The sequence below is a fragment of the Leopardus geoffroyi genome, chromosome C2 (genome assembly GCF_018350155.1).
Source record: "Leopardus geoffroyi isolate Oge1 chromosome C2, O.geoffroyi_Oge1_pat1.0, whole genome shotgun sequence".
NCBI lineage: Eukaryota > Metazoa > Chordata > Mammalia > Carnivora > Felidae > Leopardus > Leopardus geoffroyi.
This window is the reverse complement of record NC_059333.1, coordinates 136844953-137133310: the sequence shown is the minus strand read 5'-3', so window position 1 is coordinate 137133310 and position 288358 is coordinate 136844953. Positions and strand designations below refer to the sequence as shown.

General features: G+C 39.9%; 6 protein-coding genes, 1 long non-coding RNA gene and 1 other non-coding gene across 19 annotated transcripts in view; 4 read left to right on the top strand and 4 right to left on the bottom strand.

Moving 5' to 3' along the window:
* Positions 1-13742, top strand: part of SGO1 (shugoshin 1) — a 16019-nt gene extending 2277 nt beyond the window's left edge. For both annotated transcript variants that reach the window (XM_045503769.1, XM_045503770.1), the window contains exons 2-8: positions 1-133; positions 218-414; positions 4525-4598; positions 6239-6297; positions 7258-8070; positions 10096-10285; positions 10510-13742. The exon at positions 1-133 is cut by the window's left edge and continues 16 nt beyond it. In XM_045503769.1, the coding sequence (XP_045359725.1) occupies positions 1-133; positions 218-414; positions 4525-4598; positions 6239-6297; positions 7258-8070; positions 10096-10285; positions 10510-10612 (1569 nt within the window). In that variant the 3' untranslated portion in view covers positions 10613-13742. The remainder of the gene's footprint in view (positions 134-217; positions 415-4524; positions 4599-6238; positions 6298-7257; positions 8071-10095; positions 10286-10509) is intronic.
* Positions 13743-17092: 3350 nt separating this feature from the next.
* KAT2B (lysine acetyltransferase 2B) lies at positions 17093-120529 on the bottom strand. 5 transcript variants are annotated; one of them, XM_045503760.1, is made up of 18 exons: positions 120136-120527; positions 87294-87420; positions 71236-71381; positions 66724-66816; positions 65204-65385; positions 57588-57779; positions 51198-51304; positions 47186-47311; positions 44515-44651; positions 41789-41997; positions 40501-40627; positions 34791-34901; positions 31461-31604; positions 26141-26255; positions 24584-24620; positions 24278-24341; positions 24095-24179; positions 17093-19168 (listed from the first exon to the last, which is right to left on the bottom strand). In XM_045503760.1, exons 1-18 carry the CDS (start codon positions 120442-120444, stop codon positions 18975-18977), a joined length of 2505 nt encoding a protein of 834 aa, XP_045359716.1. In that variant the 5' UTR covers positions 120445-120527; the 3' UTR covers positions 17093-18974. The 5 variants fall into 5 exon arrangements, with proteins under 5 accessions (XP_045359716.1, XP_045359719.1, XP_045359718.1 ...); XM_045503763.1 differs by lacking the exon at positions 120136-120527 and adding an exon at positions 118989-119048; XM_045503762.1 differs by lacking the exon at positions 57588-57779 and having other exon boundaries at positions 120136-120528.
* LOC123576224 lies at positions 40808-40914 on the bottom strand. Its single transcript, XR_006701245.1, has one exon. It is a non-coding gene; the product is annotated as a U6 spliceosomal RNA (small nuclear RNA).
* On the top strand, positions 66438-90817 carry LOC123611623 (40S ribosomal protein S27-like). 4 transcript variants are annotated; one of them, XR_006718763.1, is made up of 3 exons: positions 66438-66448; positions 76968-76975; positions 90703-90817. XR_006718763.1 is itself a non-coding variant. In XM_045503768.1 (3 exons), the coding sequence occupies exon 3, from the start codon at positions 90604-90606 to the stop codon at positions 90760-90762; it is 159 nt and encodes a 52-aa protein (XP_045359724.1). In that variant the 5' UTR covers positions 66444-66448; positions 76968-76975; positions 90556-90603; the 3' UTR covers positions 90763-90817. The 4 variants fall into 4 exon arrangements, 3 of the variants coding, with proteins under 3 accessions (XP_045359724.1, XP_045359723.1, XP_045359721.1); XM_045503768.1 differs by having other exon boundaries at positions 66444-66448; positions 90556-90817; XM_045503767.1 differs by having other exon boundaries at positions 66444-66448; positions 90548-90817.
* A 22310-nt stretch (positions 120530-142839) lies between the features above and the next one.
* On the top strand, positions 142840-162306 carry PP2D1 (protein phosphatase 2C like domain containing 1). Its single transcript, XM_045503755.1, has 3 exons — positions 142840-143023; positions 149635-150698; positions 161504-162306. The coding sequence occupies exons 1-3, from the start codon at positions 143001-143003 to the stop codon at positions 162304-162306; spliced, it is 1890 nt and encodes a 629-aa protein (XP_045359711.1). The 5' UTR covers positions 142840-143000.
* A 202-nt stretch (positions 162307-162508) lies between these two features.
* RAB5A (RAB5A, member RAS oncogene family) lies at positions 162509-194014 on the bottom strand. Of its 3 annotated transcripts, none has more exons than XM_045503756.1 (6): positions 193521-194014; positions 190286-190542; positions 170770-170921; positions 170342-170464; positions 168370-168463; positions 162509-163943 (listed from the first exon to the last, which is right to left on the bottom strand). In XM_045503756.1, the coding sequence occupies exons 2-6, from the start codon at positions 190446-190448 to the stop codon at positions 163828-163830; spliced, it is 648 nt and encodes a 215-aa protein (XP_045359712.1). In that variant the 5' UTR covers positions 190449-190542; positions 193521-194014; the 3' UTR covers positions 162509-163827. The 3 variants fall into 3 exon arrangements, with proteins under 3 accessions (XP_045359712.1, XP_045359715.1, XP_045359714.1); XM_045503759.1 differs by lacking the exon at positions 193521-194014 and adding an exon at positions 193087-193335; XM_045503758.1 differs by lacking the exon at positions 193521-194014 and adding an exon at positions 193007-193311.
* A 3785-nt stretch (positions 194015-197799) lies between these two features.
* On the top strand, positions 197800-248760 carry EFHB (EF-hand domain family member B). Of its 2 annotated transcripts, XM_045503753.1 has the most exons (13): positions 197800-199571; positions 217703-217765; positions 218216-218359; positions 219049-219229; positions 220650-220760; positions 224553-224682; positions 229282-229365; positions 229950-230017; positions 233940-234094; positions 239598-239805; positions 242812-243024; positions 245262-245443; positions 248428-248760. In XM_045503753.1, the coding sequence occupies exons 1-13, from the start codon at positions 198666-198668 to the stop codon at positions 248599-248601; spliced, it is 2619 nt and encodes an 872-aa protein (XP_045359709.1). In that variant the 5' UTR covers positions 197800-198665; the 3' UTR covers positions 248602-248760. The 2 variants fall into 2 exon arrangements, with proteins under 2 accessions (XP_045359709.1, XP_045359710.1); XM_045503754.1 differs by lacking the exon at positions 220650-220760 and having other exon boundaries at positions 198551-199571.
* Positions 245457-271886, bottom strand: LOC123611621. The gene is made up of 5 exons (XR_006718762.1): positions 271656-271886; positions 269285-269395; positions 253529-253710; positions 246917-247072; positions 245457-245964 (listed from the first exon to the last, which is right to left on the bottom strand). It is a non-coding gene; the product is annotated as an uncharacterized LOC123611621 (long non-coding RNA).
* Between the last annotated feature and the right edge of the window lie 16472 nt (positions 271887-288358).

The window sequence follows — 288358 nt, the reverse complement described above, 5'->3', positions numbered from 1 at the left end:
GAAAGGTGCCTTAAAAAGTCCTTTCAAGATAGTCTTGAAGACATAAAGAAACGAATGAAAGAGAAAAGGAGTAAAAATTTGGCAGAGATCGGCAAACGAAAGTCTTTTATAGCTGCTCCATGCCAAATAATCAGTAAGAGATTTTCATGTTGTCCTTTTGTGTCACTTTTTAAGTTTATATTTAATACATAATAAAAAAAAATTTATCCTCTTTCAGCCAACACTTCTACACTGTTAAAAAACTACCAAGACAACAACAGAATGTTAGCTTTAGCTTTGGAAAATGAAAAATCCAAAGTGAGAGAAGCCCAAGATATCATCTTACAACTGAGAAAAGAATGTTACTACCTCACATGTCAGCTACATGCATTGAAAGAAAAACTGACTTCACAACAAACCGGAGAAACTACTCAGGTATTTTCATTACAAACGATGAATTTCTTAGGAAAAAATGTGAAATCAGTGAATTGGTAGTTTAGATCAATTATGTTATATAAATTCATTACTGACCGATAGCTCTGTTATTAGTGAATTGATCAAAACATACATGATTGAGGCTTGTGCTTGTATAACTTGGTTCTGAAAGCAGGTAGCAAGACAAAGTACAGAAGAAATAATTTAGCCTTTTGCACTGCTGGTCCTTTCAACGTTCAGCTAAGTGAGTCAAATATAGGGCAACTCAGCTAAAGGTCTAAAAGTGATAGGTGAAGCGGACTAGTCCAAAAGTTTTAATCAGCACTATAAATCTTAGCTTTTCTATGTAGTTGTGTTATACCTAGTGAGGTCTTATAAGAACTGCCTTAATTTGGGAGAGGGGGCATTGAAGTGTTTTTTGGAGAGTCCTTTTTACCTACTAGTTGGTTAAATAAGGAAAGGTATACGTTAATTCCCAAACAAGAACTATCCTAAACATTTTGCTGTTTATATTTTACTCTTATTCTGTTGTATTCAAGGTTACATGGACGGGTCAGCCAAAATATAACAGATGTGGAGAAAGCTTGATATTCTTTGTGTCCCACTGCACATTGATCCCAAGAAGAGAGAAATGATGAGCCAGGTTCTCCTTTCCTCTTCCCAGGAAAACTACTTGGGGCAGAGAGAGAGAAAGCAGTGGTGCATGTCAGGTGTTGACAGAAACAAGTTTACTTTTTTCCTGGGCGGCCATCTGTTTGCTGTGCCAGTGAAGACAGTTGTGTTGGCACTTAGGCCAGGAAACCAGAGAAGAAAGCCAGACCATAGCGATTAGGGGAAGGGTAAAGACTTGGGAAGGGAATTAAAGTCACCTCTCCACTGACAGCAAGAGTCAGTGATGAAAGTGATTCCATATTTTTTCTGTGTATGATATACAGAATGTACATACACATACATATATGCAATATATACATATATGGTATAGCAGAGAATTGGCTATAAAAGATTTGATATAATTTTCCTTTATGTGAGGGTTAGATTATTTAAAACTTTTTGTTTTTTTGGGATTTTTTTCCCCTTCAGAATATAATCTTTCCTAATTTTTTTTCTTTTCCTTGTTCAGTCAACTAGTAAGAAAAAAAAAAAAATCCCTCCAAAGACATTTGAATGTTCCTTTTCCCTTTCCAAAGTTTTTGGTGAAATCATATATAAAATAGTGAGAAATGAATACCCAATGAGACAATCACAAAAACAATGGGGGAAAAAATCTGTTATTGCAGGCCTTTTGACATTTATCAATGCTTTCTGAGTATTTATTAAAACATATTATTAGCTGGGGCGCCTGAGTGGCTCAGTCAGTCAAGTATCTGACTCTTGGTTTCAGCTCAGGTCATGATCTCACAGTTTGTGGGATCGAGCCCCATGTCAGGCTCTGCGCTGACAGTGGGTAGCCAGCATGGGATTTTCTCTCTCTCTCTCTCTCTCTCTCTCTCTCTCTCTCTCTCTCTCCCTCTCTCCCCCCCCTCCCTCCCTGCCTCCCTTCCTCCCTCCCTCCCTCCCTCTCCCTCTCCTCCTCTGTCTTACTCTGAAAATAAATAAACTTAAAGAAAACAAAAACAAAAACATTAGTTGCTGGGCAAAAGTGTTCTTAGCATTTAAAACATCAGAGTTTGTTTTCTGCCATACATTTGCTATATGTGTCACTCCTCAACCATCATTCTATACTTGTGCTTACATGTTTATCAAGTCAATTAATCAGTAATGGAGAAACTTCAAATGCTTTAATAAGAAGAATGGGGTTTTTTTTTGCCTACCAATAGTTAACTTGGTTTATAAGGATTAATCATAAAGTAATTTCTAATAGCCTTTTGTTTCCTAAATTTTATAATAGATCTTTTTAGTAACTTGTTACTAAATTATAATATTCTGTAGTTAAATATTCTCCTTTATTTACCTTCAGTAATACCACTACTTAAATTTAGAACAGGAGCTATATTGAAAATAAATTTAAAACTTTTAACAGGATTAAATTTCTAGTTGTTTTGTTTCTCTTGAACAGTTTTAATCTATCATAACATCAGCATATTATATGTGCATCAAATTTCAAGAAACAACTGAACTGAATTAGAGTGACTTCGAAGGAATCAGTCCAGAACTCTTACCTTCCTAATACAAATCTACAAATCTGCCCGTATCTGCGGTGTGTTCTCTGTCTTCCCTCCTGTCACAGTGGGAGAAGTGTCTCTGCTCCTATCAAAGGCCAAGACTTTCCCTGTGCATCACATTCCCCTTTCCTCTTGCCCTCAAGCACTTTGGTCCTGAAAGTTTGCACTCTTTCAACACGGATCTGCCTCTTGACTGACTCATTCTAGCTGTCATACAGATGTGCTTTAGCATCTTTTGCCTTAAGAGGAAAAGAAAATAAATGAAACCTCTCCTGATTTCATATCCCTCTACCTCCTCATTTCTCTGCTTCCCTTCACAGCAGAACTTTAGCAGAGACAAACAGTGCACTTACTGTTTTCACTTCCTCAGCTTCTATTTCCATTTGAACTCCCTCTTATCTGGCTTTTATCCCCATCATTCTATGGTCACTGTGCCAAGGTCCCCACAACTCCCATATTACCAAATTTAGTGGCCACCTCTCTTTCTTCTTGACCTTTATGTAGTAACATACTTTATAATCTCCTAGCTTTCCTACTACCATACTCTTGTAGTTGTCCTGCCTTTCTGACTGTTACATGTCTGTCTCGTTTGCTCACTTCTTTAGTTTCAAATGTCAATTGTCCTAGATCCATCTTATCTTACCCCCTTCCCATGCTTTAAATACTCTCTGCTGGGGACTTCCAAATTTATAGCTCAACACACACACACACACACACACACACACACACACACACACACGACTACTACTTGATTTATCCACTGAAATATTTATAAAGGATCTTAAACATTTTTTTTTAACGTTTATTTATTTTTGAGAGACAGAGCATGAGCAGGAAAGGGGCAGAGAGAGTGGGAGACACAGAACCTGAAACAAGCTCTACGCTCCGAGCTGTCAGCACAGAGCCCAACGCAGGGCTCAAACTCATGAACTGCAAGATCATGACCTTAGGTGAAGTCGGATGCATAACCGACTGAGTCACCCAGGCGCCCCAAGGATCTCAAACATTTTGTACAAAGTACAACTCTATTTTCCCTCTCCCAAAGATATTGTGTACTTCTGCCTTTGTCTGTCTGTCTTATTCATCTCATAAAACAACCTACCATTTGCTCAAGTCCAAACCAAAGAGGCTTCCCTCTCCCTCACTGTCCCCACTTCCACGCCGATTCAATCTCAGCATCTTTGTTCTCTCAACACCTTCTGCTGGGCTTCACCTCTGTAGCTAAAGGACTCAAGTCCTAGCTGATACACGTCTTGCTAGATGTACTACAATGACTTCCTAACTCCTTCTTCTCTTGGCCCCTTTCAATCCATGTTCTACATAGTGGTCAGACTGATCTTTTTAAAACTTAAATCATTTCACTTCCCTGCTTAACGATTAAGTATCACACTTGGACTAAAATCCAAACTCCTGACTGCCAAGGCGCCGTGTTACCTGGTCTCTGAGTACACATCCCCTCCTGTTCTCACTATGAGAGAATTCATATATGTCCAGCCACAGCGGCCTTTCTTTTCTAAACACAGCAAAGCTTTTCCTACCTCATGACTTTTGTATTTGTTGTTTCCACCACTTTTTCTTTCCCTCCTCTTTTCAGTGGCTGGCTCCTTTGCATTCTTTAGATTTCAGATGAAGGTCTAAGGGAACCTCCAACCTCAATCACTCTCTGTCACTTCCACTCTGAGTATTTCCTTCATAGCACTTTATCACTATCTGAAATTATTTATGTATCTCTTTCCTTTCATTTAAAATTTTTCTCTCCCTACACTAGAATGTAAGCTTTAAGAGAGTTGGACTTAAATATATTTTTTAGCTGCTAGAGACTTGGTTCCTAGAACAGGGCCTGGCACCATAGTAGACTGTTGGTACATTTTTATTGTTGAATAAATGAATGTTTTGTTATGAATATTTCAGTTATACCAATGTTTTCTTTGTTTTCATATATTAACAGAACCAGGAAGTATGTCCCTCTGGAATGGCCACCAGTAGTGACAACTCCGGGGATTTATTTGTGAAGGATTTACCGTTGGTATCAAATTCATTATTATGATTACTAATGTCAAAAAAGATTTAATTCTCTGACACATTTATGAAAGAAAATTTGCATCGTATTGATTCTTGTGTTTGGAGTCTGATGTTTCTCTACTAAAAATGCATTTTAAAAAATTTGATATGTTGATATTCTGTTACATGTAGCTAAGCCAAAACTTTCTTATATTTATCTTTTTGATGTTAGGATTAAGCTAGCTATTTAAATATAATTGAATTCCTTCAGTTATATTTTTGTGATATCATGTTTTTATTCTAAGAAGGATTGTTTATTCAAATGACGGTATTTTGCCAGTGCTACAAATAGTCTGGTTTAGAAATGAAATATAATAAAACATCACATTTAGCACAGCTATCACCCTGTCTTGCTAATCCAATTCATTCCTAAATACAGTCAGACCCCATATACCCTCTTCCCCTTCTCTTGGATCAAGTACACTTTGTTTATGAATTATTGAGATATAATTACATACAGTGAAGTGTGCAGATCTTAATTATACAGTTCAATGAGTTTGACTAATGTATACACCTGTGGAACCAAAATCTCAATTATGATATAGAGCACTGCTGTCCCTCTAGCTGGGCTTTCTCAGTTTCAGCATTATTGACATTTTAGGCCAGATCATTCTTTGTTGTGGAGGGCTATCCTAAGCATTTTGGGATATTTAGCAGCATCCTTGGCCTCTGCCACTAAATGCCAATGCCACTTCCTTCCCCCAGTTAAGACAACCAAAAATGTCTCCAGACAGTGCCATGTATCTGCTGAGGGGATATGATTATCCCCAATTAAGAACTGCTATAAACCATCTCCTCATATCCCTTTCAAGTCTACGCCCTTCTCTTCACAAAAGTAATCACAAAGACCATTTCTGCCCCCATATTTTTAATCATGAATAGTTTAAAAGCTGTTGAACTGTAACACCTGACAAAATATTTATGTAATGGTCAAAAAGTAAAATGGGGTAATTGAATTTTTATAAGATTCCTGAAATTGTTATTAATTAGTTACCATAACTCTGTGACCTAAACCTGTATTTAAAATTTGATGTCTAGAGGGAAAATTCTCTATAGGAAATAAAGAATAAAATTATAATTAGAATGAAACAGCCAGTAATAGTATTAAAGCATAAAGAAAATTGTTTCATGAGCCACAGGGGGGACAAGATTTTTAAAGAAAATAAATAGTATTAACTTCAGAGGGGTCAGTAGTTAGGCACCATAAAAACCTATGCTACAAAAAAAAAAAAAAAAAAAAATCACAGGTCAGCTAATGATGAAATAGGCTGCTAAAGAGTTGAGTAATCAAATTGCGTTTCTGTAATATATAAGTCAGTTTTGATTGGCTGTTTCTCCAGGTAAATGGAATTATGAGTTACGGCATGTCATCAGGAATAAGTGTCCAAATAGATAAGGTAGTTCCTCCAGTGGAGTTGAATGTCACTTATAACAAACGAGGCTCCATATAATCAGCAGAAAGGTTTTTTGTTTTCTTTGATACTTAGCAGATTTAGAATAGGATTATGAAATGATACTAAAGAAAGAGAAAAACTTAAGAAAATCTTAAATTTCTTTTTGTTACATAATTCTTAAATAAATTTCTGTTTTTCATTGGCTAGACAAGTTCCTCTTCAGGAAGCTCACCTTCCAGGACAAGGAGAATCATTCCAAATAGAAGGTAATTCAAGTGAAAATGTAAAAATATTAAGGGCAAGATGAGATCTTTGAGAACAAGTAACATAATTAAATTTCTCTAATTTTTTTTTTTTTAACTTTTTTAAGTTTGCTCATCTGGCATTCTTCTGCTCAAAGCAAATCTGTTTATTTTACACAGAATATAACAGTTTAAAAATATATCTATTTATCTTGTTACCAGCTATCAGCTCTAACTGGCTGCAGTTTACTGAGCCCTACTATTTGCCAAGCTGTGTTAGCCATTTTACATTATCTCACTTAACCCTCACAACAACCTTAGAATATAGGTACAGTTGGTCCCATTTTATATATACTCAAAGAAGTAAAGTATCGCACAAGAAGTAGCCCAAAAGGTAAGAGCTAGCATTTAACTGAAAGCCGACCTCCAAAGCTATGCCATTCTTTCCATTTCTAAATTGGCGTGTCCCTGTTCTCAATGCTTTGAAGAAGGGATGGCATTTGAATAAGCAGAACCTTTCCCTAAAAATGCTTACTATATTTCTTACCTGAAAGGCTTTGTAATTATCGCAGTTTTACTGGGATTTCAAAGAACATCTTAGCTCCCACTTTCTCAGTGTCCTGGTCTTACTTTACTTTACTTTAGAATATGAGGTTCTCTCCCACTGAATCCTATACACATAGATACATATAGCCAACTACTTTTTCTTTAAACCTTTAAACTAGGGACACAGAAAACCCCCAGTTAGAACATGTTTGGACGTTATGTAAGATTCTTTCACAAGTCAGATAGAACCCATCGATTGATCATTGCCAAATAAATTAGATGATAGTACTAAGTTCCCCAGATTTTTATTTGCTTAGAGCAAATGCGGAACTACAAACTGACCTTTCATTTATTTCATTTTTGAGTTCTAAGATTACTGAATTTAAAATTTCCATAAAGTTAAACTATTTTTTTCTCATTTATCTTTTAAATTCTCAGAGCAAATACCTATTTCTCAAGACAGACTGGGATTTGATTTGAATTCAGATGACGATAAATCTACTGATAATGTCTTACCTAGAACTGTATCTGTCCGTCGCAGTTTAAAGAAACATTTTAATAATCTATGTCAGTTCAATACCTTGGATGATTTTGAAATCAGTCATTTCTCAGAGCAGTCCTTTGAATTGGAAAGAATTAGATGTGTAGACCCAGTAGTAAATATGCACTTACCTGAAAACATGGAACAAAATGTTTGTCAATGGAATAATGATCAAATTAACTTATCACCAAAGCTGATTGACCCAGAAAGATCCACTAAAACAAAAGAAGACATCTTAGAGTATAAACCTGAACAAACTAAAAATAAGCGCAGAGGTGCACAAGGAAGAAAAGGAGAAGAGAAAAGAAAAGGTAACAGAAGGAAAAAATCAAAATCTGTATCAAAGTATAAAGCGAGCAAAAGTGAAAATAAAAAAACTGTCTCCAAAGAAAAATTGGATGAATCTGTCACTTCCAGTGATGCCTACAATTTTAATTTGGAAGAAGGAATTCATCTCACTCCTTTCCGACAAAAAATTAACAATGATTCTAACAGAGGAGAAAACACCAATGAACCTGAAGTGAGCGTCTGTGAATCAAGTGGTTCAGGAGATGACTCTGATGACCTCTATTTGCCCACTTGCAAGTACAGTCAAGGTCTCTCCAGTGAACCAGCTGGGAGCCCAGTCAGCAGGCCGAGACCTAAAAGAGCGCTAAAACACAGGGCTGAAAAAGAGATAGAGGGCACTAAGCTTATAAAAACTCCTATCAGTAAGTGATGTACTTGTTCGCCTGCATTTTTAATGTTTATAATAAATGATCACTCCTGATGCTTATAGGCTATACTTACCATCTGTTTCTCTGGGGGAGGTTAGAGACTTGCCATCTGTCTCTTTGGGGGTAGTTACAGTCTGATTAAACAATGGCGGGTTGGGGGGTGGAAATCACAATTGTATGGCTATGACCTACTTTAAGCTAATTTAAATCTTCTTTAAGAACAATACTACTTGTTATGGAGAAAGCATTTTTAACTTCAGTAAATGAAGACTTCCAAAGTAAGAAAAACTTTTTGGTGGCGTTAGGTTGAATTAAAATATCTTTTATACACTCACCTGACACAGGTCTTTGAAAGTGAAATCAAATTTGAATCCGGTGACCTATCATTTTAATGGCTTTGCTTCATATTCAGTTTGACAGGAACCACGATTTTAAATTGATTCGTTCTAGTTAGTGAAAGGTGGCCAAACACTAAGCCAAACTTTTCCCTCAGTTATTGGGCTTAGTATTTTTTTGTAAGACATTTGTAAGATATCTGAAAACTGTGGCTTAGAAAATCTTGCTTTTATAGATCAAAAGTAGCATGGTTCAAAAGTTGATGATAACAGCCTGCATCTGCCCACAAAGATTCTCATCTGGGAAATTGTTATTATGGTAAAACTAATATATGTGATCAGGTTGTAGCATTCCCAAAACATCTGATCCTCAGGATAACTTTATAAAGTGCAGGTGTAAAACAAAATAATAAATAAAGTGTAGGTATCAACATCCTTATATTGTTTATAAGAAAACTGAAAGCCTAAAAAATTTAAATGACTTCCCAAAATTAGGCAGTGGTAGTATGCAACCATGTTTTGTTTTTTTAAATATGCTGTAATGTTAATGTAAATCAAGATTGGCAAAATGTTGATAATTACTGAAGCTGGGTAACTGGGGTTCATTATATTGTTGTCTCCATATTTGTGTATACTTGAAATTTTACATAAGTTTTTAAAAGAAAAAAATTACACTCTAAGATAGTATTACTCAGAATTTTATCCCCAGATCATCAGCATCACCATTACCTTGAAACTTCTTAAAAATTCAGAATCTCAGGCCATACCCTTGAATCAGAATCTGCATCATTTTCACAAGTTCCCTGGGGGATTTGTAGATACTTTAATTTTGAGAAGCAATATTCCAGAATATAGCAAGTGAGTAGATGTTGCTTAACCATATTTTCCAAACTAAAAGTTGGAATAAATGGTATAGTGCAATATGTGTAAGTGGAGACAAAAAGACAGTATTTGAAACCTAGATAACTCTGGAGAGCATGGTTGCTAAAAATAGTCATTTTACAGTTATAATTTCGTTTGTATTGGAAAAACAACTTGCTTTTTAGAGCTGTTTGAAGAATTGTCTTGCAGTGTTCTTTGTGTGCTGGGTACCTGACACCCAATATAGATCTAGCTCCAAAGTAGAATAACTTGAATGTTTATGATAGGAAAAACATTGGTAACTTTTTAACATACTAGCTTTACCAGAGGGAATCCCCTTCCTGCTGGTTTACACAGAGACTATGATGTAGAATTCTCATTTATTTAATAAAGTGAGTTTACGTAGCTTTTTTAAGACTATAGGAAGCCACTTGATAAATTATGGTTATGAAAAAGATGGAGGCCTTGATGATTCTACAAAGCAAGATGGAACTAAAATGAAATTCTGTGATTTAAGGTAATTCATTATGCCCAAGCTATCCTAGAAGAATTTTAATTTTTTTAAGGAATTTAAGTCTTAGGAAAAAAAAAAAGAATTTTAAGTCTTAGTAACCTGTTGTATTAGCTCTTCACATCTATAGTAATTGATATTTCAGTGTTATCTGGGATGGAAAAATGATGAATGGGTTAAAAAAAATCTATATAATACAATGCTGGATTTGTATATGTTTAAGATCTGTAATTGCATATGATTTTAGTTCCAGCTTTGTTTTTTTTTTTTTTAATTTGGAACCATATTCAGTAAAAGTTGTTGTCTTCGTAGGTGCACTACCTAAAACTCACCGCTCACCTCATTTTAGCCTGAAGGATATCACCAATGCTCCCTTGTATCCTGTATTGAAAGTCAGAAAACTTTCTCTTTCTCCAAAAAAGAATAAAGAAAGCCCAGCAGTGTCTCTGCCAAAGCGTAGGTGCACAGTCAGTATGAACTATAAGGAACCCACACTCATTTCGTAAGTATTTGTGGGAACCCACTTTTAATGATAAATGTCGGGGGTGAGGGGAGTAAGGTTTGGAGCTTTGTTCAAGAGTGAGTCTTATTTGAAATATCAAATTTTGATTAAAAACTGAAGTGGGAATATTAACACTGGCATATGTCACAATAACTTTATATTGAAGGGTAAGATGGTGCTGGGATGCTTATAATTATTCCTAAGAGCTCTTTTTATCCTTCTAGGAAACTGAGAAGAGGAGACCCTTTTACAGATTTGTGTTTCTTGAATTCTCCTATTTTCAAACAGAAAAAGGATCCCAGACGCAGTTCTAAAAAAAAAGTATGAAACAAATACAATGAAGTGTTTTTTGGATGCTGTTTAAATTCATCCTACTACACCTCCTATCTCTCCAAGAGAGAATCTGTAAGATAGTCCACAGAAGGGTTGAACTATTGCCATGGAATATTCTTTGACTGAACCCTAGATCATGAAAATGTCTTCAAAACTATACTTCAAATGTGATGCTTTTTTCTCATACCACTAATAAATTTGGTTTATTTTTTCTTTTAAATAAAAATAACCGGACATAAGCCCAGTTTCTTAAACTGCCTAAAACTTTTAATTTTACTCAAAATGTATCTTCTGCGAAAGTAAAATGTGAGATAATGAACTGATGGTTGCTTAGGTTCTGGGACTAGGCAAGTGACTAGCTCTAAATACCAAGCTATCTAGGTGTATACTGTTCAGTGACACCTCAGCAAATTATTATGTTTGGACTTTCAGGATAGTTCCTTAGTTAGTCGTTACCATAGTAGGGTCAGTGCAGGTATAGAACATTTCCATCACTATAGAAAGTGATTGCACTATTGGGCAATTTGAAGTTTGGTGTTTTTATACTTTTAATATTTCTGTATTCTTACTGTTTATCCCTAGACTGTTAAGAATCGTTTTGTATGTTAACATTTTACGTGAATGTTATATTGTACGTACCTTTTTGCAACTGACTTTTACTTAACTCACCAATGTTTTTGAGATTTATCCATGTTGGCAGATGTAGATTATTTTCATCGTACAGTTATATAAATAAACTAGACTTACTATTTTGAGAGATAATTTGCTTCCACTATTTCCATTATTACAAATTAGTGCTTTGGTGAATATTCTGCATTCTTGCACACATGTGAATAAGTTTCCATGGAGTGGATACCTAGAAGGGGAGCTGCTCTCTAAAGTGGTTGTACCAATTCTCCTGACACAAGGAGTGTTATCACTCTCCTACGAGCAATTTACAAGTTCTAGTTTCCCCACACAGTATCACTTGGCATTATTGGACATAAAATTACCTAAGCCAATGAATGTCAAATGGCTTTTGTTTTAATTACTTATGAGATATTATCTCATTGAGTTAATTACTTGTGAGAATTCAAATATTGGTCACTCATTCCTTCTATGAATTATTGTATATTTTGCCCACTTTTCAACTAGAGTGTCTTTTTCTTAATAGAATAGGGCTCTTTATATATTCTAGATAGTATTCCTTGTCTTTATTTACATGGGCTATAGCTTTCTTTTTCTACTTTATTTTTACCTTATGTTTTTTCATGTTCAAGAATTTTAAATATTACTATCCTCTGTCACCTTTTTCCTTAAAATTTTTCTCTAAAATTTGTTTTGCTTTTTCACTTAGGTCTTTAACTGTGTAGCATTTTGTGGAATGGGGATCTGATTTTATTTTCCATGAGAATAGCCCATTGCCTTAGCACTATTCATTGACTAATCTATCTTTTCCCCACTGATGAATACCACTCTCTTTGTCACACACCGAAATTTCTATTGGTTTATTTGTCTAGGTATGGGCTGGGTATTGTATAATCACTTTTTTTTTTTTTTTTTTTTGGTTTGGCGGTAAAATATAGTATCATTTTGATCATTTTTAAGTGTATAGTTCAGTAGCGTTATGTACATTCACACTGCTGTGCAATCATCAGTTACCCGTCTCCAGAACTTTTTCATCATCCCAAACTGAAACTCTGTACTCATTAAATAACTGCCCATTTACTCCACCCCACCCCATCTCTTAGTAACCACTATTCTACTTTATGGCTCTATGAAACTGACTATTCCAGGTACCTCATATAAATGAGTATATACAGTATTTCCCCTTTTGTATCTGGCTTATTTAACATAATGTTTTATCCATGCCATAGCATGTTTCATACATGTCCACACATACCAGAATTTCATTCCTTTTTAAGCCTCAGTAGTATTCCATTGGATCTATGTACCACATTTTGTTTATCAATGGGCATTAGGGTTGTTTCCACTTTTTGTCTATTAGAAATAATGTTGAGGGGCGCCTGGGTGGCTCAGTCAGCTGAGCGTCCGACTTCAGCTCAGGTCATGATCTCACAGCTCATGAGTTTGAGCCCCATGTTGGGCTCTGTGCTGACAGCTCAGAGCTTGGAGCCTGCTTCTGATTCTGTGTCTCCCTCTCTCTCTCTGCCCCTCCCCCACTCATGCCACATCTCTGTCTCTCAAAAATAAATAGACATTAAAAAAAAGAAAGAATGTTGCAGTGAACATGGATGTACAAAGATCTGCTTGAGATCCTGCTTTTAATTCTTTTGGATATGTATCCAGAAGCAGAATTGTTGATAATATGGTAACTATATTTTGATGAACCAACATGCTGTATTCCAGAGTGGTTGAACCATTTTACATTCCCACCAGCAATGCACAAGGATCCCAATTTTTCCATATCCTTGCTAATACTTGTGGGTTTTTTTCAGAATACCTATCGTAATGGGTGTGAAGTGACATCTCATTGTGGTATTGACTTGCATTACCCCAGTGATTAATGATGTTAAACATCTTTTCATGTGCTTATTGTCCATTTACATACCTTCTTCAGAAAAATGTCTCTTCGAGTCCTATTCCCATTTTTGAATTGGGATGTTTTTGTTGTTGAATCTTAGAGGAGTTCCTAAAACATTCTAGATATTAATCCCTTATCCAATCTGTGATTTGCAAATGTTTTCCACCATTATGTGGGTTGCCCTTTTACTGTTGGGAGTGTCCTCTGATGGACAAGTTTTTAATTCTGATTAAGTCCAATTTATCAATTTTTCCTTTTGTTTTCTTTGCTTTTGATTGTTATACTTAAGAAATCATTGCCTAATCCAATGTCATGAAGTTTTTCCCATATCTTTTCTTGTAAGTCACAAGTTTTTTTAAAAGACATGGATGGAATTGATTTCTTAATATTTCTTAATATTTTAAAATTCATTTTCACCTGTTTGCTGCTAGTTTATAGAAATGTAGTTGCTTCTAGTTTATGGAAATGCAACTGATTTTCATATATAGACCTTGCTAAATTCACTCACGAGTTCTAGTATTTTTTATTCATAGATTGCTTAGAATTGTTTTTATGTACATGACCTTATAGTCTACAAATAAAAACAGTTCACTTCTATCTTGTGTGCCTTTTCTCCTTACTGCATTGACTAGAACCTCTGCTATAATGTTGAATAGATGTGATGAGAGCAGACATCTTTGCCTTTATCTCAACCTTGGAAGCATTTGGTCTTTCAGCATTACTGTGATGTTGGCTATAAGTTTTTATTGATTACGTTTACCCTATTGAGGAAGTTTCCTTTTATTCTTTGCTAGTTTTTTTTTTTTTTTAAAGGAATGGGTGTTGAACTTTGTCAAATGCTTTATCTGCATCTATTGAGATGAACATGTTTTTTTTTTTTTTTTTATGCTATTCATATTACATTAGTGGATTTTCAGTGTTAAATGAACCTTGACTTAATCAGATATGCCCCACTTGGTCATGATCCCTGATATTTTTTATATATTGAATTCCATTTGCTAATATTTTGTTAAAGATCTTTGAATTTGTGTTTATGAGGGTTGTTGATCTATAGTTTTCTTGTAAATTTTATCCTGACTTTGGTGTCAAGGGTAACAATACTGGCCTCATAAAATGATTTCAGAAGTCTTCCCACGTTTTCTGTTACTTTTTTGCTTACGCTGAAGATCTGTGTATTTTATTGTATTATGTGCGTTTTGTATGGTATTGTGTTGTACTGCATGTATATTGCTAATTATACTTTATTTTTTAAAGTTTATTTGAGAGGGAGAGCATGAGTGAGAGAGGGACAGAGATAGGGGGAGAGAATCCCAAGCAGGCTTTGTGCTGACAGGGCAGAGCCGGACGCAGGGTTCAATGTCACTATCTCACAGTTCATGAGTTCTAGCCCCATATCACGCTCTATGCTGACGGCTCAGGGCCTGGAGCCTGCTTCAGATTCTGTGTGTCCCTCTCTCTCTGCCCCTCCCTGACTTGCCTTCTGTCTTTCAAAAATAAATTTAAAATAAATAAATTTAAAACAAGTAAAAGAAAAAAAAAAGAGTTGGATGCTTAACTGACTGAGCCACCCAGATGCCCCACTTTAATTTTTTAATGTTAAATATAGAAGGGAATGTTGAGTTTTCCACAAAACAACATACAACTATATAGGTGTGAATGTGCTGAGTAGAAGCAGTGCTGGCACACTGAATCAATAGCACTGTATGGGGAGAAAAGATTTTAATAAGAGCTTGATCATAAAATTTGTATGAACTATGTATTCTATTCAATTTTTAAAACAACCAACATTAACCAAACTTAAGCACTCTCTTATAACCCTTTTCCTATTCTCTTGTTGGACTGCCCTATTGGACAAAAAGGCAGATTTTTTGTTCTTAGATATTATTAAGCATAAATAGCATACCCATCTCTCTTAACTGCAGAAAATGGGTGGTTAACAGAGAGCAAAGAACAGAGACCAGTGAATTTTAGAAAGGGCCCAATAACCAAATGAAGTGGTATTGCAGAAAGCGCATATGCATGAACGTGTGCAAGGAGGTCCTTACCTTCTAGCAAATTCTCCAAGGGATCGCTTTTTTTTTTTTTTTCCTTCAAAGTTTATTTCTTTTGAGAGAGAGAGAGAGAGCCTAACTGGGAAAGGGGCAAAGAGAATTCCAAGCAGCCTTCACAGGACCAGTACAAAGTCCGATGCAGGGCTTGAACTCAGGAACCACGAGATCATGACAGGAGCCCAAGTCAGACACTTAACTGACTGAGTGACCCAGGTGCCCCCGCAAGGGATTGCTCTTGAAGAACTTCAAACCTAGATAAACTAAAACTGACAACCTTCGGTTCAGCTCAGAAAATTACACACGTACACAAATTAGATGTGTTGTTTCTCATCTTTTTAAACTAATTCTGCCAAGGTTGTGTTGGACTTCCCAATAACAAGAGGGAGCAGGAAGACTGACTTTTGTTTTCCTTGCTTTTCTCTGCGTCGCTTTTTAATAAACCCAGAGAAAATCTGCGGCTTTGTCTCTGTTAGTTTTTTTCCACAAAAAAGTAAAGACACTACCATAAAAAAGCCAAGGCATAAGTATACATAAATTACAGTAGGGAACTTTTCATGGCACTTAAGGGTGTTCTCTCACCCCCTCTTTCAGCATCTTCTCTGTACTTTGTTGATGCTCTCCCTCCAAACTATTGGTTCTACTTTGCTAAGGGGAGAATGCTAGTTACGGAGGGCCCGAGCAGACTCAGAACAATACGGAAAAGGCCATAGGCTGCCACCAATAACCCTTCCTTGTACAGCTCTTAGAATCTCTTCAACATTGGTCTGAAGGACGTCAGCTAAAAGACGTGACACATTATTAACCTGTCCATAGTACCTCAGTCTGATCTTGTTTCTACTTCTTAGGTTTCACAATTTTAAATTTTACTTCTAAGTAATATGAAAACCTCGGTCTTCTTTTCACTATTCTAATGAATACAAGCAGTTATTAAATGTGTTGAATACAACTTCAGAGCAATTTTTGATACGGATACATGGGGTGGAGTGGGAAGGAGACTTATCCTCCAATCCCAATGTTTGCATCCCTGTGGAAGGACAGACATCACCCCCTGGCCTCCCTGTGCCCCTCATTCATTCCTCCCCTGGGAGGGACTTACCTAATTGATGAGTTACAGCAAGGCCCTGGACTGCACGGTTTGGCGGTTCCATCCCCTGTGCCTCTTCAGAGTTGGCCTGCCTTCAGAGAGCACCATTGCTCTTGGCCATGCACTAAACTCAATGGTACAGGCTCTGCCCTTGGAGGGGAAGCTGGCAGTGTCTGCAGAGCCGCTGGCGAGTCAGTCACATTCTGGGGTTCAGTATTAGCCCATTTTCCATAGATATATAAGCCACATTCTTCAATATCCATTTTATTATTAATGAAGATACTTTGGTCATCATGTGCCTTATTCCTTTGACTTCTCAGTTGGTTCAGGATTGAGTAAGAAAAGGTACAGTACTTCTCATACCCCAACAGGATATAGGATTCTTTCCTGCAGTCGGCATTTTGAGTGAAATTAGAAGCTCATTAGGAGATGTCTAAGAACCAGCTATATTTTTACCTGCGTCTTCATTCATCTTTTTGCAGATGGAAAGCAGAAAAACTGGGGAGGGAGGGGGGACTTAACTTCTAAACCAATAACACTCCTCTCTCACTGCTTTTTTCTCCCCTTTGTTTAATGAGTGACAGCGGGCAAAATGCAGTGGACCACTCAAAAGACACAGACCCAGACAAGTGTCTCTCCTCATGGAATTATCTCAATGGTGGTTTGTGAATTTTTATGAAATTTCCAACGAATGCAGCAATTCTAAACATCTTCAACGAAATGCCTAAAAGGCAAGAATTACGGATCTATTCGATGGTCATCAACCATCGCCCCGTTGAATTTAATGGGCTAGAAGAAGAAAACGCAACACCACATTGAGAGCTTTTTAAAATATAATTTAAAACTATGTTGTACCAGTACAATATATTAATTTTACAAATGTAAAATTTTATCCGCTGTTAAAGCATTTGCAAAAACCACACATCCTACTTCAGCTTTATTGCACAATATCTATAAGAAAATATTAATTTTTAAATTAGAAAACATAAAAATGCTTTCAATATAGAAGAGACAATCTGATTTTAAAGACAATACTCTATAAGAATGTCTACCCAGAAAATAACAAACTTTCACAGGATACCAAGCTGGACAGATGCTTCGGCAGATTCAGTACAAAGCACTGTTTAAAACCAGTCCAAGATACTTAATCCAAAGTGTATCATCATTCTTCATTAGAAATCTAGATGCCACTCGAGGCAGTTTCTTAGACTTAAAAAAGTTGAGGCATTTTTCAGTGTGAGCATTCTGAATATCCCTTACCTATTAAAAACAATACTTCCCGCTTAACAGCCATTTGCAGGGTTTTTTTCCATCATGCAGATTATCTCTGGCAACTGTTTTTAACAATGATTAAATGATCACTTTAATTCACTTATGCTGATAAAAAACCCCATCAAGTTAAATACACTTTTAAAACTTAGTCCTTTACAAAAATCAGTTTATAAATTTGTATCATAAAAATTAGTGTCAAAGACCATCAAAATGGCCTTCATTTGTTTTGATATTAGTTGGTTCTCCCAGAGTTGGGATGGCAGACGTCCCACTTCTCTATGTAGTGTTAATCAGAAAATAAACCCAAGCGCTAAGCTGGAGTCCCGAGACAGGTTAATCCGTCTGTACGATGGATTTCAGTGGGATATCACCCTGGGTCTGTATTCCAATGTAGGTGATAAAATACTGACAGCAAATCTTGGTAATTGATTTCACCTCAGACAATGAACAGAATGTAGAGATGCAACAGGAAAAATGTTCATATCGTACATTATCAGTGGGGTTGTGTGTCTCATAGAAAACGAAAACAATCCTTATTAGTTAGAACAAGGATCCACCAAATTTGTTACATACGTAGATTATGCATCTTTTCTTATTAAAGCACATTGATTCGATCTCAAGTGTTCTCAAATGTATGCCTTTGTGCAACAGGAGATTGCCTTTTGGAACTTATGGCCTGCATAAGCAAAGTCAAATATAATATTACACATTTGTGTAGAGAAAATAATTATTAAAATAGTGGTTATGCGCTCACAAGTTTATTGTAGGTAGACAGAATTATCAAAAACCCAGATGCTTATAAAAAACTTTGCAGTATTTAGAATTTCTTCCTTAGGAATCAAAGCAGTTGCTTTTCTGGAACTGCATTTTTTCAGAACTGCTCAAAGCACCTCATCTAGATGAGTGTTTTTAAAAAATATATATAAAAAGTCTACAATGAGACTTCAAACATCACATATTTCACCTTTTACGGGCTTTTTATCATGTATCCCTTCCTTAAAGTCCTTCAGAATAAAATAAAAATAAACTCTCACATTCCATTAGAAAAAATGGAAACATTCATGGTCTGAAAAGTTTCTGCATTCCCCCAAATCTTGGTACTATGTGCAATTTCCTCATACACAGGTTTTGAGGAAACCCCTGATCATCTATCACTGAATATTCAGCTAATGGACATGCCATAGAAAATTTACATTTAATAGTAGTAAATAGATTAAAATCTATTCCATAAAATAAAAATGTTCTATGACTTCAATTTAAATACGTATCTGAAAAGCTAAGAGGAGGTTTTTTTGTTTTTCAAAAGTGCTAATTAATACAGTTACAAGTATCTTCAATACATTATGTCCAATTCTTTATAAAACTAAACCACCTTGCTTTAGGCACACTGTTTGATGAGTTTCTAAGAAGCAGAGGGGGGAAAAATCACTTGTCAATTAATCCAGCTTCCTTAATTTTACTGAAGAAGAATTTCTCCAGGATATTGGCACATTTGTAGTATTCGCTTTCAGGGGGGTTGTATTCTTTGCAATTGGTAAAGACTCGCTGTAAATCTGCCATGAATAATTTCTTAGACACGTAGTACCTATTCTTGAGGCGTTCGCTCATGGTTTTCAGATCTGCACAGGAAAAAAAAATATTAGCAATCTTTGACTCCTATTTTAAACAGTCGCTGACAAAAGGGAGACAGGGAGAGAAATTTATGTCATTGGTTTGGCTACATTTTTACCACCCCAATGCCCCTGCTTATAAGAAATTCATATGATCAAGGAAAACAGTTCCTAAATCTTAGGTTGTTTCTGTTGTGAGGGTTCCTTGTGTAAAATCACAGCATTTTAACATTGAAGGGACCATTATTAGTCATCTGGCCCAATCCCCTATTCAGCACAAGGAAGCTAAGTAGATTAGCAGTGATAAGTATGATAAACTAAGTACTGTTAGCTATTCATTCGGAATTACACAGAAGAGGCTCTATCTACACAGAGTAGAGCAGGTGGGACATCTGTACTGAATCACTGCATTACTTAAGTCGAACAATCAGACTGAGTTTGTTTCAATAAATTCACAGTTGTTTTGGTGCTGTAGAGACAGAACTAAAGTACAGAAACTGATCATAAATAAATCTGCAGATACACCAGTGTCCTTGCATATAAAGATTCAAATTAATTTAGTTTCATGCTCCATCCATGAAATAAGAATCACAAGCAATAAAAAAAAAAAAAAAAAATCACAAAAATTTTTTTCTAAAGCCAGTAAGCCTTGAGAGACTACTGTAAAATAGTATTTTCCCAATATATCTACTTCCTTTAAATTATATTATTTTACAAATGAAAACAGTACTTATCTAAACTTATAAGAATACCATGGGGCTTGTTTACTCCCCACTCTTAGGACTGATTTAAAGAATTCCATGCAGGGGCGCCTTGGTGGCTTAGTCGGTAAAGCATCCGGCCTCAGCTCAGGTAATGAACTCACGGTTCGTGAGTTCAAGCCCCACGTCAGGTTGTCTGCTGACAGCTCAGAGCCTGGAGCCCACTTCAAATTCTTTGTCTCCCTCTTTCTCTGCCCCTTCCCCACTTGCCCATATATTCTCTCTCTCTCTCTCTCTCTCTCTCTCTCAAAAATAAATAAATATTAAAAAAAAAATTCCATGCAGATTAGAAGATGTTAACATTTGTCTACTGATAGGTTCCTAGTTGACTCTAAGTCTGGTTCTATCATTAAAACTTATATTACCTGTGGGGCACCTGGGTGGCTCAGTTGGTTAAGCCTCTGACTTTGGCTCAGGTCATAATCTCATGGTTTGTGAGTTCGAGCCCCATGTAGGGCTCTCTGCTGTGAGTGCAGAGCCCGCTTCAGATCATCTGTCTCCCCGCCCCCCCTCTGCCCCTTCCCTGCTTGTTCTTTCTCAAAAATAAACATTAAAAAAAATTATATTAACTGTGCATGGAAAAATAAGTCAAAATTGTTAAAGAAATACCTCTGACTACCCATAACCCAAATTCCCACTATATGATCAAATTTTCCAGAGGCAAGGAAACTTACAACCAACTACAGTGGGATTATCAGTTAGTCAGATATATAAAATTATGTACAACAACCAAAAATGGAAATTCATTTAGATCAAAATCTTAAATCTACCAAAACACCAAAGAAAAAAATGGGAAATATGTACTCTCGCCTATTTCCTCTGAACAAAGCTTATCTTTGGTAGTGCTATGTCATCAATCTGTGAGTTCAACGTTCAAGTTTCTTCTCTCACTAAAACAGTTTGGAAGAAGAGAAAAACTGGCAAGTGTTAAGATACCTAAAGGTTCAGCAAATACCCCACTAGCTGTCTCACCCGAGTGTGACTGAACAGATGAAGATGTCCTCTCATTAAATGAAGAAAGACTAATGAAATTAATTGTGTCTCTCCAAGTAAGTTAGATGTTTACCTTCCTTCCACCACATGCCTACCACTTAAGATATGCTACCTGATATAATTTTATGTTTTATTTTTTATTTTTATTTTTTTTTTAATTTTTTTTTTCAACGTTTATTTATTTTTGGGACAGAGAGAGACAGAGCATGAACGGGGGAGGGGCAGAGAGAGAGGGAGACACAGAATCGGAAACAGGCTCCAGGCTCTGAGCCATCAGCCCAGAGCCTGACGCGGGGCTCGAACTCACGGACCGCGAGATCGTGACCTGGCTGAAGTCGGACGCTTAACCGACTGCGCCACCCAGGCGCCCCTAATTTTATGTTTTAGAAGGAAAAGACATGTAACCAAAAAGGGAAAAAAAGAATGAAACATGGCACAAAGAAGTTTATCCAAAAGCTTTCAAACTATTATTTGGAAGAGAGTGGATAAGAAGAGATGGGGAGAGCCTAAAATACAGTAGGAACAAAACAAGAGTCATAGAAGTATTTGAACCTTTCAGAATAATTACAGCCAATTCCGTACATTTCCTTTCCATCTTTCTATTCTATTCAGTTATAAATAACATCTTTCTTCCTCCAGCCTTCTAAGAGGCTTGGCTGGCCAAACGGCATGTGTTAAAAAAGAAGGTGATTACACATCAGTGATACCACATAGGAAGAAATCATAAGATTATTCTGTTTTCATCCCCCACCCCCACCAACTTGGGAGTTCTGGGTAAATAGGAAAACTCTAACTAGTAATCCACACATGGCAAGAAGACATGCTTGAACCAGACTACTCAGACAATGTTCTGAATGAGATGCCCCAAATGACACAGGTTAGGTCTCATTCATATGGGAGAAAAGAGTTTTTGAAGGCAAAGGGGAAAGAGAAGAAATGCTTTTAGAAAAAGCCAAGAAGGCAAAAATGGGAGAAAGTAAAATTATTGATCTGTCAGTCTTGTCCTCAGAAAAAAGACCATCTTTTTGGGCATGACCATCTTAGGGGCAAGACTACACATTTTACTCAGCACCTAAAGACATCTCAAAAAAAATATCATTACTCCCCTAAAGAGCACCATTTACTGTTTTAATTCTCTTTGTCTAGACCACACCTCAGTTCACCACTGGTCTTGCTCAACGGGGCCAATATTGCCCTCGGAAGCATTCAGCTATGCACACAGGTGGTATCCAACTGGAAAGGCTCATCCCTTTGCTTGGCTGGACCAGGAAAAACACTTCCAGAAAGCAGGCTGAGAGTAGGCTATGACAAACAGGACCTTCTAGAACTACTATTGCAGGTCTTCAGAGCATACATGAGCAGGGCTAAAAGATAAGTATTCTCCCCAAACTCACACGACCTCCCACGAGGGTTTCATAAAAGGAGTGGAGATGGTCCAGGGTCAGTTGGAGTTAACTCCAGAGGTCAGTTAACTTAAGTTTGGAAATGGGCACAAATGGTCTTTACATATACTTTTTAAATGTTTATTTATTTTTGAGAGAGAGAGTACAAGTAGGGGAAGGGCAGAGAGAGGTGGGGGACAGAGAATCCGAAGCGGGCCCCGTGCTGACAGCAGTGAGCATCTGATGCAGGGCTTGAACTCCCAAACCAGATCACGATCTGAGCTGAAGTCAGATGTTCAACCAACTGAGCCACCCAGGTACCCTGGTCTTAACATATTTTTTACATGATGGAAAATACCGAGGGACACATCACTGGCTCAGTCAGTAGAGCATGCAATTCTTGATCTCAGGGTTGTGAGTTTGAGCCACATGTTGGGTGTAGACATTACTTAAAAATAAAACCTCTTAAAATTTTTTTTTAAAAAAGAAAAGAGGGGCGCCTGGGTGGCGCAGTCGGTTAAGCGTCCGACTTCAGCCAGGTCACGATCTCGCGGTTCGTGAGTTCGAGCCCCGCGTCGGGCTCTGGGCTGATGGCTCAGAGCCTGGAGCCTGTTTCCGCTTCTGTGTCTCCCTCTCTCTCTGCCCCTCCCCCGTTCATGCTCTGTCTCTCTCTGTCCCAAAAATAAATAAACGTTGAAAAAAAAAAAAAAAAAAAAAAAAAAAAAAAAAAGAAAAGAATATACAGACTCCGCAAACACCGTTCCATACAGAATTCTAGACTCAGTCAATCCTCACACTTTGGTTTTCATAACTGAAATACACAGAAGCAAGGCAGAAAGCAAAGGGAAAGAAAAGCATATAGATGTATGTCCACTTTAAGGAGTACAGACTACCCAAATCATTACTATGACTATATAAAACACATTCATGTGAAAATTAAGGCTATAGAAAACACCCACAAATAATTCTGTTGCCAGGGAGCTAATGGGTCCCTTTCATTCTTCCTTTCATATTTTAATACTTGCTTGGTACCAGGAATAGATTACAGGTGGAAAAGGGACAGAAGACACAGGCTGTCTCCCAAACAATGGCCACACAAGTGACTGAAAAGAAAACACTTCAGCTAGTTTTCTGTCATCTACACAATGCCAAATTAGTTTAACTGGATTCTCAATTGGTTCAACTAATCATTTAGCATGTTGCAGGCACAGCAGCAAATCCCACACTTGTACATTTCTAAAGGCATTTCTTGTTTGTTTGGTATTGGATGTGTAATAAAGCTTTAAAAAGGAGTGTAAACAGGGACACTACCAGTATCCATCAAGAACATGGAAAATCAAGAATTTCTCCCTCTGCTAGGATAGCAGACAAGCAGCTTAATCCAACTTCTTTTTATTGCTTTCAAAAATTCTCAAAAGGCTCACAATATATCAAGAGGACAACCTGAAGTTTCTCCATTTGCAACCAAATGGGGGAGTATAAACAAGGCTGTGTCCACACAGCCAGCTTTCACATCTAGTGCTGAGTGCAGTTCCCCGCGTGGGCTTTCTGCATCGAGTGCTGTCGGGTGCAGCTCTGAAAGGTGCAAGCATGTCTCCTGAACACAGCCACCCACGTCTCCTTTATCACGCTGCTCTACGTCACTGGCCCTCCGCGGGGACGGGGAATCCCACTGCCCGTCATCACACAAACCCTACCCTACCACAGAAGATTACAAATCAACCTCAGCAACCGTTTGTCCCCCACACCGCCATCCAGAGAGTGTTACATCTATACTTAGAAAATGTTAATGGCATTACCCATGGGGAACCTTATAACTTCATAATATCCCGGAGCTTCTGTTCTCTTCACAGGTTCCATGAAGGGCCAAGCGCTTTGATGGCTCTTGAGTAAAGAAAAAAGTAAGGTATCTAATATGGAAATTCCATGTGGGAAATCATTTCAAAATATCTGCATGAGGTGAATGAAAAGAAAACACCCACCTTCACCTGCTGGAGGATGCTCTTGAGCGTGCTGTAAAGCTGGTCAGGGTCTTTGGGCTCTTTACTTGAAAGGAAAAGAGCAAACAACAAGGAACAATGATTAGTTTTTTGCCCTCCTGCCAGGGGATTCCTATTCAGCTCGTTTTCACAAAACCCTAAGATTGGAACCATCCCAGCACTTTTTATGAAAACTGAAACGCAGCAAGTGCCGCCTGAGTGATTACAGTCAGTTTGCCCGTTTCCGCTAAGTTGCGGGGAGGAAAGAAAAATCACTTCCATTAACATCCTCTCGCCCATCTGACTTACCTTTTCTCTCTTCCACTCGGCTTCCAGCCTGTCTCTCCTACATGTCAACGAAATTAAACACTGAATGAGAACTGCTTTCGGTCAAGAGAATAACAACATTAATACTTATCAAAATGCAATAAATTATACGCATGCCTAAATAAAAGTCTATTTCTGGGAAGAGACAGAAATCAACTGCAATTAGTTTTCTTCCGTATATGGCTACAAACCTGAAACATTTCCAACATTTCCAAGATAACCAACACTACTTTAGGTTAGTGTTTTTTAAAGGAGGAACTCCAACTTTTCAGAGGAGAGTATAAAAAATAAATATGTCAGTACCGGGGACATGTGTATATTTTAAACTCTAAGTCACATTTTTTTTGCTAATCACATGTGAAAGAGTTAAGCTGTTATTTTAGGTTAGAACAAACCTTATCCCTCCTGGTCTGTATTTTATTTGGCAAAGAACCTGCTTGCAATGCAAGATGGTTTAGCGCAGCAGAAAGAAAACACAGCCTCAAATCCAATAGACCTGGATTTGATTTCTTGATCACTCCTTAAAAGCTAACTTATCCTAGATAGATTACTTAACTTTTTGCCTCTACAGTTTATCAATCTATAAAACAGAACTCTACAAATTAGGTGACGTTATCGCTTTTGAGATTAGTTGATGCATGTAAAAAAAAAAAAAAAAAAAAAACAGAAAAATGCCTGGCAATATGGTAGCTATTGTGCCATTAACAGGGATGATATAGGGAAGTGAAATCTCTAGGGCTAGAAGTAAAAGTAAGATGTGCTATAGGGTAGCCATTGTAATGAAGGAATATATCTTGCCCAAATAATGTCTTATTTTTTTTCTGGAGAACTGTAGTTTGTTGCATTTTGTTTTCTGTATTAAATCTTCAATATACTAGAAGATGCTGGATTTGAACTGAATCAAAGCATAGCTATTCAATACTTTCAATCTACAAAAACAAGCTATTTTGTGTGTTTTATCCCAGGATGATTCACCTCTCACATACTCACAGATAAGAACCCTTGGGAAAACTACTCTAAAATAGGGAACTTGAAACAAACTATATGTTTCCAATCATCTTTTTTAGAAATGCTGAGAGACTGATTTGGCCGAGCACACATGTGGGCAGGTTGCAATCATGACGGCAACGAGCAACAGGTACGAACAGCAAAATGTCGGGAGATCCGAATCAGGCGGCTTCTAATTCTGACAGTTACTAGCCATGTACTATGTGAGCTGAAAGGACTTCATCATTCTGAGACTCAAATTCCCCATTTGTAGAAGTAGAATTCCCCTGTGCTCTAACAGCAACCTCTCGATAAATGGCAGATATTATCAGCTACAAGGGGTCATCTGAATTCTCCTTGATTTGTCCACACTGAGAAGTAGAGAAAAGACATAAAGGGAAAGTATGCGCTCCCTTCCCAAGACTACAAACACCATGAATGGAGACAGGCTGGGCAAAAAGCTTTCCAAATCACGGCACTCTGGCAATTGTTTCAAACCTATCTCATGGCATGACCAAAAGGTTTTGCTTTTAAAGGAAGATCTGTACATACTAATTCCAGGAATGCTTTCTATTGGAATCTGTCGAACTCCATCTTTAAAGCACGAAAGTCCAGGGTATACTTTTCGAATCTGGGCTTGTTTTCTTTCTATCAGCTTTTTAATGATCTGTAAAGCACAGGAAGAAAATGTGTTTAGTGACAGAAGTTTGTGGCTACAGATTAAGCTACTCAACCTAGGAAGTTGTGCCCCTAAATATAGCCTTCAGGACACAAAAAAGGAGAAAGGGTGAATGCCATTTTACGGGTAAGACATAAAAACATTCTATTACACACCATGCCCCTTCGGTGGCATTCACACAACTGTCTGTGAAACCTTGTCCCCTGCCATTCAAAACAGCCAAGACTGAGAGAGCACACTGCCCTCAGGGGCGGCGGTCCTCTCTAGCACAGGAGCCAGTGATTTTGTCTTGCTTCTCTGAGGGGCCTCTGCCCAAGCTGCAGCCAAGCAGCCCTGTGCATCAGCTAACCCAGCTGAGCCCCGTGTCAGGACCCCTTCAGGTCCCCAGAGCAGGAACTATTCCCTTCGGACTGGAGGGCACATGAACAGGCCTCAGAAAGTTGCCAATGACAGGATGACCTTACTAGCACTCAAAATTGTCAAGGCTTGGGGTGCCTGGGTTGCTCAGTTGGTTAGGTGTCCGACTCTTCATTTTGGCTCAGGTCGTGACCTCACGGTTCATGAGTTCAAGCCTCACGTCAGGCTCATACTGACAGTGCGGAGCCTGCTTGGGATTCTCTTTCTCCCTCTCTCTCTGCCCTTCCCCGGCTCATGCTCACTCTCTCTCAAAACAAATAGCCCTAACCCATGCTGTTTGCATCAAAAAAGCAATTCCAAATTGTTGAGGCAACACAACTCCTGTTGTGAGCATTCAGGACCTATAAGGGAATTTTGTAAAATAATTCCTAATGTACTGAGGTTAACTATTTCCAAAACAGTACAGTTTTCCATTTAAAAAAAAAAAAAAAAAAAACCGGAAAAAGATAAATTAAAAATAGCCATCCAGAAACTGTCATAACTGAATTTTGGAAAAGAAAAAACAAAACAGTAGCAGTCATTAATTGAATTTACAAAGGAAAACAAAAAATTCCAGTTCCTAACAGCTGGATCTCAAACACATCGTTGGTAAATGTTCTAGCATGAATACATTTTAATCCTAACAAGTAAAAAAAGAACTCCATAACGTGAATAGGACTAATCAAACTATATTCCTAATAAATCTAGTTCAATGCTGTCCAAAAGAAATACAATGTGGGGCACCTGGCAGGTTCAGTCAGTTAAGCATCAGACTCTTGATTTAGGCTCGGGTCATGATCTCACCATCATGGGATCAAGCCCCACGTTGGGGCTGGAACCTGCTGGAACGTGACCATGGAACCTGCTTGGGATTTTCTCTCCCTCTCACTCTGCCACTCCCCAACTTGTGCTTTCTCTCTCTCTAAATAAATATTTAAAAAAAAATAAATATAATGCAAACCACTAATGTAATTTTTTTTTTTAATGTTTATTTATTTTTGAGAGAGACAGAGCATGGATGGGAGAGGAGCAGACAGAGAGGGAGACACAGAATCCGAAGCAGGCTCCAGGCTCTGAGCTGACAGCACAGAGCCTGATGCGGGGCTCAAACTTCACGAGCTGTGAGATCATGACCTGAGCCAAAGTCGGATGCCCAACCGACTGAGCCACCCAGGTGCCCCATCACTCATGTAATTTTAAATGTTCCAGTAGCCACACTCTTTAAAGCAAAATGTAACAGGTAAAATTGGATTTTAACAGTATGTTTTTATTTATCCCAATATATCCAAAATATTATCACAGCTGTATATAATCATTAAAAAAAAATAAAGATATGTATGAGATACTTTACATTCTTTTATTCATAACAAGTCCTCAAAACTGTAGTGCATCTCAATTTCAGCAGTCTATATATCAAGTGCTCAATAGCCAATATGTAGCTAGTGGCTCCCATTCTGGACAGACAGATCTAGATGGATGCTCTCCCTTGTTTATTTATGAATCTAAGTCTTTTTTTTTTTTTTTTTTTTTTTTAAGTAATCTCTACACCCAGCATGGGGCTCAAATTTACAACTCCAAGATCAAGAGTCACATGGCCTACCAACTGAGCCAGCCAGGCACCCCAAGTCTAAGTTTTTGGTTTTTTTTTTTTTAAGTTTTTGTATTTATTTAGGTAATCTACACCCAATGTGGGGCTTGAACTCACAACCCCGAGATCAAGAGTCATATACTCTTCCAACTGAGCCAGCCAACAAGCACCCCTCCCCCAGTCTAAGCCTTTTTTTAGAATTTCTTTTTAATGTTTATTTTTGTGAGAGAGAGAGAGAGAGAGCGAGCGGGAATGAGCAGGGGAGAGGCAGACAGGGAGGGAGACAGAGGATCTGAAGCAGGTTCTGCGCTGACAGCAGCAAGACCAATGTGGGGCTCCAACTCATGAACCGTGAGATCATGACCTGAGCTGAAGTTGGACACTCAACCAACTTAGGCACCTAGGTGCCTCCCTCCTCCAGTTTAAGTCTTTTTAAAAGAGAATCCTAATGGCAATCTCTTAAATAAACACCTTCAAAAAAATATAACTTCAAAGTTAAATTTTAAAAGCTTTTCTCTTTATCAGGAATGCCCTCAGATGTGATATCCCACCCCAGTGGGTTCCACACCCCTTGTGTAGCACCTTGAAGGTTTGGGGTCCTAGTGAGTGACTGGTAATGGCAGTAGAGGGTTTCTTAACCCCTCTGAGCCTCCAAGGATCGCTTTGGAAAAAGGAGACATTTCACTTCTGTTCCAGTCTTTTATCTTCACTTCCCTCAAAAATGTCTCCACTTCTCCACCTGTCATCATCCTTCTCTCCTCCAATCCTTCTTCCGGTCCATCACTGTCCATTTTAGTCTCCCCAAACCGAAGATTTAGGGGGACTCCCCCATCTGTGATATGCCAAAAAGTCTTAGCACATCTTCTTACAAAGAAATCACGCTAGTTGGCCTCACCCTTACTTTGGATCCTCCAAACCCAGCCCCCCTCATTGTTTCACACTTGGATGAAGATTTGAGAAGTATCCCCACCTCTCAGGCCCTTCACCCCAACACGCACATGCACTCATACACTCACCTCCGTCTGCTCAGGGTCTAGTCACACTTTCTCAAATAGTGCCTTTTATCACTGGCACAGCTATGGTCCTAGCTGAATCTATTTATGCTGGACTCTGAATCTGTGCCCATGCTGATGGGATTTAGCAGGCTCAAAACAGCTCAAAATACATCTCACATGAAGACACCTCCAATGATGCTAGACCCTTACAGATCGCACTTTCCTCCTGGAGCCAACGCTCACAAAGTAGTCCTCCACTCCCACTCTGCTCCCCTGTCCAGCTGCAAACTTCTCTATCTCCACCAGCCACAACCACAGTGTATTCTGCTCTTGCATGCTTCTAGGGGCCAGGAAAGCCCTCTACACACTTGTAACTTTGTTTGCTACCACCACTAGTCCCTGCCTTCCACAAGGAGGTCTTCAAAAGTTAGAATAAAGAGACTTGTGACACTCACTTGAATTCTGTGGAAGAAGATACTACATGAATCCAAGTATTTTATTATGGTGAGTTCACGTCTCTTTGAAAGGAACTAGGTTAACAGCTCCAAGCCAGCATGAACCACTCCAAGGCACGAGGCACGTGTTAGAGAAGGCTGGAGGGAAACAGGGAAGGTGAGGAGAGAGGGAGATGAGATCCAAGAGGAGGGGAGAAAGAGGAAGGGGGAGGGAGCACTGTCGTCTAAATAAGCGCCTGCTTTTGCTAGCTCTTTGTGTGTGCCTTTCCCCTCTACGTAGTAAGAGCCAAAAGATCCAGACTAGGTGAATCTGCAGGGGAATCCTGCTCTCAGCTTCCACCCAGAGACACAGGAGTCCTGCTCGGAGGAGGAATGAGGGAAGGGCAGCTGACTGCCCGGTGATGACTCTAGTTGGCCGGCAGGCCCCCCATGCTGAACACTGAGCCGCTGAATACAGACCTGCTCATTAAACTCCAAAGAGAACAATGAAGAAAGCTAGCTCTTCAGAGAGAGATGGAGGGGGGAGGTGGGGGGGCTGCTGTGCTTTTATTAACTCTCCAAGTACCCTATTTGTAATTCTAAGGCTGACATCTCTTAGCAAGAAACAACAAAGGTGGTTATTTTCTAACTTAAAACAAAGTGGGGGGGAGCTTTTACTCACAGTCATGCTCACATTCATAAGAACAAGTCTGACCCACTTTAAGTGAAAGGAAAATATTTATTGAGCTCCTACTATGCACCAAACTCTATGTAAGGAGTTTTACGTCTGTCATGTTGGTCATGTCTGACAAACAACTAAGAACTAGGGCTAAGGAACATGAGTAGAGACCAGAAAACAAAGATGGGTTGAAGACAGACGTCTTTTTTTGGTTACCTGCTAGGAGAAAAGTGCACTAGAAAGAAGAACAGAGGTATGAAGTGGAATTGATGTGCAAAGACACAGCCGCAAAGCCCGTTCTTGAAGGCCAACGGACTACGGGAGCAAGGAGGTGGCTTCACACAAAACGCATTCATTTCATAAACGGCCTCTGCACACTCCCCAATTCTGCTCTTTTTATGGTATTTTCTTTTCTGTCTTGGATAAATGTAAAATTACTATGCAGTCAAATCTATCAACCTTTCCCCTTACCGTTTCTCTTTTAGTTCCTGTGCATAAAAGACTTCCCCATAATCAGGTAACAAATCACTGAATTCCTACAAGTATAAGCCTTCAGAAGTTGCAACGTTAAAAGAAGAGATGGATACATACGAAGATAAACCCTAAGTAAGATAATTAATAACAAAAATTCAAATGACCGGATCAAACATATGCTAGAGAAGTTCAAAGGAGAAACTGAACAGGCCCAAGTAGTCCGATTTGTATGTGCGTTGGGGAGAGTGAGGTGGGTAATGGAGAAAGACACCAAGAAAGAGGCTTAAAGCATCAGTAATGACTTTTAGAGAAGAGTTTAGGAAACCAAAGAGGTAAGTATGGGAAGGATGCAAGAGGCCGGAAGGTAAAAGGCTTTGAAGGTGAAAGTAAGATACGTCATCATATTTTATAAGTTTTGTATTTTACACCAATTTAACAAGTGTTGACTCTTAGGAATGGTACTTAGAGAGGAGACAGATCACGGATACGATCAAAGAAGAAATCTATACAAACCATTGTAAACTAAGGCTACGATACGTGGGAGAGCCATGCACCTGGCACCCACTGGTACGCAACTCACCCAACGAAGACCAACCTGTATGGAAGGAATTTGAGTCACATGCTTACCTCCTTCTGCTTCTTAATGATGACAGAAAATTCTGTGTATGGGATCCGTGGATTTAGCTCACATCCCATTAAAGTGGCCCCTTCATAATCCTTGATGTAGCCAACATATTTGGTTTTAGGTATTTTAATTTCTTTGGAGAAACCCTGCAATGAGATTAAATTCATTCATACGGGTGTCGTGCATCAGGTACTTACTGAGGGCAAACCACGTGGTAGGCCTCAAGATACGCTTCTTTCAAGTTCTCATCACATTATTCAGGGAAGGATTAGCGAGAAACCCCTCCATGAAGTTCAAAAACATCACAAATCAAACTGTGCAAGCAGGAAGCAAGATGACATAAACCCATAATCCTAGTAAAACACGAATTATACAAAACAGTTTTCACAGAAATTAAAATAAGCTTTAAATGCATAATTTCTCCCAACATGGGGAGGGGACCGCAGGATTCTCAACAAATCAAACACAGATCTAAATTCTGAAAGAAAATCTTATCCAAAAGTATATTAATTAGGGGTACCTGGCTGGCTCAGTCAGTACAGCATGTGACTCTACATCTTGGGGTAGTGAGTTCAAACTGCACGTTGGGTATAGAGACTACTTAAAAATAAAATCTTTAAATATATATACAAATTCGTTTAAGTTTACTTAGAGAGAGAGAGAGAGAGCATGCTCAAGTATGCATGAGTGGAGGAGGGGCAAAGGGAGAGGGAGGGAGGGAGGGAGGGAGGGAGAGAGACAGAGAGAGAGAATCCCAAGCAGGCTCCTTGTTGTCGGTGCAGAGCCCAATGCAGGGCTCAAACTCACAAACCATGACATCATGACCTGAGCCAGACACTTAACTGACTGAGCCACCCAGGCGCCCCTATATATACAAGAATTAGAACTTTGATGTTGAGGAAATGAAACCCCTACTGTATAGGCAAAAACTTCTAGACCATCATAATGTGTAGCTGTTTCAGTGACATTTATTTAAAATTTATTCTTTTACATACTTTAACCTGCAGTAACCTAGTATTTCAGGATATATATTCTAAATATATATTATAAACATAACTCTCCTTACAGTGCCTATTTCACTTCTTTGCAGTAAATTACTTGAAATTCAGAACTATCACCAGCAGTTTCCTGCTTCCCTTTCAGCAAAAACTTATTTTCCAAACAATCATTGCCATAATCCTCAAAGAGGACTACAGACAAGTCATTTAAAAAACATGACTGATATTTCAAGCTTTGCTATGTATTTACAGCCTAAGGATGATGTTTAAGCCCTCAGTAAAACAATCCCACCAAGTTCTCCCAAGTGAGTTGTATTTAAAAAGTCACAAACAGATCCTAAAGAATGAGAAGAAAATAAATAGGAGATGAACTATCTGACATCAGAGGAAAATAAGCTCTCTAGTCACATAAGACTTACATAAAAAAAGAAGTTAATAGATTTTATGTATTCATGAAATACAGTTCTGTACATGAAAAACAAAGCCATAAACAATGTTGAGACAGCTGACGAAAGGTAGAAAAATCACAAAATAAAAGGTTAATATCCTTAGATACAAGACTTTTCATAAGTCACTGTGAAAATAAAGATTTTAGTAGAAAAAGAGGCAAAAAGACAATGAATTGGCAATTCAAAAACAGAAGAAGAAATACAAAGGATCAACGAACAAGAAAAAAACATGTCGAACTTCACAAAGATCAAATAAATGCAAACACACACAATTTATCTAGGAAAGGAGTAAAAATATATTCCTGAACCCCTTACATACTGCTAACAAGAATAGTTGTTACAGTCCCTGTCAATGCATAACAAAAACCTGGAATATGTCTGGAAACAACTCTACTTCTAGACCCTTATTCTAAGCAAACTTAACATAGATGAGGGCAACACACACACACACACACACACACACACACACACACACACACTTATAAATGTACACTTGTGTGCAAGAAATACTTAAATGTCCTAAAAATGTGGTAATGGTTTAATGATTTTCTACTTATACCATAAAATTTCAGAGAACCATCAAAAATTACATAACAAATGATCAGAATATAGTAAGTGAAAAAGGCAAGTAATTAAATCACATATACTACAAGCCAAGTTTTTATTTATATATATACACACACATGAACACACAGACACAGAGAACAATTACTAGAAAGGTATATATCAAAACATTAACAGTCAATGTCTTTGGGACGGTAAAATTACGAGTGGATTTTCTTCATTCTGCTTTACTAGGTCTTCCAAGATTTCTACAATAACTGTGTTATCACTTTTGTAGTTAGGAAAGTGTTTAGGAATTATAAAGCACTATAAAAAAAAAAATATGCAGCCAAAGAGTAATCCTTAAAAAGTTGAGCTGACAGGGTTGAACACCACTATTCTTATTTGTTTGCAGTCATGACTACACAGGTATATACAATTGTCAAAGCTTATCAAAATGTTGGTTTAAGATCTGAGCATCTTATAAGTCAATTATACATCATTTTTCTAAATTTAGATATAATTCTTTAAATTTTTTTTTTTTCAACGTTTATTTATTTTTGGGACAGAGAGAGACAGAGCATGAATGGGGGAGGGGCAGAGAGAGAGGGAGACACAGAATCAGAAACAGGCTCCAGGCTCTGAGCCATCAGCCCAGAGCCCGACGCGGGGCTCGAACTCACGGACCGCGAGATCGTGACCTGGCTGAAGTCGGACGCTTAACCGACTGCGCCACCCAGGCACCCCTAGATATAATTCTTTAAATACTACCTTTAACCCCCCCCAAAATAAATAAAAAATAAAACAATAAACAAACAAATATTATCTTTAACCCGAAAAAAAAAAAAAGTTGAGGTGAAAACTTCTGGTAAGAAAGGACCAAGGTGGCAGTCACATTCCTAGCCTTATGTGCACTGCTGAAGAAGGATTGTCTAAAGCCCTTCATAAACTTCAGAATTTTCTTTCTGCTGTCATAAATGGCAGCTTCCCAGAGGCTGAAACTATTTGTTTGATAGATGGAGAACTCTATTTACCCAGTCCTTAGGCTGGAAATTTCTCCTTAGCCCGGGGATACCATGTATTAGAATTCCAGGATGCAATAGAATACTTCATTTATAGATGACATTCATTCATTCACCCAACAAATATTTATTTAGTACTTACTATGGGCTGGTTATACCCTCTACTACAGTCTGAAGCTTACTACTGACTTAAGGATTAAAAAATGCATGTCCTTCTTGTAAGTAGAAAATGATAGAGGAAAAACTTATTTGGATGAAGCCTACCTGAGAATATACTAAGAAAAGAAACAACAGAACAGAATTACACGTGAACAACCTACCTGTTTCTTGAAATAACCAATTGCATATTCATCTGCATATGTGAGAAAGTTCAGGATGTCATGCTTTATATGATATTCTTTCAAGTGATTCATCAGGTGTGTTCCATAGCCCTATGTGAAAGTTAGTACACAAACATATTAGGTTCTGGAGAAAGGACATTCCTACAAATTCACTGGGAAATGTTGGCAAATTTAGGAGTTGGTACTTTGGTACATGTTACCAACATAGACTAACATCCGTTCTCGCATTTCTCAACTTTGAAGACGACCTACAAAACCAAAAAATTCAAAATCCTTGAACTGAGATATAATCAACATTTAAAAATACAAGCTTCTGGTTCTTTGAAAAAAACACACCAAAGCTACAAGCGGCTAGTTCAAACCTAAAGAGTGATGGCTGAATATTAATAAAGCAGTTTGGGGACTAAATGTTCTGATTTCTGCTTATCTTTAAAGTACTTGAGAACCTGAGATGCAAAGAGCAATGTAAATGAAAACTGCTAGGGGCGCCTGGGTGGTTCAGTTGGTTAAGCATCCAACTTCAGCTCAGGTCACGAGCTCATGGTTTGCGAGATCGAGCCCTGTATCGGGCTCTCTGCTGTCAGCTCGGAAGGCCCCTTCAGATTCCGTCTCCCTCTCTCTGCTCCTCTCCTACTCATGCTCTCTCTCTCTTTCTCAAAAATAAACACTAAAAAAAAAAGTGCTAATCTTTACTAGAATACTAACCCAAGTGTTTCCTGTATGTATACAAATCAGCAACCCTTCCAAAGAAATGTAATCATATCACATAGACAGGGTTTTCATCTTTGTCTTATCAGGCCTTTCCAAGCGAGGTCTAAGACACCCAGGATCTCTGAGAGAGTCAGAAGACATAAGAAGTAAACTAAAGACAGTGAACAATGCTGAATAAATTAATGATTGAAATACGAAAAAAAAAATGCAAGTATCAGGTTTTTCAGTCATATACAAAGCTTAGACAAAATCTATACATTTAAAGTGACTGTTTTAGAACTTCATTAAAAGAGGGGAAAGCAAATCCAAGCATCCAGACACAAATACCCTCACATAAATATTTTAGAATTTGGTGACACACTTTTCTAAAGAACTCAAATGTGCTTACTCATGGAAATGTAGTTGCACAGGGGGAGAAGGATCTTTGAAGTCATTTGATCTAATTCTCTATCCCTAGATAGAGGGTTTATGTCAACAGCAACAAAACACATAGCCGCTCTCATAAACAGGTACATTTCCCTGCACGTAAATCAGTAAAGAAGCATCTGGAAGGTTGCACACGAAGTTGACAATAGTGGGATGGCAGGGGGAAGGGGGAGTGGGATTTTTGCTTTACCTAAAAGTGTATTTATGTATGATCTATGTAATTAAAAATTATGTTTAGGGGCGCCTGGGTGGCACAGTCAGTTAAGCGTCCGACTTCAGCCAGGTCACGATCTCGCGGTCCTTGAGTTCGAGCCCCGCGTCGGGCTCTGGGCTGATGGCTCAGAGCCTGGAGCCTGTTTCCGATTCTGTGTCTCCCTCTCTCTCTGCCCCTCCCCCGTTCATGCTCTGTCTCTCTCTGTCCCAAAAATAAATAAACGTTGAAAAAAAAAATTATGTTTAAAGAAAAATTAAAAGAAAACTAGAAAAAAGAAAAGGTCGGCTAGTTGGAGGGAACTGCATGGGCATAGAAATAGCAATATTTAGGAATTCATAAGAAATGCATCTTCTGACAAAACTCACTTTAACATAGATAAAGTTGATGGAAGAAAGCGAGGCTTTTGTTACAAGGGGTTAATAGGCCATAAACTTTCTAAGCTTTGCCCACAATCCAATAATTTTTCTCAAGAAGAACAGTAATGGTTCTTTTATAAATAGCTTCTCAAAACCCACATAAGATATTGTTCATCTCTGGCCACTTATTTGTCACCTTGCCAAATAAATTTTCCAGATTCCAATCGCTTAAGAGTAAGGGTTGTATCTTTTAACTTAAATCTTGTCTAGTACTGTGACTGGCAGTAGAGGTAAAACATTTCCTTGATTAGCTTAAATGTTTCCTTGGCAGGCAATTAGCAATATTAAACCACTATATACAAATGTTTAGATTTTCACCTAGAACTTTCTCCCTTTATTGGTCCACCTTTATTGTTAACTATCACCAAAGGTTTTATTTACTTATTTTTTTTTAATTTGAGTTTCTGATACCTTATTTTTTCTTTCTTTTTTTATTTTTTTTTATTTTTTAATGTTTATTATTGAGAGACAAGAAGACACAGAGCTCATGAGCAGGGGAGGGGCAGAGAGAGAGAGGGAGAGACAGAATCCGAAGCAGGCTCCAGGCTCTGAGCTGTCAGCACAAGCCTGATGTGGGGCTCGAACTCACAAACGTGAGATCATGACCTGAGCCAAAGTCGGACGCCCAGCCAACTGAGCCACCCAGGTGCACCAAAGGTTTTCTTTTCTAAATCCATCTAGCAACCTCAGTGTTTATTTAAATATTAAGATATATAAATATTAGCTCCATAACTTTAAGTGTGCATGATAACAAATCCAAATAGTTTTGAGATGACAAGATAATTCTAAAACCAGGTGACGAGCTTCAAGTAAAATCTCAAATGTTATCTTGCGTGTGCTCTGAGTGAGATAAAGTCACAAACAAATCTTATTTCCTCATTCTCAGGAATTTATATGCAAGCTGGATTCTCTAAAACGAGAGGAGGCAAATTTGAAAGTATCATTTAGCCAAGATTTTTAACATATTAAATAGAAATCTAAAACCTCCACTTATGAACTTGAGGTTTTTTCCACATAGGTGCCACCAACACTTGCTTTTATCAAACTTCCCCATTTATCAAGACTAATCTTCATTTTCTAGAACTACAGTTTCAAGTCATTTACAAAAAGTGGCTTTTTCTAGTTCCTCCTACTGGGTTTGTAATATTTGGCCACCTGCCTGCAAATCTTTAGAAAATTACACGGTTTGGGAAAAAAATAAACTGCCCTTCTGGGAAGTAATAAGACAGAGTATCCAATTCATATTAAATACCTTTAGTTTTCCTCTGGTGGCCCTAAAAGCGTCCACGTCACCCTCAATCAACCTCTCCAAACAAGGTGCTTGGTGTAAGTTTTCTCTGCAAACAAAAACTTTGCAATCTTTTTCTGAAATCATAAACTAAGGACATGCTTGCCAGTTCCCTCTCCCTATGAAAAGCCAAACAAATTTTGCTTTTAAGTACGTTTCTAAACTCTGCATACTTGAAATTGTTTCCCACTTTGGCGAGCAGAAACTAAAAAATGATACGCACAGCAACAGCACCATCTAAAGACACGCTGTCAGAATTCCTTGGAAAAAGTGCGAGACATCAGTTTTGAGCCAATTTGGGCTCTCACCTTCCCCAGTCAGAATGACAGATGTATGACTGATGAATTTTGTTTATCCTTTGCTGCTCAGTACTATGAGTCAAAGACAAAAAGCCCCACTTGTGCTTCGTGAGAAGAAATCAGCAGCTATCATGGGCTCTGTGACCAGAGTAAAGCTGTTGATGAAAACCAAAGTACCCACAGCACTGGCTGTAGCCCTCAATCAGAGAATGATTCCTACCAGTGAATTACTGCTATTTTTTGTAAACGGCATTGCTTCTTTGCAGCTAGAGCAAGCAACAGTGTTCCTAGACCTGCACTGCCCGATATGGGAGCACTGGCCACATGTGCCCAGGGAGCACCTGAAATGTAGCTAGTCCAAATGGGGACGTGTTCTAAGTGTAAAACACATCCTAGGTTCCAGAGAGTTAGTACAAAACAAAGAATATAAAATGTCTCATTAGTGATTCTCTGTGACATTGAGTACAGTGACACCTCTTTGGGTAGTGGGTAAAATAAAATACATAATTTTACGTTGTTAAAATTAAATTTGCCATTCAGGCTCTGCTCTGTGAGCTTGGAATTCTCTCTCTCCTCTCTCTCTCTCTGCTCCTCCCATGCTTGTATGATCTCTATCTCTATCTCTCTCAGAATAAACATTTAAAAATAATGAAATAGAAAAGAAAAGAAAAGAAAAGAAAAGAAAAGAAAAGAAAAGAAAAGAAAAGAAAAAAGAGAAAAGGAAAGAAAAGAGAAAAGAAAAGGAAAAGGAAAAGAAAAGAAAAGAAAAGAAAAGAAAAGAAAAGAAAAGAAAAGAAAAGAAATTTTGCCAGGGTGCCTGGATGACTCTGTCCATTGAACATCCACCTCTTTTTTTTTTATTTTTTTTTTTTTAACATTTATTTATTTTTGAGACAGAGAGAGACAGAGCATGAACAGGGGAGGGTCAGAGAGAGAGGGAGACACAGAATCCGAAACAGGCTCCAGGTTCTGAGCTGGCAGCACAGAGCCCAACGCGGGGCTCGAACCCCAGACCGTGAGATCATGGCCTGAGCCGAAGTCAGATGCTTAACCAACTGAGCCACCCAGGCGCCCAACATCCATGTCTTGATTTCGGCTCAGGTCATGATCTCACGGTTTGTGAGAGGGAGTCCTGTGTTGGGCTCTCTGCTGACAGCGGGGAGCCTGCTTGCGATTCTCTCTCCCTCTCTCTCTGTTCCTCTCCCACGGGCACTCGCGCTCTCTCTCTCTAAATAAAAACTTAAAAAAACGAAAATTTAATTAAGAAAAGAAAATTAATTTTGCCCGTTTCCTTTTCTTTCAATGTAGCTACTCGAAAACTTAAAATTACATGCATGGCTCACATTTGCACACTGCATCATATTTCACTGGACAACGTTGCCTCAGACATTCCAGTCATTTTTCTCAGCAGCTATCTAATCCTGAGTTAATTGTCTTCCCACTATTTGCCCTAGTCTTGCATGATAGTTTTTAGGGTTCCCAAAATACCAAATGAATAATAAAAACACATTTCCTGGTTCCATATCCCTAAAAGCAGCAGCAGAATAGAACAAGACATACACTAGATCTGAGGTCTTTCTGACAACAGAGAGTCTACAGTTTATTCCAGTCAGACTGCAACACCAAATGCAGTTTCAAGGTAACAGCCTCGCTCCTGGGGAGGAAAGAACCAATGCCAAGGCCAAGTGGGAAGGTAAATGAGCCACACACACAGACAGACACACACAGGTAGGCATGCACACGCACATGCGCGCACACACCCCACATTCCAAACCCAGCATGAATACTTCTAAAACACAGACCTAAATTTCTTCAAATTTTTCATGACTTCCCTTCTAGAATTTCTTTAGCCCTTGACTGGTTTTAGAGACAAAGCCATAAGACATCTTCCTTAAGTGTAAGCCACCTAAATCATGTAGCCCACGCCACATCCTTTCTGGTGGTTCAGCATTACCAACTGTGTGTGTGTGTGTGTGTGTGTGTGTGTGTGTGCCTGTGCGTGTGGAAATTAACAATGAACAGTGAGATTTCTTTTCAAACCTCCCTTCACTTGCCATAGACTGTACTTCAGTTGCATTTGGGGCTGTGTGGGGTCCTTGTTCCTTGCCCCAGGTCCAAACCATTGGGAGAAGCTGACCTATTGGGATATGGAACCATCTACTCTTGTCACACACATACACAGACACCTGCAGCCAGAAAACTCTTCTCGGAAAGTCCTGAACTCCACTTTAGACATTCTGCAGACATGATACAGGGACAGACCTTGCCAAGCTCCACAACTTTAGGGAGAAGCACTGCATTCGGTTTTTCTTCTAACACCTTGGGTTACCCTTACCTTGACTTGCTCATTTGAGGTTACAGCACAGAAAACAATCTCTGTGAATCCTTGGGATGGGAACATACGGAAACAGATACCACCGATGACACGGCCATCTTTAATTAGGGCAAGGGTTTTGTGTTTCCTGAAAGAATAAGATTATGGCAAAGTTTTATCATTTTGGTTATATAAAAATACTTTTTGGGGTGTGCCTTATGAACCAACCAGGATAGGAGGGGAGTGGTTTTCTGGAGTTTCTATGGCTGCTTCCTTTATCTAACCACTATCTTGGCAGAACATTCTTTTATTTTTATTTTCATTTTTACTTAATACAGAATGTTTCAAGAATCTGCATGTCATCCTAGCTCAGGGGCCATGCTAATCTTCTCTGTATCGTTCCAATTTTAGTGTATGAGCTGCTGAAGCCAGCACAGAACATTCTCAATGTGGACTCTAGAGTAAGCTTGCCTGCACAAGACTTCATTCATCCAAAAAAAATGTCAGCCACCTACGAAGGGCCTGAGGTTTACAAATAAAGGACAAAGTATGTGTGGAGGTGCTCACCAGTACTGGAATGGTGCTACACTCAATGCCAAGGGTCCCAAATTGAGGGTTCAGAGGGAAGGCACAGTCGTGGACAAATGTGGCACATGTTTCTGAAGAGTTTACGCTTACTCAAAAATATTACAGAAACATGATGGAAGAGAATACAAATCCACATGTACAGTTCGTCAAAACCTGTACTGTAGCATCTCTTCAGAACTTCCAAAATGTCACACTGAATGGTCACATGCAGGGATCACAGTCCACATAGGCTGTGGGGCTATATGCGTTAAAATACATTCAATTAGAGACCTTTAGGTTTTCTGTTGTTGGGGTTTTACTTAAAGCAATGGACTTTCAAATGTACCTGTCTGATAGCCCAGGAATCTTCCCATAGTTAAGACCCAACAACAGTGGTACCTGTTAAGATACCAAAATCAAGCATGTTTTTGGCTATGAAAAGTTGGGACCCTTCTTGGTGTTAATACTTCACTACTGTAATGAATGAAGCACAGGATAGTCACCAGCCACTCAAAGTAGAAACCTTCGTTATTATTAACAAAAAAATGTATGAATTGTTGAACAATTAATCTTACTGCTTTTAATCATGGCACTTAGCTTGATGGAGCTCTGTATTCCCTGGCATGACAAGAGGCAGCAGGATTCAGTGACCCTGGCTGACTTCTAGTATCTGAGTGGTTCCTCCTTCATTTAAAAAGGAAATAAGAAAGAAAGAAGAGCCAGGCAGTCGAGCACCACTTACGGGTCAAAGACAAGCCGTGTGATATACTCTTTGGGCATCCGGGGCAGCTGGTGGGAGAACACATTCTGGAGACCGACTAGCCACATCAGAATCTTCTTGTTGGGTTTCTGGTTCAGGGAATTGCCGACCACGTGAAATTCGATCACACCCCTGCGCTCCTCCAGCCTCGCTGCCTCATCCCTGGCTGAATGTGCTGACAGTAAATTGGTCTGCAATGTGGGAGACAAGAGAAATTAGGCAGTGCTCTTCTCTTAAGACAATGGAGATGGGATATCTCAATGTTTCTCTTACTTGTTCTAATAAGATGCTCATCTGTGGATTTTCAGGGACCCAAACAACATATACAAGTTACGAAAACAAAACAGAAAAGGGAGACAAAACATTTTGAGAGATTACAGTATTATATGTGTACATGGATATTTATTGTAGATTAGGAGTCATCAAACCTTCCTGCAAAGGGCCAGATCGTAAATAGAAGGTCTCGGTGGCAACTAGTCAACACTGTTGCCACAAAGACATACACACGTGAATGGGCGTAGTAGTGTCCCAATAAAACAGTATTTAAAAGCAGAGGGAGAGCAGACCAGATTTGGCCTGTGTGCTACTCTTCGGTCTAGAGGAATCCCATCTGGCTGAACTTTGTAGAACCCTCAGGATGACAGACCCCCCAAATTCTCACTGCAGTCCCGACAGTGGCAGTCACGTTTACAGTGTCAGCACCTCTTTTTGGAAGATAGTTTTCTTTCCAGAGGGTCATCTGTTGACCCACTCTCCACCACAGCTGGTGGCACAATCCCGTGCTGGCACTTCATGCTCCCCATCCTATTTAATCCACCCAGGGATGTGCAGGTAAATGTTCAACAAATAGCTCCCGGGGAAGAACAGCCCCAAATGGTAGCACTTGCTCATCCCGTTGGTCTACAGCTGGCTGCCCAGGTGACCAGGTTCCACTGTGGTCAACTTCAAGCTAACATTGCATTTAACAACCAGCTCACAAAATTCCTGAAAATTTAACTACTGCCTTGTGCACGCCTATACGAGCCAACTCCAGTTCACTATCAAATCCACCCAACAAATCTGGAAATGTGTGATCACATCCACACGTCACAGCTGAAAAACCGAGCTGAACTAATCTGTGAAGGTACTAACTCCTTGAAAGACAAGTACAGAAAAGGTACTACAGTCTTAGATTCCCAGGACTGGATATATCTAACAAGAAATGAGAAGAATAATCTTACAATGAGATCTTTCTCTTAAAACATTCCTGTTCTCTGAATTATCCTCAATACTATCAAACAAATATCTAAGGAAACATGACAAATTAAAAATTGATGGAGCAGAGCCACGCTAAAAAAATTTTACAAGATATTTTATAAGATAATCTCCAAGACATCTCTTCATTTCCTGGAAGCTGTCACAAATGTCTTAAACTGCCCTGCCCGTGGATGCAATGTAATGGGATAACAGCAAAATTTTTACCAAAAATGCTTTACTTGAATCGAATCGTGAATAAATAGACAAATCCAAAAGGGGTCATTATGGAAAACTAGGGAGCAGGATTCTTCAAAATGGAACTGCCATTTAAAAAAAAAAAAACAAAAAACGGACTGGGGAACTGTTCTACATTAAAGGAGACTAAAGAGATGAAGAGAAAGAACTAAACGCAATTCATGACCCCTGGCTGATCCTTGAACAACAGCAACAAATGTTATAAAGGACATAATATGGTTATATGGGGAATTCAGATATGGGCTCTCTATACATTAGGCCAAGGGTCAGACTTTCTTATAAAGGGGCCAGGTAACAAGTAGTTTAGGCTTTGTAGATCCTACACCAGCTGTCTTAATTATTCAAATCTGCTCTTGTAGTGCAAGGCAGACATAGACAACATGTTTAAATTATACTTTATTTACAAAAACAGCCAGTGGGCTAGATTTGGCCTGTAGGCTGTAGTTTGCCAATCCATATATTAAAAAATGTTGTGACCTGGCTAAATTTTCTGAGTGGTAGTTACACTGTGGTAATGTAAAGGAATAGTCTTTATCTTAAGAAATACAGGTAAAAATAGGGGTGAAATGTTGTGACATCTATATTTAATCCTGAAATGGTTCCAAATGGTTCACAGGAGAGAGAGACAGAGGAAATGCAAATGTGGCATGTCAACAATTGGTGAATCTAAATAAAGAAACTAGGGGGGGCGGGGGGGGGGGCAGGTCACCTGAGTGGCTCACTTGGTTAATTCTTGATTTTGGCTCAAGTCATGATCTCACAGTTCGTGAGTTTGAGCCCTGCATTGGACTCTGCTCTGACAGCACGGAGCCTGCTTGGGATTCTCACTCTGCCTCTCCCCTCTTGTGTTCTCTTTCTCTGTCTCTCAAAAAAATAAATAAACTTAATTAAAAAAAATTAAATTGGAAAAAACTATGAATCTCCATCATGAATTTTTTATAACATTTGTCAGGATTTAAATTTTTCAAGTTAAAGAGCTGAGGGAGGTGGGAACACCTTCAACTGTGTGAGATTATTAGCATATTTCTCTGTGGTGTGATATCCACCCAGGGGAACCACCTCTCCACCAGCTTTTCTTGCCCTCCACACCTTGACCACCTGGTTGAATGTAAACCAGGGTAGCATAACATGCTATCTCTCAGTGATACCACCCCCACTTCCAACAGTTGGAGACAGAAAAGGGCTACCAGCTGGCTGCTCTGGTTTACCCTGCTGACCTCTGGTCCAAGCATTGCTGCAGGGTCCGTGATGGTAGACATGACCTCGTCAATTAATTCCATTGGAATATCCCCCATAACCCGGGGTTTCTTGGCCTCCTCCAAGGCATGAGAGTCATTCATTTTCCTCTTTTCTCCTGTGATGATCAAAACAAAAGGGCAAACAATGGGTGATCATAAATACAAAGCAGATAATACGTGACAACTAATCCAACTAATTTTCTATTAACATTGATGGGCATGGAAGTCAACTCTCCATTTACCCAGGAAGGGGTGGCTGTGGAAGATGGGAGACAGAAGGGAGGAGGTCCCAATAATCACCAACCACAGATACATTCAGAATATTTTCTACTTTCTATGATAATTTTTTAACTTGCTATATGAGTTATGTGTTCATTTGCAAATGCAAGGGGGTGATTTCAGTTATCACTGGTTATTAATCTCTAAATTTAGTCCCTTTGCGGTCAAAGAACATGGTTCATATGATAACAAAACATCAAAAATTTCTGAAACTTACTTTAGAACCTAAAATATGACCAATTAATTGTAAATGTGTATTGTCTTCTTGAAAGTAATGTGTATTGTATGACTTTTAGGAGTAATGATCTCTGTATATCCATTAGAGTAAGCTTACTGATTATGTTTTCAGGGTTTCTGTATCTTTTTGATAGCTTTGTCCATTTGAACTATGAATTACTCAGAGATGTTGCTTCAAGCCTTCAACTATTGGTTGATTGGGTTGTTTCTCTTTCCAGTTCTGGTAATTTTCTTTTATGATGTATGCATGCGTGTATATGTACAGGTACGTGTATATTATGTATGACTATATATATTTGACCTATACTAATGAAATGTTTATTTTGCTAGAGAATTTAATTTTCTCATTATAAAATAACCCTCTTGGGGCACCCAGGTAGTTCAATCAGTTAAGGTTCCAACTCTTGGTTTGGGCTGAGGTCATGATCTCATGGTTTCATGAGTTCAATCCCCACGTCAGGCTCCGTGCTGACAGTGTGGAGCCTGCTGGGGATTCTCTCTCTCCCTCCCTCTCTTTCCGCCCCTCCCCCACTTGTGCTGTCTCTGTCTCTCTCAAAATAAATAAATAAACTTTAAACAAATAAATAAATAAATCCCTCTTTATCTCTCACGATACTTTTTTGCCATAAAATGATACCCTACAAAGTGAGTAGGGCCATTCTTGACAAGTCACATGCTGGGAAAGGCCAGGCAAAGAGAACTTTTTCCCACTTTCTTCCTTAGATTACATGATGGCTTGTTTGTTCTTTCTACTATCATGGTTGGTTTTTCCTCTTTTTTTCCCCCTGTCATAAAATGTCATAAATTTATTTTTACAATAAGTTTAAAATTTGTTTAGATGTTCAAATCTAATTATTCCTCACTTGTGAATCCCACTAGGCACATTTCCACACATCTTTAGTTAAAGGAGCAGAACAATGTAATGTATCTTGTCTGTATGAGATGCTTCCATAAACATTATGCCACTTATTAAATGGCTTTTGTTGAGTTCTTGTTATTATAACTCTTTTTTGGTTGTAAATGAGAATATTTTCAGTCATTTGACCAACATGCGTCCAAATTCTATGATTCCCCAAAAAGTAATGCTTTGAACTATTTATTTTCTAGCCAAGGTTTATAATAACATGCCCCAAACTTGATAAATTGCTGTTAGTGTCATTGTAAGAAAGTATCTGAGGCTACATCTAAGCTCACTGGCAAAGAGTTTCTGGATTGATGAGTGGTATCTCCCTTGGAAGTGAGAAAGTAAATGGTGGCACACATGTTAAATATGTGGTACTGCATTTAAAATTCTCTTCTTTCCTCTGGCCTGACACTTCTTTAATGTCAAGATTTGGTCATATCCAAAATGTGTTTGATGTTAAGCCCATGGACAGAAGGACAACCTTCAAAACATTCTGTAACTATGAAATGCCTTTAGGGTTAAGAGGTGGTTTTGCCCACATGGCAGATTACATTAGCAGCCAAATTCTTTACCCTCCTGGTATCCACACTCTTGCCATGTGACTTTATGGTTCTTCCTACAAAAGAAGTAAGAGTACATTTCTCCACCCCCTGAATCAGAGTTCAACCATGTAATTGGCTTCAGTTGACAAAATAAGGCAGGGATGATGGTATACCAGTTCTGAGTCCAGGCTTCTAGAAACTGTATTTCTACTTGTTCTCTGGTACTTCTACCATTGTCAGAAGGACATATTCTGCTCCAAGAAAAGCAGCCCAGTGATCCCAGGAGGAAGATGAGAAATATTTGGAACAGAGATGCTCCAGTTTAAGTGCTCTAGCCCAGAACAGAGCCCCCAGTCAATAGGTAGGCTCATGAGCAAGCCTAGCAAAGACTGACTGACTGAATGAGGTTGGCTGAGATCAACAACCTACCAGGAAACACAGAATGAGTGAGCTATGATAATAAATGATTATGGCTTTAAGACTCTGCATTTTGGGTTGCTTTGTTGTTTAAGACTCTGCATTTGGGTTGCATTTTGTAACTAACCAATTCAGCTCAAAGTGATTTCCAGCCATAAAAATCCTGGACATACACAATCTGTAGCTGGTCTAAATCTACCTTTTGCACTCCTGAGATAACAGGACTTCTATGGCAATCATTGCCCTCTCTTATGCCCCCTTACAAGCTTACCTGGGTTTGCCTCAAGCCCAGAAGAGCCTTTGCAGGAAGGACTGGTGCTCCCTCCATTAGGTTGCTCAAGGGAAGATGAGTTTGAATTATATGAAATGGTCCCAGCTACAGGAGGTGGACTGATAACTAGCCCCAAAAAGAAAAACAGGAATTAGGTGACTCCTTTCTTAAGCAATAAGGAACCACGTACACATGCAACCATCCCATTCCTTCCCAACACCACAACAAAATCATCTTTAAAATAAGAGCCATGGAGGGACACCTGGCTGGCTTGGTCGATGGAGCATGTGACTCTTGATCTTGGGGTCATAAGTTCGAGCCCCACGTAGGGTGTAGAGATTACTTCAAAATAAAATCTTTTAAAAATGAATGAATTAATTAAAATAAAATAAGAGCCATGGGGCCAAAATGAACATGATAATAATAAATGAATCATTAAATAAATAAATAAGTGGGGAGAAGGTAAAGGTCTTCCTTATAGGAGAATACCAATAAATAAAAAGGAAGGAATCATGGACGTTAGGGGGTAAAAAAAACACTTGACAGCCAGCATGTAATAATTGATTCAAGGAAGAATCGTCTGTGCAGGCTAAACCTTGGGAGTATAATTTCGATGAAGACAGGCTAGTTTCAAAGTATCTCTCTACAAAAATACTTCTTTACTGCAAAAGGAAAGATGGTTAACACTGCAGTGGAGAAACCATGTAAACACTATCATAACCAAGTGATCAAGCTTATACCAACAATTAATGAGGGAGGCCAACATCATGTGCCTCCTGAGGTCAGACAAAAATTGCTATAAACCACAGGATTGTGATTAGAGGCAAAAATGGAAAATAGCCTATAGGTTAGGTAATAATATTGCATCAAGCTTAAATTCCTTACTTTGATAACTGTACTGCTGTTAAGTAAGAGAATGTCCTTGTTCCTGGGAGATATTCACTGCGCTCTGTAAAGGGGTATGAGATTTGCAACTTTCAAATAGCTTAGAAAAAAAAAAAGAAGGGAGGATGATAAACCAAGTATGGCAAAATGTTAACAAGTGGTGAATGTGGGCGAAGGATATAGAATATACCAGATTTCTTTGTCCTATTGTTATAACTTTTCTGTAAGTTTGAGAATATTTACAAATTAAAAAAACATCTTTTCTTTTCTTTGCTTTTCTTTTCTTTTCTTTTATAAAAGCCATTGTCAGAAATAGGATATTGCTTTGCCAGTGTGCTGCTGATTTGTAGCTAGTGTGGTGAGAGCAGATGAAGAATACAGACATTTTCAGTGGCACTGGTCACGTACAGTACAGAGTATAGCAGTAAAGCCAGATGCCCAGAGAGAACGTTCAACTAAGTTTCAATGCAGCCACAGTTCGGTCCCCAGAGGACGTTCTGAACAGCCAAGAAAGTGATGGAGTAAGTTTACAGAGAGACACCATTCCACAGCACGGAGAATATACCAGAGTGCCAGGCCATATATATATATGTGTGTGTATATATACACACATACATATGGCTTTCCTTCCAGGAAACAGGCCTTCTGAATCTCAAAGTGCACTGGAGTGATTGCACACAAAGGGGAAGCTCTGGTTATTCTGAAGACATTTGAGTATCTTGCAAAACTTCAGAGCCATCATTACGAATGTCATTTATCACAGCTGCATAGATGTGCAGACATGCCAATTAAGTAGATGATTACACTCTTCTTTCCCCCCAGAGAACACACTGCAATTACAGTAAAAAAAAAAAAAAAAAAAAAAAAGGGAGAAGGCAGCCTGCTTCTGACAGCTTTGGGTAACACTAAAGAGGACAATGCAGTTCAACCGGGTTACAACCTCAGCCACACAAATAAATGTGGAACTCCCCAAGAGTCAGACACAACCTCTGCCTTCTCCATCCTGTGCTAAGACATAAAATGCGCTAGAAGCTGAACACACAAGGGAGGCATTCCGGGAGGGCAAGGATTAAGGGGAGTTTTCACAAAGAGGAATCCTCTCTGGAAGACCCTCCAGCAAAGAACTCAGCTGATCCTGCTGAACTGCTTTGGTGTCCTCCTGCCTGAAGGAGGAAACTGCTCTTCACTCACTCCTCCCACAGGCGTCTATCTGCCGGCACATTCACAGCACATGCTAGAAACCCTGGCTCGAGGTCTGGCTGGCTCTTCATGGGGTGTAGTAGTTGAGGAATTTCACAGACTGGGCATGAAACCCAATTCCATCACTTAGGAGCTCTGGTTGTGGGCAACTTGGTGCTCCTCTGTGAGCTTCTATTTCTCATCTATATAAAGGGGATAATAATACCAACTTCTCCGGGCTTGAGCTAATTCACTATGAAGCAGACTTCACAGGCAAGGACTTAATGGAAGTCTGTTATTATGATTGTGGCAAACAGCCTCTGACCACCACACTCACTGGAGACAGAAGACTTACAGAAAAAAAGTGGGGTTAGGACAGCACGAGGTAAGTGCTGCGTGACACAGCGGTTCTCAAATACGGCTGCACATCAGAATCACCTGGGGAGCTTTTAAAATTCTCAATGTCCAGGCTAGACCAATTACATCACTCTTTTGGGAGAAGCCTCAGAAATCAATATTATTTTCAATCACAAGTGAGGCCACCACACAGCCAAGCTAGAAAACCAAAGATAAGATATATTCAAGGTTCTGTGAAAGTTTGGAAGAAAACAGATGCAGTCCTTGCTGGAAGGCATGGGAGGAGCAAGGAGAGGGTTTGTGGGAGAGATGTTATTGGAAAACCAGATGAGATAAAGACAAAGTGAACAGCACAGGGACAGAGAGAGCAATACAGAGGACATGCCCAGTCACTACAGAGGATATGTCCATAAATGCTAGAAACTGGGGTCTCTAAAAACAAGAATTCAAACAAAAAGGATTTGATCCAAACCAAAATACCTCATTCCCTAAGTACTCTGCTTTGTAGGGATTTAATTATATTTACATCCAAACTTAGGCGCTAGATAAGAAAAACATTATTAATCACCTTCTCAAATGCATTATGCTGAGTGAAAGAAGTCAGACTCAGAAAATGATGTACCATATGATTCCATTCATATGACATTCTAGAAAAAGCAAACTCCAGGAACAAAAAACAAATCAGTGGTTGCCAAGGCCGGTGGTGGGGCAATGAACGAACTACAGAGGGTTGCAAGGGAATTTTCCGGGGTGAAGCAACTATTCTGTATTTTAATGGTACTGGTGGTTATTTAACTGCATGTGTTTGTCAAAATTCACAGAACCGTACAGTAAAGAAGGTGACTTTTACCGTTTGCAAAAAAGATTTTTTTTTGCTAGAGGCAAAAATACTATACACTGAGCTAAATGTACTAAAAGCTCTAATATGGAAATTCTGCATTCTGCTTTCCCCACGGCCACATAGGAATGACTGCTTTGGCATCTCTTGCCAAACTTCTCCGAGTCTTCCTAGCGTCAAAGGCAGCAGTTCAGAGCCTCTCTCTGAGATCAGTGGGACTCTAGAAGTCACATGCCTTCTTCCGTCACAAAATACTAGCTGCTGCCACCCAAAGCAACGGCAAGGATGCTCTGGCCCCACTAGGAAGAACTTCACGACCTGAGACTCTAGACGGCTCTCCTCCACTCACCACCCTACCTTTATCCATGACAGTAACTTGCTGCACGAAACTGACATCACAGATTCCGAAACCAGACCAAGGCTTGATTCCTGGGCATATCTGGCCACTACTGACCAAGACTTTAAGTGTCTTTTTAAAAAGCCAGCATTTGACTACAGAGCTGAGCTGTAGGGCATTTTACACCTCCTAATGTGCAAGCTAAGCAAACTCAATAGCACAAGGAGGGGTTGTTTTAACTGATTTGCACCTGCTCTCTTCATTAACCGAGATGCACATGTAAGATTTGCCAAGGTGTTACTTTTTGGCCGGCTCTGTTCTTCAATTTTTTGACAAAAAAAACCACAAATAAATGCAGAGTGAGCTGTGACTAACACATTCTGGTTGTTCTCTGATTTATGCAAAAAGAAATTTACCTGTTTGGATTCCTAGCTGGCTGGTTCTAGAAGAGGCTGAGAGAAAATCCTGATCCCAGATAGGAGAGTTTTGACTATAAACTTCTTCTTCTAACATGGATAGAAACCTACACACAAAAGTGAAAGCAATAATAAGATCAAAATATATTACTAATATATTACTAGAAGGATGAAAACCCTAACCATTTATGGCAAGCACCCCAACATCAGCCTCTCACCTTCAACTCAGAAATACGATCGCGAATGATGACTCAAATGATGATCTGTGGGTGGGCCTGGTATATTCAAATAAAGAAATGCATTTCCACAAATTTATTCTCTTTTGATTCTGCACAGATTGACATAACATAGAATGCACAGAGCATACATCAGTAGGAATGCATTCCACTGAGCATTCCTCAGTGAGCCCCAGAGCAAGATTCCCACCATCTATGTAGCTGTCATTGTTCACCGCAAAACTAATATTTATCGAACGCTTGCCATGTGCCTGCACTGTTCTATGAACTTCTTATTGAATCATCATACCAACCCAGTGAGTAACATATTTTATTTTTATTATCACACACATACTCTTACTACATGACAGACATTGTTCTACGTGGTTGATGTATTATTAACTCAGGTGCTCTCCTAACAAACCTATGAAATGGAACCCATTATTATACTCGTTTTACAGAAGAAAAACTTCAAGCAAAGAGATTAAATAACTGGTACAAAGTTCCACAACTAATAAACTGCAGGGCTAGGATTAGAATAAATGATTGAGGGGCACCTTGCTGGCTCAGTCAGAAGAGCATATGACTCTTGATCCAGGGGTTGTGAGTTCAAGCCCCACGTTAGGCACAGAGATTACTTAACAAAGATAAATAGTTAATTTAAAAAAAATTTTTTTTTAAAAAGAACCAGGGTGCCTAGGTGGTTCAGTCAGTTAAGCATCTGACTTCGGCTCAGGTCATGCTCTTGTGGTTCATGAGTTCAAGCCCCACGTTGGGCTCTGACAATGTGCTGACAGCTTGGAGCCTGAAGCCCACTTCGGATTCTGTGTCTCCCTCTCTCTCCGCCCCTCCCCTGCTCGCACTTTGTCTCTCTCTTTCTCAAAAATAAGCAAACATTTTTAAAAAAGAACCAGTGACTACTATGTTATACTTCCAGTCATATTATAAACCAAATGGATGAGACCTTGTTAGAAATACGGATAACCAAGCCCTACCTGGGCTTACTGAATTGAAGTCCATGAGAACAGGCCTGGGCAACCACATTTTGATAAGTACCTTAGACTTCTGTACACCAAAATTGAAGAACTATGATTTAACTACACACACAGATCTATACATCTGGTACTGAAGTACCTTCCTACAAGCCTCTTCTTAAGGCACATTAATTCTAGCGGAAGGATACAGAAAAGAGACTAAGAGCCTGGGCTCTAGAATCCATTTGCCAAGTTCAACACTTAATTTCTGTGACCCTTGGGACACATTCTTAGTTTTCTCTTCCTCAGCTTCCTCCTCCATAAAACAGAAATATCAACAGTAATTCCTGTGCAGGGTAGTCGTGAGGGATACGCTGAGGTGCAGGCGCGAAATGGTGCCTGACCCCTAGTAAATGTTCCACTCATTCGTTCACCAAACACTGACCGAGTGTCTACCCAGCACCAGATACCGTGTCAGGTGCTGTTAGGACAGAGTGAACAGAACCACCACCTTGCCCTCCCGAAGTTCACACAGCAATCGTGTAACAAAGGTTGAATATGAAGAGTCCGCTCTCCTGTCTCTGAAATTCTGAAATCCACAAGCTCTTTAAAAAAAGATCTTCCTGGGGCGCCTGGGTGGCGCAGTCGGTTAAGCGTCCGACTTCAGCCAGGTCACGATCTCGCGGTCCGTGAGTTCGAGCCCCGCGTCGGGCTCTGGGCTGATGGCTCAGAGCCTGGAGCCTGTTTCCAATTCTGTGTCTCCCTCTCTCTCTCTGCCCCTCCCCCGTTCATGCTCTGTCTCTCTCTCTGTCCTAAAAAGAAATAAACGTTGAAAAAAAAAAAAAAAATTAAAAAAAAAAAAAAAAAAAAAAAAGATCTTCCAGGGGTGCTGGGGTGGCCCAGTTGGTTAAGCCTCTGACTTCAGCTCAGGTCATGATTTCACAGTTCGTGAGTTGTCGCCCCCCAATCTGTCTCTGTACTGAGCTTCAGATCCTCTCTCTCCCTCTCTCTCTGCCCTTCCCCTGCTCACTCTCACTCTCACTCTCACTCTCACAAATAAATAAACATTAAAAAAAAAAAAAAAAAAAAAAAAAAAAGATCTTCCATAACCCATCTGGCAACAATCTGACCCAAACATAAAACTATTTGTAATTTTTATAATTATAAATGGATTTGATTTAGGGGGATTGCCTGCATCCCTAGAGCCATGATATATAGTATGCGTTATTTTTAATTTTTTTTTTGTTTATCTATTTTTGAGAGGGAGAGGGGCGGGGAAGGGTTAGAGGGGGTTGGAGACACAGAATCCGAAGCACGCTCCAGGCTCTGAGCTGTCAGCACAGAGCCTGAAGGGGGGGCTCAAACTCACGAACGATGAGATCATGACCTGAGCCGAAGTTGGACACTTAACCGAATGAGTCACTCAGGTGCCCTAATAATATATGTGTTATATATTACCTTTACAAAATATTGTAAATTTGAACTGTGAAACATTAGTATCAAGGTTTTGGATAACTGATCAAGGATCTATATCATCCTCCTCATCACCATCACTAAAAGTACCACTATTCTCATTTATCAATGACTGCAAAATTCTAAATGGTTTCAGGGATTGGAGAAGCTTGTTTTGCATAAGTGAAAACAGATGGGGAAAGGTCCTAAGGGGTCTTTTTACTTGCTGCTCGGGTTAAATCTCAGATTTAAAAACAAACCACTTGAATGAACACTTACCTGCACTCGATAGTTTAATTCATGGTTTCTAGAAACTGCATGAGTCACTTCTACTTCCTAAGCAAGCCACCATTATCTTACGTTTTAAAACATTTTAGTGTGTTTCTTACCAATTATGGAAAGGCTGACAGCAACACATTCTGAGATCATTTTGATCTTGCTGATGAGAAAGAAGGTGCTTGAGGTCTTTTCCTCTTTTCCTACCTTACACAGCCCTCAAGATTTTCCCAACTGCCCTTCATCACAGAAGTAAATTTCCTTTCCTTTTCTAGGCTCTTTCTCTATCAGTAATTACATGGTCAGAACACTCTTCACAAAGCCCTCCAAAGACTCATCAAGGAATAATGCCATTAATAATTTAGGAAAAATAATTTTATATGCACATGTATGTGTGTTTTATGTATATACGTAAATACATTTATTTCATTGTAATAAAGAACAGCCTCATGAAATGTCATGAGAAAGTGCTTGCTTTATGTATATATATATATAAACACACACACACACAATATAAAATTGTATATAGAATAAAAGAACACATTACATGGAGAAATAGAGAAATATCTAAAAACACTAAAAGTAGTTCAGAGTGGTAGGGCTATGAGGGAGTCATTTGCTTCTTTGTTCTCTCTTAATCAAATTTTCGTATTTTCATCAGCAGGTGCATTTATCACTTGTAGATTGAAATACAGACACTAAACATTTTTTAAACAACCGTGTAAGTAGGTGGATGGGAGGAGAGGCACGAGTTAAAGCCAAGTGGAAGAAAGGGCACATAGGAGGAGGACAACAACAAGGACGTTAAGCCCCGTAAGTACATGTGAGAGCCACAGCCACCCCGCACAATGGCATGAAGCCAGTCACAGCTCTCAGTCTGAGACGGTGCCCAGGACCCACACAGCACCTCAAGCTTCAATATATATGATTCAGCTGCCAAGGCTGTGGGGATAAATCCCTATTGGGCCCAATGTTGTTATATTCAATGACAAGGGATTTCAAAGGAGAAGTGGGTGGTAGTTTTACCCTACCATTAGTAATAGAGAAGGAAAAAAAAAAAAAAAAAGCAGCACTGATTTTTTAACTCAGTAGCAGAAGCACGCCAGAACTATGGGATGAAGGAACATAACACATTATAATTAGCAAATATCTCCAAGAAGCAAGATGACTTTGCTATGGGGGAAAAACTGTTACTATGTTAGGTAATTAAAATTTCTCTTTAAGTACCGCAAAAGGTGGGGTAGGGGGAGGGTCCTCTTTGTTCCTTGGCTTGGAGACAGAGAATGACAACTATAATCTGAAAGTGTAAAATGCTGCTTATGTGGCAAATGTAATAGAGAAATAAGAAAATTGCTTTAAATCCCTAAGGAAAGCTAAAAGGCAGCCACCGAATACACGAGTGTGCCCAGAGATCATAAGCCATTTAGGGGTAACACCCAAACTCCAATTTCAGTGGTGTTGAACCTTCTTTCCTGGAGAACGCCAAAGTGTTCGTGTCATGCCTGTCTTAGGTACCAGCTGCTTAATAATACATTGAAAATCAGGAAGCTAGGATTTATGTACAAACATTGGGCATTCAGCTAAAGCTCATCAGAATTACCCATGATGCCCTCTACCCACGGCTCAAGATTTGTGTTACACTGCCAAGGAATTTTCAGTCAATTTCTATCAAAAAACCATTTTTGTGCTTGTTTTAGACCTAACTTATTCTTTAAAATTAAAGCTACGTTGGGGCGCCTGGGTGGCTCAGTCGGTTGAGCATCTGACTTCAGCTCAGGTCATGATCTCATGGTTTGTGGGTTGGAGCCCTGTGTAGGGCTCTGTGCTGACAGCTCGGAGCCTGGAGCCTGCTTCGGATTCTGTGTCTCCCTCTCTCTCCACCCCTCCCCCACTCGTGCTCTGTCTCTCACACTCTCTCTCAAAAATAAACATTAAAAAAAATTTTTTTTAATTAAAGCTATCTTTCCTGAGAAACAAACTGGGTAATACAATAATTGTAACTTAATAAAAATCTACTTTCCCTGCTAAAACAGGGTATTATCAGTCTTTGGTTAAAGAATATCTCCTTTCTCCATCTCTTCTCTACATGAGCAGTTCTTAATGGGCGGGGGAAGACAGACTCTATCATACCTAGAAAGTCCTTTCAAATTATACCTTCGACTTCCCCCACACCAAAGTGCTGCTCTGGGCAGAATGATGCCCCAGAATGAACCATCTCACTCATGTCTTGCTGTCACTGCTCCATGACAAGTTGGCCACTGTATCCTCAGCCCCTCTCATGAGCAGTCAGCCTTTTAGCTTCAACTTTTGGTTCTTAGCACTGAAAATGCACTTCCAATGTCAATGTTACAGCACTGCAACTCCCTATTTCTTTGACACACTTCTTTCATTTGAAAAATACATAAGTGATTATTTATATGTTGGAAGCTCTGGCAGGTACAGAAAGCATGGTGCATAGGAGTCAGGCATATTCTCTAAAAAACTGAGTAGAGGGGCACCCGGGTGGCTCAGTTGGTTAAGCGTCTGACTTCGGCTGAGGTCATGATCTTGCAGTTCGTGGGTTCGAGCCCCACGTCAGGCTCTGTGCTGACAGCTTGCAACCTGCTTCAGATTCTGTGTCTCCCTCTCTCTCTGCCCCTCCCCTGCTCTCTCTCTCTCTCTCTCAAAAATGAACATTAAAGGGGCGCCTGGGTGGCGCAGTCGGTTGGGCGTCCGACTTCAGCCAGGTCACGATCTCGCGGTCTGTGAGTTCGAGCCCCGCGTCGGGCTCTGGGCTGATGGCTCAGAGCCTGGAGCCTGTTTCCGATTCTGTGTCTCCCTCTCTCTCTGCCCCTCCCCCGTTCATGCTCTGTCTCTCTCTGTCCCAAAAATAAATAAACGTTGAAAAAAAAAATTAAAAAAAAAAAAAATGAACATTAAAAAAATTTTTTAATAAAGAAAAAGAAACTGAGTAGAGAGGTACAAAGATCATTTTAAAGGATGCCTCTCTACTCCTTTCCAGCCCACTGTTGGGGTCTAGTTTAGAGTGAGGGGGCAGGCCGACTGTGGCTGAGGCAGGAGTGATTCACCAGGTCTTAGAAAGGGTTAGAGATCTGGGATGGAAAAAAACCAGCAAACTAAAGTTGTCCTGCACCACTTCTGAGTAGATGGAAACTGCTTCTACCACTCTCCCCCATGGTCCCCTAGCTTCCTGGCAGCTTCCCCATCCTGAGACCCAGACACAATGACTCGGGCAGGATGAGCTGGGGCTCAGGGAGCTATGACTGCCAGCAACACAGATTGCAGCTAATAACAGATGCGTTGTGCAATTCCCAAGACGACTCACAAAGGGAGGTGAGAAGGAGAGGGTCCCTTCTGCCTCCTCCCTGGGACGCTTTTGCTATCATTCCTGACCTCGTGGCTGATACAGGCTTTGGAACATGTGCATCGATCTCAACCTCCAGGATCAAAGACCTGCAGGAGTGTTCTCTTACTTTGGGAAGTGGGTGAGGATTAGAGTTCGTTTCTCAAGTGGCAGTTTGTCTTTTTCCTGCCTCGCCTGCTCCAGGAGTTGTCGTCTCATAACTGTGAAGACTGAGCGCAGCAGTGTTCTCCCAAACACCTGGGTGGTTTCATACCGAGGTAGACTGTCACAGAACTGGGGCACGTTGCAGTAACACAGCCACCTGTGGTCAGAGGAGACAAGCACCATCAATATCCCTTCAACATCCCAGATGATCTGAAATATCCAAGCATGGTGACTCTCACACCACTAACCACAGGGGAAGAAACTAGGTCAGTATCACTGCCAGCTAATGGAACTTGAAGTCAGATTCGCTCGCCCCGATATAAGCAGTTGGGTCCAGTTCGAGGACAACCATTCTATTCTGCAACATCGCGTGGTGAGTCCTGTAGTCAGACACACCTGGGGTCAAATCCTTGCTTTGCCACTTAATGGGCTGCTTGACTTGGAGAATTTAATTATGTTTTTAAGTCTCCATTTCCTCATCTGTAGAATGGGGACAGCAATAATACCTACTTTGTTGGGTGATCACGAGCATTATATGAGATACCATATGGAAAGTGCACAGTACAACTTGAGTTTCTGGTACGTAAATGGTAACTTAAATAAAAAGAAGAAATTAAGAAGAGGAAGTTGAAGAAGTCCCATTTGTGAAAGATGAGAATTCCACCATCTAGTTCTCTGAGTAAAATTTAAAATGCCTACACAGCACTCACATACCTCCAAAGCCTTGGTGGGAAGATAAAGATCTTCAAGACTATTCAAAACTCAGTCAAAACACAGGAAGTAATGAGCTCCCACCATCTGTCGCTAAGGTGCATTTTCAATGACTCAGTCTCAAACTTAAAAATGCACTTTGGCATTGCAAAAGTTGGGTGTGTGCCCAGGCCCAGAGGGAAACCAGGGGCTTTCTTGAGATCAGACCACAGTTCTGGGGTACACTGGCTGTGTTAGGGCATACAATGTGGAAAGCTCACTCACCCAAGAGAAGCTAGAGAATGCAAGTTTATTCAACACCAGCCCTCTTTCTTTACAGTCTCCCAGGATGCAAGGTCTCAAATTCCCAGGACCCAGCAACACAAATGTACAGTGGGGGTCAGGGGGTGGCACCAGACCAGGGGTCAGAAGCTTCGTTGCACAGATCTTCATTCCTTGGTAGCAGATCCAAATATCTCTTTCCAGGGCAGGATCTGCTTTCCAAAAATTAACACCCCTCCTCTCTGTGTGCCTTCCTGATCTCCTTTAAAGTGGGAGGGAAGGCTGGCTCTAATGAGCCCAAACTGGTACTGGGAAGCTCCCAATGAACTTTCAAACCCTTAATAAAGAGTGGAATAATAGTGGTTACCTAACTTTTGTTGGTTTTTTTATCTCACTCTGTATGACTTCATACTTCCCCTGTGCGTGGTGGTGATGGCAGTGGTTCATCTTTGGGAAAGAAAACTTTCGTTACTGTTAGTTCATCTGCCTAAATTTAAACCTGACCTTAAAATCCTGCTACCATGTCTTCTCTTCTCTCGGCTTTTCTGTCTTAATTAACACCCAAATGTCACTTTGTTGGTTACAATTCCAAAATGGGCCTCTTACGTGTTGATCTTGTCAAATCACAAACAGTGACCTCGGTAGCAGAAAGGCCAGGAAGCGCATTTATGTTGTGCTTCCTAAGGCACTGCACACAGAACTGTATCACCTTCAAGGCTAGTCTTTGCTGGGTATTAGTCCATGGCCACTTAATGACGTTCTAAGATATTCAGGGCTGAAGGGAGGCCAGCCACCAAGTGGCTAATCACGAAACGACAAATGTTAAGAGTTAAACAGTTTACAGACCTTAATAATCAGAAATTCGGTTTCATGAGACTTAGGCCATCACAAGACTATCAGTAAGACTTAATATTAAAAATATGTCCAATTTTCTGCAATGGAAGACAGAAGACTCTCAGAATTTAGACCAGTACTGTCCAAAACAGCGGTTTATACTGATACTGTGCAGTTACAGTAGCCATTGGCCACATGTAAGTACTGAACACCTGAAATGTGGCTAGGACAACTGAGAAGCTTAATTTGTAATGTCATTTAATCAATTTAAAATTTACTTTTAGTGTGAAATATTTTTCCATGAAATATAACTTTATTGCTTTGGTAGGACTCCACTGAGCTTTAACCATTTTAAATTGAGTGCATGAATTGAGATGTGCCGTAGGTATAGAATACACGTTGGATTTCAAAGACAGCACAAGAGAAGGTAAAAATATATCATTAATAATTTTTCACGTCGATTACACAGTGCAGTAATATTTATACATCAGGTAAAATAAAGCATTATTGAAATTAATGTCCTGTGCCTATTTACTCTTTAAAACGTTAACTACTGGAACATTTTAAATTACATTTGCAGCTCACATTATGTATCTATGGGAGGTGCTGATTTTGAGTCTACAGAGCATTTCCATCTGTGAAGGGGTCACAGATGTCTGAGACTCTACTTAAAAATGATGTTATTTCTGCTACAGCAATGGTAGGTTTTAAATATCACCATAAAATCATGAAGTGTTATAAAGAAGGGCGTAACAGGCCATGCAATCTTCCCAGGGTAGGGGAAGGCAGCACAGACCATTATCGTCTAGTAAAATGTTTCAAGCAATGGACTTCCATCCATTTCTTCTAAGAAGCATTTTATAGACCATAGTTTATGCTTTTTAGCTTTGTTTTGTTTTTGCTTCCAAGATTAATATTATTTTATAAATCTGTCAAGTGCACAGCATGATAAGACAGAGTCTGAGTCAACGTGTGGTGTTTTAGTGCTGTTTTAACAAATGACATCGTCATCACGCATAGTGGGATGAAAAGAAGAAATGGGAATTTGTGTGCATCTCTGCACACACACTCCTCCAAACACTTAACTGTAAGAAAAGATTTTACCTAAATGACTGGTGTCAGATCATCTAAGAAGTAATGACAGGGATATGGCCCATTCATCTTTGCATGCCTAATAAGAATGGCATGTGTGTGCAATTTACTGGTAGTTCAAATAACTCTCTCAGATTTTTGACACCATTATGATGCTTTGCAACCACCTTGCTTTCTTCAAAATGCGAACAGAACTATGGAACTTGAACACAGAAGACCATGCCGCCCTACTTACTGGCGTGAAAATCCTAAGGTTTGTAGGAATCCTGTGATCTCTCCTAGTGCACCTGAACTAAAGGCTAGGGTCTCCTCTCACCTCATCCACTTTCTCTCCATGCCTCGTGATACTGTCCTAGATGTACATGCCTGATGATGAACGCTCAGTAACACACAACAATGGTTACGTAAAAAAATCAACTTAGTTATATCAAACTTGCTCTGTATTCCTACAAAACATCTCCCCATATGTGAAATTTGAGAAACACAACAAATGAACATAAGGAAAGGGAAGGAAAAATAAGATAAAAACTGAGAGGGAGGCAAACCATAAGAGACTCTAAATGATAGAGAACAAACTGGAGGGAGGTGGGTGGGAAGGATGGGCTAAATGAGTGATGGGCATTAAGGACAGCACTTGTTGGGATGAGCACTGGGTGTTATATGTAAGTGTTGAACCACTGGGGTCTATTCCTGAAGCCAAGACTACACTATATGTTAACTAACTTAAATTTAAATTAAAAAAAAAAAAAATCTCCCCAATATGGGATGACCGTTATCAACTTTCAGACAGTCTGCACAACTTAGCATCTAAGACTAAATATTTGCCACTTCCAACAGCAGATTCTGTTTGTCAGATGTATTTTAAGAAGTCACATTTCTCTGACACTTTATTTTCAGGTCATTTCTTCATGAAACCATATTAGTGCACCATCATGAAATTCAGGGAACTTCAAAATACTTGTTCAGAGTTTTTTTGTTTTTTTTTTTTCCCTAAGACCACAGTGATTTCTGGGGGATACATATTGCTATTATTAAGTATATGTTAACATTACTGTGTCATATTTTCAATATATAAAAGTTTTCTTTCAGGAAGTTTTCTTTCATTTTCTTTCATTTTCAGGATCCAGTCTCTTCCACAGAGAATCCTGTATCACCCCACCTCCGTGCTGACGTACAAGCTCCAAGAAGTGTTCAACCGCTTTGCTCTGATTGCTACAAATGCTGTAAATTATATGTGGAACCAGCATGACAGGTCCTGAGGCTCACTTACACATCAAGATAAAGCCTGGTGGTGCCTGCAGCCTGTAATATTACCCATTTTCGAGAAGATTATATCAAGGAGACACCATGCTGTAGTGGCGTGTGGTTTATTAAAATCCTAAGTGGTCATGACAGTGAGGTTTTACTCTGAAACAATTACTGATTCTCATAATTTTCACAGGTTGTTTCTCTCTACTTCCCTTTCTTCGTCAACATGGCGTGACAGTGGGCAAGCGGGGGAGGTGAGTGTTGTCTACCTTCGTTTCCTTATTTATTATTAACAGAGGCTCTTGGTCTACATTCCACCTAGAAATCAGCAGGTTTCAGAACTCATCAGGGTGTATTCATTCCAGACTCTCAGCAGGTTTCTTTTCACCATTGTCAGACTCCACTCTTCTGCCTTCAGCCCTTGGCTCAGGATACTGGGCTGGAAAGGAATCTGCGGCTATCTTTCTATTCCCTATGATGCTGGCTTCTTAAGTCATATTCAAATAACGACACTCTCATTAAGTTGTACGTGCTCTAGCTTAAGAGTCCCACGCGGGCACAGTGGCTGAGTTTTAGAGAACAACGTGTGTGGGAGGAAAATGATGACTAGGCATCTCCCCAGTGCCTGTTCTGTGTGCCAGACGCTACACACAACACTCAGTATTCATGAGGCTCGGACAGAGGAAGAAACTGAAGGTCAAGGAGGTGAAGTGACTGGTTTAAAGCACACAGAATTGGGGCGCCTGGGTGGCGCAGTCGGTTAAGCGTCCGACTTCAGCCAGGTCACAATCTCGCGGTCCGTGAGTTCGAGCCCCGCGTCGGGCTCTGGGCTGATGGCTCAGAGCCTGGAGCCTGTTTCCGATTCTGTGTCTCCCTCTCTCTCTGCCCCTCCCCCGTTCATGCTCTGTCTCTCTCTGTCCCAAAAATAAATAAATGTTGAAAAAAAAAAAATTTAAAAAAAAAAAAAAAAAAAAAAAAAGCACACAGAATTAGCGAGAAATGGAGCTAGGATTCATACCCACTGTTCATTTCAAAGCTCCATCTCTAACTTTACTACTCCTTAAGTATTATTTGTAAGTGCCACCCATTTCCGGGTAATTTCCAAGTGCTACATAGTATCTTTACAGTTTTCTAAAATACACTAATATCTCCATGCTGCTTCACATTTAATTCTTCTTGATGAAACACTTTTTCCTCTGTTAGTAGTGGTAAATACTTTCAGGGGTCTGCCTTTGGCAAATATTCAGCTTTCCAATCATTAACAGGCAGGTTTAAGACAAAGATAGATAAGACAGATGATTGATAGATAGATAGATAGATAGATAGATAGATAGATAGATAGATTTTTTAAAGTAATCTTTATACCCAACATGGGACTCAAACTCATAAACCCAAGATCAAGAGTCACATGCTCTACTGACTGAGCCAGTCAGGTGTCCCTATATTTTTGATAGATGTGTTTTCTCAACTCTTATTATAAATGACAGTTAAGACACTATAGGACCTATTGTTCATGCAAAATTCTGAAATGAAGGTATAGAAATAAAGACATAATTTAAAAAAAATTGATGCTAGGCACCTAGGTGGCTCAGTTGGTTAGGCATCTGACTTTGGCTCAGGTCATGATCTCACGGTTCATGAGCTCAGACCCCGTGTTGGGTGAGCTTGAGACCCACTTCAGGTGAACCCCGCTTCTCTCTGACCCTCATGGGATTCTCTCTCTCTCCTTCTCTCTCTGCCCCTCCTTGCTCACTTGTGCCCTCTCTCAAAAAAAAAAAAAAAAAAATTGGTGTTGAAGATATCTGTAATTCTCATAAAAGTCAATTAGTAAGAGGAAATATTTATAACTCAAATTATATCTATTGTAAAAGAAGGGAGGACAGAGAAAAGGGGTATTACTCATGAATATCAGGTCAATGATCTGAGAGGAAAGCTTATCTCATTCCTACGTGTCATCTGCTATTATAGAAAATAATCTAGGTAGAAGTGCTCTTTGCACTATCAAAAAACATTGCCTACTCTAAGTCAGGAATACCTCTTGAACCAGGCTTGATGTGTCTATAAAATATAAGAGGGAGTCAGGAGCCTCAGTAGGTAGAGCATACGACTCACCATCTCTAGGTCATGAGTTCGAGCCCCATGTTGGGTACAGAGATTACTTAAATAAATAAACTATAAAAGGGGGAAAGTACAAAAAGGTAAATAAAATGGATAATTCAAGTCACTCTCTTACTTAAATGAAAATAAATGTAGTCATCCTGTTTTGTGTGGCCCATGTTTAAGATTTTTTTTAAGTTAATTCTATTATTCTGCAATTCATAAACAATAAAAACAAATTCCCACATTAAGGAGAAAATGTGCAATCCAGGAACATTTGCACAGTCTGATGTCAACCAACAGGGAAACGGATGGGTTAATTATAGTACATCAACCCAACAAACTATAGTGTAACCAGTAAAATATTTGATATGATGTTAAGTAGGGAACATAAAGGATGCAAATTCTATATATTTTTTCATTCTAACTAATATAAAATATTATTTAAAGGGCAAAGACTGGAAGACAACTTGTATAATGATATTAGTTCCATCATGGTTCTGGGACTAGGGTGATCATTCCTTCTTTATAAAAATTCTTTACCACTATTATACTCACGGTCATTGTTCTTTTGTTTTGTTTTTTTAAATGATTGAGGTTTCTATATAATAATTACGGAGTCACAGTATGGTTATCTAGATCACTGATGTTCAATAGAAATATAATGCAAGCCACATAACTGATTTAAAATTTTCCAGCAATCTGATTGAAAAGGTAAAAATAAACAGATGAAATTAACTTTAAAATATCTTCTTTAATCGAATATATCCAAAATATTATCATTTCAACATGTAATCAGTACTCATGAGGGGCGCTTGGGTGGCTCAGTCAGTTAAGCTTCGGACTCCTGATGTCAGCGCAGGTCGTGAGCTCACTGTGGATTAGAGCCCCGCACTGGGCTGTGCACTGTGGGCACAAGTCTGTTTGGAATTGTCTCTCTCCCTCTCTGCCCCTCCCCTGTGTACTCTCTCCTTCTGTCTCTCTCTCTCAAAATAAATGTAGTTTAAAAAAAAGTTCTCATGAAATATTTTACATTTTTTAAATTTCCTATTTTTTGTATAATCTTAGAAATCTCAATGCTAGCCATATTTCAAGTGTTCAGTAGCTCCATGTAGCCATCAACTATCATACTGGATAGTATAGGACTAGGTGGTTTGGATCTTTCACCCCCCAAAATATCGTGATATTAATAAAAAGCTACATTCTAGAAACATTCTCTCTGAATTGATGGATTACCACAATAACTGGGCACCCCTCGGCTCACAGACACAGGCAGCAATTTTATGTCTGCAACAGGCTCTACAAGGGCCAAGGGAAAGGAACTGATCGTCTGATTACCTTGTGTAGTTCTCTTTGTATCCAGAAATATCATCATTGGGAGATCTCAGTCTTCGTTGAGACGGTGCCTCCAGATGCCAATAGTTGATGCGGTTTAGGAACATTTTTGCCAACTCAACTATCGTTTGCCTTTCTTTGGCTGGCAGGTGACTAAACTTGTACTGCACAAAGTTATTCACACCCTTAAAAGGAGGGAAGGCCATTTATTCATATAGTTATGCGAGCATACTAATTCTGAACACCCACACAGCACCATTGACGGTTATTAGCAAGAGAACAGACACTTCTCTACTCACAAAGCCTCTTCCTTTTCCCTATTAGAAAACAGGAATGCCCGGAGGGAACTGCACCACAGATCACAGTGGATGAAAAGCGACAAGACAGAGAAGCTGTGAGTTGCTATTCTGTGCCTGCTGCAATCCTCAAGCGTCACAGAAAATCAAACTCACAGACTGAAAAGGTCAAAACCTTTCAAACGATAAAATAGGACTATTTTGTAAACTAATTCTTCCTGCACTATCTACATAGATTATATATGATGAGGTTCTTGGATAAACATTATGTTTTTGCATTACCAAAATTTGAATCCAAAGGCCACCAGGGCGTCTTCCATTGAACTAAACCAACAGAATTTAAACTCTTTACTATCACTTTTTTTTGGCAAGCTTACCAAGGGAAAAAAAATTCTTATTCAGAATTATGAGCTTTTAAAAGAATCTGTGGATTCATTTAATCTTTCTGCAGAACACTCCCATCTAATCTAATTTCAAATAAAAGAACAATGAATTCTTGTTTAACAGAGTTTGGAGACAAAATAAAATTTCTTCTACTGAAAACTGACTTATAAAAATACATTTATTTGTACTAGGGACTCTGATGTCCTATCTTCTGTAATCATTCTCATTAAGAAATTCAGTCAAGAGAATCTAAGATTTATTTAGCCAAACAATGATAGGCTAAAAAGTGACTCTGACGAGGAGAACACCTCACAGAGAAAGTCTATCCATGTCAACAGATTCCCCAAGTAAACCAGTTTCTTTCCAGGAATCATAATGTAACAGAAAGTCAATTTCTGGATGCAAAATCTCATTTCCTATTTGTGCTTTTTGCTTGACTTACAATGTTTTTGACAATGATCCTGAATTCCCTCACCTCAACAGGCTTTTTCAGATAGTGCCAAATAAGAGGACGAAGACTTAATTTTAAAACATCAACACCAAAATAGAGCACATTCCGTGTGTTCTTGTGAACTACATGTTCTTAATTTTTTTCTTCCCCAAACACACAGTGAATTCTGAGTATACAGCAACCGTAAAAGACAAAAGCTAGATCATTTATCAAAATAAATATTCACTTGTGATGCAAAGGGTCCAAAACAATTTCTCCATACTCATCTCTAAGCATCTCTAAGCTGGGTATAGAGGATGGAAGGAAGACGCATGTAAAAATGCAAAGAAGATTAGGTTTGTTCAGCCTTAGAGCAATAAAAAAGGGCTTCTCTCTCTTTTTTTTCTTTTTACCTGTTCAATACTAGGTTTTTCAAATGGGGGTTTCTTCTCCAAAGAGCCTTCAACCACAGGTTTTCCTCTTTGTAAAATAGACTTTCTCAAGAGCTGCAAAAAAAAAATCATTAAGAAAAAGAAAATCAGTGTCTCTCTCTCTCTCACACACACACAGACACATACATAGCCTCTGAAGGGAAGTAACCATATTCTAATTATCTTAACTACATGTAAATAAATCCTTAAATCAGTAAAAATGGGTGACTACCAGGTAACCCAAATTTGCCTTCACACCCATGACCAGAGCTATGAGAAACTAATACCCCTTTCATGTTCTGTGCAGACTAGCACAGCAGCAGTAGCCACCGGGACTCTCTCTCCGACTCATTTCCCTTCTCCCCACCATTTCCAGATTCCACTGACCCAGAGGCCTGGCATGCAACACGCACATTTTGCACATGCCCACCTAGGCCAATGCAGGCACGCTCAAGAGGGTTTTATTTAAACCCCTGAAAGGCAGAGATCCATTCTGCACAAGTATGGCCAGGGGAGAGGGATGTCTGTAGCTTCCATACGTCGTATGCATCATCTAGAGCCCAGGCCCTTCGGGAAGGAATTCTCTATGGCTCTCAATTGGCAACTTTCACTGCTGCGGTCTTTTCTCATTTCCTTTCCATCCATAGAATGCAGGCCAAGTGTTCTGGCATCTCAATGCCCACAAAACAAAACACTGCTCTTAATCCTTGCCACTGGAATTTAAAGCCCTCAAAGAGCAAATATCAGAGAGAAAAGGGAACACAGAGTCACTAATCAAGACCTAATTTGAAAATAGATTTGGTATTGAAATCCTTTACTTTCAACCTTTGCTTGAATCTTTCATAACATTTACATGGGGGCCAGTCATCACATGACCACACATTGAAGTTCAATCTTTCCCTCCTTTCTCCACTTACTGCCTCTTCAGTGGAAACAAAACACAGCAACCATTCTCCCAGGAGTTAATGGAAATGGACAAATGGCCAAGGTTGAGGATCACCATGTGCTCCCCCTGGGCCATGTTTTGCAAGGGCCTCAATTCCTTTTTCGGGTGCCAATACATTATTAGCATGGGACATTCACTGATCTTTTCAAGGAATTATGCCCATTTTTACAAAAATAAGTATGCAAAAATAAGTCACTATATCTGTTTCTAAGGACACGGAAAGCTTGATCATAAAATCTAAATACAAATAAATTCCCACTGCCTACTTTTTTTATCCAGTTAAAATAAGACCTCTTGGGAACTTGGTCCACTAGGGGTTTCAAAACGGAGATAAACTAACAGGTTGGGGAGTTGCTGAATCTCAGTTTCTTCATCTACAAAAGGACAGAGCTGGGATAAGTGGGCACATGAAAGACATTTAATGCTAGCATCAAGCATTTACATCCTTACTTTTGCCAGGCACTCTTCACAGTTCTTTACAGGTCTTATCTCCTGGAATGCGCATAACAACCTTTTGAGGCAGGTGCTGTTACTGTCTGTACTTTACAGATAAGGACACAGGGAGAATGACCCGCCCAAAGTCACATTTCCAATGTGATGGACCCAGGGTTCAAACCCAGACAGTGGACTTCCAGAGCCACATTAACAGGGTCGAGATACACCCAGGTTTACGAGGCAGCTTTTCACTGGGTTTATCTTCAACATCTAAGCCTGAGGTTTTTAAGATGTTACACAAATGTGTAATACATTTCATTTTAATTTAATTATTGAGACATAAGACACAGGAACTGCCTTTCAAAAGCTAAGGGATGGGTGATTTATTACTTATTTGCCCAAAAAAGGACTCTGGGGGAAGTGGGGGAGAACGCTGAATAGTTGAGGTTTCGTTCCCATGGGCCAACATATTTGCACTGTTGAAGACGAGGGAGGTGAGAGAGAGAAAACGTACTTCAAAGCAGAGCAATGCTTTCTGGCCTATTTGGTTAGTTATAAAGGGAATCGAGAGGAGGCTGGCAGGATGGAAACCTTGACACCACCTTCACTTCCAGCCGGCGGTGGGGGCTGCCAGGGCACGTCGTTCCAAGACAAATAATAGCGGCAGTCATGCAGATGTTGTTTTTTTTCGACGAAGATCTTTTTCCAAAGAAGCTCTAAACAGCATGACCCTGCCAAGCTTCAATCTGGATGACTCAGGCCTCATAGCCATGTCAACAAGTTGTCACCTGGAGTAGCCTAGTGACTGCTAATGGTAGTGGGGGATTCAGCTGTTTGTCCTCTTTCTGCCCACCCCGCTCCTCTCTCTCTCTGTCTCTCTCTGTCTCTCTCTGTCTCTCTCTCTCTCTCCTCTCCCTCACCTCCCATTAACCTTTTTAGGACTAATATCCCCTAGGGGTGCCTGGGTGGCTCAGTTGGTTGAGTACCCAACTTTGGCTCAGGTCATGATCTCATGGTCCGTGAGTTAGAGGCTCGCGTCGGGCTCTGTGCTGACCGCTCAGAGCCTGGAGCCTGCTTCGGATTCTGTGTCTCCCTCACTCTCTGCCCCTCCCCCACTTGTGCTCTGTCTCTCTCTCTCTCTCTCTCTATCAAATATAAATAAATATTTTTAAAAATTAAAAAAAAAAAAGGATATCCCCAAAACCTAAAAATACAATTCTCCTATCTACCTGTTTGTCTCCTATCTACCCCAAACCCCCATTAGTACTCCCCCCAAAAAAACACAAAAATAAATAAATGAGAAGGGAAAATTATGTATCAAGTAAATTCACATTAAAAAAGGGAGTGTGGTGCCTGGGTGCCTCGGTTGGTTGGACATCCAACTTCAGCTCGGGTCATGATCTCGAGGTCAGTGGGTTCAGGCCCCACGTCGGGCTCTGTGCTGATGGTTCGGAGCCTGGAGCCTGCTTCTGATTCTGTGTCTCCCTCTCTCTCTGCTCCTCCCCTGCTCCCACTCTGCCTCTCTGTCTCTCAAAAATAAATAAACGTTAAAAAAAAATTTTTTTTTTAAAAGCTATGGAAATGGGCACAAAATTTGCAATGAGATTCCTAGCAGCCAAAGCAAAAGAGGGAAGTCAGTGGAAAATTTTCCTATCCTTATCATATGAAATGAAGCACGGTGCTCATTAAAAGAGGCAAACCTTGGGGCGCCTGAGTGGCTCAGTCAGTTAAGTGTCTGACTCTTGATTTCGGCTTAGGTCGTGATCTCACAGTTCGTGAGACAGAACTCCACATCTGGCTCCATGCAGAGTGCAAAGCCCGCCTGGGATTCTCTCTGATCTCTCTCTCTGCCTCTCTCTCTCAAAATAAATAAACAAACATTAAAAAAAAAGGGGCGGGGGGCAAACCTTTCCTGGCTATAAGCTCTAAGTATACTGTTTTGTTTGCTGTCTTTGTTTTTAAAAGAATCTAGTAAGTATTAAATAATACGACATAATCAACAGTGCCTCAACAGCAAGGTGTTTTTGTTTTTAATTATTTCCTGTCAGCCCCCTTTAAAAAATGTCATTTTTGGCAGCCTGAACTTTTTCTGTCTGTTCCCACCACTAGTTCCTCTCCCACACTGTCCATCCTGACAGCAATCAGAAACTGGGGAGACAACGGTCTGCAGAGAGGGGACGGACGTGACCCAAATGCAGCTGAGGCAGAGCCACGAGGAAGCAGCTACAGGGAGTGGCAGCAGGAATTGGTGAGCGGGGTCAAGGAGACACAGAGGACAGTGGCGAGGTGCCCAAATTTGGAAATTCTTGATTCCTCCCCTTGAAGTGCGAGAGTCAAGGCCCTGGTGCCACCCTCCAACCAGATCTCCTCCCACCTTCCCCTGGCTCACTGGGCTCCACCACACTGGCCTCCTTACTGTTCCCACATCACATCAGACTCACTCAGTGCACGGCCTAGACGGCGGTCCTTCTGCTGCCTGGAAAGCTCTTGCCCCCAGCCCTTTTCGGCAATGGCTCCTGTCCCCCAATTCAGGTTCCTGCTCAACTGTGGTCTCCTCAGAAAGGCTTTCTTAACTACCCTTCCTCATTATCATGTCCCCCCACCGACCACCATCCCTGCCATTCTGATTCCACTTACCCTACTTTGTTTCTCTTCACAGCACTTATCACCACCTGCAAATATATTATTTACTGGTTGATTGTCTGCCTCTTCTACTGAAATGTCAACTCCGTGAGGGCAAGGACTTTGTTTTGCCCACTGATCTATCCCTCATGCCTACATGAGTGCCATGCACAGACCAGGTGTGCAATACATATCTGGATGGATGAATGGATGGGTGGATGGAAAGAAATCCATAAGCATAAGCAAATAAAGATATTCAAATCTGCATACAAATATGAAGGCTCTCAAGGAGAGTGATGTGTTCAGCACATGGCAGGTCACTTTAGAGACTCCCTCATGAAGAAATGCATGCTTCCACAAACTCTGCGGGCGAAACATACCATGAGCTGAGAAACCTTCCCACCCCCGACCTGGGATACAGAAACGGAGCACCTCTGAACAATGAGAGAGAGAGAGAGAAGAAAAGCCTTCTTAAAAGGGTGAAACCTCACCTTAAATAGATAGAAATAAACTTGTTTGGTGTCTGCATCTTCTTCCCTGTGGACGCAGGTAAAGAGATATTCCACATCCAACACTATTCCCAGGAGTCTGTTCATCTCTTCCTCTGACACGTTTTCCAGGTGGGAAACGTGGGCAGCTGAAGACAAAAATCAAGGGAACATATGTGACACGGGAGCTGGAGACAGCAAACGTTCTTGACGTTAAAACAGAAGGGTCTCTCTCAAAATCTCCGGGGACACCAATGCATTAGGTTGCACTGTAAACAGAGGAATTTCTGTACTCCTGACAGACCTCAGTCTTCTCTCAAAGTCAACTTAAAATTAAAAGACTGTCGACTTGGGGCGCCTGGGTGGCGCAGTCGGTTAAGCCTCCGACTTCAGCCAGGTCACGATCTCGCGTTCCGTGAGTTCGAGCCCCGCGTCGGGCTCTGGGCTGACGGCTCGGAGCCTGGAGCCTGTTTCCGATTCTGTGTCTCCCTCTCTCTCTGACCCTCCCCCATTCATGCTCTGTCTCTCTCTGTCCCAAAAATAAATAAACGTTGAAAAAAAAAATTTTTTAAATAAAAAATAAAAAAAATAAAATAAAAGACTGTCGACTTGCTGAGCCCTGGCCTCCCCCTCCAAGACCCAAAGTGGGCCAGCAGCTAATGTGTTCTAATAAACATATGCTTTAAGATCCAGAACTTGTCGGCACCAAAGTCTGGTCCTCATAGTGTTGAATTCTTTTTTTTTTTTTTTTTTTAATTGAAGTAGAGCTGAGGTGCAACATTACATTAATTTCAGGTGTCCAACGTGGTGATTCAACGAGTCTATATGTTACAGTATGTTCACCAGCCGTGTAGCTATCACAAAATCACCGGCTATATTCCCTATGGTATACCTTTCGTTCCCATGACATGTTCGTTCCATAAGTAGAAGCCTGAGCTTCCCCCTCCCCGCTTCACCCAATTTGCCCATCCACCCAACCCCTGTCCTTTGGCAACCACTGGTTTGTTCTCTGTATTTATGGGTTTGTTTCTGCTTTTTGACAGCGTTAAATTCCTATGTTTCCACATAAGAATTCCTATGTTTCCCCATGCCTGTGAATAGTTCAGTGAGCCAAGAATATCATATTAGTGTAAAAACTGAATAACGGCCCTTTCCCTCAGCCTTTCTGAGCAATGCAATGAAATCTCACTATCGTTGCAGCCAAGTCCCAAGACCTATTTGAGCTTCAGATTCAATGCCTTCCACGGTCAAGCCCCCAAACGCATTTTTCTCACCTTTGTTCTGTAAGATCTCTAGTTAGTGACCTAGCCACTGACCTTCTCTCCCATGCCCCTGCCCTCTCTTCTACCCAAATCCAGTCCATCTATCAAGGTTATTGCATTTAATCCTCAAACCATCCCATGAATAGGTATTAGTCATCCCATCTGACAACTGGAGAAACTGAGGCTCAGAGAGAATGGATGCTGTTTCATCCAATGTCACTTAGCCAACAAGGCAGAGCCAGGGTCTAAAAGTGAAAAATGCTTGACCCAAATTCCAAATTCCCAAAAAGCACACTTTTTGTTGATTAGCTGATTCACTTCAAGTCCTTCCTCACTTGCAAAGGTTCCTCTAGGTAAACCACTCAACCCCTATCCCAGGAGCTCTCCTGGGTCAGGATCCCCTCTCTCATCTCTGCATCCCCAGCATTTATCACTATGCTTGCCACAGAATAGGCAATGGCACTTTGAGGGAAACCTCTTAGGAACAGCTCTTGGCATGCTGGCTTAAAAATGCTTAGACACAGAAGTGTTTGAGATCATTTTTAAAGAGAGACTAAACCACGTAGAAGATTTCCCTTGCCTTCTTAAAAGGAGATGGAACTGGGGCGTCTGGGTGGCTCCGTCGGTTGTGCATCCGACTTCGGCTCAGGTCATGATCTCACAGCTCGTGAGTTGGAACCCCGCGTGGGCTCTGTGCTGACAGCTCAGAGTCTGGAGCCTGCTTCAGATTGTGTCTCCCTCTCTCTCTGCCCCTAACCTACTCGCATTCTGTCTCTGTCTCTCTCAAAAATAAATAAACATTAAAAAAAAAAATTAAAAAAAAAAAAAAAAAGAGATGGACCTAAAGATTATTGAGGAATACTTGTCAGGTGTCAGGCATGGGTCAGTCTACCCCAGAGACCATGGTGCTCTTGTCATTAATCCACGAAACCCAATCATCAGACTGGGACAGAGAACGCTGCTGGTACCCTGGGCTATCTCCTCCCCTTACCACTTCAGGTATACCTTCTGGCGTCCAATTACGGGCAGCTCCATTTCTCTACCTAAGGGCTTTTCCAGTCATTGTAATCTGCTCTGCCATCCACCTGCCCCTCAACAGCAGCCCTTAACCCAAAGCCAAGACATCCGCCTATAAATAAATACCCCAGATCCCTCATCCCTCAGGCTGAATAACTGGCTCCCAGATTTCCCACTCCCCATGCAAAATTAAGTAGCAGTTGCCCAAGGTGGGAGCTGGCTCAGTAATTCACCCTCTCTTGGCCGCTTTTTCCTCACTTCACCCTTCTACTCCCCTAGCTTCATGCCAAATAAACTACAGGCATTCAAATCCCTGCTTCTGAGGGAGCTCAAACTAAAATATGCAGTCAAATGCATTTTCAGAGACTCAAGAGGATTAAATACCAAGAGGCTGAGACTTGTAAATTGTCCACAAGGAAGCCAGATTAAAGAACTCAGAATTAGAGAGGCAGAGGACACCCAACTTTCCTTCCTTTCTCACGTGGAAAAATGATGGAAAGGCAGAGTGATGGGCCCAAGGTCATGGACCATTGGTAAATCAGCGTGATGTGCACATACGTGTGCGTGGTGTGCGTGTGCCTGCATATATGCACCCCATAGAACACTTTTAAAGGTAAGAGAAGAAGGAAATTTGTTTATCTGTCTGCCTTAGGCACTGTGGAATAAATCTAATGGATACATCTAAACTAGAAAATGCCAACACTGTATCATCACATTACCAAATAGAAAAAGAGTAACCAACTAAACTATTTCTCAGAACTTAAGTAACTTGTATCGTAAAAAAAATTACAAATATATATGAGTATACATAAAACATTAATATTCAAATCTATTACTTCCTACTTGGCTATCCAACATGTGACTTCATCATTTCCTAAAAGCTACCCAAAATTAGACTTCCTTTTAGGTGTAATGTTTGCCAGGTCACTTTTTTTTTTTTTTTTTTTTTTAAGTCTGTGCAAAATTTTCCTTGAGGTCAGTCTGGAGCCTTTGGGACACAGGCCTCATTCTGAAGACAACTAGGTCAAAATTTTTATGTCAGTTATTTACAGAAATAATTTTACTGAAAACTGCTTTTGCCTTGTAATGTTTAATTGCTTTCCAGTGATAAGCTATGAAAGCAATCGGTTTATAACATAACATCAATTCCTTCAGATTCTCCACCATACGAAACAGTCTAATTAAGGTGCTAAGATAAGTGGGTTTAACTCATAGAAGTACAAGCCATGATTTATTTTTAAAACCAGTGGTTCACTTTCTTTAAGCCACAAAACACTTAACCCAAATGAATTCTTCGTCTTCTTTTTTTTTTTTTTTTTTTTAAGTAGGCTCCGTGCCCAATCCAATGCCACTCTTGAACCAATGACCCTGACATCAAAACCTGAGCTGAGACCAAGAGTCAGATGCTTAACAGACTCAGCCACCCAGGAGCCCCAGCCCAAAGGAATGCTTAATCAGAATTAGAAAAAGTTGCTCTGATTGAAACAGAAGTTGGAGGCATCTATTATCAGAAGGCGAGCTTGGGGGGGCATCCCCTCCCCTTGTTGGGGCTCTATAGTTTGAAAACCACTGTTTAGAACCATCATCCAGCATATTCTGAAAAAGAGACATTAAAATGCTTAAAAAGTAAGACCCAAGGAAATTTCTTTCCTGCTGATTCTGCCCATAATGAAATCCATGATCTCTCCTCAAAGCTCTGTGTGTAAGCCAAAGCACAAAGGACTAAGGAGCTGAAGACCGGGAGGCCTGTGGGTTAAATGGAACAGCAAGTTTCCCAGAAGGAGGGAGGGAAAGGGGAAAGGCTGTGCCGGGCAAATGGGGCTAACATTTGCAGCACAAGAGGGTAGGTATCTCTTCCTCTGAGAATAAGGGTGGGTGTGGGGTGAAACCAGCCCCCAGATTCAGGCGAACTTCCTCACTGTCTCTCAGAGTAACCACTTTTCCCTGTCCCTACCTTGCTGGTCATTAGGATCTCAAGCCTAGAGTACCAAAATAGCCCCAGACTGTTTTCTCTACTCCCAGGATACCCTTCCTAAAACACCACTTTCTTCAAACAACCCCTTCCCTACCAAATCCAAAGACTGACTCCTTGTGGCTGCTGACCAGAAGTGGACAGGACTTACTCAGGAGCCCACAATCAACCCCAACCCATGCAAACACCCAGGTGCACTTCACTCTAACTACAAAGCTAAACTATTTACTATACTGATAATCAACTCATATTTAACTAAAAAGTCACTCATAATTGAAAAAAACCCTTCTTTCAATTTGGAAAGCAATCTGTGCTTCAGTTTGGAAGCACATTACTAAAAAATAAAAATAAAAGTAAAAATCTGTAAACTACGTTGTACAAATCTATAGCAGTTAATCTGCCACAGAACTCGTAAGGCTGAATCATTGCTATTTAAAGCTTTTGTAGGGGCCCCTGGCTGCCTCAGATGGTAAAACATGCAACTCTTGGTCTCAGGGTTGCAAGTCTGAGCCCCATGTTGACTGTAGAGATTACCTAAAAATAAAATCTTCAGGGGCCCCTGGGTGGCTCAGTTGGTTAGATGTCTGACTTCAGCTCAGGTCATGATCTTGAAGCTCTGTGTATTCAAGCCCTGCATTGGGATCTGTGCTGACAGCTCAGAGTCTGGAGACTGCTTCAGATTCTGTGTCTCTGTCTCTGTCTCTGTCTCTGTCTCTCTCTCTCTCTGCCCCTCCTCCACTCACACACTCTCTTTCAAAAATAAATACACATTAAACAATTTTTAATAAAAAACTAAAATCTTTAAAATAAATAAAGCTGTTGTATATGCTCCCTAGTTTAGCTTCCTCCACCAGGGAAGTTTGCATCAATGTAGACTCTCAACTGTGAGAGCATAATGTGCCTTCCCCCACTCCTGCCTCCAGTGAAGAATCATTCTCGGTAATTAAATTAGCCTTTTGAAAATTAATGAGTCCCCCACTGCTTTGATTTGCATTCACTGAAATGCCCTTGGAGGTGTTTGTTTTTCCGTGTTACTGGCCATTTGTATTTGTTCTTTTGAGCACTATTCATGTCCTCTGCCTGGTTTTCTTAGGATGTTGGTCTTTTTCTCATTGCCTTGAAAGAGCTTTAAGTCCTTCATGTTCATTGTAAATGCTCCTGGATTTTGTTGCGGTTTGGGGTAGGTTGTAAAGGAATCTCAAATTTTTTATAAAGTCAAATCTATGTTAGGCCTTTCTTTAAGGCCTTGCTTGCAAAGGTCTTCCCTACATAACCAGAAGATGACAAAAATGTATTTTCTCCTAGCTCTTTAACAGGTTCTTAATTTATTTTATTTTTTATTTTAGAAAGAGAGAGCAAGCGAGAGGAGGGAAGGAGAGAGAAAGAGAGAGAATTTCAAGCAGGCTCCATGCCTGATCCCACCACTCTGGGATCACGACCAGAAACCAAGAGTAGGACACTAACCAACTGAACCACCAAGGCAGCCGAACAGGTTTGTTTTTATTTTTTTTTTTTAATTTTTTTTTCCCAACGTTTATTTATTTTTGGGACAGAGAGAGACAGAGCATGAATGGGGGGGAGGGGCAGAGAGAGAGGGAGACACAGAATCGGAAACAGGCTCCAGGCTCTGAGCCATCAGCCCAGAGCCTGACGCGGGGCTCGAACTCACGGACCGCGAGATCGTGACCTGGCTGAAGTCGGACGCTTAACCTACTGCGCCACCCAGGCGCCCCAGAACAGGTTTGTTTTTAAAATATAAAACATTCCTCCACCAAAATGTCAAAGTCATAAAAGACAAAAAACAAAATAATACAGAAAAAAAGCTGAGGAACTGTTCCTGATTAAAGGAAACTAAAGGGACCTGCTGTGAAATTGTAACTTGTAATAAAATATATATATTTAGTCTTTGTCCCCTGTCCTGGCACAGTGCTTTTTCCTCCCCACCCCCCACTGTGCTTCTAAAACCCTTGGAATTTCCTAAGTAATAAGAGCAACAATGCGAAAGGAGTATCTTTTGTTATTCATAACAAGTCCTCTGCAACCACACCTGAATTTAAGTCACTGACCTTTTAGAAAGTCCCTATGGATGGGGGGGCTGATTGCCAGCGGAACCAAATAAGTGACTAAGCGTTGGAATTTTCAGTCCCACCTTCTCTACCTATGATGGGGGTGGGGAGTGGTCTGGAGGCTGAATTAATCACTAGTAACCAAAGCTTTAATCAATCGTGCCCATATAATGCAGTCTCCATAAAAACCCCAGCTGAAGGGGTTTGGAGAGCTTCAAGGCTGGTGCACACAGGAAGGTGCTGGGAGAGTAGTGTGCTTGGAGCTTCGTGCTCCTTTCCTCCAACCTCTCTTCCAACTGGCTGTCCCTGAACTATAATCCAGTGTTTTGTTTTTTTTTTTTTAATGTTTATTTGTTTATTTATTTTTGGGACAGAGAGAGACAGAGCGTGAACGGGGGAGGGGCAGAGAGAGAGGGAGACACAGAATCGGAAGCAGGCTCCAGGCTCTGAGCCATCAGCCCAGAGCCTGACGCGGGGCTCGAACTCACGGACCGCGAGATCGTGACCTGGCTGAAGTCGGACGCTTAACCGACTGTGCCACCCAGGCGCCCCTGTTTATTTGTTTATTGAGAGAGAGAGAGAGAGAGAGAGCCTGCACATGCAGAAGAAGAGGAGACAGAGAGGGACACAGAATCCCAAGCAAGCTCCACACTCAGTGCAGAGCCTGACACAAGGGCTCGAACTCATGAAATGTAAGATCACGACCTGAGCCGAAATCATGAGTTGGATGCTCAACTGGGCCACCTGGGCACCCCTGAACAGCGTCCTTTTATGATAAACCAGTAATCAAAGAAACTGTTTTCCTGAGATCTGTGAGTCACTCTAGAAAATTATCCAACCCCAGGAGGGGGGCATGGGAATCTCCAGCTTACAACCAGTTGGTCAGAAACACAAGTGAAACTGGGACTTGCCATTGGCATCTCAAGTGGGAGGAAGGAGGGGGACCGAGCCCTTAACCTGTGGGGTCTGTACTGACTATAAGGCCATTAGCGTCAGAACTGAGTTAAGAATTGCAAGACAGCCTGTAGTTGTCCACTGGAGGGCCAGAGTATTGCTGATGAGAAAAAGCCCACACATTTGGTGCCAGAAGCGTTCGGGAAGTATTGATTGTGAGCAAACTGTTTTCCTTTCACATGACAACTAAGCACACTCGTGATTCTAGACTGGGTGCTTAATGTGAAGGACAATATCAGTTGGGGTCAACTGATAAAAGTAGAATACAAATGGTAGATTAAAATATTACATTAATGCTAAAATATACTGAAGTTGGTAACTGAACTGGGATTATGTAAAAGAACGTCCTTATTTTTAGTAAATACACATTGTAGTATTTAGGGGGAAAGGGCCATGATGTATATATATGCAACTATTTTCATATGGTCCGGGGGGGGGGGGGAATGTATATACAAATACACACAGGAGCCCCTGGGTGGCTCAATCAGTGAGGCCTCTGACTCTTGATTTCAGCTCAGGTCATGATCTCATGATTCATGAGCTCGAGCTCCAGTCGAGCTCCGCTGACAGTGCAGAGCCTGCTTGGGATTCTCTCTCCACCTTTTCTCTCTGTCCCTTCCCTCACGCATGCATGCGTGCTCTCTCTCTCTCTCTCAAAAATAAATAAACCTAAAAAAATACACACAAACTCAAACATGTGAGTCTCTATGTATATTTATACATATATGAGAGCAAATAACAAAGGAAATTGGGCATAAACCTGAAGTAAATCTGAGCAAAATCTATATGGGATGTCCTTTGTTACTAGTCTAATGACTTCTCTATAGGTTTGAAATTATTTCCCAATAAAAGGCTTTTTAAAAATCTTTCATCCCCACCCCCACCCCTGCCAAAAAAAAAAAATCTTTCATTCACCTGGAATTTAATAATCAACTATAAAGGACCCTGTTTTCATTCCAAATAGTCTTCCAAGGACATGGCACAGAGCATCGATATAATTTTCCAAAATTGGCCAACCCTTTACTTGTGGGAAAAGCTTGCTCTTTCTGGTGGGCCATGGCTTCCCCCAGGGCCCATCATGTGCAGAGGACAGGGGGAAGCGGAGGGAAGGTGTGAGCCAGAAGACTGGGGGGGAGGGTCTGCTCTCTTCGTGTCTCTCCAGGAGGATGTACCTTGGCACCTCTCAGTGCAACACCCAGGGTGCCCCAGAGAGACCTGCCAAAGGCCTGCTGCCAAGGATCACGGTGCAGCTGTTGCCTTGCTGGGAACAGGAAGCACACTGTCACCATGTGCTGTGACCCTCTCTAAGCTCTGGCTCCGTGCATCACTGGCCTGCACTTCTCTTGAGGACAGCATGCCCGTCCTCACATGCCCTGCAGTGTGAACAGGCAGCAGCTGGGCGGGCGGCTAACATGTCTCCGCTCCCTTGGACTGGAAAGAAAGCAAACAGCACAGCACCCGTAGCGTTTGTAAGCTGTTCAAATATATTTTTTTTGCTCATGGGAATTTGAGGTCAAAGCTAGAAGAGGTAAAACAGATTCCTTCAATGAAACCTTCTGAATTGACTAACGTCTAAAAGTTTATAATTTACAAGTGGTTTCCTCTTTTGTAATCTCAGATCTGGATGGAGAAAAAGAGAAGTTTAAGATTAAGAGCCCTTTAGATGAGTTCAGTCCAATATATATAGAATATAAGACACATATGTATATATAAGTATACTAGCAGCCACTTTTAAAAAGGTGAAATTAGGGGCGCCTGGGTGGCGCAGTCGGTTAAGCGTCCGACTTCAGCCAGGTCACGATCTCGCGGTCCGTGAGTTCGAGCCCCGCGTCAGGCTCTGGGCTGATGGCTCAGAGCCTGGAGCCTGTTTCCGATTCTGTGTCTCCCTCTCTCTCTGCCCCTCCCCCGTTCATGCTCTGTCTCTCTCTGTCCCAAAAATAAATAAACGTTGAAAAAATAAATAAATAAATAAATAAAAATAAAAAGGTGAAATTAGGGGTGACTGGGTGGCTCGGTTGGTTAAGCATCCGACTTCTGCTCAGGTCATGATCTCACGGTTCGTGAGTTCGAGCCCCGCGTCAGGCTCTGGGCTGATGGCTCGGAGCCTGGAGCCTGCTTCCGATTCTGTGTCTCCCTCTCTCTCTGCCCCTCCCCTGTTCAAGTTCTGTCTCTGTCTCTCAAAAATAAATGTTAAAAAAAATTAAAAACAATACATAAACAAAAGGGTGAAATTAATTTATTAATACATTTTATTTAACCCAATATGTACATTATTCAACATGCACTCAGTGTAAAAAATTATTAATATTTTGCATTCTTTTATAATACTAAGTCTTCAAAACCAGTGTGCGTTTTACACTTTCAGTGTTTTTCAATTCAAGTTAGCCACGCGTGACTAGTGGCTACTGTTTTGGACAGTGGGGTACAGATTTTAAACTGTGAAAGCTCCCCTAATTGCTACCAGCCATTTTTTAATATTAAGGAATTCAGTGAGTGCTTATCAATGAAGGAATAAGCCCAATTATGCCCAAGGAACTGAATATATTAGGAACTAGAGAAAAAGTACTTAACCTTAGTCTACTACAGAAAGCCTACAATACACTATTATATAGCTATATATTATATAATCATTTATTATATATCTTAGATGTATAATTAAGAATAATTATAGTTATGCAAGGAACATTGCAGTACAGCTCCAAGAGGCCTTTATTCTCTCCACCAAGTTCTAGACAAGTCAAACCTTGGGGGTGAGCAGGGTTCCCCTGGAGGAGAACGAAGGAAAGGCACTGCGGGTGTTGTGAGCCTCTGCATCCACAGTAGAGGTGGGAGAAAATAGAACCTTCAGAGGGGCGCCTGGGTGGCTCAGTCAATTAAGAATCCAACTTCGGCTCAGGTCATGATCTCACAATGTGTGGGCTTGAGCCCCGCATCGGGCTCTCTGTTATCAGCATAGACTCTGCTTCAGATCCTCTGTCCCCCACCCCGCCCCCGGCCCCTCTCTGTCCCTACCCAGCTCATGCATATGCGTGTGCTCACAGGCTCTCTCTCAAAAATAAATAAGCATTAAAAAAAAAAAAAAAAGACCTTCAGAGAACATGGACCAGCCTGGTAGCCAAAATGCAGCAGAGATGGGGCGGGCAGTGAGGGCTAGACGCCAGAGGCCCAACAATCCTCAGGGAGAGCTGAACTTCACTCTGAGAATAATGGGAGGCTCAGAGGGGCTAAACACGAGAACGCTTAGCTCACATTAGATCACTACTTTCTTGGGACGCTGAGTGCACGAGGACGGAGCTGGGGACTCCAGGTGCTCCTGCTACAGAGAAGAAACCTGAATTCAGGGAAAGCTGGAAGGAGGCACAGGCGAGAAAAGCAACAGGAAGGACTTCATGATCCAAGGAAGGTAGGGAGAAGTAACTCACATGAAGCGAGCAGAAAAAAATTACCAGATGTATCTATCCCCTTAACTCCTACTGTATACCAGACTCCCAGCTCCTGACAACTCTGAAACCTATGTGTAAAAGACAGCATTAGAAACACAAAGGGGCCTGGCTGGCTCAGTCGGTGGGGCACGCGACTCTTGATCTAGGGGTTGTTGGTTTGAGCCCCACATTGGCTGTAGACATTACTTACAGAGAAAATCTTTACAAACAAAACAAAAGGGAGAACACCCAGCCAGAGAAACATGCTGACTTGACCCAGATGGCTGGGTCAAGTGTGCTGGGCCCCCTATTTCTATCATTTGGCATCTACACAGTACATTCGTAAATGGGAACTAGAAGTGATTAAGTGGTGGAGGTCTGTGCAGTGCGGTAAGGCTGAAGAAAATGTGTTGGGTCAATGATTTACCTGTGATTTAAATGTCTGAATTAGTCCATGAGGAAAACACTGGTAGTCCCTTCATACCTCGTGCTATTCAAGAAAATAAGCTCTAGTGTAATTGGTTAGTGCCAGTCTTTACTTTCCTTAGAAAGTTTCCACTGTAAATAAGCAAGTAAGCAGAGGTAACCATAGTAAAAAAGAACTGTCAGTTTCTACCATTGTAATGTTTAAACACGAGTGTATCTGTGTGATATTATGTGTCTTTATCAGGAAAAAGTGATGGCACGGGAACAGTAACCAAAAACCTCCTACTTACAACTGCAGAAAACTATCATTAGTCAAATTTAATAATCAGGGTATCCTGGCAGAGGTCAGAACAATGAACTTCAAAATGACAACAAAAATTCCAATTGTGTTTGATCACAATGGAGCATTTCCTCCTTCCCGATCATAGAAGCAGACTGCTATTCAATCAAATAAGCAATCCCCAAATAAGGAACTTTTATTAATACTAAAATAAGGAGAAATGTTTGGGCCAATGAAGTGCTTTGTTAAATTTCTGTAATCTGAACTTGACTGTCCCCGTCTCAAATGACAAATAATTTCAGACAATGGACTCGAATGTTGCCAGGCCAGCGCTATCCAAAGGAAATACAATGTGAACCACAGGTGTAATTTTAAGTCTTCCATTTGGAAGACCATTTTCCATTGGAAAAAGAAACAGGTGAAATTAATTTTAATAATATATTTTATTAACCCAATATACTTAAAATACCATTTCAACATATAATCACTATTAATGAGAGAGCTCATCTTACCTTTTTTCATACTAAGCTTTCAAAATCTGGCACGTATTTTATACGTACAGCTCATCTTAACTCGGAGTAGCTATATTTCAAGCGCTCACTAACTCAAGTAGCAAGTAGCTATAACGTTGGACAGCATGGGTCTAGATTAACCATTTTATTCTGTGGATGAAAACTCTGAATCACAAAGGGATTGGGAAAGTGCGGTGCCAGGCCTAGAATTCTGGTTTCCTAATTCACAACTGAACGTTCTTTCCACTTGGCCAGACTGTCAGTCCTATGTTTTGTACCCAGGAGACAGGGAAGAGTGTCCAATGACAGGCCAAGGACACCTGGGAGGGAAGTAACTGTCAGGAGACCGCATGAAACCAGAGCTCACTGTCAAAAGAAAATGTATGGCTGAACCAAACAGTATCGGACAGCAAAGCAACAGAACAGACATCATCTCAATCGATAAGCCTGAAGGTTATGTGTTGATAAGCATGGGAATGTTACATGTTGAAACATGTGCATGATCACTGGGGACTAAATCCACCAGGCTCAGCATAGTGACTGTGGAATCAGAATGCTGTACACAAATTTAAATATATTTGAGAATTCAGGCCATCATTTCTAACAGAATTCCTTATACCCTAATCTCTACTGTTGGCATAATTTAATCTGCATAAATAGGAAAATACGTGTGGAACTTGATTTAAATACTCTGGCAAAAGAAAAGTAAGGGGAGAGAAAATTGGCAAATTTTAATAATTATTAAAGCGGGTGATGAGTACAAGGCACTTATTAAACTATTCTTCCTACCTTTTTTTTTTTTAATTTTTTTTTTTTCTCAACGTTTATTTATTTTTGGGACAGAGAGAGACAGAGCATGAACGGGGGAGGGGCAGAGAGAGAGGGAGACACAGAATCGGAAACAGGCTCCGGGCTCTGAGCCATCAGCCCAGAGCCTGACGCGGGGCTCGAACTCACGGACCGCGAGATCGTGACCTGGCTGAAGTCGGACGCTTAACCGACTGCGCCACCCAGGCGCCCCTCTTCCTACCTTTACATACTGTGAACTTTTCCAGAATAAAAAGTGTTTTAAAAGGAGTATAAGAGAGAGGAAACATAACCTCAGAAAAAGGTTTTCTAGAGCTCTGATACTAAGACCAAAAAATAAACTGTGAGATTCTGCCAATAATTCTAAGAGCACTTGAAAATGTACAGACATTTCAATTTTAGAAAAACACACTGAAGAGAGACAGAGGTAAAAGGGGTGGGGAGGGAAAGGACAGAGACGAGGAAAAATATTTTTAAAACACCAACAACCTCAATACCCTGAGAAAATCACTGTCAGCAACTCAACATAATCCTTCCAGATCCTTTCCTGTTAGCATATATTGAAAAAAAATATGTCATATCTTCTAAACTGATAAAATGAGATTATACTCATGATGCCATTCTTAAGTCAGCACGCCTTCGTGGGAATGACCACCTTCCATGCAGTTCTCCAAGGGTGCAGCGGAGGGCTGGGCATGTGACAGATGCTACACCAATCAGATCCTATCCTCCAGGGATGTAAATCCTCCTAAGCTGATACTCCTGGGGGCTGGGCAGATGGAGCTGAATCATCCAGTGGGGGTGTCCTGGACAGAAGGCCCACAGATTTCTGCAGCTGAGATCCCTGAACAAGACTAAAACTGGGTTTCCCTGTGTTTTCAGCCTCTGGAAGCTACCTTCTTATAAACATTGTTTTCTTATTTAAGCTAAGCAGAACTCCTATCTGTTGGCCGAAGTTCAAGAACTCTGGGAGTATGGTAATACTACCACTAACAGCAAGAAGAGCTAAGAGTAATGCATTAATTTGCCAGGTACTGATCTAAAATTTTTATGTTTTATCTCATTTAATCCTCACAACAATCCTATGTTATCAATACTGTTACTAACTCGGTTTCAGAGCTGAGAAAATGGAGCTGCGGGTAAACTGAATAACATGCCCCACTCACAGCTACTGGTTGTAGAACCAAGATTTTATCTTGGGCTGGTGGATCCTTAAGTCCTAAATTATAAAAGCTCCAATTAAGCTACTTTATGACTTGCTTTTTTCATTAATGATATGTTAAGAATGTCTTTCCATATTGGAAAATACATCATTTTTAATAGCCATATTGAATTTTATAATATAGATTGTCATAATTCAAGCAATTATCTCCTACTCTGGGATACTGAGGTTGTTTCTAGTCTTTTAATATCATGAATAAAGCTGTAATAACGTTCTTTTAGTTTTGAGGACACATCTTGATTTACAAATAGGTTAAATTTCTGGCATGGATCTGCCAGGTCAAAGGATATGTACTTTTTTCCCTATTCTTGATTGTGTATCAAATAAGGGTATTTGTTTTCAAAGCTAGTTGAGAAATATAAAAGGGAACAAAGTTAGCTTTTCTTTGTAAAAGGCCATTTCTGCCTTTGGGCATTCATGTGTGTTTACATGCTCAGAATGGAGACAATCTGCTCAGCTAAGAAAGAAGGCTCTGTTTTTAAATGTTAATTGATGTAAGATAATTGGATTTCCCAATCAATACCAAATACAGTTCAAGCACAGTGCTTAAGAAGTTCCTGAGCCAGCTTTTTATTGCATCATATTTCCTGAGGCAAATTCTAAAGGGCACTCGCTCTGGGATCAATTGTGGAAAAGGTAAGTTATAAGCAAAGGTGTTTCTGTAACTCTTGGAATCCATCCTTTGCACTGGTTTTTTCAAAAATCAGAACTTAGTGGCGCCTGGGTGGCTCAGTCGGTTAAGTGGCTGACTTCGGCTCAGGTCATGATCTCGCGGTCCGTGAGTTCGAGCCCCGCGTCAGGCTCTGGGCTGACAGCTCAGAACCTGGAGCCTGTTTCAGATTCTGTGTCTCCCTCTCTCTGACCCTCCCCTGTTCATGCTCTGTCTCTCCCTGTCTCAAAAATAAATAAAAACATTAAAAAAAATTAAAAAAAAAATCAGAACTTACATTATTTCAGACACCAGTTATACAATGATGTAATTATTTGTTTATGGTATGTTTATTTCTTTTGTGAGATCAATGTTCTCTATTTCCTTCCTCAGAAGGTTACTTCAGTGCAGTAACTTCCTGGGAGGATCACATTATCTACTTTTCTGCTCTGTAAGGATTGAAATACTCTCCAGCTGAGTACAAAATAAAACTTCAGACTCGGCCTGACATCACGCTACCTTGAAGGCTGATGCTGCACCGTTTCATATCACCAGGAAGCTCGAAAGAAAGATGATGTCAAAAAGAAGCCACCTACTTACAAATGGTCAGGGGGAAAAAACCGCTTCAGTGACCAGGCTCTGCCCAGAACAACCCTGGACAGTAAACTGAACATGCAAGACGTTCTCTGGGAGACTGGATAACCAAAGGGGGAAAAGTAAGTATAATATTCCAAGATGGTCCTTTATGAACTAGAATTTTAATATCTAGGGAAAACTACCCATTAACTTTTATCTAGCCAAACCAAATACAATTTTTAAAATTTTATCTTAAAACGAGTATCAAGACAAGAACATATTAGCACAGTCCAGTTGAGTAACTCTGGCAGAGCCTATCTTTCCAAACTGACAATCATTATCTTGCCAGGGATAGATAAGAAAGTTGAAAGGGAGAACACAAGTAAACATTCACCAAACACAACCCCAGTGAAGAAAGAGCTACCAGATGCAAGAAAATAAACAATATAAAGATAAAATGAAGCACTTCCAGCAAGTTCAAGGAATCAGAAAATAAAATAATAAAAATAATAATAACAATAACGATTAGACAAAGACCCAGTTGGTTGAGGGTTAGATCCTGGAGATCAAAGACCTTCAGGCTCCCATCAGAATGAATGAGGACACATTACACTCTATTCTAAGCCGCTCAATGGCCGTGGTCCATCTTATCCAGCAATCCCCCAGTGGAATCCAGCTCTTAGGGAAGGGGGGAGAGATGGATAAGGACTCAGGGCAAACAGTGCAGAGCTTGTCTCACATTAAGCAAATTCATGAGACTAAATAGACTCTTTTGTTACTGCCTCAAAAAGAGGTTAAATAGCATGCGAGTTTGGTTAACCCACGGAATTCAGTAAGTTAGAACTTTCAGGCAACGAGGACATCGTTCACGTTCCCTTGAAGATTTAGGAACTCACCTAGGGCATGGCTACAACTCCGGCAGGATTCTGTTAGACTGACAATTATTTGCTGCAGATCAGCTCTGGGGGGAGTAGGAGAAGGGTTGGGGTTTTTCCAGCCATTACATTTACAAGACTCCTCGGCCTAAAAAAGGAATAGAGAAAATCATGTAACAAGCAGCAATGGACTCAACATTTTACGTGAGATCAATACACACTAGTTACAGGACAGCTATCCTCCCCGCTCCTGACGTTGTAACTTTCGACATATGCACAAGAAACAAAAACAGAGAAAAAGGCAAAGGGAGTGTTTGATCCAGGCATTTTGTGTTTTTGTAGTTTTTTTGTTTCTTTCTTTTCTGCTGGCTGGAATGTGAGTGCTGCAGCTCAGACAGCAGACCCATACACTTTGGTACCATTGCCCCAAGCAAATGTCCATGGAGTGGTCAGTTCCTAGGGAATCCATGCAGAAAGCTTCCCAAGGCAACAAGCCAGATTCCTGAGGTACCTGGAACACAGCCGGGGCCTTGGCCATGATTGAGCCTTGCAGGTTCGAAGGCCCCCCACCCCCCACCCCGCTGCAACTCTGTCCCACGGACCAGAAAGGAAACCCTCGAAACTGAGGAAGTTAGCAATCTTAAGGACTTGAGGAGGGACACGCCCAGGGGAAGCCACATTTGCTGGCTTCCAAGTCCTTCCAAGTAGGCTCCAGCTTTAGAAAGAGAGAGGGTCTCACCGTGTAGTCTGGGATTTCTACCTGTGATATTTCTGAGGTTTCCTGAACTGCAACACTATTATTTATTATTTTGGCAACACTTACTAGATATCTTCCATACTCTCCACATTCCCCTACCTTCTTTGAGAACAGTGAATACAATCTAGCCTTTTTATAGTGACTTGGGTTATAAAATGTAGGACGAGGGATAGAAAGATAAACTATTTTCAAATGTAAAAATAGCATGAAACATAGCTGGCTGATTGCGGGTGAGAGCCTTCTATGTACACTGTCCAATATGTAACCACTAGCCACATGTGACTGTTGAGCACTTGAAATGTAGCTAGTCCAAACTGAAATGTGCTGCAGATTTACATACCAGATTTAAAACACTAATGCAAAAATAAAATATCGCATTATTAATGTTCACACTGGTTACATGTTGAAACATTAATATTTTAGGTGCATGGAGTTAAATAAAAGATATTAAAATTCATTTGACCTGTTTCTTTTTACTTTTTTAATGTGGCTACTGGAACATTTAAAATTACGTATGTGGTTCACATTCTACTTCTTTGGGTAGCACTGGTCTACAAAACATCGCATAAATTTTTGTGCTCAGGCTTTGTGTTCGATCTTTGATCAGAGATTTTTTTCTTCCCGCTTCCCACCACCTCCCACCGGCCAGCCCACAAACCCCATAGCAGATGGCTGAAGTTAGTAGAAGTCTAATTTGTAGAAAATTGGAGAAAGGCTGCTACCTTAACCTCACACAGAAAATTCTCCAAGACAGGGACAGTTTCTGAAGTGTGTGCACATATAGGAGAATAAGAAATGAAAGAATACATAACTGGCAAGGCAAGAAGGGCCAAGGTGAAAGAAGGAAAACATGTTTCTACAGATAAGACCCTATGCTTTTGAAGATAAGTCCTTTGCAGTGGGCCCTGCGAATGTTGGCAAGCCCAGCCTGACTGCTTCTCACATTTTATCACATTTTATCATCCATGAAGATGGAGAAGGCAAGACCAAAAACAGCAACTTAACAGCACAACCCCCAATGAGTAGTAGCTCAAGCAACCCTCTTATGTTTGGCCAGGCATCAGGAAGGATCTGACTATCAAACCCTACTCCTCACTTACTAAGCTCAACTGGGCCGTGAAATTCCCTATAATGAGCCATCCACTTCTTCAGAGACTGGAAAGGTCTCAAAGGGCCATGTTTTTGAGAAGGACTCTCATGACAACTTCCACCCAAGAAAGCATCCCTATAATCTTTGTAGGGATGGAGGAAAACACCCCCACTGTGGACCATTCCTCTCCTAGCAGTGGAATAGCTACCCAAGGGACTCCCATGGCCTCTGGCTTCTCTGAGCAGCTGCCCTTTCCAAAAAAAAAAAAAAAAAACTCTTGGTAGAAAAAGAAAAATGATGACAATAGTAGTCCCAACAAATGGATTAAATACAGCAGGACAAATCTAAAAGGAAAAATAGCAATGGCCCAAAGCCTTTCAGTTTGTAGAACTAAATTCCAAGCCAAAGAACTACTATGCATATTGAGTCATTCATTGAACAGTATGTATTGAGGGCCTACTCTGTGCCAAGTACTTCTGCTAAGTATGGAAGGAAAGAACTAAAGATCCTGCCCTCATGGTGATGAAGGATGGGGCAAACAGGCAACACAAATTAACGAAGTATATAGTATATTAGAAAGTGACAGTGCTATGGAAGGAAAGATGAAGAGATGGGAGAGGGGGTGGGGGAAAGGATAGGATAGAATCTGCAATTTTAAGTAGCCTTTTTGAGAAAGGAGCAATAAAGCAAAGACTGGAAGGAGCAGAGGGAGGCGACCATTAGATGTCTGGTGGAAGAATATCCCAGACAGAGGAAATAAAGCAAAGTCAAGAGTGGCTGGCTTGATCAACAAAAAGCAAAGACCAGCACGGCTAGAGCACAGTGAGCAAAGGAAAGAGCTGAGCTGGAAGTAGGAGGAATCCTGCAAAGCCTCAGAGGCAGTAAGAAGGACTTCAGCTTGGTTACTTGACCTGTCGCGTCTCCCTCTCCAACAGGATCCTCTGGGCTTGAAACAGGGATAGGGACAGAACACAAGGACATGAGGCAAGACGTCTCCAAACTCCTTTGTTTCTTTCATTTTTTCCTTTCCTCATTTGTGTAAAGCCTTCCCACTTTCTCTTTTCCTTTAGCATCACTCACAGAGGCATCCATTTTTCTGTCACTAGCTTATGTGAGCAAATAATCCAATTTCCTTTCACTTTTAACTTCCAATCCAGGATCAACTATGCATTATTCTATTACACAGGGAAGCACAATAACTACTCATACATTCCAGAATTTATAAATCTCTTTGCTATCTAGATAGAAAGGAACTCTACTCTAATACCTTAACCAAGGCCCAGCAACAGAACAAAGGATTCTTCTGAAACTACCAAAAGATGCCAAGTTGTCTAGTTAAGAGTTTCATCACTTAGCCTTTCTGGCAGTGACAACCTGCCCACAAGAACATGCCCCTCGCGAAGGACCTCCTGCAGCCATCCCTGGAAGAGGAGGAGAGGAAACACAAGAAGAAGCGCCTGGTACAGAGCCCCAACTCCTACTTCATGGACGTGAAGTGCCCGGGGTGCTACAAAATCACCACCGTGTTCAGCCATGTACAGACAGTGGTGCTGTGTGTGGGCTGCTCCACCATCCTGTGCCAGCTGACAGGAGGAAAAGCAAGGCTCACGGAAGGATGCTCCTTCAGACGGAAGCAGCACTAAGCACACCCTGAGTCAACGTGAGTGGGGAACTATCCCAATAAACAGATTTTGCATACGTTCAAAAAAAAAAAGAGTTTCATCACTTACTAAGGCCCAAGATTAACTTTAGGCTAGAGATCAGGTGGGTAATAACAAGTTCAAAACCCCAAGGAATTAATGTAATCTGGGATTCTGTCCTCATTCACTTTAGCTTTTTTTTCAACGTTTATTTATTTTTGGGACAGAGAGAGACAGAGCATGAACGGGGGAGGGGCAGAGAGAGAGGGAGACACAGAATCGGAAACAGGCTCCAGGCTCTGAGCCATCAGCCCAGAGCCTGACGCGGGGCTCGAACTCACAGACCGCGAGATCGTGACCTGGCTGAAGTCGGACGCTTAACCGACTGCGCCACCCAGGCGCCCCTCACTTTAGCTTTTGACAAACGATGGATTTTGCATCTGGGCACATTAGCAACGACAGCCTACGTCTCCTTCTTTGGCAGGTTGTCTATGGGCAGGCAGGAAAACTAGTAGGAACTCTGCATGGACCAGAGTAAGACTAACCACTGCCAGCATTTATAACTCCAGATTTTCAGAGAGACAGTGACCCAGTGAGACATGAATTTCCTTCATTATGAGGAAGCCTGAGAAGCCAACTTGCTCTGAACTGATCCAAAAGTCTTTCTAGCCTATGTACTTCACCTCTACAAGAGGCATCAGCCTTGACAAAATACTACTCCGCAGTTCAAAGGTATGAGTCTACAGGTAAATCTCTCCATACTGTGCTTGGGGCTGAAATCCATGGGATCACGCCATAGCTAAGGCAGTGTTGGGAATGGATTATCTCAGAAGACAATGCTAACGGGGAATGTTTTCTCTGTATTTGGACAGTGGGTGGGAAGAATGCAGAAGGAAAAGAATAGACAGAATGTGAACCTTTCCTACTGACTCATGCACTGGCTACGTATTCATTCTTCAAACACTGAGCACTACTACATATCAATCATAGGACCAGATACAGAAGACACACAAGTAATTTCTCCAGAAATAAAAACCTACCCCAGTGGTTCTCAATGTTAGAGGCACACTGGAATTACTGGAGAGCTCTGCTAAGCCTAATACCACATCTGGCCCTAGATCAATTAAATCTGGATATCTGGGTATAGATCCCAGACATCAGTATTTTTTTAAGCTAGTGATTCCAATGTGTAGACAAACTTGAGCATCTCTGATCTAAAAGGAAGAGTTACTAGTAATGGATCCATTAAAAACACACACACTGGGGTGCCTGGATGGTTCAGTTGGTTAAGCGTCCAACTTTGGCTCAGTTCATGATCTCATGGTTCGTGAGTTCGAGCCCCACACTGGGCTCTGTGCTGACAGCTCAGAGCCTGGAGCCTGCTTTGGATTCTGTGTTTCCCTTTCGCTCTGACCCTCCTCTGCTCACACTCAGTCACTCTCTCTCTCTCTCTCTCTCTCTCTCTCTCTCTCTCAAAAATAAATAAACATTAAAAAAAAAAAATAAAACACACATGCATACTAATAGGCCATGTCAGGAAGATCTATACAGACAAGGGGCTTTTCAAGTGGGAGGAGAGGAGGGGAACAAGAGTTCATTTTAGAAGGGAAACAGCAGATGTGTGCTTTGGAACATACTTCTTACCCATCACTTCATGTACAGCTAAACATGTAGGTGCCTGCTTTCTCCATAACATTTCTATGTAATTAGAGACCAGTTGTACTCTCCTGAGGCTGGGTGACAGAGGAGAAAAGCGGGTGGTTAACATCTTTGTGTCAGAATTTTCTAGGATTTTTATGAAGGGATAAATGAATATGTATAGTTTTAAAATTCTAAAATTATCACTATAAACAAATACATTATAAAATTACTCCTTTTGGGGGGGGGCTATCATTTATAGATCTCTGCCTGAACCTTGCCTTTTTTAGTCATGATATTTATCTTAAAAATTCAGCCTAGGGGCACCTGGGTGGCTCAGTCAGTTAAGCATCCAACTTCGGCTCAGGTCATGATCTCGTGGTTTGTGAGTTCGAGCCCCACACTGGGCTCTGTGCTGACAGCTCAGAGCCTGGAGCCTGCTTCAGGTTCTGTGTCTCCCTCTCTCTCTGCTCCTCCCCCACTCATGCTCTCTCTCTTTCAAAAATAAATAAACATTAAAAAAAAAACTTTTTTAATAAAAATAATAAATATTCAGTCTAAATTAAAAAACAAAGGTTGAGAATCATCAGCCTAGAATAGATAAGACTCTGGGACTGAATCAAATAGGTGATGCATACCTATTCCTCCTGAAGCTCTGCTCAGGAAATACATTCTCAGATATTTTCCCAGATAGCTGTATGGAAAGAGACGAGATCTTCTTGCAGCAAAATCTAAGAACTAGAACATTCTTTCAGGCCTTCCTGAACAGCCTTCCTCAGACTCTGAAGAAGCAAAGAGGCCAGGGATAGAAAAAAGGGGCCAGGTTACAGGAAAGACATGAGTTTGAGGCTATCCACCGTCGTAAAAAAAGACTGGCAGGAAACTCAGAAAGAGTTCTTTCTGAGCACTCCTGCAAGGGCTCTTTCCCTCTCTCCACTACCCCTCAACACCCTGCCCTCAACCCAATCATAGCAGCAACAGAAGGAATGGAGGCAAACTGAAGGTCAGCAAAATGTTTCAGCTTAGGTTGCAGTTGGTAGAAAGACCACAAGTGACAGTATACAGCATCAATGCCATGGTCAAGAGGAAAGGACTTGCAATTAAAGAAACACAATTTCAAATCTTAACTCCAACACTTACTATGTGAACCTAGGGTGAATCACTTAACCTCTCCAAGCTTCCTAATCTATAAAGTGGGTTTTAAAGTACCTATCTCACAAGACTGTTGGAGGTATTAAGCAATTAATGAGGGTAGATGCTGAATAAATGGAAATTGTAACAAAGATTACAGTGGCACTGATAATGCTAATATGCTAGGAGTATTCTGTTAGGTGAAAGGTGAACAAGGAACAAGGGCTCTATAAATCATGAGGAACTATGACAGTTAACACCTTTTTTAAAATTTTTTAAATGTTTTATTTATTATTGAGAGAGAGAGAGAATGAGCAGGGGAGGGGCAGAGAGAGAGGGAGACAGATCTGAAGCAGGCTCCAGGCTCTGAGCTGTCAGCACAGCCCACCGCGGGGCTCAAATTCGTGAACTGAGAGATCATGACCTGAGGCCAAGTTGGGCGCTTACCCGACTGAGTAATACTTTAAAGCAAGGACTTGAAGAGGATGCAACCAATGGAAGTAGTTTGAGGACACTGGCCTCAATCACTATGAAAGAGGTTGCAGATCTTACTGAATAAAAGACTGAGCAGCTTATAAGTTATGTAAAAAATTATTTTCCTCAAAGAATAAATCAACTCCATGTCCACTATAGGCGAGAACAGTGGGAAGTCACTCAACGGCTCACTGGTGATCTCGGTGGACATTTTTACAAAAAGCAGAGGTGAAGAGAAAATGATGGCCGGGATACATATACACAATCACCCAGTAAGTACATAATATATCAAAATCCATGGGATATGGTCAAGGCAACATTTAAAGGAAAACATATACCCTTAAATGCATATACAGGAAAAACATGAAGACTGAAAATAAGTAAACTATTCATTCAACTCAATGATCTAGAAAAAGAGTAACAAAATAAACTCAAGAAAAATTGACAAAAGGAACTTACATAAAAATTTTTTCAGGAAATCAATAACAAAGAAAATCATATACCTAACCAATATAATAAATGGTTGATTTTTTAAAAGACATTAAAAGAAACAAACTCTTGACAATTCTAATGAAGGCAAGAAAAAAAGAACAATGAGAAAGGAAATACAACTACAGATTTATTTTACAACTATAGATAAGTACTCTGTAGAACTTTATACCACTAAATGTGAAAAACTAGATGAATCAAGTGACTTTCTAGGAAAATATAAATTATCAAACCTGATTTAATAAGTAGTAAAGTTTTCTAACAACCCTAGAAGAAAACGAAAAGGTAGTCAAAGAGCTAAAAAAAAGGCTCCAGGATCAGATGGTTTTATAGGTAAGTTCCAGTTAATTCTCAAGAACTATCCAAAATAAATATAATGTGAACCACACATAAAACTTTTAATTTTCTAGTAGCCACATTTTAAAAAGTAAAAAAAAAAAAAAAGTAAAATTAATTTAAATAAACTTATTTAATATAGTATGTCCAAAATATTACCGTTTCAACATGTAATCAGTATAAAAACACTATTAATATGACATTAATATATGATAGCACATTTCCATTCAGACCAGCCACATTTCAGGTGCTCAACTGTCATTTGTGGCTGGTGGCTACCATACTGGACTCAGGAGAGATTAGTCCTTTGTATTGTAAACTGTTTCAGAGCGTTAGAAAAAGACGCACACTCACATGTCACTCTACGAATCCAGTATAACCCTGCCACAAAAACAGAATACAGACAGCAAAACACACTGAAAAAATCACTAGCCCAATCTCACAAAAAAAATTTTAAAGAAAATGGAAATAAAATATTTGTAAATTAAATCCAACAGTACAATTAAAATCATGCATTTTGACCGACACCTAAGAACTAAGCAAAGTTTATCACAAGAATGCAAAGATAATCAATCACTGCAAACAAATTACATTAACAAATTAAGAAAAAATAATTACAATTGATGCCAAGGAAGCTTTTCATAAAATTCTATATCAATTTCTGATTTTAAAAAATTGCCAACTTGCCATAGAAGAAAATTCTTTTAACTCAAAAACATTATATTAAATAAAGAGATACATTATTCCTATTAAATTTACCATAACAAGGAAGCCCTCAACATATCCACTGTTCAACACTGTCCTGGAAGTAGATAAAGACTGTAAAAATTGGTAGGCAATTCTTAGAGATTATCAAAACTTATACAGAAATCAGTAAATTGACTAAAGAATAAGATCAACATATAAAAGTCAGAATCTTTTCTCTATGTCAGCAAGAACCACTTAGAAAATGTAATAGGGGAAAAAAAAGATCCTAATAGCAAAAACCATCAAATACTTAGGAATAAATCTTCAAGGAGATGAGTAAGATCTGTATACAGAAAACTGTAACTTTCTACTAAAGACTGGATAAATTTCTGTATTGAAATGAAGAAATATGCATTGTTCATGACAGGATGTAAACGTATTAATTTTACAATTTACAATATGGTAAATCTGTATTGTAAAGATAGCAATTCTCCTCAAACGTATAAGTTCCATAAACCAGATCAGTTGAAAGAATATACGCTTATGACATATATAACAAAGTATTAATATTCAGAATTTATAAAGATCATCTATAAAACAAGAAGTAAAAAGCACAGTCTGACAGGGAAAAATTTGCAAATCCAGATGATTCCAAGAAAAACGGATGCTAATGTTAAATAAACCTATACAAAATGGTCAAAATAACTAGTAATGTAGAAATGAAAAAGTGAAAGCCCTGTGAGGTATTTCCTCATACTAATTAAGTTGGCAAAAATACAGAAAAAGTTGACATTGATATCTAAGGTTGACCAAGATGTGAGGAAACACACACCGTCATATAACATGTGTGGCAGGAAACATTGGTACAGACTTTGAGAAACCAAACTGGACTGTTTGTGCCCTTTGGCCCAAGGGCACTACTTGGAAGCTTTCCTACAGAAATACTCACATGTGCTCAATGATATCTGTACACCATTTATTAGAGCAAAAGAAAAAATATATGTCAGGTCAAATCTGATCATTAATATAAGAATTTATAAAATTATGTAGATTGGTGCCACAGACTATTATGCCACATTTATCAATACAACTAACCGCGTAGACTTGGGACCCCTCCAAGTCCCAGTAAAAGGCAGAAAAAGCAAACTACAGAACAATACTAAGCATAATCCAATATATCTTTTAATAAAATAAGAGAATATGCAATTTAAGCATGTAATATGTATTTGGATATACAGAGAAACTAGACAGATACATACTTATGGAGGGGGGCAGAAGTGGGAAAGGGAGAGGGACACTCATATTGTACTTTATCGTTCTTTTTCTATTTTAAAGTTTATTTCTTTGTTTTGAGAGAGAGAGAGAGAGAGAGAGAGAGAGAGAGACAGAAAGCAAATGGGGCAGACAGACAGACAGCAAACAGGGGATGAGAGAGAGAATCCCACGCTGGCTTTGAGCTGTCAGTGCAGGGCCCAACATTGGGCACTATCTCATAAACCCTGAGATCATGACCTGAGCTGAAATCAAGAGTCAGATGCTTAACCAACTGAGCCACCCAGATGTCCCCACACTGTACTTTATATTTTTCTCTACGGTATTCATATTCATGGGTTGCTTGCTAATTTTCTTTAACATGAATTCATCTGAGGGAAAAATATAATTCCAGAAAAATATCCAAGGACTGTAACAGAGGCTCAGCATAAATCAGTCGTGGGGGAGGAAGTGCAGAAACCACATCCTTATCACAAACCACATTTAAGAATTCAAGGATCCAAAACTTTTCCCCCATGGGGTTGCTTATAAAATCTCCCTCCCTTTCCTGAGGTTCAAGCCAAAAAATAACAAGCCTGCAATTCTTGAAAAAGACAATATAGATTTTTAGAGATAGAAATTCTGACTTCATTATTACAACAGACTTAGAAGAATCAGCCCATAAAGAAAAGTTTATTCCACTCCTTGTCTTAACATGACAGAGAAGAATGGCCGTGTTCATGGGGGTCTGATAATGGGTAAAGATCTCAGGGCAGAGAGATTTGGAATAATAAAGTACCTCTGCTAAAAAAAAAAAAAAAAAAAAAAAGTTACATCCCAAGTATTAACTTCACTTCCTTAAGCTACCTGTGATAGAAGTACTTAATGAATTCCACCAACAATAAACACTTAAACATGTAACCGAATAAAGGACTTTTCTTTCAAAATGGACTCACTCTGCTTCCCCCACTGAGTCTTGGGATCTCAGTAGCTTTCACAAAGTAGACTTTTATTTCTTTTGTTCAGAACAACTGAGACTGTTTCCAAATAAATAGAAAATTCCCTGAAAACTAATCGGAAGATAAAAGGACAGAGAGAACAAAGGAGGGAGAAAACATAAGCAAAACACTGAGAAGTATAAAAGTTTTGTGAGCCCCACAGCACTGGAGCTGAGCTGGCCAGTGTGCAGCAGGCAGCCACAAGTGGGTATCCAGTCTCCAAAAGGGAGTAGGTCCAAGTTGAGATGCATTCTAAGAGTAAAATAAACACTAGATTTCAAAGACGTACTGTCAAAAACAAAAAATGTTAAAATATCTCACGAAGAATTATTTTACATTGATTACATGTTATAATGAGATGCATTCTAAGAGTAAAATAAACACTAGATTTCAAAGACTTAGTGTCAAAAACAAAAGAAGAATGTTAAAATATCTCATGAAGAATTATTTTATATTAGGGGCGCCTGGGTGGCTCAGTTGGTTGGGCTTCTAACTTTGGCTCAGGTCATGATCCCACTGCTCATGGATTTGAGCCCTGCGTCAGGCTCTGTGCTAACAGCTCAGAGCCTGGAGCCTGCTTCAGATTCTGTGTCTCCCTCTCTCTCTGCCCCTCCCCCACTCACACTCTGTCTCTGTCTCTCAAAAATGAATAAATGTTAAAAAAAATTATTATATATTATTACATGTTACAATGATATTGTAGAATATTAAATAATATACTAAAATTAATAAAATTTAATATTTGGTTTTTCTCTCTTTTTTTTTTAATTTGGCATAGTGGGTGCCAAGTCCGGGACTTGAAACACCAGACGGGATCTTATTTGAAAACAGATATGATTTTTTGTAGATATGAACAGTTAAGGATGCTGAGATGAAATTATCCCGAACATCAACTGGGCCCTAAAACCAATAACTGGTGCTTTTATGAAAGAAAGGAGAGATTTGGACATTGAGCCATAGACACGGAGACACACAGGCCATGTGAAGACAGAGGCAGAGACTGGAGTGATACATCTATACACCAAGGAATGCTGAAGATGGCCAGGAGGCAAGAAAGGATTCTTTCCAGAGCCTCTGGAGGGAGCATGGCTCTGCTGACTCCTTGACTTCAGACCTCTGGCCTCCAAAACTGTAAATAAGGAAAGTTTCTGTTACTTAACCCCCCTTATTGGTGATAATTTGTTATGGCAGTCCTAGGAAACCAATACGTATGGCCACTGGAAAATACATATGTTAAGTCACATGCGTGGCTCATGCTACATTTCTACTGGCTATTGCCGCACTAGAGTTTAAAAGGGATCTACCCCCCAAAACCCGTCTTTGCTATAGACCCTAAGAGCTTATGCCTAGGAAAGTCCTAACATTTCCTAAGTGGTTCTAGTGGTTTGAGTTATACCTCTCTGAGATACCTGGAAATCCCTTCAGCTTGGCCCACTTGTTTCAGGATTTATTCTTTTTTCTTTTTTTAGTAGGATATACAAAGCACTTCTTACATGTGTACATGCACTTGGGCACTTGGAAACCTAAGTGCAAAAAAATTGTAGTATGTGTGGGACTTCTTGCCCAATTTACTGAAGAGGACATACTAAAGAAAACATTCATTGCCTTTATCCTTGACTGCCAGCAAAGCACTTTCTGCCACATGTTCCAAGTTGTTGCTACCATGCCCTCTGCCTTGGCCTTTAATTCTCCCTTCCAGATGTGCAGGCCCAGCCACTGTTCTTCCAGATAAGAGGTTTTCCTTCAAAATACCTTTCCCACATCTCTCCTTAATTAGGCAAGACAGCTGCTATCTACGGGAACTCCCAAGGGGACTGGCCTTGCAGCTTTAACAAAGTACCATCTGAAGGACAACCTTTTAGGGAGTATGCTGCAAAGCCAATTACTGCTGCAGCTAGCAACCCAGGCACAAGGAGGAGAGAGCTCCCCAGATGACTTCATCTCCCCCAAGAGCACATCTCTGCAGACTTGGCAGAACCAAGCAAGAAGGAAAAAGCCACCGGATTGCTTCAACAGGCCCAGGATGTAAATGGTCTTGCCCCAGTAGAATCCAAGGTCAGATGGCAAGAGAAGGCAACAGCCTTCATTGTGGTATGCAAAGCCAGGATGGAGGACGAGAAGGAAGCTACACTGGAGAAACACAGGATCATGACTCAGATGACAGCTAGACAAGGGAGCAGGGTGCTCACAGTTCATTCAGTGTCGATGAGTGAGACAGGCATGAAGATATTTGGGTGACATCCAGAGGAACAAGAGAAAGACAGCCAAGATGACTAGGATTCAGTCATGCTTACAATACTGGGAAGTCCTATTTGCTGGAAAACTTAAATCAGTGACAGGGATGTCTCATAGCAAGAACACACTGAAGGGAAACTGATGGAGTAAACCTGTGCCTCCAACATGTATTAAGCACCTAAAATGAGAAAAAGCACTTGTATACTTGTTCTTATCTCATCCTGTAGGAGGAAGGTATTAATTGCCCCGCTATTCAGAAGAAAAAGCTGAGGCTCTAAGATGTTAAGAGATTTGCCAGAACTTTCTCAGTCTACCCTGCAGAAGCACTCATTGGGTACATTGAGGCAAATAACTGGTCCTGTGGTTGTGTGCGGAGGTCCTCACTCTATTTTACTACCTCTCTACTCCAGGTGAGACAAAAGTAGAATGTTTAAAAGTCAACACCAAAACCATTATTAGATACCACTTCACACCTTGCTCTTACAACCAAAAGAGCAGATAATAATAATGGGGCACCTGGGTGGCTCAGTTGTCTTTTGATTTTGACTCAGGTCATATCCCAGAGTCATGGGATCAAGCCCCAGATCAGGCTCCACACTAGGCATGGAATCTGCCTAAGATTCGACCTCTCTTTCTCTCCCCCTGCCCCTCTCCCCCGCTCACACTCTCTAAAAATTAAAAAACAAAAACAAAATTAAAAAACAAAAGAGCAGGTAATGATAAATGTTGACAAGGATGTAGAGAAATGGGAATCTTCATTGTTGGAGGAGATGTAAAATGGTAGCCACTGTAGAAAAGAGTTTGGCAGTTTCTTACAAAGTTAAACATAGATCATGACCTGAGCCAAAATCAAGATTCAGATGCTTAACTGACTAGCCACCAAGATACCCCTTGTCTATTTTTTCTTTTGTTGCATGTGTTTTTGGTGTCATATCAGAAATTATTGCCATATTTGATGTCATGAAGCTTTTCCTGTTTTTTTTTTTTTTTAAATATTTATTCACTTATTTTCAGAGAGAAAGTGTGCACATGGGTACATGAGCAAGGGAGGGGCAGAGAGAGAGAGAAGGAAATCCCAAGCAGGCCCTGTGCTCAGTGCAGAGCCTACTTGGGGCTTGATCTCATGACCATGAGATCATGACCTGAGCCGAAATCAAGAGTCAAATGCTTAACTGACTGAGCCACCCAGGTTTAAGGTAAGGGTCCAATACCTTCATTCTTTTCCAAGTTAATATCCAGTTTTTCTAGCTCACTTGTTGAAAAAACTGCCCTTTCTCCATTGACTGGTCTTGGCAGAAATCATTTGATCATTTACATGAGGGTTTATTTTTGGGCTCTCTATTCTATTCCATCCTGTAGGAGGAAAGTATTCATCTATCTATTCATGAGATCAAGCCCCAAGCCAGGCTCTGTGCTGACAGTGGGGAGCCTGCTTGGGATTCTCTCTCCCTCTCTCTTCCCGTACCCCGCTTGCTCTCCAGTTCTCTCACCCAAAATGAACATTTTAAAAAATAGCTTCATTTAACTTAATCAAAATTAAAAATTTCTGTGCATCAAAGAACACAATCAATCGAGTGAAAAGGCAACCTATAGAATGAAAAAAAAATATTTGCCCATCAAATACCCGATAAAGGGTAATATCTAGAAGCTATAAAGAACTCCTACAACTCAACAACTAAAGAAGAAACAACCCAAAAGGGGATAAGACTTGAACAGACATTTCTCCAAAGACGAATGGTCAATAAGCCTATGAAAAGACACCCAACATCACTAATCACTAGGGAAATACAAATCAAAACCATAATGAGATACCTACCCCCTCATACTCATTAGGATGGCTACTGACCAGAACCAGTGTTGGTGAGGATGCAGAGAAACAGGAACCCTTGTGCATTAGTGGTGGAAAGGAAAATCAGTGCAGCCACTATGAAAAACAGTATGACAGTTCCCCAAAATATTAAAAATAGAATTACCATATGATCTAGCAATTTTAAAGAATTGAAAGCAGGAACTTAAAGAAATATTTGTACACCCAAGTTCACAAAAACATTCTTTATAGATGGCAAATTTTATGCAAGATGTATTTTACCACAACTTAATTAAGTTCAACATAAATTTACCACATGGCCCAACAAACCTATTCCAAAGTATCTGCCCAAGAGAAATGAAAACATGTATCCACACAAAGATTTGCACACAGATGTCCACAGCAACATTATTCATATTAATTAGCCAAAAGGCAGAATGAATCCAAATATCCATCACTGGTGAATACATAAACAAAATATGGCATATCCACACAGTGGAATATTATTTGGCATTAAAAAAAGACTGAGATGCTGATATATATATATATATATATGCTACATGAATGAACCTCAAAAACATTATGCTAAGAAGACAGACACGTACTATATAATCCTATTTATATGAATGTCCAGAAAAGGCAAATTTATAGATCTAGAAAGTTGATTAGTCTGGGGGCACCAGTGTGGCTCTGTAGGTTGAGTCCAACTCTAGATTTCAGCTCAGGTCATGATCTCAGGGTCGTGAGATCGAGCCCCATGTTGGGCTCTGCACTGAGCAGGAAGCCTGTTTAAGATTCTCTCCCTCCCTCTGCCCCTCTCTTGCTCCTGCACCCTCTCTTGGAAGGAAGGAAGGAAGGAAGGAAGGAAATAGATATAGTCTGAGGCCGGAGTGCAAACGGGGTTGTCTGCAAATAGGATCTTTCTGGGGAGATGGAAATCTAAAACTCAATTTCCTAAAAATCACTGAATTGTACACTTAAAACCAGAGACTTTAGGGCTCCAATTATATCCCACTGAAGTTGTTTTTCAAAAAGGCAAGAACTGCTAATACCTAATTATCACTTCAAATACAGGTCTTCTGGAAAGTTTCACCAAACTGTGTCCCAAAACTGAAGCACATTTTCTCCTCACAAATTAAAGAAGCTTAAATAGGGGCGCCTGGGTGGCGCAGTCGGTTAAGCGTCCGACTTCAGCCAGGTCACGATCTCGCGGTCCGTGAGTTCGAGCCCCGCGTCGGGCTCTGGGCTGATGGCTCAGAGCCTGGAGCCTGTTTCCGATTCTGTGTCTCCCTCTCTCTCTCTGCCCCTCCCCCGTTCATGCTCTGTCTCTCTCTGTCCCAAAAATAAATAAACGTTTGAAAAAAAAAAAAGAAAAAAATTTAAAGAAGCTTAAATAAGCTACATTTGGGAAAAAAACAACAGACAAACCAGAAAATGAGGGTCTCCATCTCTGTCCTTCTCCGATCTAAAAAAGCAAAAGAAGTTAGTTGTCTAGGTGGCCACACCTCTACTGTCAGCAAAAGAGAAACAGCAAAGGATGGGAATACGTCTTTAAGTAGGTTGTCCTGTTTTTAAAATGAATGGAGACTTTGAAACAATTAAAACTTGGTAATAATAAGGCCGCATTGCTGGTGCTTCTTTTGGGCTACCCTCATCCAACACTCTTGACTTGCTGACATCCAACTTTCTGGCATGTTCACAGCTTCATTCGAGCCTAACAGGAATCCAAATGGATTTCTGTACAGTGAATCGAGTTCCCCTCCTTGAACTGTGGTATAAACAACACGGTGCAGTCTGGGGGGGGGGGGGGGGGGGGGGACTGACACGTTCTGGATCTGGAGACAAGGAAAGGTAGTGAAAGCCAGGATGGAGGAGGACAGGTGAGAGGGCTAATATTTTCATGTGCCTCCATCGTCAGCTGCCTGGATTCTCCTCTCAACGGTGTGCATGTGTGACTGTGAAAAAAAAATCTCTTAATCCTGTTTTAAAAAACAACACCTGGAGTCTCTGTAAGCGGTAGTGATCCCAACAAATTTGGAGGTGAACTGCTTTGGGGGCAATGTGGATAATACTCTCGTGATTTCAAGCAGTGCTTCCCAAACTGTAATCTGCTCAGGAATCACCTAGGAAATCTCATTAAAATGCAGATTCATTCAGTAAACCTAGGGTGGGGACCTAAGATGCTGCATTCCTAAAAAGTTCCCAAGTGAGGACCACCCTTAGAGTATCAAAGACTTGAAAGGACAAAGTGGTCTGATGCATGTATTAATACCTTCCTCTTTTCCCGGGATTAACTGCAGCTTCTCATACACAATTAAACTGCAAATAGCTAGGTAATCCTTTCGGGGACACAGACTCTTTCTCTCTCCACTGTGAAAGTCTTTCCAGCTCACACAGATGTACATGGAAGGCCAGCAGGCACCATAAAGCTATGACTTAAAACTGGGATTTAAAAAATCTGGGTGCTTTAAGATTTTAAGTAATCTCTACACCCAATGTGGGGCTCAAACTCACAACCCCAACGTCAAGAGTCACATGCTCCACCAACTGAGTCAGCCAGGTGCCCCCCAAATCTGGGTACTTTGGGCACAAGTGAAAAGAAGGTGGTAGTGGGGTGGGAGACTTCCCTCAGAAGACAAATTTGCCCGAAATTCAAAGTAAAAACAGACGTAAAAGGGGAGAAAAGATAACCAGTGTGGTAATCCAGGGAGAAATATCTCTGAAGACCTTAATGAAGAGTGCCATTTGGGTCTGGAAAGTCACAAGGACACAAAGCAAATACTGAAGAGTAGTCAAGGATACACAAGGAGAATGGAAAATATGTCATGAGGAAATGACCTAGGTATAAACACCCTAGTCAGACGCTCCTCTTTCAAGCTCTCAAGATTACTCCAACATCAACAGAAAACCTTCGTGACCTTGCCATCTGGAAGAAGTCCTATGCCTGGGCTGAAGCTCAATCAGGAACTGCCTGCCCTCTTTATGCTAAATAATCAGGTCTGCCGGAATCAAAGGCTCACACCCTCAGGCATTATCTCGAAAGGTACTAAATGACTCCAGTGCTACCAAATTGCCTAGGGATGGGCCAGACTCTTCATCACATCTGGGGCATGTCTCCAGGACCAACCCAAACACACATCACCCATGGAAGGGCCTCAAGAGGTCCTGAATGACACCAAGGCCAAGAAACTGGTGCCCCAGAACCCTAAATCCCAAACAATCACTGAGACTTTTTTTTTTAATGTTTGTTTGTTTATTAAGAGAGAGAGAGAGAGTGTGTAAGCAGGAGAGGGGCAGAGGGGAGGCGGGGTGGGTCGGGAAGAATCCCAAGCAGGCTCCACGCTGTTGGTGCAGAACCAGACGTGGAACTTGATCTCACAACCATGAGATCATGACCCAAGCCATGATTAAGAGTCAGACACTGGGGCGCCTGGGTGGCTCAGTCGGTTGGGGGGCCAACTTTGGCTCAGGTCATGATCTTATGGCTGGTGAGTTCGAGCCTCATGTCAGGCTCTGAGCTATCAGCTCAGAGCCTGGAGCCTGTTTCAGATTCTGTGTCTCCCTCTCTCTCTACCCCTGCCCTGCTCGCACTCTGTTTCTCTGTCTCAAAGGCAAATAAACGTTAAAAAAAATTTTTTTTTAAAGTCAGACACTTAACCGACTGAGCCACCCAGGCACCTCTGGAACCTCTTTTAATATACACAGGACCAATCTCAGACTTTATTGGTGACCTTGCCAAAGCGACAACTCAGTCTTCCACACAGTGGAAAGACTTGTCAAACTGTTTGGCTGACACTGAGCAGGCCAGACAACCAGCTGACAGATAGAATTTGTCATTCTTCAGCCTGTTGTTCTGGCACCAAGTCAGCCGGGATGAGCAAAACCAACAGTGCCATACATAAACACTGCTCCTTGGACAGCTCACGTTCTCATGGCATCTGTCGTTATCTGGGCCGATGACTCACACATCCACATAACCAGCCGAACCTGCAAAGCAGAACTTCCAGCCTGCATTCCCAACTGCCCACACCTGGCATCTCTGCCCGGTAAGCTTTACATTAGGCTTGCCCTCAACCCCAACACCCCTCTTCAACTAGCCTATTCCCTCCAGTGGCATTGCTTTCCTTAGGACATCTGCATTCAGTGCCTTCACCCAAGGCCGTCTGATTCTTCTTTCCAAGTCTCTCCCAGATTTGCACCTTCTCCATTCTCATGGGTAGGGCCCCGGCTCAATGTGTTAATAGCCAGTTAGAAGGAATAGCTTTCTTCTCACTTTCAGTATATCCCCACTCCTCCTCCATCTAACAAGCACCGGACACATCAGCCTACTCTCAAATGCCATCCGGGGCGCCTGGGGGGCTCAGTCAGTTAAGCATCTGACTCTTGATTTTGGCTCAGGTCATGATCTCATGGTTCCTGAGATGGAGCCCTGAGTCGGTCTCTCTGCTGACGGTGCGAAGCCTGCCTGGGATTCTCTCTCACTCCCTCTCTCCCTCCCCCTCCCCCACTTGAACACGTGTCTCTCTCTCAAAATAAACAAACTTAAAAAAAATAAATAAATAAAATGCCATCTAATTGGGGCACCTGAGTAGCTCAGTCGGTTGAGTGTCCAACACTTGATTTCGACTCAGGTCATGATCCCAGAATCGTGGGATTGAGCCTGATACCAGGCTCCATGCTGAGTGTGTAGCCTGCTTAAGATTCTCTCTCCCTCTCCCTCTGCCCCTCCCCTGCTCATGCTCTCTCAAAAGAACATAACATAAAATGCCATCTAACAACATCGAGCACTTCTGCCTTATACTTTCCAAGGCAATTTTCGCCTACATCATCTAATTTTCCTCTCCCTATAACCCCACAGGACAAGTAATTCAATGCTTACAGAAGGGGTGTGGCTTGCCTGAGCTACCCCAGCTGGCAAAGGAGCAGGGAGCCAAAACCAAAACCTAGAGCTTTTCGCTGGCACTCTAAAATATCTCGGGTCTCCTCCTTCTTAAAGTGCAAAGACTTACTTTTATTTAATGAGTTCAGTCCAAAATTTTCTACCTGAAACTCAAGACTTTCTATCAACTGATTTCTTCTTCACCCAAAGAAAGGATCCTATTTCCCACTATTTCTGTGTACTTGTTTTTCCTTTTCCTCCAATTTGGCCGACCTCTTTAAGATCAGTAGTTATTATTTAGCTCTGCTTTTAACTGTAACAGTAACTACCATTTTTTTGAGCAATTAGAATATTCCAGATACTAAAGCATACTGCTAAGTGGATTAGCTCATTTTACTATCAAGACAACACGTGACTACTAAAAGACTCACCTGACTAAACACATCCAGAAAAAGGACTCTTCTCCTCTACTCCAAACCTGCCTCTCTCATAGTCTTGCCCAAGCTGGTAAATGGAACTACCATCCTTTCCATTGCTCAGGCTAAAAGCCTAGACATCAAGTTCATTTCTGTCTCTTCCTCACCACCATCCCCTAACAAATCAAGTCCCGCTGCCTCTGAATTCATAGTATTGCCCAAAATGTCTACTCCTACCCCCTCCAGTGCCATCCCCCATCATAAGCCACCATCCCACTTATACCTAACCCTGCAGCAACTTCAACTGGCCCTCTTTTCTTCCTCTTGCACACTTTATTTTTTCCAAAACAGCCCAAGGAGATGCTTTAAAATGAAAATCTTATCAATCCATCTGAAACAACCCATCAACACGTAAATGAATAAACAAACTGGTTCATCCATGCAGTCGAGTACCTCTCAGCAATAAAAAGAAATTAATCACTGATACATGCAACATAGATGAATCTCAAAAAAACTACACTGAACGAAGAACAGGATGTACTGTGTGGCTTCATTTATATGAAATTCTGGAACATCAAAACTAATATATCATGATACAAAGTAGATCAGTGGTTGCTTCTGATAGTGAGGAATTTGAATGGCAAGGAGAAGGGAACTTCCTAGGGTGATTAAAATGTTTTGGGGGGCGCCTGGGTAGTTCAGGCGGTTGAGCATCCAACTTCGGCTCAGGTCATGATCTCACTGTTCATGAGTTTGAGCCCCGTGTCGGGCTCTGTGCTGACAGCTCAGAGCCTGGAGCCTGCTTCTGATTCTGTGTCTCCCCTCTCTCTGCCCCTCCCCTGCTCATGCTGTGTCTCTGTCTCAAAAATAAATAGAAACATTAAAAAAAAAACTAAAAAAAAAAAATGTTCTGGGTCTTGATATGCATTTGTTGAAAGTATCAGAAATGGAAATGGGGAGCACCTGGGTGGCTCAGTCAGCTAAGCATCTGACTTGGGCTCAGGTCATGATCTCATGGTTCATGAGTTGGAGTCCTGCCTCAGGTGAGCTCGAGCCCTGCTTCAGGTGAACACGCTTTTCTCCCTCTCTGCTCCTCTCTCACCTGTGCTCTCTTGAAAGCGAAAGAAAGAAAAGAAAAGAAAAGAAAAGAAAAGAAAAGAAAAGAAAAGAAAAGAAAAGAAAAGAAAAGAAAAGAAAAGAAAAAAAAAAGAAAGAAAGAAAGAGAAGGAAGGAAAGAAAGAAAGGAAGAGCAAGCGAGCTATGTCATTTTTTTAAAAAAGAAGCGGAAATCAGATCATTTCACTGTGTGAAAATTATATGCACTTGGCCATCTGGCCCCATCTACTTCTCCCACTTCATCTCCTACACTTGCCCCCTTGCTCCCCATCTACCCACAAGGGTCACCTGGCCACCCTTGAGCATACCAAGCCATTTCTCCCCCCAGAGTCTGTGCACTCCCCACCTGGCATCCTCTACACACACACACACACACACACACACACACTGTCCCCACCCCCAAGCTTCTTGTTATCATTCAGGCCCCAGACATTGTCCCATCCACTGAGAGACCTTTATGGGCACATGTCGGAAGGACTCCCCAGGCACTCTCATTTACTTCTCTGTTTTCATTCTCTGTGTGGCACTTACCACTTTCTGTTGTTTTCTTGTTTACTGTCTGCTTCTGCTACCAGAAAGCAAGCTCTGCAAGAATAAAAACCCATCTGTCACTGTATCCCCAGCATCTAAATCAATGCCTGGCACACGATGTAACAGTTTGTTGAATGAATGGATAAAGTTGACAAAATCACACTCTCCATATTCAGCTATGCAATCTGAGGCTTGGAAAGGATAAGTAATCTCCCCCTGCTCACACAGCGAGAAAGCAGCATTTCAGCATTCAAACCCAGGCAGTCTGCTGCCTAGGTGCACATTCCAAACCACTCTGATGTCCTGCTCCCTTCACTTTTGTTTCTCTGCTGTTTTAAATCGTTCACTCCACCTAGGCTGAGCCTCTCTCCTACACTTCCAGCTGCCCCCAGCTTATCATGGTTTTTCTCTGAACTGACTTCATGCTTGATTATTCACTTGAATTTTTCTTTCCCTCCATATCTGTCTCCCCAGCAAGATGTGAGGCTCCTTGTGGCTTTCACTTCCTTTGTCACTCACCGCCCACCAGGACAGAGCCTGGGCACAGGTACCTAACAATACTCATGGACGTGTCCCCCTGGAGGTGGGATGAGTCAGGTAGTCCTATGGGTATGTGCAAATCCCGGGTTACATGACTCACTTTGCTATTTCAAAGTATGCTGACCTTGACTTCGTTGGCATTCTGCCATCCAGTTTCAACACCAGCTTGTTAGAGCTGATGCAAATTAGAGCTGCCACCATCAGTCACTATGATACTACTCAGGTCTCATCCCTGTACTTCTGGAATCTCCTGCATACCACAGAAGCCTCACAGAGGGCTGCACAGACCAAGAGCATGCAACGGATGGGGACTTTTTAGGAGGGCATAGAACTAATGGAAGGATCCTCGTATGTCCCGCCTGAGGTGACTGAAGGAGTTACTCAAAGCCTCTTCCTAAGGTTAGGTGATGTATCACTCCAAATAGATCATTAAAGATATTATTCACACTTGATGCAAAATAAATGTATTCACCTCCTGATTTACTATTTTTTTTTTTTAATTTTTTTTTTTCAACGTTTATTTATTTTTGGGACAGAGAGAGCCAGAGCATGAACGGGGCAGGGGCAGAGAGAGAGGGAGACACAGAATCCGAAACAGGCTCCAGGCTCTGAGCCATCAGCCCAGAGCCTGACGCGGGGCTCGAACTCACGGACCGCGAGATCATGACCTGGCTGAAGTCGGACGCTTAACCGACTGCGCCACCCAGGCGCCCCATTCACCTCCTGATTTAAAAAGTAATAAACCCTGTGTCTGTGCTTCTGGTACAAACAGAAGAACAAATTAAAGAAAGCCGACTGTAACCTTTAGTTTAAGTAGGCAGCAAAGCAACAAAAATATAAACAGTAGTTAGAACACATGCCTTTGGGGGTGCCTGGGTGGCTCAGTCAGTTAACCATCTAACATCGGTTCAGGTCACGATCTCACAGTTCCTGGGTTCAAGCCCCACGTGGGGCTCTGTGCTGAGCACTCGGAGCCTGGAGCCTGCTTTAGATTCTGTGTCTCCCTCTCTCTCTGCCCCTCTCCCCCACAAAAAATAAACAATAAAAAAAAAAAAAAGAAAGAAAGAAAACATGCCTTTGTAGGTGATTTTTTTTTCGTTCACTAACACAGTATAGACTTTTAGAATATGTGGTAGGGCCTTTTTCCCACTTCATAGGTTTTAACTCGCTGGTCTCACGATACTCACAACACACTTTTGAGAACTGACTTCTAACTTGCAGAAGAGGAGATGGTGGTCAAAGAAGTTCACATCATCCTCTCAGAAAAGGATTCACGGTGGGTGTGACTCTCCCTGCTCGTCTTACAGCAGAAGCCCAGGCCATCTGACAAGTACTGCCTATGTCATCAGGTCTAACTGTAAGCTCACCAGGGACCACACTTAGCAACAGAGTCAGAAGATGCTGTTCCAGCCCCAGCCCGGCGACCACACAGCTTCGCGCGAGTTGCTAAACCTCTCTGAGCTTCAGCTGCCTTGTCTCTACACACAATCTCCCCTCTTCCAGTCTCATGAAGCCTGTGAATATGAAATTCGCTGTGAACACGAAATTACCCATTTAGTTAACAAATATGTATTAAGCACCTACTATGTGCAAGGCATAGTCAGTGGAACTGGAATACAAAGTGAACCAAAGTCCCTGCTTCATGGAACTTCTATTGTCACAAAGTAAACAATATGTATTTCCAAGTGTTGAAAAATGAGGAAAAGGAAAGCAAAACAGGTAACCTTATGGAGTGATGGGGTGCTGCTGTATTTGGCAGGGGGTGGGGGGGTGGGGGTGGTCAGGAAGGCTTCTCTGAAAAGTTGGCATTTGAATAACAGACCAGAATGAGGTTTGACAACAAGCCACACCAATACCTGGAGAAGAAAAGTGTGCAATGCAAGGGGTATCAGCATGCATAACTAAATGCCAGAGATGAAAGCAATTCAATATTATAAAGATTCAATTCTATTTCAATTGTGATGAAAAGTGATGAATTGTCATAAGGAATTTAGATGGGAGCTACCTAAGCAGAAATCTAAAGCAGCCCATGGAAATAAATGTAGAATAAACAAACAGCATTAGTTATAACACCCCCATGTACATGTGCACACAAGTAAAAACGTAAAAAATTCTGTTGTGTTAAATACATCAATCACAGGGGCGCCTGGGTGGCTCAGTTGGTTGAGTGTCCGACTTCGGCTCAGCTCATGATCTCACAGTTGGTGAGTTCGAGCCCGACGTCGGGCTCTTGCTGACAGCTTAGGGCCTGGAGCCTGCTTTGGATTCTGTGTCTCCCTCTTTCTCTGGTCCTCCCCTGCTCACATTCTGTCTTTCTCTCAAAAATAAATAAAGATTAAAAAACAATTAAATACATCAATTACAGAAAACATTACTTTATAAGTGGATAGTCCATATGATTCCATGAAATAATAAGCTTGCATATTTCATATGAGTCTTCAAGGATGAGCTGCTATGCCAAAACTGTGTGGGGCTACAGAGGAATCAGCGTTCCTCACTACACTCCTAGAGAGAAGGGGGCCTTTAGTGGTCTTAGCACACACTTCCAGTATGAAGGAAAATGATCTCTTTCCTGCATTTCCATCCCCTTGGCCAATAACACAACAGAGGTGTCAATGCCTACTGGAGCTTTATGTGCTGGGTTCTGGCCAGCCTTCTAGAAACCCTGCCACAGCTCCCACCATGGTTCTGCATGGCTTGCAGGATACAACGTAGAACTCTAGATATCTTTCAGAACCAAGGATGGGTGACAGCAAGACTTCCCATGGGTATTTACCAGTAAGGACTCACCACTACAGATTCCAGAGGAGAAGGAAGTATGCAGGCTGGCTGTTCCAGCAGCTGTGACATCACAGGCCCCCAGCACCCACCTCCCCAGCATTCTGTTCCTCCTTCATCCCAATGCTTATCTACAGCCCTCCTTGGTTTTGTTTTTTGTTTGTTTGTTTGTTTGTTTATTTATTTTGAGAGAGAGAGAGAGAGCGCATGTGTGTGAGGATGGAGGAGGGGGCAAAGAAAGAGGGGAGAGAGACAGGGAGAGAGGGGGAGGGAGAGAGAATCCCAAGGAGGCTCTGGCAGCCCAGTCAGTACAGAGCCTAACGCAGGGCTCGATCCCCCAAACCCTGGGATGGTGATCCGAGCTGAAATCAAGAGTCGAACGCTTAACTGACTGAGCCACCCAGGCGCCCTCCTCCTTGGTTACTTGTCCCCATTTCTGCCCTCATGCGTTCTTCCCTATATGCCAAGAACTTTCACATATGCTAAATTCTGGAATATCAAATTCCCATCTTTTGAAGATTTAATTAAAATTCATTTTATGAAGTTGTCCACATCCAATGACTTCCATCCTGAAAATAGCTGACAATTTTTAAACTTATTTTTAGGTTAAAAACATGTGTCTTGGGGCACCTGGGTGGCTCATTCAGTTAAGTGTCCAACTCTTGATTTTGGCTCAGTTCATGATCTCGTGGTTCATGGGTTTGAGCCTCACATCAGGCTCTGCACTGATCAGGATTCTCCCTCTCTGCCTCTCCTCCTCTCTCTCTCTCAAAATAAATAAATAAACTTAAATAATAATAATAAATAAAAATGTCTTTACAAACTACTCCTATATGCAACAACATGGATACAGCTCCCAGACATCCTGTGAGTGACAAAAGCCAGATGCAAAAGAATTCATACCATGTGATTCCATTTATGTCAAGTTTAAGAAAAGCAAAAGTAATCTCTAGTAATAAAAGTCAGAATAAGGGTGAGCAGAGGTGGGGAGGAGGCACCAGGGGGCCCTCAGAAGTGCTGGCAATGCTCTCCAGCTTTATCTGGATGGCAGCTGCATGGCTGTGTGCCTACACACAAATTCATCAAGCTGTATGCTTACGATATGAGCACTTTACTGTCTGCATAATAAAAGTAAAAGGTAAAAAAAAATGACTTCCTTCTGAATTGTACTGAAACACTGCTGTGTGTGCAGTCCTCTGTAGAGCTATTTGGGGACGTCTAAATGTCCCGGACAGTCCGTTCCTTACCTCTAGGACACATCTGGAACCTTCTACAGCCTGAGTAGGTATCACTTTCATCTTCCTTCAACAAGGAATTGTAATGGGCCAGCACAGTGACCATTCTTGACTGTCAGCTTTAAAACAATCAAGGGCATGCATCGGTCTGCCCTAGGCCAGTAATAAAGAACACTTTATTTTGTTTGCTTTATGGCCTGCACGGTTTCAATGAACTAGAAAAGCCTTTGAACATACTCTCAATAGAAGTAACAATAAATGTCAAACGAGAGCAATCGAACGCCTAAAACGAAATCCTCTCTGTAAACCACTGAGATTCAGAACACCATCCCCTCCACCCCACAAGAAAGTCTGGAAAGAGGACGCAAAATCTCTTTTGCGCTGGAAAGAAAATCTACGTGGCCGGCTCTTCCCTGAGCAACCGCCGCTGCTCCCAAGAAGCTGCTTAACCTCTTTGGGTCTCAGTTCTCCGCGAGTAAAATGACCTTCCTTACCTTCCTCTTGCCCCAAGCAGAAGAATCAAATGACACGAGGCATAACACTTTGGCAAAACACTATCAACACAACTGCTGATACCAAGGGAAAGTTTCCAAAAGTAAAATAAAATAGACGTAGGCGGAACGCCTGTATCCCAAGAACTTTCACATACGCTAAAACTATGTCATCCTCACGTCGATGAGGTGCCACCTTGACTCCCGCTTCACCACTAGGGAAACTGAAACCCAAGACCCTGAAGTGGCTGCCCCATCGTGCCCGGCACGGAGGGTGAGGGAAGAGCATTCTCCACCTTTCCTCCAGGCAGCGCGCAGAATAGGAAGCCCGCCCACGACTCTGCCACAGGTGCCTTTGTGTTGGAATCAGATTAGCAGCAGGAAACCATTAAGAGTAAGACACCACTGACAACTGTTCCTAAATAACTACCTTCCTCTCTCGGAGACAAACCAACTAAATCAGAGGCCCCCGAGCCTTGGAAATCCAAGTTTTATTGGCACTGCACGGAGTATCCAGATCTTTCATGTGAGAAGCACATGTTCTGATTGTTCCGAGGGACCTCATGTGAAACTGTACGTTTCCACCTGGACGTTCCCCACGACGGGTTAGACCTGTGGATGTAGCTGATAGAAACAGAATTAAATCCCGCCTATGTGGCCAGGTTTAAATCTGCTCAGTAGTTTAAAAAAAAGCAAACAAACAAACAAACAAAAAACAATACACCAGCACTGCATCACAAAATGCTATGTGTAAGCACATGCTTCCTGAAACAAAACGTTCTCTTTTGCCCTATAAACTACTTTCTCAGTTACATAAAACTGCAAATTGCAATCTGAAGGCTTTGCGGGCTTGAATTTCCATCTTCCCTGAAAGTTTATGAGGAAACAATTAAATTTGGTCATCTTTCTCTAGGGCTTTTTATATTGTGCCTGCCAATTGAAATATTTTTCCTATGTGTGCCTGGCTCCATGACACCGCCTCTTAGAGAAGTTACCACATGTGAAATAATCATGTGCTATAGATGTAGACGTTATAGCTACACCCTTCCATGTTTTCTGCTTTGCTATCATAATTCTACTTACCCGTTGAGTCTCCAAAAGGATATTTCTAATTTGGTTTCTGTTTACGAACTATGAATTAACACAAAATATCACCTTAAAAAGGTGCCCGGGGGAAGAAACTTTTCAGGGAGATGGAAGGCTTTTAACACTGAACTGTAGTGATGGGGGGGGAAAAAATGAACTGTAGTGATGGATACACAACTATATAACTTTACCCCAAAGCATCTGACTGCACACTTACAGCCCGTGAGTTTTGTGATCTATAAATTATAGTTCAATAAAGCTGTTTAGAAATATGCCCCATGATTCGCAGAGTGAGGTTTTTCAGGTTTCAAGTGCTATTCAAATTAACCTTAAAAGCATTAATGTTTCCTAGGCTGCAAATGTATTTACAGTATTATGGGTCAATATAATTTTCCTTTAGAACAGAGTTCCTCAGCTTTGGCCCTGTCATTTGGGGCCCGATAATTGTTGTGCAGGACTGTCCTGTGCGGAGTGAGATGCTCAGTAACATCTCTGGCCTCTACTTACTAGCTGCCAGTAGCACTTCCTCCCTCACAGTAACAATGACCAAAAATGTCTTCAGACACCGCCAAGTATCCCCTGGGGGGCAAAATAGCTCCTAGGTAAGGGCCGCTGCTCTAGATGTTGCAGCTGAAAAAGAAATTTGCTCTTTGGGGGAGCGACTGACAGATACAAAAGCGTTGGGGGCTCTCCCCAATTTTAGGGCTTGTTCTAGGGCCCCAAGCACCAGTTCCTGGCCAACACAGGACAATTTTTCTCTGCCTCTGCCCTCTGCATATTCTACAAGCAGTGTTACTTTTAGATTACAAACCATTATTTTTTAAGTGAAGCCTAATTTTACAGCCCGTGTCACTCTCCAAGTATGGCAGTCAGCCCAGAAATCAAAGCAACTGGGTTCTCCATAAATGCTTTGTGGCCACCGGGGCCGACAGACAACGCGGCCATTCCCATTAGCCAGCATTAATCCAACACTTTTAGGTTCTAGGAACTTTGGAAGTAATCAAGGCTCAGAGAAAAACCAAATGACTTATGGCCAGGATCACACAGAGGCAGAGCTGAGATTGGAGATACCTCTAAGCCCCACGTTCTTTCCTGACGTCCACGTTAACAGCATATGCCCAAACTGAGCTGCAGGAGGGGCTTACCAGGACCAGACACCCATCTGGATGCCTCAGACTTATTAGCCCACTTTAAATCTTCCCTGTTATGCAAAGAGGTGGTATTATTATTCCTACTTTACAGACAAGGAAGTGGAGGCTTGTCCAAGGTCACACAGCTGGATATCCTGAAATCTGAACTCCAATTAGTCTGAACTCACAAGCACAGGCTCTTGGCCACTATACTGACTCCTCTCCTGAAAAAGTGCCCTATTTCATTAGGAAGAGTCTAGTGGGATATTTTTTTCTTTCCTTTTTTTTTTTTTTTTTTTTTAGTAGATAAATAATACTTAAATTCAAGGAGATTTAGATTTGGGCTACTCATACATTTACTTCAGTTTATTTTATAACACTAAAAACCCAGTCCTGCGAACACCTGTGAGATACCTAGAACTGTCCTACGTGAAAGAATCCCCTCTACCCCACCGTCAAGAAGCAAGCAGTCAGGCTAAAATTTCACTACTTCCATCCGTAAGAGCTAATCATTTCCTCTGTTTTCTCTTCTCTAATTCATTCATCCAGTCAGTAACCACATCAGTTAGAATCTATTCAGAGACAAACACATATCAAATAATCACACAATTAAATATTGTGATAAAAGCACTAGGAAGGAAAGGTATGCACAAGGGGGTTCCAAACAATTTATAATGGGAAGGCTGGCCCAAGGTGGGGGAGGTAAAAGAAATACAAGGAATGTGAGATCTGCAAGAAGAGTTGGGAATTAATTTGAAAGTGAAGCTTTCAGGGGCGCCTGGGTGGCGCAGTCGGTTAAGCGTCCGACTTCAGCCAGGTCACGATCTCGCGGTCCGGGAGTTCGAGCCCCGCGTCGGGCTCTGGGCTGATGGCTCAGAGCCTGGAGCCTGTTTCCGATTCTGTGTCTCCCTCTCTCTCTGCCCCTCCCCCGTTCATGCTCTGTCTCTCTCTGTCCCAAAAAATAAATAAACGTTGAAAGTGAAGCTTTCAGTACCAGTAAACAGTGTGTACAAAGGCCCTGGGGTAGAAGGAAACCACGGGTGCAAGGCCCCGAAAAGGAGCCAGACTTAGCAGCGGTCAGGTCGTGCTGGGCTTCGTGGACCCCAGCAAAGAGAAATTAAAGGTCCCAAGCAGAGATATAATGTGGTCAGATCTACATTTTTAATGATCACACTCCCATGTCACACAGGAGCAAAGAGATTCTCTGAAGCAACCTTTGCCAGAACATAGTTCAAAGAACTCTACCCTGGATCCTGCAAAACAAGTTTGTTTGTTTCTTCTTTTTTCTTCTCTCCAGGGTGTGGCATACCACCAGGGCTGTGAACTAGCTCCCTCCTCCTTCTGTTTCGTTTGTGAAAGTTTAAAGGCCAGATCTTTTATCAGGTCTGGGACCTGGTTTTCTTTTAACAGCCCCCAGTAAGCTATTCATCCCTTTCCAGGTCCCTCCTCCTTCTCTCACCTCTCTACTCCCTCCAACTTGCCAAGGGGCCGTCAGTGACAAAAGGTAGAGGGGAATCCTTTTGGGGCTTTCTTATATGAGGATAGAGACAGGCTGAGAAAGAACCACAGAACTGCTCTCTCACACTCCCCTCACACCCAACCAAGCACAGTTAAAAAAGAAAAAGAAAAAGGCAAATCTGAAAGACTGTTACTCCTCTGGTGAAGATTCCTGGATTCCTGGGGCCACACACAATGCCCCCCAACCTGGTGGCCTCAGCCAATGCAGCGCCAGCTCCCGTTGGCCCAGCTCCAAGCTTTCACAAGTGCTTTCAGTTTCTCCTCTTCACGAAGCTTCACATCACCCCACCCTGCACTGCCAAGAGTCCTTAGCACCCACTGACACTTCCTCCAGGAAGCCATTCCTACCCCACCCATGCCAGCCCATGAACTGCCCTCCTCTGAGTTCCAACAAAAAACTAAGAAAGCAATTTTTTTTTACTTCGCTGTGAATGGTTCACTGCACACCTCCCCCAGCCTCCAACATATGCATGCACGTGCATGTGCCCGTGCACACACACTCCCTCAGCAGCTCCAGAAGGACACATTCTGGGTACCACAGCCCCAGCATCGAGCACAAAGCCTGGCACCGAGCTGGGACCCCTCTAAGTATTTATCGAATGAATGAGCAAATAAAAATAGACACTTTCAGAGTCTCCCGGGAGCAGAAAAAAAGAGGCCTTTAATGAGAAGCTTTCCCTTCCCCAAAGTTTGGTCGTGAATGAGAACATGAAACACTCAAATCACAAACTTTAGAAAAGCTGCTACATCTCACTCTTCAGAAGTTTGAAAGGATCAAAAATATCAATGCAGGGCACATAACCTATGCTCATGGTTTGGGGACCAAAACTTCTGGGAAGCTTTCGGGCGTTAAGGCAAGAGCAGGCAGCAGGGAGAGAAGGGATTCATGAAGCGAACACGGTAAAACGCCGGGACAGAAACGCTGAACTGACACTTACTACGTGAACCCACACTGGCTGCAGAACCTCAAGTCCACCAGGTAACTGACCTTGTTTTCGATTCTGGGCACACATCTCGCTTTGCCTAATGCCCTTTGTAACCACCTCCTGGCCCTTCACCTTTCTTAGAAGCATACTCCCCTCTATCTTCTTTATAGTCCTTTCTAAATACCAACCATGTATTGACCTCAGAGGAAGACAGTTTGCCTTCTTGACTGAATCCAAAAGCGATTAATAATAAATCACCCAGGTCTGAACCGGGGCCTTGCTACTTGGCGTGTGGCCACTGGACTAGCATCACATCATCTGAGAGTTTGTTAGAATCGCAGACATCTCCACCCTGATTCAGAATCAGCATTTTAACAGCTCCCCAGGTGATTCCTATGCACCTCAAAGTTTGAGAAGCACTAGGCTACATCCCACATTCACTCAACAAATACTTATTAAACCAATACAGGGTACACAGTAGGCATTCAACACATACATGAGGATGGGAACGGTGTGGGAAAAGGGGTAGGCAGAGACCTTCCACTGCGGTTGAGAAGCTCCAGTAAATACTAAAAACAGCATCGCTGTGGAGAGAGGTTCCAGCAGGATTAATAATCTTTACATCAAAATTCAGAAAGTGGCCCTTGCAGCTTGGCTGTGGGAATCTGGAATCTGGGAACTTGACCCTGTTTGCAGCAGGCGGGAGAGATACATGGGAGGTGTGAGTGTGTCTCTTCCCCGCCTCAGCCACAGGCCGCAGGAGCTGACAAGGCCAAGTCCCCGCCCCCCTCAGCTGTCACCCTGTCAAAACAAAGCCGCTGCTGACAGCGCAGGGCCAGCCTGCCCCGCGGCCTCGGGCAAGCCTCCCACCCCGGGAGCGCGGCGCCCACATCTGGATCTGCAGCTAAGGGGCAATAGGGTGCCGAGAGCTGGGATGGAGAGGGGATGGCAAGAAAGGCGTGTCCTCAACCTGAGCAGTGGTGCCCGCTGCGCCGGGCTGTCACCTTGCCAAATCCTGTTTACACCTCGAGCAGCTGGGACAGCGTTTGAACGAAACAAGTAATAATACAATAATGACGGGGCTGTCACCGCGCGCAGCAACGCCTCCGCCCTCAGCCTAGGATGTTGGGAGCTCCCGGACCCTCGCCTCGGGCTGTGCCCACATCGCCATCCGGCGCGTTCCGCCCCTTCGATCTTCCAAAGCGCCGGAGTCCTGGAGCCTAATTCACTCTCACCCCTTCCACCCAGTTCCTCCCAACGGGGCACGGAGAGAAGACGGGAGAAGAGGGGGCTCTCAGAGGCCCCCGGTAGGTGTCTCCTCGGCCCCGGGGCGCCCGCCACTTAGTAAGCGCTGCTCCCCTCTCTGGAAGGTGCCTCAGGCGAGCTCCTACAGAGCAACAAAGCCCCAGGGCAGCCCAGGAGCGCAGACGCAGAGGCAACTCCTTCCAAGGGGGAAGAATGAAAGGCTCCGGGTCTCGGCGATCCCCTCCGTCCAACCCAACAGGACTCTCGTCCGAGAAGAAGCTAATTGGGCGCGGGCGACAGCAGCACTTCCGCGGTGCAGCGGCCCCAGGCGGGAGGCGGGAGGCGGGAGACGGGGGCGAGAGGGGGAGGGGGCGAGGGTCCCGCGGGCTGGACCCCGGCCCCCCCCCCCTTCGGCGGCCCGGGAGCGGCGAGGGAGTACCTTGCAGGCGGAGTACACTCCGAGTTTCTCCAGTTTCTTGGCCCGCGGGGCCGAGCGCAGTTGCGCCTTCTTCACGGCGATACGGGCCGAGCCGCCGCCTCCCGGTCCTTCGGCCGTGCCCGCCGCCGCCACTGCCGTCGCCGGTCCGCAGGCGCCCGAGCCCCCGGCGGCGGCGGCGGCGGCGCACGGGGAGCCCTGCGGCGGCGCGGGCGGCGGCGCGGGGGGCTGCGGGGGCAGCGCCCCGAGCCCGGCCCCTGCCCCGGCCCCTGCCCCGCCGCCGCCCGGCCCGGCCCCGCCAGCCTCGGACATGCCGCCCCGGAGCACGGCAGGAGGCGCCGAGTGTCAGGCGCCGCCGCCGCCAGGGTCTCCCTCTCGGGCTCTGGTCGCCGGGAGAGCGAGACCCTCCCCCCACGCCCTCCCGCCCCCTCCGCCCACCCCCCTCCCCGCCCCCGCCCTCCCCCGCGCGCGCCGCTCGCCGGGCTCGCTCCGGCCGCGGCCCGCGCGCTGATGGTGGCGGCGGCGGCGGCGGCAGCTGCTCCCCCAGGAGGGAGGGGACTAGCGGCTCCGCTGCTGCCGCCGCCGCCGCCGCCGCCGCTGCACACGCCCTCCCCCGGTCCTCCTCCCCGGGGCTCCGCTCCGGCCGCCGGCCGCGGACATGTTCCTGGGGCTGCGGGCTGAGGGTGCGTGCCGACGGGTGCCGACCTCTCAGTGCCTGTCGGGCCCCGGCGGCCCCCCTCGGCCTCTTTCCCGCTGCCCGCGGGGTTTGCGCCCCCCACCCCCGCTGCTCGGCACCGAGCGCTCGCCCGCCAGGGGGCGAGGCCAAGCTCGGGGTGAAGATGAGGGAGGGGGTGAGGGTGGGGGTAGGGGGTTGGAGCGCAGGCACCTGCTGGCCTCCTCCGTCTCGGCAGCCTCCCCCCCACCCCGCCCCCGCCCCCGGCCGACCCCCGCTCTCCCCAACGAGGCAGAGCCTCCCAGTCATTTGTTCTTCCACTCTATTCCACACTCTCCGAACGGAGACAACTTCCTCCACCCTAGCGGGAGCCAGAGGAAAAAAAAATATTTTTGAAAAGAACCCGTCCAAGCTAATCCTTTTCTTTGTTACTAAGTCACCAAAATAAAGGCGTAATGTTTTCTATTTCTCTTTTTAAATACTTTTCTGTGCAACTTTTTTTTTTTTTTTTTTAAATTAAGAACGCTTTCTTCCTATAGCAATTCCTGGATCCCGTCTGCCAGAGGGGGGAAAAAAGTGTTAATCAGCATTTTCTGTAATTTTTTTTTTAAGAAGCGCTGGTGGTTAAAAAGAACGGTTGTCTAAAAGCACTAGCAAAATGAAAACTGTTCGCAGTGGGAAAAGTTTGAATTCAGAAAGTTTGTTAACAGGGCTCATCTCTGCATCGATGGGATTATAACCTTGTTATTTTCTTTGTATAATGTTCCATAGTTTTCAAAATTGGTATCACTAGCATTCCTACTAACCAGGAAAAACTTTAAGCCGCATCCCAAAGAATGACTGTTGATTTGGGCCTCACGCTTAAAAAACAATTAAAAAAACAAAACAAAACAAAACCTAGACTCAGCGTTTTCAACTATGGTTGAGAACTGTCCTTTTCATTGTTGATGACAATGAGGGTGGTGCGCACATTCCGGTTTTTCATTTGAAAGTTGTGCGCCTTGGTCGGCCTTTGTAAAACAGTTTTAAAAGCCCAACGCTATTTCTCAGGTCCCTTCACAAGTGCGGTGCTTTCATAATATGAGTCATAATTTTTATGTAATATGGGTCATAATGTGCGCATTATTAAATTCTTTGCATGCCATGTAGCTCTCAGCCAGAGATGCCTTAAGGAATGCGCTTTTCTCTGGAAACATTCCCCTTGCCAGTCCCGTTTTTTTCCAGTTAATTTTCCCTATTCTTTTCCCAGCGTCTCTGTGTTCTTTTGACTTTTAATGCAGTGACACATTAAAATGAAAAATAAAAAGTTTGTATATCTAAACCGCGACAGTAGACCACACAAAAGGAAAGAGCCTCTCCCAACTTGAGTCCAACCTAAAGGGGGAAATGGCAGACTCCAGTCACTTTCCATCAGGACAGTCCCTGGCATGCTTGATGTGCTTCTCCTTACCTCTCCTCTCCTGGCTTAACTGAGGTTTCGCAGATTAATCGCCATTCTCCCCACAGCAGAACAAGAATCTTAAAGGCTGTGAACCTCTGAACAAAGTCTAACATCATGATGTTGGCAGATATCAATGGAGGTTTGGGTTCCGCAGGTAGGCGTTTGTCAAACTTGTGGGATGCTCCCCTGGAGATTTATGCATTTACTGGATATAAATTTCCCTCAAATATTCTTTAAAAGTTATAAATATTAAACTCTAGTTAATGATGATCATGCTGAAAGTTTACGGGTGCAGCATCATGATATCTGCAGCTTGCCTTGAGATGCATCAAAAAATAAGGTGAGGGGCACCTGGGTGGTTTAATCAGTTAAGCGTCTGACTCTTGATTTTGGCTCAAGTCATGATCTCACAGTTCCAAAGTTGGAGCCCCGAGTTGCACTGTCAGTGCAGAGCCTGCTTGGGATTCTCTCTCTCTCTCTCTCTCTCTCTCTCTCTCTCTCTTTCTTTCTCTCTCTCTCTCTCTCGGATTCTCTCTCTCTCTCTGCCCCTCCCCCATCTCAAATAAACATTTAAAAAATAATAAATTTAAAAAGTGAAAACATTTTTAAAAAAAAGATTCTCTCTCCCTCTGACCTTCTCCCCTGCTCGTGCCATCTCTCTCTCTCTCTCTCTCAAACAAAACAAAATAAAATAAAAATTAAGATGAATTGATATATTTGTGAAGGGGCAAATAGGCAGATGAACAGATTAGGTAACGAAACAAGTCAGTGAAATGTTAATAAGTGAATCTAGGTAGTGGGGATAGGAGTCATCACTGTGCCATTCTTTCAACTCTTCTGTACGTTTGAAATTTTTCATAATAAAATGTTGGAGGAGTATGCTAGCTTTAAGATTAACTCACCCATCACCTGCCCCCTCCCCAGCCAGCCCCAGAACTCAGGAGGCAGGCTATTTCCAGGATGTTTTGAAGCAGAAGAAAACAAATTCATTTCAATCCAGCCTGAAAACCATCACTGTCTGAATGGTGAATGGCTTGTGACATCAGCTGAACATTATTTTTCATTATTTCCCCGCTCAGGGCACCCAGATGACATACTGCCTTAGGCTGAAGGCCCACAGTTTCAAGGCCTATTCAAAGTGTGTTAGGAACACCAGGCAGGGACATTTCAAGGGCAAAGGATTCAGAAGTCTTGCTGCCTCCTCATAATCAGGCTGTTGTGAGCACTCAGTAAGTTCCTACATGCGGGGCCCTTTTACAAAGTGAGTACCAAGAAAACAAAAGGCAATGTTTTCGTTTGTGAAGTATTTGCAACCGTGGAAGGATTTTAATTTAAAATGGAACCGGAGCAGGCACCTGGCTGGCTCAGTTGGTAGAGCATGTGAGTCTCGATATTCGGGATTGTGAGTTTGAACCCCCCATTGGGGATAGAGTGTATTTAATAAACAAATTAAATAAAACGGAACCAGAAGATACAAAATGGAGAATCTCACGCATGCATCCTCAGAAGAACAGAACTTAAGAACTGAGAATGATTTCCTGGAAATACCTGATTTATAGAAGACCGAGACTTATCTCCTGACCAATGATTATGCAATAAGAATCCTTTCCCAGGGGCACCTGGGTGCCTCAGTGGGTCAAGTGTCTGACCCTTAATTTCAGCTCAGGTCATGATCTCACAGTTCGTAAGTTCGAGCCTCACATCAAGCCCCACATGGGGCTCTGTGCTAACAGCTCAGAGCCTGCTTCGGATTCTCCCTCTCTCCCTGCCCCCCCCCCCGCTAATGCTTTCTCTCTCTCTCTCTCTCTCTCTCTCTCTCTCTCAAAATAGAAAAATAAACTTAAAAAAGAAAGAAGGAAAGAATCTCTTGTCACCCATCCTCAAAGCCAACAAACTTAACTGCTTGGACTCTGGCCGGACTTCCTCCCTGCCCATAAACACAGCCCACCCCAAGCCCTCAATGGACACACCTGCAGCTTGCTGCAACATATGTTTCCTGATTGGCAATTCCTCCGCTATTCCCAAAACAGTTCCATTTCTAGTCATTCAAACTTGCCTCGATTTACCTCTTTATTTAGGTTAACACCATTTACTGAGGTAAGGAAGCCACAATTAGAAAATGAAGGGCTTTGGGGCGCCTGGGTGGCGCAGTCGGTTAAGCGTCCGACTTCAGCCAGGTCACGATCTCGCGGTCCGTGAGTTCGAGCCCCGCGTCGGGCTCTGGGCTGATGGCTCAGAGCCTGGAGCCTGTTTCCGATTCTGTGTCTCCCTCTCTCTCTGCCCCTCCCCCGTTCATGCTCTGTCTCTCTCTGTCCCAAAAATAAATAAACGTTGAAAAAAAAAAATTTAGAAAATGAAGGGCTTAGGGAATAGGAATTGTAGGGGGCAGTTTGACCACTGGGGTTTACTTCTGGCATATTAATACTATAGTACATGATGTGGCTGTTACAAATGACGACCTTTATACAAATGTAATAGCAGAGATAGATCTCCAAGAAGTACTATTGAATGAATCCTGTACAGTATAATACCATTTGTATTAAAAACAGGCACACTGACATATAAGCACAATTCTGCATATGTCCAGTGGGTGCATGTAAAAATGCAAAAACAGGGGCGCCTGGGTGGCTCAGTCGGTTAAGCTTCCGACTTCAGCTCAGGTCACAATCTCGCGGTCCATGAGTTCGAGCCCCGCGTCGGGCTCTGGGCTGATGGCTCAGAGCCTGGAGCCTGCTTCTGATTCTGTGTCTCCCTCTCTCTCTGCCCCCCCCCCCCCATTCATGCTCTGTCTCTCTCTGTCTCAAAAATAAATAAATGTTAAAAAAAATTTTTTTTAAATGCAAAAACAGCAGAAAGATACATAGCAAACTCATATATACTTGTCTTTCACTGGGCATCCTTAAGAATAAAACTAATTTTTCTCATTTTCTCATTTATATCCCCAGGTCCTCACTCAAATTTCTTAGTAAGTACTAGTAGTCATTTCTACCTTATTTTTTTTTTTAACATTTACTTATTTTTGAGAGAGAGAGAGAGAGACAGAGAGAGCGTGCACACAAGTGGGGGAGGGGCAGAGCGAGAGAGGAAGACACAGAATCTGAAGCAGAGAATCTGAGGCAGGCTCCAGGCTCTGAGCTGTCAGCACAGGGCCTACACAGGGCTCAAACCCATGAACCCATGAACCGCAAGATCATGACCTGAGCCCAAGTTGGGCTCTTAAACCGACTGAGCCCCCCACGTGCCCCATCATCTCTACCTTTAAACTCTGTATTCCATCAGTTCATATTTATCTCCACAGCTCTCCCCTCTCACCCAGACTACTAATAACAACTTCCTAACTAGTCTCTGCTTTTGCCCTTCCTCTACCAATTCCCTCTACCACTGAAAACTGTAAGTGCAAACCTGATCCCATAATTCCCTGCGTGAAACCTTTTAATGGCTTCTCATAACGTTTAAAACACAATCTCAACTCCATAATCCATTCAGCAAGTGCCATCTCTCCTAGCCCTTCTCCCCGATGTATCGTACACTCCAGCCAAACTCAGGAAGCTCTTTCCTTCCATGGAGCCTTCACTTTTGCCATATTCCTTCCTATCAAGCCCATACAGCATCTGTAAAGCACCGGCAAGCCTGAAACCACAGATAGACTGAAACTGTCCCCACTGAGGGCCCAGACTCCAAGGGCAGAGTCTGGGTCAGGTATTATGAGAAGGAGGTTTAGCCCTGTGTGTAGTCAATGGCTGGCATCCTTTCTGACACGGCCACCTGTTTTTAGAGATAGCAGCTTGACGTGACCATAAAATAAAAGCATGTGAGGTAGATGCCTTTCCATGGAGCTCTTTGGGCCAAATTCCCACCGGAGAAAGTGACTGTGATTACTGCACATTTATTTTAATAACCTCCAAAATAAAAGTTTTCCTTCTAAGGAAACATTACTGAAAAATAATTATAAAATGAATCCTAAGGGATGGAGACATAAATTATTTTTCCCTAGTTTTCAAGCATTTATGCAATTGAATCATCTTTTCTACAATGTGTCTTAGCCATGCCCCAAATACAATCTCAACTCCATAATCTGTCATTAGTGCTATTTTATTCATTTGTATTTTTAGTTGTTCCTAATAAGAATTTCCCACATTAAATATGAGTAGTCCCAAATGTATTTGGCTGAGCATTGCCCTTGTCAAAAAAGGTTTTTTTCCCCATTGTTTTGTTTTAAATACTGACACGTTTATTTACCAGCCTACCTACCATTTGCAATAAAGGTACAAAGTAAGCAAAAGAAATGAAGACTTCTTTCTTCTGAATTCAGGCTAAATGGCTACTTGTCTAAGGCAATATGTATCTCTTTGAATAACTTGAATATTATATTTAAAAATCAAATTTTCAGGGTATATGACTGGCTCAGTCATTAGAGCATATAACGCTTGATCTCAGTGTTGTGAGTTCAAGCCCCATGTTGGGTGTAGAGCCTACTTAAAATCAAACTTGGGGAACTTGGGTGGCCCAGTTGGTTGAGCATCTGACTCTTGGTTTCAGCTCAGGTCATAATCTCCAGTGGGTGGGATCAAGCCCCACATCTGGCTCTGCACTGGCAACTCAGAGTCTGCTTGGGATTCTCTCTCTCCACCTCTCTTTGTCTCCCCCAACTCATGTTCTCTCTCTCTATTTATTTTTGAGAGAGACAAAGAGACAGAGTGCGAGCAGGGGAGGGGCAGAGAGAGAGGGAGACACAGAATCTGAAGCAGGCTCTAGGCTCTGAGCTGTCAGCACAGAATTCGACTTGGCTGGAACTCACAAACCGGGAGATCCACAAACCGGGAGATCATGACCTCAGCTGAAGTCAGACTGAGCCAGCCAGGCGCCCGTATTTTGTCTTTGTGTGTGTGTGTGTGTGTGTGTGTGTGTGTGTGTGTGTGTGTGTTTAATGTTTATTTATTTTTGAGATAGAGACAGAGCCTAAGCAGGGAATAAATGTTTTTAAAAATCAAACTTTCAAAGAATCTAGATTTTCTGTAACATTCTGAAGACAGGTTTCCCCCACTTCTGGAAAGTTCATGTTCTTCCACTTAACTTTTATGAAAGACCTACATTAGTATGGTAATGAGCTTCTTTTGTAAAAGCAAAGTCCTCTTCAGACGTCTTTCAGTTGGTGAAAACAGATGCTGAGATATTGTTCTGGGATACTTCTTCTATTTTTTTAGTAGACTTTTTTTTTTAAAGATATATATCTATTAGGTTAAGGGTACTAATTGTAATGGTCGCACTCAATGAATTTTTATATGTGCATATACTTGGCCACTCATGATCCAGATTAAGTTATAGGACATTCCCAATACCCAAGAAGTCTCCCTTTTGCCCCTTTCTAGTTAGTACCCTAAGGCAATCATTATTCTGGCTTTATCATTCTAGATTAGTCTTGCCTATTCTTGAACTTCATAGAACCATAATCATACATCATGAACTCTTGTTGTAAGTCTCCTTTTTGAATACAGTTATATTTATGACATCCATCATTCTGTTCCATGTAGCCATATGTCAGTTCTTTTTACTGTTGTGTGATATTCCATTATATGATTATTCCACAGCTTATCCATTCTCCTATTGATGAACATTTCCAGTTCCTTACTACTATGAATAAAGGTGCTATGAATATTCTCTTTTTATTTATTTTATTTTTATTTATTTATTTTTGAGAGACAGAGAGAGAGAAGGGCAGAAAGAGAGAGAGAGGAAGAGAGAGAATCCCAAGCAGGCTCCATACTCAGTGCAGAGCCCAACACGGGGCTCGATCTCACGATTGTAAGATCATGACCTGAGCTGAAATCAAGACTTGGGCGCTTAACAGACTAAGCCACCTAGGCACCCCAGTACGAATATTCTTATAATACTTTTTTTGTACTCATATACACTCATTTCTCCATAGCTAGGGGTATGGTGGCTGGATCATAGGGCAAGTGTACATTGAGCTTTGACCAGCACCGTCAATTTTCCAAAGTGGCTGTACCTGTTTATACTCCTATCTGAATTATATGAAAACGACAGTGCTGCACGTGCTCATCAAACTGGTATCATCAGTCTCTTGTTTTCACCATGTTGGTGGCTATAGAGTGCTCTTTGTGGTTTTAATTAGCATTTCCAACATGCAGAGTAATGTTGAGCATGTTTTCATTTGTTTATGGGCATTTCAGATTCCTTCTTTTGTGAAATAAATACCCTTTCAAGTCTTTTACCCAGTTTAAAATTAGTTCGTCTTTTTTTTTTTAATTTAAAAATTTTTTTTAACGTTTATTTATTTTTGAGACAGCGAGAGACAAAGCATGAACGGGGGAGGGTCAGAGAGAGGGAGACACAGAATCTGAAACAGGCTCCAGGCTCTGAGCCATCAGCACAGAGCCCGACGCGGGGCTCGAACTCACGGACCGTGAGATCGTGACCTGAGCTGAAGTCAGCCGCTTAACCGACTGAGCCACCCAGGCCCCCCCCCTTTTTTTTTTTTAATTATTATTATTGATTTGGTAGATTTTTAACGTATATTTTGGATTTGACTCCTTCAATGGATCTATATGTTGCAAACATCTTTTAGTCTGAGACTGGTCCTTTCACTCTCTTAACAGTATCCTTTGATGAACAGATACTCTTCCTTCTTGGTCTGGTTTATTAATATTCTCTTCTGTATTTAGTGCTTTTGTCTTCCATTTAAAAACCCTTTGCCTGACCCAGTTCGTGAAGATATTCTCCTGTGTGTTCGTTGAGTTGTATCATTACCTTTCACATGTAAGTCCTGTTGCCTCTCAACCAATTGCCGAGTCAAGTGTGAAGGAGTGGCCAGCAGCTTATTAAAATTTTCTCTTTGTGTGCCATTTTTAAACCACCATTGTGAAATGTCTGGAGCAGGAGTTCCTGACAGCATGACCTTATAGGTCCATCTTTACTGAAAGTTCACTGTAGTGTTTTGAGGAACAGTTTGGTATCCCATTAAAGATAGCACGCTCTCTAATTAGTTTTTAAAGCAGCCAGCGTCACCCTTAGCCTCAGGCAAGAGGAGTCCCTGCTCTGGGACCCATAGTATGTAGAGTCTCTCCTGTCATAAACACGCAAAAGCAGAGTGGGGGAGGGGACTCTCTGTCTCTGGTCACTTGCTCTGAGCCCTTAGACCGGGCCACCGTGTAAACCTAGACATTCATCCTTTCATCTAACCTAACCATCTCAAACCCTAAGGAGACTCACTTCCCTGCCTTTCTTGTCTCAGATCCTCAAGCAGAAGGCGCCTGCGTCACAATACTGAGAAATCTTCTGTGTGAGAGAGACACAGTGTGGAAATGCAAGTAGGATCTGAGTGGCAGAAATGCTTAGGTAAGAGGAAAGACAAATTAACTTGTCAAAGCCGCCTTCTTAGTGTGAATGCAAAAGGCTCTTGCATACAAAGTATTGCTTCCCAGAGTGCCAAGCGGCCCTTGTCTTCCTCCCCTTTGTCCTCCAGTTCATGCTTCTGAAGATCCTCATCACTTAGCACGGTGTTCCCTCACGCTGCGGTGTCTGAGGAACATTTGGTAATACACAAGTTTTTACCCTCATATGGGTACGGGGTAAACATTACGTATGGGAAGCGTGGCAAGTTTCTTCTTTGGCAAATAGGTGAACATTTGATGCGTACACTGTGAACAGTTTTATAACATTATTTAAGACTTCGCTGAACTTTCTAAGAAGCCAATAAAACCTGTAGTTTATTTTCATACCTTTGACTAGAAATTTGATAGCGATTATAACTTCATCTTGCCTTTTAGCTTTGGTAGGTCATTTTGAATATTTTAGAAGATAGCATTTTGTTTAAGTGAAAAATAATTTAAAAACATTTTTTTACGTGTATTGTCATTCACATTTTTGAGAGAAAATACATTCAAAATTTGTACACTTTAATTTTTTTTAATGTTTACTTATTTTTGAGAGGGGGGCTGGGGAGGGGCAGAGAAGAGGAGGATAGAGGATCTGAAGGGGGGGTCTGAGCCAACAGCAGCGAGCCTGATGCAGGGTTCGAACTCACGAACCGTGAGATCATGACCTGAGCCAAAGTTGGCCGCTCAACCAACTGAGCCACCCAGGCACCCCCAAATTTGTGTACTTTAAATACAATTACATTTTGACTTATGTACATGTATTACTTTGAATTAAAAATTAAATGAAAAAAGACAAAGAAAAAAAGAAAGTCCACAAAAAATAAAAATAACTTTTTCTGGCAAATGGTGAGTACTCAGTAAACATTAGGGTTTCCCTCTTGCCACCCCATCTTCCTTCTCTTGCTTTTAACTTGACATCAGATTAAAAATCATTTCACTTTCTCTTTTCCCCCCCTCTATCTTCCAAATACAAGCATACATATCCTGTTAGGAATTCAGTTGCTTCATGGAAATAGGTCTAGAATTTGAGAGACAGCAGAATTGACAGGCGACACATTGGAATCTAGCTGTGGCCCAAACAGAAAAATTAGATAAAATTCAATCATTTACGATGACCAATACTTTTTAGTAGAATTCTGACATATAGCCTGTGTCAGGCACATCTTGGCCTAATGAGAAGTCGGGGACATCTCAGAAATGTGGGTGTGGTTAAAGGGAATGTAACTGGCTCTTTTAAAAAAAATTTTTTTTAATGTTTGTTTATTTTTGACACAGGGACAGAGCGTGAGCAGGGGAGGGGCAGAGAGAGGGGGAAACACAGAATCAGAAGCAGGCTCCAGGCTCTGAGCGGTCAGCCAGAGCCCGACATGGGGCTCGAACTCACGAACCTCAAGATCATGACCTGAGCTGAAGTCGGATGCTCAACTGACTGAGCCACCCAGGCACCCCTCTTGCCAGCAGTTTGACTTACGGGTTAGGCTGCCAGCCCTTGGCAAAACCAAATGGAAGTTTCAGAAAGTTCGAACTACTGGCCACATCAGCATATCTTCAGACACACACCTGGGATGATTTTAACAGCTGGAATCCAATTTCTGAGGCAATGCGTGAGAAACTAAAATTTGTTGTAGCATTGAATAATAAAATAAGAATAGCTAACAGTATGGGGGTACTTACTATATCCTAGGCGCTGTGTGAAGGGCTTTCACTTATCCTTACCTGGATGTTCTCATCCTCACCAGGATGTTCAAGTTATTAATTATCCCCATTGTAGGGATGAGGAACTTGAGCCTCAGAGAAGCTAAATAATTTGTACCCGAGTCTCTCCGGCTCTTAACAGGTAACTTTCAGCCAGTAACAAGTGTGGCTGCCATTTATGGAGAACTAAAGGCCTAAACAAGTGTTATAACTAACTAACTTTATCTTTATAACAACTCTCATGGGGAGCACTTAGGAGTCCTGCTTATAGATGAAGGACCTTCCGCTGCAGCACCTAGAAATTACGTGTAATAGACATAGTAACTGTAATGGCTGCAGGCCTTGCCCCCCACCTCCTGATCTGAAAGCAGAAAGGAAAGTAGGCTTTCTTCTGTCAGCCTGTTGAGAATCCTGTGTTCTGTGCACAAGAGGTATTTTTCATTCTAGAGCAGCACTATTCAGTAGAACTTTCTGTGGTAATGAAAATGTGCTACCCCCGCACAGTCCAATACGGTAGCTATTGACCATGTGTAACTGTCGACATATGAAACATGGCTGGTGAGACTGATGAAGTTTTCACTTGATTAACTGATGAAATTTTAATTTTATTTCATTTTAACTAGTTTATTTCTTTTATCTTAAGTAGGCTCGACACCCAATGTGGGGCTTGAACATTGACCCCAAGATTAGGCATCCCATGTTCTACTGACTGAGCCAGCCAGGTGCCCCTTAACTAGTTTAAATTTAAACAGCACCATGGGTGGGCCTGGGTGGCTCAGTCAGGTAAGTGTCTGACTGTTGATTTTGGCTCAGGTCATGATCTCATGGTTTGTGGGATCGAGCCCCACAAACCTGCTCTAATAGCACAGGGCCTACTTGGGATTCTCTCTCTCCCTCTCTCTCTGCCCCTCCCTCACTTCTGTGCTCTTTCTCAAAATAAATACATAAATTAAAAAAAAAAAAAAAAAGTTAAACAGCACACATGGCTAGTGGCTACCATATTGGCCAGCACAAGATCAGACTATTTGGTGACCAGGTTCCCAGCAGCAGAGTCTAAGAGCTTCTGATATTATATTCTCCTTTCTCTTAGTCCTACTCTTGGCCAGCTTCTGGGGAACATATCTATAGACTAAGGCACAACTAAGAAAGAGAGAAAATATCCAGGATCTTTTTTTACTCCCTTTATCAAAAACTGAATATTTAAGTGCTCAAATACTTATTTCATTTGTTCATTTCTTTAACAAATATTTATGGACCTCTTCTTGCATGGCAGACCTATCTACTAAACGTCTATGCTTTGGCTCTGGGGCTAAAATGGTAAGCAAGACAGAAATGGAGAGACAGACATGAATTAAATGATCACACAGAGACATCGTTAGAAACTTGAAGAAAGGAAAAGCATAAGGAGTTGGGAAGGTGTTTGCAAGGAGGAGGATTCATGCGAGGTCTCTGGAAACACCTTTCTGATCATTCTCAAGTTCAGCTCGTAGAAGTGATGTTTCAGCTGAGAAATGAAGAATGAGCTAAATTAGTGCCAGCAGAGGGAAAAGCATTCCAGCTTGAGGGAATAGCATGTACAGGCCTGAGGTGGGCAGAGCACGGACACGTTTGAGGAACTTTAAAGAAAAGGAAAGTGGAGAGCGAGAGGTGAGGCTGAAAATCAGGCTCTAAAGAGCCTCAACTCCCCGTATCAGGGCTTTTGACCTTTATCCTAGAAGCAGTGACCAGCTACTAAAAGATTTTAAGCAGAGGAGTGACATGATTGGAAAATAAACTTAAAAACCAAAACCAAACAGCAACAAAAAACTTGGCTTTTAACAAGGGCTTCATTGTTCCCCATTCCTTCCTTCCTTCCTTCCTTCCTTCCTTCTGCAGCAGCCAGGCAGGTGACTTCCCCAGATACAGGGCTGCAGCTGGCTCTAGAAGCAAATCCTCAGAACAGACTGGAAGTGCTTGGTCCGGGGCCCAGAGGATGAATGGAGCTAAGCTGTGTTCTTTCCTCTAATGCTCTGTGTGTTCTCTCTGTGTGTTTCTACCATTAAATAAATACTGGGGTATTTATAAAAACTTCAGCAAACCACCCACTCCATTTTCTCTGCCACAGGCCCAGAAGCCCTCAACTGTAACAAGCTGTCCCAGAAATGTCTGTGATATCCAAAGAGACAGCTCCTCAAGGACCACTAAATATAGCTCTCTTCCACACAGGCTGGTGCCTGCTGCCTCAACTTTTACAATCATGGTTGTGGAACATCTAGGAAACAAATTTGACAGGGTTAAGCCGAACAAAGGCAGGCCCCTAGAAAGCTTGGCTTTCAGTATTTTCTAGTCTGGCCATCTTTCTGTTGAGCCACATGGAGTCGTTTGACCTTCAGTTGGGAGAATGACAAACCAAAGAATTCACTCCAGTGGGAAGAAGGCAAGAAAGGAAGAGTGAATATGAGACAAAAGACTTCTGAATGTATTTGAACTTCAGAAGTTTCAAACCGGAATCCAACTCCTTAAGCAACGTGAATCACTGAATGTCTTCTTCTTCCAAAATGAACTGACTTTACCTCTGCCCCTGGCATGATAGAAACGTCACCCATTTTGCTGGTCAACACTCTTGAACTTGATTGTCAACTCTGTCACTTACCTCAAGCAAGTTAACTCACCTTCCAGAGCTTGGGGTTTTTGTTTGTAAAATAGGTTAATAGTGTCTGTTTGCAGCATTGTATGGATGTAAGAAAATGTGGATGAAATACTTAAAAATAGTCCCTGCCCTGGGGTGCCTGGGTGGCTCAGCTAGGTAAACATCTGGGTCTTGATTTCAGCTCAGCTCATGTTCTCACAGTTCATGAGTTTGAACTCCGCGTCAGGCTGCACACCGACAGTGTGGAGCCTGCTTGGGTTTCTCTCTCTCCCTCTTTCTCTGACCCTCTCCTGTTCTCTCTCTCTCCCTGTCTCTCTGTCCCTCCCCCACTCACCCTTCCTCCCCTCTCTCTCAAAAATAAACTTAAAAAAAAAGAACAGAAATAGTTCCCTCACTGACGTTGCTGTTATCCATTACTGCATCTGTGTGTCTACCCTCATTACACTGAACTCCTTAAGCACAGACACCTGCCGTTGGCCTTTATGCAGATCTAGTGCCTATTCCTGTAGGTGTTCAGTAGATAAAATGAATAATCGCTACAGCCGTCTTATAATAAAGGGATTCAACTCCTGTGTGGTCAGACTTCCCAACATAATCTATCTTCTATTTTCCTATAACCTCTACTGTTTGTCTGTTTTAGACATGAGTTCGGAAAATAAAATTATGGGCTACATTTGCAGAAAGACATTTTGCTAGAGTGTTTGTACTTACACCCACATATTATTTTATTAGTAAACTTATTTTTGAGCATTTTGGGGATTACAGAAAACCTGAGCAGAAAGTAGATTTCCTATATGCACCTCACTCCCTTCCCTCCATATTGTTAACATTTTGCATTAGGGTGATACATCTGTTATAATTGGTGAGCCAATATTGATACATTATTATGAACGAAACCCATTGTTCACATTAAAATTCATTCTTTGCATTGTACGCTCTATAAGTTTTGACAAATGTATAATAACTTGTATCCACCATTACAATATCACTCGGAATAGTTTTACTGCTCTAAAACTCTCTTGTGCTCCATCCATTCATCCCTCTCTCCTCCCAGCTCCTTGATCCTTTTATTATCTCCATCGTTTTTGCCTTTTCTAGAATGTCATGTAGCTAGAGTCATAGGATAGGTAGCCTTTTCACATCTGCTTCACTTAGTGATATGCTCTGGGGATTTGTCTAGGTCTTTTCTTCGCCTGACAGATCATTTCTCTCCATCACTGAATACTATTCCACTGCATGGATGTACCACAGTTTATTTATCCATTCACCCACTTAAGGACATCTTGGTGGCTTTCAAGTTTTGGCAATTATGAAGGCTGCTGGAAGCATTCATGTGCAGGTTTTTTGTTTTTTGTTTTTGTGTATGTAAACTTTCTTTTTTTTTTTTTTTAATTTTTTTTTCAACGTTTATTTATTTTTGGGACAGAGAGAGACAGAGCATGAACGGGGAGGGGCAGAGAGAGAGGGAGACACAGAATCGGAAACAGGCTCCAGGCTCTGAGCCATCAGCCCAGAGCCTGACGTGGGGCTCGAACTCACGGACCGCGAGATCGTGACCTGGCTGAAGTCGGACGCTTAACCGACTGCGCCACCCAGGCGCCCCTGTGTATGTAAACTTTCAACTCATTTGAGTAACTACCCAGGAGTGTAACTGCTAGATCGTACAGTAAATATATTTTTAGTTTTATAAGAAACTGCAAAACTGTCTTCCAAAGTGACTGTACTGTTTTAAATTCCCACCAGCAAGAAATGAGAGTTCCTGCTACTCTACACCATCTCCCCTCTCTCGCTTGCTCTCCCTCTCGCTCTCCCTCTCTCTCTCTCTGATAGAAGAGAGGTCTGTCAGTGTTTGGACTTCAGCCACTCTAATAGGTGTGTACTGACAGCTCATTGTTTCCATTTGTAATTCTCTAATGACACACAGGTATTAAACACCATTTCCTATGCTTATTTGCCATTTGTGTATTTTCTTTGGTGAAGGGTCCGTTCAGATCTTATGCCCATTTTTAAATCCAGTTGTTTCATTTTTTATTGTGGAGTTTCGAGAGTTCTTTGCATATTTTGAATACCAGTCATTTGTCAAATATGTGTTTTACAAGTATTTTCTCCCAAATTGTGGTTTGTCTTGCCATTCTGGTAGTGTATTTTGCAGATCACTTGTTAATTTCAGTGACGTTCAACATCAATTTTTCTTGCATGGATTGAGGTTTTCATATCTAAAAAGTCATCGCCAAACCCAATGTTACTAGATTTTCTCCTATGTTATTTTTTGGGATTTTATACATTTCTGCTTTAAATTGAGGTGTCTGAACCACTTTGAGTTAATTTCGTGTAAAGTGTTAGATCTGTGTCTCAATTCTTTTTGTTTAGTTTTGTGTTTGAGGAGGTCCAGATGTTCCAGCACCATTTGTTGAAAAGATTACCCTTTCTCCATTGAATCGCCTTTGCTCCCTCGTTAAAGATCATTTGGCTCTTTTGTGCAGGTTTATTTCTGGGCTCCCCATTCTGTTCCGTTGATCTCTTTGTCTTTTCTTTCACCAATTCCACGCGGCCTTGATTAGTGTAGCTTTAGAGTAAGTCTTTTTTTTTTTTTTTTTTTTTTTTAAATTTTTTTTTCAACGTTTATTTATTTTTGGGACAGAGAGAGACAGAGCATGAACAGGGGAGGGGCAGAGAGAGAGGGAGACACAGAATCGGAAACAGGCTCCAGGCTCTGAGCCATCAGCCCAGAGCCTGACGCGGGGCTCGAACTCACGGACCGCGAGATCGTGACCTGGCTGAAGTCGGACGCTTAACCGACTGCGCCACCCAGGCGCCCCGCTTTAGAGTAAGTCTTGATGTTGGGTAGGGTCAGTCCTCCAGCTTTGTCCTTCTATCCTGTGTTGGGTACGTATGTGTTTAAAAGTAGTTTTGTTGTTTTCAGAAAAATTATGCATGTTTATTAAGAAAAATTTAAACCACATAGAAAAGTAATGCATATATTAAAAGTTTACCATTACAGAAGATTGATTTTTAATCGGTGAAAAAAATATTAATAACGCAAGAGGGGAGAAAGTATCTGAATCATTAGTTTTAGAGAAAAAGAAAGTTTAGGGCCCTACAAATATGTATAAAAACATCAACCTTTCTCTTAATTTAAAATGAAAAGAAATATTAGTAAGCTCCCATTTTGGGGGGCACTTGGGTGGCTCATTGGTTAAGCCACCGACTCTTGATTTCAGCTCAACTCATGATCTTGTTTGTGAGTTCAAGCCCTGCGTCTGGCTCTGTGCTGACAGTGCACGACCTATTTGGGATTCTCAATCTCCCTCTCTCTCTGCCTTTCCCCTGCTTGTGCTGTCTCTATCTTTCTAAAAACAAACAAACAAACAAATAAATACATAAAAAAAACCTCCCATTTTTCTCTTTTGTGCCCATTATTAATCAGAATAGAGGAAATAAAACTCAGAAAAATGGTACAAATTGGTATAAAATGTGTAGATGGCTATTTGGCAATATTTGGAATATATGTTCCTTGTAGGAAGAAATTTGTTTTCCTCATATGGTATCCCCAGGCTAAAAACAGTGCCTGACACATAGTATATCTTCAATAAAGGGTTGTTACATAAATTTGGAAAATTCAAAATGTACTTAGTCGCTAATAGAGGAATGCTACTACCTGGAATTTACCAAATGAATATATGTCCAGGATTTTTTTGGTGCAGCATTGTTTGCAAAGGCAAGTGCTATTACCAGACTCAGTGTTCATTAATACAGAAAACATTAAATAACTTTTTGTACAATCATAGAATAGAATATTATGTAGCTATTAAAAAAGAATAAGGTAGATCTATACGAACTGATATGGAACAGGGTCAACAATATTACTGCTAAGTGAAAAAGCCAAGTATAGAACAGTAGATCTATAATATGAGAAGATATAACATACAACCAACTTGTTTTCTGACCCACACTGAAGGATCCATGCTGACCAGGGAGTCTCTCTTTGGTTGATGGATCCGGGAAGGAAGAAAAGAACACCTTGACTTGAGAATCCACTTACTAGCTTACACTTTACACTGTAATAAGAAGCAAGTTCAAGCCTCATAATTGCTTTTCTTTTAAACAGATTTTTAAAAAGATTTTATTTTTAAGTTATCTCTACACCCAATGTGGGGCTTCAACTCACAACCTTGAGATCAAGAGTCATATATTCTACCAACTAAGTCAGCCAGGAGCCCCAAATTTATTTACTTGTTTGTTTGTTTACCGTTTAAATATGATTTATTTTTTTTAAATAAAAATGTATGAAGTTTTTACGTAAAAATATAAAAAGGGAAGATTTATTTATTTGAAAGTACCATAATTATTTAGGGAAAATGATATATGTTCATTTAAAAATCTATATAAAATCATGGGGTGCCTGGGTGGCTCAGTCGATTAAGTGGCCAACTTTGGCTCAGGTCATGATCTCATGGCTTGTGGGTTCAAGTCCCGCGTCGGGCTCTGTGCTGACAGCTCAGAGCCTGGAGCCTGCTTTGGATTCTGTGTCTCCCTCTCTCTGTGCCCTTCCCCCTCTCTCTCTCTCTCTCTCTCTCTCAAAAAATAAGCACTAAAGAATAAAAATAAATAATAAAAATAAATAAAAATCTATATAAATTGACAAAAATAAAAAAGTAAAAATCTCTTCCAAAGATAAAACTAATATCAGTTTGGTAAACATCTTTCTAGCTATTTCTTTATGCATCTGTACAATTTTACAAAAATGAGCTCACCCTACTTATGCTGCTATGTAGTCTCCTTTTAATCAAACGATATTCACTGGACTTTTTCTAAATAAATCAGTTCATTTGTATAAGCTTTATAGTATGCCACTGTATTGACAAGTCATTTAGCAAACTAGTCACTTATTTTTAACTATAAACAATGCTGCCTCGTTCATTTTTTAAAGAATGAATAAGCACACATATAAAAAATAAAATAAAATAAAATAATAAATAGGCATAAAGTAACATTTTAAGCGTGTATGTAAAATAAAATAGCAATACTATGAAGAATAATCACCTAGTCAGACTTTCTGTCGTTTGAACATTCAACAAGCACCAACACGTGCAGCAAGACTGTAAATGTGTTCATACTCCTTGTAGTTTTGCTCATTATAGCAAAAATAGTTACATTTTTATAGGTAATAGTTAAGTAATGTTACATTTTTACATTTATCATAGAACATAATACAGCAGTTAAAAAGAATAGGGCAAGTTGGTGGGGGCTCCTGACTGGCTCAGTTGGTAGAGCATGTGACTCTTCATATCTGGGTCATGAGTTCAAGTCCCATGCTGGGCACGGAGCCCACTTTAAAAAAAGAAAAAGAAAAAGGAAAAGGAAATCACAAAACAAACAGGGTAAGTTGATAGCTACCAACTTGAAAAGTCCCCATCCCATACTAGGCAGTGAAAGAAAGCATTTACAGAATAATTTTGTGGTTATGTTACCCAGTTATTTCTAAAAATACAGGAAACTTGATTTAATGGAACCTACAAGTGTATTCCCATATAAAAATTCATCATGCTGTACATTTAGAATTTGTGCCATTGATAATATGTAAATTAAAGCTAAACTTAAAAAATAGGTTGTGTAGGGGCACCTGCGTGGCTCATTTTGTTAAGCATCAGACTCTCAGCTTCAGCTCAGATCATGATCTCACAGTCCACGAGTTCAGGCCCCACATCAGGCTCTGCACTGATAGTGTGGAGCCTGCTTGGGATTCTCTCTCTCTTTCTCCCTCTCTCTCTCTCTCTCTCTCTCGTGCTCTCTCTCTCTCTCCCCCCCTCTTTGTCCCTCTTCTGTTCACACTGTCTCTCTCTCTCTCAAAAGTAAATAAATAGAGGGGCGCCTGGGTGGCTCAGTCAGTTGAGCATCTGACTTCAGCTCAGGTCATGATCTCAGTTTGTGAGTTCAAGCCCCATGTCGGGCTCTCTGCTGACCCCTTGGAGCCTGGAACCTGCTTTGGATTCTGTGTCTCCCTCTCTCTCTGCCCCTCCTCTGCTCATGTGCTGTTTCTGTCTCTCAGTAAGAAATAAACATTAAAAAAAAATAATAAAAATAAACAAATAAGGAATCTTAGTTCATGTCCCACTTAGAATTGGTTTAAAAAAAAGTAAATAAATAGACCTAAAATTTTTTTAAAAAATAGGTTGTGTCTACCCCACACTGGGGGTAGAGTTTACTTAAAAAAATAGGTTGTGGGGTGCCTTGGTTGCTCAGTCAGTTAAGCATCAGACCCTTGATCCTGGCTCAGGTCATGATCTCACAGTTTGCGAAGGCTGCTTGGGATTCTCTCTCTCCCTCTCTCTGCCCCTGCCCTGCTCACACACACTCTCTCTCTCTCTTTCTCAAAATAAGTGACTAGACATTAAGAAAATAGGTTGTGTCTATATTTATATGTATATATGTAAACACATAGAAACTGTCTGGAACAACATACACCTGATTTTTGGCAATGGTTACCTTTAGCAAAGTAGACCTCTGCTTTTCCTCTATATACTTCTGTATGGTTTGAATATATTAAAAAGGAGAATGCATTAATTGGGTATCCAATCTATCAATAAATATAAATACAACATGTTTATATTTAAGTTAATAAAATAACATAAATGAAATAATTACTTAATAGATAAAATTAACAGACCACAAATAGATTTTGGAAGAAAACAAGCTGCTGAGAACCTATGTAGAAATACACCCATCTTCTTCCTTGGGAAGTATTTTAGGACAATGTTTTCTCTATCTTAGCCTCTCTGGAAAGAAGTTCACATTAAGTCACCAGCTAACTTCTTTAAGTACCCTAATCCTCGCCTGACCTGATGTGGAGGTGAGATGGGAATACCGCAGCCACCCTGCAAGGTGCCTGACCCTACCCCAGGGAGCAAGAGCCTATAGGAGACTCGCTACTTGCTTAAGGAACACACCTCACTCCTTTCCACACTTGTGGCGGGGGGATGATACAACTGATGGAAATGAACACGTAGGACTGGCATGCATGGTATGAATTAAAAAGTAATTGAATAGGGGCACCTGGGTGGCTCAGTAGGTTAAGCATCTAACTTTGGCTCAGATCATGATCTTGTGGTTCATGAGTTTGAGCCCCGCATCAAGCTCTCTGCTGTCACCACAGAGTCCGCCTGAGATCCTCTGCCCCTCCCCTGCTTCTCTCTCTCTCTCTCCCTCAAAAATAAAAAAAAATTTTTTAATTAAAATATTTTTTTAAAAAGTAGTTGAATAATAAGAAATTCAGATTAAAACAACCAAATGCCCTGTCCTACCAAACTGGCGAGGATTTAATGGCACTACCCCATATTGGCATGGGATGAGGTAATGATGAGAGGGAAGCTAGATAAATTAGCAGAGGTCAAAGGAAGGAAGGAGAGCATTGTCAAACACATTAAGTTTATCCCAGGAATCAGGGCAAGCCAGTAACAAGCCTTAGACAGTTGGATCGCCTGCTCTGAGGAGAATACATTGAGAAGCAACCAGACTGGACATGGGTAGAACACCTAAGAGGCCAGTGAAGTAATCCCGGCAAAATATTTTTGTATCCTAGAACAGTGGGAAAGGAAACAAGTGGATGAGTAGAGGAATATATTGAAGAGAGAGGTCTGACAGATCTTGGTGATTGATTGCATCCATCCATCCATCCAGAAAGAGAGAACAGGGTGCTGGTGGTAGTAATGGCAGAGGTATCTATAGCATCTAGGGTTCACTCAGTAAAAGCTGAACCCTAGGACTCAAGGAATAAGAAATTCATTGCTGAAATTAGACCTTGCACAGTCTGTGGAAGCAACTGAACATCTGGGAAGGGGCGTTAAATCCCTAACCAGGCAAGCTGAGAAGCTAAAAATGTCCAGCCACTGAAGTAGGACCTCAAAGAGGAGACTGATAGAGAAGTCTTGAAGAAGCATTTGCCTTTGGAGATCTAAAGGCAGTCAGATGCTGGTGGATCTGGGGCTGCTGTTGGCCAACAAGGCCTACAGTCCCGAGGAAGAGCTGGAGTAAAGAGCAAGGACAAGCTGGAACCTGCCGGGCACCTCTGCTTGCACAGGTCATCTCATCGAACCATGATGGCGTTCACAAGTGGTGCCTCCAAATTCCTTTCTTGGCCCACTCTAAACTGGAACTGCACAGGGAAAGGGACTCTGCAAAAACAGTTGCCAGCTTCACCAAGTGACTGGTGGGAGATTCTGGAGGAAATGCATTGAGTTCTGTTTTAGACACGTTAACGATGAGTTGATTGTCATACGTCCCCACAGAGATGCCCCGTAAGCACCTGTCTTGTCCAAATTTCATCACTACGCAAACACATTGCTCTAGTTCTAATCCATCCTGGGGTGAGAGAGTGGAATGCAGCTTTGGATTATGAACTTGGAATGAAAGATATTGGTCAGGAGTGAAGACAGTCTCAGGAAACAAAAAGACGGTTCAAACAAGTCTATAACTTTCAGGCAGTGGCTTGGGGCAGCAAGATGGAGTGTGCAGGCCCCACAGGGCAGGTGGGAGGTGGTGTCCTGGAGAGATGGCCTGAGAAACCTTACCTCTGACTGAGGAGAGAATTGGTCTATACATTAGGGATAGCCTCTCAAATCAGAATTTTGAAAGTCTCATGACTTGTAAGACAAAAACTTACTTGACAGTTACTCCTCTTATTTTTTAATCCTCTTATGGAGGCACAAGACAGTATGTTTAATGAATGATTCTCCTTTTCAGAAACTTCAAAGACAAGTTTGTTAATACAGTTTGTGACCCTCCTGCTTCAAAGTTCTTCAGCATCATAAAGAGAGTTCTGACTGAGGTTCCAGGTGATGTAATAAACATTCCACACAGAGAGGTGTAGTATCACATCCGTGGAACCCCCACCACTTCACCCACACCACCACCATTGCTGCCACCGTCTCAACCACCTCCACTATTGCTGTCAACATCATTATCCAAACTGGAGGCACAGAGGCTGGGGAGAGGCAGTAAAGAGAGAGCAAAGGGAGGTAACAATTCCAAATAAGTATGGAAATTAATAGTGCTTTCAGGTAAATCTTTTTCATCTCCAGTGGACAACAAATGTAGTGAACTAACATTTTTTTTTAAATTCCAGTGTAATTAACGTACAGTGTGATATTCATTTTAGGTGTACAAGATAGTGATTCAATAATTCTACATATTACTCAGTGTTTATCATGATAAATGTACTCTTTTTTTTTAAAATATGAAATTTATTGTCAAATTGGTTTCCATACAACACCCAGTGCTCATCCCAACAGGTGCCCTCCTCAATACTCCTCACCCACCCTCTCCACCCTCCCACCCCCCATCAACCCTAGTTTGTTCTCAGTTTTTAAGAGTCTCTTATGTTTTGGCTCCCTCCCTCTCTAACTTTTTTTTTTCCTTCCTTCCTCCCCCCACCATGGTCTTCTGTTAAGTTTCTCAGGATCCACATAAGAGGGAAAACATATGGTATCTGTCTAAGCTTCTGCACTGCAAAGGAAACAATCAACAAAACTAAAAGGCAACCAACAGAATGTGAAAAGATATTTGCAAATGACCTATCAGACAAAGGGCTAGTATCCAAAATCTATAAAGAATTCACCAAACTCCACACCCGAAAAAACAAATAATCCAGTGAAGAAATGGGCAGAAAACATGAATAGACACTTCTCTAAAGAAGACATGCAGATGGCCAACAGGCACACGAAAAGATGCCCAATGTTGCTCCTCATCAGGGAAATACAAATCAAAACCACACTCAGATAAATGTACTCTTAATCTCCTTCACCTGTTTCACCCATCCCTCCACTCACCTCCCCTTTAGTAACCATCAGTTTGTTCTCTATAGTTAAGAGTCTGTTTTTTGGTTTGTCTTTTTTTTCCTTTGTTAGTTTTTTTTTTTTTTTTAAGTAGTCTTTACACCCAGTGCATAGCCCAACGTGGGGCTTGTACTCATGACCCTGCAATCAAGACCTAAGTTGAGATCAAGAGTCGGACGCTCAACTGACTGAAACATCCAGGTGTCTCTCATTTGTTTCATTTCTTAAATTCCATATGAGTGAAATCATACAGTATTTGTCTTTCTCTGACTGACTTGACTTAGCATAATACCCTTTAGATCCATCGATGTTGATGCAAATGGCAAGATTTCATTCTTTTTTTTTTTTTTATGGCTGAATAATATCATCTCTTTTTTATCCACTCATCTATTGATGGGTATTGGGCTGCTTTCATAATTTGGCTATTGGAAATAATGCTGCAAAAACCATAGGGGCACATGTATCCCTTTGAATTAGTGTTTTTGTATTCTTTGGGTAAAATACCCAGTAGTATGATTACTGGACCATAGGGTAGTTCTAATTTTTTGAGGAAGCTCCACACTGTTTTCCACCGAGGCCGCACCAGTTTGCATTCCCACCAACAGTGCACAAGAGTTCCTATTTCTCCACATCCTCACCAACACTTGTTTCTTGTTCTGTTGATTTCAGCCATTCTGACAGCTGTGAGGTGGTATCTCACTGTGGTTTTGATTTGCATTTCCATGATGAGTGATGTTGAGCATCTTTTCATGTGTCTGTTGGCCATCCGTAAGTCAATGAACAGTTTTATCTGCAGTATTCTTTTTCCTCCACTCTTTTAGTTATCAAATGAAGTCTTGGTGTCCTGTTAGACTATGTACAGGGGCAAATGATATATTATTCTGACTACCTTTTACAAAAGAGGGCTTCAATCCCTCTCTATGCTCTTATTCTGCTGTATTTTTCATGTTAGTACTTACCCCTATCTGGGAATATATGTTTACATGCTTCCTTTATTTATTGTCTGCCTTTGTGTCAGTATAAGCTTCATCACAGACCATGCCTGTTTTCTTCACTGCTGTATTCCAGCAAATAAAACAGTACTTAGCATATTTCAGACACTCAAGTATTTGTTGAAAACTGAATGACACATTACATTCTAAGAATGACTCCAAGTGAGAGGTGGAGAGAACTGTATTACGGCTAGTGCCTATATACAGAAAAATAAACTTCTGGTGTAAAGGATTGACTCTATGTCAAATCACAGTCATAGGGTGCCTTATATATTGTCCCAACAGTTCATTAAGCCTCAGAAAAACTATACCCTTTACATGAACATTACCAAATAATAGCAATTAAAAATCTTGGCTCTACATTTTGGCCAGAAGAGGTTAATAGCTTTGCCAGTACAGTATAACCTTGGATTGTGAATGACTTGTTCTGCAAGTGTTCCACAAGAGGAGCAAACATTTCTACCCAATTTTAACTTGATAAACGAACGATGTCTTGCAATATGAGTGGGACGTGACGCCGAATGTCACATGATCACAACTGAGCCAAAGGTTCTTGAAATTTGCTTTGATATACACGTGCTTTGGATTATTTGCATGTTTCTGGAATGAATTATGCTCTCAAACCAATGTTTTCTTGTACTCATTTTCTCCACCTACTTCTTTGCTTTTGCATCCTGTTTCCTTTGGTGGGTCCTCTTCCTCCTTCCTGCTAACTGGTCATTCCCTTGGATTTGCCTTGGACCTTGGACCTTGGACCTTGCTGATATCTCTCACCTGTGAGTTTTTCTAGGTCAGTTTCTCAGATGTCATGATGCCATTCCTAGCCAGATGAGGGGTTAGGTCCCTGGTTGGGTACTGTCCTGGGCTTCATCTGACCTGTTTAATTCTTTGTATGAAGGTATGAGTGGCACTATGAACTCCTCCCCTGGAAGCTTCAAGCCTTTTTTGTCTGTGCATCTTCAGCACCATGCACATTAGTTGGCCTGTTGTAGGTATTGAAGAAGTGATTGGATGCTGACCAAATTTTTTGATGAGATTAAAGTATTTACCAGTGAAATTTATATAATTTTGGGATTTGCTCTAAAATATTCTAATAGATGGGTGCCTGGGTGGCTCATTGGTTCAGCTTCTGACTTTGGCTCAGGTCAAGATGTCATGGTGCATGGGTTTGAGCCCTGCATTGAACTCGGTGCTGACAGCTCAGAGCCTGGAGCCTGCTTCAGATTCTGTGTCTCCCTCTCTCTCTGACCCTCCCCCCACTTGTGCTCTGTCTCTCTCTCTCTCTCTCTTAAAAATAAATAGACACTGGGGCACGTGAGTGGCTCAGTCAGTTAAGCATCTGACCCTTGATTTCAGCTCAGGTCATGATCTCACAGTTCTTGAGTTCAAGCCCCGCATCTGGCTCTGTGCTGTCAGATTCTCTCTCTGTGCTTGGGATTCTCTCTCTGCCCCTCCCCCACTTGCTCTCTATCTTTCAGTCAAAATAAATAAAAATAAACTTAAATATATATATATATAATAAACAAATAAACATTAAAAAGATAAAATATTCCAATAGAAATACATAAAATGAAACTAAAAAATAAAATGGTTGAAGACAAAGATGAAACAAGAATGAAAAAGTGTTGGTAATGGTTGAAGCTGGCGATGGTTATATGGGGGCTCATTATACTCTTCTGTTTTTGTGTATTTTTAAATTTTTTTGTTAATAAAACACAAAAATTTGTTGTTGAGGCAAAGCTAGGAAGGTCTACTAATATGCTAAGAGTTCTAGAAACATTTATGAAGGGCAAATTTGTAAATAAAATTTTACTATACAGTTGTGCCCTTCAGGGAATTAAATACAAATAAGGAAAGCAGCAAAACATTTCAAACTTTTCAGAGCTCTGCTTGTTTCTTTAATTTTTCATATTACCATGTGCAAAGCATATATGAAAGTTACTAAAACCCCTTGCCTATCACATAGTATACCATCTTAGTTATCATTTATCATAGAAAATTTTCCTTCCTAGAAATAAGATTTTTGGGGGCGCCTGGGTGGCGCAGTCGGTTGAGCGTCCGACTTCAGCCAGGTCACGATCTTGCGGTCCGTGGGTTCGTGCCCCGCGTCGGGCTCTGGGCTGATGGCTCGGAGCCTGGAGCCTGTTTCTGATTCTGTGTCTCCCTCTCTCTCTGCCCCTCCCCCGTTCATACTCTCTCTCTGTCCCAAAAATAAATAAACGGTGAAAAAAAAAAAAAAAGAAATAAGATTTTTGCATAGCATATAGAATAAAAATTCTACTGGGAAGAATCTTAAAGATATTTGCCTATTTTCTAGAGCTATCGTATTATTTTACTTATGCATTCATTTCTCATTTACATACATTTCTCAAAATTAGGCTCTATTTTTTTTATGTTTTTATTTATTTAAGTAATCCCTACACCCAACATGGGGCTTGACCTCATGACCCCAAGATCAAGAGTCAAATACTCCCCCAATTTAGCCAGCCAGGTGCCCATAAATTGTGTTCTATCTTGTATGTCCAGTTTATTTTTATTATTATTTGTTAAACTAACATAACTGTAGCCAAGCAATGATATATACGACTTACCACAACATATTAATAAATACACATCAAGGAATTCTGAAACATTCAGATTCAGTTTCTGCTATTGACAACATCCTCTCCCTGGGTGCCTGTTTGGCTCAGTCAGTACAGCATGTGACTGTTCATCTCGAGGTTGTAAGTTCAAGTGTCATATTGGGTATAAAGATTACTTAAAAAAAAATCCTCTCCCATTGAGTTACTAATTTTTTCCCTTAAATTAGTTTTATATAGAATACATTTCCCCCTAAGCGTTGCAATTTCACGTCTTTATGTCATATGTTTTCATTTGGTATGGTTCTCAGTGTCCTTTTTGCTTAGGGTAGAAGGAGCAGGCACTTTCTGAGTGTCCCCTATTGCCAATTGCTTCTCCATTGATCTCATTTGATGCTAAAAATAATCCTGTTCATTTACAGAAAGAAAGCAGATGGTCAGAGAAGCTCAATAACTTGACTAAGGCCATATAGTTTATAAGTGAAGACAGATTTTCTTTTTTTTTTTTTAATTTTTTTTAATGTTTATTTATTTTTGAGACAGAGAGAGACAGAGCATGAACGGGGGAGGGTCAGAGAGAGAGGGAGACACAGAACCTGAAGCAGGCTCCAGGCTCCGAGCTGTCAGCACAGAGCCCAACGCGGGGCTCGAACTCACGGACCGCGAGATCATGACCTGAGCCAAAGTCGGACGCTTAACTGACTGAGCTACCCAGGTGCCCCAAGACAGATTTTCTTTTAATCCAGAGTCTACATTGTTTACAGTAGATTGTTTTGTCTCTCCATATTCAAACTTTCAATATGAGGCCATGACTTAGTATTGAGTGATAATGGCAGATTCTAGGATGGCATGCAAAATGTGACCCTACTTACATTTCAGAAAAGATGACATATTTATATTATATATGTAAATATATTTATGTAATTAATGTTAACACTAATATATCATATCATTATATATTTAATGATATACACACACACATACATACACACATATTTGGAAAGATAGATAACAGGCGGTTAACTGAGCCTGGGATTTGGGAGTTAGGGGTGGGGCTGGGGAGACAAGCAGAACACGCTTTCATTTCTAGTTTGTATCTTTCTGTCATGAACTTAAAAATGATTATGCATTGTTTTTATATAAAACATATCATTATTTTGTCATTAGTACTAAATGGACTCATTTCTTATTTTGACAACTGTCATCATTCTTGAATACCTGTTACTATGCATATTATTGTAGGTGCATCTACTATATTAAACGTACTCACATCACATAGAATTATATGACTTGAGTTGAAGTTAACGGGATGTTGCATGTCATAAACATTTAAAACTACTAACTTGGATTTTTCAGGTTTTAAAATATTCTTTAACTAAAGCAGTTTTTTCAGATCTCCAACATTTCCCTGGGCCTCATGAATTGTGCTTATGTGGATAAAAATTGCCCTATGTGCTGAGTACTGTTCTAGATACTTCTGGGAAGTAGTATAAGAAAGGATGCCTGCTGTCCAGATATTTATCGTTCAACTCCACAGCTTTTCTTTCCTTTCCTCAGCCTACACCCCTTTCCCACGTAGTCCTAAAAAATTCTGTCCTATAGTTCTTTTTATTAGTCTGCTTGGTTTGGCCATCTCCTATGCATTTTGTTGCAAATTCTTTAAGTAGAACAAAACAATATTTTCAGCAAGATAAAATGGAGTACAAAAATATTCATGCTCTTGGCACCTGGGTGGCTCAGCCAGTTAAGGTCTGACTCTTGATTTCAGCTCAGGTCATGATCTCACAGTTCGTGAGATGGAGACCCCAGTCGGGCTCTCTGCTGACAGCATGTAGCCTGCTTGGATTCTCTCTCTCTCTCCCTGTCTCTCTGCCCCTCCCCCATGCTCTGTCTCTCAAAGTAAATAAATCAACTTAAAAAAAATAATCATGCCCAATTTTAAATCAAATACCTAGGTCTCAGCATATACCTTCAAATGGCTGGGATACAATCTTGTGTTGATTTCTCGGAGTATTTGTTCTTAGATTTCTAGTTGACTTTGTAGAGACTTTGCCTAATTTTATTCAGGCACACACAGTTCAGTCACCAATTTTTTGAGTCCCACTTTTGTGGTCTTCTGGGAATGACAGAAAGATGCATCAGAATATTCAGTGGTAGGCCCACACAAAACTGTGAGGAACTAAAGCAAATCACAAAGATAAAGGTCTGCCTGACAAGACTTTCTGTGTCATTCCTAGCGCGTAAATATCTTTTATCCTGTTTGCAGAGTGTTTTGGAAATCAAGGGAATGGAATGTGAGAAAGTCGACATTTAATTCAGACCAGGAAATACCACTTTCATTGAGAAGAAGGTATTTTAAGAGGAAGAAAAGGGGCAGACCATCCAGAGACTCTGAAGAGTATGATAAGCAACAGGTCGGTGATCACATGATAACATTTCCCTGTTCCATATGCAAGCATGAAATTGACGTACGTGAAATTTTCCTCCATAAAAAGCAACATGTGGCTTGGGCCACCCTGGGGTTTCAGTGGATGGGTGAAAAGAAACCAGGGCCCTCAGTGATTGCCATTCAGAGACAGCTCATAATCGCCAAACTATTGTCATTTTCTAGATTCACTGAAAAAATCCTACAGAGCATTAACAATGCATTTGAGCTACTTTGGAAGAAACAAATACCAGCATACTATAAGATTGTTGACAGCATTCATAGGAGTTCCACACATCCTCAAACTATCTGTCATCTATTGATTAAAGGTGTCGCCATTTGTGAAGATAGAAATTCTACATGGAGAGCTGACATGAATGATAAATTCACTGTAGTGAACAATTTTGGCAATAAACACAATGTGTGTTTCTTTGGTTTGTTTGATGGACATCATGGTGTCTCAGCAGCAGAGCTGACATCAGTTGAACTCCCAGTTTTACTTCTCCATCAACTTTCCAGATTCGATCCTTCCTACCAAATGACCCCTGAAGAGCAAAACATAATCGAATCCTTTCACACAGTGTTTAGAGAAGAATACATAGCTATAGAAGAACATTTCTCCTCCATAACGAAAAAGACAAAAACATTGAAATGTGAGTATGAGAACATACACAAAGCCTTTGCAAAAGCATTTTGGAGAATGGACAGGCTTTTACGTCTTGGAAGGAAAGAAGTATCCAGGGTTCGATGGAGTGGCTGTTCTGCAGTTACTTGTATACTGGAAGGCAACATTAAAAATCCCTATGCTGAGAAGAGAATCCATAAGCGTGTTAGTGTGGCCGAGAGTATCCCTTCCCAGATGATGCCACAGATAATTTCTGGAGTATTGCATATTGCAAACACTGGTATGTACATTGAGTTGGGCACACTATACCTTACATTTATTTTTTATTCCTGGCAGCAAAACTTCTCTTGCTTCCAGAAATACTTAGTGACCTATAACGTAGTGACTTATTAATGCCTAGAAATTCCATTGGCTAATTTAAGAAAAGATCAATAACCACAGATTAAATGCAGATTGCAGGCACAAAAACAGTTGTAATTTTGGAGGAACATATACATAATGATGTGACCAAAATGTTAAATTTCCTAAATGGGGTAACAATACAGCCGTTGATAAAGGAAAAGCACATTTGCTTAGATCTGAATGAAACAAAAAACATTTCCCATACTTCCCTTTTCCAGGAGAATGGAAAGTTCTTTGGGGATTGTTACAGTCTGAACTGGTTATTCTGATAACACAATTGCAATAGGTCATGTGTGCTTATCGGTCAACTAGCATCAATTTGATTTTAGAGAAATAATACTTTATGCCTCAATTTTATAGGCATATGTTCTCTTCTCCAAAAGAGAATTTTATTTCAAGAAACAATTCTTTTCACTTTAAGTGTTAAAGTTCTAGCTTAGGAGCTTGCCAAAATGGAAAGCACATAGGTTAAACAGTTTTAGAAAAGTTAAGCTGAGTTCCATGAGATGCTTAATTAGGTTTCCACTACCCCTTTCATGAACAGAGTTATTTGTTGTTGTTATTGTTTTTTTAAGTAAACCCTACCCTCAGTGCAGGGCTCGAACTCATGACTCCGAGATCAAGAATCGCATGGGCTACCAACTGAGCCAGTCAGGTGCCCCTGGATAGAGTTATTATTATTATTTTTAATATGAGATTTATTGTCAAATTGGTTTCCATACAACACCCAGTGCTCATCCCAACAGGTGCCCTCCTCAAGGCCCATCACCCACTTTCCCCTCCCTCCCACCCCCCATCAATCCTCAGTTTGTTCTCAGTTTTTAAGAGTTGGATAGAGTTATTATTAATAATTGCATTCACTTATTGAATATTGAAGATAGCCTAATTTCTCATTTAGTTTTACAAGAACCCTGATATCTAAAGATATATTCTAAGTATTATTTTTTAAATGTATTTGACATATGACCTTGTGCAAGTTTAAATATGTTAATATGATACATTTATATATTATAATACGATTGCTGTTCAGGTGACAATTAGCACCTCTATCATGTTACATAATTACCATTTCTTTTTAGTGGTTGAAACAATGAAGTTCTAGTCTTAGCAACTTTGATGACTATCATACAGTATTGTTCTTGATATTCCCTATATTGTGCATTAGATCTCTGGGACTTATTACTTGCTGCAAGTTTGGACCCTTAAACTATCCATACCCCTGCCCTAGTATCTATTGCTACCTCAATTTTGTATTTTTTTTTAATGTTTATTTTATTTTTGAGAGAGAGAAAGAGCACGAGTGGGAGAGGGGCAGAGAGAGAGGGAGATACAGAATCCGAAGTAGGCTCCAGGCTCTGAGCTGTCAGCACAGAGCCTGATGCAGGGCTCGAACTCATAAACCATGAAATCATGACCTGAGCTGAAGTTGGATGCTTAACCGACTGAGCCACCCAGGTGCCCCTACCCCAGTTTTCTAGATGAGAAAACAGAAACTGGGAGAGGTGAGATAATTTGTTCAAGGTCTCAGAGGTAATAGGAATTGGAGCTGGAAATTAACCCCGCTATGTCATACTGCATCTGAAGGCGATTGCTTCCAAAGCTTGAGGAGGCTGGCCCTCAGAGAGTGGGACATTGTGATCAAGATGGCTCTGAACAAAAACCAGACAATCACGAAGACCACTATAATGTCAAGGTCCCTGGAAGTCAGCCTGTTTCTGCTCTAGCTCTGGTTCTGAGCCCAAGATGGGTAACTCCCATTAAGCAATGCCAAGTGCAATGCCAGTTAGTTCCCTCAGAATTTTCATCATTTCTTAGGCTTTATGCTGAGGTTCCAGATGGCTTCAGAGCAGGTCTACTTCATACACAGACAGTTTTCAGATTTCAGATCAATCTGGGAACTGACCCATATTCTTGGACTTGGGACCTCCATTAGAAAATGTCATTACACATTAAGGTTCTTGTAAAATTAAAGGAAGAATTATGAGATAGTGAATAACTAGACACTATCATTAAATGTCTAATTTACTATGATTCACTACTTCCAGAATCACTGCCATTTGGCTGGTTCTAATCTCCAGGTCAGACTTTTGTTGGATCTAATCTCCAGGCTACATAATTATGTTAAACTGTTTTCATTTAGGCATCCTTCATTTTAATAAAAACAAATAGGTAGGGGAAAAAATCCAGTTTGTGAAAAGGAGGTTGTGATTAATGACAACAGAGTGCTCCTGGAAGAAAGCAATTTAAATGGGTTACAAAAAAATGTTCACAGAAATTCACCAAGAGCATGTTTTGTATTTTATGATACAAGACCTCTAATTATAGCAAGGGTATTTTTTTTTTCTTATTTGAAGTTTGTAAAATACCAGGGCCATCACAACTCTGAAATTAAACAAAACAAAACAAAAAACTCGCTTTATAATGAAACAGGAGTGCAATAACGAAGCCACTGAATAAATGTTGAATGTGTGCATGTGGAAACAGACACTTCCAAACCAACATTCTTGAGTTTTTATTCTTAGCACATCTCATTTAGAGTGCATTTTATAATTTCTCTTGGTGCTCTCGTATTTTACTTCAATTAGTCCTCACAGAATTAAAACACTAACAAATGTATTTACACAGAATACATAATTACACATTTTCCCTAACATCAAATAAACCACAAGTTTTACATTTCTAATTAACCACACTAGTTCCTTATAAACAGAATGGATTCTTATTTGAGCCCTTAATTTTCCCTAGTGCTTTTATTTTTAATAGCTTTATTGAGATGTAATTCACAAAGCATACAATTCACCCGTGTACAGTTCTGTGGTTTTTAGTACATTCCATTTACAGATACGTGCAACCATCACCATATTCAATTTTTGAAAATTTTTGTCTTCTTACAAAGAAGCTCAGTACGCTTTAGCAATCAGCTCCCTAACCTGACATTTCTCCAGGTCCAAAAAGCCACTGATCTACATTCTGTCTCCATACAGTTCCCTCTTATGGGTACTTCATAGAAACGTAATCATATGACTTGTGTTCTTTTGTGACTGCCTACTTTCACTTTGCATGTTTTGAAGGTTCACCCAATGTTGTAACCTGCATAGGGACTTCTTTCCTTTCGGTTGCTGCATAATATTTCCCCGTATAGTTGTGCCACATGTTGTTTATCCATTTATCAGTTGAAAAACATTTGCGTTGTTTCCAATTTTTGGCCGTTACGAATAATGTAGGCATGAACCTTGTGGATAAGTTTGTGTGTGGACATGTTTTCACTTGCTTGGGTACATACCCAGGAGTGGAATTGCTGGGTTGTAAGATAAATCGACAGTTAACCATTAGAGGAACTGCCACACCATTTTCCAGAGTGGCCACACCATTTCACTATCCTGTCATGGATGTCTGAGGGCTCTAATATTTACACATTTGCCCAGTGCTGTCTTTCTGATTCTAGCCATCTTAGTGGGCATGAAGTGGTACTGATTTGCACTTTTCTTTGTTGACTATGTTGACTATTGACTACCTCTTTATGTGATTATTAATCATTTCACTATCTTCCTCTGAGAAATGTCTACTCAAATCTTTTGTCCATTTTTTTTTAATTGGGTTGTCTATTGAGTTGCAAGGTTTTTTAGTATTCTGTACACAGAATCAGATATATGATTAGGAAATATTTTAATTACATGGGTTTCTTCTCTTTCTTGTTGTGTTCTGGAGCAAAAACACCTGAATTTTGATAAAATCCAATTTATCAACTTTGTTGTTTTGATGCTTGTACTTTTGGTGTCAAATCTGAGACCATTGCCTAATTCAAGGCTGCAGGAACTTACACCAGTGTTTTGTTCTAAGAGATTTATAGTTTTATCTCTTACATTCACGTCTATGATCCATTTTGATCATGATGAGGGGTTCAACTTCCCTCCTTTCTGTGTGGATATACAGTTGTATGTATGACATATATGGTATATATATATATGACCTATATATGATATATATATATATATGACATATATATGATATATATATATATATATGACATATATATGAGTTTGTTTATATGTATAAAATATCTAGTTTTTAAACTTGTCTATTTTTATACAAGCATATCTAGGAGGTATTTTGGGTTTGGTTCCAGACCACCACAATAAAGAAAATATCGTGACAAAGCGAGAGAAAAGAATTTTTGTTTGTTTCCCAGTGTCCATATGTGATGATCACACTATACTGTAGTCTACTAAGTGTACAATAGTGTTATGGCTAAAAAGCCACAGTGCATATCTTAATTAAAAATACTTCATTGCTAAAAAATAGTATCATCTGAGGTCTTAATAATGCAATCTTTTTGCTGGTGGTGGGTGTTGCCTCCTTGTTGAAGGCTGATCAGGGTGGTGGTTGCTAAAGGCTGGGGAGACTGTGACAATTTCTTAAAATAAGACAACAATAAAGTTTGCCACATCGATTGACTCTTCCTTTCATGAACTATTTCTCTGTAGTTTGTAATGCTGTTTGATAGTATTTTACTAACAGAAGAACTTCTTGCAAAATTGAAGTCAATCGTCTCAAACCCTTCTGCTGCTTTATCAACTTGAGTGCATGTGATATTCTAAATTCTTTGTTGTCATTTCAATGATCTGCACGGTATCTTCTTCACCAGGAGTAGATTCCATTTCAGGAAACCACTTTCTTTGCTCATCCCTAAGAAACAAGTCCTCATCCGTTGGTTTTATCATGAGATTGCAGCCATTCAGTCACAGCTTCAGGCTCCACTTGTCATTCTAGTTCTCTTGAATTTCTGCCGCATCTACACTGACTTCCTCCACTGGTCTTGAACCCCTCAAAGTCATCCATGAGTGCTGGAATCTGCTTCTAAACTCCTGTTGATGACAATATGTTGACCTCTTCCCATGAATCATGAATGTTCAGAAGATTTCAATTTTCTTTGCCCAGATCTATCAGAGGAATAATTATCTATGCTGGCTATAACTTCATAAAACTCTTTCTGAAGTTACAACTTGAAAGTCAAAATGACTCCTTGATCCATGTGCTATAGAATGGATGTTGTGTTAGCAGGCATGAAAACAACATTACTCTTTTTGCACATCACCAGAGCTCTTGGGTGACTTGATCAGCTGCATTGTCAATGAACAGTAATATTTGGATCTTTTTTTCCTGAGCAGTAGGTCTTAAGAGTAGGCTTAAAACACTCAGTAAATCGTATTATAAATAGTTGCACTGTCATCTAGGCTTTGTTGTTCCATTTATAGAGCACAGGCAGAGTATATTTCTCAAGACCATACTTAAGGACCCTAGGATTTCTGGAATGGTAAATGGGCATTGGTAAAGTAGTGACTTAGTGTATCGATTCCAATATCTTTATGTCTAGATTATAAATATTTGTTCTTAAAATTCCTTTTAATGAGGCCCCAGAAACTACTTTTGTACTAGTGATGCAACCTTAATATAACTGGTGAGGTTCATTCTTCTTACGTATTAATATGTGATTACCCTTACCTCAAGAGGCTGTGAGGATTAAAGGAATCACTTGGTAACCTTGAGAAGGAAAGGACTGGGGCTTGAGGTGTCCAACAATTAAGGAATTGTGAATAATAGGAAAGTATTTGGTAAAGCTATGATTGGTCTCTGGATCTACAATGAGCTCATGGGACAGAAAACTGGGTCACTTAGGAAACAAAAGTAGTTTCTGGTAATTATTTCCAGCCCTATCCTTTTTCTGTAAAACCTAATTCAATTTCAGAATCACCTTATTTTACGCAGGGAAGAAACCATATTCTTAAATAACACTGACCTTTTACGTGCCTCTTCCTCCCTGTCCCTTTCTTGGGGTATGTTGGTGGTGATACAAACCTGATTCTGAAAATAGATTCAACAAATACTTGACAGATAGTTGAGGCTGACGTGTAAAGTGTTGTTAGGCTCCAGATGTACAACGGTGAACATGAGTTTCATGCTCATACATCCTACAAAACGAACAAAGGGATCTTTTGAATAACCAATGAAAACTAGCTCCACATCAGCAAGACTCTCATGCTAATCGTCAGTTGGAAGATGTAAACCTAGTGTCCTCACATACAAACAAATTCAGCCTTTTCTGGGGGCGCCTGGGTGGCGCAGTCGGTTGGGCGTCCGACTTCAGCCAGGTCACGATCTCGCGGTCCGTGAGTTCGAGCCCCGCGTCGGGCTCTGGGCTGATGGCTAAGAGCCTGGAGCCTGTTTCCGATTCTGTGTCTCCCTCTCTCTCTGCCCCTCCCCCGTTCATGCTCTGTCTCTCTCTGTCCCAAAAATAAATAAACGTTGAAAAAAAAAAATTAAAAAAAAAAAAAAATTCAGCCTTTTCTGCAAAATGAAAGTCCTGTAGACAAACTGAATATAGATTGTTTCCCTGACCTCATTTACATGCATTTCTGTTATGATTCCATTTTAGGTATACCTCACTCATGTTTCAATTTCACATTTGTTCATGCTGCTTTTCAATTGCTTTTTCTTTCTCCACTAACTTTCTCAAATAATTCATTTCCCAAGCTCCAAGTTATTGCTCCTTACTTCCTTAAGCCTATAAATCTACTTCATAAGAATTTTCTTAAAACTCCCCCCCCCCCCCCAAAGGGGCACCTGAGTGGCTCATTTGGTTAAGTGCCTGATTCTTGATTTTGGCTCAGGTCATGATCTCACCCTTCGTGGGTTTAAGCCCCCGTTGGGCTCTGTGCTGGCAGTGCACAGCCTGCTTGGGATTCTTTCTTGCTCTGCCTCTCTGCCCCTCCTCCACCCGCTCTACCTCTCTCAAAATAAACTTGAGAGAGAGCAGGGAAGATCATGTGAAATCATGACCCGAGCCGAAACCAAGAGTCGGACACTTAACCGATTGAGCCACCTAGGTGTCCCAAATTTTCTTGAAAGTTTTTTATAAATGGGTCTGAAATGAAACATTTATAGTTTTGTCTCCATCTTTTGTGGATAGCCTCTCTTCTGGTTTCCCCTTCTTGGAACACAAAGGAAAACCACCTTTATCAAGTTTCTACTTATTGAATAACTTTCTTAAATCTCCACAATAAGCTTGACAAAAAATAACATTGCAGGTGGAAAACTGTAACTCAGGGAAATAAAGTGGCTAAATGAAGATCAAACACAAAGTTGGAATTTATTAAAGCCCAAGTGTGTCAGATTCCCAAGTGTTCTTTCTTCCAAACCAAGGCAACATTTTTTTCCTGGGCACTCCTGCATCCTAAGTATGTTTCCTTTCCTTCCACCATATACAATTTCTCTTCCTTTTCCCTCCAGTTCTAAAACTTTCCTGTTATCTTCAATATTAAGTGGCTTTATCTGAAAAAATATCTTGATCTTGCTCATTCACATCTAGAATTCCCTGTTTGGGATTCTAAGGTCAGTCTGATGTTTACAGGGATACTCTTCATTTTCCTAAGTTGGAGATAACCCAGCAATTGCAGGAGGCAGCTACACCATTGCTCCCTGCATAAGGGAACACTTTGCCTGACTATATACATGCCATCTTGAAAAAGCTTGAGTATCATCTCAAAGCACTTTTTCTAATCCCCATATAATTAATGTCCTCTTCCAATAACCTGTTCCACTTTTTTTTTTTCTAAATCAGATTGCATTTTTTGTTGTTGTTGTTGTTCCACTTTTTTTCTGATAACATTTTCTGAACAGCACAATCTCTCCAAACTACTTAAGTTAGTAACTTTGTCTAGGAATTTGAATTATTTATGCCCAGATTCACAGAAACTTTTGTGGGTTTTCAAATCAGTCCACTGTCTAGTTATTCTCATTCCCTCCAAATAGATGTTCCAAGAACCTTTCTTTAAAGCCAATTTGTCCTCCCTTTTAAAGTGTCATAATCTGTTCCTCTTTCAGTTCTCCACACACTTGGACATACAGTATTATTAAAAAAAAATTTTTGTTTAACGTTTATTATTGAGAGACAGAGCGTAGACAGGGAAGGGGCAGAGAGAGAGGGAGACACAGAATCGGAAGCAAGCTCCAGGCTCTGTAATGTCAGCACAGAGCCCAACGCGGGGCTCAAACTCACAAACCGCGAGATAATGACCTGAGCCGAAGTCGTACGCTTAACCGGCTGAGCCACCCAGGCGCCCCAATACAGTATTATTTAAATCTTCTAATTTCCCATTTTCCTGGGGCCTTTTTGTTCACTAGTCTATCCTAGCTTTCAGCTTAATGTAGCCAAACTGCTTATAACAACCTCATTTACAGCTGACAGCACATGCAACCTATGCAAAGGATATAAATGAACTCTGCACATATAATTTTTCTTATTTCCTCCAACGGTACTCTTCTAGGGCCTGAATCTTATGTATCCTCTACTTCCTGGGTAATGTATGAATAGCTGAGATACAGTGGGTACCCCCTCCTTCACTTTTTCCTTCATGAACCGTTCACATAGGTAAGGATACAAGTTATTCAGAAGGCACTATTTCCCTTTTTATCAGGGTGAGCAAACTATCAGCTAACTCAAAGTCAGACAGGAAGTAAATTGTAGAGCAAAAAGTGCAGCCAGAACTTAATATCCCTTCTTCTAGAAAGTTCTATTATGTTGACCCAGAGGGATGTTCACAATAGTAAAATAAACACAGCTACTGGGGGTGGGGGTGGGGGAAGGCAAATAGTTTAAGGCTATGCTTACCAACCTCTGCAAAGGCAACTTAAATAAAAATACCAGTTTACCACCTTTCCGTTGTAGCAACATAATTACTGTATTAAGTTCTTTTCAAATCGTGCAACAGAGAAAAGTATTTTTTCTTGTTGCTAAAAGGGCTTTGGCCTGCCACATGCAAATTATCATTTAGGATAATTGGTCAAATCAGTGGATTTGACCATTCTGAGCCAAATGATGTCCCCTGTGTTTTCAGAGCGATTTACATGTATATGTACACACATAAAGAAATTTCCTAATTTAAAAGAGGTATTGAATCCTGTCTTCTGAATACAACAATTCAGTTTACCCAGGTGACGTGTTCACTATTATTCCATGCTTTGCTGGTACAGAAATAATTTACAGTTTAGCAAAAGTCAAGGATTATTTTACTGATTCACCTTCTGTAGAGTGTTTAGAATGACTAGCAAAAAAGACAAGTCAATGCAAAGTATTAATAACCAAACCACAGAGATGTAAAAGAGGTAATGTAGTTTTTGTCACTTACTATTCTCTGGTTTTAAAAACATTTTCCACATACATCATCTTTAGAATTCCCATTACACAAATGAGCCAATAGGGCTCAGCCTATCACTGACACTAATGCTTCATCACCAACTTAGGCTCTTTCTGTCCAACCATACTAGTTGTATAGACTTGTCTTCTGATATCTCAATTTCTTTGCCTCAAAACCCGAGGTGGGGAGGTTAGAATTGAACCCCTGTAGCAGCAAAATTCAGATTTCAGGTATAGCATTATGCTTGAAACCAGAATATTCTAATGTAAATTTTGCATGATCTCAGGAATTTTGATTCTCAAAGGTACTATAATATTCAAACATCATTGGGCTGCCTGGGTGGCTCAGTCGGTTGAGCGTCTGACTTCGGCTCAGGTCATGATCTCGCAGTTTGAGTTTAAGCCCCGCGTCGAGCTCTGTGCTGACAGCTCAGAGCCTGGAGCGTGCTTCAGATTCTGTGTCTCCCTCTCTCTGCCCCTCTCCCACTCACACTCTGTCTCTCTCTCCTTCAAAAATAAACATAAAAAAAAAAAAATCCAAACATTAACCCCATCTCAGATTAACATAACCTTTTATAAATGATAAATGATTCCATATCAAGAAAAACTATTGCCTATGTTAGAATATATAATCCTATTCCTAAAAATTTGGGAAAATAATTTTTCTAAGAAATTAAAACAAATTTTGTATATCTTTTTAATAAACCAAAGAAAGTTTTGGTAATACAACCGTCCCTTAATCTGTTCAGAGCATTGTTTAGATTTTAAGATTTCAATGAAGCACACATCACAGGTTCATCTGAACCATGAACAAACTATGATCTACTTTTAAGATGTCAGTTTTCAATTGAAGAGTTTAATTTAATGTTGACTATTATCAATGTAATACATTAACAATACATATTATTTTTGCTTTACTAGGGCTAATTGACTTAAATTTCTTTTTAACTACACAACAACTAGTTGTAACTAGTAATATCAACATTAACAGTGGTATTCTGTTTACGTCACCCAAACCTACAATATGTTCAAGATCAAACTCCACTCTTAAAAAAAAAAACAACCCAAAAACAACAACAAAAAATGCCTGTTTTTAATTAAGAAGGCATTTATCTGAACATGTAAAAAATGTCTGCTCTGTGGAATATATGTCGGTTATAAAAAATTTCAACTGTTGGCTCTTTAAAATAAATATTCAGAAGCTGGTTCATAAAAAACTTGATGGTTATTTTTATTGTCTGTAGCTTTAGTTATTTTAGTATTAAGTGCAGTATTTTAAACACTAGGTTGCTTAAAAATGAGGGATAAACTGGCCTTCCAGTTTCAGATATTAATGGCCATAAATCGTTCAGTCATATCATTACTTCACACATGTAAAAAATATTTTTAAATTTCTTGCTTTGTTTATGCACTGAAACACAGAATTAATAAAGTCAACAGCATACTTTGATACAATTAGTTTAGGATCAATTTTTGAAATAATCTTCTAGGTAATGTACAAGCAGTCTTATGCAGAAATGGAAAAGGCTTTTGCATAACCAAAGAACACACCACGCGAAACATAACCGAAAGAAGAAGGTTACTTCAGAATGGAGCGATGATTAGTTCAAATGAACCACATGGGCTCCTAGAAGGGCAAATAAAAACCACACGAGGACTTGGGTTTCATGGAAATCTCAAACTGAAAAAATCCATTATTCCAGCACCTCATACTATCTCTGTCCCTATAGATGACTTATGCCAATTCCTTATTTTGGCTACTCATGGACTCTGGGAAGTTCTGGATACAAAGGAAGTCACTGCACTGGCAATGACAATGTTTGAGGTGTATAAAGAAACCTACTGTTTTGTCAAGCAAAACAAATCTTTACCATCCAAAGGGCCTCTGCTTTTCCCAATCAACGAACCAAGTAATACTAAATCAGAAAGTAGTATCCATATACTATTTCAGTATAAACCTGAATCTACAAAATATGTGTCAACTACAAATTCAAAAGAAAATGCATCTGATTCAAAATGTTCTAATTCTAAAAATGCACAAACATTTCCACCAGAAAAGACTAATCACGATCTTTGCAGTGAGAAAGAAACCAAAGGACCAACGAGTGTAAATGATGTGCCAAAAGATTCAAGTGAAAAAGAAAAAGAATCATGCACTAAAAATTTCTATGAAGGTGCAGCCAAGTATATTAGCCATGAACTTGTGAACGCTGCTTTAGTGGCTGGCTCCAGGGACAACATTACAGTCATGGTAATACTTCTCAATGGAAGTGAGTATCAGTTTTTGACATAACAGTTGAAGTTCCGATTATCCAGAATATAAAAACGTAAAGACAATTCTTCAAAGACCCAGATATTAGGATCATACATCAATACCATGCAAATCATTTTTACAAATGTATTAAAGAAAGTATAAAAGCGTATTTTAGGTTACATCATACCATTTGTATATGTTCACTGTTCCATGTCAAAAAAAGAGAAAAACCAGTACTTGCTTTTATACCACTTTATTCCAACCTGAGCACCTCAATATAAAACTAAACACTGGTGAACTGTTTTCCTTACTAATTCTGAATTACTGTAAATGTACAAGTTCTGCTAGCAGTTCAACACTTAAATAGATTAAATCATCTCTGACACGTGGTAGATTTCATATAATGAAAATACCTAAAACAATTAGTGCAATATACTGAACTGATCAAAATAAAATGAACTTTGGAAAACAAGGCTGCAAGATTGTTACTAACATACGGCAATATTTATGTTACAAATTACTGGTACATTGTTTATTATGGTTCTAGCCATGTAGGAACAACTGGAGCCCCTTCCTTTCAAAGGGAGAGAAAAGGTAAAATTAGCTGTTTTAGTAACTGTACATTTTGTATACTTTTAAGCAACTCTTAAATATTACAGAAGAAGTAATAAACATATATGGAGACTACAGTGCAGTACCCTATTTACAGTACAGCTGAGGATCAAATTTAAAATAATCAAGTTTGAATGTACATAATTGTTAGTGCATTGACTATATTACGTCCAAAGGGAACGAAAGCCCCCTCCCTGCCCCCAAACAACAAAACCTATGTAATGGCCAGCAGTGATTGAACAGAAATCACAGACACCTGGTTTGTTTCATTTCTGTTGAAGAGCTCACATGTTTGAAGGGAACACTATCCATTAAGATCAGTTTTCATATTCCTAAAACAAGAGATTATATTTGACTTTTTTTACCCCACTAAAAATACCAGGACGGCTATAATTTAGATGCCACTAATGTTCATTTTTTTCACCCTTTCACTAAAGATGTGGCACTGTTTTCTTGTGGTTAATTTGTTAAAATGTGGAATGTACATTTTAAATATGCATACTAAGAGAAATTACCAGTTGCCTGAATACCATAGCTAAGCATAAATATCCTTAGAATCTCCTTCTAAAACAAGAATGTTTTCTGAAAAGCCCAAATTAAGAAGTTCCAAATCTTTTTCATAGAAGTGGCTGGTTAACTGTGGGTTTTCATCATCATTTGTCTCTATCCCTGGTGATGAGAAATGATTCCCCCTAACCGTCCAAGGAAACAAGCATACACACACAGCTCTCATCCCCCCTTTCTACTTCTGAAACATTAGTCAGAGGGTCACATGCATGTTATTAAAAATTAAGTTCAAAACACTTAAAATAATTCTGTATTAGAAACTTGACTCTATCATAAGTCTCTTCTTTTTGGAAGTCATACTGGGCTGGTTAAATGCTCCAATTCCACTGTCATTAACATTGAGGAAGCAGAAGAGTATTCCAGCAAGTTCAAACTGGAGGTTTAGTTACTACAACACTGACTCCTGGTTGGCTGCGTGGGTTCAGTAAGGTCTACTCCTCTTCCTCTGGCAGAATTTGCTCCTGGATTCTGTGGTTCATTCTTTGGCAACTTTTTAGCTGAGAGACAAATTGTCAAAATAAACACAATTAGAATATTCATATTAGAATTACTTTCATCTACTTACTTAAAATCTTTTTTTTTTTTTTTTTTTTTTTCCAGCTAGGTTAACCCAAAGAATCACACAGCAGTATGTTCATTCTTTTCAAATGTTTACTGAGTACCTACCAAATACTATGGACTGGTCAGTCCTTAGGTCAGTGGAGTTACACACATATAATTAAAACTTAATTTACTAGAGCTATATTTAATCCTTTATATATTTTCAGTTAATAATACCAGAAAAGTTATACTTTATTTGATAATCATTAATACTTCTTTTGTTTAAGAAAATCTAAGTTAATAATGATGGCCAGCCAGTAAGTTTATAAAGAATCTTAGCTTTTACCAATATTCTCTAGACTGCCACAAATACTTTTCTGAACAATTTGGGATTATAAACAAGTACCATCACCATCATCCCGTAAGAACCCGTCCTCTTACTGTGCTACCTAATTATCATCCCAAATTCTGGCAGGTCACATCTCCTATTTTCTTCCTGGTTACACAGACTTTACCCTTCAAACATCTTCCGCTTTCCTCTTTTATGTCTGATCAAGAACCCTAATCCGATTCACCAGTAGCTCTGCCTAGTTATGAGTTGCCTCGATTCTGAAGGCTCTATCTCAAAAAGCTGTTTCCCAATTTTGAGTCAGGTGATCTTGGCTTGCCACATTTGGATGAAGCCCTCAACCAGCAATCAGGGTTTTAGTTCTACTAAACTCCATACAGCTAATGGCTGTTCTCTGGAGCCTGAATCTCTCTGATTTAAAAATTCACCTGTTACATACACTCTGCTTAGATCCCAAAGATCCTTGATGTGGGTTCACTAAATATTAACTAACTCTAAGAGTATGGATTCTAAAGGTGACTAGATACATTGGTCTCTATCAACCTTGGAGAGGGATGACTATGGCTGAGTTCTAGCTTTACCTTAGCCTTGGCTCAGGTTAAACAAAAGTTAAACATGTTCTACTTCAGTATCTGAATGCCATGAGCATTAATCATCTTTAGAATCCTAAACACTTTAGAATCCCATTCCACCTCAATGGAAGTGAGAACCAGGAAAACTGAAGTTTGGGAAGAAAAGCCTTCACCTTGGGCCACTTCTCTAGAAATGGCTCTATGGATCGTAGGGTAAATGGTAATAAAATGGCAAATTTCCAGTCAAATGTATTTTCAAACAAAGCCTTGTAGGGACAAAGAGTAGGCTAGCATTTATAAACTTTATTATAATACTAAGTTAGGTTTTGGACTGAGTGATCATTTCTTCCCTTTAGTATACTCCATGGGCTTTCTGTAATTAGATCTGAATGAAATTAGGAGGTTGCAGGAAATAAATTGGAATGAGGAACTTTTGGCTTCTATCGGTTTACTGTGCAAAGATTAAACTAAAACACAACTCTGAGAAGCAGTCTCCTGTCTCATATCGTATTAAGCATTACCAAAATGAAGCTGATACTATTTGTTTGGTATATGGATAATTGGAGTTTACCAATTTGTCCCTGAATTAGGATTGTTAACAGGCTAAAATCCTGGATCAAGCTAATGAAGATGTGCAACAAAAGAAGCTATGCAATCATGATCTTATCAAATTGAAAGAGGATGATAAGTTTATTGTAGATTTTCTCCCACTAAGTAACTACTCCCTAAGTCAGTAAGAGTGAAAATATGAGTGCACTGTGTGATCTAAGTTACTAATCTGGTAAGAGAAATAGGCCACAAATCAATTTATGCTTGGTATTTCTTTCAAGGGAAGGAACACTGTAATTTCAGGAAAAAAAAACTGGCAATTCTAATATGTAGGCTACTTTCTGACTGGAAAAAAACATTATTATTAGCACATCTGAATAAAAGGTACAAATTAAATAAAGCCCATTTGGGGGCATCTGGCTGGCTCAGTCCGTACAGCATGTGACTCTTGATCTTAGGGTTGTGAGTTCAAGTCCCACAGCGGGCACAGAGATTTCTTTGATTTGTTACTAGCTTTTTAAATTTTTTTTTTTTTTTTAACGTTTATTTATTTTTGAGACAGAGAGAGACAGAGCATGAACGGGGGAGGGGCAGAGAGAGAGGGAGACACAGAATCGGAAGCAGGCTCTAGGCTCTGAGCCGTCAGCCCAGAGCCCGACGCGGGGCTCGAACTCACGGACCGCGAGATCGTGACCTGAGCCGAAGTCGGACGCTCAACCGACTGAGCCACCCAGGCGCCCCATGTTACTAGCTTTTTAGATATGGTTCTGGGTATAATCTGTTCTATTAATAAAAAGAGCGTATTGTTGCCCAATCCTTCACAAGTATTTCCCTAATAAACTTCAAACCTGAGTTTTGCAGTAAATTATTTTATACAACAGTAAGGTTTTTTCCTAATGAGCCACCATTAAACTCTCTTGCCTAGTGAAAGATATTCTGACAATACTTGCAGCATTTACTCTGTTCTTTAGCCTCTGAATCAGCTGTTAATTGGTTAATTTGTATGACTTCAATAAAAAAAGAATATTTCTTATTTGGGGATAAGTTTATGGGCACCCCAGTTAAAAATCATTGCCATATAATAAAAATGTTTGGGAATGAGAAGGGCTTGGTGCACGAATAGTGCAGAGACAATAAAATGCGAGAGCCACCAAAGTAGACCATTCTCACAGAATCTACACCTTAAAACTACTGGAAGGAGGTTGGGGGGCCTGGGCAGCTCAGTCAGTCAGGAATCCAACTTCTGCTCAGGTCATGATCTCTTGTGCTCTGTGCTGACAGCTCAGAGCCTGCAGCCTGCTTCTGATTCTGTGTCTCCCTCTCTCTGCCCCTCCCCCTGGTTGTGCTCTCTCTCTCTCTAAGAATAAATAAACATTAAAAAAAAAAAAATTACTGGAAGGAGGTTAAGGTCAATAGAAATACTTCTATTTTTGTTACAGAAAATAGAAAGCATCCTTATTAGTACGCTAACTTCATTGCTTTATAATCAACAAATGTGGAATCACAATCATTACCAGTTAAAATTACCTTAAAGGAAAAAGTAAGAGCACTAGGTAGGTCAAATGACCACTGAGCTACTATAAAGCATGTTATTTATATATTTAAAAAAAAAAATTTTTTTAATGTTAATTTTTGGAGAGAGACATAGCGTGAGCAGGGGAGAGGCAGAGTGAGAGGGAGACACAGAATCTGAAGCTGGTTCTAGACTCTGAGCTGCCAGCACAGAGCCCAACGCAGGGCTCGACCCCATGTATTGTGAGATCATGACTTGAGCCAAAGTCGGATGGATGCTTAACCAACTGACCCACCCAGGAGCCCCAAGTGTGTTGTTTATATTGTTCAGAGCACCTCTGTGCCTCAGTGCTTTGAAACTTTCTCCATTAAAATATCTGATTACAATAATTTGCATACTTACATAACATGTGCATACTTGAGTTATATTTGTCAATCAGTGGTTTGAAAAGAACATGAGAAAGAAAAATAGCCCTTGTTCAGGGCAAAGTGCAGATGAAAACAGTCATTCATCAGTGAGAAAGAAATCTCTTTATGCCCATATTTTGCCCTGATAAATATTTTAATTTTTTTTTTTAAGTTTGTTTATTTTTGCAGAGGAGAGAGAGAGAGAGAGAGAGAGAGAGACAGAGAGAGAGAGAGACAGAGAGAGGATGAGTGGGAGAGGGGCAGAGAGAGAGGGAGACACAGATTCCGAAACAGGCTCCAGGCTCTCAGCTGTCAGCACAGAGCCCGACACGAGGCTTGAACTCACGGACAGCGAGATCATGACCTGAGCTGAAGTCGGACACTCAACCGACTGAGCCACCCAGGTGCCCCTGCCCTGATAAATATTGCTCTGAGCTTATTTTCCTTTTCTATAAAAAGTATAATCTAATAGAAAAACATATTTACCCAAACTTCTCATTGAAATCTTTAGACATATATCTGCTTGAACTATTAGCTCAAAGTCCAGGCTGTCAACTCACCTCGAAGAAATTTAACTAAACTGAAAAGTACTATAACCTAATAAATAGATAATAGTCTTTCAAATTTAACAATATTACTAACAAAATAATTCTTGGAACGGATCTAGAAGAGAAGAATCATTTTAAAAAAAAAATCAAGAATTTTTAAAAAGATTGGGCACCTGGGTGGCTCAGTCAGTTAACTGTCTGGCTCTTGATTTAAGCTCAGGTCATGGTCTCACGGTTTATGGGATCAAGCCCCACTTCTGGCTCTGCACTAACAGCGTGGAGCCGGCTTGGGATTCTCTATCTCCCTCTCGGCCCCTTGCCTGCTTGTGCTTGCATGCTCAGTGCTCTCTCTCTCAAAACAAATACATAAATAAAATTTAAAAAGACAAACCAAATATGCCCCAGTGTAATTTGTTTTGCCTACATTTACTGTTTGAAAACTTACCTATTGCCATGAATATTTCATTTACATTCATTGATGTTTTAGCTGATGTCTCCATGAATAATAAACTGTTGTCATCTGCATAGGACTGTGCTTCCTGTTTACAGAACAAAAAAATGAGATAAATACTTTGCACATACTATACCTGCCTTATTTTTGTTATAGAAAAAGAGGCTTATTACTACTCCAACTTGACTACCTATAATCAGCAACTGGGTAATAAGCAATTACTACTAAAGGTAATAGAGAGATAACAGCACTCTTGTAGGATACCTTTTCAAATTTCTTTTTGCCTTAACTTCTTGCACTATTCCATTCTGATTCATCTGATCTGAAATTAAAATTTGATTTCAAATAGTGAGTTCCAGAGGGTGGAAAATTATCCTATTCTAAATATAAAAGTCTCTTCGATCTCTATAGCAATTTTTATTTATGCTCATTACTCACAACGAAGACAAAGGGAATCCTAGTATCTAATACTGGCTTCAAACACTAAATGGCTAACAATATTTTGAGTATGTCATGAACCATTCCTTTAAAAATTACTATTCTATATTTTTGTCATGCTTTACATTTTACATATATTATTGCCTTTAAGCCTCACAGTTGTGAATAGCAACCAATTATCTTTCCAATTTAAAGAAAAAAAATGAGGTTCCTTTGAATTGTGTGAGAGGGCCAGTTTTGACTATAACTTAACTGCTCTATCTCCCACACTCTATGCTGGGGACAAACCATCTCAGGGTAATAGATATTATACCTCATAGGACTGTAACCAGAATTATATAAAATCACAATTGCAATGGTAGCAATATGCTCAGCTTACTACCTAATGGTGCAAGCAATATTAGTTCCCTTTCAGTCCATGTACTCCACCAACAGCCATCATCAAAGACAATTATGCCACCACTGATACTATACTATATATATATATATATATATACACACACACACACACACATATAGTACGTACTATACGTACGTATATACGTATGTATATATATATATATATATATAGTAAGTACTATATATATATAGTATATACACGCTATATATATATAGTATATACACGCTATATATATATAGTATATACACACTACATATATATAGTATATACACACACACACTATATATATATAGTATAGTATGCAGTGTACAGTTTCTACTATATACCATATATAGTAGAGAAACTAAAGAGGGAGAGAAGAGGGAAAGTTTAAAAATGTCTAACTAGGGACATTTGTTTTAAATAATTTTACTTTAGGGGTGCATGGGTGGCTCATTGGTTGGGTGTATGACTTTGGCTCAGGTCATGATCTCATGATCTGTGAGTTTAAGCCCCACATTGGACTCGCTGCTGTCAGAGCAGAATGCACTTGAGATTCTCCGTCCCCTTCTCTCTCTGCCCCTTCCCTACTCATGCTCTTTCTCAAAAATAAACACAGGTAAGTAAGTAAATAAATAATTGTGCTTCATTTTGCAGAAGGGAACATTCTTAATTAGCTAGAATAACCTATAAGTGGATTTTTGAGCCTTTATTTTTGAAGGCCCTTTTAAGAACCACATAAGTATAAGCTGTATGTGTATATGTGGGCATGTGTATGTATGCTAATATAAACATTGGCAGATAAATAAAAAAGGTTAGGAAGGATACTAAAGTATGTGTAGGGGTGGAGGGATTAGGGTAGGAGGCAATCAATAATCTTTTGCTTTATAGATTTCTGCACTATTTGTGAAAACTCATTTCTTTTGTAATTGTTTAGATCAACAAAATCTTTGAGAGTATTTATATATTACAACTATGTGAAGATATTTAAAAATTCAGACTTGTCATGAGAAGCATTTTATTACATACAGTAGATCAACATTTCCTTAAAAAATTGATATTTTCTATTATTTGCATGGCTTTAAAATAACTAATTCAAGTGTAGATACAGAAGGAAAATTTACAATACATATATGCCTTCAAACATACCTGGAAATCGACAGCTCTTTTATTTGCAAGGTCAGCCTTGTTTCCTGATAAAGCTATTACAATGTTAGGACTGGCTTGCCTCTGAAGTTCTTTAACCCAGTTTTTGGCTCTGGCAAAGGACTCCTGGGAAACAAAGAAACAGCTATTTGGCACAGGCTCAAAAAATGGTTAGGGAGAGTCTCTGTAAGTAAGACAAAGCTACAAACTCTTCAATGTAACTCGGAAAGAAGTGCTTAGGATTATTGTATTATTTGAGACAATTTCATCTTTTTTTTTTTTTTTTAATCAGTTCTTCCATCTCATGAAAGCTTTGGCAGAAATGTCATGGTTGGGTATCGAGAAAAAAAAAAACTTTTCTCTAATTGAAATTCTGAATACAAGAAATGTATAGTCAAAGTAGTTTCACTGTAGAATACATTTCTACTTACCTCATTTGTGATATCATATACAACTATGGCTGCTTGTGCTCCTCTGTAGTACATTGGTGCTAGGCTATGGTATCGTTCTTGACCAGCTGTATCCCATATTTCAAACTTTACTGTTGTGTCATCAAGACACACAGTTTGGGTTAGAAAAGCAGCTGAAAGAAGAAAATGTCTGCAATAAGTTTAGCATCATTTCCCCCCTAAGATTTTCACAGTATAGAAACCACCTGGACATAGGATACACTGTACATGCACAGTCAATAGTGGTTTTAGACACCTGAAAGGTCTGTGCTTCAAAGCTTGATATACATACATGCTTGTTAGACCTTCATAGTAAAATCAGATTCAAAGATTCTTCTATATTCTTAAAAAGTTTATTGTAACACTAAATAGGTTTAGTAACATTTCTTAAATCGCTCTACACATTACAAATTTAAGAATTTCTTAATTTTAAAACAGTTCAAGAAATATACACTGATATTCTTGAAAAACTGCAAGGGGCGGGGAGCTGATAGAGAGGACGGGCATACCTATTACTACACCACCTACATTGTCAACCCCACGCCCCCTGCTCCATTCTCCTGGTATTTATTGGCATAGTGTGGTGGTTTAGTTCCAGTCCTTTGTGACTAAGTATTTTTTGTTATATTTTTCCTTCAAAACATGATAAAACTTTAATTTTCATAATCGTTATGAACTCAACCTAAACTTAATTGGTTAAATTCAGATTCAATATTAACTCCTGTTTCAATCCTCGCCATAAGGACTTTTTGCATATGTGCTCTTTCATCAGTTCTTTTCTTAGATTTTAACAAGAAAGTATCCTTTTTTTTTTAAAAGTAATTTCTACACCAAACATCAGGCTCAAACTCATGACCAAGAGTTGCAAGCTCTACTGACTAAGCCAAGTAAAGTATTATTTTATGGAGATATTTTTGCTTTTAAGGTTAAGAAGTTCGCTGTCCAATCTTGCAAATTACATATCATTTATTTTCTGAACTGCTTCTTGAGAATAGGAAGTAAAATTTCCATCATAATCCTCTTAGCTCTAGGAATAAACATCAGGAAAAACACTGTAATGGATACTTAAAAAAAATGAAAAGACGTTGAAAAAAAAAAAAATTAAAAAAAAAAAAATCATGCTTGGGGCGCCTGGGTGGCGCAGTCGGTTAAGCGTCCGACTTCAGCCAGGTCACGATCTCGCGGTCCGTGAGTTCGAGCCCCGCGTCGGGCTCTGGGCTGATGGCTCAGAGCCTGGAGCCTGTTTCTGATTCTGTGTCTCCCTCTCTCTCTGCCCCTCCCCCGTTCATGCTCTGTCTCTCTCTGTCCCAAAAATAAAAATAAACGTTGAAAAAAAAAAAATTAAAAAAAAAAAAAAATGAAAAGAAATCGATTCATAAAAGGTAGTTTATAATCAAGTGAATTGAACTTTAAAATATCAGTTGTTAGGGGGTGCCTGGGTGGCTCAGTTGGCTAAGCATCCAACTCCTGATTTCAGCTCAGGTCATGATCTTATGGTTCCTGAGAGAGAGAGCCCTGCATTGGGCTCTGTGCTGACAGTGCAGAGCCTGCTTGGAATTCTTTCTTCCTCTCTGCCCTTCCCCCACTCATTCTTTCTCTCACTCTCAAAATAAACTAAAAATTGTTAGAGTAAGTTTCTAAGTGTAGCTAGTTGCACTAAAATAAAGATACTTAGAACCAGACCTACACTTAGCCATTTTTTAGCAGCATGCTGACATCTTACAGTTGTTTTCCTTCGTTAACTTTGGTAATTAATCCTCTGCTACTCTATCATTCATTATAAATTAGTATGCCCTTCCCTTTTACTTTCAGCTCAAGGTGTGATTATTCAACTTTCTCCCAAACTGGCACAGAATTAAGTTATAAAATTTTCTAAAACTCTGGGGTGCCTGGGTGGCTCAGTCCGTTGAATGTCAGACTTTGGTTCAGGTCATGATCTCACAGTTCATGAGTTCAAGCCCTGCCATCAGGCTCTGTGATGACAGCTTGGAGCCCGGAGCCTGCTTCACATTCTGTAACTCCCTCTCTCTCTGCTCTTCCCCTGTTCACACACTGTCTCTCTCTCAAATATAAATAAAGGTTAAATTTTTTTTTCCCTAAAACCCTGTCCTATCATGCAAGAGAATTATGATCCATTTCTGTAAACTGTAGTTTATCTAGTGATGTCAATTTTTCATAAGTGATTCACTAGTTAATATCACATGTGCTGAATAAGCCAAGTCTAATTAGATATTTTCTTTTACCTTAAATATAGTATTTATTTTTCACTGTATTTTTTATAAGGTCAACTGGTTGCTGGCTTTATATTAGCAACTATAACCTTCTCAGTTTTATAAATGTCATAATTGGAAATATCTTTATCTTAAGCAGATTCTAATGAATAGTTCTGTGAATTGTCAGAAGTAGCTAATCATAATTAAAATATGTTCTAATTCATTGACCTTAACATACAAAATTAGCAAAAATATTCCATTTACTTAAATCCTGTATATATGGTAAAGGACACCAAAAAAAGCACCACGTCACTTTTTCAGTCATGAAAAGTTCTTCTGCAGAATCAAAAAATATTTTTAAACACTTAAGCCTCAAAAACAATACTCCCTTTTTTTTTTTTCATAAAATGAAAAAAGGAAAAAGATGCATCACAAACTATAGGCTATTTCTCAAACTATACTGTTTGACGCAACTTGGAAAAAAAAAACCTGGATAATTTGCATTCAGACTGTTTTCTCTTTTCTATGTTCACAAATACACTGGGAGTAAAAACATTCATTTACACTTCCATAAATCAACTCTAGGCTCAGAGACATAATTAATAGTTATGCTGTCTTAAAGGAAATATAATCTGATTCTCAAACCAGTTAAAGATATTACAAAAGGCTACCAATCTTTTTTTAATAAATGCATGTACAAAAATGACAAACAAAATACAGGCAAGGAAATTTCAACAAATACAATAAAACAACAATAACCCATAACTGTAGATTCACAATCACAAAGCAGTCACACCAGCAGGCTAAAAAAGAAAAACCATGTATTTAAATAAATGACAAAAGGGCATTTGAGGCAATATCCATTCCTAATATACACGTAGGAATCTTCCTTAAAGTTTATCAAATGTCTATTGTAAGCCTGAAATTAGCATTTTGTTTAATAGGAAAGCACTTAAACAGTCTCTCTAAATCTAGAAACCAAACAAGAATGTCCACCATCACCATTATTTATTAACATTTCAAATATCCTTATAATAAAATAGATTATTGTGGGGTGCCTGGGTGGCTCAGTCGGTTAAGCGTCCGACTTCAGCTCAAGGGCTCAGGTCATGATCTCGCAGTTCTCGTGGGTTCGAGCCCCGCATCGGGCTCTGTGCTGACAGCTCGGAGCCTGGAGCCTGCTTCAGATTCTGTGTCTCCCTCTCTCTCTCTGCCCCTCCCCCACTTGTGCTCTGTCTCTGTCTCTCAAAAATAAATAAATGTAAAAATAAAAAAATTAAAAAAAAATAAGATTGAAAAGAGATTATTTTTAAGAAGCATGACTGACAAGAAAATCCAAAGGCATTAACTAAAAAAGAACAGATAAAATAATGAGTTCTTTAAATGGGCTAGAACAGATCAAAGTCAACAGCCTTACAACACACTGGCAATAACCAGGGTTTTAGTTGTTATGCTTGGAGGAAAATGGATCCCAATTATATTAACAAAGAACAAGAACAATCAATTCACTCAACTCCTCTTAGCATCCTTCATCACACCCTATTTAATAACCCCCAACTCTGTGCCATGAACATTTTCACATTTTTTATAAACACTGATTTATGTAATCTTTTTCTTCTAGACTAGGAGTCTCTCGGGAAATTACTGTTAGCTATTCTTCTCCATACCCAATAATAAAAATCCCAGTTCATATAAATATTCCAAATGTTTGCTAAAAGATAAAAGATATGTCTATTTTGGGGGTATCTTCCATAACATCTGAATAGACAAATAGTTCCCAAATGGGGAAAAAAAATAGACATTTCAAAAGGCCTCTCTCTACCCAAGTTATTATATAACTAACACAATATCAAACAAAATACCATCAAGATCTCTTTAACTTGGTTAACACCATACTGTTACTCATGTGCTATGATAGAGCATAATGATGGGGGTGGAAAAAAAGTAACAGTATTAAGAGGCCAGGGGGATGGGGTTTTAGGGTACATCAAAACCACATTAAAACAATTAAAAGTGCTGTAGTGCCACAAGAACAGAAATATTATGTTATGGGACAATTCAGCGTTATTGAAACATTACATACTGCAAGGCCATCATGATTCCCTAATGTTCGCAAATTTTCAAATACCTCCCCCATAAAACTTAACTTCCCCCATAAAACTCAGTGAAGTACAGCTGACATCTTCAAATCCTTAATGCTTCTAAAATCACATTGCTAATCATTTATAAAGTTATAAAAATAAATTCTGACACTCAAAATATACACTACTACATCGATACTGTAGCAACATTAACCACCACCAACTTACCTTAATCTGCACAACCACTTTAATTTATCCAAAACGTCTATTTTCTGGCTAAGAACCATCACTTTCTTAGACCTCTTCATTTTCTCTTCACTTCATCACCAGCACTAGCAGTTGGTTTTCTTTTCGGGCCCATATTTCACAAAGAAACAGCTTTTATCACTTCGAGAGTTACTGTGTACGCGACGACAAGTAGAGAAAAACAAAGCTGTGTTGAGATGTGGGTGCTGGCCTGTCTAATAGGCTCCCTCTTTGAGCTACAAGATCAGTTCCTATTGGTAAGCCTGGCAGCAAGCAAGTAACATTTCAGTTTCAGCAAAACTACAAATTAGCAAATCACAGACCTTGCAGTCAGCTGAGATAGCTGAAACTGTAAATGTTAAATCTGCAAATACCAAAGGCCTATAATGTGCAAGACCTTCATAAATAATAAGCAAGGAAGAGACACTGCAATACAATGAGCCAGGGGAAAAATATCCAAAGCATTATCCGGATAATAGCATTATCCAAAGGTTAATAAATCAGAGTTTAATCTAACAACTAAAATGATTCTACATGAATTGAACAGAAGGGCATAATAGAGAAAAACCAAGGAACCAATACCACCCCAACCCTCAACTTTGTATCAAATCTGATTGGAAAGGATTATGTTATTAGAAATGACCAAAAATCCTATATGACTATCAGTTTGATTACATAAAAAATTTTGAGATTTTATCTGCCAACATGTATCATACACCCATAACACAGGGATGAACACATTTTTGGAAAATTTCTACAGTGAATATTAAAGGATTAAATTTTAATATGTAGATAGCTCATATAAATCTTAAGCAAAACTCCCAAAGCATCAAGGATAAATGTGTAAAGAAAATTCACAAAAGAAATATAACCTAAGAAAAAAAAAGTCAACATCACTAGTAACAAAATCATCCTTACAGCAAAAAGTCGAAAGAAAAGTTATTTTACTTCCTTATGAAAAAAAAAAAAAAAAACTTGAAAAAGTGTGGCAAAAACTCACATTGCTGGTGATATAACTGTTTTGAAAATAATTTTGCCAACATGTAGCAAAATAATGAAAATGCTGACACTTGTTAATCTAGTACCTCATGGAATCTCCAAAAGATGGTATGGGGAGCAGAATAGGAAGAAGAAACCTTTAGAAAGAATTTTGTACTTAACAATTAGAAACAACCGAAATGTATAAATGCAAAGGTACTGGTGACTTCGTAGGTATTAAATAGCAATTACATTAAAAATGGTTATAAAATAACCTTTAATTGCCAAAAAGTAAAAAAAAAAAAAAAAAAAAAAAAAATATATATATATATATATATATATATAAATTCCTGGTAGGTATATGGTACATCTATGTAGGAACATGACCAGAAATGCACAGAAAAAACTAAAATAACAGTAGTCTCTTCACAGTAGAATCATGACTGAATGTTCTCCCTTATACGTAGTGGATTTGAGGCCTTTCAAAACTGAAAGGTAAGGAATAGGATTGCTAGAGAGAAGGGTCTTGGTTGAGGTTCTCAGAAGCAGATCATAAAATCCAAGTTAGAGACTGTTTGGGAGTGATTTGCAGAAGCAAAGTTTTTTAGAGGCAAGGAATTTAATAAATGAGTTCAATGGATCTGAATCAAACTCCAAGATGAATACCCAATCAGGGAGAAGGATGGCAGGAACTGACCGAGTAGCATCAAGAAGCAGGTACCAAAATTATCAGGGGAGAAACTGGCTTGTTGGGAAATGAGTATCAATAGCAGTAATTGAATATAATGGATTTTCTCAGATAAGCACTGACTTCAGATAATAAAATTGTACACAGAGAAGAATATATGGAAGTCTAAAGCTAACAGCAGGCAAAATAAGAAGCTAAGCCTATTATTATTTCCCATTAAAATCATATGTGCATTGTGAGGAGTACCCAGTGGATTATGACAGCAAAAACCACATATTCAGGAAAGAGTTACATTTCAGTTAATGTAAGAAACAGAAGGGGGATAAAAAAAGACTAGGGCAGACAAGAAAGCATACAGTGACTAAACCCAAAAAGAAAATACTCCAAAAGCCTGGCAACAAGGTAAAAAAAAATTAAAAAAAAAAAAAAAATTTTTTTAATGTTTGTTTATTTTTGAGAGAGAGACACAGCATGCATAGGGGAGGGGTCAGAGAGAGAGGGAAACACAGACTCTAAAGCAGGCTCCGGGCTCTGAGCTGTCAGCACAGAGCCCAACATGGGGCTCAAGCTCACAAACTATGAGATCATGACCTGAGCTGAAGTCAGACGCTTAACTGACTTAAACTTTACCTAGGTGCCCCAAGCTAAAAAAATTTTTACTAGACAGGTACTATGTAAAAAGATGGCAATATTTCTAAAAGTACATCCATCTTATGAGATGATCTATAAATCACTAATCACATAAGATTCATTCTTAATCAATGAGCATCTAATAAGAGATTGATATTCAGAATAAAGAAATCCTACAATTCAACAACACAAAACCCCAAACATCTAATTAAGAATTGGGCAAAGAAATAGACATTTGTCCAAAGAAGATATGCAAATGGCCAAGAAGCTAATGAAAATGCTTAACATCACTAGTAGGAAAATGAAAATCAATACCACAATGAGATACTAGTTCACACCCATTAGGACAGCTATGATCAAAACAACAGAAATCGAAGAGCTGGCAAGGATATGGAAAAATTAGAACTCTTGTGCACTGACGGGAATATAAAATGGGGCACTACTGTGGAAAATGACAGATTCTTCAAAAATATTAAGCAGAATCACCAGATGATCCAGCAATTCCACTTGAGTATATACCCAAAAGATGTGAAAGCAAGGACTTCAACAGATACTTGTATACCAATGTTCATAGCAGTATTTATTCACAATACCCAGAAGGTGGAAGAAAACCCAAAATCCACAATGAAGGATCAACGGAAGGTAAGCAGAATGTGGTCTTTATTATACATATGGTGGAACATTATTCCGTTGTAAAAAGGAAATTCTGACACATGAGAATATGGATGAACCTTAATGACATCTTAAGTGAAATAAGCCAATGACAAAAAGACAAATATTGTATAATTTCCCTTATATGAGATTCCTACACAGTGAAATTCTTAGAGGGAAAATAGAATGGTTATTTGCTATGGATAAAGGTGGGGGAGAATGGGAAGTTATTGCCTAATAAACAGAGTGTCAGTTGGGGAAGATGAAAAAGTTCTGAAGATGTTTAGTCCTGAGGGCTGCACGTTAATGTACTGAATGTTCCAGAACTGTTACTTACTTTTGTTACTTTCATTATTATTAACGCTTATTCATTTTTGAGAGAGAGAGAGAGAGAGAGAGAGAGAGAGTGTGTGTGTGTGTGTGTGTGTGTGTGTGTGTGTGAGCGGGGGAAGGGCAGAGAGAGCCAGGGAGACACAGAATCTGAAGCAGGCTCCAGGTTCTGAGTGGTCAGCATGGAGCCTGATGCGGGGCTCAAACTCACAGATGGAGAGATCATGATCTGAGCCGAAGATGGACGCTTAACCGACTGAGCCACCCAGGCGCTCCTGTTTTTATTTTTTTTTAAATGTTTAAATTATAAACTTTATGTCATGCATATTTTACAACAAAAAACATCCAACAACACCTAAAGGCAACTGCTGCTAAATGAATTGCAATCTTGGAAAATATTTAAGGATACCTAACTCTCTTAAAGGAATCTACTAACCAGGACATAAGCTAGTCACATGTTACCTGCTGAACATTACCACGGTAGTATTTCTGAAAGCAAACTATGAATATTATTTTTAAATTAGTCTTAAGAATTTGAGTTTGGTTAGTATTAAGTTAGGGCCCCTAACCTGAACACTCTATGATGGGACTGATAAAATCAGTAAATGAACCTTCAAGGCTAAGAATCTGTGCTTATCCCACCACAGGCCCAAACCTTATAAAGTCTTTACTCACCAGATTGGATTTATATAACAAGGATGTATCAAATAATGAACTGGGAAGCAGAATGAACACATTACAAAGAGGAAAGGTGAAGAAAGGGGAGAGGTTGTGAGAAGTTACTAACTAGTTTTCAGACAAATGTTCTCCAAGGAACATGAATACAGAAAAAGTTAATGAAATTAACTTAGCTTTAAGGGATGTGTGTCTTTGAAAGACATTTTATCTGTGGACAATAGGTACTTTATTAAATAGTTTAAACAGTACTTTATTAAATTCCCGTAATATGCAAGGAAAAGACACTTCTGGCTTCCAGGTCTGCATGTATGCTGCTTAGAAGTAGCCACGCCATCCTAACAAGTAAAAAGATGAACTGAAAAATTGTCAACTCTTCTTTGATCTGTAAGAAAATTGAGGGGAGGAGGCAATACGCTACTCCCAAAATTGTACAGAAAGGTGGATATGGTAAGGATAACCTCAGAGCAGAGGGATGAGCAAACCAGCTCAGGTAGAAAAACCTAAGCTGTAATTGACAAACTGCTAGAAATTAAGTGTGGCCAAGTCAGAGTTAGAAACTCCAGAGGCAAAAATAAACAATCCAGACTACATCAAACTAAAAAGCTTTTGTACTTTATTTTTTTTAAATATTTTTTTAATGTTTGTTTATTTTTGAGACAGAGGGAGACACAGCGCCAGTGGGGGAGCGGCAGAGAGAGAGGGAGACACAGAATCCGAAACAGGTTCTAGGCTCTGAGCTGTCAGCACAGAGCCCCATTCGGGGCTCAAACCCACGAACCCTGAGATCATTACCTGAGCCGAAGTCGGATGCCTAACCGACTGAGCCACCCAGGTGCCCCAAAGCTTTTGTAGTTTAAAGGAAATCATCAACAAAATGAAAAGGTAACCTGCTGAACAGGACAAAATATTTGCAAATGATGTATCCAATAAGGGGTTAATATGCAAAATACGTAACAAACTCCTACAACTCAAAACACCCAAATCTGATTAAAAAATGGGCAGAGGACCTAAATACTTTTTTCCAAAGACATACAGATGGCCAATAGACACACGAAAAGATGCTCAACGTCACTAATCATCAGGGAAATGTAATTCAAAACCACAGTGAAATATCACCTCCCATCAGTCAGAGTGACCAGTTAAAAAAAAAACAGAAATAACAAGTGCTGACAAGGATGTGGGGAAAAGGCAACCCTAGTGCACTGTTGGTGGGAATGTAAACTGATAAAGACACTATGGAAAACATTAAACATTAAAAAATATTAAAAATAGTAATACACAATCCAGGATTCTCACCTCTAGGTATTTACCTAAAAGAATATGAAAATGCTTATTTGAAAAGGGGGAAGCTTCTTTTTTCCCCCTTCTCTTTAGTGATACACCTTCTGCATTGGGTTTAAGAACCTAGCACTTAATGCTTCCCCAACCTCAAGGGAACCTCTCAGATCATTAAAGTATTACTGTCTTGAAGTGACTCTTTAATGCTTAGCAATAAACCTATCCACTAAGGAAGCTTAAAAGTTCTAATATTTGTGAATTTTACAACACAGGAATGGCAAAGGACAACTTAAAGAAGGGAGAAAAGACAAGGAAGATTTTAACTCCCAGAGTTAACAGTTACAAGAAACTTGTAATCTTAAAACATATTTAAGTCAAGCAATGACAAAAACAAAAAAAAAAAAACAACTGGAAGTATCTCCAAGGGAGGAAAAAATTGATGAAAAGACTGGAATCCTTTTGATCCCATAATCATTAGATAAAATTATTTTTGGTTCAGTAACCACATCTAGAACTCTATCTTACAGAATTAACTCCAGAGAGAAAAAAAATATTCCAAGAAAATGTCCACAATTAGAGGATTACTTAAAACAGCAATCAAAAATACAAATATTAAATGTCCAACAATAAGAATATGGTAAAAAAATGTGAAATTACCAGTCACTAAAATAAGTATGAATAAAACAGAGATACTGAGAAATTAACATTAATAAATGAAATAAAATAGAATAGCATCTATTAAAAATGAATTCACATAAAAATATCATGAAGTTATAGTTAACAGAAACACAATGGGCTCTAAAAATATGAAAAGATTCTTGATCTTCCTCATAATATGGCAAAATGGCAAAATCTACAAGTCTCTTTTGAGTTAATATAGAGTAACAGGCACATTCTGTACATTGTTGTTGAAGGGTTGTCAGAAAATTATATCAGAATTACAAATGTATGTAACCTTTTATATAGGCAATCAACTTCTAGGAATTTATACCATAGAGATACTTGGGATACATCTGAAATTACTATGAATTATTTACTGCAATACATTATATTAAATTATATTAACAGCCAAAAATCTAAAACAATGTGCAAATTCAAAACTAGAGAAGTGACTTAAATATACATTGATATGATCCATGCAATGGAATACTGTTACACCTAAGAAAAATGAAGATGCTCTTCATAAAATGATATGGATAGATCTTTGACAGAATGTGTTCTCCAAGATGGCCTCAACAAGATCTCCCACACCACATTCTTCTTACATGATGCTCACACCCCTCCTTTGAATCTGTGAGTCTGTAACTAGAACATGATTGATGCTATCTATGTAATTTCTGGGGCAAGGTCATGAAAGGCCACCCAGCTTCACCTGGTACTTTTCGGGACACTCATTCTTCAACCAATCCATCAAGCTGTGAGGAAACTCAAGACAGGTGGGAAGGCCCACATGTAGGTGTTCTGGCTGAGGCTCCAACCAATAGCTAGCAGCAGTTGAGATTGAATCTAGCCCCAGCACTGATAGCAACCCATGAGTGATCAGAAAACCATCTACAAAGCCCACTCGATTCCCAGAACCATGAGAGGATGAAATGATTTTGCTCTAAATCATCAAGTTTTGTGGTTGTTTCTAAGAAAAAAAAAAAAAGTCACGTGAATATTAAAGTGAAAAATATAAGCTACATTATAGTAGCCCTGACATGTTTCAAACTGTATTAAATGGGGAAGAGACTATATAGGTTAAAAGTAATAGTAACTTTCCAAGGGCACATAACAAATTTACATTGTCTTGGGTGGGGGACGGAGAGAACCCAGTGGGTTAGGAGAATATAGGAAAGAGAATTTTTAGTGTAACCTCATATAACCGTAGTAAGGTCCTCGTAAAATGCTGAGAAATGCTAAAGGTACCCAATGATTAATATAGTGACTTGAGTCCCATATCATCAGATTATCCTCTTCTTTTTGAGTCCAAAAGCACTTGCTATCCTCAAGGAAAGAAACCATGAATAACTGGTTCCTCATCCTGCTTCTACTTTCCACATCTGTATTACTTTGAAAAGAGGGTGAATGCTGTTTATCAACTTATTTCAAATATTGTTTTATAAAACTTGTAAAGCACTAAGAATATTCATTTCCAAAATCCAATATGTAGCTTCAGTAACACTTTCATCTTGAGAAATTTAATAATTTGCTAGCTAGTTCGTATTTATATCAAGCTAGCCAATGATCAAACTCCCAAAACCTCTTGAAATTATCTCCTATTGCTTTTCTCACTCTTACATTCTTATTCTCTCCACCAAGAGGTCTGTAATAAAAGCTCTCAATGATGACTCCAAATTAGCTTATCCTATGTTAAATTCAGTACGCATCACAAGATTGCATATAAGTAACAGCTGATTATTATAGTGTAAGATGCAAAAGGAGAAAAGAAACATTTTTCAAAAACAATGTTTTCTCTATTTTTATCAAGTCAGAATTCTTATTCTATTAACGAAGTTCTTAAAAAGCTGCCCGTTCTCTCTCTCCCTCCCCTGCTTTCACTCTCTCTCTCAAAATAAATAAACCTTAAGTAAAAATAAATAAATAAAAATAAAGTTTCCCAACCCACCACATCAAATCATTCAAACCAAGCATCTTATGTGCCTCTGGTGTCTACCGAAGGTCAATTATCCACAAACCTTAAATGTTCAGAACAGAGCCAACAACAGAAAGGTAGCAAAAATAGTCCGAATGCAGCCAAAATAGATGTCATGAAGTCCAAGCACCAAAGTTTACGCAAATTTACATATTTCTTCAGTATGTAACTGAGAATATACTCCCTTTATATATACGTATGTATCCTTTTTTGGGATATATATATATATAATAAATAAAAAAGATCAGTTAGAAATTTAGGCCTAATTTAAATAATGGTATGTAATACCACTTTTCATACCTTATGTGTACTCAATCTGTCTCCCATCCTAAACTGTAAGATTTGATTTCTAGTACTTAGCACAATGTTAGGAGCTTGGTAAATCTGTTGAATAAATGAATTTTAAAGAAGTTTGACAATCTTACTTCCCAGTCTGTAAGAGAATAAAAGCAGCAAATTAATCAACAGAGGCTGTTTGCTATAGTTAGAGCTAACTGGCAAAAACCATTCTACCAAATAGCTTTGAACACTTAAGCAGCACCAGAGGGCAATAAATGAATCAAGTAAGACAGGACAAAAACTGATGTTCAAAAACTCAAATTATGAAATAAATTTTAAGAGGAGGAAAAGATTAAAATGTATTGATTATACTGTTTAATGTGGAAAGTACACACTAAAAAAAAAGCCTGCTCTAGAAGAATTCTTACTTACAATCCTCTCATTTTACAAATGTTCGAACAAGGGCTCACAAAGTGTCCATAAAAGGTTGCCAAGACTAAAAACAAGATTACAGACTCCTAAGTGGCAGCAATGTTTAAATACTCCTGTATAACATTCTGAAGTAGGATACTAGAAAAAATTACTGTTAATTCTATTAAAAAATCATTTTTTAGGACAAAACTCATATAAACTGATATAAAGTAGCCAATCTCTACCAACTTCTCTCAGTAATACAACCTATCTCAGATACTGAATACATACTTTCTAGAAGGAAATAGTACCATGCATAAAGATAATATTCTTTCACGTGAAACCAATGATTAACTTCCACAAATTTTAATTCTCACTGTATTAGAAAGAACAATGAACATTTCAAACACCATTTTTCTAATGAGTCAAAAACCATATGCTTATGGTCTGTCTCTATCTAGGTCTTCCATCCTTTCTCAAAAGTACTTTTAATTGAGAGCAATGTGATGAAAAAAGATAAAGGTAATAAATGTAAGGGTTACAATTACAGACCTTTCTCAAGTCACAATGGGGTTAATACTGACAAACCCATCACGTTGAGAATTTGGTAAAAATGAAAAATTAATTTAATACACCTAACCTACCTTTGCTCAAATGTACTCAGAACACTTATGCTAACCTTCAATTGGGCAAAATCATCTAACACAAAACCCATTCTATAATGAACGGTTGAATATCTCATGTAATTTTTTGAATACTGTACTAAACATGAAAAATGGAATGGCTGTTACCGGTACAGAATGGTTGTGACTGTATTGGTTATTTGCCCTTGTGATCACGTGGCTGACTGGGAGCTAGAACTCACTGCCATTTCCAAGCATCACAAGAGTATTGTACCAAATACTGTCAGCTTAGAAGAAAATCAAAATTCAAAGTATGGTTTCTACTGTCTGTATTGCTTTTACACCATCATGAAGTTGAACTAAGTAGAACCACTGTAAACTGGGGATCATTTGTATACAAATCAGTCTTTCTGAAGGCTAACAAGTGAAGGGCAACAGTAGAAAGTTTACTACTACAGGAAGAACGTTAAGTTATTCAGATTTAAATTTTCTGGCTGGCTTTTCTTTCTCAGTTTAGGAGACAAGTTTAATATCTGAATACATTTAGTATTCTATTTAACAGTGTAATTTCCCCCTCTGAGAAAACTTCCACAAATAGCTTAGTTCATGTGGGTGGCATGCATTTAATGTAATATACACGACTAACTAGTTTTGTGAAAACCAATAAATGGAGAGGGAAAAGTTAGTAAGAATTTACCAAGCAGAATTTTAAGAAACTTAGTTGTACATGCTTATACTATCCACTTGAATGAATCTGCAAAAACTTCATTTTTAGGATGGCTCAAATTTAGTTAAGTACTTGCTTTTATAAAGTTTTTAAAGCCTTATTTGTTCCTATAAATTTTATCTTCCAGGGGTGCCTAGGTGGCTCAGTCAGTTAAGCATCCAACTTTAGCTCAGGTCATGATCTCACAGCTCATGAGTTAGAACCCAGCATCAGGCTTTGTGCTGACAGCTCAAGAGCCTGGAGCCTGTTTAAGATTCTGTCTCCCTCTTTCTCTGCCCCTCCCCACTTGCGCTGTCTCCTTCTCTCCCTCTCAAAAATAAACATTAAAAATTTAAAAAGTTTCATCTTCTAACAAAGGAAATCTAAACATAAAAAACTTATTACTGTCAAATCCTAAATCAAATGCCATGCACTATATGGAATAGTCATAATTCCAAAACAATGTCATGCTGTAGCAATATAACAATGATTAAAAATGACTCAGCAAAAAGTAATGGTGATGGTAGTGGTAACAGCTAACATTTAATAAGCATTTTACTCTGTATTACGCACTGTGCCAAGAAATTTATATGTACTTTCATTTAACCCTTACTAAAAACTTTTCTAGATACATTATTTCCATTTCATGTGAGAGCTGAGTCTGACTTACCTATGATCAAGCAGCTAATATGTGCCATGTGCTGGAACTACAATTTAAAAAGGCACTTATTTCTTTAACTAACTTAGTGTATAATCAGTCCTTGATTACTTTTGGCAATAAAGGAGAACAGCACTGGTACAGATAACTGAAAACTATACAAAGTCCCTTAGTAAAGAGGGACAAAGCAGAGCAACCCTGATGGGACAGAGAAGGGGCCATACCCTCTTAAAGGACCTACCAGGTTAACAGAGTTGAGGGAAGGGGTTCCCATACAAAGAGATACAAGTCATGTGTGATGTTACCAGGACACAATACTTGTAATCCTCAAACTGGAGTAGTTGAACAAACAACATGTTTTCAAAAACCCTACTCAAACTGCAGTTTAACAAAAAGCAATTATTCCAAAAACTTTAGTGTAAATGTAATACTGACTACTCAGAACACAAAAAGCAGTGGTTCTCAAACTTCAGTATGCAACAGAATCACCTGGGAGACTTGTTAACATTTAAGATTACTGGTCCCACTTCAGTGTTTTGGTTCAATATAGGACATAGGAATTTGCATTTTTAACAAGTTCCCAGGTAATGCAGATGCTTCTGGATTACGGAACATTCTGAGAACCAGTGTGCTAAACCAAACCTCAAAAATAACAGTTACCTGCAAGAGGAATGTTAATATTCTCCCGTACAGTTCTGTAACCTAAACTTGTCTGACATTCCTTTGATGATCAGTGCATTCAAAATTAAACTCTGGTATCAAACATTTACCTTTCAAAAGAAAAGAAGAAGAGTTGAATGCATCTTATTTCATTGCATATTAAAAAAAAAAAAGGTTTATTTACTTATTTTGGGAGTGGGCAGAGGGCGAGAGAGAATCCCAAGCATTCCCTGCAATGTCAGTGCAGAGCCTGACACAGGACTCAATCTCACAACCCTGGGATCACGATCTGAGCTGAAATCAAGAGGTGGACGCTGAAACCACTGAGCCACACAGATGCCCCTTCACTGCATATTTTTTTTTTTTTTTTAATTTTTTTTCAACGTTTATTCATTTTTGGGACAGAGAGAGACAGAGCATGAATGGGGGAGGGGCAGAGAGAGGGAGACACAGAATCGGAAACAGGCTCCAGGCTCCGAGCCATCAGCCCAGAGCCTGATGCGGGGCTCGAACTCACGGACCGCGAGATCGTGACCTGGCTGAAGTCGGACGCTTAACCGACTGCGCCACCCAGGCGCCCCTTCACTGCATATTTTAACCTTGCTCTGACTTACGTTGAAGATCCACTTGTTTATAAATAGCATTTAAATGTATTTAAACAATATTTTTTTTGACAGGAGTAACTCACTTGAAACCTTTAAAGTCTTAAAGTACTCAAGGTGTTAAGTGAAAGATGAACAGCCCAGCCAACAGATATTTACTGAGGAGATACTGAGGAACACAACCATATGAACCAAATGCTCCTTGCTAACCTTCTGGGCTCTTTTTTTTCTTTTTAGAGAAAGAGAGGGAGAGACAGTGTGTGTGTGAGGGTGGGGGAAAGGGCAGTGGGAGCCTGAGGCGGGGCTCGATTCCACGACTCTGGGATCATGACCTGAGCTGAAATCAAGAGTTGGATGTTCAACCAACAGAGCCACCCAGGCGCCCCTGGGTTCGTCTTAAACAATAAGAACATAAATGTCCTACAGACTTTAAATCCCTACAAATAAGCTAGAACTCCCCGAAGTATTAAACCCAATACTTAACTACTTAACTTTATTATGAGTGCTATAGGGCAAAGGGGCAACTGTATAGGATGCAGTGAGACAACACTGATTCTTAAATCGAGCTATCATGTTTAGAAGTGCATAAACTACCCTGATATTCTTGATGAAGGTAAGGCTCTAGAATACACAAACTCAAGAGAATAGCATATGTTTTCAAACATGAAAATTTTAAGTTAGCTCTTCAGACCATACCTAATGTTAGTAGATATAAACCATTAAAAAATAAAATGCAAACATTTGCTAAGTTCATTTGTTAGGTAAGTCTTACCACACATCAGCCAAAACAAAAATATATATTACTTACAAGTTATGGACTTGGGGTGTTGATAATTAAATAGCTCAAACCATGAAATCCTTAAAACAGAATACTAGTATTGTCCCTAAGGGCGAAGAGCTGTTATCAAAGAGCATAAAACAGCTCTCACTATTAAAACATATCTAATCAATGTCTTAAACCTTAAGCTTACACTCTGTCAACTATGTCTCAAAACAAAAACAAAAACCCAGTGCTCACAGCTATAATCATAATGGCACTGTCAGACTTCCTAAAAATTGGTCGTCTATAACATAAACTGTCCCACAACCATTAACAGAGAAATTTGGATATAAATCCCTTCTAAAGTTGGTTTTAAAAGTCAATTTGCACAAGTAGAAAATATTAAGGAAGCTTTAGATATAGGAACAAAACACTTGAAAAATCCATAAATGTAGATCACCTGATGTGTGTTAAATGGAAATGCAGATTACATATACGCATACAACATTTATCAGATCTGTATATTTACAACTCACTGACAGGGTTCAATTTTTCTTACAAACGTCCTTCTTTAAATATCATTAGGACAAAGTACATTTGGATGACCATAATATCCAAAACAAAAACAAAGATCCTAGTCTTACCCTCCTGAGGCTCTTGCAGTTCCCCAGGAATTAAGTTCTTTACTATATAGGGCTTCAGGGTTGTTAATGGACTATGCACTGTGAAGAGGGGGAGGGTGGCACAGAGCCAGTCCCAAACCTATCTGGCCCAGGTATTTAGCCTAGAATGCATATGAACTTTGGGAAATGCTGCCACTGACAATTACTTGACAAGTGATACTACCTTGAGAGATATTTCATTCCTAAACCAAATGTGTGTGTGTAAACGTTCTAACAAAAAAATCACAAAGAATGTATATTGTTCATTACATTTTTAACTGAAAAGCTCAATGATGTGGACTACTTTTTGAATGTCACCCATTATAAAAAACATAAAACACTGAAACAATAGAACGCTGCGTAACTTGATATATACACAAATGAAAGAAGATGACAAACACATTGCTACATCTATTAAAGTGGAAATACCACCTATGTACTGTATTTTCTGTACGCAGGGAAGTCAGGAGGTAGTACAGTTTTACAAACTATTTCATTAGAAAGGTCTGAACTATGAATAAAATTATCAAGTGTACCTGAGAACATACACTAAATGCACAACATAAAGTTATATTCCTAAAACACAGATCTAAAGTTGCTACATATTAGCTGGGTCACATATTTCAGAAGTTTGACTTTTTAAAATCTATTTACGTATACTTTTTTTTTTTTTTCAACGTTTATTTATTTTGGGGACAGAGAGAGACAGAGTATGAACGGGGGAGGGGCAGAGAGAGAGGGAGACACAGAATCGGAAACAGGCTCCAGGCTCTGAGCCATCAGCCCAGAGCCTGTCGCGGGGCTCGAACTCACGGACCGCGAGATCGTGACCTGGCTGAAGTCGGACGCTTAACCGATTGTGCCATCCAGGCGCCCCACGTATACCTTTAAAAATATAGTACTGCTTAATTACACACACCTTGCAAAATATTGTGAATCTTAAAGCTGTGTGGTTCCTCTGATATTACCTAATTCAAAAGCTTCATTTGACAGATGAAACTGAGGCACCGAAAAAAGTTTTGCTCCAACGCTATATCAGCTGTGAATCTGATTAATTCAATCACCAATTTCCTGTCTTTATCCACAACACTGCACTATTAGTTGTCTCCTCTTTGTCCTGCCTCTTACCTTCCCCTCATCCCCTCTCGACCCTACCAAAACCACTGTATTCATGGCTTACTCTACCTCTTCCTCATCTTTGATCTTTGTCTCCAGGTCCCATTTCCCTTTCATGTCCCTTTCCATTGACCACTGACTTTTTCTCTTCAAGTTTAATAAAATTTAATTAATTTTACTAATCAGTGTTAATATACAAATAGTCTAGTTACTTAGAATTAGGATTTTAAGGTTAACCTTCACTATTTATTATTTCCATTATTCATTCTAAAGCCAATATTATTCAGCACAAACGTATTAATTCGAAGAAGCTTCTAATCATTATCAAGAAACAGTATCGGATCAAATTTAATTACTTGGGACACTGACTCTGTTCATGCTTGTATCTGTAGTCCAGCTTTTACACAATCATCTTGGGGATAACCAGGAAATCAAAATGTAGAAAGATACTACCTAAACAAAAATCAAGGTAAGTTTTAAAGCTTGAGGTCTGCTGAACGGTTTTCTTCACTGTGTGACCTATTTAGGTATTCATCATCACACAACTGGAACTGCAAAATCTTTTTTGCCAAAGTATGATTCAATTAAATGAAGGGAAAAAAGAAAATCTCACCCCCTATGGTACTCTCTTGAAATTCATGAAACTGGCCCTTCACAAAACGAAGCACTAGGCTTGATTTGCCAACAGCAGACTCTCCCAGAAGTACTAGTTTGAACTGGCATATTTTATTTCCAGTATTTGGCCCGTTGGGTCTTGTTGCTCCTCGATTAGCCATGTCCAAATTTGAAAGAAGTCCCTAATTTCAGTCTTTTAAATGAACTTCCAGGATGCAAGGTGTCAAATTTTTTTCTTTCTGGATGTAGAGAAACCTGTAAAGAAACAAATATTGTATTATTAAATACACAAATCGGTAAACAAATCTAATGTTAATCACTTCAGTAATTTTGCCTATCACATATAATATGATAATTGTAACCTCAACAGGACACCGATTCCCATGTATTTAAATTCACCACCTTTGTACTGAAATAATGTAAAAGTATGAGACTTAAGCCTAAAATCCTGCTATAATTTTCAGATCAAAAAAAAAATTTAAAGCTAATCTTTATTTAAGACTCAACTTTCTACCAGGTAGTTAAGTACTTAACATAGTCATTCAACAATCCTATAGACTGTTACAATCCTTAAAAATGAGGAAACAGGCACAGAGAGGTTAAGTAACTTGACTGAGGTCACATAGTTACTGTGACAGAGCCATGACAGAGCCACAACATAGCTGTGTTTCAAACCCAGTCAACCTGAGGGGTGACTTAAGAGTTCAGGTTTTGGAGCCAGACTAGATGGGTTAAAACAGTTTTGGGGAAAATTCAGTTCATAAATGGGAAGTTCTTACAACAGATCCTAGAACATAGTAAGAACTCAATAAATGTTGGCTATTATTATTTGAAGGCCCCTATTAAATTGTACAGTTTTGATTAATGGTAATGTCAAAGCAACAAATATTTTGTGTGTCTAGCAGCTAAAAGACTTAAAACTGTTTCCTCATGTGCTCAAATACATCATACATGGAAGTGTTAACAGTGGTTTTCTATGTGGTTAGCTTATTGGTGTCTTATTTACTTACACTCTTCTGTAGTTTTGGGGCTAATAATTAAGTCGTTATTTTCCATTTAACACATTTAGAAAAAACTGGCCTAAATGGCAACTTCTATCTCTTTTCTTAATACCTACTGCTAATTTTCAATCTGAAAGGAATAAGGGAACATTAAAAAGGACTCTCTTCCAATCTACTCAAAAATCACAGTTTTCTTATCTTTAGTCAAAATCTGATTATGTGCTTACTAGTAATACTAAACCTGATGATTCCTCCCCCTAAAAATCACTGTTATATTTCATTTAGGTACCTCATATAAGAAATTTGCTTTCCCCATGAAATGAGGTTATATAAAACTCCCTCTCGACAATGGATTAATAAATACCAATGAGACCTTATATTTGAGACAATAAAATCACCACTGCCTTATCTCAACAGCAGCTTTGCAGAGTTCTTTTAGTAGCAACACATACTGAACTATTTAAACGTGAAATGGTATGTCTAAGTTGTTTCTAAACAGTAGGGATATAAATAAAACACTACTGGCCATAGATAATTTAAAGCAGGTGATGGGTTCATTCTACTATTCTCCCCCTCTTTTGTGTACTTTAACATTTTTCTGTAATAAAAAAATGCCCCAATCTCCACACTGACTCCCCACCACATTAAAAAATATTGGATTTGGTGATGTAATCTTGCCTGGGTATACTGAAGTCTCCATTTCCAAAATACCTAACTAACTTACATAGCTGCTGCAGAATTAAATGAGAGAATATACGTTAAAAAAAAAAAAAGTCTCTAATACAGTGGCCAACACATAACAGGGACTGAAAAATGGCAATTAGAGTGGCTCTCTGATAAAATAAACAGAACATCATGCAGACTAAACATGTGAACACACCTTTAGGTATTTCAATACCAATTGAAATATTTCCCAGTTGTCTCACTACCCACAAAACAGCAAATTGAAATACTCGTCAGGGACAACATGCTCCAAATTTTCAAGGCCCAAAATTTCAGGGAAAACATGAGATTCCCATTAAAAAAATTAAAAATTTTTTTGCTGTGCCTTTTAAGGGTTAAAGCTGTTGGAACAGAGCTCTCTCCAACACTCTAGAGCAGGAAATAAATGTATAAAGTTAGCACAGTAAGGTTAAAAATCATGGGCATTCATTTTTATTCGCTACCGAAACTTTTGTTTTGCAAAACGAAGATTCTGCATAAAATGCATTTTAAAATCTTTTGAGAACAACCGGTATCCTATGAAGTCCTCTAGGAGCTCGTTAATAAAGATAGCATCAATAACAGCAGCTAACATTTACCAGACCCTTATTTTGTGCCAACCATTATCCCATGAATTTTGCTTACGGCAACCCTATGAGCTCCTGTGATCCCAATTTTGCATTAAAAATAAAGTTTCTGAGCTCTCTTGACTTAAAACAGGGCGGTCCACGTTTCTTTTTTTTTTTTAACCAGTTATCTGAAAGGCATCCGAATCAGCATTGAGACCAAACCCCAACTATGTGAATTGCGACGTTTAGAGCTTACAGTCTGAAAATCTCACGGGGGTAACCAGCTCCCAGGGAGGAGAACAGCAGACAGGTTTAATAAGCTCTCTACCCACTGTGCGGGTGCAGCGGCCCAGCTGTCTTGAGTTCTTTTAAGCTGCGGTTCACCACCTTTCTTAGACCAGACAGTCCCTAGGCATAGCATGTTGACGCACCTCCCCCCTCTATTACCCGTCTTTGGAAGTCGCAGGTAGGCGGAGCTCCCCCCCATTCACACCTGCTGTAGGCCCCGGTTCCTCCTTGGAGAGTACCTGAGTAACTGACACCAAACTCCCAACGGCCTGAACAAGCAGGACCCGCCAGGCCCCTTGGCCCTCTTTCCCATCCTGCTTCCCCCAACCTGGCCTGGCTCGGGCTGGGACGACCCCCTCCGGGACTGCCAGGACAGGGGCCAGACGGAACCGCGGCCTCCGGCACTCTTTCACGGCGCCATCTTGAGAAGGGAAGAGGGTGACACCCGTCGCTCCCTCAGCCAGTCTGCAAATCCTGGTCTCCAGAGCTGTTTGAGGAATGAATCACCAGGGCCGGCAGGACGAGACGCCAGGCTCGATAGCTCTGGGTACTGGCGCCGGGCGGGGAAGAATGGGCGGGGGACTCCGTGCCGGCAGGGCCGCGGAGAGACCGAGGACAGCGTATAACCTGGGGTCCCGGCCGGCGCCGGGCAGGGGAGGGACGGTTTGGTTACCTGAGACCGCAGCACGCGGAGCAGCGGGGCTGAAGCCTCCCAGCAGCAGGTCCCAGGCGTGGCCCGAGGAGAGGGTGAGGCTGTGGCTTAGACGGCGGCGGCGCGTCTCCTCCTCAGGCCGCTCCCCTCAGACTGGACGGTGCCGGGATCGTGCCGTGGTGCCGCCCCCGTCCGGCTCCGTCTCCGCCTCTCTCCGCTCCGCCTTCCTCTTTTCCTTTCTCCTCCTCCGCCACCGCCGGCGCTCGAGTTCCGACTAATTCTTCCTCCTCCTCCCTCCTCTGCCTCCTCCCCTCGGACCAGCCGGCGGCTCCGTCGCGAACCAAAACACAAACACTCAAGTCCCAGCGCGGGAGCCACTTCCGCCGCCAGGCGCCGGCCTCGCCGCCACGTCGCTGCACGTAGCGAACTACGCCTCTTCGTCACTTCCGCCGTCGCCAGTGCGCTCTCTCCGTCTGCTCCCCCGCCCCTTGTCGAAGCCTTGGCGGCCGGGCCTGGTTTTCGGGGCCGGGTGGGCCATGTCACGTGACCTCGGCGAGAGGCCGCGTCGGATTCAGCCACCTCCCACCTCCCTCCCACATCCCAGGCAAGCACGGCCCCGCCCTTGTCGGCGCCATTGTTATCTCGGTGGCGGTCTCGGTCTCCCGGCGGCCGGCGTGGGGGTAGGGGTGGGGGGTGGGGGGGTTACTCTTTTACTCCCTGGCTTTTGGGGAAGCGTGAGAAAACTGGGGTTTGTTGCTCCCCGGCATGGGGGGCGGCGAAGTTCCCGCTGAATATTTGCACACAGTCCCAGTTATTCTACCCTGCAACACCCCAACCCTGGCAACTTGGCTAAGGGGAATGGGTGGGTGGGTGGGGGAAGGGGTGTACTTTTCTAGCACGTGAGAGCCCCCGAACTTGTCCTGGGGGGGGGGGGGATGGATGTGTTGTAAAGGTGTGGTTATTTACCCAGGGAAGAGGATTAGACCCCGTACCAAAAGTTGTCTCTAGGCGAGGAAATCTTAATAACTTGCTTTTGTTCATTCAGTGATTCAGTGTACCTATTTTTGATGGTGGTGGTGGGGAGCAAATCTTAAAATAATAGCTCGCTTTTATTCGGGGCTTTCCTTTGCGAATTACTGTACGAAACGCTTTAGAGGAGTTTTTCCATTTTACTCTTATACTAGAAGGTTTCACTCTGAAACTAGTATCTGAAACTAAATGCCTTCCTACATTAGAATATTAACTCCCCAAAGTGGTCCTCAACGCTGTCTCGCATAGTGCCTGCCAGCTCAGAACCTTCAGTCAAGTGTGGAATTAATGAATGAGGCGTGCCTTTTTTAAAGGTAAAGAATTTGAGGCAGAGAGATTGTGTAACTTGTCCAAAATCCCCACTGCGCTGGTGATGAATTGTATTCTAACCTGAAGGCTGGCTCCACAGCCTGAGTTTAAGCAGGATTCCAGTACAACTTAAGACTTTCATTACCATCCACTGCAGACCTACATACACACCTTGCTTTGTTAAAGTTCATAGAGTAGTTTCTGGCCAGGTATCTGAAACAAAACAAAATTCATTCTGTAATTTGGTGGAATGTTAAATTGACTTTCCCTCAGGATAAGGACTACTTTTCAGTTTGCAGTTTACCATTTATAAGCTTCATTTTGAGAACATCGATATTGATTGTCTAGGATGTGTACTAGGGAAAGTATCCTGAGGGTTCTCAGTCAACTTTATGCAATGAAGATGATTTGAATCCTTGAATAGCCAGTCTTCTAGATCAACTCCCCAGTTACTAACCAGAAGAGCATAATGTGTCATACCTAAATGGTATCTGTGGCACTTTATCCCAAGAGGTTGTTCCAATATAGTGTGTTAGTCACGTTAATACCTCTTGGACAATCCAAGGAAGAATCAGGAAATAGGATATGTCACATCAGTTTTGACATGTCAACAGTATGTAAACCAAACCTATTCCACCCCAAACCTGCTTCTGCTTTGTTGACTGGTATTAACAGCCTCCCAGTCACCTGAACATGAAAGGCCAGAATCATCTTCACTCTTCCTGTTTTCCCTCATAAACCATTGTCCATTCTAATACCAAAAATTCTCTAATCCCCTAATCTGTGATCTAATCCCAACACCCAGGCTGTGGTAGTATTAATATAAACAGGAATTAATGCACACACGTGTCTTCAATCATTGTGTACGCTTCAGCCAGTCATTCTCCTCAGAAATGCTCAAGGATATCTCATTTGCAAAATAGAGTCCAAACTTCTGTAGTCCTGTCCCACATTTCTTTCATTCTGTTTCTATGGTCTCCCTCTCCCCAAACACTTGCTTTGTATCCTAATCACACTGGTCTATTCTGTTCCCAGAATGTTGTTGGTATGTTATCATCTTGGCATTTTTGATCATTTTGTTCTCTCCCTCCCAGAACACTGTTACCACCCATCACTGCAGGTTTCACTTTGGCCAGGACACCAACTCCTCTGGTTGGCATCTGAAGATACAGTGGACCCTTGAACAATGCAGGGGTTAGGGGCACTGACCCCACCCAATTGAAAGTCTGCATGTAATGTTTGGCTCCTCCAAAACTTGAGTACTAATAACCCAGTATTGACCAGAAGTCTTACCAATAACATGTTGTATGTTAAATGTATTACATACTGCACTCTTACAATAATACCTTTCACTTAATTTTTTTGGTATTTCTAGGCTATGCCATTGCAAATTTTTTCAAAATTTTGCAGATCTCCAAAAAAATTTCTGATATATTTATTAAAAAAAATCTGCGTATAAATGAATTCACACAGTTGAAATCTGTGTTGTTCAAGGGTTAACTGTACTTTTAGTGGATTTAGTTATTTTTTTCCTGTAGTTTCACGCTACTTCACTTTACTCTCTGTAGTGGTTCTAATACCTATCTGCCTTATTTTACAGTGCCTACACTTTTCTCCTCAGGTTTTTGTTCCCATTAGGGAAGCTAAAATCTCATTAGGATTTTAAAGTTCTAAAGGACCAAGACCGTTATTTATTCATCATTTCAGTTCCTCACAAAGCATCTTTGAGATAACAAGGGCCTCAAAAATATTTGTGAACCTAATTATATTTAGAGTGGTGAGCATTTGATTGGAGAGAACCTCACAAATAACACAGGGATGCGGAAATTTATAAATTGCTAGGAACTCCCCATTTCATTGTTCTAGGATATTGCTTCCTCATTTATTTTCTTCTACCAATTTGGTCTTTTAATTCACCTCCTTCATGAATACATTCCACAATATTTTGTAGTTTAGTCATAATGTTTGTCTTAAAGAGTACTGTGCCAGTGGCTAAGCACTTTTAAGATCTGCTGCCAGAGACTGAAATGCCACAGTAAAGCTTTTCTCTTGCTGCTGCCACTCACAATATGCCTGTGTTTTTTTCCTAGCCCCAGTTAACTGAGGAGGACTGACAAGTGCATATATTTTAGTGTCAAATGTGGAGTCCTACTAATTGACAGATTTTGTTAAGGAAGCTACAAAGTGGACAGACCCTAAATAAAGTTATAGACTTGAACACAGCCCTTAGTGCTTCCTTTGCTCTCAAATCTATAAACATCCACTCACAAATTCCCAGCACTTTATGTCTCTCTGTCACCCCTGGCACTCTTACCCTATATATTCTACCTTCTCTTCCAGGACGTCTTTCCTCCATTGTGTAGTTGAAGAATTAATCATAGATAGTAATGACTGGTAACATTTTGTTTTAACTGGGACTACCTGGAGGCAAACCTAAAGGTAATTCTAACATAAGGTGGGCATGATGGCAAGGCAATGAGAAAAAAATTATGGGAACTTGAGCTAGTCATGTTTAAAAAGTTTGTGTCTTTGCCAGGCTAAATGCAAGCCTCAGTTCAATTGTCATGTACCTAAGGAACTTCTAAGCCCACCAATTCTAAAGTAGCATCTCTTTATATCAAAGTATTGTTTTCTTTGTAACATTTATCACTATGTGAAATGATCTTAATTATTGGTTTACTTGATGGTTATTTGTCCCCACTAGAATATAAATTCCAAGAGAGAGAGATTGGCTTATATTTCACTATATTCCCATCATAGACACAAAGTAGGTACTCAATAGTTATTTGTAAAAATGAAAGAATTGAATGAACGCTTATACATACAGACATCCCTTCATTTACACGCTTTCAAGTCATTTAAAGTGCTTGGGGGAGAAGAATATTTATATTAACTATATGAAAATTACAATACACAATTTGTTCAAATGTGAAATGTCTTTTAAGCATTTGTTTTTTTTAGTTTTTCATTTACAAGTTTTTCATAGTTTCTAAAAGACTGGAATCCTATAAATTCCATTCAGATTCTAAGCTAGGTGCTCTGTATCCCCTGTATGTGTAAAACATGACAAATATTTACTAAATACACTTTCATTAAAACCTGACAAAGTTGTAGCCCCAATTTAAAGAAAATCTCATGCTTACATATCCAGAGTTTGAGTTGCACAATATTTTAAGAAGTGGATATGCATTATTGTATAACACCCCTCAAACTTTAACATATTTAAATACTATTTAAAGCTTATTTATTAAAATGTAAATGTTCTCAAAGACTTTAAGTACTTTGTGTAACACAGGTACCAAATAACTTCACAGAATTTAAAGTAGTTCTTTAGGCTGAAAGAACTACGTGCACTGTGCTTGTACATGCACAAGGAAGGACCTAAATTAATGGTCACAACCAGAGAAGTGGTTACTTTTATCCTGATTGCCATAAAATTAGTAGGCCAATGGCCAGGAGGAGGAAGCCCACGGTTGAACTCATCCTGAGGGGACTGCTTTGCTAGAGAAACCGAAGAGAAGTTAGTGAACGTTTTCTCCAGTGCCAAAACCACATCCTCCTTGTTTTCTTGCCCTCCAGATTTGGTCAAGAAGGAGGAAAAGAGAGGAGAGAGGGAGGGAAGGAGAAAAAGAAGAAGGGGGAGAGAGAGAGGGAGAGAAACTGACTGGAGAAAGTCGGGGAGAAATGGGCGGGATCCTGCCCCGAGAAACAATTGCGCGTTAAGCCACGCCCCTGTTTCCTAGGTAACCGGGTAAACAGACCTTAGTCTCCTTTCTGCTAGGTGTTATTTCGTAGGCAGGAAGCTGTGGGCAGGGAGTCGGAGTTGAGATGTGTTCTTTCGTGAGAGTGGGGTCCCCCAAAGGTTTGGGGCACCCCAAGGGATTAGGAACTTTCCTTGAGCCAGGTATAGACTTCCCCTTTGAGATGAGTGCTGTTGGAGGAATGGGGGTATCTGAGAGGAAATCTCCCCAGAGCATAGAGGTTGGGCTCACTCACGAAGGGAAGGATGATTTAGGAGAGAGGGGGGTCGTCATGGGAACAAAATCTCCCACAGAGTTAGGGTTGAGAGTGGGATTAAGAAAAGATTCCTCATGTAGGGAGAACCTCTTGGTTAGTAATAAATTTGAGAGGAATGCATCACCAGAAACAAAATCTCTGTTGAGCAAGGAGGTTGAAATGAAATTAAAAAGACAGAATACATCTAGGACCCTCACGGAGAGGAGTAATTTAGGAGTCTATGGGGTCTCAGCCTCACGGGAAACAAAACCTCTGGGTACGGTGCCAGGAGGAGAGGGTTTAGAAAATGAGTGTCTTCTGGCAGGGTGTTCTGGAAGGATAATACAGCCTCCCTTAGGCATGGTAGGCGAAAGTCCACAGGCTCTAGGGAGCAGGAGAGGCTCTGCAGCTTGTTCCCCTAAAGTGTTAGGGGCGTCAGTAGGGAAACAGCCTGCTTTGGATATGGATCCTAGACAGGAACTGGGAAGAGGTACCTGTGTGGTAATGGAGCCCAGTGCAGAGATGAAGCCTCCTGCAGTGGTAGACACTGGTCTAGAAGAGCCAGATGAAACAGGCCCCCAAATGGGCTTGGTGATAGAACCTTCTGAGTGCCAGTTTGCCCAACAACCAGAAGAGAGAAAAGAGACTGAAAACAATGAACCTGGAGTAGAACCTCCAGACTGCATCAGACCTATATACTCTGGGAAATTTTTTGATCGGATGCCTTGCTGGCCAAGTGTAAGTTTTTTTTCTAGTTCTTTTCCTAGGAACTGTGGAATGTCCTGTCTTTACCAGGATGACAAACTGATGAGACTTGTTTGGGTTCGTGGAGTCAAACTGCAAAGATTTCATTGGGATTCTGATATTCCTTGTCCTGTTGGATTCTTTCCAGCTTTCACTTTGATCTCCTCTCATGCTCTGCCTCTCTTCCTAGATGTCAGCTTTGTTTTCTGTGCACACCAGTGATTCCTCTTGATTTCTCCTGCCTTTCTCCTTTGACTTTCATTCTATTTCTCAATCTGCATTTTCTCAGCCCTTTCACTGAGATACATGTTGTATCCTCCTAGTCATGTAATGAAGGGAAAGAAAAACACATTTTCTCCTATTCATTATTTATTCTGTGAGTTATTCATTCTTTCAGCAAAGACTTGCGGTGGCCATTTTGCTGGATGCAGGAAAGTATAAAATAAAAAATACATGATCTCTACAATCTACATTTAGGCACTCATTTCAATGTTGGAGACAGCTAACAAGTATTATATAGATGTCCAAATGAATGCAAAACAAATGTGATTCTTCCTTAATAGAGATATACTCTAAGCACAGAGTTCCGTGGAGAAGTTGGACAGCTCTGAAGGAGATGGGAAATACTTTGCCTAGCAAGTAATATTTGAGCAAATTTAGACATATCAGATGGAAAACAAGGTTGGAGCATTTTTGGCAAAGAAAGGCATAAAGCATGACCAAAGTTTCTTGTGTTTGGGAGATATAAGCAATTCTTTTTATCCAGCATGGTGTTGAGAGATACAGATGAAAAAGAAATATGTGGATGGGGGTGCCTGGGTGGCTTAGTCGGTTAAGCATCCGATGTCGGCTAAGGTCATGATCTCGCGGTTTGTGAGCTTGAGCTCCATGTAGGGCTCAGTGCTGACAGAGCCTGCAGTCTGCTTCTGATTCTGTGTCTCCTTCTCTCTGCTCGCACTCTGTCTCTCTCTCTCTCAAAAATAAATAAACAACAACAACAAAAGAAATATGTGGACAAAATCTAAATGTCCAGAATGCAGGGGTAAAACATATGGAGACAAAGCAATGGTGGATAAAATTTGTCTTTTGGAAAGATAATTCTGACATCAGTAGTAATGATGAACTGGAAGGGGGAGATAATGGATGACAGGAAACAGAAGGCTTTATGAAAGTAATTATGGACAGAAATTAATGTAGAGTTAGAATAGAGAGGAGAGTGCAGTTTTGAAAGCTTTTTAGGAGATGATATTGTTAAGAATTGCTATCCATTTGTTCATCTATGTGGTGAAAGACAGGAAAGTTGATGCATGACTTAAAAGTTTCTAGGTTGATAATGATCTCTTCTGGTTTGGTGGCAAATGAGTGTCTGGTGTTGGCCGTCCTGAGTTTGAAATATCTACAAGTATCAGATGAAGAAGCCAGGGAGCCCATTGGTAATGTGAGACAGTTGGAGCCATGAGTAGCATAGAAGTGTCTAGGTAAGAACCTTGGGAAACACATTAATGTGGTGGTCAGAGAAAGAAATATGAATTGGGTGAGCTTTTGAGAAGGACTTTTACCTTATTTATTGTGCAGCTTCATGGCATATCACAATGCCTGGCTTATGGTGATCATTTGGTAAATCTATGATAAATGGAAGGAAGGCTGGATTAATAAATGGGAGAATGAACAGTTAGAGAAGAAAGAGGTGAGTCTGAGAGGGTGGTATTGAGTTACATAAAAAAAGCATCCTTAAGATATGCTGAGAATAAAAGACTCCACACACTGAGATTTGACAATACAATTCTGCTGAAGTGGTCACGGGGATTCTGCAGATTTTCTTCTGCAACTGCAGACTTTTTTTGTTCCCCTTGGGATTCAGGGTGTTCTTTTGTCTTTGACCCACTTTGCTTTCTGGTTCCATTATTGGATTTCCCCAGCCAAGCGCTTTCACTTGACCACACCTGCTTCTCCTTTCTGGATTGGTTCTACAGTCTATGGCTTCAGACCTGATCTCAGACACAGGCTACCAGCTTTCGGTTTCCAACAGAGGCAGTTTTAAAACCTGTGCTTCCTCCTCCTCTCACATCCTCCTTTCTAAGTGTGATAGGACAGCGAAGAGAATTTCAAGGAGAAAGTGACTAGAAGTGTTAAAACACCTGTGATCGGGTAAATAGGATATACATTAATTAGTTTTGAATGTTAAGGAAATTAACAACATTGTTAGAATGGCGTAACAGAAAGAGAATTCAGATTCCAATATACCGAAGAATGAATGGGAAATTCAAATTGAAGAAAGTTATTGTGAATTTTTTTTTCCTTAGGAAGTGTGACAGTGAAGAGAGTAAAGATTACAGTTAGGAATCTACTTATTTAGTGAATCATTAGAGGAGTTTGAGATAACAGAAAAGAGATAATGGATGGAACCAGGTCCTAGATAAACAGGAGGGAGTGGAATTAGAATATAGGCAAGAGAAGAGATTAGCATGAATTAGAAATAGTATTTTTTAATATTAAAATATGCATTTTTACTGTAAAACAAAAATAATATCATAGAAAGTTTAGAAAATGGGAATGAAAACACTCAGAATCTTATCTCCCTAATACAATGCCTACTAGCACTCTGCTGCATTCACATTAATGTTTATTAGCAGTTTACCATATCAACATCACAGCTCATGGAGCTTTGCAGGTATTAACTCATTTGCTGTCACAACAACTCTATGAGACAGCTGCTATTATTTTTTAAAATTTATTTATTTAAATTCAAGTTAGTTAAATACGGTGTAGTATTGGTTTCAGGAGTAGAACCTAGTGATTCATCACTTACGTATAACACCCAGTGCTCATCCCAACAAGTGCCCTCCTTAATGCACATCACCCATTTAGCACATCCCCCACTGACCTCCCCTCCACCAACGCTCAGTTGCTTCTCTTTATTTAAGTGTCTCTTATGGTTTGCCTCCCCCCGTTTTTATCTTATTTTTCTTTCTCTTCCCCTATGTTCACCTGTTTTGTTTCTTAAATTCCACATATGAGGGAAATCATATGATATTTGTCTTTCTCTGACTGACTCATTTCATAGCATAATACACTCTAGTTCTATCCATGTTGCAAATGGCAAGACTTCATTCTCTTTGATTGCTGAGTACTGTTCCATATATACACCACATCTTATTTATCCATTTATCAGTTGATGGACATTTGAGCTCTTTCCATAATTTGGCTATTATTGAGAGTGCTGCTGTAAACATTGGTGTGCATGTGCCCCGTCGAAGCAGCATTTTATATCCTTTGGATAAATACCCTGTAGTGGAATTGCTGGTTGTAGAGTAGTTCTGTGTTTTTAAATGTTTGTTTATTCTTTTGAGAGAGAATGACAGAGTGAGAGCAAGGGGCAGAGAGAGAGGGAGACACAGAATCTGAAGCAGGCTCCAGGCTCCGAACCGTCAGCAAGAGCCCAACATAGGGCTTGGACTTGAAAACTGCGAGATCATGACCTTAGCTGAAGTCAGCCGCTTAACCAACTGAGCCGCCCAGGTGCCCCTAGAGTAGTTCTATGTCTAATTTTTGGAGGAACCTCCACACTATTTCCCAGAGTGGCTGCACCAGTTTGCATTCCCACCAACAGTGCAACAGTGTTCCCCTTTCTCCACATCCTTGCCAACATCTGTTGTTTCCTGAGTTAATTTTAGCCTTTCTGACAGATGTGAGGGGTATCTCATTGTGGTTTGGGTTTGTATTTCTCTGATAATGAGTGATGTTGAGCATCTTTTCCTGTGTCTCTTAGCCATCTGGATGTCTTCTTTGGAAAAAGGAACAGCTGCTATTATTAAATTCTGTTTTATAGGTGAGAAACTGAGGCAAATCAGGTAATTTGGCCAAAGTTATATTACTAGGAGGTGTTAGCCTCAGGATTTGAAGTCACAACTTCAGAGTCAAGAGTTTATATCGTTGACTATATGACATTTCTTGTGACACTTTTCTCCAAATGCATTTTAATGTAGTTGTTACACTAAACATTGTTTTTCTTGATTTTTCACTAATTATCATTTAATAATATTTCAGTGTTATTACAGAGACCTTCAAAGATCTCTTATTGATAAAAAAAAATCAATATTGGGGCACCTGAGTGGCTCAGTCGTTAAGCATCTGACTCTTGATTTTGGCTCATGATCTCGTAGTCATGAGATCGAGTCCCATATTGGGGTCTGTGCTGAATGTGGAACATGCCTGGGATTCTCTCTCTCCCTCTCTCTCTGCCCCTCCCTGCCCCCCTCCTTCAAAATAAATAAAATTAAAAAAATATATTTCTTTAAGCCAATATATGATTTTTTATCTAATTCATTCTCTCTCTTGTTGGACATTAGATTTTTTTCCCCAGATTTTTCTGTTTTCTATGAAAGTAGTCTGTGAACATCTTTATATATCTTGGAATATTTCCTTAGGATAGCGTTATAGCAGAAGCCAACAAATGGATATTTTTCTAGTTACTCTTGCCAAATCCCTTCCTAAAAGATTGTACCACTGAATTTTAAAAATTAATAATGGTTTGTAGGGCATTGTTTTAATTCACATTTACTGATTATGTGATGAGATTGAAAATTGTTTCATATGTTTCTTTTCATTGTTTTTCTTTTTTTTTTTTTTTTCTTATTAGAGAGCATGGAGGAGAGGGACAGAGGGAGAGAGAAAGAGAATTACAAGCAGTCTCCACACTCAGTGTGGAGCCTGATGTCGGGCTTGATCCCATGACTTTGGGATCGTGACCTGAGACAAAATCAAGAGTCAGAGGCTCAACCAACTAAGCCACCCCAGCACCCCTGTTTCATTGTTTTTCTTATTCTTATATCTGGTTATCTTGGTGAGCTCCTATTAATTGCTTATCATTATATAGGTTTGCCACTTGGGGTGCATCATGTTGAGCACAATCCAAGGAAATGTTGAAAGCAAAGAGCTTTTTATTGTTATTAGTAAGAAGACAGGGAGATAGCTTTCAAAGCACTGTCTCCCAGCGTTTTGGAGGAGGGGGCATGGAGCTTGCATATGCACTTTTGGTTCAACTGCTCATGCCTATCATGTCAACATGCTAGTACATACATTGTATGTTCAAAAAAATGATGGAAAACTCCGTTCATAGGAGGAGAGCTTAGTATTCTAATGAGCTAAAGGTAACGTCAAGACACCTTGGGACCTCCTCTGTAGGTCCTTAATGCCTATTCAGCTTAAACTGGCTCAAGTAAGGGGTCACCAAGTGAGACACACCTGTCAAAGGGCTATTGGGTGAAACACCTAGTTGGGCATCTCCTTGGCTGGAACTGTTGGTTCTGTGAAGCAAAACACATTCCTTCCCTGCTTTTGTCCCTTCCTGTCCTCCATTCTGTGATAGTTTTCAGTCCCCTTATTTAAACAACTTCCCATTGCATCCTAGCTAACAATTATTTCTTTTGGATTTTCTAGGTAGGCATATTGATACTTTGCCTTTCCTTCTTCAGTATGTATACCTGCTATCTTTATTTTCTGTTTCTCTGTATTGCTTATGATCAATAATACAATATTGAAAGTAAGTTCTCTTTTCAAAATTTAACGGGAAGAATTCCTGTGTTTCACTATCAAGTATTATTTTTAGTGGAGATTTCTGATATATGAAATCAAGGATATTTATATTCATTCCCAGTTTGCTCAAAATGTTTAAAAATCAGGAATAGAGTTTGAACATTAAGAGCTTTCCCCCACATTTGTTGAAATATATTATTTTCCAAATTGAAACCATTAATTTTCTAATAGCAAACCATCTTTATATTTTGAGCTAAACCCTACCCGGTTGTCATATATTATAATTATAACATATTCCTGGATTTATGTAGTATTTTACTAGCATATTTGCATCTATGATCCCATGTAAGATCAGACACTAGTGTTTATTTTTGTGCCATTTTTCTCTGAGTTTGGTATGGGAGTAATGCTGGTATAAAAAGAGTTCCTTCTGCATTCCCATTCTTTATGCTTGCATCAGTTTATCCATTATGTGTATTGCCTATTTCTTGGTAGGCTTGGTAGAATTCACATAGCTAAAAGAGGAAAGACAGGTGATCCCTCAACATTGTCACCAAGGAATATAATGGTAACGTATTTGATGCTCCTGAGATCATCCAATTTTACAGGAGGAAGGAAGTGCATTTGGGTGAGTTAAAACCCAGGGTCAAGCACATGGCTGTGAGGTGAGTTCAGATGGAAATCCCTATTGTGAAGAGCCTGCTAAAATCAATCCTTGAGGACAATTGCTTTGCATCAGGGTACATTCAGGGAATTGGGGAGCTCATCTCAATCAGAGCTGTTTCCAGTTGGCGGAAGGGGAGTAAATACTTCTCAAGGTAAAGACACTCATCCTGTTGTCGCATGAAGTTGCTGCCCAAAGTTGGTGTTGATCTTTATGTGAAGGTCTGCTCTGATGGATTTATGAGACTCCATTAGGCCTTCTAGTCCTTCTTGTAAAAGGCATCGGTATAGCAGCAAGGACCTGTATTCAGGAAAAGTTTCCAGGAAATTGTGGCCTACAAAGAGTTTTAGAGTGTCCTTCAAGAATTAAAAGGATTCTGGTAAAAAGAGGTCTTCTATATGTAGCCCATAAAAGGGCTGTTGGCTCTTAGAAAGCACTCTGTTAGAGATCAAAATCTCTGTAATGGTTATTTCTCCAAGACATCCTCAGACTGTCCCTTGATCACCACTAATATACTGACCATGGCAGAAACACTGGGTTATTAGACAAAAAACTGAGTCTTACAAAGTACGTAGTATTGAGCCCTGATGTACAAAGAGGAAGAAGGAAGTACAGGTTCAAATAAAGGTTAAAAAAATTATAGTGTCTGTAATGACTAGGGGCACCTGGGTGGCTCATTTGGTTGAGTGTCTGACTTTTGATTTCCACTCAGGTTATGATCCCAAGGTCATGGGATTGAGCCCTGTGTCAGCTCTGAGCATGGAGCCTGCTTAAGATTCTTTCCCTCCCCCTCTGCCCCCTTCCCCACTTGCACATGTTCTCTCTCTAAAAATATAAATAAATAAATAAATAAATAAATAAATAAATAAATAGGTAAGTAAGTAAGTAAAAATAGTATCTACAATGATTAGACAGTATGTTAGGCATTGGTGCTACAAGGATGCCTACTTTCAAGGAGTTTAGAGTCTATAGACCTGAAACCAATAGACAAATGATTTTATGATACAGTAAATGTCATGTAATGGGGATGCCTTATTATTTTTTTCATTCATAAGAGTAGCTGATAGCTATTTGGGGAAAAGATTCATTTTGTCAGAATTTGCAAAGAACCAATCTCTGCAGAATTCTGAGAACTGAGCGGTTTCATTTGCATAATGGGTTCAGGGCCTTTTGGGCAGAAAGAAATTGATGTTATCACTCCTGTTTCTCTGAGATATTCAGAGTTAAGGATATCTATGGGTAAAACAGAGTGATCTTGACCAAGGCCCCGTGGAAGAGATGAGACTATTGTGGTAGCCCACACTGAGTTTGGAGGGGGGAAAGTGGCATATGATTATGGGTCAATGGGTCTTTAGCAGCTAGAAATGATCTTTTTTTTTTTTTTTTTTTTTTTGAAGCAGGGACCCAAGTTGGAAGGAAGAGTCTCCTTAACTCTTTATTTTTATTTTTTTTAAGTTTATTATTTATTTTGTGTGTGAGAGAGAATCCCAGTGCAGGGCTCGAGCTCACAAATCATGAGCCAAAATCAAGAGTCAGATGTTTAACTAACTAGGCCACCCAGGTGCCCCTAAAAATGGTCTTGTATCAACCTTCCTGAGTGGACTTGAATCTTGGGAACCAATCATAGACATGGTCATTGAAAGCTGTAATAGTGGGAACTGACTGAGGAGGTGGCCAAATGAGGCAGAACAGCTGTGATTAGGAACTGAGAAAGGGGTGGTTGAGTAAGGGTGTGGTCAGTACAGTTGGGAGTTTGATTACATACAGAGGGCCTGAGAAGTTGAGTGGATATATTGAGGAAAACAGCCAAGTTTCTCACTGATAGAGAAAAAAGTTACCAATATGAAAAGGAAAAGGATAGAAGGAATCCTGCTTGGTTGGATTTTAATTGGTGGACACTCATGGTATATCTATATCTATGTCCATGTCTGAATCCATGTCTATGTATCTGCATGCATTTTGTAAAACAGAGTATTATAAAATTGATATAGATGCTAGTATGGGGGTGTGTGTATACATACATAAATACATACATACATACATACCTTACCTCTATTCTCTAAGAGGATCTAGAAGCAATGTTTATCTGGTAACAAATGAACATACCAAAAACCAGACTTTCATTTCTGAATATCATCTGTATTAAAAGGAATAAGGACTCTGGAAGAATGGCTGACTCTAGGGCTGGTGCAGTACAGTATGAACTTGGAACACTTTTGGGAGCCAAAAAGTAAGAAAATTCTCAAAGAATAATACAGATGTGTCAAGGGGCACAGAAACAAGCTTGAAGGAGCTCTTAGTGAACCAAACTGTTGGGTTTGGGGCATTGAGTAAAATAGAAATCCATGAACTCAGACATATGTAAATACATGAAAATTGAACAGCTAGCAAGAAAAGAAAGCTTCCTTGCAGTATAATGCCAATTAATAAGTGTGGATGGAATGATGGAATTAGAAAGTCACCATTTGGCAATCATCATGATAGTAATGATTTAGGCAAAAATCATCAATGGATCTTAAACAGTAAGTGAAAGTTTGGTACGGAACTGGATATTTACGTAGAATAATTATTAATTGCAAAGGAAAAATAACTTTATGGTAGAGAAATGTAGCAGATATCACCTTCATTCAGTGACTGAAGTTAACACTATCAGTAATCGGACAGATTGACAGTGTGTGCTCCCTGACAGAAGAACACAGCATTGTTTCTGTGACACCCCTGACAAAAATGTATAACTTTAATCATAAGAAAACACTAGTCAAACCTAAACTGAAGGACGACATTTTATAAAATAACTAGCCTGTTCTGCAAAAATGTCAAGGTCATGAAAGACAAGGAAATATTAGGAACCTGGGATAATCCCTGAGAAGCCCAGCCCTTGGGAGAAAGTGTAGTAAAGTTTGGATCTGAAAATCAAAAGATCAGTTGTAAGTTGATATTCAGCACAGTTGGGCTTCTGGTTCTACTTCTTTATCCTATGCTAGCCTGACTCCCTACCTCTCTGTACCAGCTCCCACTCCCTTCCACCAAATCTGTGGATTTATTTTCCCAAAGCAGATTTTAGAGTAAAAAATGCCAAGGCCAAGATAAGGTAGGGATGTAGCTCCATGCTGAAAATGGGTCATTAATAAATAAAAATATACTTTCTGTAATGCAGGTTCCCTGGCTTTCTCTCTCAGAGGATGAAATCAAAGATATTTCCCAGACATTAAAACAATGATTAGAAATACTCAGATACATCTTAAAAAATACTTTTTAAGTTTATTTATTTATTTTGAGAGAAACAGAGACAGTGTGAGTGGGGGAGGGGCAGATGGAGAGGGAGAGAGAATCCCAAGCAGGCTCCATGTTGCCAGCATAGAGCCTGATGCAGGGCTCAAAACCAGGAAACTGTGAGATCATGACCTGAGCCAAAACCAAGAATCATAGGCTTAACCAACTGAGCCACCCAGGCACCCCACAAATATTCAGATACATTTTGATGGGTTTTTAGAGTGGTCATGGGGATTCAGAGCTGACAGCCAAGAAAGAATTCTTGAAGAAGTCTTTGGTGCAAAAAGGTGATTTTATTAAAGCAAGGAGACAGGATGCATGGGCAGAAAGAGCTGCACTGGGGTTGTGCAGAGTGACTGGTTACATACTGTGGAGCTGGGGGAGGTAGATTCAAGAAGTTTCTTAAAGGGATTTCCATATGCTAAAGAAGACTCACAGATTACTGGAGGCCTAGCTGTTTTCTGGCTAGAGTTGTTTTTCCCTCTAGCAAAACACTATCATTAAGACAGTAGGAAAACAAAAAACACAGTAGAGAGTTCCTGGAGATTAGGCTATTGATAAGATCCCCCTTTTCTTCTAATTGTACTAAGATATTTGTAAACTGTTGGAGACTTATTTCCTGCCCAACTGTGACCTCTATCAGTTAACTGTTGGTTTTCTTTCCCTTTCCTATGTCTTGGGCAACCAGGAGTGCCTGAGGAATATCACACATATCCCCCCTGGAGGGAAGGGGGTTGTGCTAGCTTGTGCTTGGCCCTCAGCTTGCCTTATGGTCTCTCATCATATTTGATTTAATAGTAGGGCCAGAAAGAGAGAATAGATAAAATGAGGTAGAGAAAATTATCAAAAAATACAGCCACATTTCTTTGATTTTAGGATACAAATCAAGATTGCAAGGAGTTGGGGTGCCTGGGTGGCTCAGTCAGTTAAGTGTCCGACTCTTGATTTCGGCTCAGGTCATGATGTCATGGTTGGTGAGATGGAGACTCCAGTTGGGCTCTGAGCTCGGCTCAGAGTCTGCTTAAGATTCTCTCTCTCCCTCTGCCCCTCCTGTGCAAGCATTCTCTCAAAAATAAATAAATGTTTAAAAAAGTTTGCAAGTAGTTAATTGAGGGTCAAGCCAAATGAAGAAAAGAATACCCATACCATGGATCATTACTATGAAATTTCTGAAAACTAGGGATATAGAGATGATTCTAAATACATCCATAGAGGGAAAAAATCACATATAATGGAAAAATTGAGAACTATATTAGACATCTAATTAGCAAGATCACTTCTTTTTTTTTTTTTTTTAAAGTAATCTCTTTGCCCACCAAGGGGGTTTAATGCACTACGCCAAGATCAAGAGTTGCATGCTCTACTGACTAAGCCCATTAGGTACCCTAGACAGCCTCTTTTTTTTTTTTTTTTTTTTAATATTTTAAAGTTTATTTATTTTGAGAGCACAAGTGGGGGAGGGGCAGAGAGAGGGAGAGAGAATCCCAAGCAGGCTCCATACTGTCAGCACAGAACCCAACTGTCAGCATAGAGCCAAAAGGCCAACTGTGGGGCTCAAACTCAAACTGTGAGATCATGACCTAAACTGAAGTTGGATGCTTAACCTGATTGAGCCATCCAGGTGCCCCACCTTAGATCACCTCTTAAAGGACAAAGCATAATGCTTTCAGAATTGAGAGAGAAATTATTTGCTACCTTGTATTTTATACCTAGCCAAGCCACTAATCAAATGTAAAGAGTAGCATAAAGATATTTTCAGGAACCTGTTAAAAAAAAAAATTCAACTGAGTAAATTTGAAGATCTAATGGACTTTTTTCTAACAGCTCATGAATCAGGCAGCATCCCCTTTAGTAAGTGGAAAAGAGCTATGAGGAGCTGTTCAAAATGTAACTCTTTTATAAGCAGAAGGGGCAGGGATAAGGAAGTCATTAATAAAAAGAAAGGATTACTTCAGGCAAGGTCACCTTTCTTTTGGTAAGGGTGGGGTCTACTAAGCAGATGACCTCACAAGGGTTGATCAGGAAATTCCAGACTGATTGATTTAAAATTCCACTCCTGGGAAAGGCTGAAACTGCAATTAGGTTATATATTAAGTCCTAGTTTGCTAACATGGGGCTTAGCACAAATGGCTCCATTTTAAGCCTGTTTGTTTTTTGTTTTTTGTTTTTGTTTTTTAACATGCAAGGAATCAAAAGTTGATTTTTATTCTTTTTTAGGAAAATACTAAAGAATTTACTTCAGTGAAATGGGGATAGATGGGATTTAGGGAATAGGCAAACCTAACTCTGAAGCACGGCAAAGGAAAAATTCCCAGGACAAGAGCTCTGCACCAGACTTAAGAGCAACCAGCTGAGATTAAAGCAAGAAGACAAAGTGCTATAGGAGAGCTTATTTAAAAAACAAACAAACAGGGGCGCCTGGGTGGCGCAGTCGGTTAAGCGTCCGACTTCAGCCAGGTCACGATCTCGCGGTCCGTGAGTTCGAGCCCCGCGTCGGGCTCTGGGCTGATGGCTCAGAGCCTGGAGCCTGTTTCCGATTCTGTGTCTCCCTCTCTCTCTCTGCCCCTCCCCCGTTCATGCTCTGTCTCTCTCTGTCCCAAAAATAAATAAACGTTGAAAAAAAAAAATTAAAAAACAAACAAACAAATACACCCTAGAAATTTGACAGTTTGGTTGGAGTACTTGGAAAAATTTAGAAATAGGCATATTAAAAAACACAAAAAGCAAAGGCAAAAGCAACGATTAGGAAAAAATAACATAACATAACATAACATGACAATATATAATATACTTACTTATTTCAGCCGTGAACAATAATCTAATTATCATAATGTAAACATCATTGACTTTATCAAAAAGTATGATGTAACCGTACTGAGAGGTATAAGAGCTCCAGCCTTCTCCATCATAAAAGGGTACCAGTAGATGATGTCTAAGACTAATCAGTATGTATCAGTATAAGGGTTAGAAACATGCAGATAAATACCAGAAGTGGCTGAAAGTGTAGAAGACAGTTGGTAGGACTAGATGCAAGTGGGGTGGGGAAATGCTGTTTTTTATTACAACCCTTTGATTTTTGAACAGAGTACATGTATTATTTAGACAAAGTTAATTTTGAAAAAGAGAGAGAAAATAACATTCATTCTTCTAAGTCTTTTGAACCAGACCAGATGGCAATCTTGACACATCTGTATGGTGTACATACATGTTTGACTTGAACTTGGGGGTGCATAGGCTTGTCCTTCTGGATGATAGGTGCTAAAATAAGTGATAAATGATGAGTGATAAATCAGGTAGGGAATCCTTGCTATAGAAACTGCAAAGATGTAGATGAATATACCTTATAAAATAGATTATTTGGTTTCATTTTTATTCCCTGGGTTTGAGACTTTATCTTCCGCTCTCTTCTTTGAAAAATCTACTAGTATTTATTAAAGTGTTTATTCCAGGCTGGCCTTCATCATATTATGGGGAATAAGTTTGAAACCAAGAATTAAAAGGGCAGTACCTCTTCCTCTGAAACCAATCTGTGGTTGAGAGATAGTAGTTGGGAAGAAATCTTTAAGAGAAAGGAGGCAAGATTTATATTATTAAAAACCCACTGTCTTACCTATATGGAGATTTTTTCTTCGATTACCAACCTTGGAAATAGCCTTTTATTTTATAAATGAAGTCAGTGGTAGAAACACTTGAAGAAATGAAACTCCAAGTAGGGGTTCCTATATATGGCTTTTCATACAAGGCTAATTTAGTGACACAAATAAAACCTCCGAGGTCAAATTAATGGTAGAGCACTAAATGATCCTTCCTTTTGAGATTTAAAATGTACTTAGTGTATTAAAGATCCAGCATTTCCCAAGTTTTTGCCAGCATAATTTTATTTTCATTTTTTTTAAAGTTTATTTATTTTCAGAGAGAGAGAGTGCAAGTGGAGGAGGGGCAGAGACAGAGAGAGAGGGAAGAGAGAGAGAATCCCAAGCAGGCTCTGCTCTGTTAGCCCAGAGTCCCATTCAGGCTTCAAACCCATGAAACTGTGAGATCATGACTTGAGCCGAAATCAAGAGTTGTCGGATGCTTAACCGACTAAGCCACCCAGGCGCCCCTGCAAGCATAATTTTAAAAGTACATACATTAACTATAGGTGTTCATGTGACTAAAGTTTGAGAAACAGGGCTAAGGAACTCTACCCATCCCTGGTGGTGCAAGAAGAGGTCCCATCTAGGAGTTCACAGGCCTGGAGAGTGTGTTTTATGGTGTGTTGGGGGATAGGGTTATACTTAATGTTTGCTTATATTTCTTGGCTGGATCCTGACACCAAAGCTCCCTGAGTCAACAGAAAATCTTCAGGAAGATCATTGCTCTCTTCCTCAGGTTAGGAACGTCATTAGGACCCCCCTAGGCTACCTTTTAGAGTTCGGGAAGTAGACTCAAGGTGGCCATTAAAGCTGCTTCTAAATTCTGTCTTGGGCCTGCATATACTTGATTATTCTTAGTTTCTGGTGCTCTTGTTGCTGTTTGCCTTCTATTTGATGTTGTTTGTAGGCTTTTTGATAACGTTTTATTGCTTTCTTTTGCTTTATAAAGCAATATATAGTAGTAAAATATTAAGAATAGTATAAAGAAGAAAGTAAGTCACTTATAATCTCACCACTCAAATAGAATCACAACTAGCAACTTTTTGTCTATGTGTTCTGCGTGTACTGCTGCGTATAGAGATGTGATTCTGTGTATTTTGGTTTTTTGTTTGTTTGTTTTCTTTTTGGTGCAGAAAAGGTGGTTTTATTAAAGCATGGGGACGGGACCTGTGGGAAGAAAGAGCTGCCTGTGTGTATCCGTATGATACAAATTTACATCTTTGTTTTAATTCACATTATGTCATGAACATTTTTATACTATTCAAAATTATTTATATCCATCATTTTAAATGATTATACAATAGTATATTATTTTTTTAAATGTTTTATTTATTTTTGAGAAAGAGAGAGAGAGAAAAAAAAACACTCCAGCAGGGGAGGGGCAGACAGGCTGGAATCAGGCTCTGTGCTGACAGCAGACAGTCCATTGGGGGTCTTGAGCTCTCAAACTGCAAGATCATGACCTGAGCCAAAGTCAGGTGCTTAGCCGACTGAGCCACCCAGGTGCCCCACAATAGTATGTCATTTGAAGATACCATAATTTATTGAACCATTTGCCTGTTTTTACATATTTAGTGTGTTTACGTTTATATAATTTTTTTAAATGTTTATTTTTGAGAGTGAGAGACAGAGTGTGAGCAGGGGAGGGGTAGAGAGAGAAGGAGACACAGAACCTAAAACAGAACCTGAGGGGCGCCTGGGTGGCGCAGTCGGTTAAGCGTCCGACTTCAGCCAGGTCACGATCTCGCGGTCCGTGAGTTCGAGCCCCGCGTCAGGCTCTGGGCTGATGGCTCAGAGCCTGGAGCCTGTTTCCGATTCTGTGTCTCCCTCTCTCTCTGCCCCTACCCCGTTCATGCTCTGTCTCTCTCTGTTCCAAAAAATAAATAAACATTGAAAAAAAAAATTAAAAAAAAAAACAAAACAAAAAAACAGAACCTGAACCAGGCTCCAGGCTCTGAGCTTGTTTATGTCTATGTAAATAAAACACAATTTTATTGTCTCTTAGTGGACCACATGAAAAATGACACAATAAATTTTCACCAAACTTGGGGCCTATGTTTGGGATAGCCAAATTCAGGTGTAGGCTATGAAGGAAAGAATGTATTTTTGTTGTGGGGCTTGATGGAGAAACTTTAGGGGAGGAAAAATAATTTTCTCTCTACTCTTCTGAGTTCTTGGCTGAGACTCCCTGCTATAAAAAACAGATTAGCAAGAGAAAAACAAACAGAAGTTTTTAAAATATGTATACCTCATGCATACATGAGAGATACCCAGAAAAACTGAGTAACTCCCCAAGATAGCTCAAGCCACCTCCTTAAACACCATCTTAAGTTAAAAACAAAAGAAAGGTGTTGGGACAAAGGGAAGTTCAGTTGTGGGAGGTTGCCAAGAAAAGTAGAGTAAACAAGGGTTAGGTTTGTCATGCAGATTTAAGTCACTGTTTCCCTGTTGATAAGAGTGGAGTCTTAGAGCCATCCTTTTCTTCCTGGTACTGGGAGGGAGACACATTTACAAATGATTTCCTTTGTAAAACATAAATATCCCTTATGAAAGGGTCACTTCTATTCTTGTTTGCAGAGCTTCTTTCTCATCTGCTGTTTCTTAGAATGGTCAGCTCAGAATAATCTTTTTTCTGCTACCTTTCGTACCTCAAAGCGATGGGCAGACATCCTTGAGAACAACTGAAGTAAAAAGAGAGATCCATGACTGAAGTGGGGTGGAGGAGGAGACTTGTCAAGAGATATTATATGACACTAGATAGAAATCAGACATAATGGCTTCCATTTTTGTGTCCCCAGTCAAATGGCATGAGGACATCAACCTACTCATAGCTACTGATCTGCAATCAAATTGCTTTTCGTGTAGGCAACTCTATGAGGAATCCCAAGGGCATTTCTGCCCACAAAATGTTTACAGTGATGAAAACCTAGAATATCTACCGTCAAACACTTGGAAGGGAAGCCGGTATGAAGGAGAGGTAGAATTCTGTATGAGGCCATGGGCTGATTGATCCATCAATCAATCCATCCTTGCTTCTATCTCTGTAACTGTCTATCACCCACATAATTAGCTGCGTGAGTATTCCCATATTCTTCAGCCTCATGAGGCTATCTTTCCATTGAATATTTAAAAGAATGGCTGGAGCGCCTATGACAGGTATAGCAGGAGAGACTTTATGTTCCTTGATATCTCTGAGGTTTCTTACAATTTTTTAGCTGAATTAAAAACACTTGTATGTGTCCTCCCTTTTCTGTATGCTGCTTTAGCCCAATTTACAACACAGTCTCTTTCCCTTTTTTCACACAGTGTTCTCACATAATGTAGTTGTATGAATATAATTTACTTGGAATGACTGGGTGGCTCAGTCTGTTGAACGTCCTTTTCTTGATTTCGGCTCAGGTCATGATCTTAGAGTCGTGAGATGGAGCCCTGCTTAAGATTCTCTCTCTCTCTCTGCCCTTCTCCCCCCTCATGCTCTATCTCTCAAATAAATAAATAAATAAATAAATAAATAAATAAGCATGTGTTACAGACTTTTAAAAAATTGAATTTAAGATTTGGCATTAAAGCTTCTCACTGGCCAATTTCTTGTATTGGTCCTCCTGGCCTCTCACTTGTTGAAGGCCTTTCCCACCTTCTCCTCAATATTGTCATTTCCTTTAATCCTTCCTTAGTCTAGCCCATCAATAGTTCATATTTTTTCACATTAATTTTTTTTTATTTTATTTTAGAGAATGAGCAGGGGAAGGACAGAGGGGGGAGAGAGAGAGAGAGAGAGAGAGAGAGAGAGAGAGAGAGAGAGAGAATATCTCAAGCAGGCTCCATGCTTAGCATGGAGCTTGACATGGGGCTCAATCCCACCACTCTGGGATCATGACCTGAGCCCAAATCAAGAGTTGGATATGCAACCGACTGAGACACCCAAGCGCCGCTCTCCTGTTTTTTAGCAAAGCAATTAAATTCTCTGTCTGCCCATGTCTGTGGGCTTCCTCTTTTATACCCAGAGATGTTGTCAAGATACTGTCTTAAATCTTGCTGGTTCTCCTCCTAAGAGGAATTCTGTACTCAACACTTAACATAATAAAAAGCTTTCACATACCCATCTATATCCATGTATCTATTTATATTTTTATCCAGCTATCCATTTATTTAATCTATCTATCCCCTTGCCAATATCTACACATTTATCCATCCACCCAACTCTCAATCTTTCTGCTTTTCTCCATCCTGATTCCTCCATGACCCTCCAAAGACCCAGAGCACTCTTTATGGGAAGTTTCTTTCTCTAATTTTTTTAAAAAGAAACTTATGCTTTGCACAAATAACTATCAGCTGCCTTGAAATGACAAAGGAGAAATAGGTAAAAAGTGTATCTCTGGGAATAAATAATTATAATCTTTGTCTTGGGCAAAGGAAGAACAGGTAAGAACCAAGTTAGAATTAAGTGAACAAAACCAAGTGCATTGGGGCCATTCACTGAAGGAGCTTGGCCAGGAAGGACATAGTTGCATATGCCAAAAGTTGGGTGTTGGTAGAAATACACTCAAATGCAAACATACCACACACATTCAGAAGTACCTAATACTTTTTCTTGAGCTTAGTTTGAATGCAGCTGTACTCTCATTGTACTGATTATATCATGCAACTGATAAACATTATTTCTAAAAGTTGAATCCCTCAGCATATTCACAGAGATCCCATAACTGGAAGGATCACTGACAATACTACCACTATATGTGTGTGTGTGTGTGTGTGTATGTATATATATGTATATATAAAACTATATGTGGGTATAATATATATAGTGGTATATTTAGCAATTAATATTTATTATGTTATATATCAGGATTACTGTAGATTTGCTATATTTCTTACTTTTTTTTCTTAATTGTGTTAAATAGTTGAAAGTAACTTTGTAGCATTAGAAGCATAGCCCAAATTTGAAATAAATGCCATTGTTTAAAATGCTCCACCCCTACACTGACATGGCCAACTATTTATTTTCTTTTTCCCCTTAGGCAGGGAAAGTTATTCCTATTGGAGACAGAGTTGCAACCTGTTTGACTGAAAAACTTCCCAGGGTGAGCATTTTCAATATGGATTTTTGTGAGCATTAGACAACTCCCAACATTTCTTATGAAAGTTGTATAAGCTTAATGTGGTCAATTTTGATTATTTACTGTATTTTGAGTCCTTTTATTGATTTTATCCAAGGAAGTAAAAATTCAGGCTTAAAATTTCCAGCTCTACAAAAACTATTGAAAATACCGTTTATTTCTATAGAAAATAGTCATTTATGTTATGCTTTCTAACCTGAATACTTCCTGGTTGTTTTCTAATATAAATTTTAAAATATGATGTTTATTTCTATAAAACAAACACATGTTAGAAAGTTTCATTATTTGGGTCTATAGTTCCTCATGTACTTACTCTACGCATGCAATGAAGGGGGGGGTGTTCACTGATTGGTATAGATTAATCTTGCTAATATTTTCAAAACTACTTAGTTTCATTTTCTTGTCTCACTGTAGCTAATTACTCCTCCTGAGGCAAAAAAATTTTTCAACTATAGATATCCACCTGCTGGAGCTGAAAGAGTATTTTATGGCAGAGCAAATGATCCCCAAATCGCACCTTATTTGACACATGGAATAAGATCTAAAACTTCAATACCGGTAACGTCTTTTCCTTTTTTCCCTGTATGTTATTAACTTCCCAAAGTGAAATTGCACAAATGAGGTATTAATGAAATCATCAGTTCCAGTTTCCTTCCCTCTCATACTCTTGAGTAGTGAAAAAATCCAAGCAGCAACAGCCAAGACACAAGATATTAATGGTCTGAGCCACAAACTACACATTCTCCCCTCAGATAATTAAGAGCCAAGTTGCTCTCCATTCTCTCTGAGTAGAGAGAAATGCTGTTGGGCTTTGTTAGAACACAGAGAGGATGAAGGCTGGGTGATACCACGTTGAGGCACTACATAGTGCTTGTGTGTACTTTGCAGGGAGCAGGCTGAATGTTGACTGGGCAGTCCAGATTCAGAACACCTCATCTATATATCTGGAGAGAGCTTGTGGCAGCCTCGTGGCTCTTGTACTTGTCATGCCCACACTTCTAGACTCTGAGTCAAGTAACCACGGAGCTCTCTTCATAAACCTTAGAGCCTCCTTGAAGGTTCATGTGTAGGCATGGTTCAGCTTCATAGCTCCAATTCTGACAGTTCATTTGAAGATGAGCAAAGGCAAGGACAATGAAATGTTTTTCCATAATCATATTCTCTTCTTCCCAGTTATTGATTAGTTTCAGTTTTCAGATTTTTGCTTTTGGTTGTTGTTACATCTGTGCTTTATATGATTTCTTTAGGCAAAGGTATTGATAAATCCACAGCCCATTACAACATTTCAACAGAAAATTAAAGATAAAAAGGAATCAGTATATTTAAGCAATCAAAGGGCACCATTAGGAAAATCTCATGATCAAACGCCAGGATTACCTAAAGGTCTGGATGTACTCCATACGACATTTGGGACAGCAGTCGTCAGAGGTAATAAAAAAAAAAATGGTGGGGAGCTGGATGATAAAATGAGTCTTCTAAAAAAAAAGAAAGAAAAAGAATTCTTAGAAAATGGAATTGAATATCTTGTTGACATGGCATTTGGTGGTACAAATGATGATTCAGAATGAAAGATGGGATCATAGCAAGAAAATTAGTCTCAGACCCAGAATCCTTAGAGTTTATGTGTACCAAGCAGTAAAATTTCAGGTTTTGGAGGCAGATTCAGCGAGAGATGATATAAAAACAGGAGAGAGATTCAAGAAAGTTAATATTGGAGCCAGCTATGAAGTCTGCAATCCCATCTCTATGGACATCCATTTGTGTGTTTTATTTCCACCGATGCTTCTGATGTGCTCATAACTCTTAACTTTTTATGAAACAGACCACAGAACAAGTAAGTTTGACCAGTGCTGTGTACCACACTCCATCCGTGCAGATCCACAGTGTCAACCGTGTATCAACCAAATGTAGGCAGTGTGTAGAGCAGAACTTCACTCTTCTTTGGAGAGGAGTGGAGCACATCTTTCAACAAACAATAAGTTAAAATGGAATTGGTCACAGGTCATTGTTTCTTCTGAAGCCGCAACCTCCTGCCATGTTGTTGGGTGCTTTTCCTTACACCCATTTCACATTTATTCCCTCCTCTCCTTTTCAGGTCTCTTCTCCTCTTTCTCCAGGAATCTTACCACAGGAGACCTCAAATGACATTTTTCTTTATCCTGCAAAGAAGTTTGGTTCTCTTTGTTTTTCTGCACCCATTAAGGCTCTATCTCAGGAACCCTACCTTTGTTTTCACCCAAAGGGCCAATAGATTATTTTCCTTAGCATAGTAACACCCACTCTGGAAATAAATTATGCCTCTCTCTTGGGATGAAAAATCTGCAAAATCTACACTTCATCATGTCAGATCTAAAGTTAAAATTAGGCAAAATTTGAGGCTTGAAAAAAATGTATTTTAGGATAGATGATCTTTTTCCTTTATACTAGTATTTAAAAATTGTATTTATGTAGGCATGGCATTACAACATTATAATTACTATATCATAACTGCTATCTAGGATTACACCATTCAATGTGAAAGTACTGTCAAGGTATACCACATTTAAATACATAATAGAATGTTCTAAAATGTGCATATGTCTATTCATAGCTGTAATAATTCATCTAGGAGACAAAAAGTACTGCCTTACAGGATTATTCTGAGTTGACCTGCTTTCTGGTATTCTTCATTATTTGTGTATAGGCTGTGCCCTGTCTTTCTTGCTAAATCTTCATTTGTGTTCTCTCAGAGTGCCCATGTAGCCTATGCCATTGGCATACCTCATTTGTCATTTGTTCTAGTCAATTTAAATATGTTATAAATAGATGGAAATTACCTTAAACCTGATTTCATCAATTCTTCCTTTAGAATTATCTGCTACAGATGTAGTGAATCCACCAAAACCCTATGAAGAAGTATGTAAAGAAGGAAAAGAAGGACATGATCTGTATATTGTTTCTCACAATGATTATTATGTGGGTAAGTGCCCTCCAGTGTAAAATAGGCCTGAGCATATAGGATTCTCAGATTTGTGGAGAGGAATAAAGATTATGTGTATAAGGTTAAATGCCTGGCATATAATAAGTGATCAGTAAATAATAACTTATTAATCATAAGGGTATGACCCCTGATAGCTAGGTACACATATACTTATGCATTTTGTATATTAAATGTAGAAATGTATGTATTATTAAAAGGAAAAAAACATCTTAGAAAGGTTACATGGTAGTTTTAGGTTTAAAAAAATACTGTTCTTATTCAAAGGTCAGGATTATTTTAAGTACTTAGATTGGGTAATGGTCAAGTGCACAGTTTTTTGAATCAGATAGCACAGGTTCAAGTGCTAGCTTATCCATTTATGTCTCTAAATCTTGGATATTTTAATTATCCTACCATCGTCTATTCTAATCTCTTAAATGGAGGTGATAATATTGTGAGGATTAGGGGAGTGCCTGCAAAGTGCTTAGCATAGTGCCTGGAACATAGAAGGGGCTCAATTACTACTCCTACTCCTACTCCGACTTCAACTCCCACTCCTATTCCCACTCCTACTCCTACTATTATGATGTAATCTTGTCTGATGTAGCATATCACTAGAACTATTCTATAGCACAACTAAAAGGCATTAGATATTTAGAGTGCTGTGAAATACAGCTTAATTTGTTGGCATGTTGATGCTAAGTGGAATCTTGATGAAATTAATAGAAGACAGAATCAGACTCCGATATATGTCCCGAGAAAGCTGATGGATTATATGTGATTGATTCATGAACTCAGTCTTCATTAGCTAGAAGCAAGGCTTGCTCTTTACTGCAGCGCAAGGCCCCTCTCTCCCTTGATTTCTCTTATTTCTTTACTTTTTCTCCTCTACCACCCTCTCATACCATAGTCCCTCTCTGTGCTCTTCCTCCTAATTCTGTTGGTAGCTGGGCCTGTTTCCTATTCTCATTGCTCCACTGTCTGGAATCTGTCATTCTCTTCTTTCATGGCCAATCTCTGCTGATTCCCTACACTTTAACACATCCAGTCCTGAGATGATTTCTGCCTTCCCACTCTCACGCCACTGCTTCCCTCACTCGGTCGTGGGTACCCCTTCTACTTCCCTGGCTCTCTCCCTCCGTCCCTTTCTTCCTCTCCTCCCTCCAGTCCTCCCTCCTCTTATTCCTCCTTCCCTTTCCCCCTTTTTGTGAAAATACTTTATTCATTTTTTGAAAAAGCTGAGCATGTATTGCACAATAAAATCCAGCACTTTTAATTGTCGTCGAACATATATACATATATGGATGTACAACATAATACAGACAACTTGTAACTAGATACCTTATATATATTTAGCAATTAGAGGAAAATGAGCATAGATTTTTTTTTTTTGATATTTAGAAGAGCTCTAATGGACTATAAAATGACTGACATTACTTTCATTTGATGATTTAAAATTTTTTTTAATTTAATTTTTTTGAGGGGGGTGAGGTGGAGAAAGTGGGAGAGAGAGAGAGAGAGAGAGAGAGAGAGAGAGAAAGAAAGAGAGAGAGAATCTTAAGCAGGTTCCATACCCAGTGTGGAGCCCGAGGTGGAGCTTGATCTCAGGACCATGAGATTGTGACCTGAGTCGAAATTGAGAGTCAGATGCTTAACCAACCAAGCTACCTGGGTGCCCCCATGTGCTGTTTTTTATGGAAGTTTCATTGGCCTCTTGAAAAGGTGTAAAATCCAGGGTGCCTGGGTAACTCAGGATGGTTCGTGAGATTGAGCCCCATGTCGGGCTCTGTGCTGACAGCACAGAGCCTACTTGGGATTCTCTCTCTTCCTCTCTCTCTACCCCTTCCCTGATGGCAGATACACATACACTCTCTCTCTCAAAATAAATAAACATTAAAAAATAAAAAATATATAATAATTGTAGAGAATTTAAAAATCTCAAAAAATGGGGGGCACCTGGCTGGCTCAGTTGGTAGAACATGTGACACTTGATCTTGGGGTTTTGTTTGAGCCCCACACTGGGTATAGAGATTACTAAAAAAAAAATTAAATCTTTGGGGTGCCTGGCTGGCTTGATTGGAAAAACATGTGAATCTTGATCTCAGGGTCATGAGTTTGCACCCAACACTGGGGGGTACATATCGCATAAATAAATATTAAAACAAATACATACATACATACATACCTAAATATCTCAAAAAAATTGGAAGAGAAAGTAAATGTAACCTTGAAATCCCATTAGCCAGAGATAACTACAGTTTATATCTTGAACATCTTTTTAACCTGCATGCACTAAGCCATCTATCTTTAGTTAAACGGCGTAATATTCTCCATGCTTTTGGGGAACTTTAATGTATATACATTAAATATTTTTTATTTAAAATAATATGTCAAAAAAAAAAATGGAGTGTCTGGGTGGCTCAGTCAGTTAAGCATCTGACTTGATTTCAGCTCAGGTCATAATCTTATGGTTTATGAGTTTGAGCCCTGAGTCACGGAGCCCCTTAGGATTCTCTGTCTCCCTCTCTCTCTCCCCTTCCCTCATTTGCACACATGCACTCTCTCTCTCTTTCTCTCTCAAAAATAAATAAATATTTAAAAAATAATATGTGAAGGGCACCATTCAATAACAATAAATATATAACATCTTTCAAATACACTTAATTTTAGTCATTACTGTAATAATACATATTTCTTTTATAAAATACAAAGAAAATCTCCCACAATTCCCAGTCTTTCACAGATGATACTTTCATAGATGCTTTTTTTTGTGCATTCACATAGGAGTATATATGTGTGTTTTGTTTCCCCACTATATATGCTTTTTTCTACTTGCTTCCCCCCCATTTAATGTAACACTGTAGTTGTTTTTCCATATCAGTATCTATATTGTATTTTTCAGTATCACAAAATATATTGCTTATATATCTTTGTGAATGTGATGTTTTTAGGATATATTCCTAGATTTATGAACATTTGAAATATTAACTCTGAAAGCCAAAACATACACGAAAATAGGTGCCCCAGTTTGCCCGCACACCCATAGTGTATTAGAGTTTCCACTTCCCATCCTCCTTAACAGTGAGCATTGCCAATCTTCTTTATTTTTACCTGAGAGACAAATTATGATTTCACATTATTGTTTCTATTTACATTGTTTGGATTACTGGTGAGGCTGAATCTCCATCCTTTTTTTAACCTTTTAGCTGATCTCTAGTTTTATCTAGAAAGACTAACACCTTATCTAGAAGACTTTTATCTAGAAGACTAACACCACCTTATGACATGAAAAAAGTACAGTATTAGATGTTAATTATAAAAAGCTCCCTGTTGGGTTCTCAGGCTTCAGTTTCTAATATGAGATAAGTGAATACAATGAAATGGGAGGGTTGCGGTGTTCTGATGGTCTCATCAAATCAGCAAGTACAAAACACCAGGCTCTCAAATCTTAGCACAGTGGAAAGGGAATCTTGGGATCCCAAAGCACGGCAGTACCTCCCCTGATCTTCAAGATTTCTGCAACGTTAATGGGGCCTGGATTTTTCATCATTCATATATCTTTCTCCTACATCATTTCTGTACTTACTTTCCAGATATGAAGACAAGGGACTCTTGTTCCACCAGTCTCCCAGCTCACGTGGGAGGATGCTTGTCCTCCGTTGCCAAATCTGTGCAATCCTGGCACTGTTACAATTCCATTTGGTTCCCACTCTCATTTTCATTGTCAGTGAGAGCATAATGTGCTTCTTGCAAGATAAGGTTATTTGTGTTGCTTCCTCTTTTTTATCATAGGAGAAGCAAAGAACCGAAAGTATAACCCATCAAGTTTCCATAGGTTTAAGTTGTATGGGGTCCCAACACCACATTTTAATGATGGACGAACCATGGCAAAAACTTTATATTGGCTCCATGAACTACAAATGTAAGTTTAATTATATTGTATCCTGAAACAGGTGTTAAATATCATGGAACATGTACTTAAAGAATAGTATGTTGATTAAATTTATTTTTTGAAGAGGTGCAATGCATTGATATTGCTCAAACATAAAATTAATAGAAAAAGATATGCAGTGATATGTCTTCCAAACTTCCCAGTTCTCCCAGAGATAACCATGATACTATATGTGTGTGTGTATGTGTATCATTCTATGGTTATTTCATGCCTTTGCAAGCAAATCTGAAGACATATTTTTAATCTATAGAATCAACCCTATTCATGTTTCTTAAAGATGTGGGCTTTCATATCTCTATAAGATGGTCATATCATATATAACTGAATTGTTATTTATCATTCAGTTTTGTTTCATAGTTATTTGGGCACCTGAGTATCTGACTTAATTCTTGCAAACTGTGACCTTTTTATGCCTGAATTCTAGATAGGACTACTTGCCTAGAAAATTAAAATAAAGTTCCTTAATTTTTCATTTTCTGTGTTATGTTTTATATATAGGTTAACACTTAAGCCATGGGAGATTACTGATAATAATTCATATTTCCTTCTATGCTTAAATCATAAGATTGGAAATACTGATATAGTGGCTTGAATGGTGGCCCCTCAAAGAGACATTGTTCATATTCTAATTCCTAGAACCTATGAGTGTTACCTTATATGAGAAAAGGGTCTTTGGAAGTGCAATTAAGTTAAGGATCTTGAGATGAAGAGGTCATTTTTGGATTATCTGGGTGGTTCCTAAATCCAATGACAAGTGTCCTTATAAGGGAAGGCAGAGGGAGATTTGAGACAGAAGAGGACAAGACACATAGAGAAGAGGTGATGTGAAGATGGGGGAGATTGGAGTGATGTGGCCTCACGCCAAGAAAGGCCAAAGAATGATATTTGCCTCCAGATGTTGGAAGAGGCAATGAATAGATTCTCCCCTAGAGCCTTTGGAGAGAATGTAGCTTTGCTGACACCTTGGTTTCTAACTTTTGGCCTCCTGGAATTGTGGGAGAATGTTTTTGTCATTTAAGGCCACCAGTTTATGGGAATTTGTTACAGCAACCACAGGAACCCAGTACATCGTGCCTGTACTTCTGCACACCAGTTGTGGAAGTAGATTTGTTTTGCCCTCTGCCCTCTTTAAATTTTTTTTTTTTTTTTCAACGTTTATTTATTTTTGGGACAGAGAGAGACAGAGCATGAACGGGGGAGGGGCAGAGAGAGAGGGAGACACAGAATCGGAAACAGGCTCCAGGCTCTGAGCCATCAGCCCAGAGCCTGACGCGGGGCTCGAACTCACGGACGGCGAGATCGTGACCTGGCTGAAGTCGGACGCTTAACCGACTGCGCCACCCAGGCGCCCCAACCCTCTGCCCTCTTTAAAGGAGACACTGGCCATCCAAGTCTCCATGGGCCTCAGTGCGCATACAAAGTTTGCATGCCCACAGATACTCAACCTGCCTGGCTCATTCGTCTGTGTGGCCCCTGTGATAGCAGCTCCCTATGTTAGAGGCAAGGTGCTAAGTACTTTACATATTATTAATTTAATTTTTCCAACAACTCTTTGAGGTAGGTGTGTTATAATTTTTATCCTTTCAATTTCGCAGATGATGAATCTGTGGTACAAAGAAGTTAAATCGTGTACCCAATATCATGCAGCTAAAAAGTACTAGGGGTAGAAATGAAACCCAGGCAGCGTGGCTCCAGAGGCTGCCTCTAACCCTCACACCAGGTTTATAGGCACTGGACTCTGTGATCACAGGCCTGAAATACTGATTTCCATTCCTCGTCTACTTTTTTATTATGAGTTTCTGATACTTGAATTATTCAAAGCAATAATGGTAAAACATAAACCCAAAACAAATTCTTGTAATATTATATACTAGACCCATATGGAATAGTTTTCTTTAGAGTACAGAAGAAGAACCCATATAGCAAACATTTGTTAACTTGTTAATATTAAAGTAGTTAAACCATTATTTAAGGATTATTAAGGATTATAGATATATGAATTAAATATAGAAATTAATGCCTAAAGGGAGATAACAAAATGTGGTTTATCCATTTTTGAAAGCTTAAAAATGTAAAGCTGTTATCAATTTATAAAAGATCTAAAAATAAACACAACGGCAATGTGGTCCTTAAGAATGTCCTAGAGCAGAGCCTTTAGGTTATTAACAAGGACATATTTATCAATGATTTGGTGGGATAGTCATAGAAGTATACACTGAATACAACCAAAATGAATGCAGTGTTATGTGTCAATTATATCTAAATTAAAAAAGCAAACAAACAAACACTGAATTTGTAAAAGCAGGTAACGTGCAGGGATCGTTTTCCTCCAACTTGTCTCTACCCCCAAGGAGACATCATTGATGGAACAATGCTTTATTTGATCATATTTCTTGTATTTTGAAACTTAATTATTCAAAAGCAATAGAGAGATTCTTCATTGCTTTGGTTTGCTGGATTTTTAAAAGTTTATTTTAATATATAAATCAGAGAGAGAGGGGGTGAGAGTAGGGGAGGGGCAGAGAGAGGGAGAGAGAATCCCAAGCAAGCTCCACACTGTTAGTGCAGAGCCTGATGCCAGGGACTTGAACTCACAAACCATGAGATCATGACCTGAGCCAAAGTAGGACAGTTAACCAACTGAGGAACCCAGGTGCCCCTGGTTTGCTGGATTTTAAAAAGAACTCACCTCTTCATTCTACAGTGTGATGTCTATTATAATTTTGGAGTTAAGCATGTTTACAATTTAAGGTATCTCAGTTTTATACTTTAATATAAATTTGGTTTACACTCAGCTTTTAAGGGATGTATTTCCTCTGTAAAGCTACCTCTATCTATATTCTGTTTACGATCTTTGGTTTGAAGAATCAGAATTTTCAGATGATGGGAGTGTGTGTGTGTGTGTGTGTGTGTGTGTGTGTGTGTGCAAATTCACATGGAGGCCTTTATTCTGAGTTGTTTAGTGAATGCTGTGAGGTTGTGCAATGATGCTGAAGTTAAGGATATTCTGACAGACATGGCTGCTAACAGATACTTCATAGTTCTCCCAGAAACATAATCTAGGCACTTTTAGGGTGAAAGGAGTAAGCTCCGTGATTTATAATCCTTATCCACTTCATCCCTACATGTTCCTAATTATGCCCTTTGGAGGTGGTTTTTAGAATGTCAACCTTATTTGTTCAAATTATGGCCCTTAAACTGCCATTGATTTATTCTGACTTTACCCATATTGTTCTTTTTTCCCCCTTTTTGAACCAAGGGGAAGTTAATGGAGATATAAGAGATGAATTACTTTATATTTCATCTATTGTTTCTCCACAGAGTGTCACTCTTCTCCAGAAATTTATACGACTCGGTGTTTCTATAGTACAGGAAACAGTTTTAAAAGCAAATGGAGTTTAAGAATTTAATGTTTATTGTTTTTAGTCTTAGCAAAACAATAACTTATTAATTTTAATGTTATTAAATAGTAGTGTTATACTTTACAGTTCTCAAAAGAAACCTTGTTCATTTAATCACAGTGATAGAAGTAATGAAATTATATTACAGAAAATTGGCAAAATAAAATCACCCATAATCCTGTCATCAAAATTCAACCATTATTATCTTTTTAATGTATTTCTTTCTAGTGTAGCTTCCTGTATAAATGGTGACATAGCTTTAATCACCATGCAATCCTATTTTATACCCTGCTTTCTCACTTAACATAAAATAATTTTATATTGCTGTATATTCTTAATAACCAACATCTAAAATGCATGCAGAGTGTATTCTTGTTATTGTGACATAATTTAATCACCCTCCATGACTAAACATTTATCTCCTTTTCTTTCATTTGTAGTCAATGAGCTACAAATATATATATACATATATATGTGTATATATATATATGTATACATACATATGTATATATATATAAAACTTTCCCACATTTTAAGTTGTTATGTGGATTATCTTCTTATGATTGGCTCCCAGATATAGATAAAAGGGAATGACCATTTTTATGCTTTTTGGGTCATATTACCAAATTATTTCCAAAAAGATTACAGTAATTTGCATTTACCAAGTGTTTTACTGCAAGTTGTACCAATGTTAGGTATTCTGTCTGTCTGTCTCTATATTTGCTTATGTACTATGTTAAAAGTGCCACTTTGTTATTCTTTTATTATACATTTGTTACTAGAGAGTATCATAATTTCTCCATATATTTGCTTACTAGATGTGAGTTATCTATTTATATTCTTTGGTTATTTATTTGTTGCTTAAACTTAGAAATTTTAGGAGTTGCATTTGTGATAATGATATTAACACCTTTGTTGTATTTACTGAAAAAAATGTTAAATCTGCTTGTCTTATTCTTTACACAAAATTTTATATTCTACTATAAACTTATCTTTCTAATAGAATATAAATGATAGAAGAATGAACATATACAGATTTTTTTAGCATACAGCTTTTTTTTGAAACTGGATGTATGTTTTGATGACTCAAATGATACTATGGTATTCCTCACCATATGTGTATTTGGCAACCAAGAATACTTAGGTTGACAATTTTCTAATTTTATAGGAAAAGAGGAGCTAAGGTTGTATCTAAGAGAGTTGATGATTTCAAAGAAAAGTTTCAACATCAACTTGGAAGAGTTTTAGATCCGTAAGTTAATAATTAACTTTGAATTGATAGTGTCTTTAGATGGAATTTAAACAGTGCTCTTATGGTAAATGTTGGTTTGTTTTCTGTTAGGTGCTATCCGTTAATTTAAAAAGTCATCTTTCGTATTAATCAGGGAACTCTACTCTACTCCGTAGAGCCTGGGGTTTAAGGAAAGTGCTGAGTCCTCTGAAATGAAGAGGGCATTCGGAGAAAAGGGAGGGAGAATTTTGTGGAAAGCTTTATTTCTGGGATATTAGAAATTTAATTTATCATGTTACATTTTCTCTCTCTCTTCCCTGTGTCTGTCTGTCTGTCTGTTTGTCTCTACTTCCGTATTCTGCTTTGAGTATGTTCTTAATTTTCTTCTTAACTCTGGGCTTCTGAAGGCCAGGGAAAGCATATATAGCCATTGCTAATGCAAGCGGGAGGTTGGACAGAAGATCTTTTGGAGAACTTCTGTTTGATCTTCATAGTTTGGTTATAGGAGAAATATAGGCTATTAAAAACATATGGCAAGTGTATTCTAAATTCCAGAGATGCCATGTGCTGAGTGTTTTAACTAAAGGATTTGTTTTCTTTGATAGCATTGCAGAAACAATGAATGTTCCCCCAGACCACACGTTTGGATCTTGTCTCCGTGCCGAGGAGTATGGTAAATATACAAACTTTCCCCTTAAAAAACAAACAGCAACATCCCCACAAAGTTATGCTGTTAAATTCACCATCTCCTTCCCTCAGAGCTTCTAATTTTAAAGGCTTAAAACATTACATTAACATTAATGAGAACAATTTGTAGCACAGGAGAGAAAAAAATGTTCATATTACGTTTGAAATATGTACAGTTTAAAGCCTTTGTGAATGAATACCTTAAGTGTAGTCAAGGCTCAGAACTTTATTTAGAAAATAAATATGGCCTGTATTAAATACGCGAAAGTTGAGCGAAGCAGCTTTTTGGTGAATTCAAACGTTGGACGAAGCTCTTGTCACTCAATGTGGTGTGCAGACTGGCAATGTTGGTGTCCCCTGAGAGTTTCTAAGCCATACAGAGTCCCAGGCTCCACCCCAGACCTACTGAATCTGAAACTGCATTTTGAAATATTCCCAGATGAATTGTAGGCACATTCAAGTTTGAGAAACCACTCTACTCTACAATCACATAATTAAGAACCACTCTCTTCCCACCAGCCAATCGATTAATCCATAAAGTGGCAGAAGAAACTTGCCAGGATTTTGTCTTTCTTTCTGAGCCATCTGTACGGTAGATATCCAAAGGCAAGACTAGGCTAAAGCTTGTCAGGATTAGGCCGTGTATCAGTGGTTTTCAAAGAGTCTGCAGTCTACCTGCATTAAAATCACCCAGGGAATTTATGAAATATGCAGGTTCCTGGAACCTGTGCCCAGATGTGCTGATCAAGCAGGCTCTTATGTACGCTTAAACTCAAGTTGAAGAACGGCTGTTGAAAAGGCTTTAGCTAAAGCCCACTCACTGACAAATAAGATGTATATTTATTGAGCTTATGCAATAGTGTTTTCGACCAACATTAATCACATTAATTAGGAGATTGTATTTTGGGTCTGTTTTTTAGATGAATTGTTGCATGTTTAATGTATGCCTAACTGTCTTAGAGGCTCTTCTTACCTGTAAGAGTGGTTAAGAGATGATTTAGGAAATGCATCAATGAGCCTGAAAAGTAAATAGGTAATCATGGTAAATTCTGCTTACTCGAGGGTAGGCTTCATGCTGGTGGGTGCTTCATCTTGCTATCTGTTGGATCCCCGGGGTCTAGCATACAGTACATTTTTCACAAATATTTATAGCATGAATTGGTGAATCCAACACATAGTTTATCATTTTGACAGTTTGACAGCACTGACAAATTTCCTAATAGTTGATCGAAGTTATCCTTACAAATTGAATAAGATAGTGTTACAAAATGAAAAGGAAGAACACTGACATTAATAATTTTAAAAAGATGTAAGTATCAGTACCAGCATTGGTGCTGCATAGTTGAACTGTGAAAGGGGACTGATAAGTCCTCTCTGGACTTTTTCTGGAGTTTATGGATGGAGACAGATTAACTGTAGGTTCTCACCTTTTGTGATCATTGTTGGGGTCAACGAATAGCATTTATTCTGCAGAAAGCTCCTGCTTCTAGGGACTTACTGATTTCTTTACTGGGCCTGAATTTCTCCTTTACACTTACTTATGGAAATAAAGGCAGCTGTGCAAAGAATGTCTCATCCTTAAGGCCTGGAGTTACTGGGTATGTTAAGATGCCTCCAGGAAGTGCGTAAGGGTTGTGCCCAGCTCTGAGTATGCACCAGAACCAAGACCAGTGGACAGTGCTGCATCATGGGAATTGGTTGCAGGCAGAGTACAATTAAAGAGCTTGCTTGGCTTTTCTGACGGCCGTGGAATGGTAGCCAGGTCATGGTCTCTCGGGGCCGGAACTTTACTCCTGATTTCAGCTCTTTAGAGATGATTCTTGAGTAATTGCAAGTGATTTGACATGAGCTTCATAAAATATTCTTTCAGGGCCAGGCCAGGAGAAGATACCAGCATATATATCACTCACCAGGGGTTATACCTAGTGAAGAGTATAGTGGCAAAACCAGGTGGAGTTGAAAAAAACCATCATTCAAATGTTCCTTTTGGATGTTAATGGAGAGGGAAGGCCTCTGAAGGTAAAAACTCAATCAAGAGCCATCTTACGGAGGAAAGAGGACCTCTGTTTTACAGAAGAGCCACCCACAGGGTTTATATCAGGGGGAAGGAATGTGGAGGAACAGAAGAAGCCATGCTTATCTGTCAAAAATCACTTTCACTGTCATGATTTCCTCTCACGAAGCCACTTATGCTTTGCCCACTTCAGGGTGGTCCGATGATAGCTGATTCCACTTCAGATGACTTTGTTCTGAGGCACTTGCCAATTCCTGGAGCCAGCCTTAGTTGTAGGCTTCTCACCCATATCTACCCGTAAAAACATGACTTTTATCAGAATAGGTGGGATTAGCGCCTGATTTTATAGTAAGTAAGAATCTCAGAGGTGCAATGAGTACCTATTAAAAGAGACCCTTGACAGAGCCTAATATAGGGACTTACACAGGGCAGGTATAAATACTAGTTGCTGCAAACTGCACCAATGTAGTGATTTAAATGATTCCATCTAGGATATGACAGTCAACTGCCAACACGACCCTGCCCCCAAGAAAGCAGGAAGGGAGGGCATTGGCATGAATTGAGGCAAAAGGTTCCTTCTGGTGACATCCACCAAGCCATCGCATCTGAAGCAATGGGGTCAACTCTACTCTGATCTCTGTCACCATTAACATCCAAGGAATCCATTTTCTGACAAGGAATGGGGCTTAGAGGCAGAGTGTATGTTTGTACTTTCTCTGTGTCATAATCTGGGGAAGTTCGTTTTAAGTCATGAAGGATAAGTGGAAGCAAGGTCCAGGTCTAGGGGGCATGTAGTAGGTAGACTGGAGACTTTATTACTTCCAGATAACTGAGGGGATTGTGGGTCAGGACTCAATTAATGGAACTGTGATGAGGGCTGGTCTCCTGTGTAGGTGGTTGTACTGGGGAAGCGGGGCTGAGAAATGGAAACTTGATATGCAGAATGAAGGCAGACTGGAAATTCATATTAGAAGGGAGTAGGTAATTTGAGTTCCATTTTTACAAGGGATCCCAGAGGCTTATTAACTTCAAGGCATATAGAGTGGTCCCTTATGGACTTTGCCCCACTTTCAGATCCTCAGCATTGTAGACAAATGTTTGCTAAGAGGCAGATAGGCAAGGGCTTCGCGACCTTAGGAAAGACAGCCTAGGAGGGCTGATGAATCCCCTCCCCCCACATTCATGTTATCAGAAGTATTAAGTTTTATCAGTTATTTTATGTTCTTTTTTATATACAAGGATTTTTTAAAGTTTATTTATTTATTTTTTAATTTACACCCAAGTTAGTTAGCATATAGTGCAATAATGATTTCCGGAATAGATTCCCTTGATTCATCTCCTATGTATAACACCCAGTGCTCATCCTAACAAGTGTCTTTCTTTTTTTTTTTTAACGTTTATTTATTTTTGGGATAGAGAGAGACAGAGCATGAACGGGGGAGGGGCAGAGAGAGAGGGAGACACAGAATCGGAAGCAGGCTCCAGGCTCTGAGCCATCAGCCCAGAGCCTGATGCGGGGCTCGAACTCACGGACTGTGAGATCGTGACCTGAGCCGAAGTCGGATGCTCAACTGACTGAGCCACCCAGGCGCCCCAACAAGTGTCTTTCTTAATGCCCCTTACCCATTTAGCCCATCCGCCCACCCACAACCACTCCAGCAACCCTCAGTTTGTTCTCTGTATTTAAGAGTCTCTTATGTTTTGTCCCCCTCATATACAAGGTTTTTGTTTTTGTTTTTGTTTTTGTTTTTAACACACTGCATAATAGAATCAGAGTTAGACATGAGGTTTTTTCAAAGAAGTTGCTAGATCATTCTCTCTTTTAGGATGGGAATAATATTGACAGACTTTATCTGAATTCAGATGAAAGACTTTTTCTCTCCCTCTTTAATAGGAGCTGGTGATCTCATCCATAACAGACTTCCGGGTGAGTATCTTCGAGGCAAGGATAGACAGAGAGCCCTGATTGCAGCAGTGCGACACCACTTGAAGAAAGTTAACTACCAGAACTTTGACACTTTGCTGGCAGCCTTCAGGCACTATGACAAGGTCAGTAGTTGAACAGAACTTTTGGGACTATGCGTGGACTTACAGATTCTGGCAGGTTGGTGTAGATCAGGGGTCAGCAGATTAAGGCCCATGGGTCAAATCCAGTCCACCACCTGTTTTCGTAAATAGTTTTATAGGCCAATTTATTTTGAATATTTTCTATGGCTGTTTTTGCACTATAGATGCCGAATAGGGCATCAGAGACTGAATAGCTTGCAAAACCTAAAATACTTGCTTTTTGGCTCTTGACGGTAAAAGTTTACTGACCCCTGGAGTAGATCAGTGGTTACCAAAGTGTGGTTCTTTTATCACTGTCAGGGTCACTTGGGAACCTGTTAGAAATGCACAATCTAAGGCCCACCCCAGACCTACTGTATTGGGGAACACGGGGTTGGGGCCTAGCGACAGTGTTTTAACAAGCCCTGCAGGTTGATACACATTCAATTTGATTAACAAGCCCTGCAGCCCTGATACACATTCAATTTGAGAACCGCTGAGGCAGATTTAACTGTACTGTGCTGGGAGCAAGGGGAGGGGGTGGCACCCTAGGTCCCCAGGGAAGACTTCCTGGGTCTAGGTCATTTATACCTAAAGCTGAGTATGTACACATAGTGCTGTCAAGGTCCAAGTCAGACTTAGAACGTCTCTCCCCTGGGGGAGTGGTTGTGGTTTCAGTTTTGAGAGTGTAAAATCATTCAGTTTTCAAGCTACTCTAAATTGTAGCCTTTGAAAAAGTCAGATAAAGCTAGGGCTGCGTAATAACCTCACACCATTTTAGGCCATCACAGGATTGTTTTTACCTAGCTGCACTGCCTTTGGTTTATACTAAGGTGCACTATTGTGCAAATCTCTTGTGAAATATGGCACAATTTTATTAGTATGCCTATGAGGCTGTTATTTATTTTTGTTACATGCATCCTCTTTATATAGAGAAACCCATTCTTTCTACAGGAAATAATTGTGTTTCATTTAAGTATCCGGTTTGTTTTTACCTCATGAGTAGCATGAATTTTGTACTGATTGTGAATACCTTTTTGAGTTGGCCTCCAGGAAGCTCAGAGCCAATTCAACAACACACATCTAGTTTTGTGAACATGATCTTACAGCATACATTTTGTGTACTCTTTTTATTCCAGTTTCTTCTTATTTTAGTCCATCCTTATTTTCTCTTTGCTCTGATTTCCTCACTTTTCGGGCTCTGTTTCATTGTACTCATTTTTCTAGGCAGCCTCAAACTATTTTAGAATGAGTCCAATATAAACAAATAAAAGCTCCTAAATAAACCTGTAATGATGCAGTGCATCATAATTTTGATTTGAGAAGAAAAAACCCTGAGCAGAATGATTTTAGTTTATCTCAAAGAGAAAAGATAATGTTTATATCTCCCTTCCAATGTTGAGCACAGTTTTGGAAAAGTTACACTTCACATTTTTTATCTTAAAAAAAAATCTTGATTACTCATTGGCTTATTCAGTTTAATTCATTCATTTTCTTTGTTTTTTTTAGATTAGGGGTCTGTGTGCCTGTGTTGTACTGATGAATAAAAAGTGGGTTAACTGTCTCATTTATATTTGTACCAATTATGCAGGGACAAACACCAATCAGTCACCCACTGCATTTTTTGCAAAGTTGTGTTTAAAGAAAATGTAAGCATTCAACTATTTCTCTGGTTTCTAACAGAGACAAATTCTATTTACAGGTAATTTAAAAATGAATCTTCAGACTTAAAATATGTAAGCTAAAATAAGTACATTTTAAACTTGACTCAAATACAAGTATCTTACAAAGATTATAGTGGGGTAAATTTATTTATTTATTTATTTATTTATTTAAAAAAATTTTTTTTAACATTTATTTATTTTTGAGACAGAGAGAGAGAGCATGAATGGGGGAGGGTCAGAGAGAGAGAGGGAGACACAGAATCCAAAACAGGCTCCAGGCTCTGAGCTGTCAGCACCGAGCCCGATGCGGGGCTTGAACTCACAGACCGTGAGATCATGACCTGAGCCGAAGTCGGACGCTTAACCAACTGAGCCACCCATGCGCCCCATGTGTGATAAATTTAGATAGCACTGATACAAATAAGAGAATCTACCACAATACATGGTGCTCTGCTTTTTAAAAATTCATTTAAAATGTAATTATAGGCAAGACGATCATCTTAATAGCTGTTGATTATCTTAGTGAACCACCAGGCACATTCTTTATGATAAAATTAAATTAAGCAGAGAGGAAATTACTGAGAATTATTTAATTTTGATATACCTTTTAAATAGTTAACTTTTAATATGTACAATGTAGTGCTCAGTGTCCTCGAGGAGCTTTTTTTCTGAGAGGGTAATAAGATGTGGGTCTTCCTGGTACAGCTGTAGGATAATTTTTGATTATTTGAATCTTATATGATTGGATGCCCAGATTTAGTTTAATGAAAAACACAAAACGAAACAGAATAAACAAGCCATGATTTCCTGAATGAATCTTCTTAGCTTAGAGGATTAATTCTTTATTTTATTGAACTCTCATTGTACATCAGACATTGTTCCAGATTATGTGTAGACTTTTGACTTCAGAAATTTAAAATCTAGAAGGGAAATAAAAAGACTCATCATGGTCACAGCAGAGTCCCAAATTTTCAAAATAGGTCTATATCATTCCAAATCCTTTTATTCTAAGTATTACCCAGGAAGTAGCTGAGATGACATTATTCCTTTTAAGGCCAGCAGTATTCAGTGATGAGACCCATTGGATATGAGCCAGAAGCTGGTGAGGAAGATAGACAATTTTTGAGAAGGTTATTCCAAAGCTCAGTCCTACCAGATGGCTATGGATGGTTGGGTGTAGGAAAGGTTCACTGAATACCTTGACCAATAGCTCATTGTTGAGTAACACTTTTGCTATAAGACACACCATTGTCAGGCTGAAAATAGCCCAGAAAGCAAAACACAAGACTCAGATTAGTTTCATGGGCCATCGTCTTGTGCCTGGAGCTGACTGATTAAACTGGAATAGCAACTCCATAGCTTGAAAATGTGTCAACAGTGTGATGCACCACTAATGGCTCTGAGAGGGGACACAGGTTCCATGTAGACAGATTGGCCAACTTTTGGCAGGAGTCAAAGTAAGGCATGTGGTGTGGTAGCCTCTGCCTCAGAGACGTGGAGTGGTTTTCTTTGTAATGATTGGTGTGTCGCCATGTCTGGTACAACAACGGATCCAGGCAGCAATGGTGGCACTGTGGATGATTTACGCTCAGTCAGAAGCTTGATTTCAGTCTGAGAATTGGCAGAGAAGGGACCCTTATCATAGGCATCTATATGACTTACTCACATGGTTCAGTCAGGAGCTATGATTTGTTACCATAGTTTTCAGACTCAAAAAGACGTGTTTTTAATCTTCCAGTCTGTAGTTTTCCAAATGGCAAACCAAACAAGCAGGCCATTGGCAATAGTCCAAGAGTCAGTAAAAATATAACAGGTTCATCAAGGGGAATATTGGCCAGAGCAATGAGAGTAGCCTTGAGTTCTGCCCACTGAGTAGATTGACTGTCCATTTTTGATCCTCCATAGCTCTCATTGAGGTTAAAAACCACAGCACGTTAGTAAACCAGACCCAGAGACTCTAAGTGTCAAAATCATTAGTCACAGAGACTTGTAACTCAAAGGGGTCATTAGGGTTGTGTGACCCCAAAGGTATTAGCATCCTCTACTTGTGGCTCATTCATAATACAAACATGTAAAGCATCAGTACCAGTTATACATTCAGTAGTGGAATAATATATTCTGCTACAGAAATAACATATTGCTAGTTTTCCTTCTCCACTTTGAGCAAACCCTGCCCACACCCCACTAGCTGAATCCAGACATCTCCTCCCCATAGAGACTGAGTAGGATGATCAATTTGGCACTCATATCCAAAGAGGCCATAAAAGTACGTGACTTCGCCCCTCTGAAGTTAGGCAGTTTACTTGAACAGATGAATGTGGCATTTGATCTCCCTTGGGGACAGGGAGACCTTGGTCCCACATCTAGTCATCTTTCTCCTTAGAGTAGTTGAGGTTGGGGCATGGAGGAGGGAGGAATCAAGGGTGCAGAGGGAGAGAGTGACTCACTACCTGGTGAATAAGAAACATTCACTTTGAGTTTTGAGTGGTATGTAGCTCAATGAAACCACCAAAGTTTTCATTCCACGCAAATCCCTATATTGGGCATTGAAGTCATCACTGTTGGCACCATCTGTTTCAGTTTTGATTTAACAGCCATATCCTACATAGCTTTTCAGCTAGGGCTGTGGGGTTCACATTTTTGTTTGACTTGGGCTTGCAGCAGAGATTTTTATAAAGTAGTCTACATTAGTCCAGGGAATTTGCAGCCCCCCTGTCGAGATAATATGTTTTAAATTCTCATTCTCTTTCAACACAGGCATCAGGGATGTTTTCCAGGACTAGGGATCTGACTGCAGGAATTTATCTAGAGTTTATTGGTCAGTTCCTCATTCTCCAGGGATCACCTTCATCAGCACTGTAAACCCAGTCCTGAGTGTAAGAGCTGAATACTAGTCAATGAGTCATTTATCACCTCTTGGGAGTTTGTCTCAGGGAATTTCTCTGAGAGGGCCAAAGCTCCCTTATAGCAGCTAGGACGCACTGCAAAAATACTCAGAACTTTTACTATCCTCTCCAAATGGACTTAAGGGTTGATAGACTCCAGGAGGAGTCTCCAGAGTGGTAAGACGTCTCAGCTCTTGCCCTTCCTCCTTAACAAGCATTACGTGTTCTGCCCCTTTAGTTCCCAAGGGAAACCAGCTGGTTCCTGCCCATAGCCTTCATAAATTTCCCTCCTTCCACACACAGTGTAGGTACTCCTTTAGCTGTTGTCTGGAAGAAGGTGGGAATTCTCCTGCTTCCCCTACCAGGATGAATCTTAGTGCTAATTGTTACAATGGGCCAGATTGGTAGCATGTCCCTCTTGCCCATAGGAATGTTAACAACAAGCAGGCAACTGTCTGCTGTACCTCCGTGCACTTGGCCTACAATTACTTCCCCAATTTCCCCTCATTACCAGAGAGTGGAGTGGAGGGCCATTTAGTGCTGTTTGAGCACCAGAGGTGTTAAAAACTTTGAAAGTATGGGAAATGGTAGAAAGCTGTCAAAAGCACAAGATGTTGGTTAAATGAAATGTCAAGCACAAATCATGGTTACACCTGCCCTGCCACAACGTGATTTAAAGAAAAAAAAGTATTTGGAGAAAAAATTATTAAAATAGAATGAACAAAGATTCTGAGCCACACCCTGCTCCAACCAGGGGTGGAATTACTGGGCGCATGTTAGGATGACACAATGAAGACTTACCTTAATAGCTGCCTGCTCTTTTGTAAAAAAATAAGATAAATTCATTGAATTTATGTGATAGATCTCTTTTTTTTTCTTAAATGAAATAATAGATGTTGCCTACTCTGCTCTTAAAGACGATGCTTGCTTCATCTTTTTCTGCTTTGTGTCTAACAGAATGGAGACGGGGCGATAGATAAAGCTGAGCTTCAGGAGGCTTGTGATCAGGTCAGCTTGCACTTAGATGAGACGCTCCTGGACCAGCTATTTGACTACTGTGATGTGGATAAAGATGGACTGATTAACTACCTAGAGTTTGCAAATTTTCTTAACTGGAAAGATAAAATGCCTCTGAAAGAGTATGAAGAGAGGGTCATTATTAAAGGTATTTAATTTTTGAAGATTTGCTAACTTCTTCAAGGGACTTTTATATTTTTACTTTTCTAGAAGCTTGCCTGTTGTCAACTTTAATATATAATATTAAATATGCACATACATATATTATTTGCTTGTTTATCCATAGAATACCTGTGGAAGGACAGGAAAGAGTTTGATGACATTTAAGGGGAACCAGGTAGCTAAGGGACACGGTGGCAGCAAGACTCACATTTTAATCTAGGTGTTTGTATCTCTTGAATTTGGAACTATGTACTCCTCATTCAGAAGAAAAAAATTAAAGCAAAACAGTTTACACAGAGACCTAAAACACTAAAGACAGTTCCTCAGAAAACTGTTTGAAAACCATTGTCTTAATTAGCTCCCCTCCCCCAGGAAAAGTCAACAGTAAAATAGAATTTGATGTAAGAACACTTCTTCTTTTACATTTTCTTACATTGACTTCCTACATCACTAACCATATATTGATAGACATATATACTATGTATATGGACATGTGTGTATATTTTAAATGTAGCTAAAATCACAGTGAATGTACCATTTTTATTTGACTTTTTAAACTTTAGCTTTCAAATTTCTATGGAATTAAGAAATAGTTTTATGGTAAACTTTTCTGTAAATTTCATTTTCAGTTCCCTCATGCTGATATATTATGAATTACTAAGCCATTTCCTTACTCTTTGAAATTTAGGTTGTTTCCAGATATTTTGAAAGTAATATTGATAACACTCAAAAAGCTTTGTTTCTAATTATATCTCATTTCTTATGAATGTTCTTATTGTCCCAGAAGAACTCTGTATTTTCATTTTGCTTTTCTAAATGATTGTACCAGTCTGTGATTGTATCAGCAAAATCTTTGAGGTTTGACCCTAACTTTGCTACCATTGAGTATTATTTCAAACATTCTTGTAATTTAGTTGTTATGATACCTTGTTTGCTTTAATGTTCAAATCTTGATTATTAAGGAAGATTAACTTTTTTAAAAGACTGTTTACGTTTTTTATCTCCTCTTGGAATATTTTTCTCTAAAAAGTGAAGTTATTACTGTTTTTACTTTTATTTCTGGGTCATGCCTTCCTGCAAGGTCAAAACCAAATTTGGGGCTTTATTGATGATGTGTGACCCCTTATGGGTTTCTGAGATGGCCTTTCTATTCTAACCACAAGGAAAGCAGGAAGTTCTTCTCTGCCTAATGAAGATTTTATGGAAAACATTTCTACCCTCGTCCTCTCAGAAATACAAAGGGGTGATAGATTTATTTTCTTCTTGGCACAACTCGTGGAATAGTGGCTGAGGGCTGAAGCTGGTTTGAAACCAGATTTTCAAATTGTTCTTGGTTTTTGGGTTCTGACTTCATCAGCCATTTTCAATGGAGTCCTTGAAATTTTTCACCTTCTCAGAATCTTCTAAGATAGTGGCCAGTGGTTTAGTCAGGAAGGGCTCAGGAATGTTTCGCCAGGAATTTTTTTTTTTTAATTTTTTGAAGAGAGAGTGTGAGCACAGGTGAGTAGGGGTTGGCGGGGAGAGGGACACAGGGAGAGGGAGAGAGAGTCTTAAGCAGGTTCCATGCTTAGTGCAGAGCCTGACGTGGGGCTCAATCCCACAGCCCTGGGATCACCATCTGAACTGAAATCAAAAGTTTCAACTGAATTTCAACTGATTGAGCCACCCAGGTGCCCCTGACAGGAATTTTCTTATATCAAATTCTATATTACTGTTGACTTCTAGAGGAAAAGAGGTAAGTGTTCTAAGGTAGTGGCTTGCTTTCTTTTTTCCTTTCTTTGTTTTTCTTTTCTTTCTTTTCTTTTTCTTTCTTTTCTTTTCTTTTCTTTTCTTTTCTTTTCTTTTCTTTTCTTTCCTTTCCTTTCCTTTCCTTTCCTTTTCTTTTCTTTCCTTCATTTCTTTCTTTCAAGTTACTGTTTTTTATTTATTATTTTTTTACTTTTGAAATTAAAAAAAAATTCCAGTTAGTTAATAAGGAGTAGCTTTCTAACAGTTTTCTGAGAAACTGTTTCTCATACTTTGTCCAGATTTCTGCCTTTTGAGGGGTGCAGGGACAGCATTAGAGGTTTTGGAACACAAGGTCTGAAAGTGTTCATGGCAACAATTGGCAGGAGCTGAATAGGGGCTGCAGACTTTAGATAGGCATGTCTTTTCTGGTTTGCCATGGTTCTCACCCCAATCTGATACTGAGGTTCCATTTGCCTTTGCAACCCTTGCTTGGGCTTTCCCAGAACCCTGAGAGTTTTTCTAGAAATTGAAAGACCACAGCGCCCTCTAGTGCTGGCTGTGTAGCTACCAGGTCTGTGAAAAAGCTGTGTCAGGAATTCAGTCCTAAATTTCGGAATGACTCAGTAAAGTAAATCTTCAAAAAGACAGAGTCTTAGAATTGGAGTTTTACCTCAGGGTTTTCTTTTATATACCGATTCGAGGAGGTATATAACCTAACCCTATATGATTTATATAATCGGTTCTTGAGCTCACGCTGTGTTCTCACTGCCAGTCCAAATGTTGCAATAAATGGGGTTCCCTGCCACCATCAGGCATGGGTGGAATTTACAACCCCGATATGTCTTCTCCCTCCCTCCTTGGGGGAGAACTCTGGAAACAACTCTGGTAATCCTGTAGTTCAAGTTAAATATGAAAATAAATTCTAATTTTTTTTTTTTTTTAAGGAGAAATAGGTTCCATGGTTTCATTTGGTCTCTCAGATTTAAAAGCTTTATTTTAGAGTAAAGAGAGTGGAGTGGCAAGAAGAAACCTTAGGCCACATTGGGATTCCCATATATGTCATCAGCCTGCCCTTGCTCTCCCACAGTGGGACGCTGGCTTCAGTGGAGGGTTTCCATCAGCCCAGTCAGTCTCTGTCTCCACCAGCAAGGAGGGACTAACCAGGAAAATGGATTTTGCTGTAGAGCAGTAAGCACCAAGTAGTAATTTCTTCCTGTACTTCCCCACCCCCCCGACTCCCCCGCCTTTCCCTCTTTGCTTGAAGGTAGAAAACCAGATTGTGCAAACCCTGCGGAGGCTAATATTGAAGAATCTGAACCAACTCTCCTGATAAAGCCAGAAGATACTGTCTTAAAAGAACCAGGGAGCTCAGAAAAGACTCTCCGGACACTTCTGAGGCCAAGTGATAAAGTTTCTAATCACTATAAGACAACTTCTTCTGAGATCAGTGCGGTTGTAGGAGCTGTTCCTTGTCTTTGTGAGTATGTCATGTTATTTGCTGAGTTCTAAAAGGATCAGCAAACATAGAAGTGTTCTTTGTCCTTGTATTATCCCCAGTCTCTTATCTTCATTAGGCTGTTTCTCAAAGCCTAGGACCTTTCATTCAGTTCTGTATTTGAAGCAACCAGGGGGGTCTCAGTAAATGTAGGAGAACTGAACTGATGACCCAAGTAATATGATTCTCTCAACACTAATGAAATTGATCTATGATGAGCAGAATATTGAATATTACGCAGACTTCACCAACTGTTAGGAGACTTATAAACCATGTGATTCTTAGCTACAGATTTGCCTTCAAATATTTGAAGAGCTGTCACAAAACTCTTCTCTGTATCTTCATTCTCCTTCTGCTGGTTTGCTAGGGCTGCCATAACAAGTACTACAAACTGGATGGCTCAAACAACAGATATTTATCATCTTATGGTTCTGGAGGCTGAAAGTCTGAGGCCAGGGTATTGATGGGAGTTGGTTCCTTCCAGAGCTGTGAGGGAGAATCTGTTCCAGGCTCCTCTCCTAGATTTTGACAATTTTTGGTGTTCCTTGGCTTCTGCTGTATCACCCTGATATCTGCCTTCACCCTCACATGGTGTTCTCCTGTGTGAGATGCCCCCTTTTGTAAGGACCCCACTCACATTGGATGTGTGGCCTACTCTACTCCAGTATGACCTCATCTTAATTAATCACAAATACAATGACAATTTTTTTAATGATTTATTTATTTTCTTTTTTTTAATGTTTATTTTTGAGAGAGAGAAAGACAGAGCATGAGCAGGGGAGGGGCAGAGAGAGAGAGGGAGACAGAATCAGAAACAGGCTCCAGGCTCCAAGCAGTCAGCATAGAGCATGATGTGGGGCTCAAACCCACAAACCGTGAGATCATGACCTGAGCTGAAGTTGGATGCTTAACCAACTGAGCCACCCAGGCACCCTGCAATTACTCTGTTTTTAAATAAGGTCACATTCTGAGGTACTGGTGGTCAGGATTTTAACATATAAATCTGGGGAGAATATAGTTCAACTCATAACACCTCATTATCTTAATATTGAGCATGATGATTCTTGGTTAGTTAGAAAGATTATTTTATGTTGGTCAAGATCACTTCCTGAGACTAAGGACATGACTAAGGATTTACATGTTTTTCTTAACTGGATTTTTTTTTTCAACGTTTATTTACTTTTTGGGGGACAGAGAGAGACAGAGCATGAACGGGGGAGGGGCAGAGAGAGAGGGAGACACAGAATCGGAAGCAGGCTCCAGGCTCTGAGCCATCAGCCCAGAGCCTGACGCGGGGCTCGAACTCACGGACCGCGAGATCGTGACCTGGCTGAAGTCGGACGCTTAACCGACTGTGCCACCCAGGCACCCCTAACTGGATTTTTTAGATATGCCATATATTCTGGTGTAATGAGCTTCTACTCCCATTAGAATAGTACTGTCCAATAAAAATATAATTGGAGTTATATGTATTTAAAAATTTTTAGTAGCCACATTAAGAAAAAGAAACAGGGAGGGGCGCCTGGGTAGCTCAGTCGTTGAGTATACAACTTTGGCTCAGGTCATGATATCACAGTTTGTGAGTTTAAGCCCCATGTTGGGCTCACTGCTCTCAGTGCAGAGCCCGCTTTGGATCCTCTGTCCTCTCTCTCTCTGCCCCTTCCTGCTTGTACTTTCTCTCTCTCACAAAAAAAAAGAAGGAAAAAGAAACAGGTGAAATCAATTTTAATAGTATATACACTTTATATATAATACATAGATCTTCCAAATACCTTTTCAACAAGTAATCAATACAATATGATTAAATATTTCACTTTTTTGGGAGTACTAAATCTTTGAAATTCAGTGTGTATTTTACCCTTACATCACATCTCAACTTGGACTAGCCCGTTTCTTTTTCTTTTTTTCTTTTTTTAAAAATATTTCTTTTTTATTTTTTGAGAGAGAGTGAGTGCATGCATGCAAGCAAGGCAGGGGCAGAGGGAGAGGTAGGGAGAGAATCTCAAGCATGCAGAGTCCAATGCAGGGCCCAATCTCATAATGTGAAATCATGACGCAAGCCGAAATCAAGAGTCAGATGCTTAACGGACTGAGAAACCGAGGCACCCCCGACTAGCCCCATTTCAAGTGTGTACTCAAGAGTGACAGGTGACTGGTAGCTACTGTATTGTATAGCTCAGTTGTAGAATGTCTGTTTTCCTCTCTCATTGATGTCCTAGGTTATCCCATCTATGGTGTTCCAACCATTCGGTCTGATATCCCTGCCCCCCGAATTCGTCGCATCAGTGATAGAACTAATTATGGTGAAGAGGGCAATGCCTATTCATTACTACATCCTACCATTTTTGGCCAGAAAGGAGTGTTTGAAAGAGACTTCTTCAAGACAAGATCTAAAAAAGAGGTAGAGTGTATTATTTCAAAAGAGTTGAAAGACATGTCAACTTTGCATAAACACACAAAGATGAAAATGCTTATTTATCAACAACTATTTAATTTTAGACTTTTAAAAAGTTGAGCTTTTATGTTACAAAAGTCATCAGGATCCCCAAATAGAGGATTCTTAAGGATACTATTTAGTTTGGTTGTGACATTTTGGTACAATTCTTGGAGCAGAGTTTCCTCTGTGATAGGAAACATTACTCTCATATGATACATCCACTAGGACCTATGTTTAAAAAGAAATGTTTTCCTAAGGAACACAATCAAAAGGGATCACTCCTTTCCTTGTGTAAGTATCTCATGGTTTTATATGTCCAAAACCAAAGAGTAGGCATGAGAAGGGCCACTCTGCCACCCTCCTTATATACTGCTATCTGATTTAAAATATTCCATCCTGTTGCCACGTCCTTTGTCAGCCCATGTATCTTGTTTCAGTTTTGTTTGTTAGAAAACATGGTCCTCATATTCCAGGTGATTTTCTTCCTAGGTGGGTTAGAAAACAGGAGTGACCAGCTACATCAGAATAGCCACTAGGGGGGCGCCTGGGTGGCGCAGTCGGTTAAGCGTCCGACTTCAGCCAGGTCACGATCTCGCGGTCCGTGAGTTCGAGCCCCGCGTCAGGCTCTGGGCTGATGGCTCAGAGCCTGGAGCCTGTTTCCGATTCTGTGTCTCCCTCTCTCTCTGCCCCTCCCCCGTTCATGCTCTGTCTCTCTCTGTCCCAAAAATAAATAAACGTTGAAAAAAAAAAAAAAAAAAAAGAATAGCCACTAGGGTTCTTAGGGCCAAGGATTAATAGCAATGCATGGTCAGCCTGCTTGATCTGCACTCGTGGAAGGCAGCGTGTAATCTAGGACACAACTGCTGCTTCAGAACTCTCATATCCAGAGCTAGGAATGATATGAGGAGACATGTAGACATATGATGCTTTCTGAGACTTCAGATGAAGAGTTGATTACTTGAAAATTTACTAACTCCTACCTTAATTATAACAGATTCATTCTAACAATTCATCCCCACTGAGGTAGGGGACAGAGGAAGGGAGAAACTCAGAGGAGAGGCCTTTTGCCTGGCCTTTGGGACCACCCCAGGGGATCAGAGAAGGGACACCCCAGACTGTGTTTTCACATCCCTTAATTACTCTAACAGCCATATGAAATAGAAGTTCAGGGTTGCCAAAAGAAACAAAAATCTCCTGCTTGTTGCATGTTGCCTAAAATTCTTTTAACTAGGAAGTCATCCTTTGTCTTACACATCTGGAAAAAAAAAGAACCCAGATGAGTGTTTGGAGTGAGAATGGACGGGTTTCTGGAAAGATCAGCTAATCTGTGTATTACAATGGAATGGGGACCTAAGGGAGGGATGCCTCCTGAGGAGGTGGAAAGGAAGTGGAGGAGGAGGCCACTTCAGGAGTTGACTCTGTGGGGACACTCCTTACCTGTCGCTGTGGGTGGGGCAGCAGGAAAACGCTGTTCTGCACAGGGGCACTGAGGTGTTTTGCTGTACAAATGCAGCTTCTGGCAGCTCTTCTGAATTTCAAGTGTAGTTGATCATACGGTTAATTTCCCAGGAGGGCACATCATTTCTCCAGGATCTTTAAATTGTTAAGATTCCGCTTAATAGATGTATTCTGCAACTCTTCTATTTCTTTGGCTTTCCTATTCACTGTCTAACCTTTCTTTCTATTTCCCTCTGCTTTTTTTTTTTTCTGTGTGCTTCATAATAAATGTTTTTCCTCCTTTAATTTTTTTTTCAAATCTTTTATTTCCTCTACTCACTCTAACATTTCTTTCTACTTCTATGTCTTATCTTTCCTTCCTTATGTTTTCCCTTAATAATTATCATTGCAGAGAGGTTGCTAACCAAAGTTTGCTGGCTTTCAGTATGTTCAGATTTTAGTTTGCTCAGTTGTTCATGCATGCTTTATCTCTCTGGCATTTGCACATTCACAACTGTAAAGTTTATATCAGGCCAGTTAGGAACATTTTATAAATGATCCTATTTTAGAGAAGAGAATTTTCAAGGGGTTTACATGACATACACAAGATCCTAGTGACAAGAAGTGAGTGAGATGGAACTTAAATCCAATGTGTCTTCTCTAACTTTTTATTCTTTCTGCTTGAATTTGGCTGCTACCTTAAAAAAATTTTTTTTTAATGTTTATTTCTGAGAGAGAGAGAGAGACAGAGTGCGAGCAGGGGAGGGGCAGAGAGAGAGGGAGACACAGAATCCGAAGCAGGCTCCAGGCTCTGAGCTGTCAGCACAGAGCCCGACATGGGGCTTGAACCCACGAACTGTGAGATCATGACCTGAGCCAAAGACGCTTAACCGACTGAGCCACTCAGGCACCAACTACCTTTTAAAAAATACCAGAGGGGCGCCTGGGTGGCGCAGTCGGTTAAGCGTCCGACTTCAGCCAGGTCACGATCTCGCGGTCCGTGAGTTTGAGCCCCGCGTCAGGCTCTGGGCTGAGGGCTCAGAGCCTGGAGACTGTTTCCGATTCTGTGTCTCCCTCTCTCTCTGACCCTCCCCCGTTCATGCTCTGTCTCTCTCTGTCCCAAAAATAAATAAACGTTGAAAAAAAAAAAAAAATTAAAAAAAAAATACCAGAAACACTTAAATAGTTGAAAGTAATTTTATATATGGGTTAGTATAGGTGAATACCCTCTTAATTGCATTAATGCTTATTTATTTATTTTGAGAGAGAGAGAGAGTTAGAGTGTGAGTGGGGGAGGGGCAGAGAGAGAGGAAGAGAGAATCTCAGTCTGTCAGCGCAGAGCCCAACATGGCTCATTAAGATCTCACTAACCATGAGATCATGACCTGAGCTGAAATCAAGAGTCAGATACTTAACTGACTAAGCCACCCAGGCACTCTAAAAATATTAAAGATATTAAAATACAAATTTAAAAACATAGATCTCAGTCTGACTTTCAATTTTTCCCCTAGATTGCAGAGATATTATGTAACATTGGTGTCAGGCTTTCTGATGAAGAATTTGAAAATGTATGGAATCTTGCATCAAAAAAACATCACAGAGGAGAAGTTTCTGTAGAGACCATCAGAAATGTTCTGGATGAGCTACAACATGCAGACCGGATCAAGTGTAAAACAACCATGTGATATTTTTAGAGTTCATTCATTTAAAAAAAGAAATGTTAAATCTGTGTTCATTAAAATGTTGAGTCCATTCTGGTTTTAGATATGTTAGATGTCAGTAGTCACTGAAGTAGGACTCATATGCCTATGTGTATTGCTAATAAATTTGATTTGGGATTTTAAGATTTATTGTATTGTTTTCTGTAAAACACCAAACAACTTGATGAGTACTTAGAGTTAATCTTTCATCTCACCAAAGGCCTAGTTCAGAATGATGTAGATGTTTGTAATGAAAGCATTGTAGACAGATGCTTAAGAAGTCTATGCATTTTAGTTGGTTGAATGAAATTCAAAGTCTAGTTTGTGATACTAGGTTGACAAAATTTTGCCTTCAATCTTTTGTTATTTTTCTCTTGAGGTGTCACTATGACAGAATGTAAGCTTAGCAAGCTTTCAATCCGTGTTAGCATCTGAGGAAAACAAACACAAGGAGCAGAATTTAGAGAAGAAAAGCTGGGGTTCCAACAATGACACGATAGCCATTAGTTTTAATGGCTATTTAATATTCCTATGGCTATTTTAATGGCTATTTAATATTCCTATGGCCATTTATAGCAGCATTATCCACACTAGCCAAATTATGGAAAGAGCCCAAGTGTCTATCAACTGATGAATGGGTAAGGAAGATGTGGTGTTTACACACACACATATACACATACCCCCCCCCCCCACACACACACTAGAATATTACTCAGCCATGAAAAAGAATGAATTCTTGCCATTTGCACTGATGTGGATGGAACTAGAGTGTGTTATGCTACATGAAATAGGTCAGTCAGAGAAAGACATATCAAATGATTTCACTCATATGTGGAATTTAAGAAGCAAAACAAATGAGTGAAGGGGAAAAAAAGAGGCAAACCAAGGAGCAGACTCTTAACTATAGAGATCAAACTGATAGTTACCAGAGGAAAGGTGGGTGGAGGGATGGGTTAAATGGGTGATGGGGATTAAGAAGTGCACTTGTGAGAAGCACCAGGTATTGTACACCTGAAATCTATGTGCACTGTATGTTAATTAACTGGAATTTAAATAAAAACTTAAAAAAAAGTCTTCCTATGGCCAGAAAAGCATATTGCCCTTAAAGTATGTGAAGAGGACACAGCTGACCCACCATTACTTGCAGCCTTAGAGCACTCTTAGTAGCAAATTGCACACAATCATTTCCTCTCATGCCTTGGCCCTCTGATGCTCTGGCCTGATGAAGCAGGGATGGTGAGAAGGTGTGACCTCAGCATAGTGTGTTCTTCCTGTACATCAAAAGCACCAGTGTGGGTTAAAGCCACCACTGAAGCTTGATTAGGAATACAACTTGATTAATTGAATTATCAATAAAATGTATTCCGTCAATGTTTTTCTGTGACAGACTTTGAATTTTGTTGTTCATTGTCTATTAGTATGAAAATTACTGTTTAAGATACTGTCGTTACAGTGTAGTCTACCATTACTTATAAAAGAGAGAGAGAGAGAGAGAGAGACCTAAAGTTTAAAAAATTGCCCATTCTCTAGAAAATGTAATTTTATAATTCATTTATTATATGGGTAATTTATTTAAAGAAATATTTAAGTTTATTTATTTTGAGAGAGAGACAGAGACAGAGACAGAGAGAGAGAATGCATGAGTGCAGGGGAGGGGCAGAGAGAGAGAAAGGGAGAGAGAGAATCCCAAGCAGGCTCCATGCCACCAGCACTGAGCCTGAGGTGGGACTGGAACCCATGAACCGTGAGATCATGACCTGAGCTGAAATCAAGAGTCAGATATGCAACCAACTGAGCCACCTAGGCGCCCCATAAAGCCACTATTTTCAAGACTAAGGGACATAACTGACTCTCCTAATACATAAAAACAAACACAGGAAGTTAGACAAGTGGCACGTGGGTGGCTCAGTTGGTTACATATCTATTTCAGCTCAGGTTCAGCCTCACATTGGACTCTGCACTGACAGTGGAGAGCCTGCTTGGAATTCTGTCTTCCTCTCTCTCTGCCCCTCCCTTGCTCATGTTCTCTCTCTCTCAAAAATAAATAAACTTAAAAAAAAAAAACTAAAAAAGTAGATTAATCACTTATAAAACTGTATGGAGGTTAAAGCACAAAAGAAGTAAAATCAATTATACAAAAGTCAGTCAAGGGATTCACAAAATAAAAGGTTGCAAAGTATGACATTATGTACATAAAACATGGTTGGCGGGGAGTAAAAACTTAGTGCTTTTAGAATGGGTTCACACCCTATGTTTGACAATATTGCTATGTGCATAAGATGTCATATATAAGCCTAATGATAACCACAAATCAAAAATGTATAATAGTCCTGTCAGTTAAGGGTCTGACTCTTGATTTCGGCTCAGGTCACGATCTTGCAGTCATGAGATCAAGCCCCGCATTGGGCTCTGTGCTGACAGCATGGAGCCTGCTTGGGATTCTTGCTCTACCCCTCCTCTGCACTCTCTTTCTCTCTCTTTCAAAATAAATAAGCTTTTTTTTAAAAAAGGAAAGGAAATAAAAGATATCTAAATTGGTAATGAAAAAGTAAGACTTTCACTAATTACGGTTGACATGATACTAAATATAGAAAACCCTAAAGACTCCACCAAAAAACTATTAGAACTGATAAATCAGTGAAGTCACAGGATATAAAATTAATATACATAAATATGTTGCATTTTTATACACTATTAATGAAGTAGCAGAAGGAGAAATTAAGAAAACAATCCCACTTAAAATTGCACCAAAAATAATAAAGTACCCGGAAATAAACAACCAAGGAGGTGAAAGATCTGTATTTTGAAAACTACATATTGGGGTGCCTGGGTGGCTCAGTCGGTTAAGCAGCCGACTTCGGCTCAGGTCATGATCTCGCGGTCCGTGAGTTCGAGCCCCGCGTCGGGCTCTGTGCTGACAGCTCAGAGCCTGGAGCCTGTTTCAGATTCTGTGTCTCCCTCTCTCTGACACTCCCCCGTTCATGCTCGTCTCTCTCTGTCTCAAAAATAAATAAACGTAAAAAAAAAAAATTTAGAAAACTATATATTAATGAAAGAAATTGAAGAAATCACAAGTGGAAAGATGCTGTGCTCATGGATTGGAAGAACAAATATTGTTAATATGTCTATACTACCCAAAGCATTAAATATCCACATATTTAATGCAATATCTATTAAAATCCCAACATTTTTCACAGAACTAGAATAATCCTAAAATGCATATGGAACCACAAAAGACCCTGCATCAAAAATAGACACCGGGGGCGCCTGGGTGGCGCAGTCGGTTAAGCGTCCGACTTCAGCCAGGTCACGATCTCGCGGTCCGTGAGTTCGAGCCCCGCGTCGGGCTCTGGGCTGACAGCTCAGAGCCTGGAGCTTGTTTCCGATTCTGTGTCTCCCTCTCTCTCTGCCCCTCCCCCGTTCATGCTCTGTCTCTCTCTGTCCCAAAAATAAATGAATAAACGTTGAAAAAAAAATTAAAAAAAAAAAATAGACACCGTAGATCGATAGAACAGAACAAAGAGTTCAGAAATAAACCCATGCTTTTATGGTCAATTAATCTATGACAAAGGAGGCAAGAATATACAGTGGGAAAAAGACAAATGGTATTGAAAAAACTGGACAACTACATGGAAAAGAGTGAATTTGGACCACTTCCTTATACCATAAACAAAAATAAAATCAAAATGGATTAAGGACCTAAATGTGAGACCTGAAACCACAAAATTCCTAGCAGAAAACATGGGCAGTAATTTCTTTCATATCAGCTATAGATATATTTTTCTAGATATGTCTCCTCTGGCAAGAGAAACAAAAGGAAAATTAAAGTATTGGGATTACACCAAAATAAAAAGCTTTTGCATAGCAAAGGAAACCATCAATAAAACAAAAAGGCAACCTACTGAATGAGAGAAGATATTTGCAAATGATACATCAGATGAGGGGTTAATAACCAAAATATATAAAGATCTTATATAACTTAACACCAAAAAAATTAATAAATTTAAAACTACAATAAAAAATAGTCCAATTAAAAATGGGTAGAGGACCCGAATACCCATTTTTCCTAAGAAGACATTAGGATGGCCCTACAGACACATGAAAAGATGGCCAAAATCACTATCAGGGAAATGCAAATTAAAACCACAATGAGATATCACTTTACATATGTGAGAATGGCTAACATAAAAAAACATGCAAAAAAAAAAAAAAAAAACAAGTGTTGGCAAGGATGTGGAGAAAAAGGAACCTTTGGGTGCACTGTTGGTGGGAATGCAAATTGGTGTAGTCACTCTGGAAAATAGTATAGAGGGTCCTCAAAAATTAAAAATAGAATTACCATATGGTTCAGTAATTCCACTGCTGGATATTTAGCCAAAGAAAATGAAAACACTAATTCAAGAAGATATATGAACCCCTATGTTTATTGCAGCATTATTTAAAACAGCCAAGATACAGAAGCAACCCGTGTCCATCCATAGATGAATGGATAGAGTAGAGGTGGTATGTGGGTATACATACATACCTATGGAATGTTATTCAGCCATGAAAAGAATGAAGTCTTGCCATTTGCAATGACATGGAGGAACCTAGGGGGTGTAATGTTAAGTGAAATAAGCCAGTCAGAGAAAGACAAATACCATATGATTTCACTCATATGTGGAATTTAAGAAACAAAACTAATACAGAAAAAAAGACAAAAGGACAGACTCTTTGGCAAACCAGGTTGCCAAAGGGGAGGTAGGTGAGGGGACGGGTGAAAAAAAGAGGTTTACATTACACTTATCTTGATGAGCACTGAGAACTGTAGAGAATTGTTGAATAGTTGTATTATACCCCTGAAACTAATATAACTCTGTATGTTAATTATAATTGGGGGGTAAAAAAACCAGCCTTTAATATGTGGACTAACCTGCCGTAAGCAGTATGCCATCTCTGACCAGCGTTCAGCAAAAAGCGGACAGCCCAACCGTGAAACCAGCTGCACTGCACCAGGTCAGCTCCTGGAATCAAACAGCTCATGGTGCTTGGGATGCTGTGAGGTGCATGATGCTGGAGATTTTCTTTTCATGCAGATGAACATCTTGTATTTGGCTATATTAAGAAAGTATGAGGAACTGTCATCTCAATCAAGTTTCATGCCTTCAATGATTTCTAATTCATCATTTAGTTTTTTTCCACTCTTTGCTAAAGTGACATCCTTTCCCCCAGATTGTGTTGCATCAGAAAAGTAGTGCTGATTTCTCGATTCCTATTTGTAAGAATTACGGTCCTGGCATGACACGGTCTTCAGGCCCTCACGCTTCACTAAATCTGGCCACATGGTGTCATAAAATGCTTAGCAATTTTAGTTTATCAATCAGACTCTTCTTGAGGAGCAAACTGAGAGCATTTGATATGAATAACAAATCTGGATTCGTGACCTTAGGAAGGACACGTAAACTTACAAAGCTGTGGCTTTATTTACAAAATGGAAATAACATAAGTTCCTTATGAACTTGTAAGGCAGCTTTGATGGCATATGTGAGCACCTAGAACCATTTTAGCTCAATAAATATGAGTCAAAAGACCTGATTCAGGTCATAGCTCATCTCACCTACTTGTAAGTACTATTTTGTTCTCCATATATCAATATAATTATGTTGACTTCTTCTTCGTTTTGTCCTCATCCCCCTGATTCTTTTTCTTAAGTAAGTGTCCATCGTTGATTTTGGCAGATTCGATAATCCCCACTGACTTACTGCGCTAGGTAATTTAGAATCCACCTAGCATGTCTATCACTATGCTTTGAGCAGGGCTCCTCATTTTTTAAAAAATGTGTACACACACAATATACTGGGATTCTTACTGTGACTGCATTGAGTGTAAAGATGAATTGGGGGGAACTGACATTTTTATAATGTTTGGACTACCAAACAATAAATATGATACATTCATACATTCATTGAACTTTTCTTTATCTCAGTAATTCTTCTCAATTTTCCATGTTGAGATATTGTACATTTTCTGTTAGATTTATTCCTAGGTATTTGGTATCTTGATTTTATAATACATTGTATCCATTTTCATGTTGTTATTCTATTTTTTATTTTTTTTAAGTATTTATTTTTTTAAAGTTCATTTATTTTGAGAGAGAGAGAGAGGGAGAAGGGGAGGGGCAGAGAGAGAGAGAGGGACAGAGGATCTAAAGTGGGCTCCACACTGACAGCAGAGAGCCCCATGTAGGGTTTGAACTCACGAACTACAAGATGATCTGAGTTGAAGTCAGACACTTAACCGACTTACCCAGGCATCAATGTATCAATTTTTAAATAGATTTATTGAGATATCATTTACATGCAGTAAGATCCACTGTCACAAACACAACATAGAACTGTTCTATCACATCACAAAATTCTCTGGTACTCTTTTGCGGTAACCATCTCCTCTTACACATTCTAGCCCCTCACAACCACTCATTTGTTTCTTTGTCCTGTAGTTTTCACCTTTTTGAAAATGTCATATCAATGGAATCGTGGAATATGTAGCTAGCATTTTGAGAGTGACTTCTTTCACTTAGTAATGATTTTAAGATCCATCTATGTCATTGCATGGGTCAGGAGTTCACTCTTTATTGCTGAGTAATATTCCACTGTATGGATACACCACAATTTATCTGTTTACCAGTTAGAAATCTGAGTTGTTTCCAGTCTTTACCAATTCTGAATAAAGCTGCTATGAACACTTGTGAATAGGTATTGTGTAAACATAAGTCTTCATCTCTTGGGAAAATAACTACGGGTGAGATTGCTGGGCTATATGGTAAGCATATGCTTAACAGTATAAGAAACTGAAAATCTGTTTTCAAAATGGCTCTATCATTTTGCATTTTCACCAGCAATTTATGAGAGTTCTAGTTCATCCTGGTATCGTGTTTGAAAAAATTATTTTCGTCTAATAGGTCTGAAGTAATAGCACATTGTGGTTTTAATTTACATTTTTGTAGTGACTAATGATGTTGAGCATCCTTTATGGGCTCATTGGCCATGCATATATCTTCTCTGGTAAAGTATACATTCTAACATGCTGCCTAGTTTTTTTAAAAGTTTATTTATTTTGAGAGAGGGAGAGAGAGAAAGCATGAGCAGGGTAAGGGTAGACAGAAAGGGAGAGAGAGAATCCCAAGCAGTTCTGTGCTGTCAGCTTGGAGCCTCATGTGGGGCTTGATCTCACGAACCATGAGATCATGACCTGAGCAGAAATCGAGTCAGACGCTTAACCGACTAAGCCATGCATGCACTTCACTGCCTATTTTTTTTAAAAGGCTTGTTTTCTTATTATTGAGTTTTGTGAGTTCTTTATGTATTATAGATACAAATCCTTTATCAGATATGTGTTTTGTGGATATTTTATTCTATATTTAGCTTGCCTTTAAAAAATTTTTTTTTTAAATGTTTTTGAGAGAGAGAGAGACAGAGAGAGACAGAACAGAGTAGGGGAGGGGCAGAGGGGGAGGGAGACACATAATCCAAAGCAGGCTCCAGGCTCTGAGCTGTCAGCACAGAGCCTGACGTGGGGCTTGAACTCACAGACCACAAGATCATGACCTGAGTTGAAGTCGGTTGCTCAATCGACTGAGCCACCCAGGTGCCCCGCCTTCTTATTTTCTTAACAGTGTCTTTCAAAGAACATAAGCTTAAAATTTTGGTGAAATATGATTTATCAATAATATAGCAAAATTGCCAGCCCTCCTGAATTTGGTGATCATAAATTGAAAGTGAGACCAATCACTTGATTTTGTATCTTTCTTTGGTTAGTTTCTTCATATGCAACTGCTGCACTTCAGATTTGGAATAAGTGGAGATATGAATTTAGGGGTGGAATTTAACCTGGTGAATAAAATGGTGGGAGGAAGGGACCAAGGAGTTGAGTGTATGCAAGGAGTTGATTCCAGTGATAGAACATGGAAACTAAGATGAGTAAAGAGGAAGTTCAGAAATAAATGATAGTGAAAAATGGCAGGATTAATGGATTGGGCTATCCCAGTCAAAGAATTGTGGGAAAGTCATATATATACATACATATATATGTATATATATGAAAAAGTTATATATAAAATAGGAGTTGGTGATCACAAAGTGGAATGCTCGCAAAGTGAAATTCTGTACGTGGTAGTTGTTGGTAATGACAATGTCTAGGATGTGATAATAGGATTGCATGACTTAAACAGGTGGAGAATAGGATCATTGAAGGAAAGGAGTACAAAAAGTGAGAAGTCCATTGTTAAGCAGAAGGATCACCTACCTGGATATTGATACCACCAAGATGACAGGGAAGGTAACAGAGAGAGAATGACCCTGGTTTCATATCCCTTTGAAATCATGATGAAAGATATACACTGTTATTTTAGAAAAGAACACACACAAATATTTTTGGTCAATTCCCCTTCTTCCCCCCATAGATAGACCTCTAGACCAGGTAAACATTTAAGTAGCTAAATTTAAATTTTATCCTCAGGTGGGCTTCATATATATCCTTATTTTCTTGCCATCCATCCATCCATCCACTTACCACGTGACTAACCATCCCGCATCTGAACTTTGGTTAAATAGCATTTTCAGGAGAATGCTGTTCTCTGAATGGAGATGCAAAGAAACATGCTTCCCCATTTACAACGGTAGGGGGCACCCTAGCATTTCCAAACTTACTGAGAAGCCTTAGCCCACATGCAGAATAGCTGCAGAGGCTCAATAATACTGAGTAAAAAGAAGACTGTTAAACTGGAGGGAGGAGACTTTTTACCACTGTACTTTGTGAAATCCAGGATGATCCATGCAGTTTCTTCTTTTATTATTTAGTGGCAGTAATTAGGCTGGAAAGGAACATTTTAAATAGTAAGCTAGAGTGGAGGCTTGTTTGGATTATAAAGTGTTATCTCTGAGTGACACAAGTAAAGCAGTGAGAAATATTCAAGTGAGGTAAAAATAAATATCCAAATATATCACCACGTTCTCACCTAAATCCATATTTCTATAGTGTTCAGATAGTCTTGTTAAAGGTAAAATAGGGGCGCCTGGGTGGCGCAGTCGGTTAAGCGTCTGACTTCAGCCAGGTCACGATCTCGCGGTCCGTGAGTTCGAGCCCCGCGTCGGGCTCTGGGCTGATGGCTCAGAGCCTGGAGCCTGTTTCCAACTCTGTGTCTCCCTCTCTCTCTGCCCCTCCCCCGTTCATGCTCTGTCTCTCTCTCTGTCCCAAAAATAAATAAACGTTGGAAAAAAAAAAAAAAAAAAAAAGGTAAAATATATTAAACCCATGAAAACTTTAAAAAGCCAGTTTCCTAGCCCAGGCAAATAAATTTAATACATTTTCTTTACAACATAGCTAACAAAGAGAGAAACTTGTTGGAAATATTATGTGGGCCAATAAAAGGTAATTTTATTTTATATAGTCAAAATATGAAAACTCACTGTGGCTGGATGTGAAGGGCTGGGCTACTTAGAGGTTAACACCCCAGCCATAAACCACCAATGAGGATAGACTTGAAGGGCATTTCTTCTATTATGAAACATTTACAATAATAGCCTTGTAAAAAATAATGGGACCTATTTAAAGCTCATTTATTTCCCAGCTAAGTGGCAATTTCCTATCACTCAAAATGCTAATACTTCCTCCTGAAACCCTAGGGATAATCCAATTCATGTGTGTTCGTTGAAAAAAATCTGGTTAAAATAAGCAGGTGATTCTGTTTTAATAATATCTGTCCTGCCAGCAATAAGACAGTCTCAGGTGCAAATAAATATATCAACAAACAGATTTTCTTTAAAGCACACAGGGTCTCATATCATTTCCAAATTAGCCAATTAGCATGATGCTATTGGAAGAGCTAATTAAAAAGTGCGTTTAGACTCAGAAATGTTTCCTGAGAGTAATCTGGAGCTTATAGTCCTTATTCCACCTGTAATTACTCTGCCTGATTTTCTACTCTGTAGATAGAGGTGAACACACCTTCACCTGGGCAGAGGGAAAAGCCCTTTTTTTTTCCCCCCTCTCTTGGAGTCAGCTCATGTATATCAATACCTTGAACTGATTAATGCATACTTAGCTTGTTAAAAAGGCACTCCCCGTCCCAATTCTTTAAGTTGTTAGAAGGATGGTTAACTAGTACAGAACTTAGAGTAAGGTTAAAAATTTCTTTAGAAATTTGGTCCTGGTAGAAATATATTTACAGTTAGAATCTTTGGTAAGTTCAACAACTTTTGTAGCAAATGTGTCTATCAGAAGAACTAAATTCTTGAGATTTACCAGTAGAAGAATTTTGCTGGGGGGAGGTGAGGATAGGCGATTTATATTTGGTAGCCACTAAGTCAGTGCCTTTTATTTTCGTTCATTCATTCATTCATTCATTCAGGTAGGCCCAACATGGGGCTTGGACTCACAATCCTGAGATCAAGACTTTAGCAGAGGTCAAGAGTCAGATGCTTAGCTTAACTGACTGAGCCACCCAGGTGCCCCTAAATTTGTACCTTTTAAAGTTTAACATCCATACAGATTACCCATAGATCTTTTTAAAATACATTTTCTTACTTGGTAGGTACCCCCTCCCCCACGCCCCCATCCCCCTCCAGGGGCTGAGATTCTGCATTTCTAAAGCTTCTGAGTGATACAGTGCAGCTGGCTAGGGATAGCACTTGTGCTCTCAGTATAGAATTAGCCATTTCTCCAAAGAATCCTAACCAGCCCTTTTACTAGAGTATGGTATTGGAAATCAAGTTCTGAGCACTAAGTGTGCTAACTACTACTGGAGTGTCTTTGCTTCCATGCCCTCTTAGCTAATAGAGCAAGCAAATATATATGTGTATATTAGACTGTGTACCTATACATATTTACAAATATTTCTATGTGTAAACATCTATATCTACATTAACCTAACAATGAGCTTAATGATGTCCTTTCTCCCTCCCTTTCTCTTTCTTTTCTTTCCTGACATTCAAATTATGCACATTAGGCCTTTTGAAAATAAAATTGTCCCTTAGCTCTTAGATGTCTTGCTCTTTTTCTTTCTTTTTTGCCTTTTAGTTTGGGAAGTTTCTGTTGACGTATCTTCAAGCTCACTGATTTTTTTTCTCAGCCATGTCAAGTCTACTGATGAGCCCACCCAAATCAATCTTCATTTCTGTTCCAGTGTTTTGGATTTCTATAATTTCCTTTTGATTCTTTTTTTTTTTTTTTGAGTTTTCATCTATCTGCTTATATTATCCAGCTGTTCCTGCATATTGTCTACTCTTCATATTCCTTAACATATTAAATCACGGATATTTTAAATTACTTGTCTGATAATTCCAACAGCTGTGTCATATCTGAATCTGGTTCTAATGCTTACTCTCTTTGGAGTGTGTTTTTTCTTTCCTTTGATTTTTGCCTTTGGTTGTAAGATTTAGTTGAAAGCTGGTCATGTTGTATTGGGTAATATAGGAAGTGAGTTCAATAGGATTTGGGAAAATTTATGTTAACCTGGCTAGGAGGTGGGATGCATTTCATGTTTGCTGTAGCTATAGGTACCAGAGGCTTCATATTCCTTTAATGCCCTTGATGTCTCTCTCCTGTAGATTTTGGGTTTCCCTAGAACTCTTAGAGTCTGCATGTCATAGTTCCTTCATCTGTAACCTGCTGTGACAGTGGAGGCCTGTTGGGGAGCTGGTATGGTATGGGCGAGGGGAAGCATTGTACAACTTTAAGATGAAACCTCAGTCTTTTATGTCTCAGGGCTGTGACCTTCTTAAGTGTTGATAGGGTGGAAGAGCTTTTTTTCCCTCCTGACATGAGACCAGAGAGCTAGATGAGGTGGAGTAGGAGGAATATCCTCCGACACCCCCACCCCCCCAGGTAGGATAAAGCTCTGCTTCATTCTTTCCCTGGGAAGTAGACCTGTGTTATAGAGAGCACTTTGGACATTTTTCATAATGATTATTCTCCTTCCTCTGCCAAATCCACCCAGTCTTTCTGTGATCTTCACCATGAGAACTTGGTACTTTTCTTGAAGGTAAAATCCAACGGAGTAGGGGGAACCCCCCCCCTCCCAACAGTGTGGCCCCCGTTTCTCAGTCTCAGGCTGCTCAATTGTCAGCCTCAGCAATTTGTCACAATGATCGTTTCCTACCAGCTTCTAGTGCCAGCAGCTCCTCCTCCAGGGAAGCGGATCTCATCTGTGACTCTGGATTTTGCTGTCTCTCCAGATTTTGATTGGCAGTTTACCCTGCAGTGTCAGTTCCCTGATGGGCCCAGGAAAAGTTGTTTTTCAGTTTGTTTTGCTTTTTTAGATTGTAAGGATGGGAGATTTGACTTCTAAGCTCTCTACATGTTGAAGCAAAACTACAAGTGTTGTATTCACTTTTCACTTGCACCTCTATCTGGGTGGAGGGAAAAACAAGGGAATACCAAAAGGAGTATATTTCATAATTTACGAACTGTAGTAAACAAGGATGAAACCAATCACTGAAATGAGTTTGAGAGTTTAGTTTGCGTGTAATTATTTCTCTGTCTCTCCTGTCATAATTGATAGAGATTAATAGAGTTCCAGGATCTTGTGGTTACCTCTGCAAGGGTCAGCACATGTATGAAACACCACCTAATGTATCAGATAAGATGTTGAAAGGAATATATCAGGGATGTGTCTTGACCATTCTTCTTTTTAGTCTGTACCTTAATGACTTGAAAGGACTTCTGAATGAGCTGATTTATGCCCCGTATGTTTACAATTTCTATGCTTATCATTGCTTCTTACAACTCACTTCTTTCTGAATTTAATTTCCTTCTTTTCCATTTTAGTAGTTCTTTCTGATATGGCTAATGATTGTTAATTTGATCTGTTTTCACTTTCATTTTCAATCACATAATGTTTTAGTTCAGTATAGTATCTTAATTGATAATTATTGTTGGCCAACATGTTGGCAACATTCACTGCATTTTAATTCACATTGTTACTTTTGAAATGAGTGATTTCTGACTGTTTCTTTGTAGGTCATATATATTTTCTCTCTTCTTGCTTTCAAGACTTTTTCATATTTTTTATGTTCTGTAGTTCACTGACATATAGGCATGACTCTATTTTAGTTATTTTGCTCAAGACTCATTGTACTTATATCTGGGTTCACCTTTGACAAGAGAAATAAAACAGTAAGCTAAAGAATCCATGTGCTTTTTTGTCTCAAGTTAAAACTTGAGAATAAACTTAATCTTGGTGACAATCTTTGCCAAATGGGACTGAAGTTTCCAGAGACAAGGAACAGAGTTGTAATCCAGTTTTGGGCATTTGAACTGGGCTGTTTCTCCTCCCATTACTAACACATGGGCCTGATGGATAAAATATGAGAATAGAAACACAACTAAATTATATCTCTCTAAAAAAAAAAAAAAAAAAAAAAAAAGAAATGGAAATCCTTGAATTCTTGAAACAAAGAGGTAATTTGAAATCAGAGAAACATGTTTGTAGCATGACATCATGATAACCTGAGCCTATGCAAGGTATACATTAGAAATGAGGTTCCTGAATTAAGCCAGAGCCCTATAAGGGCTGCTGTGGCAGATTACATTCTCCAAAGGTGGCCAAAAGAATATTTCTAAGCCCACTTGTCCTATTTGTTTATTTATTTTGAGAGAGAGACAGAACAACGGCAAGCGGGAGTGGGGCAGAGAGAGAGGGAGAGAGAATCCCAAGCAGGCTCAGCTCTGTCAGTGTAGAGCCCAATGTGGGGCTTGAACCCATGAACCATGAGATCATGACCTGAGCTAAAATCAAGAGTTAGACACTTAACTGACTGAGCCAACCTGACATCTCCACTCCACATGTTCTTATAGATACTTGCCCCACCATCAAAAGGTGGAGTCTAATTTCTCTTCTCTTAAATCTCTCATGTCTCACTTATAACCAATTAGACTGCAGAAGTGATGCAGCATGACTTCTAGGTCTAGGAAACAAAAGATGATGCATCTTTTCCTTTGTTTGTTGGAATATGTATGCTGGAGTCCTGTGCTGCCATGTAAACAGTCCAACTGCCATCATGCTATGAGGAAGCTCAAATTATCCCATGTGGAAAGACCACATGGAGAAGCCCTGAAACTATATATATAGAGAGATGCCTGGCCAACTCCCATCTGCTCCTTCTGACCCCATTCCCCTAACTCACTTCTAGCTCCATTCACTATGTAACTACAACCACTTGAGAAATCTTAAGCCAGAACTTCCCCAGGGAACCAGTGTTCCCAGGGCTCTCTCCTGAGACTGTGAGCTATGAAGACCATTTAAACATGGATTGTTGATTTTTTTTTATCACATGGTAACTGTCTTTGTTTGTTTGCTTCTTTTTTCATTTATTTCAAGTTTTTATTTAAATTCTAGTTAACATATAGTGTAATATTGGTTTCAGATGTAGACTTTAGTGATTCATCACTTATATTCAACACCCAGTACTCATCACAAGTGCCCTCCTTAATGCCATCATCCATTTAGCTCATCCCCCACCCTGCTCCCTCCATTAACTCTCTTTGTTCTCTATAGTAAGGTGTCTCTTATGGTTTGCTTCTCTCTCTCTTTTTTTCTTACCCTTTCTACTATGTTCCTCTTTGTTTCTTAAATTCCACATATGCATGAAATCATATAGTATTTGTCTTTCTCTGACTGACCTGTTTAGCTTAGCAAAATACATTCTAGCTCCTTCCATGTCATTGCAAATGGCACAATTTCATTCTTTTTAATGGCTGGGTAATATTCCATCACACACACACATGCATACCACATTTTTCTTTATCCATTCATCATTTGATAGACTTTTGGGCTGTTTCCATGGTTTGGCTATTATTGATAATGGTGCTATAAACATTGGGATGCATGTGTCCCTGCAAATTAGTATTTTTGTAACTGTTGGGCAAATACCTAGTAGTGCAACTGCTGGGTTGTAGGGTAGCCTATTTTTAACTTTATGAGAAACCTCCATCCTGTCTTCCAGAGTAGCCACACCAGTTTGCATTCTCACTGGTGACTTTGCTGAATTCATGTATCAGTTCTAGCAGCCTTTTGGTGGAGTCTTTTGGGTTTTCCATGTAGAGTTTCATGTAGTCTGCAAAAAGTGAAAGTTTTATTTCTTCTTTGCCAATTTTGATGCCTTTGATTTCCTTTTGTTGTCGGATTGCTGATGCTAGGACTTCTAACACTATGTTAAATAACAGTGGTGAGGGTGGACATCCCTGTTGTGTTCCTGATCTCAAGGGGAAAGCTCTCAATTTTTCCCCATTGAGGATGACATTAGTTGTGGGCTTTTCATATATGGCTTTTATGATGTTTAGTTATGTTCCTCTATCCTCACTTACTTGATGGTTTTTATTAAGAAAGGATGCTGTATTTTGTCAAGTGCTTTTTCTACATCTATTGAGAGGATCACATGGTTCTTATCCTTTCTTTTATTAATGTGATGTATCACATTGATTGATTTGTGAATATTGAACCAGCCCTGCAGCCCAGGAATGAATCCCACTTGATCATGGTGAATAATTATTTTTATATGCTGTTGAATTCAATTTGTTAATATCTTCTTGAGGATTTTTGCATCCATGTCCATCAGGGATATTGGCCTGTAATTCTCTTTTTTTGTGGGGTCTCTGTCTGGTTTGGGAATCAAGGTAATGTTAGCTTCATAGAATGAGTCTGGTATTTTTCCTTCCATTTCTATTTTTTGGAACAGCTTGAGAAGGATAGGTATTAACTCTGCTTTAAATGTCTGGTAGAATTCCCCTGGGAAGCAATCTGGTCCTGGACTCTTTATATGTTGGGAGATTTTTGATAACTGATTCAATTTCTTCACTACTTATGGGTCTGTTCAAATTTTCTATTTCTTCCCATTTGAGTTTTGGTAGTGTGTGGGTGTCTAGGAATTTGTCCCTTTCTTTCAGGTTGTCCAGTTTGTTGGCATATAGTTTTTCATAGTATTCTCTGATAATTGCTTGTATTTCTGAGGGATTGTTTGTGACAAATCCATTTTCATTAGTGATTTTATCTATTTGGGTCCTTCTTCTTTTCTTTTTGAGAAGTCTGGCTAGGGGTTTATCAATTTTGTTTATTTTTTCAAAAAACCAGGTCTTAGTTTCATTGATCTGTTCTACTTTGTTGTTGTTGTTGTTGCTGCTGCTGTTTTTTTGTTTGTTTTTGGATTCTATATTGTTTATTTCTCCTCTGATCTTTATTATTTTCTTCTTCTGTTGGCCTCAGGGTTTCTTTGTTGCTCTGCTTCTAGTTCCTTTAGGTGTGCTGTTAGATTTTGTATTTGGGATTTTTCTTGTTTTTTTGAGATAGGCCTGAATCGCAATATATTTTCCTCTTAGGACCGCCTTTGCTGCATCCCAAAGGGTTTGGACTGTTGTGTTTTCATTTCATTTGTTTCCATACACTTTTTAATTTCTTCTTTAATTGTCTGGGTGACCCATTCATTCTTTAGTAGGTTCTTTAACTTCATGCATTTGGAGGTTTTCCAAACTTTTTCCTGTGGTTGATTTCAAGTTTCATAGCACTGTGATCTGAAAATGTGCATGGTATGATCTCATTTCTTTTATATTTATTGAGGGCTGTTTTGTGACTGTATGTGATGTATCTTGGAGAATGTTCTGTGTGCACTTGAGAAGAATGTGTATTCTGCTGATTTAGGATGAAAAGTTGTGAATATATCTGTCAAGTCCATCTGGTCTAGCGTATAATTCAGGGCTATTGTTTCTTTATTGATTTCCTGTCTGGATGTCCATCGTTGTAAGTGGAGTATTAAAGTCCCCTGCAATTACCACATTCTTACCAATAAGATTGCTTATATTTGTGATTGTTTTATATATTTGGGTGTTCTTGAATTTGGTGCATGAACATTTATAATTGATAGCTCTTCTTGATGGATAGACCTCATAATTATGATATAATCTCTTGTTATAGCCTTTAGTTTAAAATCTAGTTTGTCTGATACAAGTATGGCTACTCCACCTTTCTTTTGACTTCCAGTAGCATGATAGATGGTTCTCCATCCCCTCACTTTCAATCTGAAAGTGTCCTCAGGTCTAAAATGGGTCTCTAATAGACAGAAAATATATGGGTCTTGTTTTTTTTGTTTTTTGTTTGTTTGTTTTTATCCATTAGGGTACCCTATGTCTTTTAATTGGAGCATTTAGTCTATTTATATTCAGTGTTATTATTGAAAGACGTGGATTAGAATCATTGTGTTATCTGTAGGTTTCATACTTGTAGTGATGTCTCTGGTCCTTTGTGGTCTTTGCAACATTCCACTCACAGAGTCCCCCTTAGGATCTCTTGTACGGCTAGTTTAGTGGTGATGAATTCCTTCAGTTTTTGTTTGTCTGGGAAAACCTTTATCTCTCCTTCTATTGTGAATCACAGACTTGCTGGATAAAGGACTCTTGGCTGCATATTTTTCCTATTCAGCACATTGAAAATTTTCTGCCATTCCTTTCTGACCTGCCAAGTTTCAGTAGATAGGTCTGCTGTCTACCCTTGTAGGTTAAGGCCCATTTGTCCCTAGCTGCTTTCAGAATTCTCTCTTTATCTTGTATTTTGCTGGTTTCACTATGATATGTCATGCAGAAGTTATGTCTGAAGGGAGTTCTCTGTGCCTCCTGGATTTCAGTGTCTGTTTCCTTCCCCCAGATTGGGGAAGTTCTCAGATATGATGTGTTCAAGTATACCTTCAGCCCCTTTCTCTCTCTCTTCTTCTTCTGGAACTCCTATCGTATAGGTATGATTCCATTTCATTGAAACACTTAGTATTCTAATTCTCCCTTCATGGTCTAGAATTTTTTTATCTCTCTTTTTCTCAGCTTCATCTTTTTCCATAATTTTACCTTCTATTTCACCTATTTTCTCCTCTGCCTCTTCAATCCTCACTGTCACCATTTCTAGTTTATTTCGCACCTCATTTACAGCATTTTAAATTCATCGTGACTATTTTTTAGTTCCTTGATCTCTGCAGCAATAGATTCTCTGCTGTCTTCTGTGCTTTTTTCAAGCCCAGCAATTAATCTTATGACTATTATTCTAAATTCTTGTTCAGTTATATTGTTTATATCTGTTTTGATCAATTCTTTAGCTGTCATTTCTTCCTGGAATTTCTTTTGAGGAGAATTCTTCCGTTTCATCATTTTTGTCTAGTTTTTTGTCCCTTATGTGTTTTAAAAACTTGTTACGTGTCCTGCAACTGTGAGGACTACTATACAGTTTAAAATTTAAAAAAAATTTTTTTTAGTGTTTTATTTATTTTTGAGAGAGAGAGAGAGAGACAGACAGAGTACGAGTGGGGGAAGGGCAGAGAGAGAGAGAGACACAGAATCCAAAGAAGGCCCCAGGCTCTGAGCTGTCAGCACAAAGCCCAATGCGGGGCTCGAACTCATGAACCGTAGGATCATGACCTGAGCTGAAGTCGGATGCTTAACCGACTGAGCCACCCGGGTGCCCTGCGAGCACTACTATATTAAAGAGGGGTCATACACTGTCCAGGGCCTGGCCCTTCAGGAGGTGTTTTTGGAGGGTGTTACTTGTTCTCTGTAGTTGTGACTCTAGTTGCTTTATCTCCTCACTCGTAGTGATGTTTTGGACCCTCCACCAAGTGTGCTTTGATTTTTTCGCTGAAGTAGACCAGGAAAAGAAAACAATAAACCAGAAAAAAACAATAACCAAAACAATAACCAAAAAACAATAACCAAAAAACAATAAACCAAAAAAAAAAAAAAACCAGAAAAGAAAAAACAAGCCAGAAAACAAACCAGAAAACAAACAGAAAAGAAACAGAAACAAACCAGAAAAGAAAAAAACCCCAAAACACCAGCTACAGCAAAAACAGTGGGGTGGTGGTGTTGATGGAAGAGGCCTTATCCCATACAAAAAGAGATATGACAGGGGCAGAAAAAGAAAAGAAAAGAAACTTGACCAGGCAGAGAAACTCTATGGCTTAATCCAGAGAGAGAGAGGGGAAAATAAAGAAGGAGATACAGAATAGGTATAAAGAGAATAGATTAAATATGTCTGCTTAAACAAACCAACAACCAGAATAACCAGACTAGAGGAGGGAAGAAATAAAAAGGAGAAAAGGAAGAGAAGAGGGAAAAAAAAAAAAAAAAAAAAAAAAAAAAAAAAAAAAATATATATATATATATATATATATATATATATATATATATATATATATTAAGAACTGTCCAAGAATTAAATCAGAAAATGCAAAGTCGCTGGGTGCCTTGGAACCCGTGGCAGTGCAGGTCTGGAGGAGGGGCTGGCTGGTTCCACAGCGTCAATCCCTCTCCAGTAGATACACAGTTACCAGGTGCAGAGGGGCGTGGTTTGGTGTGTGTGGGCCCCGCCTCCCCTGTGGGCCCACTGTCAGTTCCCTGAAGCCCCACCTTGTTGGTGATGGGGAGAAAAATGGCGACACCCCAGTCTCTCCTCCACCCACTGGGTGTCCCAAACTACTCTGTTCAGGCTGTACTCACTGTGCTGCGGGCGCGAACGAGGGGGTTTGTCCTGCTCCGCCAACTCCCGACTCCCGGTGCCTCCTTGGTGATCAGCTGGGATTTAAACCCTGATGTCTTAAGGGGTCTGGCTCCATGTGCCCTGGTTCCGGGAAAGTGCCGCTCCGCCCCGCCTATATATGGCCTCTGGCTGGTGGGTGCAGGAAGTCTTTGTCCTTTGAAAGGTTATATGCCTTCTTCCCACAGCACTCCCGGGAGGGGATTGCTTTCTCCCACTGCAGACTGTGCCTCTGAAGTAGTTACCGAGCCCGAGGCTGGCTCCCCTTCCCACCAGGTGTGTGAACTGGGCAACGGGCCCCTGTCTGGAGTAAGCCCCACAGTTAAGAGACTGCATCTTTCTCTGTCCCGGTCGGTGGTTTTTCTCTTGTCCAGATACAGTCCTATGCTTCCCCAGCCTTTCTCTTCTCTTTGTCCCTCCCCTCCATGCCCATGAGGCCCATTTTATCTCTCCCAGTTTGCAATCACGCACCTGTGGCCAGCCAGGTTATCCCCGTGGGTCCTGGAGACGTCTTTGTCACTCTGCAGCCTCGACTGTTGGAATTCAAAGTCCTTTGGCCTCAATACTGCTGTGTTTGAGGGACAAGGGAACTTCGGGTCCCCCAACCCCCCCGCCCCAACCTCTTCTTAATATAGCCATTTTTACCCCCCAGAAGCAGAAAATACAGCAGACTTTCCTAACACACAGAAGACAGAGACCTAGACAAAATGCCAAGAGAGAGGGATTCCTCCCCAAAGAAGGAACAAGAAGAGGTTGCGGCCAGGGATCTAATCACAACAGGTAATTGTCTACTCAAGTAGAGCCAAGAGATGGAGGGGGAGAGAGTCCCAAACACAGTATTTGAGCACCTGGATCCATCTATGCCTGAATTTATAATTACATGAGTCTATATATTTTGGTTTTTACTTTAGTTTGTCTGAGTTGAGTTTTTGTTAGTTTTAACTTAAAGGATCCTGATGATTACAACTCTACTATTCCAGACCAGTTTGTACTGAAAGAGATAAGAATGGAAACAAGTTGATCTATGAGGTAGATTATTATACCATTTGCTTAAATAAACCACACCTCTGGATTCATGCTCTCTATTGTCCTCTCTCACAGTGAGTGTGTGTTCAACCACATGAGTACCTTGTAAGTGTTTGCATTTTGGGGCTGCTCTTCTTGGAAGGCTTTCTCCTGGAACCAGCTTCATGGAAGTCCAGGAAACTCTGCGGCACAGAGAGGCAGAGTGTAGAATTCCTAGAAGATGAGACAGAGATAACCCATGTGAAAGAACACTGAGGCACCCCAGCCCAGCTCCTCACTGCATGCAGCCACATGCGTGATTCAGCCAACATCATGTGGAGCAGAAAAACTGCCCAGCTGAACCTACAGTCAACCTGTAGAATCATGAGCAATAATAAATTGTTATTGTTTTAACCAACTAAGTTTGGGGGTAACTTGTTAGGTGACAAAAGGTAATTGAAGTAGCCAAGGATCAGAGCACCCAGTCAGATTTGGTCTTAAGCAGTTGCCCAAGACAGACTGCCAGTGATACTTACTCATTTACGCATTCATTTCATTTAATGAAGCATTTAATGAATGTCTGGTAGGTACTGGTCCATAAAAAATTGTAAAGGGACCAGGAAATGGCAAAAATGTGCACAATCACTATGTAAATAATGGATGTCACTTTAGAATTTGATGTTTATCTCTTTCAGAAGATTTTAAATGGTTTTGGCCTGTGAAGGAAATAACTTCTGACTAATCAATATTGACAACCAAATTTTCCAGCATATAAATGGAGCCAGGAGCTATGTTTTAAGGCCAGATCCTCCTAATGTGTATTACAATTGCCTGTATTTATGGACAGATGAGTTACATCAAGGTTTAAAGGAAATATATTTTCATTGCAGTGAGAAACTGTTATTTTCTGCTTTGAAATTTATTCCTTCACTGGGGGCATCTGACTACCTGGATTACAGTTTTAGTTCCATCACTCGGTAGATTTATGACCTTAGGGGCAAGTATTAACCATTCCAAGCAATGATTTCTCTATTTGTTAAAAGGCTTAACAGTAGTATATACCTTATATAGTAATCCCTAAATAAATTATTATTATTATTATTATTATCCTAAATGATTTCTGGATCACCAACTCTATCTTAGGAAATCTATTTGGTTTTCTTTATTTGAAAGAAAATAGTGGTCATCTTTGCTTCCTAAGAAGCAAACATCAGTATTCTTTCTTAGTATTAACTAACTTCATCCTTTCTTTTCACTCCCTGCTTTGGGAAATTAAAGATTTTAGTAAAATGTTAACATTGAGAAAATGTATTTATGTATTAAATGATTTTTTCACCCATAAACATTACCTTATTATATGATATCTGAAGAAGTCAGTGCAATATCGGAGTATGCTTAGTTTTATAATGGAGTAGGGAAGCAGGGAGAAAGAACTGGGCTCATCTTTTCCTTTTTTGGAATAACACATAAAGGTGTAATTGACAAAGGAGAGAGCTCAGCTTTCAAGGGATTCAGGTTTGAGGAGTAGGCAGTAAATTTTAGCCAAGCTGGGAAACTGTGGGAAGTTCTAATTTGCAGAAAGTAGAAAGCCTCCATGTGTCAAGAACATGGAAATCACGCCCCAGTTTGGTTTTGATTTTGCCACAGCTCTGCTCTGCTTTAACCTCCTGATCTGGTCAATTCATATCCTCATGTTCGAGCACCCGAGGATTTGGTACGTATTGTCATGTGATACCCCGTGCATTTGAATTATACTCTCTTTAGAATGACAATGATAATTCTAATCACAGAACTGCATCAAGTACCTTAAAGTAGGTATGAGCTGGAAAAAAATATTTAAAGACTCTTTAGCATCATATTCTTCCTCATCTGCTGGAATATTGAAAACTTGGCGCAGGTCAGATATCTGCGGGAGGCCTTAGAAGCTTTGAATTTGAGACCTCATGCTAGGTTTTCTGCAGGGTGTTTACTTGAAGATATAGGTAATTGATGAACACACGCACACACATACTATGATTCTGATGACTTAATTCCTTCCTTACAACTCTTTTCAATTCAATTTATAGCAACACTGATGAAACGCCTAGCTCTTAACCGAGCATAAAGCCAGGGGCACTGAGACGATTCTTCTGTGAACTACCCTAAAACATCTATGGATATACCTAAAGCAATTCATGAAGGTTTGCCCTCCGGAGAATTTGTGGGCTGTATTGGCTGGTGGATAAGGTTTGCTGATTTTGTGGCCATGCCTCACCCACACTGCCTCCTTTCCTCACTTCTCTGGAACGGTCGCATCAAAGACAATGAGACGTTGTCTCACTGCCAGGCCACTGCTGGTTGGCAAATGGATTGTGAGAAGAGGAGGTGTTATAAATATCTTGTATAACCAAACTGGGTAGATTGGATTTCAGGGTCAGAGATATTCCTTCCATCCTCCCCCCTCCCCCCTGGTCCCTTCCTTGCCTTCTTTATTTCCCACATATTTACTCAGCACCTCCTCCGTTTCCGACACGGTTGCTCAGCGCTTCGCATATAAAGTCGCCCTCCCTCATTAGCGGTTCGGCTTTCCGGGGTTTCGGTTCCCTGCCGCCAAGCATGGTGGGAAAGCAGGTCCTCCTCCTTCTGACGTCACAATGCCTGCGACATTCACCTCACGGCATCTCGTTACGTAGGCATTTGATGGTCTCACAACGTCACAAGAAGGGTGAGTACTGGACAGTAAGATATTTTGGGAGAGAGGGAGACCCTATTTACAAAACGTTTGTTACAGTATATTTTTGTAACCGTTCTATTTTATGATTAGTTATTGTGGTTAATCTTTTACTGTCCCTAATTTATAAGTGAAACTTCGTCTCCACACTATGACTGTGTGGAGCCCGATGAGGGGCTCAAACTCACAAACCATGAAATCGTTATCTGAGCCAAAAGCAGCGGGCAGTCGCTCAACTGACTTAACCACCCAGGAGCCCCGGGAAGCTGGATATTATTAAAACAAGTAATTCCCCAGGGTGTCTGGGTGGCTCAGTTGGTTCAGCATCCAACTGTTGGTTTCAGTTCAGGTCATGATCTCTTGGTTCATGGGTTCAAGCCCTGGATCTGGCTGTGTTGCTGTCAGTGCAGAGCCTGCTTGGGATTCTCTCTCTGTCCCTCCCCGCGTGTGCTCTCTCCCTCTCAAAATAAATAAACTTAAAAAAAAAAAAAACCAACCCCCAAAACCAAGTAATTCCAATAAAGTAGGATTATCATTATGGTAAAGGATGGAGAAGTACTCTTTTTTTATTTGGCCAGAGCATTTGTGATTCTACTCTGATGGCATTTTTCACATTGTGTCCAAAGCTAGTCTCCCTTTCTGGACTGTGCTCTCTTAGAAGTTCTCATTTACCATGGTATCCCCACTCCCAGTGCAATGCCTGGTATTTGGAGGCTAATAAGAATTTACTGAATGAATAAATGCTCTATGATTATTATTGATAATTATTTTATTCAGCTTTCTCTGTAATCCTGAACATATGGTTGACACACAATAAATACTAGTCAATGAAGTGTGATAGTCATCTTTTTTTTTTAATATAATGTGGTTTTATTTATTTATTTTAAAAGTAATCTCTACACCCAATGTGGGGCTTGAACTCATGACCTCGAGATCAAGAGTCACATGCTCTACTCACTGAGCCAGCCAGGTGCCCCCTAGTCAATGAAATGAATGAATAGTCATGGTATTGTAACAGCAGTTGTTGTGGAGACAAATACTGACCCAGGACTGAAGGGGAGATGGGAATTAAGACCTCTTTTTGCCATGTACTGAGCTGTAGTTACTGGAGCCAAATACAACCTTTCTCTTGGGTTCTGATTCCTCATTTGTAAATGAATGTAAGTGAATGTAACAGCACCTGCCCTGCCTCCTTCACAGATTGGTCATCAAATGCATCAAATGGCAAACTGTAGGTGAAGTGCTTGTGAAGCACTCTACACATCTCACGAATCAGCACCTGCTTGCTGCAAGAGAGGGAAGGACCTTCAGTCCAAATGAGAGACTGGCATCACTCTTCTTTGAGAAGCTCTTGGAAGGTAGAGTGCTTTCCATTTTAAATACCATGTTCCTTGCTATGTTTTTTACTGTTACAAATCCTTTCTCAGCCTCCTTCTTCCCTAACTACCAAAAGAAACAACTTCATTCTTTTATACTTTTCCCTTGGCATTTTATATCGAAAAATGTCAAACTAACCGAAAAGTTGAAAGAACATTGTAGTAAACATACATAACTAGATCACTAGTTAATCGTTTGCCACATTTGCATACCCTCTCTTCTCTCTATGTATGTATGTGTATCTTTATGTGTATATGAAGTAAGTTTCACACAGCATAACATCCCTGTGTAAACACAGTACAATGATTACTCTCAAGAAAAGTTAGATAAATTAATTAGATATCGTATACATAATATACAGCCCATATTCAAATTTCTGCAGTTATACCAATATGTACTTTATACCTATTTTGTCTTTTAAACCAAGGATCATGTATGTACTCATGCAGTGGATTTATTAGTTTTGCTCCTTAATCGCCCCCCTCCTTTTTTTTCCTTAAAAAAAATTTTTTTTTTAACATTTATTTATTTTTGAGACAATGCAAGAGACAGAGTGCAAGCAGCAGAGGGGCAGACAGAGGGAGACACAGAATCCGAAGCGGGCTCCAGGCTCTGAGCTATCAGCCCAGAGCCCAACACAGGGCTCGAACTCACAAATCGCGAGATCATGACCTGCGCCAAAGTCGGACGCTTAACCGACAGAGCCACTCAGGCGCCCCCCCCTTTTTTTTTTCTTTACACTTTCAGAGTCCAGGCTAGTGTCCCTGAATTTGGATTCATCTGATTGTTTCATTAGGATTATATACATGTTAAACATTTTTGATGAGTAATTCATAAGCTATAATGAATTATTCTTGGTGCATGTTGTCAAGAGGCATGTGTCAGTTTGTTCCATTATTGATGATGTTAAATTTGATCATAGCTTAAATTTGGTTAAGTGTTGTCTGCTTGATTTCTTCCTTGTAAAGATCACCTTTCTGCACTGTAATCAATAGATGATCTATAGAGTAATACTTTGAGACTAAGATACCCTGTTTACCTTCAACCTTTTACCCGATGGTTTTAATACCCATTGATGACCTGTACGAAAATCAATTCTTAAAATAGCAAATACAAATGCCCTTATTTATTGTTGATGAATGGATGTGGAGAGAATAGAACATTAGCTTTATACGTCTTGATGGTTGGTGTGAGAAGGGAAGTAAGTAGTGAGACTTTGGGGCAAACAAAGTGGTCCACATAGAGAAGGAAGCTACATGACAGTGTGAGGATCCATGTGGGATAGAGACTAAAATGTATGACAGTCTTCACTGACTTTGGAAGCTTGGCCTGAAGTAAGCTTTGATGGAGACCATTTATTGTATTTTATTTATGTCTTTTAAATTAGAAGTGACTCTGGTGACAGAACTGGGGTTCTGAAGGTTGTAGTACTGGCCAGAGAGGGTAGGGCTGAATCTTGGAAACTAAACAGTAAAGCAGAGAGAGATGTGTATTAGTTATGCTGCAGAGGAGTTACCTCATTAATTCATCTATTCTTCCATCAGCCCATTCATTCATTCAGTTAATATTAAATGAGCACCTGATATTTAATTAAGCTCTGTGCAAGCCTCTAGAGTTGCAATGATGAAAAAAATGAAGTCTCACGTCCCAGTCCTCATGGAGCTTATAGCCTAGTAAAGGAGGTAGATTTAATCACATAATAGGAACAAACTGACACTACAACAGCGGCAAGTAGGAAAACTGGGGAATTTAAATCTCTGTATTTCTTCAAAACTTAGAGGTGGTTATAATGCATGGTTACTTTATGTACCACTAAGGAAAAAAAGTCATTTACAATGGAAATGGAATACCAAAGGGCTTTCCTACTCAGTAAATAAGAAGTAAATGATCTCAGAGTAAGGAACAGCAAGGAAACTTACTGGTCTTAACCTTGCACTGAGTGGTAGGAGGAAAAGAAAACCCCCTTGAGAATTCTGATGCCAAGTCAGCACTTAGGGTTTTCCATCTGAATTCACATCACTACTGTGTCCGAAAAACTCAAGCAGAGAATTTAAAGTGAGTTCAGATTGGTGGTTCCCTGGGGCAAGTGCAAATTGGTGAAGGTAAGTGCAAATCATGCTGGAAGAATTTGACTTTAATCTGGGCCAGTAGTGATTGGGAGACTCCATTTACTTATAGGACATACTCTCACACTTAAGGGGAGAGACACATGCATCATCAACTTGATGAAACATGGTAATCAGGGCAGTGTGGGCGGCTTCCCTGATACACCGATGCTTGGATTAATGTTGAGATCTAAAGGATGCAAAAGCTCTACTTTGGTAAGAGGGTGGGAAGATGGTGGGAAGAGCGTTGAGGTGTGAACACATGCAAAGGTCCTGCAGAGGGGGTGATACAGAGAGTACAGGGAACTGGAGAGGCCTGGGATGCTGCAACAATGAAGGACGGAGTGTGGTGGTGGTAGGTAAGGCTGGAGGGCTGGGCTCAGGGGAGGCTGTGCAGGACTGTGTAAGATACATGAAGGAGTTTTGCCAGATCTTAAGAGAAACAGGTGCCTGAAAGGTATTTTGGAGGAAGAAACTGAGAAAATCACACATAGGTTTAGAAACAATGGTTTGGGGGACACCTGGGTGGCTCAGTCAGTTGGGCATCTGACTTTGGCTCAGGTCATGATCTCACAGTTCGTGGGTTTGAGCCCCATGTCGGGCTCTGTGCTGACAGATCAGAGACTGGAGCCTGATTCAGATTCTGTGTCTCTGTCTCTCTCTTCCCCTCCATCACTCATGCTCTGTCTCTCTCTCTCTCTCAAAAATAAATCGTAAAAAACAAAACAAAAAAACCAAAACCAAAACAAAACAAAAACAAACAGAAGCAATGGGTTTGGCTGCTAAGGAAAATATATTGAGGGTATATGGAAGCCTAGTGAGTGGTGCTCACAGTCTAACCTTGAGACACGACTCTATTCTTTGCAGAAAAGATAACTTGAAAAGACTGAGGCTCACTTTGGACTTTACTGTCTGAAAGAGAATAATCCTCAGACTTGGCAAGTTCAGAGAGTGTCACTGTGACAGGAGGTCTGCAGTTGACAGGGGATTTCCTGGGGAGACCCCAAAAAGTGGTGGTTTGGCTTTCTCATCATGTATCTTCTAAGATATTACTTGCCATTTTTTGGGAGGTCCCCAAATGAGCTGCCAAAAAGCTATAAGGTTAAGAAGATTTTCACAGTGCAGATGATAATGCTTTTCTTAAACCTCACCTGTCTTATTTTTTAATAAAAATCTGCTGTAGTTCAATAACTGGGACTCGTTCTACACTAAGAAAGGCAGGGTGTAGTCTCAGTGGTTAAATTTGCTGTGGTCTTTTTGCAGAAACCTTTGTTTCTGGCTTTTTAAAGGAGTATTTTATCTTTAAGCTCTAAATATAGTGCTAGAAAAGAGTGACTTCAAACACCTGTAAGAGATTTAAAATGTGCTCTTTTGTTTTTAAGGCTTGCTTTATAAATAAGCATTAAATTATATAAATGTGCATTAATAGGATCATATAGTACATAGTAGGATTTTACTTTGTGAAATTACTTGTTTCCCATTTCTTTTTAACTTGCTTCCTTCTAACACCTAGCCTTCCTAGACCATGACTCTGTCCCACTTCCCACCAGTAACTCATTAAATTTATTTTTATTTGTTTCATTAAAACATATTGTGCTAATATGAGCTGGGTATGTTCCAAACACTTGACACACTTTAGGAATCTGGTGAGCCCATTGGATTTTTCTCAAAATAATTATAAAAATGCATAACATAGAATACATAGGCTTATAAAGTAATATGATTATATTGAAATAAAATTATCAAATCTTAAAAATATCACAATACATATGATACTTAACACTTTAAATAGGCCTAGTGTTAGGTCAAATAACTGTCCTGTTTCAACAGAATGATGAGTATAAATGATATTTTGAGATATTTGTAATATCTCTCATGTGATATGAAAATATCTGTAACACAACCGGAGGTACTGCAAATAATATTGAGGTTTGTTGCCTACACTTATAAATGAAGGAAGTGCTAAACTTCAGTTTGATGTGAAAATAAAGGTGTAATTTTTTTCTATCAAGTTTGTGCCCATACCCCAGGTTAAGATAACACCTTTTGGTGGAGAAATTCCATTTCTGCTAAATGAACAAAATGTCTTGTATTCTGTATGTTCAAAGCTCATTGGGAGATAGTGCAGTCTTCAGGAAAATGAAGGTTTATGTTTACTGTGTTGATAGAGGAACAAACAGGAATTGCAAACGGTATGGGGAGCATGTATGCTCCCACAAAGAACATACTATACTGGGACACAGTGGGTCCTCCACATCGTGCTAACTTGACTCTGGGCAGCAAGATTGGTTTAAAACAATATGAAACACAAAGCACCTGGTGGGCCAGTTGGGAGAGCATGTGACTCTTGATCTTGATATCATGTATTTGAGCCCCAGTTACGGGACAGAGTTTACTTAAGGAAAAGAATAGAAAAAATAATATGAAATAAAACAAGAAAGAAATCCTGAAAAAATATTGGTAGAATTAATTTCAAGTACAAAAGATAAGAGGACAAATTGAATTCTCATAGATTGCAAATATTTTTTCATATACTTTGAAAAATCTGAAGGGGCGCCTGGGTGGCTCAGTCACTTGAGCATCCAACTTTGGCTCAAGTCATAATCTCATGGTTCATGAGTTCGACCCCTGCATCAGGCTTTCTGCTGTCAGTGTGGATCCTGCTTCGGATCCTCTGTCCCCCCCTCCCCCTCCTGTCTCCCCCTCCCCTCCCCTCTCTCTCCCTCTCAAAAACAAACAAACAAACATTAAAAAAAAACTGAAGATATTAGTGCCTTCATATTATACATTAAAAAAAAAAACAAAAAAACAAAAAAAAAACAAAACCACTCTGGGAGGCTCAGATTCCAACCTTGGTGAAGGAGGCAGGTTTGTTTACTGTTAGACAAAAAGTTGGTGAGAGTGGTGGAAAGACCAATGATATCTTCTGGGTAGGGCTACTGAATTTCATTACCATCTGAGGGAGTGAGTCCTTCACATCCTTTGATCCCACTGTAAAGAAGACTTGTCCTCAAATCACCCACTTGATATTTTATTTATTTTATTTTTTAATTTTTTATTAAAACATTTTTAAAAAATGTTTTTATTTATTTTTGAGACAGAGAGAGACAGAGCATGAGCAGGGGAGGGGCAGAGAGAGAGAGGGAGACACAGAATCCAAAGCAGGCTCCAGGCTCTGAGCTGTCAGCACAGACCCTAATGCGTCACCCACTTGATATTTTAGACATAGATCCTTTCACTTAGTGGCTAGAAAAGCCCTATAACTATGCTTTAAGCAGTGGATTTCAAACTTTTGTGATTATGATACCCAATAAAAGATACATTTTATGTTGAGAGCCAGTACATATACACTCACACAAATGATGCAAACTTCATGAAACAACAGTCACCATTACTATGGGGAATGAGCTGATATTTTCTGTTTCAGTCCATTTTATTCTATTATTTATTTCTATTTATGCCAGGTACTTCATATAGTTAAATTTCCTGCTTGGTTCCAAAAGGCATTTAAGATCACAACTCCTGTGAAATGTATAGGCATTTAAGGGGCTATTTGCCAGATGAGCTTTTTTCTAGAGACCTTTTTATTTATATTTTTATTATCTTTTTAACGTTTATTTATTTTTGAGAGACAGCATGAGTGGAGGAGGGGTAGAGAGAGAGGGAGACAACAGAATCTGAAGCAGGCTCCAGGCTCTGAGGTGTCATGGGGCTCAAACCCACAAGATGTGAGATCATGACCTGAGCTGAGCTGAAGTTAGATGCTTAACCTACTGGGCCACCAAGGCACCCCTATAGAGACGTTTTTTAGAGCAGTGATTTTCTTTTCTTTTTTTTTTTTTTTTTTTTAAGTTTATTTATTTATTTTGAGAGAGAGAGAAAGCAAAAGGGAAAGAGAGAGAGAGAGAGAAGGCACTTGTGCAGGGGAGGGACAGAGAGAGAGGGAGAGAATCCCAAGCAGGTTCCATGCTGACAGCTCGGAGCCTGATGTGGAGCTCGATCTCACGAACCATGAGATCATGACCTGAGCTGAAGTCAAGAGTCAGATGCTTTGGCACAAAAACAGACACATAGACCAATGGAATAGAATAGAAACCCCAGAACTAGACCCACAAACGTATGGCCAACTCATCTTTGACAAAGCAGGAAAGAACATCCAATGGAAAAAAGACAGCCTCTTTAACAAATGGTGCTGGGAGAACTGGACAGCAACATGCAGAAGGTTGAAACTAGACCACTTTCTGACACCATTCACAAAAATAAACTCAAAATGGATAAAGGACCTGAATGTGAGACAGGAAACCATCAAAACCTTAGAGGAGAAAGCAGGAAAAGACCTCTCTGACCTCAGCCGTAGCAATCTCTTACTCGACACATCCCCAAAGGCAAGGAAATTAAAAGCAAAAGTGAATTACTGGGACCTTATGAAGATAAAAAGCTTCTGCACAGCAAAGGAAACAACCAACAAAACTAAAAGGCAACCAACGGAATGGGAAAAGATATTTGCAAATGACATATCGGACAAAGGGCTAGTATCCAAAATCTATAAAGAGCTCACCAAACTCCACACCCGAAAAACAAATAACCCAGTGAAGAAATGGGCAGAAAACATGAATAGACACTTCTCTAAAGAAGACATCCGGATGGCCAACAGGCACATGAAAAGATGTTCAGCGTCGCTCCTTATCAGGGAAATACAAATCAAAACCACACTCAGGTATCACCTCACGCCAGTCAGAGTGGCCAAAATGAACAAATCAGGAGACTATAGATGCTGGAGAGGATGTGGAGAAACGGGAACCCTCTTACACTGTTGGTGGGAATGCAAATTGGTGCAGCCGCTCTGGAAAGCAGTGTGGAGGTTCCTCAGAAAATTAAAAATAGACCTACCCTATGACCCAGCAATAGCACTGCTAGGAATTTACCCAAGGGATACAGGAGTACTGATGCATAGGGGCACTTGTACCCCAATGTTCATAGCATCACTCTCAACAATAGCCAAATTATGGAAAGAGCCTAAATGTCCATCATCGCCTAAATGTCCATCAACTGATGAATGGATAAAGAAATTGTGGTTTATATACACAATGGAATACTATGTGGCAATGAGAAAAAATGAAATATGGCCTTTTGTAGCAACGTGGATGGAACTGGAGAGTGTGATGCTAAGTGAAATAAGCCATACAGAGAAAGACAGATACCATATGGTTTCACTCTTATGTGGATCCTGAGAAACTTGGCAGGAACCCATGGGGGAGGGGGAGGAAAAAAAGAAAAAAAAAAAAAAAAAAAAAAGAGGTTAGAGTGGGAGAGAGCCAAAGCATGGGAGACTGTTAAAAACTGAGAACAAACTGAGGGTTGATGGGGGGTGGGAGGGAGGAGAGGGTGGGTGATGGGTATTGAGGAGGGCACCTTTTGGGATGAGCACTGGGTGTTGTATGGAAACCAACTTGACAATAAATTTCATATAATAAAAAAAAAAAAAAAAAAAAGAGTCAGATGCTTAACCAGCCGAGACACCCAAGTGACCCAAGAGCAGTGATTTTCATATCAAGGCTTGGAATATTAATAAAAATTAAAATACAAAAAAATACATATATAAATATGTTTTATACATATTTATTATATATTACACATATACATGTGTGTAATATATGCACACACACACAAGCACACACACGCTCTCATACACACACTTTTTTTCTGTTGATTTTAGTCAAGAATTGGAAGCCAGTATCTGAGACTGTAATTTTACTGAGCTTCTTCAGTGATTGAGAAGAAAAATAACAAAATGTGGCTCCAGTCTTTTCATTGCATATCTGGGGGCTGACTTGTTGGCCTGTATCCTCAAAGCCTGTCAAGACCTGTACTCCTTCAGGCATCCCTTCTGTTTGCAACATCACCAACCTCCCCAACTTTCTTAAGACGTCTCCTCACTCATGCCGAGTGGTCCTATTTAACCGCTGCCCATGTAATTGTGGCCTCATTCCTTGACAGCTCTTCCATGGAAGCCACAGCAGTGCTGGTAGCCTTGGAAAGCTGTGGAACACCTCACAGCACTTTCTAACTCCTGGCAAGCCTGTGCTTGGTTGATAATAGTACAGCAAGAGTAATATGAAGAAGCCTGGTGGTGGTGGTGGGGGGGTGTTGCCTGCACTTTAACTCTCAAAACCCTGGTTCTGAGAGCACATCACTTGGCCCTTCTTGCTGTTAACTCCTTTGTGACTAATTCTCTCTCTTCCTTCTTGGATAGGAAATGTTGTGTTAGGGAAACTGGCCTAAGTATCAGAAGATTGTCACAGAATTGTTGTTTTACTATCTTCTTTTTTATTATATCAGATGACTCCCCAAAGAGACTATTTGGTTAATATGGTATCCCCACACATTAGGGAATGGAGAAAGGAGGAATATCAGGAACTTGCAAGCAGATGGGGCATTTTGAGGTCTGAGAAGGATGGATTTTCAAGTTTGTGGGTTAGGAACACTTTTCTATAATGTGTAACTCCTGACAGTCTGGTCTCTGCAGCTGAATAGCATCATTTGTCTTCTTCCTCTCTGCCTAAAAATATATCATGCTTACCTAATATTCATGTATATTTTTATTTTAACTTTTAAATGCTTATTTATTTTTGAGAGAGAGAGTGCGCATGGGGGAGGGGCAGAGAGAGAAGGGGACAGAGGATCTGAAGCGGGCTCTGTGCTGACAGCAGCGAGCCCGACACAGGACTCGAACTCACAAATCATGAGATCGTGACTTGAGCCGAAGTCGGATGCTCCCCAGACTGAGCCACCTAGGTGCCCCTAGGTAGATTTTTTAAATGCCCACTGCGTCTTTCCTTTATTCCTTTACTTTACCCAATCTATCAGAATCTCCATCTAGACTTTCATGGCAAACCTTCTTAAAAGAGAATCTACATTGCTCCTTTCTCATGGCCCATACCCTTGAAATCATGCTTCTTAGACAATGACTCCAATGAATGAAACCATCCTTTGAAAAGTTATCAAAATTTAAAATGACTAAATTTAATGCCTCAAAACTTTTCATTATGGAAAATATTAAAAATATACAAAAGTAATGAGATCAGTATAATGAACTTCCATGTATTTATCAGCCAGCTACAATTATCATCAACATTCTTGGTTTCTTCATCCTCCCTACTCCATGACTGTTTTCTTCTTTCTTCCTTAAAAGTTATTTCTTTTGAGAGAGAGTGTGCATGCGAGCAGGGGATGGGCAGAGAGAGGGAGAGAGAATCCCAAGCAGGCTCCACGCTGATGTGGGACTCAGTCTCAGGAACTGTGAGAGCATGACCTGAGCTGAAATCAAGAGTGAGACACTTAACCGATTGAACCACGCAGGCACTCCCATGGCCTTTTTCTTTTTCTTCTTCTTCTTTTTTTCCATGTTTATTTATTTTTGAGAGAGAGAGAGAGAGAGTGAGAGAGAGAGAGAGAGAATGTGATCAGGGGAGAGGCAGAGAGAGAGGGAGACACAGAATCTGAAGTAGGCTCCAGGCTCTGAGCTGTCAGCACAGAGCCCAGTGCAGGGCTTGAACTCACAGACTATGAGATCATGACCTGAGCCGAAGTCAGGCCCTTAGCCGACTGAGCCACCCAGGCGCCCCACCCATGACTTTTTTCTTAATTCACATTCTCTTTTACTTCTTTGAAGTGTTTAATTTAACTAAATATCCCTTTTTTCTTTAAATTGCCTCTTCTCTTAGCTTCTGAGAACCTATACCTAGACTTTTTCTTTTTTTTTTTTTTTAATTTTTTTTTTCAATGTTTATTTATTTTTGGGGCAGAGAGAGACAGAGCATGAACGGGGGAGGGGCAGAGAGAGAGGGAGACACAGAATCGGAAACAGGCTCCAGGCTCTGAGCCATCAGCCCAGAGCCTGACGCGGGGCTCGAACTCACGGACCGCGAGATCGTGACCTGGCTGAAGTCGGACGCTTAACCGACTGCGCCACCCAGGCGCCCCTACCTAGACTTTTTCTTATGTGTTGGATTATTTCTTCTTAATTAGAAAATGGTGAAGTGTCATTCAGGAGAGATGCCTTCTCTTATGGAAATGTGCATAATTAACAACTATAGATTATTCATGCTGCCCAGGCCAAACCCTGGGATTAAAGGTTGGATCACCTTGAGCAAATACAGAGGACTCGGAAAGTAGAGAAGGTGAGAGTTAGAAAGGTAAAGGCCAATGTGTGCTGTTGGCACCTGGGAAGGAGGAAAAGCGTTTTCTCATTAGTGACTAGTTCTCTAAATTTTGTGAACTTTCATAAAAGAATTTATGCCATTTGGTCACATCTACTAAAGCTAAACAAATGCCCACCCTATGACCCAGTAATTCCAATCCTATATAGCAGAGAAATTAGTACACATGTGTACAAAAAGATACATAAGGATGATCGTTTTACTCAACATTGTAAATACCTACATCAGCCTAAATGTCTGTGAATAGGAAAAAGGATAAACAAAATGTAGTGTATTCACTCAGTGAATGTTCAGCATGAAAAGAAATACTGATGCATGCAGCAATCTGGATGAATCACCGACACAGAGAGTCCATACTGTGGGATTCCATTTAGATGAATTTCAATAATAGGCAAAGTAATCTATGGTGTTAGAATTGCATTTAACTTCGGTAGAGACGGTATTGGCTGAGAGAGTGCAAGAGGGAGTCATCTCAGGTGTTGAAATGTTCTCTATTTTGATCTGGGGGTGGATTTACACGTGTTGTATTAATTTTGCCTGTTCTTCTGCTTCGTTTAAATAGAATCATGCAAGGTGTATTCTCTGATCACAGAAGTCAAAACTTTATCTGGAATGTGGTTATATAGGTGGATACATATGTAAAAAATCATCAGGCTGTAAACTTAAAACTGTGTACTTTATGTATCTTAAACGTGTTTTTATTTTTTTCGTTTATTTTTTAGGTTTCTATTGTCAGGGTTGTGGCTGGCAGTTAATGTTATAGGCAGCCTCTAAGGACAAAGCCTTATACTCCAAGCTCCCCAGAGCAACTAGTCAGTTTGTACCCTGAATCTTCTTTATGGATATATCCCATCTGAAATATTAATTCATAGAAAATAGTGATCACTGCATTATGATGTCAAAATGGAAGAGTAGAGTTAATGCTAAAATAGGACTAAGAGCCGTATGAAGTGATTGGTGGCAAGTACTCAATGAATATCAGAGAGTGAGAAGAATCCTTGGGACCTTTGCAGTAGTTTTCCGTCAGTAAGTTGGGGAGGATGGGACGCCAAGGTTGTGGCTCAGGTGAGAAGAGAGCATTGATGTAACAGAACTAGTTCTCCATGGAAAGTCCTGTCATTTCTGTCATTCGCAAAGTCTTTCATGATGCCCCTCTGTGACATATCATCCAGACTTTGACAGTCACCTTCACAAGAGCCACAACCGCAGAGGCTGCAGGCAGAGCAGCCGATAGTCATTGCCCACTTAATGGCCTCCCAAAGGCAAACACTCTTTTACCACCCTGGAAGCCAATTTCAGTGCTCAACCCTCTATTTTTAGTCTGCTATTCTCACCTCTAGTGACATTATCATGGGGGTTTTCACTTATTTCTACTTACAAATGGGCATTTGGATGAAATATACCTGTCTCTGCACAGCAGACCCTCCACAAAAGTTGGAACCAGCTCGTTTGTAAAAGTTGGAACCAGCTCGTTTGTAAGGCCACATGCACACGATGGAAAGGATGCTGCAGAAATGTATCCTGAGTATTGGTCCAGGTATTTGGTTTGTCTAGTCTGTTATCTGGATGAGATGAGACAGTAGCTGAATTTATTTATGTAGGAGCTGGGAATTCAGCAATGATCCCCTTCTGATGCTCCACCTGCCTAGCTGCTTAACGGAGTCATTAGTGTTTATGGAACCACTTTTCTTACTTTTAAATTATATATTTAATAATATGTTTAACAAGTCTGAATATTGTTTAAAAAAAATCACACGGTATAAAAGTGTGTCCAATGAAAACTTAATTTCCTTCCTGCTCTTGGCCTTTGTGTCTGTCTTTTTTCTTTGGGACAACCATGGGAACTGGTTTCTTATGTAGCCTTCCACAAATATTCCCAGTTTATACAAGCATTTCTATATAGCTGTCCTTAGTCATATTTTATTTTGGTAACCTAAGTTTATGAGCTTAATTGAAGTATGTGTGTAAGGATACTTTATCTGCTGAAGTCATTCTTAAACTTCGAACGTGCCGGCTTTTTCCATCCATACTGATTCTTCTATTTGTTCTAAAAAAGGTCATTGAGTAGGGGCACCTGGGTGGCTCACTTGATTAAGTATCTGACTTTGGCTCAGGTCATGACCTCACAGTTCTTGGTTTTGAGCCCCGCATCTGGCTTTCAGTGCAGAGCCAGCTTGGATCCTCTGTCTCCTTCTCTCTCTCTCTGCCCTCCCTTTGCTCACACATGTGAATGCTCTCCCTCTCTCTCTCTCAAAAATAAATAAACTTAAAAAAGGTCATTGAGTATATAGGCAGTTACCTGGAAATTTTTTGCGAGACTAAGTGATCCACACCTTCCCTGTAGGCCTTACAGGGAGAATATGCCCAGCATGGAACTCAGCATACTCTAGATTTCTTGGGGATTAAACATTACTGCCTTAGGTAGAATTAAGTGATAACTGAGGATGGAAATGAATGGTGAAAAAATGGAAGAATAACCTCTTTCTAAACTCCAGAACACCAATTCTTAACTCTTTCATGTAACTGGGCTATCTGATCCTTATAACAACTCTGCCAGGTTTTTTTTTTTTTTTTTTTTTTTTATCATCATCAATTCTCAGAAGAAGGATTTTATAGACAGACTATTTGTTCATTGTCACAGAGATAGAACATAATTTAATCTGAGTCAGGGTCTGAATCCTAGTTGTCTTTGTCCCAAAGCTCATTTCCCCTACTTGATGCTATACATTCATGCACTGCTTTGCCAGTTTCCAAAGCAACTAAGGTGTAGCCTGTTTCCATGTTGGGAAGTCGACATGGGGCTAAAAGTTGATGGATGATATTTTAAGTTTTGGGAAAGAATCTAGCAGTGGGGGAAACATGTGAAATTGCATACATGCTGAATGAAACATTTGATTCCTTCTTGCCATCACACCCATCCCAGCCCATTCCCATCTGATATCTCCACTTTAGGGTTACATGGGCAGATTCAGGATATGTTTTGGATGTTTGTGGTTCTGGTTGGAGATATTTAGGTGATAAGGTCTAGATAACAGGGATTAGTATATTTTTCAGTCCGTTTGCATAAAACTATCAGATGAGGCAGGCTCCAAAGTTGGAAAATCTGATAGAAAACCTGACTTAGCCTATTTTTGTTATTTGTAAACATTTTTAGAGTCTAAATTTGAGGACCTAATTTGCTTATAATATACCTTTTTATAATTTTTAATTTTCAAATAATCTGAGACATCAAAAAGTTGCAGTAATACTTCAGGCTCTATCCTTCGCCAAGATCTTCCTAATGATAAAATATTATGTAATAATAATAATAATAATAATAATAATAATGTCATTATCTAAACCAGGCAATTAATGTAGGTATAATAATATTAATTAACATACAGACTTTATTTAGTATTTTTTCTTGTCCAGGATGTTATCCAGGATCCCATATTGCATTTAGTTGTTTAGTTGTTTTGTCTATTTGTTTCCAGTCTGACAACGTGTGTGTGTGTGTGTGTGTGTGTGTGTGTGTGTGTCTTTTGTAACCTTGATACTTTTGAGAATTCCTGGTCAGTTATTTCATAGAATATCCCTCACTTGGTGTTTGATATTTTCTCATGATTTGATTGAGATTATGCATTTCTGGCAAGAAAACCACAGAAATGATGTGTCTTTTGTAGTGCATCATGTTGGGAGGTATATGATATTGATATGTTTAAATATTGGTGATGTAAAGTATGATCACTTGATTAAAGTAGTGCCTTGCAGGTTTCTATACTGAAAAGTTACTATTTTCTCTTTTATAATTAGTAAGTGTCTTGTGGGGAGACATTTGGAGAATATGGGTTTGTCCAACTTTGGTTTTAGGTTTATGGCTCCCTTCCAGCCTAGTCCAAAAGAGTTCTGCACTGGGTATTGAGGCCAAAGCCTAATAATGACCATGGGTTGCCCTCTGTGGATGGATTTTCCTAAGATACTATGGATGAGGAGAAGTAGCTGGTCTGAGGCAGAGTTTGAGTGTTCTCAAGTTACTCAGTTTAACACTGTTATCACTCTTTCCAATTCCTAAAGGACTTTAAAGTTTAGTCAGAATAATGGGCCTTTAGGAAGTAACTTTAATTTTGTGGACCTTAGTTTATTCATCTATTCAGGTAGGTGGGACAAGAGTTCCGAAGCCTTCTTACCTTACTCATTCCCTTTGCCAGTGAGAAATTAAGAAGGAGCTTCCCCACCCCACCCCAACCCCTCCACCGAACTAGTCCTATTCATCTTCCATGTCCCAGCTCAAATATCCATCTTAGAGAAGTCTTCCCTGACACCACAGCTTGGGATAACTGCCTGCTTCATCATACCTCCAGCACCCTTTACTTGATCTTCTGCAACACTCATTATTAAAGATGTAACATCTTGTTCAAAGTCAGCTTCCCTGCTACATTGTAAGCACCATGTCTGGTTTACTTTGATATCTGGCTTTTACTACCATGCATAGGTCACTAAGTATACAGGTGTTACATGAATGGAACTGTGCACAGTCACATGTGCTATGGATTTGGGCAAGATTAAAAAAGGGCAAGAAAGCAGAAAATAAAAAGCAATAGCTATCGTGGGAGACTGAATCATGCTCCTTCCCCTGCCCTTAATCTCTGGAACCTGTGAATGTTACTTTGTATGGCCAAGGCACTTTGCAGATGTGATTAAATTAAGCGTGTTGGGATGGGGAGGGGGGGGGGTGTTTATCTGGGTGGGCCCTAAATATAATCACAACCATCCTCATAAAAGGTAGGTAGAGGGAAGTTTGACCACA

Excerpts from the sequence above, each read along its gene's own strand:
- RAB5A (XM_045503756.1), bottom strand. The coding sequence starts at position 190,448 with ATGGCTAATCGAGGAGCAACAAGACCCAACGGGCCAAATACTGGAAAT. Across the intron at positions 170,922-190,285 it reads TCAAGAGAGTACCATAGGGG|CTGCTTTTCTAACCCAAACT; the intron begins GTGAGATTTTCT and ends TTCTTCTTTCAG. Across the intron at positions 163,944-168,369 it reads TGAAATATTCATGGCAATAG|CTAAAAAGTTGCCAAAGAAT; the intron begins GTAAGTTTTCAA and ends TTTGTCTCTCAG.
- EFHB (XM_045503753.1), top strand. The coding sequence starts at position 198,666 with ATGTGTTCTTTCGTGAGAGTGGGGTCCCCCAAAGGTTTGGGGCACCCC. Across the intron at positions 218,360-219,048 it reads GATCTAAAACTTCAATACCG|GCAAAGGTATTGATAAATCC; the intron begins GTAACGTCTTTT and ends TGATTTCTTTAG. Across the intron at positions 229,366-229,949 it reads CTTGGAAGAGTTTTAGATCC|CATTGCAGAAACAATGAATG; the intron begins GTAAGTTAATAA and ends TTTCTTTGATAG.
- PP2D1 (XM_045503755.1), top strand. The coding sequence starts at position 143,001 with ATGGAAATTAATAGTGCTTTCAG. Across the intron at positions 143,024-149,634 it reads GAAATTAATAGTGCTTTCAG|AGTGTTTTGGAAATCAAGGG; the intron begins GTAAATCTTTTT and ends TCCTGTTTGCAG. Across the intron at positions 150,699-161,503 it reads ATTGCATATTGCAAACACTG|GTAATGTACAAGCAGTCTTA; the intron begins GTATGTACATTG and ends ATAATCTTCTAG.
- KAT2B (XM_045503760.1), bottom strand. The coding sequence starts at position 120,444 with ATGTCCGAGGCTGGCGGGGCCGGGCCGGGCGGCGGCGGGGCAGGGGCC. Across the intron at positions 57,780-65,203 it reads TACAAAGAGAACTACACAAG|GTGGCTGTGTTACTGCAACG; the intron begins GTAATCAGACGA and ends CTCTGACCACAG. Across the intron at positions 19,169-24,094 it reads AGTTATAAGGTTCCCCATGG|ATCTGAAAACCATGAGCGAA; the intron begins GTAATGCCATTA and ends TTTCCTGTGCAG.
- LOC123611623 (XM_045503765.1), top strand. The coding sequence starts at position 90,508 with ATGCCCCTCGCGAAGGACCTCCTGCAGCCATCCCTGGAAGAGGAGGAG.